Genomic DNA, 238,051 nt, shown 5'->3' on the forward strand with positions numbered 1-238,051 from the left:
AACAGCCAGCACGTCCAGCAACAGTGAACAGGAGTCACACCATCAAACAAGAACGCCTGTGCTCACAGCGTCTACCCAGTTCTGCTCTCACAGTTGACGATAATTCAATCCATGGACAAAGAAGCCAGGTAAAAATTGAAAAGGAAGAGGTATAAGTATTGTCACTTGCAAAAAAGGATGACTGACTACCTGGAAGATCCATGGGAAACTATTCAGACCAGTGAGAATGCTCAATTAGGTGGCTGTTTATGAAATATTCACAAATCAAAGCTTTCTACACACCAGCAATAATTAGAAAATACAGTGACGAAGGGGAGCCGCTATAAAATAAAAAGATATCGCTCACAATAGTAACAAAGATATAAAACACTGAGTAATTAACTTAGTCAAACGAGTAAGGTTCATATGAAAAGGGCTACAATGTCTAGAACTGCTCAAGAAATATTTGTGGGATGAATTAATAACTACCAAATCTTCAAGAGGGATATAAAAGAGGTAAAAATGAAAGAAAAGATGTACCTTGTTCCTTGAACATGATGACCCAATAATGCAAAGATTTCAATTCTCCCCAAATCAATCTCTGAGTTTGCCAAGTTCCAACCAAAATATCAACTTTATGATTATTATTTTTAGAACTCAACAAAATAATTCTAAGCTTCTAGCATGAGGATAAATGGGTGAGGATAGTTAAGAAAATCCTTGAAAAGTGAAGTACTATTATGGAGAGGACTCACCTTATTAGATATTAAAGTGTAATATAACGCTAAGGTGATTTAAATAGTAGTGCACTGACCTAGACATACCTATAAAACCTAGAAACCTAGAAATTCAGAAACAGACCAATTATATATAAGGTGTCATTTCAAGTAAGTGGAGAAATAAATTATTCAACAAATGGTATTGGAACATTGGATTAACCGTTTGGAAAAATATATATCATTAGAGGTTCACTTTATTAAAAAATAAATACTAAATGTACTAAAGAGTTAAATATTAAAAAAATTAAATCATTAGTGTAACCAAAAGAAAATCTAAATGGGCTATTTATAAAACCATGGATTATTTGCAGGATGTTCTAAGCACAACATCAAAAGCAGAAACCATAAAGATATCAGTCTAGCTACATGAGATATTTTTTAAAAACCCATGTTGAAAAATAACATAAAATTAAAAGGCAAGAGAAAAAACTGGAAAAATATTTACTACACACATTGGGGGTGGGGTGGGTAAATAACTGTAATACATAAAAAGCAGTTTCACAAATCAATAGGAAAGAGCTATGCATATTAATAAAAATAGTCGACAGATATGACAAGTCAATTCACTAAAACAGAGCTCATTAAACAGTGAAATACATTCAACCTTTCTGATAAACAAAGAAGTGCAAAATAAAAGCTTATCAACTGCCCAATTGGCAGAGCTTTTGTTTTTGTTTTTTATTTAGTAATATCTCCCAGTTACGTGCTCCAGAACAAGGCCTCGCCCACCCCACCCATTGCTGTCTGAGCATAGACAGCTTAGCAGTAAGTAGTACAGGATTCCACTGTGGGTCCTGCAGGCAGGTAAATGGGCCTGATTCCCTCTATGTCTTAGCTCTGAGGTCTTGGGTAAGCTACTAAAACTCTCTAAGACTCTGATGTTTTATCTCAAAAGAAGAATAATAATAGTGCCTACTTATGTTATAAAAACTAAGCAAGATGATGCATATAAAAGCACTTGACTCTAGTCCATAGTAAGCTTTCCAGAAATGGCAGAGATAGCTAAGTTTTAACATATTTAAATTTTGCATACCCTTTGGCTCAGGCAATGCTAGAGTCTAAGGAACTAATCAGAGAGAAGCACACACACTTTGTTTCAAGGCTGTATGCTGCAGCGTTGTTAAGAATCACACAAAAAATGCACACAACCCACATTTCAGCAAGAGAATATTATCAAAATGTGGCCTAGTGGAATATTGGTAAGCCACTTAAAAATATGGAGTAGAGGTTCTGAAATGGCCCAGAAAGTTCTTCATGATATAGAGTTTTAAAGAAAATAAGAGCAGGTAACAAACAGCAAATAATCTGAATTTTGTTTTTAAAAAGTATGGGAATATATACCAGGATATCAAAAGTGATTATAAAAAAAAAAAAAAAAAAAAAAAAGTGATTATATTAGATAGTGGGGTTATGAGTGATTTTAATTTTATTCTTTTAATTTGCATTTTCTGAATTGTCTTCAATAAACATAAATTACTTTTATAATAAGATAAAGACACTACAAGGTTGTTTTTTTTTTAATCTTAATGCAAACTCTCCAAGTACAAAAGTCAGTCATTAGGATGGCTTTTCAAAAGATGCAAATGATCTTGTAAGTATGCCTTTCTCTTCCCAGCTGGGAAAGGTCCAACAGTGGAGATGGACTCCACTGGCATGATACTGACTAAAGTTCTCAAACAGAAATTGCTCATGCTACTCAATGATATCTATTTATTCCTCGGTACATTTGTCCTCATCCTGGAAAAGGGGCCTGTGATTCCAAGATAATGTCCCTATCCCAAAAGATCAAAACCAAATACCTTTTGCTATACTCTACAATAACATTTTTCAAAAACACAGAGTAAAAACAATATCTGTGGTAGAGATAAACCTCACCCCAGACCAAAGCTTCTGTCCATAGAGATCTGTATTTTGTCCGTGTGATGGCCTCTGCCTGAATTCCCTGCCCTAAGGATGCAATTCTCTGCTTTCCTCAAGGCCAGCTGCTGCCTCACCACCCCCTCCCCAACTGCCTAGCCCAAGGCAGAATGAACTATTCCGCAGAACAGAAGGCCATTCCACTCCAGGCTCCCCTGTTTGGCCTCACCTGTGTGTCCCTCAGCTCCTGACCGCATGACTGCCTACCTCAGAATGCCTGGATTTCCCCCAGGGCCAGTCTGATGGCACCATCCCATAGACCCCTGGCACCACCTACATACATGTTGTAGAAAGACACTGGTTCATAAGCTCCATGAGATCAGGGACCCTGTTTGGTACTGCCCACCACTGCCCACTGCAGTGCCTGGCACCCTGAGGTCTTACTTAATAAGCATCTGCAGAAGGGAGGGAGAGAAGAGAGGAGGGAAGGTAATGTGAGATGAAGCCAAGGTCAAAGCCAAGGTCACCAACAGGAGCTTTTCTCTAGTCTGTAGACATCTTCAATGGTCTTGCTGGCATTGCCTTTCCCAGCACATGCCCTGAAAGAGGCCCCATTCTCAGCAGACTCAGGGACTACCAGTGGCCTGCATTTACGTCAGCACAGGCGCTGAGCAGCAGACCCCCGCTGCTCCCTCCCTCCAGAGAGCAAAATGAGTCATGGTCAACTAGGGCCTCAGTGTCTTTTCACATCTACTCCCTTTAAGCCTCATCAACTTCGTCCTGTCCTTAAGCAGCTGGTTTTCAGAACCCAAGAGCCAGCTGAGGTAGTGAACCCTGAAAAAGAACTCTTGGAATCCTGGAGCAATGGTGTGAATGTAAGAGGAAATTTGTTTTCTGGCTCTGTCATCTGAAATATTTGTTAATCCTCTTAGCTTGAAATCATCAGCAAAATTTGACCAGTATGACTTCTATGACCTTATTCAAGTCACTGATTAAAGAAAGAATATATATCTTCTTTTAAAGACAGATACATAGAAAATAGATAGGTAGATAGATAGATAGATAGATAGATCTTCCTCAAATTACGATGGGGTTAAGTCCTGATAAACCCACCATAAATTGAAAATATTAAGTCAAAAATGCATTTAATACATGTAACCTACTGAACATGATAGCTTAGGCTAACCTACCTTAAACATGTTCAGAACACTTATGTTATCCTACAGATTTGGACAAAGTCATCTAACACAAAGCCTATTTCTTAATAAAGTATTGAATATGTCAAGTAATTTATTGAATACCGTACTGAAAGTGAAAAACAGAATGGTTGGGTACAGGATGGTTTTAAGTATATCGGTTTTCACCCTTGTGATTGTGTGGCTGACCAGGAGATGCCGCTCAGGGCCACTGCCCAGCATCACGAGAGAGTACTATACGGCACTAGCCCACAGAAAGATCAAAATTCAAAATTTGAAGTACGCTTTCTCAGAATGCATATTGCTTTTGCACATTATAAAGTAAAAAAACCATAAGTCGAACCACCATAAGTTGGAGACCAGCTATAATTCAAAGGCCCAGGCAAAGAACAGAGTCCTGCAGACAACCATACCAGACTACTCCCAGATTAACACCTTTTGGGTTTGAGATTCAAACAGTTAACAGATGCCTCTAAATGGACCATCTTCTCTACCTGGTTGAAAAGTTACAAGAGATTTTGTCAAATACCTTCATGGAGTTCACATGTGCTAGGTTCCCAGCTCCCCTAACCTCGTGAGTCTGTAACTTTCTCAACAAAGTAAGTGAGGTCAGTGCAGCCCACCATGCTGTTGGAGAACTCAGAGTGATCCCCTCTTCTTTTCCTAATTGTTCAGACCGCCCTCTGAGCATGCTCTGAGCACCCACCTTGGAATCACAGCTGGTGAAGGTTCCTGCCAACCTACCTGTAACCCTTGTGCAGCCTCTGTGGACAGTGGGGAGGGGCACTCCGGGGAAGGTTCCTGGCAGCCAGAGTGAGCCCAGCAACAAGAGGAGGACCTGCTGGTTCGAGGAGAGTGGAAAGCATGCCAGGGATAAGAAGGAAGAGCTTAATCTGGGCCACATGTTGATGTGGCTCTCACTCTCTCAGAAAGAGGAAAGACACCCAAAAGGCAGAGCAGAAACTTCTGGAGGAGGTCAATCCTATAATGAAGACCTGGGTCCAGCTTGCTTGCAATCTCACTGTGTGGCTTTAGCAAGTCAGGTCCCTTCTCTTGGTGTCTTAGTCCATTCGAGCTGCTAGAACAGATACCATGGACTGGGTGGCTTATAAACAACAGAAACTTATTTCTCACAGTTCTGGAGGCTGAGAAGTCTAAGATCAAGGCACCAGCAGATTCGGTGTCTGGTGAGAAATCACTTCCCGGTTCACAGACGACCATCTTTTGCTATAACCTCACATGATGGAAAAGGCAAGTGAGTTCTCTGAGGTCTCCTTTTTAAAAAGGACACTAATCCTAATCACCTCCCAAAGGCTCCACCTCCAAATACCACCACACTGGCAGTCAGGATTTAACATATTAATTGTGGTGGTGGGGCAGGGGGATGACACAAACATTCAGTCTATAACACCGGGCCTCAGCTTTCTCATCTGTAAAATGGGGATAATGATAAGATTATGTGTGGGAAGGCAGACAACTGGACCACTTGATCTTTTGAGGTCCCTTTGAAAGCCAGAAACAAAGACAGAGGTGCTTAATGTTTATGGATGTGGGCCCTAGAACCACACTGCCTGGGATTAAATTAGTCAATTACTACCCATGTAAATTTAGGCAGATTATTAAACTTCTCTGTGCCTCAGTTTTCTCATCTGAAAAACGGGAGCAATAAGAATGCTTATCTCCTAGGACCTTGATGAAAAGTAGACGATTTACTACTGTAAAGAACAGAGGCTAAGCCCATGGAATGTGTTCACTCTGACGATGCTGGTGGTGCTGATGGTGAGATATGCTATGGTTTCACTTGGGCAATTTCATGCCTGCTCCCAGAGGACCCAGACAATGACCAGAATTCCCACATCGCCAGTTTCTGGAGGATCTTGTACAGCTCCAGAGAAGAGCTGGACTGAAGAAAGCAAACAGTTGCAGCTAGCACAGAGGCCAGTGTCATCCTCTAAAATATTCTGCATTGCAGATGTCTCCTAACCTGGCTTTTCTCCAAAGGAGTCAGAATGGGAGGGATCTGTGGCACAATCATGCTCTTCCTAACACTATTAGTTCAGTTATCATTATTTATACCATTCAAAGATCTGAAAGCTTTTAAACTGGCTTCTTATACAAATCCAAACCACATAAGAAAATCTTTTCAGGATATATTTACTTGTTTGTTCTGGTGGCCCCTTTATCTCCGCTGACATTCTGACTTCTAACTCATACAGGATGAAAGAATCCAACTGCCCATTTTCTGCCCTAAAAAGTCAATTCTGACTTAAAAACAAGAATAGATAGCTCAATCTTTACATCCACTGCCCTATTTCTTCCTAAAACCTAAATGAGACCTACTTTAGTTCCTATTATTTTCACAATACTGCTTTTTCTGTAGCTCTCATGAGCTCCTTCTTTATGTATCTGGACAAATACTGCTGTAAGGCTCTCTCACAGAAATACTTAACAATCCAGATAGTCCCATCTTGACTTTTCTCAAGGGCTCTCCAGTGCCATTATCCAATTTAAGCAAAAAATCACCCTGGGAGGGTAGCTGGAGAGGGTACCCTCCCCACTTTACAGATAAAGAAACTGAGGCTCAGAGAGCCCAGCTCCAATGGCAAGACCCTGAGGTCAAGCCTTCCAAGATCCACACCTATATTCTGAACACATCCTTCCATTCCCTTCAGTTCCCCCCAAGGCATTACAACTCTCTTTCTCTAAACACCCAGAAGGGAGTCATTTTGGTAAAAATCCAGTTGAGTCTTTATACATCAACTTCTTTATCAGCGGTTGTGAGAAAACCACTCTACGGCTCTGTTCACAATCTCTTCCATCCAAATGGGTTTTAGGAATGGCCTGTCACTGCTCAGAGAAGAAGTGATCTGCAGCAGATGGGAAAAGGGCTGGAACCTGGCAGATCTCAAAAGGAAAGCCATTCTATATCCCAGCTGGGCCCTAAGAACTCCATCCTCTCAAGATACTCTGCTCAATCACTAGACTCCAAAACAACAGCCGCCCCCAGGAGCCTTTCTGTCTCCAAACCCAGAGCCTGTCCTGTTGGGGAATGTGTGGGCAGGCGGTGGTGCTAATCCTTGCCTGATATCCGGCCACACTCAAACAGAGACAGGCCCCCCAGGACCAGTGCAGTCTATGGCTCACCCCATGTCAAAAAGGGAAACCTCTGTAGCCAGACCCGCCGCCCATCAGCCTGACAGAAAACCTTGGGGACGTCAGCACCAGCCTTCTGCCCTCAGACCGCAGGACCAGGCCTGCCAACCTGGCTTTTGGCCGCCGAGGTTTCCCAACAGTTATTCCAGCACGGATCCCTGCTGCTTTCTGCTTCCCTTCATCAAGAAAGCCATTAAGAGAAATGTAAAGCTGATTGCACCTATTACGTCCACCTACAGACCCAACTTGGAGTAAGCTTTGAAATCACTCTCGGGCCCTCTTCAGACCCTGAGTCACTTTTCGATTGTTAAAATTAGAATGGTATCATGGCAGGCTCGCTCCTGAATCTAATCGGTGTCAAACACGGCTGGGTCCTACTCCCATTCAACGTTCTCAGAGGATACTTCCTCTCATCCTTGCCTTCCGGCCACCCTGTCAGGCAGGAACCCACATCCAAATTGTATAGAAGGAAAAACGGGCTCAGTGGGATAGGGAGGGGCTTGCCAAAAGACGAGTCTCAGGAAGTAACAAAGCCAAGATTTAACTAAATCTGCCTGATCTACCTTCTCTCCCCCGAGCCCTAATCTTCGTGATGTCCCTGCAGATGACCTTGTCCAGCTCCCAGGTGACATGGGGGTGTATCCTCCAGCTTTAGCCGACAAGAAGCCTCTGCGCTGACAGCAAGTACCAGAAGCCAGGACCTTGCAGGAGGCCCTCAGTGAGCACTGATTGATTTAAAACTATGTTTTCAGACACTGCAGGCCCGAAGATGGTAATTTTTCCAGATCTTTGCTCTCTCTCCACAGTGTCTTTTGCAGTCAGTCACCTATGTGCCTGCCTCACCTGAATGGCTCCGCATTATCCCCTCAAAGTCCCACCTCTCTCTTTGCTAGTGCAGTTCCCTCCTCCCACAGGGTTCTTCCCACATCTCCACCTCTGTCTCTCAAGCCCAGCTGAAAAGTCACCTGCTCTGAGAAGCCCTCCCAGGTTGCACTCAGTACGAATGCATCACCCCTCCCTTCATGCTCCTATAGCCCTTACTTGTGCCTCCCTAAGAGTCTATTCACATCAGCCTCTTACCTTTTATTTTGCTTGACAAGACTTTTATGGCACTTACTATGTATTGCGTACTGGTTGAAGTCTTCAGCAAATTTTAATTGATTTAGTTTTTATAACTATCCTATGAAATAGGTACTATTATTATCACCCCATTGTATAGGTGAGAACACTGGGGCACGGGAGATGAAGTGGTTTGCCAAAAATTAACATAGCTGGTAAGTGATGGCAAGGCAGGCACTCAACCAGGGTCACATGCTCACATATGAGTTACCCACACTGTCATGTCATATCCGAGTCACGTTCAGATGCCCACAGCCTGGCATGAGGGAGGTGCATCATTCTCGTTCCTGAATGGAGCCCAATGTCCACCTCTCCCATTGTGGCCAGCTGACATTGGCCTGCATGTGGATACTGGTCCAACCTTGTAGCCGCTCTGAGCGTCTATCTACCCGCTGCAGATGCCCACCTCTGGCAGTCCTTCCTGAGGTGCTTAGGAGGATAAAGTCAGAAGCACTTTATCATCCATGAAGCCAGCTGCATCTGTATACACACCTCTCTTGAAGGACCTTCGGGAACGGCCATGATGGATGGCTTCCCGGCTTCTGGCTGGATCGCCATGAACCCAGAGCAGAGCACAGAACCACATAACCCATGTGCCTAGGCCAGAGTGTGCCCGGCAGCTGTGGGTAGTGCAAAGGGCACTGGGCTTAGAGTCTGGCAGACTTAGACTTAGTAAGTCTCCGCTTACTATCTCACCCAGGGCTCATCATTCTGAGCCTCAGTTTTCCCATCTATAAATGGGGCTAATGGAAGAATTCCTCTCTTACCAGGTTATTACTGGGTGATGCATTTGGAATAAATAATAAACTCTAGCACTACACACAATCTGTAATTCTTGTTGTTTAGTTGTTGAAGTAATATCTACTAAATAAAGTTATTTTCAGAACTAAATGAGAAACCAACTGCACTTCGCACTGTACCAGACTGGGGTACAAATAAGGTCATATTTATTTGAATGTTCAAAGACGAGAGGGATAGGGCAGCTCAGGCATTCTCCTGGGAGCACCCAGCACAGTGCGCCCCGGCCCTCCAGGTGGTCTATGCTGACAGGTTGGCGAGTCTACCTCACCAGCACCCCTCGAGGTGCCCCTGAGATCAAACTCTGAGCCAGGCCCAGCTGCCGGCCTTGGTTCCCCTCAGCTGCCGTGTTGGCCACAGAGGCTTGGGGTCTGCACTAAAACCAGGGCAGGGCCTTGCCCCCTGAGGGGGTCAACCCTGGGCCAAGGGAGTGTCAGAACCAAGATGGAAACTGAGGGTTACAGTTCTCAACACTGAGCACCCTCAGTTTATATTATACACACAGTCACCATCCCCAGAGCCTCCCCAGGGTGTCACAGAGGAGGAGGGACATTCCAGCATCAGTTCCCATCTTCAAACCAGCCTGCCCTCGACACCCCAGGCCCTGGGCCTCCACTCCAAGCAAAGCTCCCCTCGGAGCTCTTTTTGCCCTTTCCTGGAGCAGACCGTGCTCAAAGCTATGTCACCCCTCAGGCATGTCCTTACAATTTCAAATCCCAGAGGGAGGGATCAGGGTCTCATTCCTCTCCCTCCCAGGGGCCACTGTTCTTTAGACAGTGGGGCCACTGACCCCAGCAACCTTGAAGCTTCCTAACAGTAAGGGAGGGGCTTCTAGAATCATCTGAATACAAAGCCAGACCAGAGCAGGACCTTCCAGTTACACCCACCTCCCTGGCTCCCCAAACTAGAAGCACCTGGCTTTTTATACGTGTGCAGTGAAAGAGCCATCCAGGTGACTCAAACTAAAACCCAGCAGAAGTCCTCATCCTCGGAAGCCAGAACTCACAGCAATTCTCAGAGACCAGTTCTGCAACTTTCTGCCCCCGCCTCACACCAGAACAGAAGTGTGCCATATCCCCAATGGGTACTGTGCTCTGTGGCGTCTGCTAAACACCCACTGGGCACCAGATCCATATGCTTTTATCTTATTTAGTCCTCAAAACAATGTTGGTCATCTGCTATCAAACCTCCATGTTATACATCAGGGAAGGGAGGCCCCAAGCGAAGCGACCTCCCCAAGGTCACCCAGCAGGGCCGAGAGCCGGACCTGGGCCTCTCAGGCTCGGAAGTCCAAGCTCTTTCTACTGCGCCTTGCCTTCTCCAATGTGCGTGTGAGTGCACCCAGCGTAGTGCCTGGCGCATAGTAGGGGCTCAGTAAGGACCTGTCATTTTGTCCACCGTGGAGCCACCAGGCTGGAATTAGGGCCACAGCCTGCCAAGGATCTAGAGCGGCCAAAACAAAGCCAATCAGATGGTCTCAAGACCAGCATCCACAGGAGCCCAGCAGGTGCTCTTCTGAGGATGTCATAGCTGGGGGGACTACTGGGGTCCCCAAATCTCTCAAACCAAACTTGTCATCTCCACACTGCCTGGCCCAGAACTCTGAGGTCTCAACGAAATACTTGTACATCTTTTGGCAAGAACCAAAGCTCTTTCTGGAGAAAATAAATACTATTAGCTCAGCACATGGGCATCCCAGCCTCCCACTCCTGGCCCAGTCTGGGCATTTCATATTTCAATCGGACGTGCCAGTCTTTGCCCCAGCCCCCAAACCTAGCAACCCCCATGATTTGCTGGCTTGGATCCCAAATCGCTGCTTGCAGCAGACGGCCCTAACTCCCACACCACCAAACTCCTGCCCTGGACCTTGTTCAATAGTTTGCTTGCGGATGGTCTTGGATCTGACACCTGCCAAAGACGAATGGCTGGACTCTGAAGACATCTGACAGATAAAGAGGAAGACATGTTAATCACTTCTTGTTCTAGATGCTTCTGTAAGACAGCCTGCTGGGTCAGAAGACCTCAGCTCCCTGGCTAACCGCTTCCACAGTGTTGTTATCCAATACTGTGCCCACCTTCTTTAATAGAAAGTTGAATGAATCACCTGTGTGAACAGCATCTCTGTGTCTTTGATAAAGATGTCATTAGAAATATCCAAAGGCCCTGAGAGGACAACCCAGAATTAATTACTCTTTCTGTTTAGTTTCAGACACATCTGATATCTGCAACTCTTTACGACTTTTTAAAGCTGTTTCACATTAATCTATTTCTCTTTCTCTTTCTCTCTCCCTCCCTCCCTCCTCAACTATCTCCACAATAACTCCATGGACAAGCAGGGCAGGCATTATTATTATTCCCATTTTATAGACAATAAAACTAAGGTGTGGGACTTCCCTGGTGGCGCAGTGGTTAAGACTCTGTGCTCCCGACGCAGGGGGCCCAGGTTCGCTCCCTGGTCAGGGAACTAGATCCCACATGCATGCTGCAACTAAGAGTTCGAATGCCACAACTGAGGACCCTGCCTGCCACAACTGAGGACCCTGCCTGCCGCAACCAAGACCTGGTGCAACCAAATAAATAAGTAAATAAAACAAAACAAAACAAAACTAAGGTGTACAGAAGTTAAACAACTACTTCAAGGTCATCCCCTAATGAGCACCAGAGACAGTTCACCATGGCAAGAGCACAGAGCCCTTTCCACTGAACCACCTGGCCCTTAAGCTAAAAGATTTGTCTCTGGAGCTTAAAGGGAAACATATTCTCCTGACACAGTAACACCAGAACGTTTCTCTCTTGCCTTCAAATCCGGTATGCGAGTGGAGCCATCCGTTCCTCACAGATGTCTGATCGTGTCTTCTCCCTCTGCTCCATTTAGAGGCTCAGTTGTGATTTTATCCAAAACGGTTATGTTGTACATTGTGTTTAGCGACGCTCATGCAAAAAGCATTTGCTAAGCACTTACAATGTGCCAGGGGCCATGCTAGGTGCTCGGACACAGAGGCACTCATCTACTCACAGATATCGCCAAGGGCCTGCAGACTGTGTCCTGGGCTCGGGGACATGGCAGGTGCAAAACAGATGACATGCCTGTCCCCATGGGCTGGCCCAGCTCACAGCCAGGCTTGGCGGTGGACAATAGCCAGCAGTGACAACACACAACTATAAGGACTCCACTGGGGTCAACAGCCCAGCCCCAGGCCCAGAGGAGATTCACCACTGAGCTCTCAGTGCACCTCAGATCCTTCTGGAAATGGACAGGGATTTAGAAACAACCACTTCACTTAGAATTCCATTCAGTGAAGCTCAGACACAGATCTCATACTTCTTGGCTGGCCTCAAACACACAATCCCCCACTGAAATAAGAACCAGTTTTTATGTGACTACACAGCATTTTATGTTTTCATATGCATTACAATAAAATAACAACGATAAAATTTAGTGGGTGCCTACTCAACGTGGCCCCCTGTACTTAATGCTTTACATGCATGTTCTATGTCAGCCTTGAAAATAAGCCTCTGAGAAAGGATCATCCCCATTTCACAGATGAGGACACTGAGGCTCAAGGAGTGAACAGCAACAGCACACACACACAGGTTTCTGATTCCATATGTGATGGTCTTTCCACAGTGCCCAGGTGTCTTCCCCACACTGCCCGGGCATCGGAAAACACATAGAAGCCATTATAAACAATCCTTCAGCACTCATCCATTCATTCTGCAAATATTTATTGAGCACCTACCATGTGCTAGAAACTGGGCAAGGCACTATTGTAAGCCAAAACAGACTAAGTTCACAGTGCCCTGGCAGAACAGGGGAAGACCAACGTTGATCAAATAATCCAGCAATTTAAAACTGCAACTGTGATAAGCACTACAAAGGTTCATGGTTCTTAGAGAAATTCTAATAGGGGATTTTTCCCAATCAGGGAGGATAGAGAAAGCACACTTGGGCTGGTATCTAAAAGATGAAGAAAGATGGCAAAAGCATTCCAGATGGTAGAAACAGCTTATGCAAAGGTCCTGTGCACACTCTCTGAGCACAATCACCAGAGAAAGTTGAAAGGACCACATGTCTAGGCCCAGAGGGAAAGGGGAGAGTGCTCAGCAATGAAGCTGGGAGTGAACAGGGCAGACTACAGGGCCTTCAAGGGCACAGGGAGAAGTCTTGTTCCCATTCCCAGAACAATGATGAGTCAGGGTATCAAACAGGGAGGCCACCTGACCAGCATGCTGGGTCAGTGGTCCTAAAGGTCCTCTGCATCTGGGTGATAGCCCCTGCACCTGCCCCAGGCTGCACCATCACGCTCCTTATGCTGCATAGTAATGATCCCCGGTGACCTCTCTTTGAAACCACTGCTGTTTCAGACTCACCTCCACATGCCCTATAACCAGCCCTGGGGCTGGCACCAAGTAGGTGCTTAGCAAGTATGAGCTACATGTATAAAGGAAGCACTACTGCTGCTCTCGACATGATCTAACAGGAGACACACACACAGAGACAAACACTGACACCCCGAGTAAACACTACAGGAGGTGACAAGTTCCGCCGGAGCAAGGGGAGCAGAGAGCGGATCCGTGAGCTAGGTGTGTAGACAGACACACTTAAAGTGAGTAGAGAGTTCAGCTGGCTGTGTGTCTGAGTGGGCGGACAGGGAAATGGGTGAGGATGAGGCTGAATTAGAGGGAGAGGCAAGCAGCTGGGTGAAAGTCATCAAAAAAAGAGAAGCGGCAGCTACTGACAAAACGTGCCACTTGCTTTCATAGGAGGAAGATAACTCCCATATGAAGATGCTGTTTCACTTTAGTATTTAAGCAGCAGAGATCAAAGTCAGACCATCCGATTGAAATCCTAGCACACCACTTGGTCGGTTGTGATGTTAAATAAGTCACTTAACCTCTCTAAGCCTCATATGTAAAATGCAGACAATAATAGCACCTACCGCATCAAATTGGCGTGAGAATTAAATAAGTACTTGACATAGGACTGACCCGTGCTAAGCGCAGGATAAAGGTGAGTTACTGTTGTTGTAGTCTCTTTTCTTTCACCTACGCACTTGCAAATAATGTTTCCTTTACCTTTTCCTTTTTTAAATGACAAGATTAGAAGCTCTCCAAAGGCTTCCCAACATTTCTAGAATTCAGAGTCCAGCAAGGAGGTCAGAAGGGTCAGTCCGGCCCTGAGAGGACACTCTGTGGAGGGACAGGCTAGCCAATTCTTCGTCTATCAAAGGCAAGGCGCTCTGAGCCGGGCTGGATGGGAGCATTTGCATGGGCTCTGATCATACGCCCTGGAGTGGGCTTCCAGGTCCCTGTCTGCCAGTTAAATCCCTGAAACAATTCTGGGCATTCTCAGAAAAGCTTCAGTGAATGGGTAGTTCCAGAACCAAAGCGATTTGGACAACATAGTGATTATTATAAGGATGGCTGTTGCTTTCAAAATCAGTTCCCTCTGAACAAAGTCAAGTGGATCATGAGCAGCGTGTGAAAATGTCATTTTCTCTCTGCCACCTCCTGACCCGACGCCACGAGAGCAGCAATAATGCAGCACTCCACAGTCCTTCTTTGGCTAGATTTTATCTGAATGGTGACTGAGGATGTCCTTGTCAAATGGCAGGGGGGGGGCGGTTCTGCTTCAGCCAGCAGCTGTGGGACATGGGCACTGATGAAGACAGATGAATCCATTTACTCAGTAGTTTGGACCTACCACTAATTTTCTACATGACAATTACACTTCATCCTTCCAGCAATGTAGACTGTTCAAAAAAGACTGAAAAAGAAAGTTGGCAAAAAAAGAACATCCCAATCAGCCCCAAAAGGTGTCACAATGTTCATGCCCTTTACTCAAGCAAAATTCCCAGACCTTCAAACATCAGCTCATAAACAATTTACTCTTACTTTGCATGTGATTCTAATAAACTTGGTTATCTGATTTGGGCTCCAGACCAAAACCAGGTCAGAGAAATAGTCACTCCAGACTGAGGTTACCCAGTTCCTGAATCAGTCCTGACCACGGAAGGATAAAGAGCAGTAGCTTCCAGCCCAGGAGCAGGGCACCTGGAATATGTCTTGTTGTTCAGGGGATCCCAGGACACCTCTTTATTCACTATACTCAGACCTGCCACTAGATCACCTGGCTCACCAATGCTGATGACTCGGCTTCATTCCTACAGTGTCTACTAGGACGAGAGCCCAGTCCAGTCTCTGTGGCTCTCACAGTCCCTGGAGGTGGGAGTGGGGTATCAGAACCCGATTCCTACGCCCACTAACTGCCAGTTAGAATATTGCTCCAATAAACTAATCTCCTAAAACCATAATGCTTGTCAGATGCTGGAAAGTATTTCTTGCCCAGGTTTTGATGTTGGAGGATCTTGGAGGATGCTGTGTATGTTTGTCAGGGGAGAAGAGACTGACATTAGCTTTGCACAAAATCTTCTGTTGGAACATCCAACAAGTACCCTTTTCCCTCTGCACTCCACAACTACTGGGCCCCCCCAAAGCACCAAAGTACGAATAAAGAGCAAGCAGAAAGCTCACCCCACATGGCTTGGCATACAAAGCACTTCCTCAATTTGTTACAACTACACCCATTAAGCTCTTAGAATCAGAGAGCTGAGCTTCAGGCTTTTAGATCTATTTGTTTGTTCAATAAATATTTATTGAGCTCCTGCTCTGTGCCTGGCCCTGAGATACTGCCTGGAGGGGCAGAGGTGTGCACAAGGGACCCAGACACACCCCATGCCTGCCGTTGCAGTGCTTACAACAGAGCAGAGATCCTCATTCAGTGCTGCAATTCATAGAGGAGCAAAGACTTAGCAACTAACCTAGCACCAGCACCTAGACTGCCGAGGTCTTAGCAACTAACCTAGCACCAGAACCCAGACCGCTGACCCCATCTGAAGCTCACACTTCCATGGTTTCAGCCTGGCACACCTGCTGTTTCCTAGAAAGGTACAGAGAGGAAGACATCTCACCAGCCTCACTGCACATCATTATATAAGCGGAGAGGATAAGAATAAAATAAAGGAGGAGATGAATGCAGATGCTCACTGGGCAACTTATGCCATTTAATTTTCTCACCTTCCTAGAACCAAAATAAATAACCAAAAAAGTCAGCAATAAGAAGCCGCTTACATTTCATTCCCAAACAACATGGGGAATGACCAAACAGGTGCCTCCAGAAGGGGTATGCCTTCCCCAGCATCCTCCCCTGACCCCTACCTACCACGGTTAGGTGACCAGCGGTTAGGCCGTGAGATCCTCAAGGGCAGGGTCCATGTCACATCCATCTCTGTATCCCAGAGCCTAGAAAAGGGCCTGGCAGAAAATTTTCTCCATCAGCGCGTGCAGAATTAGGACACTGAGGCAGAAATAGGTGGAGCTGTGGCAGCCATCTAGGTGGGCCACTCACGTCTCCTTTAAAAAGAGAACCTACAGGACAAGTGCCGACAGGTAAGCCTTCAGCTGTAGCTTCAACATCTGTCATAGTGTTTAATTAAGCCAAGGACACATTCTTCCCAGGGAGCCTGCAGCCAGTGACTAGGTTGCACAGGGATTCTAGAGCCTGGCTCTTTTGGTCTCTAATATGTGACTCCTTTAATGGGCAATCTTTGCTCTGGAGCACCCCCAATGGGCTGGCCAAGACTTTCTGAGACTCTTCCTCCCAACTCTCCTTCCTTCCCCTCTCCTCTCACAGGTGTCAGAACAGCATTGTGGTCTGAGGGTTTCCCTACCTCCTCTTTTATCTTTCACTGGTATTACCCCCAAGAACTCTGGCACTTGTAAATCCATCTTGGCATGTACTTCTTGAAGGACCCCAAAGGACAAGTGTCCAAGACATCCATATGTTCCTTTACACATCCCAGCCTCCTTTCAAGTTAAGTTGGTCAATGACTATTTCTGGTCAATGAAATATGAATAGAAATAATACATGTCACTTCCAAGTAAAGATGGTCAAAATCTAGTGTGCCTTCCCTGTGGATTCCTTCCTACTCCCTATCTTCTTGAAGCCAAAAGATGGAAGAGTGACAACACAAGAGCAGCCTGGAGCCCTGTGTTCTCACTTGGAGGAGAGCCTCCCAGGAGGCTCTGACCCTCACTGGATTTGGATGAACAATATATAAATTTGTGTCAAGCAACAGAGATTTCAGGATTTGTTTGCTAATGCAGCATAGCCTAGTCCACCCTAACAAAAGCTCTATATCCTCTCTATATATTTATTTAGCACCTCTATTTTCACCCCTATCTTACACTTCCAGCTTGTTCATTTCCCTGTTGAAATCTCACGTCTCTTCATGAAGAAGTTGATGATCCCACAAGAGGGGAGGCCAAACACATGAACAAGAGCTCTTTAAAGATAAAGGTAGCGAGCTAACACTCTTGGCCCAATACCTAGTTCTAAACAGGCCCTAGTGTGTTATTCCACCCACCTTCTACTGGGTGCCTGGCTAGGTCTGAGGAATTGGTCGGGGGCAGGCACGGCATGGCCACGGGTATGTCCCTCATAGCAGGGAAGTTCAGGGGTTGTTGCTGGTGGGAACATGTGGAAGGCAGCTCAGCTTGATCCTGATATATGGGGTCCCCTAAGTCCTATGGTGATGCGGAGGTGGAGCAAAGACCCTGGCGAAGTGATCCAGAGAAACCAATCTATGGGAAGTTAATTCAGAAGGCAGATTCTCATTTATTCACTTATAGTTCAGTTCAGCAAACATTCACTGATGCCCACTGCATGTAAAACTACTGGGGAATCGGACCAGCCCTGCCCTCACAGAGCTACAGTCCAGTGGGGGAGAAACAGACAGAGATGGCTCTGACACACAGCAAAATGTAAGATGTGCTGGGAAATACACATGAATAAAGATCTCGTGCTCGCATCCTCTCTCTCCGACACCACTCTCAGCAACGCAGCATTAGAAAGCAAGATTACAGATAACACGGCTTTACATTTACATCATGTTTTGAGGTTCCACATCCATCATGTTTATCCCTATTACAGATCTGTGAGGTCAACATAATCATCCCCACACGGTACAGGAATAACGAGAAGAGTGACAAAACAGCAGTGAATATTTACTGAGTATTCACAGTGTACCAAGCACTGAATTACTTTACCCGGATGGTCTCATTTGTTCCCCACACCTTATCAGGCAGTTAGTATATCAGCCCCATTTTACAGATGAAGAAACAGAGGCAAAGTGGCTTGCCTAAGGTCACCAGGCAGGTACGTGGTCCCCAATGGGGATACAAACCCAGGCCCCCTGACATGCTAAGAAGCTCAGCTAACAGGTGCTTGGAGCTGGGGGGGCTGAAGGGTCTGGTTTTGTGCCCAGCCTCATCCCCGCAGGGACCCTCTCCTCGTTCCCCTGCAGTGCAACTGACTTCAGTTACTATCTTGCCTGCCAGATACCCCCGCTCTCATTGCTCCCCCTCTGCTGCCCCTCCCGCCCAGTCAGGCCTCAGAGTGCCTCCATCCCCTCACACTGCCTCTCCATCTCTGCTCAGGCCCCAGTATCTCCCCCTTCAACTGCTACGATAGCTTCCTGGCTTTTCTATCTCCACCCTCTCCTGTCTACCATTCAGCCTCTACATTCCTACTGGCCTTAATCTTGTCACATCCATGTCTGAAAACCTCCCACAGCTCCTCACCACTCCAGAATAAAGTCCAAACTTCTTGACACGGCATTCAAGGCCTTTCATACCTACCACCAGGCTGCCTTTCCCTCTACAAACCCTGCACTCAGGTGAAAACATAACAAGTCAGTGCTCCCCAGACACACTTCACACTTTGTGGCCTTTATCCTTTGATCCTGGGGATCCTTCCTAGGATCCAACCTCCATCTCCCTGAGCCCACACCTCTCTGTGTCAACATTATATTCACCCTTCCAGACTCATCTTGACTTCTTCTCCAGGAGACCTAGATGTGAGCTTCCCTTTCTCTTAATGCCCCTGGCATCTATTGCTTCTTTCTTGAATTTAGCATTCCCCAAGTGGATATCTGTGATCAGACCCACCTGGCATCCATCCCCCCTTTAACAGCCTCTGATGTACTTCGAGGAATCACCTCTTCCCCACTCTGTATTTATGTGGTTGGGTGGGGCTGGCCTCACCTCCCTCTTCCTCTATGAAAGGCTGGCGGAGATCCCAGGCCCGTCAGTATCATGTTATTGGTTCAGGGATAGACACATGACCCAACTCAAGCCAATGAGAGCTGAGCTTGGAATTTTTGCTGAAAACGTCAGGAAAGAAACACTCTTCTTACTGGAGTTTCTAAACTGGGAGTATGTAAACTTGCAGCTGCTAGGGGCCATCTGTACAGCCAAATGGGGAGAGCCTGACTGAGGGTGAAGCCAAACACAGAGGAATTCAGAGCCAAGAGACAGAGAGGGACTGGATTCAGCCATACCTGAATACAGCCCACTCCAGGATTTTTCAGCCACATGAACCAGTTAAAATTAGGTTTCTGTCACCTGCAACGAGGTTCCTAAGCAATACAACTACTAAGGGTGAGGTACCATGCAAGACAATGGGGTATAACCACAAAGATGTGAGCCTGATTCTAAAAGAGCTCATTTTCTATCTCTTTATTTCTAAGAACGGCTATATTGAGATACAATTCACGTACCATAACATTCATTCTTTTAAAGTCTACAGTCCTATGGTTTTTAGTATAGTCACAGAAATGTGCAACCATCAAGACAGATTACTTTCTACCTTGCATTGAAAATGGCAAGCATGTGCTTGCTCTGTTCTCCCCTGTGCACCAGCTCCTCTCCTGAGCCCAGTGTTGGGTTTACTCCTTTCTGCAGTACCAGCAACTGCAGTAGGTGCCCAATGGCTACTAAGCTGTACTCAGACCTCCTGAAAAGCTCGGCCTCCATCCAACAGTTGTTTAGGTCCTCTCTAAAGCACAATGAATGAGAGAACAGATATTTGGCAAAACCACCCAAGAAAAGGATGTGCTCACCAATCACTAGGTTTTCTCTGGGTTTTCCAAGCTGGATCCCTGCAACAGTGTAGACCTCCTGAGAGGTGCACACCTGGAATGTGCTCCTTTGGCTCCCTGAACTTTTCCCAAGTTTATTACAGAATAATTTAAAATAGTAACAAGGGGGAAACATATAAATCCAACAGTAGGGGAATGATTTAATACTTATGGGGCACCCATAGGATAGAATAGTAAATAGCCACTAAAATTCATCTTTGCAAAGAAGATTTAAGGACATGGGGAAATAACCATGCTATAACATTAACTGAATGAAACAAAATATAAAAGGGTGCATAGAGATTTCAAGTACACAAAATAGTAAACACCAGCAACTGGAAGGGAATAATACTAATTATTAGATGCAATTACCTTTGTGTAGGTGGATTATAGACAATTTTTTTCAATGCTTCTCTACAATTTTCTATTTTTCCAAAATGAATATTACTTTAATCAAATCAGAAAAGCCGACATTATTTTTTAACTCATCCCTTGGTTATTATTTACTTTTATTAATGTGGCTACCAAAGAATGAGAAACAATCACATGAAGAACATTTCTGAACCTGCAAAACTTTTATGAAAAAAAAAGACACTGTCCCTCAGAGTCTTTTAAACAAACACATAAGTAATGTAATCTACCATGTTTACCTTTTAACCTTGACTGCCAGGAGGCTCAGAGCTAAAATTTAATTTACAAAAGTGCAGTAACCATCTTAGCCCAGGTTCTGGGTTCAGTAACTTCCATGCTTCTATGTGGTTTCTGATGCTTCCTTTTATCTGTTTTTTCAGTTGTCTTGCTTGTGTTTTTATATACTCAAATCTTCCTTGGAATACATAAAGAAGTATTTGCTGATGTGATTTGAGGTACACCAGAGAAGAGAGGTCCTGCCTAGCAGATGCTCTGCTGGGATGTTTCATTTTTACAAACACATGGCACTGAGTGGGGCTTTGAAAGCTTTATTGCTATTCTAATTACAGGAGAGGGGCAACTGAATAAGTGTGTGCAGGAGGCTCCTTTATTGAGACAGGCTAGTCCCAATGATCAGATCAACCCACGTCTTGCTAAATCTCCATCTCTTTGAAGACTGTGTGGACAGAGGTCCACCCTGGCTGCCCACTGTCTCTGGTTATTGACTGACAGCAAATGTTAGCAAAGCCAGCCAAAATGTGTTCACCACATCCGTCCTGCGTTCAAGTCTACAGACAACAAGTGACACACCCAGCAAGTGACTAGGGGGTAAACACAATCCATAAAGACATCCTATCTGAATAAAACAGGGTCCAGACACTCTAACACAAGCCCCAAACACTCTTTAGATCACTGTGGATTTTGCTGCAATTACCCAGACTGATGCTTTACTTCGGCTTAGAGAGAAAGGTACCTGTACTCTAAAGATGGACCACTTGAAAAAATTAAGTATTATATCACCTGGTTGTTCTCCCAACCGTGACACTTCATGGCAAGAGATAACATATTTATTTGATTGTAAGCCAAGATTCTTTTTTTTTCTGGTGGTAACTTCACTGAGCCTTCATGAGATTTCAGAAGTGAGCAAAACAAATAAGCAGTCTTAATATTTTAGTTGTGACCATTTTATCACATCTGAAGTTACAATGTCTTACTTGTGAATCCACACCAGAGGAAAATGAAGGCAGGAAGGCAGGAAACATTTATTTAGTGCTTACAGCATGCCAGACAGAGCACTGGCCGCTGCACCTGCCAGCTCAAGGCATTTTCCATTCCAGCCTGTTATCTCCCTTAAGCATCACAATACCATCCTGGGGAGTACATATCATAGTCCCCGTTTTTCAGAAGTGGAAATCTAGGCTTAGAGAGATCAATACCTTGCTCAAGGTCACCCACAGGGAAGATACTAGGTTTCTGACCAGAAGCCAGGTCAAAGCCACCCCAAAGCCCATGCTCTGTGCCCCTTCAAATGGCGAGATATGCTTCCCTGCTTGCGTGAGGCTGAGATTATACCCTCTGCCCTCCTTGCCCTGAGCTGAAGTGCCTTCTGACTGCCTCATCCTCTTGACTTTAGACCCCCTCTCACTCAGAAAGTCATCAAGACACACTTGAAAAATAAAATATAAAAGCATCAACCCACACCCTGAAATTGAGCACCCTTCCCTTTGCTGCCACTAACAAGCTAATACGAAATCTCTTTCAGGGAAGCTTTCTGAAGGGAATAAATTGATGGTGAAAACATTATGCAGCTGACAATATTTGGTGATGATGCAAGCAGGGCTGCCCTGTCCATAAATGGTTTTGTCTGCAAAGAACCGGCTCTCCATGTCCTTTCCATTAAAAAAAAAATAGATATAGATATAGATATAGATAGATAGATATAGATGGAGCAACAGAGAAAGAGTATCCAGAAGACATGGTTCGGTATAATTGCATTGCCCTCTCCGTTTATGTGTGCCGGGCTACTACCCCAGAGAACTTGAAATGTTCTGGAGAAGACAGGAATGTCATTCAGAAATGATTCCACACGGGTTGGCTCTGCACAGCTCCCCAGCTTACATCCTCCCGGGGCAGAGGAAGCTTCTCTGCTTGCAGCAGCCTGCGTGCACCGCCACCAACTGCCACCCGTTTCTTCACCTTTTATTTACAGCGCAGAGCAGCCTGGTTCATCAGTGAAGGGGAGAGGCGGGGAATAAGATGCAATCCAGATTTCTGTTCTTTCTCCGGGGACCAAAAAAAAAAGGAGGGGGGGGGTCACACAGAGAAGGAAGTGTAACCTAGGCTGCACGATCAACGCGGCAGCGCGACCCTCCTCTCAGAAAGGGGTTTGCACCAGGGCTCGAGCAGAAGAGCCCAAGGAGCCCCAGGAAGCCGGGTCAATCAAGCCCAGCGCCTCGGCCGGGCTTTGGCGCGGTGTAAGAGGCGCCAACCGAGCGTACTGCACAGGAAATCACTGCCCCCTTCAGGCCGCGTCTCAGATGCTGCGGCCGGAGCGTAGGGGCTCCCTCAGTTCGGAAAAACTCGCAAACCCGACCTCGCGCGGCCCGCGATCGCTCCTCTGAGCCCCCTCGGCGCACCCCAGCCCTCGGGCGGGCGGTGAAGGTGTGCACTGCTGCTGCAGCCGGAATGCAAGCTGAGGGTGTGAGGAGGGGGCTTGGGATGGAAAGCTCTCGGCTCTTCGGCTCCCCTCAGAGAAGGAGGCAGGGAGGGCAAGCCAGGTGCTGCGCTCCAAGTCCGTGCTTCAAGTCTGCGCCCGGGGAAACTGCGCCTGCAGGCGCCCGGCCACCAGCAGCGGCGCGGCTGCACACCCTCGCGCGCCCGGGGCGAGACCTGATCAGGGCACTCCCTGAGCAACCAGCCCGAGGGGGTCTCCTCAGAAAACCGCTCGGGCCATAGGCAGCGCCGGGTACATGCAGGCAGCAGCGCTGCAGAGCCGGCCGCCCCACGCCGGCCTGAGTGGTACTGGCTCAGAGCTCGTCCAGCCCTGCTGCGCCCTCCAGCCCCTCGGGTCCCCGAGTCCTCCGGACCTCGAAGCACAGCTCGGCTTTCCTGGGGCCGAGAGCAGGCCCGTGGCCTCTCTAGCCCCGGATGGCCCAGTTTAGAGTCAATGCGCCTGTTCTTCCCACCTAGCACTCCACAGCCCCACAAGCGGGACCTGGGCAGGGGCGACCACTGCAGGCTTTTGGGGAGGTTCAGTTACCACCTTCTCCACTCCTTCTCTGGGCAAAGGAGACCCTAGTCTTCTATCCCACACCCCACAAGCATACACACACATACAATCCCAGAGGAGGAAGATGTTCAGCAAATCTTGGTACCGGCTGTGCCAGCCAAGCCCGGCGGGACCCAGAGGGTAAGCACTGAGCCCTAGCCCGCGCGGTGCCCTCGTTAGGCTCAATCAGGGCTCTGCTCATGGGCCGAAGCTTGCTTCTGTCCAACACGCCCTCCCCCATCGCCCCCACAGCCCCGACGGCACGGGCGGCCGACACTCACCTCGGTGTCGTAGAGCCGCAGGTCGAGGAAGTAGGGGCGCAGGAGCGACTCGTTGCGGATCTGCTCGATAGCCAGTTCCACGGCGGGGAGCACGCCGCGCCCGATGCTGCCCTTGGCCACCTCCTTGGTGAGCGGCATGAGGCCCATGATGGAGAGCGGCGGGCTGCTGGGCGGCGGCCGGGGGACACCCCGCGCCCAGCCCCAGGCCCCGGGCGCCAGCGGCAGCAGCAGCGGCAGCAGCAGGAGCAGCAGCAGGCGCGCGGGCGGCGGCGGCGGCGGCGGCGGCGGCGGCCCGGGCTGCCCGGAGCTCGGCGGGGAAGCCATGCCGCGCCGCGGGCTGCGGGCGCCGGCTCACTCGGCCCGCATGGCCTGGCCCGGCCCGCCGCCCCGCGCCAAGCTCTCCCCGCGGCGCCCGCGCAATGGCGCCGGCCCCGGCTCCGGCTCGGGCTCGGGCTCCGGCTCGGCTCAGAACGGCCGCGGCGGCGGCAGCAGCGGCGGCGCCCGTGACGGATCAATCACGCCGGGAAGGGGTGGGAACGAGCGGAGTGCGGGAGGCGGGGAGCGAGCGAGCGAACGCGGAGAGGGGGGCCGGCGTCTCCGCGCGCGCCTCTCTCCAGCGCGGCCGCCCCGAACCGGGCCGCCTCCGCTCGCCCCCGTGCACGCTCTGAGCCGCTCTCCCGCCGGGAGCCGCTCGGCGGCAGCCCCTGGAGCCCGGCCGGGGGAGGGCGGGCGGTAAGAAACGCGGGAGGCGAAAGCGAGGCTGCTCCGCGGCGGCTCGGGCCGCCTCCGGGGACAGGGACGGGCCGTGCGCACCGGGGGAGGGGAGGCACTGGCGCTGCGGCGGCCGCGGGGAGGACCGCCTTCCCAGCACACGCACACACGCGCCCCCGGCCCTCCGCCGCGCGGGCTGCCCGCGACCGCCCGGGACCTGAGGGCCCGGGTACAGCGGCGGAAGGAAAGAAGACGGCGTGCTGGCGCACGCAGTGGCCGCCGCCGCTTCTCCGAGCGCTTCCTGTAGCACCCGCACGGTGATTTTGGACTGCTTCTTGGAGGTTTGGCTGGGAACGTCTGGTTTGGAGCGCGCCACGGAGGCGTCCTAGAGGCACCTGCAGCCCACACTCCCCTGCTCTGCGCGGGTGTCTAGGGGGCCCTGACTGAGCCCGAAGGGGCGGTCAAAGATGCCAACGGCGTTCGAACGCCCCTTGGTGCTGAGGTGTCCAGCCCTTTGGGCTTGGCTGAGAGCCCCCTCCTTCCCCACCAGACTGAGCCGCCCTTTGCCAACCCCATGAGACTATGGTCTTCACCTTGCGTGTGCTACCGCCCCCTCCAGGCGTTTGACCTCCCCACGTCCCCATTCCCGAAGGGGGCTCCGCCCTAGAATTCTCCCACCCACCCATCCCCGCCTCCCCAGGTCGGAGTACAGTCCTCAGGCCAGAGCGGATCCATGCTCCCCTCGACTTGGCCCTCTCTATGACAGGTCGCACCGGCTGCACTGGCGAGCCTTAATTAAGCAAAGCAGTCCTGTAATCTGACCTAAAGCCTCAGGCCCCGTGTACCTCTCCAAGCTTGAAGAATAGGAACCGTGGTCATGAAAATACAAAATCCCCAGAGGTGATTAATAAGGGGGACACAATAGGACATCAAATCAGAAAACCTCCTTGAGCCTGAACCAACCATTGTGGGCAATATGGATGACCTTGTTAACAAGGTTGGGAATTTAACCTTCACTGAACACTTGCTACCTGCCTTATTATGGAACCCACACAATAGCCCTAGGAACCAATACTGTGTTCATCATCCTCACTTTACAGACCAATACACAGAGAGGTTCCATAGCTTACTGAAGAACACAGAACTACTGAGAGAGGACTGAAACCCAGAGCCAGCAAGAGCTCTGTACACAGTGCAGTGGAAGTCAGGATGGGGAACAGGTTCCCCTGTGGGAAGGAAACTAACTGCCCTGACTCTGAATTGTTCTGGACCTTGGTTCCCTTGGGCATGTAGTGAAGGAGTTGGACCACATGTTGTCCACAGACTCGCTCTTCTGGAGTGAGGCAGGGGCAGCCCAGAATCATATGCTAGGTTATTATCAGGAAGCATGAAGATGGAGAGGAGAGGCCGAGCCCAACTCCTGGAGAGTAACTTGGATAGTTCTGGGGAAACCAAGCCAAATTCTCCCTGTCCAACTCCTCTTTCTAGGCTTCTGCAGACACCACCTCCCAGGCTCCACTTAAACTTTCCAAGCTGGAGGGTTTGCAAGGGCAGAGCTCACTTGTGCATCTCCACCAAAAAAAAAAAAGTGGTCCAGAGGACAATGTAATCCCCAGATGCTGCCTCAGCTGATATCTTGACATCACAGATATCCCCTAGTCATAGGCTTCCAGCATCTACCATTCCTCAACTCCTCAGCTCAGGTTTCTAAATGAGCATTTTCACTTTTTTCCTTTTTTTTTTCCCTTAGTCATTTGTGTTTTCCTTGTAAGCCATGCCAATGTGGAGTATCCGCTGACACCTACATCTGGGAATAAGTTGAAAGCTGGAATAACTTTGCTTGACATTTACTAAGTGGTTGAAGGCCCTGCCTGGCAACTACCTTTCAGCCTCTCTGTCTCCACCTATGGGGTGACCTGGCCCCTAGACACCTGGCCTGGGACCACCCCTGACCCAAGGAGCTCCAATCTCACTCTCCAACAGTCTGGCTCCAGGCCAAGCTGTGATCTCATGCCCCATTTCTGAGGTCTGGGCATCCCTCTGGTTCCCAGATCCTAGTCTGGCCTGTGTTCCAGTTTGGGTAACTGGATCCCTGGCATTCTTCCTTGGATCTGAGTTACTGTCTTGGTTACCAGTCTCCACTCCATGTTCTTCTAAAGCTGGAGTTCAGCCTCTTGCTTTATAATAATCATTCATTCCTTCAATCAATGTTTTGCAGTGTCTACTGTGTGCTGGGCAGTGTCCTAGGAGAAGAAGATACAGAAATAAACAAGCCAAACTAAAATCCCTGCCCTCATAAAATTGACATTCTAGTGGAGATAGAGAGACATAAACAGAAAGAAGAAGAAGAAGTTTTAGTATGTCAGTTTATGAAAAGTGCTATGGAGAACAATAAAACAGGAAAGAGGATTGAGACTGACAGGGTGGGGCTGCAATTTGAAACAGGGAGGTCACGGAAGGACATACTGAGATGACTTTTCACCAAAGACCTAAAGGAGGTAAGTAAGCAAAACATGCAAATAGTGTTCCAGGTGGAGGAACAGCAAGGGCAGAGGCTCTGAGACAGAAGTGTGCCTGGCATGTTCAAGGAACTGTCAGGAAGCCAGTGTAGCTGGAGTAGAGTGAGCAAGGGGAAAAGCGGTAGTACCCAAGGTCAAAGGCAGGCGAGATCAGGTAGGACCTGGGCATTGTGAGGACTTTGGCTTGCACATGACGAAGTGGAGAATGACTGGAGGAAACTGAGTGGGTCAGTGATGTGATCTGATCTGCCTGTCAAGTAAAGAGTCGTTGGCAGGAAGTGGAGAGACCAGTGAGGAGGCTATTACAATAAGCCACATATGGTAACAAGAACCAGGCTACAGGCAGATGAGGTGGGGAGAAGTGGCTAGGTTAATAATTGTTCTTATTATTATTAATGGGAATAAAATGCATTGGCAGATGCCAAGTCCCAGGACTGTGGTAAACAACTTACAAGAAACATAGTAGAGACTTTAGAAAGCGATATGCTCAGGGTCGCACCCCTAGAAAGTGATAAAACATGAACGTCAGTCCAGGTCTGTATGGCTTAAATTCTCATCTTCCTCCCCAAATCCTGCCTCCTTAGCAATCCTTTCTCCCACGCCCTTTTCCTATACACAAGAACCAGTAGCTAGTCTCCAAACCCTAGTTTAGAGGTTGGGGCTGCGTGGAAAGATGATGCCTGTTCCCTTTCTGGGGATCTGGGAGGAGTGTGCATGGTCCACTGGCTGCCTGTCAGGAGGACACCGCATCCCTTTAAGCAGGATCCCAACAATGGGAGGCTAACCAGGCCTCCGCCTGCTGTCTGTCCTCCTTCTATATCAGGCTGGACAACCCTTGCCACTCTGGTGCCAGCTGCTCAGACCTGCATCCCTGCAGCTGCCTCCTCCCAGGAACTGGGTCCAGTTTCCAACACCCTGTTCCCAGTCTGACCTGTCATCCATGCCTGCCTCTATTCTAACTCCCAACAACAGGGAGGTCTTCTTTTAAGTTTTTCTTTAAAAAAAATATAAGCCATCTTTGCAAACATCTCCCATGTATTTCTTATTCATGTTTACACTGAAATGTTTCTTTCAACCAAGTAGCTTGGCTGTTTTTTTTAAAGTACATTGTTTGTTTTCATTTCCATTTTTTTAATGGATAAGTTATGAATGATGGATCCAAAAAAGATTAGCTGAATGAATCTAAGTTGCTTTTCTTTTTTCTCAAGGCATGTTTTCTAAACTGTAAAATTGGGTTTCAGGCATCAAATGTGGTCTGGTGACACAGTTCGAGTAATAATAAAGCTACCATTTATTAAACACCTACCTACTCTGTGCCAGACACCTTGGTATGCATCATCTTAATCTTCATGACTGCCTGAAAAATAGGTGTTAGGATACCAGTTTTGCAAATTATGTGACTGAGGTTCAGATGGGTTAAATGACGTGCCTAATGATACTCAGCAGAGGCAGCAAGGGGGCCCAAACCCAATCTGTCCAACCCCCAACTCCTGCATTTGCCTCTCCTTGAAGATGCCCTTATATAACTGAGGAGGAAATAGTCTTAAAAAAGTAAAGAATGCTGCTGAGGGTCAACACAAGAAAGAGGTAAGATGACTTGGCCAGGATCCCCCACCGAAGTAGAGATGAAGCTGGCTCTCCTTTATCAGGGGAGAGCATCTGGCCTGGAGACAGTCTGACTAAACCTTTCAGGAGTCAGTGCCAAGCCTGAGGTGGACCAGCAGAGCCTGGAGCCTCTCCTCCCACCCCTGCTCTTCGTACAGTCTGAGAACAGTGGAAGATGGTGGAGTCACCTTGCTCCATGTTGGCTGGACAGGTCCGAAGCGTACATAGGTGGGAAATTTAGCTCATAACTGAGAGGTCTCCAGAAGGATACCACCTCCCATTTAGAGGTTTCAAAAACATTAAGATCCTCTACAAAGGGGATCATAGATGGATAAGAGGCACAGTTTAGGAACAGAGCCTTAGACAGGGAAGCATCCTACCAAGTGTCTGGTCCAACCACTCACCAAACCTTAGGGGTAATGGTGAGTTTGGAGTCAGGCAGTCATGGGTTCAAACTCTGGCTTACCAATTATTAGTGGTACAATTCTGGGAAGTCACTCACTCTCCTGAACTTCAGTTTCCTCATCTCTAAAGTGGGAATAAACGATTCCTCTTTCACAACAACAAGGTTGTTGTAAGGATTAAACAGTAACAACAGCTAATAGGTATTGAGCACTCACATATGCCGGGGACCCTTCCAAGAACTTCACATATAATTAACTCCCTTATTAAGTAAGATGATGCATAGTACTAGGCACTTATTAGGCAAACAACTAATAACAATATAATAGTAATAATAATAATAATAATACCACCGCAGATGGCAAGAGCAGTGCCTCCTGAGGCTCCCACTCCATTATTTGAATGATGGGGTTTTTGTACATTATTTCTTAGGCTCCATCTATAGCCTTTCTATAGCATTCATTGTGGATCCCAGTTTGCTGCTGGAGTCCGTGATACTCCCCCTCACCCATGGTGGCCCCTGACCAAAGACAGTTCACAGGTACCTCCTCACTCCCATCCAAATCAAGTCTTCCAGGAGAAATATCCCCAGATTCCTCAGTCTTCCCTGGCCACCAATCTAGAGTCTGTCCTTGGCTATCTTCAAAGATGATACCTAGAAGTGACCACAAACCCTCCACGTGAGCCAGGAAGCACACAGAATAGCAGGGCCATCCCTTGGTGCTCAGGACTCTGGACTGTTGTCCCGCTGTCCTCGCAGTCCAGAGTTACCTGCACTTCGCTAAGAGCCATGTCACCCCTTTGGATCATAGGAAGCTTGTGATTCTCCAAGAGCCCTAGGTTTGATTTCTGTGGAGTTGCTGTGCTGTTTCAAATGAACAGCAAGCCAGACTTCTTTGATCCTGTTTATCAGCAGTTTAATTCAGCGACCTATGAACAGGATTGAAACATTACATTCACAATTATGTCCTGATATTCCAGCCTGTTGAGGGCATCCTGCATCTTAGCACTGTTCTCTTTCATGGTCACCATCTCTCAGTTAGTGCCATTATTGTTGGACAATCTGATTCTCTTCCTTAACCTGAACCATTGATCAAAATGTTAAAAAGGAGAATGACGAAGATAGAGCTTTGTGACTATCCACACTGGGGGCCTCTGCCCCGTCTGGCCCTACGACCAAATCCACTGAAAATTCTCCCAACTTCCAAATTCTGCAGCCCATGTCTCTCCATCTTGCACTCCAAAATATGAGAACCTTGCTAAAGTTTTTTCTGAAACCCTGATGCATACTGTCTCCTTATTTCTCTGACCTGCCAGATTAGTAACTCTACAACTACCGGTGATTATGGCTGGGCTGGTTTTTGGTGAACCCACGTCCACTCCTAGGGATCACCGCCTCTTCTCTGTGTGATCACACATCATTTGTATAATCAGTCCTTCTCAAACTCTGCTGAAGATCAACACCCAAATCCCCTTTTGCTGAGGTCACCCTTTTAGTCTCTCAGAATATCAAAACTCTGCTGCATTCCCCCATCGCCTAACCCTTCCTTTCTTTCATCCCCCAAAGATCCTTAGATGCTCTCTCTCATTCCCACCCACAGTTTCATGCCCAGCCCTCACAGGTACTTCATCTGGACCTGGAGACATGGGCTCACTGAAAGCATCTACGTGCCCTCTAAGAGTCTTCTCATCTCTCATTCCCCTCTTAACCATGCTCGGTCTGCTATTTCTGTTTGCTGGTCATTCTCCGCCAAAACGTCTAGTGTGTCTCTGTCACAAGCCTCGAGGTGAGACAGTCCTGCATTCCCTTCATCATTCTCTCTTGCTTGCTCCAAGTGCACCCTACAAAGCCTCTAGGGAGGTCTGTGATGTTCTTCCAAAGCCTCAGCTCATTTTGAGATTGAGTGCCTGCGTGTTCCAGCAGGTTCCTCCATTCTGGACCCCAACTTCCATGTTTTTCTCCATGGCCCTAATTTCTGTGTGTGGCGGGGAGGGGGTTAATTGTATTGAACTACAACATATATACAGAAAAATACAGAATCTTAAGTGCACAGCTCAATTAATTTTCATAAAGTGAACACACCCATATAAACAGCAGCAAGAACCAGAACACTACCAGCACCCAGAAGCCCCTGTTAGGGTCCCCTGCCAGTCACTACCCTCCCTCGGGGTAGCCACCATCCCAAGAGCTAACATGATAGATTGGTCTTTGCCTTTTCTTCGTCTTGATATAAATGGAATCACCGTCTGTCCTCCTTTGTGTCTGGCTTCTTTCACTCAACGTTGTGTTTGTGAGATCCGTCCTCAATGCTGCGTGTGGTTGTAGATCTTTTATTCTCATGGCCGTATGGCTGCCTCAGCCTTTTACAATCTGACTTCCTCTCATGGATCTGTGTGCAGCCCCTCGGTTTTCTCTCCACCCACCCCTAACCTGGCTGGCTGCAATAGTCTAACCTGTATCCCTGCCTCTAATCTTACTCTTCTCCAACCTAACCCTCATCTACCCTGCCAGACTAACCCTTCCAGAGCTTGCTCTAATCAAGTCTCTCCCAGCTCAAAACAATCTATCGTTCTCTGTTCTCTGTGGGTACAAACTCCCAAGACTGGGATTAGGGCTATTCACAATCTGGCTTCAATGTTTCCTCCTTCAGTAACCAGCTCCCCCTCCCCACACCTTCTGTGTTCTAACGCTAGAATAAATTAGATGGCCCGTAAACATGCCCGCCCTTTTCTGCCTCGATACCTTTGCTCATGCTATTCCTTCAACCTAGAATATTCTTCTTACTCTTTCTCCCACTGGCAAAATCCTTCAAGACCCAGAACAAATGTCACCTCCCTGTGATACCTCCTCCAGTCACTCCAGCAGAAATAACTGCTACCTTCTCTCAGCTTCCATAGCAAGGCTTGGCTCATGCTGAGAGATATCACTTATCACTTCTTTAAAAGTTAATTACCACATTTCACCCATTGTAAGACACATTTTTATTCATCTCTGGAATAAAGATGCACCTTGCCACTGATGGCATTTTATAATTGGCAGTATTTTTTTTCTTTCTTGGTGATACACAAAATACTGTTGTCTTGGATTAGATGAAATACAGTATTTCATTTTTTATCTCAGCATATTCTAGAAAGACTCTGTGGTATCACACTACATTGTATAGTTAGTTCTCTACATCTCTGGGTCCCTCTCTGTGTGAGACCATAAGCACACACAAAGCACGCATCTATGTTTGTTGAACGAATAGGTGTGCGTTATTCATCATTACCTGGATGACTTCTGCACATATTCTTATATTGGGGAGAGGAGATGGCATGGGGAAGCCCTCTCAATGTGGCTTTTCATGAGGTTCCTCACAAGGAGGAGAGGATTACCCTTTCCTGCGGGTGTGCTGAGGGCCAGGTGATGCTTGGGGAGGGCTGGAGTCAGTCACAGAGGTGTTGCTTCCCTGTGGCTGGCATAGCTTGGGGTTGGAAAAGTCACAAAGGATTCATTTAGTGCTGAATCCTTGATCAGCAAAGCAAGCTTCAATGATAACATCCTTCCTATTGGGTAAATATGATTTGCTTTTCAAGGATCTGATTTATAGCCTGGTTTTCAGGAGCACACTATGACCAGAAGCAGTACATCCTATCCTGCCATCTTGTTCCAAGCCTCTTCTGTGAATAACAACAGTGAGTCTTTTCATTTGCTTTTTCCTAATGAAATCTGTTATTCCCTCTGCCCCACCAACCCAGCTCTATATTATATTAAATAACAAAGGACAGAGAAAAGATGGCATCTAACTTAAGTGATATTCTAGTTACTCTTTGCCCATTTCTTAATATTCCAGCCACTCAAATTTCATAGGTGATTTTAGTAAAATCCAGCATATTCTATTATTTTTCAAGTGCTTCTAAAGTTTGGAAATACATCATGCATTGTCAAATGCTTTGGGATGATCCACTTAATGTGATTAATGATACTATCTTTTTCTGATATCACACCACCCTGCACAAGTGTGTAAGCCTAAGAGCCCTTGGCTTCAGATGGATCCGTGTCCATGTTTAACGGATTGGTTTGGAAGGAAGTTTGCTCCTATGTTCATCAGGGATCCTGAACCAGGTAACAATTTTACAGGATTTTTTCCAGTTTTAGGTCAGTACGATAAAGAATTCACTATGTACGAGATGCTGCTTTCTGTTGGATGGTATTCCTGGGTATTTCAAGGACGTGGAGACTGCCAGGCCGATGAGCATGATAAAGTTCAACTGCATGGCCATCTGGACTTCCTCTGGGGAGTTTGATTGATATCTTTATTTTGTCAGGATCTTGGAAAGCACTTAATTCTTTTATACAAAGTTCATTCTCTTTTGGCAAATTAGATGCCTCTGGGAATTTTCTAAATTTCATCTTCTCCTTCAAAAGATGGACATATCACTTGTAACGTGAAAACAACAAATAAAAAGTTTCTTACTGTCAGGAGTGGCGACCTTTGGCTAATAGGACCAGGAGTGAGAGGTAATGGAGGGGTGAAAGAGACCTATTTCTCACTTTACATCCTTCTGTACTGTTTGATTTTTTTTTTTTTTTTACCATGAACATGTATTCCTTTTATTAAAAAAAAAAGTTTCTTGTGTCACTTTGCTCTCTGTTTTGTTATTGCTTTTGGTTCTATTTTTCTCCCTGTTATACCTTAATTTTGAGAAATTCAGCCAGAAGATGACTCAGTTCATTTAAAAAATCCAACAACAAAACAAAATGATTTTTAAAAAACTACCTTTGGATTCTATTGTTTACTATTGACTTCCCTTTTCAATTTCCTTTTTATTTATGCTCTGATTTTCTTCCCCAATATTAGATTTTATCTTATAAGAGAAACAAAATAAAACCCTTATGTCTCAAAAATAAACTTATTTGGGGGGAGTTAGGGATCCTCTAGGAAATCTGGGGGAGCTACAGATCCCCTCTGCAGGGAAAGGCACAGACACACAGCTTCAGGGGTGTACCCCCCGAATATCTATTCAATATAACCGAGAGTGTAATGCCCTTTGCATATATTACCTCATTTAATTATCTCATTAACAATTCTGTGAAGCGTTCTTATGTCCATTTTACAGAAGAGAAAATTGGAGTCTTAGCGAGGTTGAATGATTTGCCCAAGGTAGCACAGGGAAAGTGACAAACTGTGGGCTGCCATTCTGGAATTAAGGGACCAATTGGTCTTCCCTGCCATATCACAGCTTCAAGGTTAAGTGGACTGTTGATTTTCCAGCTTCTCATATTGTTTTCTTTGCCATTTCTTTTGGCAAGCTCCCCTGTGGCTTGCATGTTCTTTTCTGGACATCACCTTATGCTGGGTATGAGTGTCCAAGGGGTCATTTGACTTTGTGTCACTTTGGAGGTTCTCAAGGAACAACCCAGAAGGAAGTCACAGAGTTCAATCTTTCTCACTTCAGCACCCCTGACATGTAACAGCAGGTAAGGCAGGGAAGGGAGATGGGAGTCACAAAGGAGAGACGGAGGCATGAGAACTGCATTCTGTTCCCAATATGCTGGCACTTGGAAAGCTCCTTGGCTTCAACTTTCTCTTTTTAAAATGTGGGGAATGATGATCGTGAGCAATTTTAACAAGAAACATATTGGGCATTTACCATATTCCTGACCCTGTGCTCAGCACTCTGTAATCAGAAATGGGCAAAGCTGGGACTCTAATCTTAGTCTGAGAGCCTCTAGGGCCTTCTACCCTAAACACTACCACCCCCCTACTATGATACGCAACAGAACCACAGTTCCTAACCAATGGGCAGAAGATCAAAGGGACGTGAAAAGAGATGTCACACCCTTCCAAATACCTCTTTTCGCTCTTTTTGCAAAAATGATTTCTTGCTAAAGGTCTACCTTTTTAGTGTTCATGAAAATGATAGTATGATCAATGAAAAATTAACATTCTGTGGCTATTCTTAGGCATTTATTTGTCTCCCAATCCATGATGATAATGTGAACTAATTCGGGAGAAACCCCACTCATTTGGGTTTCATTTTTTGCCTAACTCACATAACCAGAGTGCTACTAGGATTTGCTTTAATTTTAAAATATTTCTGCAGACGTGTGTTTGAGGAATTTACCCAAGACAGAACACAGGACTACCATCTTCATCGTGACCATCTGATCTGCTTTCATATTGGCCACTTCCCTCTCCCTAACAGCCCAAACAGCCCAATTTTGTGCCTTTGTGCACACAAAACCCACCACCTGGAAAGTTTTTCCCTCCAATTCTGCACCCAGTTTTCAGGGTCCAAATTAAATGCCGTCTTCTCCGTGAAGCCTTCCCTGGCTTTTCCCTCCAAGGAGATGACCCCTCTGTCTTCTGAAAACTTGCCCTTCACCCTTAACCTCCTGCAGGCACTGAGCACGTCTGACCTTGCACCATCACTGCTGGCGCTCAAGGCTGCCTCTCCACTAGGCTGTGTCTGTCCTTCTCTGTCTCCTCTTCAATCCCTGCCCAGGGCCTGGCACACAGTGGTCCTCAGAAAGACATCTGTTGAAACACACTGGAGATGCCCAAGACTCATCTTCTTCACTTTCTATCATTTCTCCTATTCCCCTGCTCAGCTCTCCAACTCCTCTGGGTCAGATTCATTCTCCTTCTGGCCCTCCATCTACTCTAACCTTCTCAATTTTATTTCACCCTTCACTTGATGGCGCATGTTTTGGTAATCTATTGCTGGCTTGACAAACCACTCTAAGATTCTGTGGCTTAAAATAGCAGCCACGTTGTTTGCTTATGACTGTCATCTGGGCTGGGCTCAGCTAGGCAGTTCTGCTGGTCCTGCCGGTGGTAACTCATGTGGCTGCGTTCAGTTGGCAGGTCGGCTGGAGGTTGGGCTCAGCTAGGGAGGGTGGGCATTTGGGAATCTCTATGTCTCCAGTTAGTCTTGGAGCCACTCCCTTGCCATGTGGCCTCTGCACATGGTGTCTCCATCAGGGTAGCCAGACTTTTTATATGGCAGCTCAGGATTCTCAGAGGGCAAAAGCAAAATCCCAGACCTTCTTTTAAGTTTTAGGCCCAGAACTGGCACAGTGTCACCTCCATCACACTCTACTGGAAAGCAAGTCACAGACCCAGCCCAGATTCAAGGGGAGAGGACATAAAAATGGCATGGATACCGGGAGACATGGTTCATTGGGGCCACCAGTGTCACAGACCACCACACCACACATCAGGGCTATATGACTCTGTGTCTGTCCCCCTCCCATAAGTGGGCAGAGGCTGTGTCCCCAGAAGCAGCACAGTGCCCGACACAGAGTGATGGACTTAGTGGAGAAGAAAGAAGAGGGAACTCCCCAAATAGGAGTCTGGAAACCTGGGCTCTGGACCAGGTTTACCACAGTGTGACTTTGGGCCAGTCCCTGCCCCTCTCTTGACCTCAGTTTCCCTATCTATACCATAAGAGGTTGGACAGGTCTTTAAGATCTTTCGCATGTAGGTGACATTCTGTGATTCCACCGGGCACAGTACTGACTACAGACCCATATCCCAGCCACACCCTACTTCTGGCTGTTCCCCGGATGGGCCGTTTTTAGGCCTCTGCACCTTTTCATATGTTATTCTCTCTGCCTGGACTATCATATTCTTTTCTCACTCATCCTTTCAAGACATAATGTACATTTTTTAAACCTCATTTGCAGAGGGTGAGTTGACCACCTCCTCGGCTTGAGACACTCATCATCGATTCCATGCACTGTTCTTCTCCTGCTTTGTTTTCCCTTCATCCCCAATCCCCATTCCTCCCCCAACCCCAACATGGTCACTCCTCCAATGTGCCCGATACAGATCATATGCTGTCTATCCTTGTAAAACATCTGTTCCCCTGGCAACGGGTGCCCATGCTACCTCCATCTCTCCATTTTCCCAAATACCACCCCATAAATGTCTCTGTACATCCCTCCTTAGGCACCTGCAGAACAGTCGCTCTAAGGTATACACCCGGGGTGGGGACTACTGGATTACGAGGATGTGAATCGCCTAACCAGGAAATACGAACTGCTTGGGTATTTAAAAGAGGGGGACTGGAATGCAGGGAATTGGTTACTGAGAGAATGAAAGAGCTAGAAGCTACATGGGGACAGTGAGGCAATCAGGAATGAGCAACAGCAGGAAACTTCGGCCTTCCTTGGCTGGAGGGCCAGAAAGAGGAGCGGTTACCTGGTAAAGCTGGAATCATCACTGACCTGTTCTGACCCCAGGGAGACCTGAGACTGAGAGAGGAGAAGAGAGATACCCTGGCTTCTCCTTTCCTCCCACCCTCCAGCTTCCTGCCAGTGCCTCTCAGTGGAATTCAGCTGATGAGGAGCCTCAGAACCACAAGCTGCAGGAACCAGACCTCCATGATACAGAGCAGAGCAGGAGAAGGACAGGAAACAGATCTCCGGGCACACAGGCCCTGGGCTGGCACCTTAGCAGCCACATAACCAGCATCCCTAAAACCTGCCAGAATGCTCTCTAGATGGCTGTGACAGTTTAACACAGCCCGCATGCTTGCCAACACTAAGCATTACACAACTTTCTAATTTTTTTAATTGATGGGTATAAAATGGACTCTTGCTATGGTAATTTGCATTTCTCTCAATTCCTGGTGAGGCAGAGCATCTCTTCATGTACTTGTCAACCATCCATGATTCTGCCTCTCTGAAACTGCTTCTTCTTGGTTTACAAATATTTCTTGTATAAGCCAGTTATTAATCCCTTGTCAGATTTAAATATTACAAACATCTTCTCCCTATCTGTGAACGTTGCGACCTTCATTTAAAAAGAAATCTTTCATTTAGTCAAATCTATTATTATTATTATTACTGATTCCCCTTTTTTATTGAGGTATAGTTGATGCACAATATTATATAAGTTTCAGGTGTATAACATAGTAATTCACAATTTTTAAAGGCTATATTTCATTTATAGTTATTATAAAATATTGGCTATACTCCCTGTGTTGTTATATCCTTGTAGCTTATTTATTTTACGCAAAGTAGTTTGTACCTCTGAATTCTCTACCTTATCTTGCCCCACCCCTCTTCTCTCTCCCCAGGTAACCACTGGTTTGTTCTCTATATTTGTGAGTCTGTTTCTTTTTTGTTATATTCACTAGTTTGTTTTATTTTTTTAGTTTCCATATGTATGTGATAGCATATGGTATTTATCTCTCTCTCTTACTTATTTCATTCAGCATAACACCCTCCAGATCCATCCACGTTGTTGCAAATGGCAAAATTTCATTCTTTTTATGGCTGAGTAGTATTCCATTGTGTGTGTGTGTGTGTGTGTGTGCGCGTGTGTGTGTGTATTCCACATCTGCTTTATCCATTCATATGCTGAGGAACATTTACACTGCTTCCATGTCTTGGCTATTCTAAGTAATGCTGCTATGAACACTGGGGTGCATGTATCTTTTCGAATTAGGGCTCTGTGCTTTTTGTATCTTCTTAGTTTGTTCCCACTTACCAGGTCTTTGACCCTGGGCAGGTCATGTCCCCTTGGTTTTCTACACTGCAATTCTATAAGCCTGTAACTGTGAGAGAGAGAGGGAGAGAGAGAGAAGAAGAAACTTGCTCTTTCCTCCAGATTTCCTGAATGGCCCAATTTTGAGCTATTGCCTCAGGGAGAGTCTCTGCTCTGTTCCCCAGGCTGAGTGTTCACCTCTAAAGAAGGTTTTGTTTTCTGGGGTGTTAACTTCCCAGAGAACATAACTAGACATTGTCTTCACAAGCAACACCAAAGTTGGAAATAGCAAGGCAGAATATGAAGGAAAGGTGCATGTAATAAAACTGGTTTCCAAACCAGGTCTCTCTCAGGAAATGGCAAGAAAAGGAAGTAAATAAAAAGTTGAAAGTTGGCATTTCTCAGTTCTCACTTTCCTCAGGTGTCATGTCTCAAGGAAATATACATGTCCCAAGTTCATTTTCACTCCCACAATTTCTTTACAGGGTTTAGAAAGTGATATATTTCATGGTCGTGGTGAGACAAAAAGAGCTTTGGACTTAGATGTTCAACAGACCCCAGTCTAACATGCAGCTGATTTGTGATTTTTCACAAGTCACCACACTTCTTTGAGCAGTGGTTTCGCCTGACCTGGAAAATGAGACTTACTGTGTATCCCTTTCCTAAGAACTGTCAATCAGAGAATGGAAGTGCTTTGCAACTTTTATAGATTTTTTTAAACACCTAGGCACTGGGGTTACTCTTTCTAATTTAATTCTCACAACCACCACAGGAAATTTATTATTTCCATTTTACAGCTGGGAACACTGAAAGATTCAGAGGTTCAGAGAGATTCACCTCCCAAGGGTCAGACAGCTAGGACTGCTCTGCCCCTGCCCTTAGGTGGACTGGAAACGTGGAGCTATTTGGTATGGAGACTAGCATTAGGTATTTCTCCAGTTCTTTCAGACTGAAACACTAATTCATGGGAAATGTGACAGAGCCACAGTCCCCATCCTCCTGCCCTGGGAACCAGGCTGGAAACAAATTCCAACCAGGCTGGAAACAAACCAGGCTGGAAACAAATGGTGCTGTCCAGGTCTTTCCTCCACCAGCTTGGGCACTCTTGCAGCCCTGGTAGCCCCAGGGATCCCCAAACCCAGCTGCTGAGGCTTAGGGGGGTCCCTTGAGATAGCTATGAAGTGGTTCTTATGGCTCCAATTAAGTGGAAAAAAAGATGAGAAGACTCACCTACCTCAAGGGGCAGAAGTGAGTGAGAACCCCAGGAGATGCAGCTTCCAGTGAACACAACAGGACCCAGAAATGGCCAGGGGCATCCCCCAAGAGTGAGGCTTCTCCCACTCTACTCCCAGGAGATGAAGCTGTCCATAACCCCATGGTGGGACATAGGATCAAGAAATTTCAGGACAGAGCCTGGGTGTCTGAGGGTGTGGAGGGGTGAGTTGGGGGTAAACACAACCATGGGCATGTGCTCTGGCATTGCTACCCTTGGTGTCACCTGTCAGGTTAGGCTACAGGTCCTGCAGCCTTGACTGGGGACAGCAGCCTCCTTCCTTTGAGACTGTACAGAGTGTTTCCCTCAAAATCTCATTCACAGAAAATTCCCAGGACCTAACCAGAAAGGAGCTGAAGGGCAAGTGCTGATGCCTTTCAACTCAGGTACCTGGCAGCTGATGAACAAGGCATCAGGGTGACAGAGCTCTAGGAGCACTGGATCTCCTTTCCTTTCTTAGAAAATGGTTATCAAGTCACAGAATGTCAGAGCTGGAAAGTCACATCAAACCTGCTTTACGGTGCACATGGGAAAAACAGGCTCAGAGAGGGCAAGCCAGCTGGCAGCAGCCACCCTGGGCCTGCATTCCCAGTACTGTTCTCTGCTCAAATGTTTCCTAGCAGTCCCCATGAAAAAGCCCTCATCCGCAGGAGACTTTTCCTGGATTTGGGGGCTGCAATGAAACTGGGATATTCCTATAGATTTTGAAAACTCAAAGCTTCAGCCCTCTTGTTTTTAAAATTTTGTCTTGATTCATTTGTGCTCATGTGGTTTACAGAAACCTTGTTTCTCCCAAGAAAATAACACAGAAATGATGGCTTCCTGTGTCGAATCCCTGGGAGGTGTAGGACGCAAGAAACGTTCTGCTCGTCATCTCACAGAGTCCGTGGAGAACCAGAGAAATCCCAAGCCTAATGTTTCCCAGGGAGCGGCACTATGATGCTGGAACAAATATCAAAGGAAGATGCAATTGGTGAAGTGGAAAAACAGTGACTTTGAATTGAGAGATTTAGGTGCAAATTTCAGTTTTGTCATTGATTTGCTGTGTGACTTTGGGCAGGTACCATCCCATTCTGGGCCTGTTTCATCACCAGTAATTTGGAGGAAAAAAGACAAGATGCTCTCTAAACGCCCCTCCAGCATCAGCTGTGACTGGGGTCCCAAGCCTCCCCCTGCTGTCCCTGGACACTACCTCCAGCTTTCCCTCTGTGCTTGCAAAGCTTGGGAGGAGGTGAGAGGGTGTCTCCCAGCTATGTTATATTTCCATTTAAACTCAGATTTACTGTGACTTGTCCACATTTTTCGGGAAGTGACAGCTGATGCATAATGAGTTCCTGAGATGCCTTGTCCAGATCAGACCAGGGAAATCAGGGGAAAGACAATCTCCAGATTGCTCTGGGCTGACGTTGCTGCTATAGGATGATGTTAATTCTGCTGCTTACAGAAATAAGTCCAGTGTGAGTCGAGGCTTTTTGGTGTTTAAAACCAGATGGTATTTCCTGCCTTGATCAGCCTCAGAGCTTTGGTTCCCATGACAACCCTGAAGTTCCACCTACTGCAACTTTCCCATTCTCTGAGCTTCTTCCTCTTCCACCATTGTGCCAGGGGCCCTGGAGAATAAAGCCACTAACTAGCATGTGCATGGCACTTTACAGTTTACAACACACCCCAGCATTTAGTACTTCATTTACTCCTCACCACAGCCTTGCCAGGTAGCATTTGCTATTTCCTCCATTTCAGAGATGGGAAAACCAAAGCCTCAGAGATGAGGCAATCTGCCCTCTTGGCCCTCAGTGGTGTCAGTAGGACTCAAACCCAGGTTTTATGACTTTGGACCTCACGTGGGGCCCACTGTTCCACTGTGCCCTGCCTGGCAGACCACCTACTCACTTAGGATTCCTAAGTGGCCAATTCCATACATATATATGGGTCTAGACCAAGGTGTGACATCCTTAGGAAAGTTGCTTAACTTCTCTGTGCCTCTTTCCTCATCTGTAAAATGGGTAGTAATAGTGGTGCCTCTAGATGGATGGGAGGATTGAATTAGCATGTGTGTAATGCTACAGTAAATGTTTGCTGACAAGCCTGGGTGAGTCTCAGTTCTACTTTAACCATCTTGTGACCTTGGGTGGGTTATTTTGCTTGTTGGTTCCTGTTTCCCCCTCTGTGTGAGAGGTGACAGCATCACGGTGCTCATATGGATGTCACGTGTGATGAGACTAGTGCACAGAAGGTGCCTTGGAGGGACCCTCTCTCACACTGCAGTGTGCATATGCATCCACTGGGGACCTTGTGAAGATGCAGATTTTGGCTCAGGGAGGCATTTCTTACAAGTGCCCAGGGGATGCCAAAGCTCCTGGTCCATGGACCACTCTTTGAGAACCAAGGCTATAGTGAGGAAACCACCATTCAAGTGTTATTAACAATCAATAATGCAGAGTGCCCAGTGAAGCCATCCAGTCCTGGACTTTTGTTTACAGATTCAATTTCACTTCTACTGATTGGTCTGTTCAGATTATCTATTTCTTCTTGATTAAGTTTTGGTGGGCTGTATGTTTTTAGAAACTTGTCCATTTCTTCTAGGTTGTCCAATTTGTTGGCATATACTTGTTCATAGTATTCTCTTATGGTTTTTTGTATTTCTGCAGTATCGGCTGTTATTTCTCCTCTTTCATTTCTTATTTTGTTTATTTGGGTCCTCTCTTTTTTTCTTGGTGAGCCTGCCCAGAGGTTTGTCAATTTTGTTTACCCTTTCAAAAAAACCAGCTCTTGGTTTTATTAATTTTTTTCTATTATTTTTAATCTCTATTTTATTTATTTCCTCTCTGATCTTTATTATTTATTTCCTTCTACTGATTTTAGGTTTTGTTTGTTCTTCTTTTTCCAATTCTTTTAAGTGGTAGGTTAGGTTTATTTGAGATTTTTCTTGTTTTTTGAGGAAGGCCTGTATCACTATGAACTTCCCTCTTAGGACTGCTTTTGCTGCATCCCATAGATTCTGTAAGGTTGTACTTTGTCATTTGTCTCAAGGTATTTTTAAATTTCCTCTTTGATTTCATTGTTGACTCATTGGTTTTTTAATAGCATGCTGCTTAGTCTCCATGTAAACTTTTTTCCCTCGTTTCTCTTTCTGTGGTTCATTTATAGTTTCATGCTGTTGTGGTCAGAAAAGATGCTTGAAATAATTTCTATCCTCCTAAATTTGTTGAGGCTTGTTTTGTGTCCTAGTATGTGGTTTATCTTAGAGAATGTTCCATGTGTACTTGAAAAGAATGTGTATTCTTTTTTGGATGTAATGTCCTAAAAATATCAATTAAGTCTAACTGTTCTACTGTGTCATTTAGAATCTCTGTTGCCTTATTGATTTTCTGTCTGGAAGATCTGTCCATTGATCTCAGTGGGGTGTTAAAGTCTCCCACTATTATTGTATTCCTCCCTTTATGTCTGTTAGTATCTGTTTTATGTATTTAGGTGCTCTTATATTGGGCACATGTATGTTAATAGGTGTTAATCATCTTCTCATATTGATCCCTTTATCATTATATAGTATCCTTATTTATCTTTCTTTATGGCCTTTGTTTGAAAGTCTATTTTGTGTGATGTGAGTATTGCTACTCCCACTTTCTTGTCATTTCCATTTGCATGATGTATCTTTTTCCACCTTCTCACTTTCAACCTATTGGTGTCCTCTGTCCTAAAGTGGGTCTCTTGTAGGCAGCATATTGTAGGCTCTTGTTTTATTATCCAATCTGCCATTCCTATGTCTTTTGATTGGAGCATTTAGCCCATTGATATTTAAGGTAATTATTGATACATATATTTTTTAATTATTTTTTTAAAGTATTTATTTATTTATTTGGCTGCACTGGGTCTTAGTTGCAGCATGTGGGGTCTTCCTTGCTGCATGGGTGATCTTCATTGCTGCATGCGGGATCTTTAGTTGCAGCATGCGGGATCTTTTTTAGTTGCAGCATGTAGGATCTTTAGTTGTGGCACGCAAACTCTTAGCTGCAGTATGTGGGATCTAGTTCCCTGACCAGGGATCGAGCCCAGGCCCCCTGCATTGGGAGTGCAGAGTTTTAGCCACTGGACCACCAGGGAAGTCCCAATAGATATACATTTATTGTCATTTTAAACCTTGTTTTTCATTTGATTTTGTATTTCTTCTCTGTTCCTTTCTTTTTCTTTTTGTTTTTCCTTTTGTGGATTGATGGTTTTCTTTTGTATTATGCTTGAGTTCTCTTCTTTTTGGTTTTTGTGAGTCTATCGTGTTTTTGATTTGTGGTTACTCTGTTTTTCAAGTATGTTAACCCATTACTATATCTACTTGTTTTAGACTGGTAGTCATATAGGCTCAAACACATTCTTAAAAAAAAAAAAATCTGCATTTTCATACTCCCCTCCCCCACATTTTATGAGTTTGATGTCCTCTTTTACATCTTCATGTTCATCCTTTTGCTGTCCATTGTAGTTATCAGAATTTTCACAAATTAAAAGAAGTTTTTTAATCTATATACTGGTTTATTTAAGTGATTTACTTTCCAATTGTGATTTTCTCTTCCCTATAGATTCTTTCTTCTTTTCTATTCAGAGAAGACCTTTCAAGATTTCTTTTAGGATTGGTTTAGTATTGCTGTATTCTTTTAGTTTTTACTTGTCTGAGAAATTCTTTATCTCTCCTTCTATTCTAAGTGATAATCTTGCTGGGTAGAGTATCCTAGGCTGCAGGTTTTTCCCTTTCAGGACTTTGAATATATCTTGCCACTCCCTTCTGGCCTGCAACATTTCTGTAGAGAAATCAGCTGACAGCCTTATAGGGGTTCCCTTGTAATTAACTCTTTGTTTTTCTCTTGCTGCCTTTAGAATTCTCTCTTTATCTTTAACTTTTGTCATTTTAATTATAATATGTCTTGGTGTAGGTCTGTTTGGGTTCACTTGTTTCATCTCTGTGCTTCCTGTACCTGGATATATGTTTTCTTCTTTTACCAAAGAACTTACACTGATCCTTCTCAAACTCTTCCAAAAAACTGAAGAGGAGGGAACACTCCCAAATTCATTCTGTGAAGCCACCATCACCCTGATACCCAAACCAGACAAAAACACTTCCAAAAAAGAAAATTACAGGCCAATATCTTTGGTGAATATAGATGCAAAGTTCTCAACAAAATATTAGTAAACTGAATCCAACAACACATAAAAAAGAACATACACCATGATCAAGTTGGATTCATCCCAGGGTCACAAGGATGGTTCAACATATGCAAATCAATCAATGTGATACACTGCATCAACAAAAGAAAAGACAAAAAGCACAAGATCATCTCAATAGATGCAGAAAAAGCATTTGATAAAATTCAACATCCACTCATGACAAACACTCTTACCAAAGTGGGTATAGAGGGAACATATCTCAACATAAAAAAAGTTATTTATGACAAACCCACAGCCAATATAATATTCAACGGTGGGACTTCCCTGGCAGTCCAGTGGTTAAGACTTTGCCTTCCAGTGCAGGGGGTGTAGGTTCAATCCCTGATCGGGGAGCTAAGACCCCATGTGCCTCGCAGCCAAAAAACCAAAACATAAAACAGAAGCAATATTATAACAAATTCAATAAAGACTTTAAAAATGGTCCACATCAAAAAAAAATCTTTAAAAAGAAATTTTTTTAAATAAAATAAAATAAAATAAAATACTCAATGGTGAAAAGCTGAAAGACTTCCTGCTAAAATCTGGAACAAGACAAGGATTCCCACTCTTACCTCTTCTATTCAACACAGTATTGGAAGTCCTAGCCAGAGCAAATAGACAAGAAAAAGAAATAAAAGGTATTCGAATTGGTAGGGAAGAGGTAAAATTGTCACTATATGCAGATGACATGATATTATATTTAGAAAACCCTAAAGACTTCACACAAAAACTATTAGAACTGATAAACGAATTCAGTAAGGTAGCAGGAAACAAGATTAACATACAGAAACTGGTTGCATTTCTTTACACTAACAATGAAATATCGGAAAGGGAAAGTAAAAAAAAAAAAAAATCCCTTTTAAAATTGCATTAAAAAAATACTTAGGAATAAACCTGACCAAGGAGGTAAAAGACCTTTATGCTGAGAACTATAAAACACTGATAAAGGAAACTGAAGACGATTCAAAGAAATGGAAAGTTATCCCATGCTCTTGGATTGGAAGAATTAATATTGTTAAAATGGCCTTACTATCCAAAGCAATCTACAGATTTAACGTGATCTCTATCAAATTACCCATGACATTTTTTACATAACTAGAACAAAAAATCCTAAAATTTATATGGAACCATAAAAGTCCCAAAATTGCCAAAGCAATCTTGAGGAAAAAGAACAAAGTTGGAGGCATAATGCTCCCAGACTTCAGACAATACTACAAAGCTACAGTAATCAAAACAGTGTGGTATTGGCAAAAAAAAACAGACATACGGATCAATGGAACAGAACAGAGAGCCCAGAAATAAACCCACACACCTACAGTCAATTAAACTCTGACAAAGGAGACAAGAATATACAGTGGAGAAAAGACAGTCTCTTTAGCAACTGGTGGGGGAAAGCTGGACAGCCACATGTAAACCAATGAAGTTAGAATACTCCCTCACACCATACACAAAAATAAACTCAAAATGGCTTAAAGACTTAAATATAAGACATGACCCCATAAAAATCCTAGAAGAGAACACTGGCAAAACACTCTCTGATGTAAATCGTAGCAATGTTTTCTTACATCAGTCTCCCAAGGCAATAGAAATAAAAGCAAAAATAAACAAATGGGATCTAATCAAACTTATAAGCTTTTGCACAGCAAAGGAAACCATAAACAAAACAAAAAGACTAATCTAAAGACTGGGAGAAAATATTTGCAAATGATATGACCGACAAAGGCTTAATTTCCAAAATATACAAACAGCTCATACAACTGAATAACAAAACAACAAAAAAACCCAATCAAAAAATGAGCAGAAGATCTAAATAGACATTTCTCCAAAGAAGACATATAGATGGCAGGCACATGAAAAGATGCTCGACATTGCTAATCATTAGAGAAATGCAAATCAAAACTACAATGAGGTATCACCTCACACGGGTCAGAATGGCCATCATTAAAAAGTCTACAAACGATAAATGCTGGAGAGAATGTGGAGAAAAGGGAACCCTCTTACACTGTAATGTAAATTGGTGCAGCCACTATGGAAAACAGTATGGAGGTTCCTTAAAAAACTAAAAATAGAACTACCATACGACCCAGCAATCCCACTACTGGGTATATACCCTGAGAAAACCATAATTCAAAAAGAGTCCTGTACCACAATGTTCATTGCAGCTCTATTTACAATAGCCAGGACATGGAAGCAACCTAAGTGTCCATCATCGGATGAATGGATAAAGAAGATGTGGCACATATATACAATGGAATATTACTCAGCCATAAAAAGAAACGAAATGGAGGTATTTGTAGTGAGGTGGATGGAGTTAGAGTCTGTCATACAGAGTGAAGTAAGTCAGAAAGAGAAAAATAAATACAGTATGCTAACACATATATATGGAATCTAAGGAAAAAAAAAAGTCATGAAGAACCTAGGGGCAAGACAGGAATAAAGACACAGACCTACTAGACAATGGACTTGAGGATATGGGGAGGGAGAAGGGTAAGCTGTGACAAAGTGAGAGAGTGGCATGGACATATATACACTACCAAACGTAAAATAGATAGCTAGTGGGAAGCAACTGCATAGCACAGGGAGATCAGCTCGGTGCTTTGTGACCACCTAGAGGGGTGGGATAGGGAAGGTGGGAGGGAGGGAGATGCAAGAGGGAAGAGATATGCGAACATATGTATAAGTATAACTGATTCACTTTGTTATAAAGCTGAAACTAACACACCATTGTAAAGCAATTATACTCCAATAAAGATGTTAAATTAAAAAAACCTAAAAATAGAGCTACCACATGATCCATCAATCCTATTCCTGGGCATATATCCAGAAAAGAGGAAAACTCTAATTCGAAAAGATACTTGCATCTCTATGCTCATAGCAGCACTATTTACAATAGCGAAGACATGGAAGCAACCTAAATGTCCATCAACAGATGAATGGATAAAGAAGATGTGATATATATATATATATATACATATATACATACAGTGGAATACTACACAGCCATAAAAAAGAATGAAATAATGCCATTTCCAGCAACATGGATGGGCCTAGAGATTATCACACTAAGTGAAGGAAACCAAAGACAAATACCATATGATACTCATTATATGTGGAATCTAAAATATGATACCAATGAACTTATTTACAAAACAGACTCATAGACATAGAAACTTATGGTTACCAAAGAGGAAAGGAGGAAGGAGGGATAAATTAGGAGTTTGGGGTTAGCAGATACAAACTACTATATATAAAATAGATAAACAACAAGGTCCTACTGTATAGCACAGGGAACTATATTCAATATCTTGTAATAAACTATAACAGAAAAAGAATATGAAAAAGAATAACTGAATCAATTTGCTGTACACAGAAAATAACACAATATTGTAAATCAACTATACTTCAAATAAGCAAACAAACAAACAAACAAAGCAGAGTGCAATACCCATAGGCCTCCGGTTATAAGCTTAGTTGAAAGTTCAAGAAACTTGGAAAGCCCACTGGAAATGTCAGCAGGGAGGTTTTTTCCGGGTGGGAAATTTCTGCCAGGCAAGGGCTCCTTAGGGCCACAGCCCCAGGCTCTGTGCATCCTGGAACCCCCACGGGACTCTGGGGAAAGCTATATCTGATCTTGAAGCTCAATAGATGTAAAAACGTCAGTGTGTTACATTATGTATATCAAATTATACTCACTGATAATGACTTGTACAATTGTTTAAAAATAAAAATAAAACTTATAAGTAAAAAAAAAAACCACAAAAAACAATGTGATCCAAGAATGCTAAGTGGATCAAAGTAGAGACAGCTATTCAACAGGTCTAAAGAACACAGTCTGCATCTTGTGCTTTTTTCTCCAATTCTTTCTTTGATTTAAATTCTTCCTTATACAATTGTGGGTTGTAAACTGAGTTACGTGTGTTAAATTCATTGCTATGCAATAAACAAATATTTTCCGTCATTCTTTCAGTTCATTTGGCCGGTGCATCCCTGGCTCTGTCGCAGGTCCATAACCTAGCTCCTCTGACTGCTACCAGCTCAGGGTTCATTAACGCGGCTGCGTTAATGAGTTGCGGCCCCAGCAGAGCACAACGTCCCCCTGCATTGCAGCTGGTGAGGAAGAGCTCATGTGGCCCTGACCCTCAAGGAACGGGGAGAGGGAATGGGCAATTAGAACAGGCTGATGCCCCAAGACACTTATCCTGTACCCGGCACAGTGCTGAGCACTTGACTCGCATTATCTCAGTTAACCCTTGTCCTGCCCTGGGAGCCAGGATTATCATCACCCCAGTGGATCATAAGCTCCACAAAGTCAGGGGCTTTGATTTGCCCTCTGGGCATCCCCAGTGCCCCATCAGCCGCTGTCTGCTGAATGAGTGCGTCAACCCTCGTTCCGTCCGACGGCGAGAAACAGAAGTTCGCTTACCTGAGGAAGCTGTCACCATGCACACGGCCTCCCCGCGAGCCTGCGGCTCCAGGTGGCCTGACGGACATTCCCTCGGAGGATTCTGTCTGACTCAGGTTCTCGGCCACTGTCCCTCATGAGGAGTTAGTAAAATCAGTTTGCCCTGAGGCCCCCTCACGGATGAAGTCAAGCTACAGAACCTGCGGGAACATTAGTGTGAAGTCTCCAGTCCTAGGTCCTTCTTTATGGCTGAAGTTCCTCTCCACACACGCGCAGCCTGACACTTACAAAGCCCCAGCTCACAGGCCGGGTTCCCCAGGAGAAGACTCTGCGTGGCCACTGCCTGCAGAACGTGGTTTAGGCACTGGTATCGGGAGGGACACCTGTGACACGGCAGAGAAAGCGGGACTGCGCGGAGAAAAGCTGGTGCCGTGTCACCGGAAGCGCAGGGGCTGGTGGCGGAAGTGGGCGGAAGTGGGCGGAAGTGGGCGTCGCTGGGGCTGGGGCCCCTCGGTGGAGCGAGTGTCGAGGCCAACGCCGAAGCGCTTCAGAAAACCGTCGTCTGTGACCCAAAGGGAGTGTTTCTTATTGTGAGGAAAGTGAAGACAATTATTCTGTTGAAAGAGCTGCGAGCAAGTGAAGCGGGGAAGCCCCCAGCCCCGTGGAGATAGGAAATGAGAGCCAGAGGAGTAGCTGGAGGGCCGGGAGCACGTGGTGCCTCAGGGAGCGTTCCCACCTTCCCGAGGGGCTTGCCTCCCGCAGAGCCAGGACAAGGGCGGCCCCACCTTATTCCTGAGCATTTTCTGTGTGGGGCTCTGGTTGAGACCGGCAGCCCATCTAGACCCCTCTGATGAAGGGGACAGAAAGGTGTGTATACGTACACGTGTCGGGGGGAGGGGGGGAGAGGGGAGGGAGAGCAAGACCCTACAATGGTGATGTATCCTTCACCTTGAAGGACAAGGTGGAGAAGGTGAACACTGACAGAAGGGTGGAAGACCAGCCAGGTCATGAGCTCCCCTTTTCTTCCTTCTTTTAAAATTATAGCAAAAAATATATAAAACTTACCATTTTACCCATTTTAAAGTGTGGCCTGGCATTAAGCACATCCACAATGTTGTACCACCATCACCATTATCTAGTTCCAGAACTTTTTCATGACCCCAAAAGGAAATCGCCTACCCATTAAGCAGTGGCTCCCCATTTCCTCAGTCCCCAAATCTCAGCTTTCCATCCCTATGGATTGGCCTATTCTGTACATTTCATATAAATGGAATCACATAATACGTGGTCTTTTGTGTCTGGCTTCTTTCACTTAGCACAATGTTTTCAAGTTTCCTCCATGTTGTAGTGTGGATCACTACTTCCATGGCTGAGCAATATTCCATTGTGTGGACAATCCCAAATTTTGTTTATCCATTCATCTGTTGATGGCCATCTGGATTATTACCACCTTGTGGCTGTTGTGAATTGTGCTGCTATGAATATCTGCATACAAGTTTTTATTTGAATACCTATTTTCAATTCTTTTGGGTATATTACCTAGGAGTAGAGTTGCTGGGTCATATGGTTGTTCGATGTTTAACTTACTGAGGAACCACTCCCCCTTCTTTTTATAGATTTTCACAGACTCAGGAGGCTGGAAGGGACCTCAAAGGTGACCTAGAGCAATGTTTCTCAGACTTTCGGATTTCACACATCCATGAAACTAAAACCACCACTACCACCACCCTCTCCCCTCAAAGTAATAGGGACTTGTGTCAGGATCAAGGCCAAACCCATAAAATGAGTATATTTAGTGTCAGGTAAACTCATTGCCTTCTACTTGTTTTTCTCCTATCACCTCCACCATTGGGTCGTTTGGGAACTACTTGCCTGGTCCAATCTTCATCTAAAGTCTGAGTTCCCCTCTCCAGCTGCCCTGGGCTTGACCAGCCTCTGGGGCTCATCTGGGGGATGCTCTCCCTTCTAGGTAGCCCTGGTCCCTGGAATGTTCTTCCTCATGGAGTGCTGGCCCTACTCCCATGGTCTCCCCAGTATCTTTGCTCCCCACTCTGGGGCCCCACAGACCTTGGCCTCATTCCTCCTGTTTTGGGCCTGGGACCCATGCTACCTTCTGCTTCCTGAATGCTCTATAGGGCTGAGCACAGCCAACATGAGACACTGAGAGCAGAAGAGGTGGAGATGAGGGAGCCCCCGACTTGTAAAGACTCTCAGCAGAAACAAAGAGAATCTCCAAGCCATATAGGTATAGTATTATAGTATTTCATAAACACCGCCCCACCAAAAAAAAAAAAAAAGAAATTGTGAACAAGCCATACAGACTAACAAGGTTTTATTTGTTTTGTGTTGGCTGGGCTTATCCCAATTCAACATTTCTCTCTGTGCTGAAAGGCAGCAAGACAGCATGGAGAGAAGTGACAGATGAGGCCTGCATTCAAATCGACCATCGCCTGTTACAAGGTGACCTTGGTGAGGTTAATATCTGTGTGCCACACTCACCAAATTGGTAGAAAGGGGGTTTTAAGGCTGCCTCACAAGATTATCATGAAGGAGGTGAGGCAATGGAAGCGCCCAGCACACCATAGGCACTTGCTCCATAACAGTTCTCACTGGAAGAAATCTGAGCAGCATTTTATACCTTCGATGAGCAAAATCAAAGTGAGAAGACAAACTCACCATTATTTAATATACATTTGGCAAACAAAAATCCTTCAAAGAATCAAATCCCTGTATGGAAAAACAATAAAATAGTAACAAAAAGAAGTGTTGGATGTTAAGGAACATGGAAACACACAGTAGAGCTGAAACAAAACAGCACCTTGGTCTCTTATCAAAGGATCCAGTGGCCCTGCTGAGGCCAAACCCTACCCCAGCCACCTGGACAGTGGGAACAAGGTCTCCCAGAAGAGGATGGCCATGCCCTGTGTCTATGAGCCCTAGGGAAGCAGCTCCAACAGGAACTAAGACTCATGGGGGCTGGCTCAACCCACTGGGTAGGGAGGGCCCTGAGGAGGGGCCCTGGGGGGTCCCCACCTTAGAAAGGAAGCTGAAGAGGGGACTCACCACCCACCTCCCCCAGGGAGGAGATTCAGTCCCTGGCCAGTCCTTCAGAATCTGGTATCGACTTTGTCAGGGAAAGCATCAGGTCTCCTTACATGCTGAACAGGATCTGTTGGTTAATGAGACATGATTACCTTGCCTGAACAAAGCACAGATGGTGCTTCACAACACCTTCAGTCTGGGCTGCAGAATCTTCCCAGGAAGGGTCCCAAGCCCTCAAGAGGTGCTTTCTTGGAAGGTCAGCGTAGATGTTCACAGCTGTCTAGCCCGGGCCTGGCCTGCACGGCACTGTCCTTAGGCAGCTCTGAGGCAAGAGCAAACTGGAGGGGTTTCCTGCTTCCTCTCTGCCCCCTGGATCAGCCCCTGTGATCAGGCTGGAAGGCCTCCCTTCTTTCTGTCCACCTTGCTGGGAATCCCAGTGACACAAACACCAGAGTCAGCCACAGCTGGAGGGTGGGGATTCACCACCAACCCTCACTTCCTCGGGGCTCCGATACCAGCAGAGCCACCTAAGCTGCTGCCACCTCTGGCTGGAGGCTGCTGCTTCTGGCCTTGCCCACCCAGCCCTGGCTACAGCAGGGCAAGCGGGAGGCGGGGTGGGGCGGGGGAGAAACAGAAACAGAGGATTTCAAACAGGTGACCATCATGGAGATTTCTCACATCTGCAGAGCTCCACATTGTGTGAAAAGGGCTTTCACCTTCATCTGATCCTCAGTGCCTTGGGGAGTACTATCCCCGTGTAACTGAAAGGGAAACTGAGGTTCAAGGAATGGAAGAAATATGTTACCCATTAAGAAGTGGCTGAGCCAAAACCCAGTGCTAGGACTGACTATAGATTCAGTGCTCTTCCAGGTAACAGACTGCTGCTATGCATTTCAAAGAAAAGAACCAAAAATTGGAATAACAGGTATCTAACTTAACCCCCGATAATATTTAACCCAGAACTGTTATATGCCGCCTGCCTTCTCACACACTGTCCCCCCATCTGGGGAGCCCTTTCTCTTCCCCACCTGCCAGCTGTGCTGACTTACCCTTTCAGACGCAGTCTTTCCAATGGGGCCCACCCAGGCCGAACCTGAGCCATCACGCACGACGTCCTCAGAGCTGTGGGCCCAGCACACGCCTTTACTGTAAGACTCCTTACAGGCACTACAACGTCTGACTTACATGCTTGTCTCCTCTAAGATACTGTGGATTCTTTGAGGGCAGAGATGAGTGTTTTTCATCTCTGGATCCAAAGCACAAGCACAGGGTGGGCACAGGGTAAAATGCTCAGTAAATATGTAGTGAATGAAAAAGTAAATGTTTTCCTGCCAAAACTTGCAGCCTCCATGTAATGGTCTGGCACTGAAGCAGGGAGGTGGGAACCTTCTCCTGGCCATTGGGGGGACAGGGCTTAGACACCCAGCACTTGCCAGGCAGGACACTGCAACAACACTGGGAAATGATGTCCCTGACCCTGCAGGACATGCCCTGGATGCAGAGCCCTATGAGCAGGATCCTGGTTCTCTCAGTCAGGGGACTCCCTCACCGTGATGTCCCACTGCCAAGCAGAGAGCTGCTGGAAAGAAAAGAAGCAATTACCAAAGACCCCTGATCCAGCTGAAGGCCTCGAGGGCCCCTTGGGCCCACTCCCAGGTGCTGTGAGGCCTCATGACTGCCACTGCCCAGTCAAAGCAGGGCTTCCCTAATGGTGTCCAATGAACCTCAGTCTTGCAAGAGTGCCATGAAACAGCATTCTGTGATCTAACGTATGGGAAATGCTACAAGCTGCATGGCCCCCTTGAAGAGACACACCCCCATGTGTGGCGTGATAAGGATTCTGAGGTGTCCTGCAGCAAGCATCATGTAACTGGGCTTTAACCCAGTGTCTGCCAAACTTATTGATCACAGAGCCTCACCCCACTGTCATGTATACATTTCCTCCCCCTTTTTCTTCTTTATGAAAAACCTATTAACATCCTGTGGAACTAGGGTTCCAAGGAACACACTTTGGGAAATGCTGATGGTCATCAAGCAAGGAAAACACTGTGGACCAGAATAGCCTCCTAGAGTATCACCAGGAAGGGGGTGATCATGGTCCGGAAAGGGTGCCAGGGATCTCTCACCAACCAGCCCACAAACTGCCTGGGAGAAAAAACCTTAGAACCACTGAATCCAGTGAAAAAGACAAAAAAGGCATCTGTCCTGCGCCTGTTTTCCCATCTGCAAAATGAGAATAATAAGCCCTGCTCTGTCTGGGGTCATTAGATGAGATCGTGGAGGTGTGCATTTGTGGAATGCTGACCCCCAGCACAGCTCCTGTGTATCACAGGTATTCAATCATAGGGATTCAATCAAACTTACCCAAGTGAAAGCTGCACAAATATAGGGGTGATGAAAAGACCAGAAGGACAGCAAAGAGTGGGCACAAAACCTCACAGCACCTCACTCAGGGGCCCATGTGTATTCCAGGGGCAAACAACCCTAGGCCTATCGACAGCCTCTGAAGATATGAGTACATTAAAACAGCGAGAATCCCTGGTGCCTCTAGCCCCAGGAGTCTATAGGAATTGGTGGCAAAAGCATGGGCTCAGAGCCCACTAGATCCGGTTCTCTGCCAGCTCTACTCCTTCCGGGCTGGGGAACTGGCATGCAGCTCCAGTCCTCCGTGTCTGTTTCCCCGGCGTGCAGGATGAGGTTAAACCATGCCAGCCTCCAGAAGCCTCCAGAAGCCTCCAGGCTTCTGGTGAGGACAGATGACACTGGGTTCCAGCTGCTGCACACAGTAGGTGCTCAATGACTGTGTCTCCTTAAAGAAGGTTGGGATGCGAGGAACATTTATAAAGGTGTCTGTCAGTGATGGCTAAAACAAAGCCTCTTCTCTCCAGTCATGTGGGAAGCTGGCTTTTATGGGTGGGAAGATGGGAGGATGAAGGAGGAACAGCACCCATTGGATCAACAGACAGAGGGAGAACACGATGAGGCCTCCAGGCAACATGGTCAGGACTCCCTCTAGAAGCCAGCAGAGGGTGAATGGGCACTCACGGCCGGGGGAGGGAGAGATGAGAGGCCACATCTCCCAAGGAGACCAGCATGCGGCCAGGCAGAGCTCACGGTAAAGATGAGAACTCTGCAAAGGCCGCTATCCATTGCGCATGTCCCACAGACCAAGTGTTTGCCGCACACTGGCTCTAAGCGCCGACTTATCTGTCCCTGGCCACACAGCTGGCTAGCCTCAGGGCTGAACCAGAACCCTGAGCCTGAGTCCAGAGCACACGCTCTCTCCACTCTTCCGTGCTGCCCCTCGAGGCTGGGACCACCATTCCTTTCTTCTCTTGCTGTCCAGGTCCTCAAGGGTGGGGACTGGCTCTGACTCATCTCTGCACCCCCAGCACCCAGAGGTGCTGGTCGAATGAATTACGCACTTGAAGACATTTCAGAAACCTACTGGACTCAAAAGTCAGAGTCCCTTTCATAGAATATGACACGGTAGAAAACTACACAGGCTGATTCCCTTCTGAGGAATGTAGCCTTAGAAGAAATTCTAAATTCTTCACTTCTTTGCCTAGAAAATGTGAGTACCCAAGTCCTTCTACAATGTAATATATTAGGGTCTTCTGCTCCCACTCAAAGTGGAAAAGCCCTACTGTGATATGGGGTGAGCAGCGTGGAATATCAGAGCATTGTCTTGCCTGTCGAAAGACAAGGAAACTGAAGGCCAGGAAGGAAAAGGGATCCCTCAAGATCACACCTTGGGCCTCGCCATTTTTCCTACATAAAAGGCTGTCTTTGCAAGAAAGAAATACGTATTCAACATATACATCCTGAACAGCTGTTGTACGCTGGCTGCAGCAGGTGCAGTGAAGTGCTAGAGCAGAGCTACCACACAGAGCAGTAAGGGCCCCAGAGGCTGGAGGAGTTAGTTTTGTGTAAGGGAGTTGAGAAAGGCTTCATCTGATAGGTGACTTGGACCATTAGGGACAAGCTAGAAGTTCTAAGGGAAGATGTGGAAGAGTGGCTAACCTACTGCCAAAATATGTGCTCCCCCATCTAAGTACAGAGTTGTTGCTGTGAAGCCACTACCTGAACAACGACTACACGTGGGGCCACGTGACTATGAGTGGCCGACAGAATGTGAGCAGGAGGAACCAATGGAATGTGAGCAGTTAAGAGCAAAGCAGTGAAGAGATGGCTGTGCCTTCTTCACCATCCCCTTCCCCTCTGCCGGCCAGAAACAAAGCCTCCGAGGCCCCAGGAATGGCAGAGCCACAGATGAAAGGAGCTGGGTCCCTGAATCACCGTGTGCTTCTGCCGAGCGGATGCAGCCATACTGGATTGTATGGGAGCGTAAGTCTCTACTGTGTTGGAGTTTGTTATAGCAACAAGCATCACCAACTACTACAGCAGGGAAAGGAAGACAGGTGTTCCAGGCAGAAGGACTAAGGCACAGCGGTGTGACAAAAACATAGTGTTTCAGGGAATGGGAAAGGTCTGATGGTGGCTGGAGCACCGGCCATGTGAAGGGGGTACTGCGATTCAGAAAGCTCACGTTGGTGACCACAGGAAGAAAGGTCACGTACAGGGATTGTTTCCAGGGGCCCTGGTGTTGCTGGCGCTGCTCTCGAAGGAAGAGTGGAAGTTGTGAATGGTTTCCTGTAAAATTTGTCTCTCGCGTCCCTGTGGAGGAAATTGAAGACAGATACAGAGAGTCTTGTTAAATCTTTTAACCATTAATTCAGTTGACACAGTGCTGTTTAACGCTTAACTTATACTTGAAAAAACCATGGGCGTCTTGGGGAAAACAAATTACCTAATTGAAAGAGTACTGAGTTTAATAAAAACATCCTGAGTCAGAATCTCCCCCAGCACCCACAAACACAGCATGCCAGGGCTGGAGAGGCCCCCAAGATGCAGGGGTCCAATTTCCCAGATGAGGAAGGGCAGCAGAACCCAGGGAGCAAGAATGACTTGCCCTGGGTCACTCGGCCCGGAAGGGACGTCTCCTACCCTGCCCTGTGCATCTTTCCAGCCCTCATATCTCCAGGGACTTCAGAGGGAGCCGAACTTACTGATACAGAGTGAGAGTTTGAACTGCCTTTACTCCCCTTTGTCCAAAAGATGACAGATTCGTCTTCACAGTGATTTACTTCTCACCCCATCCTTGAAGACACCCCCCTCCTAGTTGCTGCCCTTTACACACATATTTTGAGATGGGAAAAGAGGGGGGATGTGGATTTTTTTTAAGCCCAAAGAACATCTTCACTGAATACGTAGGCGAGAGGCAGTGATATATAGAGGTGAAGAACAGAGACTGGAATCACACAGCCTGGGCTCAAATCCCAACCCTCCCATTTACTAGCTGGGTGACCTTGAGCAAGATACTTCATCTCTCTGGGCCTTAATTTCCTCATCTATAAAACGAGGATGATAATTGTACCTCAGATGGTTGCTGCTGACATTGGGCTGTGGGTGGGCAGCAGGATGCCGGCATATCCTGACCTCAGAGGGCAGCAGTGTAGATTAAACATATATTTTTTAAACCAAGAAATAAATGTGGTCAAAATGTAAAGCAAATTAAAAATGAATAATCTCTGGCAGACTGTTTTCTGCCAAGAGTGGAAAAAAAAAAAAAAGGCTCCACCAAATGAGCCTAGACTTTAAACTTTCTCTTCTTTTATTTCATGGACTGCCCTTTCCAGATCCCCAAGCAGAGAACCTCTAGTGCTGACGAGGCCTCCTGGACACTTGGGAGGGCAGAAGAGTCTCCCTTCACACAATCCTTCCAAGTCATTCTTCCAAGACAGCTGGGAAAGTGCCCTCAGGATTCCATCAACACACACCTAAAGGCAGCAGGGAAGAGGACAGAGCATTGGATGTGGGGAGGTGGGGTCAGAGGACCCCGAATCCCTAATCCACTACTCACTCTGTCCCAGGCATGACCCCATGCTTCTGAGTTTCTGTATCTGTAAAAGGGGGATGGTATCACATGCTGGGGCTGTGATGAATCTCAACCTGAGATAATGAACGGGGTGACACTGTGCAAACTGCAGAGGGCTAAAAAATAAATAGAGGGGATGACAGCCATGTCATTATTAGACACCACCTTAGCCTTAATTGCCTGAGAAATGAGGTCAGGGCGAGACAGGGTTCCAGCACACTATGCTTCCTAACCTCAGGAGGGAGCCATAGATGATGAAAACCATAATCACTCCCTGCATCCACAACTGATTGAAGATGATAATGATAACTGCCCTTTAAAAACCCCCAAGTTTCAAAGGACCTCCCTGATAATTCTCAAAAGGAAAAAAAGCAAATGGCCATTAAAAGTAGAAAAAATGTTCAGTCTATCTAGTAGTTAAAGAAATACAAACCAACACAAGGCATACTTCTCGGCCTATCAAATTAATAAAATTTAAAAAGCAAACTGGTAGTACCCAATGCTGGCAAGGGTGACACTGGAACTTATAAACACAGCTGGTGGGGGTGTTCACTGGCTCCTGCTGGAAGGTATTTCAGGACAAAGTACCATATACGTTGACTTAGACTCTTTGACTTCATAATTTCACTTTTTTTAGACATCTATTCTGAGGAGATAATTAGGAAGCCTTATACACGAAGTTGCTCACTGTAGCACTATTTATAGAACGTTTGGATATCTACATATCCAACAAGTAGGGATTAAAAAAATAATTTTAGTACATCCTTGCAAATTTGTTTTATTATATTAAAAGAGTTCTTAATGACATGGGTAACTGCGTATATTTACTGTTAAACAAAGTAAGTAGAATGTAAAATTATAGATCCAAATTTATCTCAGCCACATAAAGAAAAACATTCAGCACAAAACGCTGCAGAGCAATCTTACCAAATATGAACAGTGCTGGCCTCTGGGTGGTTGGATCGTGACTCCTTTGAAAGTTTTTTTCACCTTTTTGGCACTGTGCAAATTTAGTAAGACAAATATGCACAACTTTGAATAATCACAAAAAAATGGGAATGGAAAGAAGCAATGGCTTAGGACTGATGAAAGGTGAAACTCAGGCCATCATTTCTGATTAACCTTCTCCAATATAGCACTTGTCTGAAACTAACAGACTAATAAGCTGACTTGAGTATATATCACAACTCGGATACTGGGGTAGGCTCACCTGGAAGTCAAATGGTTTGCAGGCTGAGGGTCCACACTGCTTTGCTGATATTTTTATGGCTGAGCCAGGTTTTGGGCGAATATTCATTAAAAAAAAAATTTTTGAGGAGGCAGAGTCAAGATGGCGGTGTGGGAAGACGCGGAGTTAGCGTCTCCCCACAACTAGGGCGCCTGCTGGCCGCTGGTGGGGGACTCTGACGCCCAAGGAGATGGGAGGAACCCGAGAGTGAACAGGTAGGACGTAGGGGGACTGAGGGGGGAAAGAGAAGTGGAGGCCAGACAGGATCAGCGCCCCTGAGGCCAGGGAGATCAGGAGAGGCAGGTGGGAGGGACCCTGCGGGAAGAGCGGGAGAAGAGCGGAGGGCGATCGCCAGGCCCACATGGGCTGGGGAGCCTGCTGAGTTCCCAAGCCGGTTCCCCCCACTCCAAAGCCCCATCCAGCCGGTGTGGGCCCTGGGGGCATAGGAGGGAGGCTGGGGAGATCAGGAGTGGCAGGTGGGAGGGGCCAACCCAGGAGGAGCAGGAGAGGAATGGAGGGCGACTGCCCTGCCCACTCAGGCACAGGAAGCCTGCTGGGCTCCCAGGTGAGGTCCCCTGCCCTCTGAGACCAGAGGTGGGGGGCACACCTGTGTCCCTTCTGTTCTTTGAGCCTAAGCCCCACCCCCCACAGCCCCCAGGGCCTTTTCCAGCCCTGTGGGTCCTGAGCATTGGCCCCATCCACCACCCAAACCTTGCCTCGCCCTTGCTTAGGCCCCGCCCTCCACAGCCAAGGCCTCCCGCCATCCTGCCCCTTTTTTTTTTTGCCACTCCATGTGGCTTGCGGGATCTTGGTTTGTGAGCCTGAGGTCAGGCGGAAGCTCCTGTGGTGGGAGCTCCGAGTCCAAACCACTGGACTAACAGAGAACCTCAGACCCCAGGGAATATTCACCGGAGTGAGGTCTCACAGAAGTCCCCATCTCAGCACCAAGACCCAGCTCTACCCAATAGCCTACAAACTCCAGTGTTGGAAGCCTCAGGCCAAACAACCAGTAAAACAGGAATACAATCCCACTCATAAAGAAAAAAAAAAGGAGACGGCAAAAAAACATGTCACAAATGAAGGAGCAAGGTAAAAACCTACAAGACCAAATAAATGAAGAGGAAACAGGCAATCTACCTGAAAAAGAATTCAGAGTAATGATAGTAAAGATGATCCAGAATCTCGGAAATAGAATGGAAGCACAGATTGAGAAAATACAAGAAATCTTTAACAAAGATCTAAAAGAACTAAAGAAAAACAAACAGAGATGAACAACACAATAACTGAAATGAAAAATACACTAGAAGGAATCAATAACAGAATAACTGAGGCAAAAGAACGAATAAGTGAGCTGGAAGACAAAATGGTGGAAATAACTGCCAAGGAGCAGAATAAAGAAAGAAGAATGAAAAGAATTGAAGACAACCTCAGAGACCTCTGGAACAACACTAAATGCACCAACATTCGAATTATAGGGGTCCCAGAAGAAGAAGAGAAAAAGAAAGGGTCTGAGAAAATATCTGAAGAGATTATAGTTGAAAACTTCCCTAACATGGGAAAGGAAATAGTCACCCAAGTCCAGGAAGCACAGAGAGTCCCATACAGGATAAACCCTAGGAAAAACACACCAAGGCACATATTAATCAAACTAACAAAAATTAAATTCAAAGAAAAAATATTAAAAGCAGCAAGGGAAAAACAAAAAATAACATACAAAGCAATCCCCATAAGGTTATCAGCTGATTTTTCAGTGGAACCTCTGCAGGCCAGAAGGGAGTGGCAGGATATACTTAAAGTGATGAAAGAGAAAAACCTACAACCAAGATTACTCTACCCAGCAAGGATCTCATTCAGATTTGGTGGAGAAGTCAAAAGCTTTTCAGACAAGCAAAAGCTAAGAGAATTCAGCACCACCAAACCAGCTTTACAACAAATGCTAAAGAAACTCCTCTAAGCGGGAAACACAAGAGAAGAAAAAGACCCACGAAAACAAACCCAAAACAATTAGGAAAATGGTAATAGGAACATACATATCAATAATAACCTTGAATGTAAATGGATTAAATGTCCCAACCAAAAGACATAGACTGGCTGAATGAATACAAAAACAAGACCCATATATATGCTGTCTACAAGAGACCCACTTCAGACCTAGGGACACATACAGACTGAAAGTGAAGGGATGGAAAAAGATATTTCATGCAAATGGAAATCAAAAGAAAGCTGGAGTAGCAATACTCGTATCAGATTAAGTAGACTTTAAAATAAAGACTGCTACAAGAGATAAGGAGGGACACTGCAAAATGATCAAAGGATTAATCCAAGAAGAAGATATAACAATTATAAATGTTTATGTACCCAACATAGGAGCACCTCAATACATAAGGCAAATGCTAACAACCATGAAAGGAGAAATCAACAGTACACAGTAATAGTAGGGGACTTTAACACCCCACTTACACCAATGGACAGATCATCCAAGCAGAAAATAAATAAGGAAACACAGCTTTAAATGACACAATGGACCAGATAGATCTAACTGATATTCATAGAACATTCCACCCAAAAGTGGCAGAATACACTTTCTTCTCAAGTACACATGGAACATTCTCCAGGATAGATCACATCTTGGGTCACAAATCAAGCCTCAGAAAATTCAAGAAAATTGAAATCGTATCAAGCACCTTTTCTGACCACAACACTATGAGATTGGAAATTAATTACAGGAAAAAACTGCAAAAAACACAAACACATGGAGGCTAAACCATGCACTACTAAATAACCAAGAGATCACTGAAGAAATCAAAGAAGAAATTAAAAATACGTAGACACAAATGACAATGAAAACATGACAACCCAAAACCTATGGGACGCAGCAAAAGCAGTTCTAAGACAGAAGTTTATAGCAATTCAATCTCACCTCAAGAAACAAGAAAAATCTCAAATAAACAATCTAACCCTACACTTAAAATAACTAGAGAAAGAAGAACAAAGAAAACCCAAAGTCAGTAGAAGGAAAGAAATCATAAAGATCAGAGCAGAAATAAATGAAATAGAAACGAAGAAAACAATAGCAAAGATCAATAAAACTAAAAGCTGGTTCTTTGAAAAGATAAACAAAATTGATAAACTCTTAGCCACACTCATCAAGAAAAAAAGGGAGAGAACACAAATCAATAAAATTAGAAATGAAAAAGCAGAAATCACAACTGACACTGCAGAAATACAAAGGATTATAAGAGACTACTACAAACAACTATATGCCAATAAAATGGACAACCATGAAGAAATGGACAAATTCTTGGAAAGGTACAATTTTCCAAGACTGAACCAGGAAGAATTAGAAAATATAAACAGACCTATCACATGTAATGAAATTGAAGCTGCAACTAAAAATCTTCCAACAAACAAAAGTCCAGGATCAGAAGGCTTCACAGGCAAATTCTATCAAACATTTAGAGAAGAGCTAGCACCTATCCTTCTCAAACTCTTCCAAAAAATTGCAGAGGGAGAAACACTCCCAAATTCATTCTACGAAGCCACCATCACCCTGATACCAAAACCAGAAAAAGATATCACACAAAAAAATTATAGATCAGTATCAGTGATGAACATAGATGCAAAAATCCTGAACAAAATACTACCAAACAGAATCCAACAGCACATTAAAAGGATCATACACCATGATCAAGTGGGATTTACCCCAGGGATGCAAGGATTCTTCAATATACACAAATCAATCAACGTGATACACCACACTAACAAATTAAGGAATAAGAACCACATGATCATCTCAATAGATGCAGAAAAAGCTTTTGACAAAATTCAACACCCATTTATGACAAAAACTCTCCAGAAAATGGGCATAGAGGGAACCTACCTCAACATAATAAAGGCCATATATGACAAACCCACAGCAAGCATCATACTCAATGGTCAAACACTGAAAGCATTTCCACTAGGATCAGGAACAAGACAAGGATGTCCACTCTTGCCACTCTTATTCCACATAGTTTTGGAAGTCTTAGCCACAGCAATCAGAGAAGAAAAAGAAATAAAAGGAATACAAATTGGAAAAGAAGAAATAAAACTGTCACTGTTTGCAGATGACATGATTCTATATATAGAAAATCCTAAATATGCCACTAGAAAACTACTAGAACTAATCAATGAATTTGGTAAGGTTGCAGGATACAAAATTAATGCACAGAAATCTCTGGCATTCCTATACACCAACAACGAAAAATCAGAAAGAGAAATTAAGGAAACACTCCCATTTACCATTGCAACAAAAAGAATAAAATACCTAGGAATAAACCCACCTAAGGAAACAAAAGACCTATATGCAGAAAATTATAAGACACTGATGAAAGAAATTAAAGATGATACAAACAGATGGAGAGATAGACCATGTTCCTAGATTGGAAGAATCAACGCTGTGAAAATGACTATACTACCCAAAGCAATCTACAGATTCAATGCAATCCCTATCAAACTACCAATGTCATTCTTCACAGAATTAGAACAAAAAATCTTACAATTCATATGGAGAAGAAGACCCGAATAGCCAAAGCAATCTTGAGAAGGAAAAATGGAGTTGGACGAATCAGGCGCCCCGACTTCAAACTATACCACAAAGCTACAGTAATCAAGACAGTATGGTACTGGCAGAAAAACAGAAATGTAGATCAATGGTACAGGATAGAATGCCCAGAGATAAACCCACACAATATGGGCACCTAATTTACGACAAAGGAGGCAAGAATATACAATGGAGAAAAGATAGCCTCTTCAATAAATGGTGCTGGGAAAACTGGACAGCTACATGTAAAAGAATGAAATTAGAACACTACCTAACACCATACACAAAAATAAACTCCAAATGGATTAAAGACCTAAATGCAAGACCAGACACTATAAAACTTTTAGAGGAAAACATAGGAAAAACACACTCTTTGACATAAACCACAGCAAGATCTTTTTTGACCCACTCCTAGAGTAACAGAAATAAAAACAAAAATAAACAAATGGGACTTAATTGAACTTAAAAGCTTTTGCACAGCAAAGGAAACCATAAACAAGACAAAAAGACAAAAAGACAAGACAAAAAAAAAAACCCTCAGAATGGGAGACAATATTTGCAAATGAAACAACAAACAAAGGATTAATCTCCAAAATATAGAAACAGCTCATGGAACTTAATATCAAAAAAAACAAACAATCCAGTTAAAAAATGGGCAGAAGACCTAAATAGACATTTCACCAAGGAAGACATGGCCAAGAGGCACATGAAAGGATGCTCAACATCACTAATTATCAGAGAAATGCAAATCAAAACTACAATGAGGTATCACCTCACACCGGTCAGAATGGCCATTATCAAAAAAGCTAGAAACAATAAATGCTGGAAAGGGTGTGGTGAAAAGGGAGCCCTCCTGCACTGTTGGTGGGAATGTAAATTGATACAACCACTGTGGAAAACAGTACGGAGGCGCCGTAAAAAATTAAAAATAGAACTACCATATGACCCAGCAATCCCACTACTGGGCATATACCCTGAGAAAACCATAATTCAAAAAGAGACCACCACAATGCACCACAATGTTCACTGCAGCACTATTTACAATAGCCAGGACATGGAACCAACCTAAATGCCTATCGACAGATGAATGGATAAAGAAGATGTGGCACATATATACAATAGAATATTACTCAGCCATAAAAAGAAACGAAATTGAGTTATTTGTAGTGAGGTGGATGGACCTAGAGTCTGTCATACAGAGTGAAGTAAGTCAGAAAGAGAAAAACAAATACTGTATGCTAATGCATATATATGGAATCTAGAAAAAAAAAAAGATGGTACTGATGAACCTAGTTGCAGGGCAGGAAAAAAGAGGTAGACATAGAGAATGGACTTGATGACATGGGTTGGGAGGGCAAAGCTGGGGCGAAGTGGGAGTAGCATCGACATATATACACTACCGAATGTAAAATAGTTGGCAGGTGGGAAGCAGCAGCATAGCATAGGGAGATTGGCTCGGTGCTTTGCGATGACCTAGAGGAGTGGGATATGGAGGATGGGAGGGAGGCTCAAGAGGGAGGGGATATGGGGACATGTGTATGCATATGGCTGATTCGCTTTGTTGTACAACAGAAACTAACACAGTATTGTGAAGCAATTATACTCTAATAAAGATCTATTAAAAAATTTTTTTTTGGCTAAAATGTTCAAACTTTTTTGATTGTGTATGAAATATATTTTATATCACAACCCTGTTACATGTAAATCCATACAACTGAAACAAGCTTTAGCCTTCTTACCTGTAAAGAATGTTGATATTTTCTACTCTGTTCTATTTTGCTTGTTAAAATGCTACTCATGAACTACTCAATTGATTCTACAACCCTCCAGCATGCTGTGGACCACAGCTAGAAAGACATGCGGGTGAGGGGACAAGGAAAGCTGGGCTTCTCCTCTCCCATGTGTCCTGAGTTTTCAAATGTGTACAGAGCATTTGAGCCACAATGGGTACTCTTTTGGCCAAGGCTGAGTTTCAAAAGAAAAAGGATGAACATTAGGAGAAGCTCCTGCCCTAGAGCAATCAAGAAGGAGACAGGAGTCGGGGTCAGGCGGGTCCAGCCCAGAAGAGCCGAGGCCCCAGGCGTCCAAAGAGCTGTTGGAAGCCACACTCGGCCTGAGAAGTTCTTTGCTCTTTCTAAGAACCAGCACAGACTTGCAATGGTAACCTAGAGTAGGGAAGATACACTTGCTTTTGTGATATTCAACGTCTCCCAATCATACCTTTGCTCTAAGATGCACTTGACACACAGTCCTCATTTCCACAGGACTTTGGCACTACTGACCCTTGAATAATAGGGCCATCCTCCAGCGATTAGTTCAGCTTGGCCCCTTCCCCTTGCACCTATCTCCACGTGGGTTCGCCTGACTTTGCAGGGTGGATGCTACCTGTGGGGAGGACATGGGTGGCGTGGCATGTTGGATGCACCTGGATCTTTCAGTTGGGAGATGATCAGCTGGGGCCCCCAAGGAAGACCACTGTATTGGGTTGAATGTTTGTGTCCTCTGTTGAAACCCTAAGCCATCAATGTGATGGTATTAGGGGGTGGGGCCTTTGAGAGGTGATTAGGATTAGGTGAGCTCATGAGGGTCAGGTTCCCATGACATCATCGGTGCCCCTATAAGAAGAGATAAGAGAGATTTGCTTCTCTCTGTTATGGGTCACATGGGGACACATGAGAAGGTGGCAGTGTGCAACTTGGAAGAGGACCCTCACCAAACTCAACCACGCTGGCACCCTGATCTTAGACTTCCAGCCTCCATACTTTGAGAACTAAATTTCCATTTACAAGCCACCTGGTGTAAGGTATTTTGTTATGCAGCCCGAACTATGACAGCCACCAGCGGCTGTTGCTTCTGCTCCTCTTGATGGGGCCCCGTTTAGTATGGGATACAAGCTGTTACAGAAACAAGGAGAAGGGGGCAATGAATTTGAGAGAAAACTTAAAAAAAAATGTTCTAGTCTGTACAGACTTTAAGACAAATGTCCTCCTTTGGAGTGGGCTTGAGATGTCACATCATCCACTCTGATGATGACAGTTAAGTTTCCTAAGATTTGCAAACCAACCCAGTCTGTCTTCTTTTTATGATTCTGGACCAAGGAGGCCATAACCACAGAGGGCAGAGGGGAGGTTGCAGAAGCATTAGCAGTTACCATCTACCAAGCCCCAGGCCAGGCTCCAGGGACACCCAGCTCCTGTCTCCCCATGCCCTCTGAGGTCCTCACTGGCCCTACATCTAGAACCTTTTCTGTCCTTCCTTCTCGACTGGCCTAGGCTTGGCTTTCCTCACCTCCTTCCTCCCCTTGGCTCACATATCTGGCCCTTGGAAGCCAGGAGGAGGAAGGGTCCTAACTTCTGAGCCAGAGCCTCCTTACCATCACTCACCGAGTCCCCTCCCCAAAGCCCTTGCACACTTGACTGGGTCACCCTCAACCACCCTGGGAGCCTTAATCTGTCCCCTCTGGCCTCCCCTCACACCAGGCATCTTTCTCTCCATGCTCCAGCCACTCCTTTAGTTCTTTAAATGCACCACACATCTCACTGCAGGGCCTTTGCACATGTGCTGCCCTCTGCCTGGTCTGCACTCTTCTTCTACCCCTTTGTCAGGTGGTTCCTGCCTTCCTTCACATCGCAGCCCTCCTGCCCTTCCTCGGGGACGTCTTCCAGGCCCTTGCCTTACCAGTCCCCACTCTAAGTCAGGAGCTCTCACAACACAATTTGCCTGTCCCGTGCCTGTGGATTATACCGAGGCAGGATAGCAGAGAGGCCAGGACACAAACTCTGGGTTCTAATCCTGCCTCTGCCACTTACTGACTGTGTGATCTTAGGCAAGTTCCCTGATCTCTCTGTGCTTCAGTTCCCTCATCTGTAAACTGGAAACAACCTCAGTGGCTTTCGTGAGGGTTACACGAATGACTAGATGTGACGTGCTCAGAGCAATGCTGGGCACTGAGTGATATTCAGTGCTCAACACCCACACGGTGCCTGGGACATGGCAGACAGTTAAAGGGAGATTTCTCATGAATAAATCAATGCTCTGAAGACTTTAGTGCTGGCTTCAGGTGATCCACCTGCGGTAAGCCACTCTGAGGCTTCCGTTCCCTAGGTGAACCCTTCCTAGCAGCCGAGACCTGCCCACCTTCTGCTGCTCAGGTCTAAGGGCAGGGCAGAAACGGTGCTGGTCTCCGAGTCGGGGCTCACTGCCCCTCTTGGAGCCTCTGCTTCCCTATCTGTAAAATGAGGCAGCAAGGGTCGCAGGACAGGTGAGCAGTGTTTAGGAACAGGCCACTTGCAGAGGAGAAAGAACACACAGCAAAGACCTGCAGGAAAATGCTTAGGCTTGCAGACACCTGAAGCAATGCCGACTACATCACTTTGAAGGACGACCTCACAGCCTACACACAGGCAAAACAGTGACGACCACGATGGCAAGAAAACCAGCCCTCAACCCGGCGAGGCTGCAGGGCTGGAGGAGCTGCTTCCGCACAGTGTGATGCTGCAGGAACCAGTGAGGAAGACCCCCTCCCCGCCCCCGACTCTGCTCCTGGACTGCACGAGGAGAGTGTGAGGGTACCGGCCTCCCGGATTAACTGAGGAAAGGTATGCACAGTGATCTGTGAATGATAAAATGTTACGTGGATATTTACTTGAGATTGTCACTACAGGTCTGTTCAATATTTCTGTGCCTACCTGGCAATGTATAGAAAGAACCATAAAACGGTCACGATCTCTAACATAACCTTGTATTGTGGAACACAGCCTGAAGAACAAAACAACAGAAGAAAAAGCAAAAAGGCAGAGATGTCCATTCTGGTACTATTTACGACGGTCAAATCCCAGATTTCACCCGTCACTATTGTCCAACAAGTGGGGAGCTGTTAGGCAAAGTGTGAAAGAGCAACAGGTATGCAAGTATTTATACGTTGTTGCTTGAATAAGAGACCAAAAAAAAAAATCCAGCCCACGTTAGGGAAAAAGGCAGAAGGCAAAGGAATGTGAATAGCCCAAGAGCGACTGTACAACTGTCTGCAGAGTGAGTGGTGCCTCGCTTCTCCTGCGTTCTGTTTGCTTGTTTGTTTTTTGCATATGTGCCTTTGGGTGGGTGGATGGGTGGGTGGGGGCCTTGCTAATCTTTAGCTCTAAAGCTGGTGAAACAGAAGCTGAACATTAGACAAAAATGCAGCATGCCAACAGCAACACTGACTGACAGACCTCTGCGTGCCAGGCGCTCTGCTGGGCATCTCAGTCCCGGCAGCCAGCCCACCACCCCCACCCTACAGACAAGAAAGCGAGGCTCGAGAAGGGTGTGACTTGCCCAGGGTCACTGGAAGTGGAGGAGCTGGGATTCAAACCCAGGTCGGCCTGACTCTGGGGCCTGTCTTAATCAACTTCCACTGTGCTCCGGAGGGCAAAACCCAGCCCGGTGGGGTGAGATGACCGGAGGGAATGTTTTCGCCAAATCTAAGGAGAAACCACCTTATGGGAAGCGAGATCTCGAAAAGGAACAGGCATACTCAAAGGTAGTGACCCCTCGGCCTTGAGAGGTGTATGAGCAGGGCTGGCCTCCACCAGGTGTTGGGGAGAGACGAAATCAGACCATGAAGGTCCCTGGAACACTGGGGCCGAGGATCCTAGTGAAGCTCTCAGCTGTTGGAAACAGGGAAAAAAAAAAAAAAAAAAGATTGAGAACAATACCTTGCCTGCGTTCAGTTCAGAAATCGCTGCCAAAATCTGCTGCCTGGATCCATCTGTCTTAATACCCAGCTCCTTCAAGTCACCATCGGTGAGCGTGAGGAATGCTTCCATATCCACCTGGGAAGAGAAAGGGGGATTTGCTACTATCTGCTCGGTGCCACACCTCTTTTTCCCAACCACAACAGGACTATCATGATAATGAGCTATTAGTGCTTATTAGTAGTGAATTAATTATGATTTACTACTTCCAATTCCTGGCTTTATGCTGAAAGTTTATTTGAAAACATCATTAAAAACGAACCCTCAGGACTTCCCTAGTGGCGCAGTGGTTAAGAGTCCGCCTGCCAATGCAGGGGACACGGGTTCGATCCCTGGTCTGGGAAGATCCCACATGCCACGGAGCAACTAAGCCCGTGTGCCACAACTACTGAGCCCGCATGCCTAGAGCTCGTGCTCTGCAACAAGAAAAGCCACCACAATGAGAAGCCCACGCACTACAACGAAGAGTAGCCCCCGCTCGCTGCAACTAGAGAAAGCCCGTGCGCAGCAACGAAGACCCAACGCAGCCAAAAATAAATAAAATAACAAACAAACAAAAACAAACAAAAAAACAAACAAAAAAAGAACTCTCCTCAGCTCTAGGCCTGGGATTTTTAGGAGAGGTACATTCTGGAAAGACTCTGAAAATGAAACAAGTAAGGGAAGTCTCTGAGACAGTAATCTGGGTGACTAGAGTGGTAAAAAATCCAAGTCTTGCTATTAGAAAGTTAATTCCAATGTTGCTGCACTTTTAACAGTATCGGATACTGCACAGAAAATATGAGTATATGGCAGTACTCACCATGTTTCCCCCCACCCCAAGGACAAGAGAGATGCAGACTGTGGAAAGACAGAGTGAGAAAATAAACAAGCAGAAGCAATAAAGGAAAGAAGGGCCATTGGTTTTTACCAGAAAAAAAAGGGCATCTCAAAGCTGTTCAATCCTTGGTTTTTACCAGAGAAATTCTAACATTTCTGTCACCCCTGCCTAGGCCTCAGCTCCAGGAGAAATTTCTTCCCTGTCTTTATCTCTTTTAATAGTCACTTTACTTTTCTGTATTTAAAAAAAAATCTTGAACCTGGTTTGAGTTAGTGGGGAAGGGTCTGCTCCCTTATCCAACATCAAGCTCTCCCTGAGATGCAGAGAGGGCCCCTCTGATAACAATAAGCTCCCTGAATCCCTCAGGGACTTTACAGATCACAAGGCGCTAACGGGCTGAAGGAAGAGGTGACATGATTTTGACGGAAACCACGTGGCCCCGGCCCTGCTGGATACTCCCCTCCCCCACCATCCCAGACCTGTGGCAGAGACCCCACACCCAGCTCCTCAGAAAGCACGGAACGCATAAAATAAAAGCAGGCAGCCATCAGCAAACAGTAAAGATTTTTTTGACGATGAGAAAAATCGCCACTGAAGTTTAAGACATCAAGGAGGCAGGAAGGACAGACTGGATAGGGCAGAAAAGCAAACCAAGGAAGAAAGCCACAGCACCCCTTACTGTTTCTTGAACAAAAATACAAACTCCTCAGATTTTGGAATTTATGAATTAGATAAGATTCTAATGACCAAATAATTCTCCCTTCTCAAATAATAGAGAAAATATTAAATAAATCAAACTGACTAGGTTGAGTTCATCTGCCCAGTGAGGAACATTTCTCTTGCCATAATTTAGCTTGAATTATTTTTATAGAGACTGGATTTTCTTCACAACCACAATGCCTTTTTTTATATTGGCTTTTGGCTTTTATTCTGAGGCAGACCCTTCTAAATTTAAACATGATCTGTTGTATTTACTTTGAATGCCAATATACTGTGTATTACCCAAAAAAAAAAAAAAAAAAAAATACAAACTCCTCAACTGCGTCTCAAGCTTGTTGGGGACAATGAGTGACTCTCGTGATTGCTACAATAACTATGACAGTTGTCATGTACTAAACTGGGCACCAGAATGTTCTAAGCCAGTGATTACACCCTGGTGGCTAATGGGCCCACTGAGGAATTTTATTTGACCAACAGTAAAAATTTTAACATCTTATTGAGACGTAATTCACCTACCACACAATTCACCCATGTAAAGTGTGCAATTCAAAGATTTTTAGTACACAGTTATGCAACCGTCACCACACTTAATTTTAGAACATTTTCATCACCCCAAAAAGAAAACCCATACTCATTAGCAATCACTCCCATTCTATCCTCCCCACATTCCCTGGCAACCACTAATCTACTGTCTGTCTCTATAGATTTGCCTATTCTGGACACTGTATATAAATGGAGTCATACCATATGTGGCCTTTTGTGACTAACTTCTTTCACTTAGCACAGTGTTTTCAAGGCTCATCCATGTTGTAGTGTGTATCAGCATTTCCTTCTTTTTCATGGCCTAGCTACATTCCATGGTATAGAGATAACACGTCTTATTTATCCATTCATCAACTGATGGGCATTTGGGTCGTTTCCACTTTTTGGCTACTATGAATAGTGCTGCTATGAACACTCTGTGTGAACACATGCTTTCAGTTATCTTGGGTATATACCTGGGAGAGGGATTTCTGGGTCCTAAGGTAACTCTGCTAAACGTTTTGAGAAACTGCCAAACTGCAGAACAGTAATTTTAAAAAATGTGATTGTGAGGGCTTTAAAGCAAATAGGAACTCTCTTAGACTAACACAGACGCTTTACATCCAGATACTGAACACAGATTCATTAGGATTTGCTTTTTTACCTGCTTTAAACCTAAGAACCTGCCAGGCAATCCCCTTCAACTAAAAGGACAGAAACAAACTTTACTAGAGAGAGCAGAGCTCAAAATTATAAAATTCTATTATAATAAAACAAGCCATAAGGTCCCCAGGATTTCACTGTTATGAACTGAACCAAATGTGCTGAACAAGCATTCTATTTCCTCAGCTATCTCAGTGAAAAAGATCAATCTAGGCTTACAGGATGACAACCTCCATATTTAGACAACGGTTTTATGGTAAGATATAAATTGACATTCAAAAACAACATCCTGGGCTTCCCTGGTGGCGCAGTAGTTGAGAATCTGTCTGCTAATGCAGGGGACATGGGTTCGAGCCCTGGTTTGGGAAGATCCCACATGCCGCAGAGCAACTAGGCCCGTGCGCCACAACTACTGAGCCTGCGCGTCTGGAGCCTGTGCTCCACAACAAGAGAGGCCGCGATAATGAGAGGCCCGCGCACCGCGATGAAGAGTGGCCCCCGTTCGCCGCAACTGGAGGAAAAGCCCTCGCACAGAAACGAAGACCCAACACAACCAAAAATAAATAAATAAATAAGCCTACACCTTTAAAAAAACAAACAAACAAAACAACATCCTTACCTCTTGCTCCTCAAAAATGGGCTGATATTTCTCAAGTGATAATTTCTTAAGGATTCCAGTCAGTTCATCTTCAAGAGGGAAAGAATGTAAAATAAGATATTTTAGCATTTGGTAAAATGTATCAAGAGTGATCTTCAAACTTTCATAAAATAGTGGTAATCTTATTTCGAAATTCTACCAGAAACCCCAACACAGAAAGCAGATCTAAGCTGCGTTCCTGGGGATGAAGCTGAAGGTGGGTCCCGAGCCACCTGTTGACCATATTCTTCCTTTAGGGCAGGCTCTCAGCATTTGCCAAAACCCCAGATTGGGCTATGAAGACAGAAGATGGGGGGGTGCAGTTCATGGCCAGGCTCCAATGGCTGACTCTCCAATGGCAGCAGCATCAAGTTCTTGGAGTTCTAGCTGCTGGGACTAAAACCCTCCCGTCTGTCCCAGAAAAATTTTTAATTATGATTTCTTGACTGTTGTTAGCTCCAGCTGCAGTAAACACTAATGCCAGCAGTCCTCAGCTAGACAGAGAAAGAACTGGAGAGAACAGGTAGGTGGGCTTCAGACCAGAGTCAAGGTTTGCCTCAAGCGTTCGGAGGCTGTGAGCTTCCTGAAGGAAGGGCGTGTCTGAATGGAACAGCAGAGCCAGATGGGCACAGACCAGGGGAAAACAGAAGATTTTGAGTATCAAGCTATCAGAGCAGGGAAGATAAAGAAGGAGACAAAAGCAGCATCTGGGGGGGCTTTAAGAAACATTCATTCACACATTCGATAAGGATTTATCAGACTAGGCACTGGGGACTCAATAGGGACCAAAGCAGACCATAAGCAGGCTGTCAGGCTCAAGGCAATGAGGAAGAACAGAGCAGGCTGGGGGAGGTTGACAGGGGATGTGAGAATGTTGTTTTATAGAGGGTGGTCAGGGAAGGCCTCTCAGAAGGAGATATTTGAGCAGTAAATGAAGGAGTGAGCTGTGCAGATATCAAGGCAAAGAGCACCAGGCAGCATCCAGGCAGTGAGAACAGCAAGTGCAAAGGTCCTGGGGCAGCGGGGGCAGCTTACAAAAGAGTGGACTGGAGGTTAGGAGGTCAGAGGGCCTTTTATTCACTCATTCATCATTCAACAGTGATTACTACTGTGCCTACTATGTGCTGGGAATGCAAGGATGGAAATGTCCATGCTGTGAAGGAACTCAGTGTAGCTGGGAAGATATAATGAAGAGGATGACAGCTGATGCACAGTGCTCACTGTCAGGCACCCTGTATGGAGGATGCATCTGCTCTTAACAACCCCATGAGGTAGACCCCCTTACTGTCCCCATTTACAGATGAGGAAGGCACAGAAAGCTGGGTACCATATCTCGGGTGAGGTCACACCACTAGTCCATGGTACAGCGGGGCTTCAAACACAGTGGTTTAGCTACCAGGCTTCTGCTACACACACTGCTCTGCCACTTCTCCCACTGGTGACGAGTATATGGTGAAGGGCATGAATAAGGGGATCTGGGGACAGAGAGGACAGCTGACCAGCCCAAGGGGCCGGACAGGCTTCACAGAATAGGTGCTAATGAGCTAGGATGTATGAGATGAAACGAGTCCCAACCCACACATAATCTATTATAGGTTCATGACGCCTATCATGCTTTGCTCCCGTCATTCCCTCCACGAGTCTCTTTCCACATCTGTGTGCTGGTAAATGTTTAACAACTGGATTTCTGGGAGGGGGAATGTACGCACGTATATAAGTACATGATTTTACTGATTTAAGGATGTGTGTGCACAATTTACATATAATAATAAATTACACAATACTCTGTATTATAAATTCCATATAGCCAATGCCTTCACTGCATTTCTGGCGTCTCACTGAATGTCTTCATTGATTTTTGCCTTACTCTTGAAGACACAGCCAATGAGTGTAGCTCCTACATGAAGGCTCACTAATGCTTCCGTTTACGTGAACATGCGAGATGAAATGAAACAATGAAGACATACGTTGGAACTTCATGTGAGCAACTTTGCTGAATCAGATAATGGTTTTCAAAACCTTGAAGAATATTTTCTCAATTTTTAATGTTATTCTCAATATAACAGGTTAAACAGTTAAAGTTTAACCTGTATAATTAACACTGTCTCTGTCACTGTCTAGATGACATCCAGATGCTCTATAAAACATTGAATCAAGCCCTAGTGGGTATTTGCTGATTTCCATGGTGTAAATGCCCCATTGTGGTCAATTTCAACCTACCAACATCATGTTCCTGGAAGTGGAATTGGGAAAGATGCACAGCAGTAACACATCAATACACAGTATTCCCACCACGTAGATAAAAGAGACATAAAGAATCTTAAGAGAACAGGTATTAGTAAAACACACTAAAAATTAGTAAATAATATATTTTGTTTTAAATGCCACATACCTTTACATGTAACATAATCAGCTTAATTATAAGTTCATGCAGTTTGACTTTTTTTTTGTCTTCTTTTTTTTTAAGCATTTTTATTTTTTAAAACTTTTTGGCCGCACAATGCAGTATGTGGGATCTTAATTCCCCGACCAGGGATCGAACCCACACCTCCTGCATTGGAAGCATGGAGTCTTAACCACTGGACCACTGGGGAAGTCCCTGTCTTCTTTTTTTACACATATTTTTGTTGTTGTAATTTGACTTTAAACAGCTGTGTTTAATTGCCAGCTCAACTGTTTCCTACAAATGTAACAATCGGCTCTGGGCCACCATTCCTGGCCCCCAGCCCCCCACTCTTCTCAGTCCTCCTGGCCCGGCACAAGGGCCACCCTTCAGTGAAGCCCGCCATAGTGCTTCGTGCCTTGCTGATAACACACGTTTGATCCCACCTTGCGTTACAATCATTTAATGTTATTATGTGGAATGTATCTGAATCCCCAGCCTGATGATGAGTTATGCTGACACTGGCACAGGTTACAGCACCCAGGGCCTGCCCCAGTCACCTTCATAGAAGGAATGTGAGGCTGAGAAGGCCACGTCGTCACCGCCCCACCACTTCCTCCAGGAGGAATGAACAGACGGACACAGGTGGCAGGATGAGCAGGGCAAAGGCTTGCATGCAGTCCTTGACTGAGGCTACAGATTTCCCACAAAAATATCATAAAGAATGGCTATTTGGGGATAGGTTGCAGGCTCTGGTCTGTGATAATCTAATGCCTGCAGGACAAGGGTCTGGCTGCCTCGGGACCCAGGAACCCCAGAAGGGAAAACTAGGCTTTCTAAGCCAGAGAAGGTAATCTAAAAAGAATTTGCTGTCAGGTCCTCCTGTTTTTATCCCAACTAGGCTTTGCAAACCTTTTTTTAAATAATGAATGAGAGGGAAGCAAAGTGGGCATAGACAGTACATTCCGATATCCACTGTCTCAACTCTTTTTTGGAAAAAGGTGGGGTACAAATCCCAAACTGAACCTGTAGGAATTTAGATTCCTGAAAGCCTCTGAGGCGGGAGAGTTCATGGGTAGGGAAATTAAGACTCCACACAGAGAACACAGTTAGGGGGAATTCCTTGGTGGTCCAGTGGTTAGGACTTGATGCTCTCACTGCCAAGGGCCTGGGTTCAATCCCTGGTTGGGGAACTAAGATCCCACATGCCACAAAAAAAAAAAAGAAAAGAAAAGAAAAAGAAGAAAACATTATATAAAAAAAAGAAAACACGGTTAGGGAGGAATGGGGTTGCTAGTGAATCTCTGAAGCTTTTATAAATGATTGCACTAGATATCACAAAACAATAAAAGCAGCCCCAAATAAAGCGGATGCCAATGGCAGTGTACATTTATCAACTCAGTACAGACCATAGCCTGTGCAGTTGATTTCAACTTATCACTTGCTGGGCAGAACCTGCTCTGCACTCCCTCCCAGTAGCTGCAGCAAGATGCCTACAAATGCACTTGTGAGGACCACACACACACAATGAGAGTTTCCTCCCCTCTCTGATTTATACTCCTTGATTTGCACCTGCCTGGGCCCCATCTCTCATCAAAGCCCTGCTCCCTCCTCCCGCATCCCTGCTCCCAGGAGCCACCAGAGGGCAGTTTTAAAGGATGAGCTTCTCTCCTTTATCTTTTATATCTTCACATCTTTATCTGGGGCCTCACTGCACAGCCTCCACTCCTGCCCGGCCGTCCGGTCCATCTTCCTTTCCTCATCATCCCCACTCATGCAAGTTCCAACGTTCTCCTGGTTACATCTCCTGCTTTTGCTTGCCCTCCATCCACTTCCATTTTCCTTTGAGGAGCTACTTCTCTCCCGCTCCCAATCCACATAGACCTGACCCCAACCCTGGCTCCAAAGGCAGACTACACTCTACCCTTGGGGACACAGAGATAGTCAAGGCAAACAACCCAAGTTGTTATAAATACAGCCAAGACAGGACAGTGACCTTTACCCCTGGGATTCTGCTGGACCTACTAAGAAGGTAGCACTCTTTCTGCTGGGGTTGCTAAGTTAGTAGGAAGAAGAAGTAAGCATGAAGCTGCTGGGGGTATCCTTGCCACCACTTGAAGAGAGCTTACCTGAGACACGCAGAGAAACACTCCCTAAGCACCTGGATCCAGACACGCCTGAAGCACACCCTAGATATTTCCATTATATGAGCCAACAAATTATCCATTTCTGGTATTGTTTTTGCTTAAATCAGTTTGAGTAGAGATTCCATCCCTTGCAACTGACAGAATTTTGATTTGTACAAGGTTCAGGGAAAGGTACATAACTGGGGTTGGAGAAGCAGTTCTACAGGTGTTTGTTCGTATATATAAACAAAACTCACCTACATTCAAAAACTACTATACACTTTTTAGGTATGTAAGCTCAGTAAAGACAAAAATACAAGGTAGAATCAGGGAAGGGGAAAGACAGGTGTTTTTGTTTGACTGAAAAAACGATAAAACACCTGACCTAGGATGGCTATAGCAAAGAAGGGCACCTGCTAGGTTACCATGGTGAAGAGGAAAGGGTGGGCTTTCAGGGCCCGGGGGACTCACCCTCATCAGTGATGGTGCCGCTGCTGGAGCCCCCGCTGCTCTTGGACTGCCGGTGGGATGAGGAGGAGGACACGGAGGACTCGGCCGCATGCCCTTTGGGAGAAGGTGAAGGCGTGAGGGTGGGGGAGGTGCTTTTGGAGGTAGTGGAAGTTCCAGACGGAGGCCTTTTGCTCGTCTCCAGTTTCTGCTGAAAAGAATAAGACAAATACAATTTTGAGCCCAAATCAATTGAGTCCTTTGTCCATTGGGAGGGAAAACAACTCCTTCATACCAGGACTGGTGAGATTTGGGGTTTCTGCATTTACTCTTGACCTGTGACTGAAATTTTAGAATCCAAGCTATAAGCCCTCTTTATCTGTCTCTGTATGTCTGTGTGTCTGTAGTTTAGAAAGGCCTTTATCCTTCACTGTGTAAATGTGTAATATTTTCTTATTTCCAGAGGGTATTAATAAATTTGATTATAAAGTCAAAAAAAAAAAAAAGAATAAGACAAATACATAAGCCATCACCTGGAGGACAGACATGATTCAAACAGACACCCACAACAGGGAACACGGGGGATATTTGACTCAACAAGATATCTAACCAGGACTATGACATCTACTTAAGAAAACATGCAAAGCAGAAACAGTATTATCAAAACAGTTACAGGAAAATCCTCCCCTGGAGCAGAGAGGCAGGGAATGGGATGGAAAAAGTGGCACATAAGGAGCCAGAAAACCCGGGTCCTAGTCCTGCCCCTACAGTTGCAACATTGTGTCCTTGGCTGAGTCCCCTAACCTCTCAGTTAACCAGCTCTAAAATGGAAGTGTGGCTTATTACAAACGAAGGCCCATTCTGCTCTTCATGTTTCTTCATCTAAACCAGTCACTTCTAACCTTTCACCACAGAACACTTATTATTTTTCCTTTGTGTGTGTGTTTGCACACAAAAAGCCCTTCTTATTTTGAAATACTTTATTTTATTGAAGTACAGTTGATTTACAATGTTGTGCTAGTTTCAGGTGTACAACATAGTGATTTGGGTAGGGTTTTTTGCACTTTATATCCCATTATAGGTTATTACAAGATATTGGGTATAATTCCTGGGACTATATAGTAAATCCTTGTTGCTTATCTATTTTATGTATAGTAGTTTGTATCTGTTAATCCCATACTCCTAATTTGTCCCTCCCTGCCCCTCTTTGGTAATCGTAAGTTTGTTTTCTATGTTTGTGAGTACTCTTAGACTTAAAATTATGGAAACTAAGAAATTAACACTGGGACAGTATCAGCTAAACTACAGACGGTACTCAAATATCACTGGTTGTTACACTGATTCTTATTCTGGTCCAGGATCCATGCTGCATTGACTTGTTAGGTCTCCTTAGTCTCCTCCAATCTGTGAAAACTCCTTGGTCTTGCCTTGTCTTTCATGACCTCGACACTTTTGAAGAGTCCTGGTCAGGTATTTGTAGACTGTCCCTCAATTTGGGTGTGTTTTATTTTTTCATAATTATATTTACGTATGGATTTTGAGGTTGATGACCACTGAGGTGATGTGCCATTCTCAGTGCATCATACCAGGAGATACAAAGTATCAGTACCTTATCACTGATGCTAGCCTTGATGACTTAGTTAAGGTGGTGTCTGTCAGGTTTCTCCATTGTGAAGTTACTATTTTTCCCTTTATAACCAATAAATATTTGGGGAGACATTTTGAGCTAAATATTTTGTTTTTTCTTAAAAGTTTTGCCTGCTAGTTTTAACATTCTTTGGTGCATCTTCTCTGGACCAGTTACTACTGTGATGTTCTAATGGTGTTTTGCTATTTCCCTTATTCCTTCCACATTTATTACTTGGAATTCTTCTGTACAGAAGACTTGTTCCTTCTCCCCCGATTTATTTATTCAGTTATTTATTCATATCAACATGGGCTTGTGGATATTTATTCTCTGGGTTATAATCCAATACTACTGTTATGCCCTGGTCCCTTTTATTGGAGGGTGCTATTTAGAAACCAAAATCTGGATAGTAGGTTGCTCATGGCTACCGGGATATCACTGCTTCTAGGTCCTCTCAGTGAACAGAGCAAGGAAATATATGAAGTCTACTAACCCATGCATACACACATAGCTCTACAATAAGTATATTCCTATGTCTATCAATCTGTGTATATATGTATATTTATGCATACATTCATACTGATTCATACTGATACCTCTGACTCCAATCCAATACCCACAGGATTAGTTCTAGCATTTCCCCTTTGACTCAATCTCTGACAGTTAAAAACTGGGCTCATTATCTATAATATATTTACTTATTTGTTCAACCCTAGTATATATATAAAGGGTATATGTACACAAAAGGTATATATATGTAAAGTAGCTTCACAACTGCTAGACCATAATGACTGCAAGAAAAAAAAAAAACTAGGATGAATTGGGAGATTGGGATTAACATATATACACTACTGTGTATAAAATAGATAACTAACGAGAACCTGCTGTATAGCACAGGGAACTCTACTTCACTTTGCTGTACAGTAGAAACTAACACAACATTGTAAAACAACTATACCCCAATTTAAAAAAAAATCAACTAAAGTACAATGCTTTTGTACAGTTCTTTTTGTCTTTACTTTACTCTTACAATATTCATTTACATGTTTTCTCCCACCTCCTATAGTGCAGTTATGTCATTCACTTGTAATACAACTAGATCTGTTGTCATAGTCTGCGTACATCCTTAGGTCCTGGTTGATTTTTTAAAAATTTGCATACAGTAAAAATAACTGTTGTGTACAATTCTACAGGTATTGACAAATACGTAGAGTTGTGTATCCACCAACAGAGTACCATATGGAACAGTTCCATCATCCCCCATATTCCCTTGTGCTGTCCCTTTCTAGTCAACCCCTCCCCCCATCCCAACCCATGGAAATAACTGATCTGTTTTCCATCCTTATAGTTTTGCCTTTTGTATACTGTCATATAAATGGAATCAAACGATATGTACACTTTTTTGTCTGACGCAGCATGATGCTTCTAAGATTCATTTAAGTCACTGCATGTGTCAGTAGAGTGTTCTTTTCCATTGCTGAGTAGTATTCCATGGCATGGATGTTACCACAGTTAGTTTACACATTCACCTGTTATGAGATGTTTCTAGTTTGGGGTGTTTATGAAAAAACTGCTGTAAACATTCACAAACTGATTTTTGTATAAACAGAAGTTTTAAAAAATTCATTTGGGTAAATATCTAGGAGTGAGAGGGCCAGGTCACATGCTATATGTATGTTTAGTTTTATAAGAAACTGACAAACTTTTTCAAGGCGGCTGTATCATTTTTGCATTCCCACCAGCAACGAATGAGAATTCCAGTAGCTCCACATTCTCACAGCACTTGTAACTTAATTTTTTTTTTTTTAATTTTAGGCAGTCTAATAATAGGTGTAGAGTGCTGTCTCACTGTGGTTTTAAGTAGCATTTCCTAAATAATGATGTTGAACATCTTTTCATATGTTTACGTGCCATCTGCATATTTTCTTTCATGAACTATCTATTCAGATACTTTGTCCATTTTTAAATTTATTGGTTGTTTTCTCACTGTTGAGTTTTGAGAGTTCTTTATTCTGGATACAAGACCTTTATCAGATACATGATTCGCAAATATTTTGTCTAGTCTGTGGTTTGTCTTTTCATTCCCTTAATGCTGTCTCTTATAGACAAAATATATGAATTTTCATAAAGTTGAATTTAACATTTTTTTCTTTTATGGATCATGCTTTTGGTACTATATCTTAAACTTCCTTGCCAAATCCAAAGTCACACAGACTTTCCCCTAGAAATTTTATAGTTTTTCATTTTGTATTTCAGTCTATGATCCATTTTGAGTTAATCTTTGAATTAGCTGTGAGAAATATGTGAAGGTTCATTTTCTTGCATATTCAATTGTTCCAGCACTATTTGTTGAAAAGACTACCCTTTCTTTGTTGAATTGCCTTTGCACTTTTGTAAAAAAAAAAATTCAGTTGACTATTCTTTGGCCTCTCTATTCTGTTCCATTGACCTATGTGTCTGTCCTTCCCTAATACCGTTCTGTAGTTTTATAGTAAGTCTTGAAACTAGGTAGTATGATTCTCTTTTTCAGAATTCTTTTGCCTATTATAGTTTCTTTGCATCTAAATATAAATTTCAGAATCACTTTCTAGATCTCTACAAAAAGAGCTAGCTGGGATTTTAATTGGGATTACATTGAATCTATAGATCAAATTACAAAAAAATTGATATCTATTTATCTAAGCTTATTTGATTTATCAATGTCTTGTGGTTTTCAACCTATAGATTCTGCATATACTTTATTAGATTTATACCTAAGTATTTCATTCTCATAATACATTTTCATATAATTTTATTTTCATATAATACATTTCAAATGTATTGTAAATGATATTTTAAGTTTCATATTTTAAAAGTCTAACCGTTCTAATTGTTCATCGCTAGTGTGTAAAAATACAATTGAGACTTTTGTATATTGACCTCGTATCCTGAGACCCTGCTGAACTCACTTCTTAGTCCTAGGAGCTTTTGTGTAGATTTTTTTGAGTTTTCTAAGCAGACAATCATATCACCTAAAAATAGAGATAGTTTTCTTTCTTCCTTTCCAATCTGTGTACCTTTTATTTGTTTCTTACCTTATTACACTAGCTATAGTTTTCGGTACAAAGTTGAGAGACTTGGATGTGAGAGACAACATCCTTATTCCTGATCTTAGGCGGAAAGCACTCAGTCTTTCACCATTAAGTATGATGCTAAGTACAGGTATCTTATATGAGGTCCAGGAATTTCTTTTCAATTCTTAATTTGCCAAAAGTTGTGATCATGAATGGAGTTTGAATTTTGCCAAGTGCTTTTTTTGCATTTTATTCTTTAGTCTGTTAATATGGTGAATTACTCTGACAAAGTGTTCTTTTTTTGCTATTTATCCTATTTAGTGTTCTCTGAACTTCCTGGACCTATGGTTTGGCATCTGTCATTAATTTGGGGAGAAATTCTTGGTCATTAAAAAATACATATATATTCCTTCTGCACCACCATTCTCTCTCTTTCTTCAGGGGTTCCAATTACTTGTATGTGAGAGTATTTGACATTATCTCACAGCTTTTGGGTGCTCTGCTTTTTTTCTTTTGCTTTAACTTCTTTTTTACTTTGTGTTTCAGTTTGGGTAATTTCTATTGCCCTATCTTCAGGTTCACTGATTCTTTCCTTGGCTGTGTCAGGTCTACTGAGGAGCCCATCACAGGCATTTCTCATCTCTGTTACATGTTTTCTATTTCTAGCATTTCCATTTGATTGTTTCTTATAGTTTCCATTTCTCTGCTGAAATTGTTACTCATAGGATCTTGCATGCTGTTCAAATTTTCCACTGGAGACTTTAACATATTAATTGTAGTTCTTTTAAATTTCCTGTCACATAATTCCAACACCTGTTTCACATCTACATCAGATTCTGATGACTGCCTTATTTCTTGGGAGTGTGGTGTTTCTTTCCTTTTTGTACGTCTTATAATTTATGCTAAAAATTGGACATCTCATATAGAATAGTAGACACCATGACAAATAGTTTTCCTGCCTGGAAATGGGTACACCTTTCCTTCTGCTAGGCCTTTAGTGCTCCTTCGAGCTAACTACAACCCAGAGTGGAAAAAGAAATCCCTTTCTTAGGTTTTAAAAGACTTTGTCAATAAGCTGCCTATATTATTAATGAATTCTTCCTTCTGCTTTTTCTATAAAGACAGACATTCCATAATAAAGCTTCTGGTTAAGCAGGAGATAATTGGTATATCCCTAAGAAACAGATCTATCCCAGCCAAGGGCAAAGAAACACAATACTCTAGGCCTTGTGTGCAGCATTATTGGGGAGGGAGCAGATAAATATAAAATTTGGGATGCTCTGAAATATTTGAACCATTCCTCTCATCCCCAGTGTGGCAGATTGATCATGTAATGGCATCATCTCCACCCCTCCCTGGATCAATACCCTTTGCTACGTAACTCTGTGTGGTCTCCTGCAGTGGGTGTGATGACTTAGTTACTTGACTGGTTTTCAACTTATGCCTTTGACTGGTGCCATTAGAACATACCCAAGCTTGCTGTGGACATACATGGCCCTGTTTTTTTAGTCACCCCAGCCAAAAGCCAAACATCCAAGTGATCCCCTCAGACCAGAAGAACTGCCTAGTTAAGTCAAGACTAAACAGCCCAGCCACAGATGTGCAAGCAAAAGAAATGCTTTCTGTTTTAAACTACTGTGCTTTCGGGTGGGAATAGAAAGCTGATATTCCCAGTGGGCCTTTGGGCTTCCTGAGATCTGTGAAGTGTTGAAGCATACTCTGATCCCACTCCCCCCCAATTCTGTGTCTCCTAAGGCACACTTCATGTGAGAAGCCATGCCTTACAAATATCCCACCATCACAGGGGTGCTTGTTTTAAGCAAAGTACAAAACCCAGATTCAGGAGGCTCATGTTTTGAATACTAATTTCTAATTCTTCCTAAAGGAGTCTTTGAAAAGCACTTCATGTCTCCATTTTGCTGCTGGAGCCTTTGACAGAAAGCCCACTCCTGTGTCCTTTGGTTTAGGGCAGTGGTTTCTAAGAACTTGGGCTGGACTGGCTGCAACACTCTCTGGGGAGAAAAACAGATTCCCCTAACCCTACCCTAAGAGTTTCATTCAGTTATGCTGTGTGGAACCCAGTCACCTGAATTTTTAAACAGCTCCCCAGGATTACAGCATATTCTTATGTTAAGAATATCAGGTGATCATTAAACTGAATCGTTTCCCCAGTCTTCTGTTTCCTGAATGCATCTTTAGACACAATTTCCTTTCATCAGAACATACTTGTATATAGATTAAATATGATAGGTGCATCCAAGTGAGGTAATAGTTAATATAATTTATAACTTAGATGCCTACCTATTTCCAACACCAATTAAAGGAAGCTAACAATATATAACACATCTAATAAGACCATCAAAAGAGAAACAGAAAATTTTAGACAACAGAGAAGAGGAAAACTATATCAAAATTCTAGAGTAGCAGATTTACCTTAATGAGTAGCTGAGTTTCCTAGCAGCAAAGGCAAAAAGTGAAATATGCTAATTATAGAATTCTTACTATCTGATGAAATAAAATGTATCGAAGTATCAGTAGAGACATTTTTTTCCAGAGAGCTGAATTCTAAAAGGAACTTAATTACATAAATCCTATTACACAAGTAATTTTGAACATAATAGAAAATATGCTAATGTATAGAGAGAAATTTTTTCTGGAGTTATATTGTAAAGAAACTAATTACACAGGTCCAACTGCATAAGGGACTTTGAATAACAAAAAGAGTTGTATAACCAACAGTGGTTGGGCAGAAAATAAAGACTATTTCTCATATATCCATTAAGACATCAATCTCTGGAGGCACTTCTGGGCAAAGGTCCAAGGGTGAGGCCTTCAGACGATCTAACTTTTCTCAGGGAGAAAGCTTAAGACATCTAGAAAATAAGATGAAGAGTGGGGTTGTGCCTGGCCTTGGGGTCCTCTCAGAGGAGGAAATGGGCTATACTGCCCCACTGCGGGGCACCTGGAGAGCCATCTGGTAAAGGAGCCAGTTCACACTCATGACTAGGAACCCACACTCTGGGGGCTCACTCCATTAATCAGCCCAGGAGGAGGGACTCAGGAGGTGGAGGGGGCAGATTCTGAAGACACTGGAAGACCTCCCCTCCCAGAGGCATGTGGGGTCTTCCACGCATTGCAAATCCCACAGTTTGCTACCAACGTGGTGAATGCTCTGGGGCTGCACTAATGGAGGAAAGGTGCCAGAGCAGGGAGGTGAGGCCCTGGCTCTGTCCTGCCCACCAACCTTCCTTTAGCTCCTTTCCTACACCACACTCTCATCTCTGGCGCTCTGCACGTGCCGTCCCCTCACCCTGGGACAGTCTCCCCCTTGCCCCACCCTTGCCCCTTTCATCTGGCACTTCATCCTTCAGAGCCCTGTCTAGATGTCACTGACGCCCTCAAGCCTCGGCAGAAACCCAGCCGTGCCCCACAGCGTCCTCCCCTCTCCACGACAGACCCTACCACGCCAGTGTGAGACGGCTGTGTCTGTAGTGACACGCTGAGAACGGTCACCAAACCCCTGGTTCACTGCTGGATCCTCACTGCTGGCAGTGCCAGGCACAGAGCAGATGCTCCAAAGATGTGGACAGTGGATGCATAAGGAAGGAGTACAAATACTACTGCTACAACTGTCAACAGTAAGAGCTGACACTTACACAGGCGTACCAGGTACCAGCCCCATTCTAAATGCTAAAGTGTGAGGCTGCGATTAGAACCCAGGCAGTTGCTCCTGAACCCACACTCTGAACCCTTTTGCTCTAAATCCATGAACAAAAACACGTGCCGTGTGAGGCTGGATGACCAGTACAGGGCTGCAGAACTTAGTGCTCACCCCGCCATCGCACCGCACCTCAGCACCCCTCCCACCTGGAGGGATCCTGGAGATCGGGCGAGAGGTGAACACACGTGTGCAGGAGACCAAGGGCACAGGGTATGATCTCGGCAACCACCCTTCTCAGAAAGCCCAGGTGCGGCCAGATGGGAGGTTTAGTCCTATGCCATGACGGTGGCACTGCCTGTGCTCCCCAGGCGTGGACCATGCTAGAACAGGACCTGTGAGAGTCAGAGGAGCAGACGGAAACAGAACAAGCACCTTGCCACCAGGAACACTGCCGCCTGCAGAGGAGACCAGGAGCTCCGACGGGCTGGAGCCAGGCGGTGGCCCAACAGGACTTGACCGATGGCTGGGCTTCTGCTCAGATAATCCGGCTGCTTTTTTCCTCTGGGCAGCGATCTGGGACAGAACACTGTCTATGCTGCCACCTGAGGAAACAGGAATAGGAATGACTGCCTGGGTCCAGGGCACTGCAGTGCGGGCGGTGGACATCAGGTGCCGACCTGGCTGAGCCGGAACCCCGTTTCCCAGACCCCTGCCCCTGGCTCTGGGTCAGGGCTAACCACAGGAGGACTGTGCATGACAACTGGTAGGTGGACGGCCGTCAAGGCTCCAGTTTGTCCTCACTTTCCCCCGAGCCACTGCCGGTTCGGTCAGCCGCCAGCGGGCGCAGACAACACGCCCTGCCCTGGGCTCCCCCAGCAGCCCCGCTGCAGTGCCTGCCAGCCGCTGCACGTGCTGCCACGCCAGGGCTCCTCTGCCATCGTCCAGCCCCCGCTTCTGGATCTCTACACCCCCAGCTACTCCCACAGTCGTGTCAATAACTTTCTCACTCCATAATACTCAGGGGGTCAGCCTCCCTGACTGAATCCTGATTGCCAAGTTCCCTCTCCCTGTTTCCCCAAACCTACCAGCAACCTTGAATTATTACGAAGGAAAAGGGGAAAGTGATAATATCCAGAGCATGGGAGGGCACTAGAGGGAGAACACTGATAACTAACATTTATAGAGCACTTACTAGGTGGCAGGCACTGCTGTAAAGCCATTCTGGAGGGCAAAGTGTAAAGCTTCAAAAACAGGCAAACCCACTGACCCTGCCACCCTGATTCAAAGGCACTTACATTAAGCAAATCACTAAGCAAGCAGGCAAGCGCAGAGCTATGGAGCCATTGCTTAGAGTGGGATCTACAAGAGCAAAAATCTAGAACAGCCTTGGTGTTCAACAAGAGGGAACTGGTGAATTAAAACTGACACCTCATATGAGTGGAAGGCTGTTTGGTTATTTAAAAGATGCTGTAGCTACACGTGTATTGGCATAAAGAGGTGTTTACAACATGGTAATGGGTACAAAGAGGAAAAAGGTTACAGAGCAGACTATACTGGGAAGTCAGCCTGCCTGCGTGCAGGTCCTGGCTCTGCTACTTCGCAGCTGTGTGACCCTGGCCGAGTTATTTAACTCCCCTGAGCCCCAGTTCCCTCCTCTGTAAAGTGGAGAGGACACCTCACAGGTTGTTGGAGGACTGAAGGAGCTAGTCTATTTAAAGGGCACTGTGCCTGGCACACACTAAGTGCTTAATAAATTATTATTACGCTTTCATAAATATGCATTAAAGTACTTTGCGAAGATATACACCAAAATGTTAACAATGATCCCTAGTGGGTGAGATTATACTTCCTTTTTTTTTTTTTTTCTTTACCTGGTTTTCAAGCTTTTCCATAAGAAGCATGCATTCCTTATGTAATGGCATAAAGCTGGGTGCCTTCCTGCAAAGCTGGCTTTGGTTAATCCTGGATGCCCTCGGGGAGGACTAGAAAATATCCTGTAACCAGCCTCACTACCTATTCCCATATTCTGGTGTTTTGTTTTGTTTTTAATAGTATTTACTATCATCAGATTTTAAAAAAATTATCTGTTTATACCAGAATACAACTTCCTACAGAACTGACTTTGAATTTTTTATTGCTAACTGCTCTATCGCCTAGACATTCCCTCACATCTAATAAGTGGTCAACAATATTTGCTGAAAGAATATGGTAAGCAAATGTAATGATGTGAAAAAAAATTAAAATTTAAGAAAAAGAAAGTATGCCAATAAGCCCAAAATAACTGTGGGGCAACCTGCTTTGAGTCTTAATTGTCTCTGGGCAAATCTGCTGTGTGTCTCTGGGCAAATCTGTCTCCCACTCTGAGCTTCAGTTTCCTCATCTGTTCATTGAAGGGTCAGGATGAGAAGATATCTAAGGTTGAATCTTCAGGGATTTTAAATACCACAAAAACACCATGTATTTCTCTTAGTTTCTTGTAAAATTTTCCAAGAAAATAAAGCATTATAGACTATTTCTTCCCCTCCCCTGCTCTAAGAAAATGCATAGAAGAAACTGAATTGTGAATTCACTGAAAAATCCTTTAGGCACATCAACGAGAAAGACAGGCTGTATGCAGTGGTCTCTAGGACTGTCCCCAGTTCACACCCTCAACCCCAAGGGATCTTCCCACCTCCCCAGAGTGGCCTGCCTGGGTACCCACCTGAGCGGTTGTGCAGCTCCCCACCGTGCCTGTTCATGCCTCCTACCCCACTGGAGCCACCAGAAGAATGAGGTGAGTGGTTGAAGTTTCCAGAATTGGCGGGAGAGGCTGGGCTTCTGGAGAGAGACGGAAATTTAACTGGCCTGACGGGAGTCTGCAAGAACAAGGTGGATATCACAGTTAGGGTTTACTGTTCATTCCTTCCGATGCACAGATCACAGTGGTGAGGGACCTGGAGTTCAGCTGGCCCATCCCAGCCAGTGCTTGCATCCACTGGCACGTCCTTGCCCACCAGTGCTCATCCTGCTAGGAGTCCCCCAAGGGATGGCAGTTCACATCTATCTGCTGACAACTTGACCGACCATTAACTCAGGCTGAGCACCTGTGACATCGTACAGGTCACCCACCTGCTCCCACGTGGTGGACTAACGTAAACCCACTCTGTCCATTTTTGAGTACCTCCAGCCACCAGGCCCTTGGTCTCCAACTAGTGATTTGGTATTATGACAGTCCAGGGAGGCAGCAGCAAGCAATGGGGGTCAGACAGAGACGGGGGTCCTGAGGTTCTCCAATCACTCGACACAAAGCGGCAGGGTCAGGTCCTAAATCCCTGTCCTCAGTTTGCCCATTTACTGTATCTACATTGTCTACAGTCTACACATATGGAGATCAGCTCCCACAACAAGAGGGACTACCTCAGTATATCACAGAGACACACTGAGGGCCACCAAGTCAGAAACCACTGTGGTCAAAAGGATACAAGTCACACTTTCTGGTTGCAAGAAAATACTAGTAGCACACATAGTTGCCTCCCAGTGTTGAGCTTGGTCCTGGACCTGTGCAATGTAGTATGGAACTTGATTAGAGGCCAAGAACCTGATTTCTGGTCGCAGCATCCCCGCCCCAACTTGGCTGGGTGACCTTCAGCAACTGATTTCCCTTCTCTGGGCTGTTTCCTCATCTACTAAAGGGAAGGGTGGATTAGATCAGGTCTTCAACCTGTGTTCCAGGGAGAGGGGCTCCCATTTTCACTCCATTCACTCTAACATTTTAATCTGCTTACATATTAAGTTCTTTGGTAGGGTTTCATTAGACAAAAGAATATCACTCATTTAAAAGAAAATAAAAAGCTTCAGCCCCCCTGGATTAGTGGGTCTCAGGTCCCTTCTGCCTGCAACACATCACAGTGTCAGTGAGTGGTGATGTGTAAAGCATGTCAGCTGGACAACTTACGGTGTCTGTGCTCCCGCCGCCCACAGGTTGCCCCCTGCTGGCTCTCTGGGACCGCACAGTCTTCATAGGGTCTGCCTTCCCGTTGTGACATGTCCGGGACCGATCCGAGCTCCACAGCTCAAAGCTGGAAGGGGGTAAGAAAGGGGGGATGACTGCCTTCAGCTTGTCGCTTGGGAGTCTGGTGAAGGGGGCTCCATTCCGAAGCTGAAAGAGACAGGCTGTGGGTTAGGCAAGCTCCAAGAGGGCTCCCGACTCTGCGAGGAAGACTCCAGGTTTCCCCTGCTTCTCAGAGAACGGCAGCACTACCTTCCCCTCCACCCAAGCCAGAAACCCACATGATGTCCTCAGCTCTCTTCCCAGCAACCAAGCAATTCCCACATCTGCTCTGCTCCAACTCCCAGGTTCTCTTGCGTCTGTCCACAGCAGAAACACACAACAGGGGCGGGGAGTATGGAGAGTCGTGGGGTAGCCAACGGGTGATACGTGTGCTGTGATGGGGCAGCACAGGGGAGGGGCCACCTCTCCCTGCAGGTAGAGAGGGCATCTTGTGGGTGGGGGGGCACTTGAGCTGAGCCCAAAGGACAACAGAGAGGTTGGGGGAAAGGGCACTGCAGACCGAGGGAAGAGAATGTGGAAAGGCCTGGAGGCAAGAGTAGCAAGACCAGTGTGCAGAATTGCAAGGACACTGGTGTGACCAGAGTTGGGGGTTTCAGGAGAAGGGGATGAGGGTACTGGAAGGCCCAGGCTGGCTCTCTGTGAACCCAGCCAACCCTCCCATCCCCCATCCCACCACCTCCTTCCTACTCCAGCCACACCTCCCACTGTTGACATTTTAAACTGCAATTTAAGTTTTGAAAATGTGATTTGGGGTCAGTATAAAATCCACACAATGATGACTGGCAGATTGTCAAGGAAAAGCTTTCACACAGTCCAAGCTAACTTTAATTAAGAAAAGACAGTGAACTTGGTGCCAGATGGTGCTTTGCAGGGAAGGGCATACTACAGCTAAACCTGCCTCGGGGGCCAGGCAGGTGGGCACCTCCGCAAGGATGGCTGCAAACGCCCACTCAGCAGAGCACCGTGGCCATCCTCCATCTGCCACGGGGCAGGCAGGCACATTGGTGCCCTCTAGAGGGCATGAGGAGGTGGGACAGGAGAGCAACAAGATGGGAGGGTGGGCATCCTGGGTTCCCACCCTGGCTCTGTCCTGCTTTTCTGAGAGTCTGTGAATAAGGGCTGTCCCCTCTGGACCTCGACAACCTCATCTGCTTAAGGGTATTCATCAGAGCTGTTAAAACAATGAAAAACTAGGAACCCCAAAGTCCAGCAGGTCAGTCTTAGATAAAGAGATGAGGGCACAGTCCCATGATGGAATGTTCATCCTGCAGCCATTGGATGTGACGGGACCAAAGAGTGTTTCTGACGCAGAAAAGATGGTCATGACAAATTGTTAATACACCAGGTTCAGCACAATATGGGGAAGATAACAGTGCCTGACCTGGCATGGTTGTTGGGGATATTAAGTGAGTGAATATATATAAAGTGCTGCAAATACTTAATAAGCATTTGGCTGGTACATACTTAGTGCTGTGTTAAGTATTTGTTTACTATATATAACACGATATCATATTCACAGATGTGAAAAAATGATTAGGAAAAATACTCAAAAGATATATGCCACAAAATGTCAATCATGATTATATCTGGATTTGTGATCAAGGGCAATTTTATTTTTCTTTATACTTTACTGCATCTTCCAAAATTTCAATAACAGCATTTCTGTCTTCATACTGAAAGTAATTATTGCTATTTAATAACATTATCAAATGTTGGGCGGAACAAGTCCCACAGTCAGTGTGCAGACAACAATTTACACCTATTACACAGCAGGGCAGAGCGGGCAGATCCTGGTCAGGGCTCCGCAGGTCCTGGGGCAGCTTAGCCTTTTAGGGGCTCCTCTGCTCCCTTCTTCTCTCCAATACTGCCCTCTCCTGGCCAGCCTCCAGATTAGGGCCTCAGAGCTAAAGGGACTTGAGCCCAACTCCAACCAGGAGGCTCTCACTTCAGAGAAGAGAAATGAAGCCCAGAGAAGTGAGGTAACATGTCCAAAGTCACACAGTAGATAAATGAGAGCTCATTCTGGGCCAGCCACTATGTTAAGAACTTCCTGGGGATGATCTCATTTAAAAACCACAACCATGAGAGATAGCATCCCCTAAGTAGAGGAGGCTAGCTATCACCTAATGTCCATCCCCGATATCTTCCTCAGCAGACACACCTGATATTTAGATGGGCACACGACCACTCGGAACAAAGACTTCATTTCCCAGCCTCCTGTGCAGTGTGAATAGGCCATGTGACTAAATTCTGGCCCATTTAATGTAAGCAAAAGTGATATGTGAGTTTCCAGGAAACTTCTTTAAAGACACCTGGCATGTGCCTATGGTCACCTCTTCTCCCCTCATCTTTCCTGTCAGCTGGAGTGAGGTAGTAATGGACAGAGCTCTGGCAGCCATCTTGGACCAAAAGGTGACCTTGGTAGTAGTAGCCATGGCTGGGAGACCAACAGGTAAAAGGAACCTAGGTCCCAAACTCTATGGAACAATGAACTAGTCTTGAACTTCACTTACTTGACAGAAATGTGATGCTGTCATATATTTATGCCAGTTATTTGGGGATTTTCTGTTACTCATAGCTGAACCTAATCCTGATACATCTCTAAGTTATAGATGAGGAAACTGAGGCCTCTCTCAGGCTGGAAACACACCCTCCTCTTTGACTCCTCTCTCCTTGGCTTTCCATAACCAAAAGGGTGAGTTCAATGTCACCCATCAATTCCTATCCCTACAAGGCCCCTGTCCTCAGTACTGCCTCCCTGAGAACATGATCAGGGATTACCTCTGGCTGCTAAGCACCAGCACAGCCTTACCTGCAATTCAGGGCTGGCATCTGTCCTGATTTCTCGGTGCCAGAGATATACCCACCGTTACACATTTTGATATCAACCCCATCTGTAACCACCACAGAGAAAGACAAACGCCTACATCCCTACTTAGAAATCAATCCCCTAATGATTGGTAGAGACCTGAAATGCTTTTAGAAAAGCCCCACACTCACCATGGTTGTCAATAACACATCTTCCTTTTCTCCTCTTGTGCTCCCAGGACCTGAGAAACAAATAGAAGTTTCCTGAAATGACCCCCCCGCAAAGAGTTCACGTCATGAAGACAAGTGACCAGGTCAGCCTTCATCCTGGAAAACCAATTCTCCTGAGTGATTAAATATTTAATAATAATTGGTATTCTATATCTGAATAGAAGGAAAGCACTTAAAAGGTATCTTAGAGTGTTTTCAGCTTTTCCATAAACCACTGTCATGCTGGGTCAGACAGTGGTACCTCCAGCTCAATAGTCTGTCTCAAACAGTGGTGCCAAAGGATCTAGTCTGGGTGTGGGAAGTCTGACTGTTAGAAGGGATCTGATCTAACTGACGTCCCAACCAGTGTGGGAATCTCCTTCAGTGCCCTGGCAAAGTCATCCAATCTGTTGAATACCTCCAGTGGTGGGGAGCTCACTAACCCCAGCCCAACCCTGGTAATTCACTCTATTTCAAAACACTGTCGGTGCAAGACCAATCACATTCGGCAGGTGGGAAAATCACCGATCGAAGGCAAGAGAGAGGCAGTGACTGGCCAGTGGTCTCTCAACAGGGCATATGGGACAGGAGCCTGGGACTCGTGCCACCAGCTTCCCCATTCTACCACACTAACAACAGTTATGTCCCTTCTTTGCCAGACCAGCCACTCTGCCCCAGTGTCACATTCCAACAGCATCTCACCTCTGGCATCAGCCCAGGAGGTGGGACAAAGGGAAGAGGATGAGGGCAAAAAGGTTCAGGGTTTGACTATTTTGGAAATTCTACCACACATGCAATTTCTTCTTACCATTGTCTTTGGTCGTGGGGGTCACATCGGGGAGCCCAGAGCGGCTCGTCTTGTCTGGGGGGGGCGCCCTCATTGTGGAGTCCAGTGCTGGCTCTGGCTCATCACAGAAAGGCAATGGCTGGTTGCTGGACAGCCCACGGGGCAGTGTCTGCATCAGTTTGAGCTTCCGGAACCGATTGGACATTCGGTTCCACCAGGACTGCCAAGGAAGTGCAGAGCAGAGGTCATGCCCCAAGAACACCTAGCCCAGGGACGGTGACCACACTCCACACGTGCTTCCCCTACCCCCTCCTGGGCCCACTGCAGGCATTACCAATCAACCATAGCACCCTTTCCCAAAAGCCATGGTTCTCTCTAAATCCTTCCTGACCCAGCCCTTAGGGGGCCTTTCCAATAGGCTGGAATTGGCAGTGAACCCTATTTGCTAACCCTCTTCTAATCAATCTCCTTATTGCACAGATAGAGAAACACAGACCCAGGGATGTCAACTTGCTCAACGTCTTACAGTCAAACAGGGACAGACAGATGGACACAGAGGCAATGCCAAACACCTTAACATCTATTACTGCATAACCTCCTTCCCCCTATTCCAGTAACAGTGTGAGAGGTGTCAGGGTGTCCACACCAAGGCCTGGACCATCTGCTCCTGTAGCTGATGCCTTCCCACCTAAAGAGAGGACAGGTGCCACCCCTAGGGTGTCTACATAACCCCACGATAGCTCAGAGGTTACTGGCACAGCGTCAAAGGGAGGCTGTGAGGGCCTGGCCTACAGAGATGGCAGTGAGGCAGGAATGAAGAGATCTATGCAAACAACACTGTGAGGAAGAATCCAGGGGCCTGAGTGAGTGACGAACATGAGAAGAATGCTAAGTCTGCAGATCTGAGAAGGTGCTGGAACCCCAGCCAGGACAAGGGAAAAAATAATTTTGATTTCCAACAAGCAGAGCAGGGCCGTGAGGGTAAGAAATTCAAAGAGAAACATTCAGCTTGCAGTTTAGAAATAGGCAACTGGAGCTTGGTTTTGAGGCTTCTAGAAGAAGCTGACGGGGGCCTGTGGACCGCAGGGAGATCCTAGAATGGTGCAATCAGCAAATACTTTCCACACTAAAGCACAGGCCACAGACAGATGGCCTGGAAGAAGAGGTGTTCAAGGTTGGCCAGCTCAGTACTACATCATGCAAAAAAAATGTTTAAATTCCCTACATTTACAAATTGTGTCTCTGCATCAAAATCTGGGTTTCTAGTTTCTCCTGAAAAAGATGGGAGCATGTGGCAACATGGACCCACATACTTGCAAAGCAGCGACTAAGGCCACTAAGTGGTTACGATCACCCCAGTTTTCCCTGGTCCCCACCGTTCCCTATTGTTCACCTTCAGCTTACTTCCTGACCCTACTGGGCCCCCCACCCCAGCCTACACCAGCCCTGGGTAACAAGGAAGCGGCAAGCATCTCCCCCCTTCACCCATTCTGGCCTGGCTCTCTGACGCCATTTAAGACAAGAAAAGGCAAACCTTAAGTCCGCCTTTGTCATCAGGCAGCACTGGGACACTCCAGGGCTGTCGGACCTTCGAGTGGGGCGGGGGTGGTGAGTGGCTGGGCCGGCCTTTGTCTTTATTCACCTGCATGCAGACAGATGCCAGCAGTCGAACAAGTTCCGTGTCTATGGACACAAAAGGCAGCATTTTACCTGCAAATATGTCTGTCGGGCCATGGGGTGGGGGCCCAAGATGACCCCCATCAGCCTGAGAACTCAGCACCACAGCTCCAGAGCCTGTGTTACTCCAGGATCAAGGTGTCCCTGCCTCTCCACTGGCTCTTCAAAAGGTGGCAAACAGGTGAGCAGGGTTTAACCCACTTAACCAGAAATAAAAGCCAGAAGTCCTGTCCTACCAGGAAGGCAGAGGGGTGGTGGGTTTAAAAAAGTACAGGCTCGGGACTTCCGTGGTGACGCGGTGGTTAAGAATCCGCCTGCCAATGCAGGGGACACGGGCTCGAGCCCTGGTCCGGGAAGATCCCATATGTCGCAGAGCAACTAAGCCCGTGCACCACAACTACTGAAGCCCGCGTGCCTAGAGCCCGTGCTGCGCAACAAGAGAAGCCACCGCAATGAGAAGCCTGTGCACTGCAACGAAGACCACTTGCTGCAACTAGAGAAAGCCCGTGCACAGCAACGAAGACCCAACGCAGCCAAAAATAAATAAATAAATTTATTAAAAACAAATAATAAGTAAAATAAAACAGCTGTTGTTTAGAAAAAAAAAAAAAAGTACAGGCTCTACAGCCAGATGACCGAGGTTTGAATTCTGCCTCTGTTCCTCCCTGGCCATGTAACTGCAGGTAGATTAAGAGGTGACATTAGTATCACCACATAAAGGTATCTGGAGGATTTGAGGTAGTTCCTAACATACAGTAAGTGCTTAAGAAAGGTTAAGTAGTATTAGTTATTATTAACTCAACTAGGCTATTGAAAAAACAACAAACAGGACTGAGAAGAAAATACTACCAACTATTAATATGCTTTTCTCTTGATGACTGTTTCCTTTTTTTCTCTCCAAGTGTTCAATAATAAGCATGTGTTTCTTTGAAAATTTCAGGCAAAAACTTCATTTTTAAACCCACTAGGAAAAAAAAAATCCATTGGGGTAGATTGTTTTATTGGTAAAGGGAGTGGGGGAGAAGGGGTGGGGCGGGAAGAGACACAGGGAAAGAGACGAGTCTTTCAGAGGAAAGCGTGTGTGCGAGGAGCCCGGGGTCCCCGGGAGACTGATTCCGAATGATGTGAACCCTAGGCGCGTGAGGAGCGAGATCACTGCACTTGGGTGGAGGGCCCTACCTCTCTAGCAGGGCTCAAGTCTTCCCAGACTCCGGGCCCCTCCCCTCTACAAGCAGACGAGAAGCTCTGCTTCCCTCCCTGCTCTTCCAGGATACAACAGGACCAGCACGTATCTTTGATGCGTGGGGCCCGCAGGAGGGGAGGGTGGTGAGGGAGGTGATGCTGGCGGTGAGGAATGGCACTCGGCCTGCCACCTCCACAGCTAAGGGAGGCCGCAGGAGTCCCTCCACCGGACACTGAGGAGGCAAAGTCCTCCCCTCCACCGCCAGCTGGTTAGAATCTGGCTCAGGGCTCAGAGCCTGCGGGCCAGGAGGGCCTCCCAGCTTCTCCCGCTCTGGGCTGAAACTCGGGGGTCACAAGAGAGACAATAGGTAAGACAGACCCTGCCCCCTGAGCTGGCTAATTGGAAGCCCCAGGTCCCAGAGGAAGGCCTGTCAAAGTGGGGGAGGGTCTGAAGTGCCAGCTGGGGGCTTAGTAATGGCGACACCTCCATCACAGGACCCTTGACCTGGAGCCTCCACCTACACAATTAAGCCACGGGGGTCACTGCTTCGTCTGATTCTGCTCGTGAGAGGGGCCTGTTTCCTCCTGAGTCAATCAGGTTCTGGCTGGGAGCACAAATACCAATCTAGGATTTGTGCGGACTGCCAAGGCCTTCCCTCCTGGACACTCCCAGAAGGCTGGAGCCGAGAGAGGCCTCAGGGACTACCTGGTCCCAGCTCCGCCCTCCTTGGGAGGAGCGAAGACTTGCCTGAGGCTGTGTGGGGAGCTCTGGGAGTTTGAGAGTGGCTTCCCCCTTGAATAAGCAAGTGCTTAATCACAGGTGATTATCTCGATTTCCAGCCAGAGAACCCAGCAGGCTTAAAACTCTTTTCCAGAAACAACCCACCAGGATCACTCAGCAGCATCACTAGGTCAAAGGCCGTGTACCCGTTTTTTGCACGAAGAGTGACATCAGCTCCTTGGTTTAGCAGATATTTGACAATCTCCTTGTTCCTGTGGAAGACAGAAAAAGCCAGAGTGAGACCCACTGAAAGGGAAAGCACGGCCTTGCTTCTGGGCAACATGAGTGGTGGCTTTAACTACAGCAGCATCTCTGCACCTGTAAAAGGGCTTGGAAAGCTGTGTCTCCCAGCCCTTGTTCCCTACACTGTGGGCAGCCATGACAGAAATCAAAGCCTGAGTGCTCCTTCCACAATCAAAACAAAAACCAAGGGCTCTGCCCCAAAAGTACTGGCCCCCAGGACCACATGCAGGCCCTGCCCCTCCAGCCCCAAATCAGGACTCCTGCAGCTGAAACGTGAAGCCTCCTGCAGGCCAGGGTGTTTGATGTGGAAGTCTGAGGCCTATCAAATGAGGAAAGAAACCACTTCAAAAGGACGCAGGAGACTGCTCTGATCACCTGAAGCAGGACAAGGGTGGAGCCCCTAATTTGGAATCAGATCACTGAGCAGGTATAAGGCTGTATGCAGATCCCTGCCTCTTGGTCAAGCCCACCCCAAGGAGGAGGCATCCAGGAGGGCAGAGGGATGACTGGATGAGAAGTGATACAGAAGCACCAGTCGACGCTGACGCCTATTCAAAATGAGGGCTAGGACAAGCCTCACCATCAGACGAGAAGCCAGTGGTACAAATGGCCCATATTCATTCCCAACAGGGGCAACAGACGGGCTGCTATATACATCAATGTGAAACTCCAAAAGAACTAATCTGTTCGCTCAACTGAAACCAACCCACAGAAACTTATCTTTCAGTATAAAACCTTCCTTCTGCATGGTTTCTCATGGCCACAGGTGAAATTGTGTGCCAAGACAACAGGAAATCTGGACACAAAGGGTAGGAATGCAGGATAGACTGAGCCTGCGTGGCTTTTAGTCTTTTTTGAGTGCCTCAACATCTTCATAATTGGGGGGCTTATCTGTAGCATCTCGGTACCAGAAACCCATCAGGAACCCTATTTCAGCCTGGGACATCTTAGCCTCCCCACTGAGGGAGTGGAGCTGGCACTGACCCGTGGTAGGTGGCCTGCATGAGGGCCGTCCAGCCATGCACGCTGTCCTGCTTGTCCACGTCAGCATGCCTCTCAACCAGTAGCTGCACCAGAGGCAGCTGCCCCATGACAGCTGCCAGCATCAGTGGGGTCGCCCCATCCCCGTTAACCAGGTTCACGTGGTTGGGGTCTTCATCGGCAATCTCTTTGACCAGCTGGAAGTTTCCTGCAAACAGAAGCAGAAGCAGAAGTCCTGGTGATCCGTGGGCCTGGTACCGCAGGATTATTTACCCAGTGGTTTCACGTAACAGATGTGCTAAGCCAGCCTCTGCACTGGGCTACTGGGCATCGCAGGGGCTACAAAGGTGAGTCAGAGGTAGCCCACACTCTCAAATCCTTCCATCTACGAGGGATGGAGGCAAGCACACAAACAGCTTTACCAAAAGAGAGAAATGTTATTGATATCTTAAAAGAATGGTGATGAAGGGCAATGTGCACGCAGAAGGAGAGCTCAGGTCTCCCTGAGAGGTGAGGATAAGGGCGAGCTTCCTGGAGGTGGGGGTCTATTTCAGGAGAGGCAATATTAGGCTAAATAGCCCTTCATTACAAAGAGAGTGGAGTGGGTAGGTGGGCAGCCAGGCATTTTAGAGGCAAGTAAAAGCCAGGACATAGCCACAGGCTTTAGCCAGAGAGGCAGAGGGGGCCTGAGAGAGCAGTCTGGAATCTGTGTGTAAAACAGCATGACTACCAGACTCCAGGGTCTGAAACTCCCTGGGTGAAACTAGAGTCAGGAAACAACAAAATGCCTGTTTCTTTCTCAAATACTCTGGGTGGCCTTGAAAAGGACTATAAATATTAATTAGGTTGGAAAAAAATAGCACTGTATTCTTAAATATCCAAAAAAGATTTTCTAAAGCGCTTACCCATTTTCAGTGCATGGAAAATATCAGGTCGCCTTTTCTCCTCATCTGGGTAAACAAAGATTTTACAAGTTAACCACGGAAAGGTCTGAAACAACAGAAAAGTCACAAGGGTGTAACGACCAAGCCTAGCTTTAAAAATGATCTGCTTCTCAAAAGCAGTCTAATCAGAGACCTGAGATGACTCCAGCAGACTTTCTGGAAGGGCTATTGTCAAAGTGTCTGAAAATGCTTCAGACACAGACTGTGGGAGGTCATCTGGCCAAGAAAACATGAATGAGCAGACCATTTCCCGAACTCACAACTCATAAAGCAGCCATTTTTAGGCATTCCAAACTTTGGGATGGCCTTTCTCAGATAGAACGGAAAAGTATAGTCTTGGGAAAATCTGGATTCCTATGAAGATTTTAAAAAGAAACAATGATTCTTTTATTCTAAAAACTAAATGTACAACCATGAGGTAATTCCAGAGCAGAGGACCCCTGAGACACTGAGCAGCTAATCCCAGAGGAGGTCATGGTGGTGGCCACCAGAAGAGCCAATGCTAATATTTGCTTTCCTTCCCAAATAAGCAGCCATCTGAATGATTATGAAAGTCACCCCTACCCCAGACTTGCAGATGCAGCTCCCAGCAGGCGACTACCCAGCTGATGTCTCCGTGCTGGGCCTTGCTGCGCCCACCCAGGGCTAGCCCCTCCCTCACCTGCTCTCTGTCATCTTCCTCGAAGCTTGGGCTAGCGGGTACCCTGCTCCTCCCTGTCAGAAAGCATCCATCCTCATGACCAGGCTCTTCGCTGGTGTGCACATGTAGGACTTCCTTTGACTAACTCCGGGGGGATGCAGCAGCTGCAGGAGGAAACCTGTGACTCTGGGCCAAATCCCAGATCAGCCCCCTCCGGCACCTGGGAGGAAGGTGCAGCGTGGCACAAGGAGCACGGAGTCTGGAGTCAGAGTACCCGAATCTGAATGCATGTTTCCAGAGAGATCTGTCTCCTCATCATTAATGTGGGGACAACACACTAACATGGGGACCATGTGGTGGTTGCGGGGGTGGATAATATAGATGGGAATATGCTTCAGAAATTCTTAGGCTCTATTCTAAAAAAAAGGGCAATTTTTATTATCTTTCCTAGTGACCAGCACCCACCCCAGAAAAGGTACTATTTAACTCCAGGGCTCTTATAAGGAAGTATACACAGGACCATGGAACCAAGTGTCTAATTTTGCCTTTGAAATACTATTAAGAAATGATTCTGTATTTTGGTTTAAAAAAATATGTCTCGTTCCTTTAAGTGTTTAAGAGTCTAATTTGCTGTGGGCCAGGGCCTTCTCATGCCAACACCCTTTGACAGAAAAGCGTGTGTCACCTGGCCCTAGTGTTGGTTGCTAAGCAACCTTCTGGTACAAGTGAATCACTGACAGTCTAGTCTTACCCCAGGAAGCTGTGCCTGATGCCCAGTGACCCTGGGCTGGTCCTTTCCTCACTCCAGGCTCCAGTTTTTGCATCAATATCAGAGCAACTCCAGGGACCCTTCCATAGCCCAAGGAACAACCACAGTGGGGGTGGGGAGGGTGTCACAATGACAGTTACAGCCTCAAAGATATCCTGTCCTGCAGCTAATGCAAGGGAGAGAGCTGGGGATCTCCAAGGCCCCGGTGGGGGGTGGATTTCCTGGCATCTCACAAAAAAAGCTGGGGCCTAACGTTATTCATTTAATAATCTGTCATTATTAGTAACACAGCCTTTGCCCTTGCTGCTGTCCTACCCAAAGGCTCTTCCCTGAGAGGCCGCATGGAGCACTTCCTCAGCTCCTGCAAGTAGGCTGAACTCTCACCTCAAGGGGGCCACCCAACGGCCCTATTTCATACGGTGGCCTGTATCGTCCCAACTCCACTGCTCCCACACCCTCCACCTCGCCCCTGTTTTTTTTCTTCCCCACCATGGTACTTCCACTTACTGTACTATGTAACTTATTTTATTTAATATGCTTATTTCCTGTTTCTTGGCTGTCTCGCCTACAGAGGCCAACGTCCTCAAGGGCAGGGATTAGGTCTGATTTGTTTGCTGGTGCCTAGAACAGTGCCTGGTACATAGTAGGCACTCAAATACTTGCAGAGTAACGGAATCAATGAATGGTCAATAAAAATCCATTTTGGTAGCTTCCACTCACTGCTCTTATGTGCCAGGCACTGGGGTATGTATTTTACAGGCATTATCTTACCACAGCTCATAGGACCTCACAAGGTAAGTGCATTTATTATGGCTGTTTTATGAAAGAGGACACTGGAGTCCTGGAGGGACAATGAAAACAAGGCCGCCCAGCCACAAAGTGGGAGAGCTGAGCCTCAAACCCAGGTCTGCTCGATGGGGAAGTCTGCTCGTAACCATGACCCGGTCCCATCAAATAGGATGACTACAGTAACAGGGGTGAGGCAGCTGCCAGCATCTCTCATGCACTCCCTCTGGGCTGGGAGGACCTCACCTGATCCTCACAGCAGTCCTGTGAGGCAGGGGGTACTCCCGTCCCCCACTTATGGATGACGAAACAGAAGCTTAGAGAACGCAGGCAGCTGGTCCAAGGTCCCTTGGCCAGCACGGGCAAGGCTGGGTGGATCCTGGTAGAGGGTGACCTTGGGCACGCCCACCACTGTGTCTGCCCCACCGCACCTTGAGGAGATGAGGGCATCGCCTTCCCAGGGTGCCAGGGCAGTCCCTAAGGAGGCACGTGGGGAGCTAAGACCCCAGAACGCCGGCTGGGGGAAATCTGAGGAAGGAGGAGAATAAGCAGTACAAGAGGCACAGCTCAGTGGCTACAGGCAGGGTGCAAGTTCCAGACTGTCGACTTCTAGGGTGGAGGCCTTGAGCGGGTTGCCTGATCTCCCTCACCTGCAACATGGCTGAAGCCAACCTCCCCGGGGGGGGGCGAGGTAAGAGTCTGCCTATTGGCACAGCAGGGACGTGAGAAGGCAGTTCCCTTCCCGATCTTGGCTACAGAGACAAACGGAACCAAAGCCTTTAAAGGAAGGCAGCAGCCTTGCGTCAAGGAAAATACCCTGTGTGAGGCTGGAGCCCTACCTTCCAACTGTAACTCTTCCCCAGGACCTAACACTGAACTGCTATTACATTCTAGCCCAAGGGCTCACATCCCAGAGGCCAGCTTATTTTCTGCTCATGACCACCTGGTGGTTGTCATTAACCCCATTTTACACAAGAGGCAAAGAAAGGCTCAGAGAGAGTTACAAGCGTGCCCAGCTCCCAGAGGCCCTACAAGTGCTGCAACTGGGCGGAGTCACATCCCCGTGCTCTTCCCATGGATTCCCTCACCTTCTGAGTGTCACTCAGCTTCTAACCGGTATGTGACCTTTGACCAGCCTCTATTCCTCTCTGGACCTCACTTGTCCAATCTGCACAAAGTAAAGAGGTCTCCCGGCTCCAGATAGGTTTTCCTAAACTTTACTTCTTTTTCCTTTCTGTTTGGCGTTCTCTTCATTTTCGCCATCTCTCTGTTGTTACAGGGTTTTTCAACATGTTTATTTCAGAGTTTTTTGACCCGATAGTGTATTTCTAATAAGCATTTCCCAAATGTGCAGCATCTTTTGATTGATGGAACTTTTTTTCTATTGGCCATTTGAATTTTTTTTTTTAATTGAAGTGTAGTTGATTTACAAAGTGATTGACAGGACTACTCCATATTCTTGGGATGGTTCAAACCTTTCAACACTTTCAAGTCTTTTTAGCCTGTCTGTCTGACGACCTTTTCTTCCAATTTTTACCTTTCAGTCCTACGTGCTCACATGCTGCAGCCCAGCCTTACAGCCCAGGCTGTCTCAGGCCTGCCACTGAAATCACAGCATCACAGACAGAGGGTATTGAGGCTGTGTGACTCTGCATTACACGATTCTACTGCACATGATGAACTAGAGGTTTTGAAACATATGTCCTGTAGCAGATTTGCTAAGGATTGTTTAGACATCTCTTTAAGTGCCAGAAAGATGGCAAAAAGAAAAAAGAAACAGGATACAGTAATAGGTGTTGAAAAAACACAACTGAAAAGTAGGCTAAATTTTATGTGAATTAGTCTCTGGGGACTGGTCATTGGCAGCTGAGGTTAGGCACACTGTTCTAGAGCAGGGGTTGCCAAAACTACCCCTATGCCTGTTTTTAGAATGATAGTTTTCCTGGTCACAGCCCCACCCACTCCTTGACATATCACGTAGGCTGCTTTCATTCTAGCAGAACTGAGTGGTTACGACAGAGACTGTGTGGCCCACAAAGCCTAAAATACTATATTTATTATCTGGTCCTTTACAGAAGTTTGCTGACCCATTCTAGAAGGATCCCAGAACCTCCTGCACCAGAATCATCTGGTTAGGAAGGAGGGGCCTTGCTGTGCAGGTTTCCAGGCTCTTCTGAGAGCTACCAAATCACTCTCTGGAGGGAGGGTGGGCCAGGAACCTGCACGTGGCAGGCACCCCTGCCTGATTCTCCCCCATGGCACATCTTAAGTCCCACTGCCCCGCAGGCTGCACTGTGATTTCCACATGCCCTTCTGTCTGGGCACCCCTCGGCGTTTGCCATTTAAACACAATCTGGGGGGCTTCCCTGGTAGCGCAGTGGTTGAGAATCTGCCTGCCGGTGCAGGGGACACGGGTTCGAGCCCTGGTCTGGGAAGATCCCGCATGCCGCGGAGCAACTGGGCCCGTGAGCCACAATTACTGAGCCTGCGCGTCTGGAGCCTGTGCTCTGCAACAAGAGAGGCCGCGATAGTGAGAGACCCGCGCACCGCGATGAAGAGTGGCCCCCGCTCGCTGCAACTGGAGAGGGCCCTTGCACAGAGGCGAAGACCCAACACAGCCAAAAATAAATAAATAAATAAATTTATAAACACAATCTGGGGTCCTCTGTGAGGCCACAGCGGGACGAGGGGCTAGTTTAGCGGTGGCGCAGCCTGACCTGTCTTGGGTCTGACAGTGGTCAGCGGGTCCAGGTAGTCTGCAAGGTCCCTGTACTTGCGGTCAAGTGCAACCTCGAAGGCGGTCTTCTCCAGCACACTGAGGTGGTCCGGGTTGGCCCCCTTCTCCACCAGCTGCTGGGCCGTGCCAAGCCTCCCGAGGAGTGCCGACAGCATCAGCGGGCTCCAGCCCACAGTGTGGGCCGCGTGGTTGGGGTCTGCACCCCACTCCATCAGTAGACGCACCACAGCCTCGTGTCCATGCTGGATGGCGGCCATCAGGGCCGTGACGTCCAGGAGCTCGTCCCTGCCGTCCCCCGCCTGCTCGCCTGAGGGTCTGTGATGGTCCATGAAGGCACCGGCTTCCAGGAGCAGCTTCACCACGCCCAGGTGGCCACCCCGAGAGGCCACAGTGAGCACACTGGCCCCCAGCCGGTTCTGGGCATTGACATCAGCCCCGTGATCCAAAAGGAGGTGTGCCACGCTCACATGTCCAAATCTGCCAGGAAGATGGACAATTAGTGACACTAAACATGGGGCAGTGATGAGGAGACAGCTCATGTAATTATTTAATTATTAATTATTGAATCGTTAACTATTAAAGTTATAATAGCTGCTTATAATCGAAGGCCTTCTTCTGCTGCCAGGCACTGTGCTGGCCCTGCATACACACCACCACAAAGGCAAGCCACTGCCCTGTCTAGTTTCCAATCCAGCTCTGCCATCCACTAGCTGCATTACCTGGAGAAAGAATTTTAGCTTCTTCGTGCCTTCATTTCCTCATCTCTAAAATGGGGATATGATTATATCTACTTCAAGGGCTGTGGAGGATTAAATGAGTTAATATATATAAATATAAAATATACATAAAGCACCTAGAACAGTGCTTGGCCAAAGGAAGCACCACATAAATGTTAGCTATTATAATTGTAATCATTTAAACATTTTAGATCACACAACAGGCCAAGGTCACCCAGCTGGTGAGAGGTGGCCACAGGGTCAGAACCCAGGTCTGTCTGAATCCTGCTGCCCTCCCACTTTCCCCTACACCACGCTGCTTCCCACATTGCAGAGAGTTCGTGTGATTCTGCTTCAGAGCTGGGTAAGCTCCCTCTCTGACTGTGTTCTCATTCCCCACAGGCAGGGCCCATGTCTGACTCACGTCTACCCTTCCCAGCCCCAAACACACATGCACAGAAGGTCCTTCGAGATGAGACAGCGGACCCCATGCCAAGAAGTGTGGCGTAGCTGTGGTCAGCGCAGGCGGGCTGGGGCACCTCTCGCCAGAGGCCTGCTGCCACCTTCTGGCTGGAATGTCCCCTGCTGGCGGCTGAGAATCCGATCTGGGCCAGACCCTCTCCTGGGAAGCTTGAGCGACTGCCTGGCTGGGACGCTGGGGAGACAGACACGCACCCACCAACTCTAATACCAGGAAGAGGAAAACAGATGCCTTTTCCCAGCAAAATCTCTTCCTTCGTCTGCCGCCAGAGGGCAGAAGAGTTCTGTTTTGCAGCGTTTGGGGTTGGCGCAATCTTTCTGGGCTCAGAGCTGGAAGGAGTCTTGGACTAAAAGGAAAGAACAACAAGAAGAGAGGGGCCGGCGGTGCCAGGTTTTACAAGACCGTAATGCCGGCATGAGGTCTGCATCTGCGAGGCAGCTTTTCCAATGAATCTCTTGTGGCGTTCCCCTCCTTTATGGAAGTGGTTTTGTGCTTCATCTAAACCCAGGGCCTCCCTCCTCCCTGTGGAGGCAGAGCCAAGGTTGAACTCTGTTTTGAACTTACAAATACCTTCTGGGACGTGAACCTGAACAGCACCGGGTCACTCAGCCTGCGGAGCTCGGAGGGAGAGCTTGGTGAACTGGCTTCCCCAGCCACAGGGGAACTGGGCCTGTCTGGCCTCTTCTCCAAGAGTGGACAGAATCTGGCAAAAATGTGGAGAGCTGCAACCCCAGCCTGTCTCCCTGCCCATCCTCCATAATGATATTCCCCAAACCTAAATCTCACGGCCACTCTCCCACTTCCCACTGCCCGAAAAGGCCTGCCAACTTTGTCAACCTTACTTCCTCCCAACTCCCACACTGTACTGCCATGCTCACCTGCACTCAGCAGTTATACTCCTCCCATGCCTCTGCCATCCTGCCTTGCTGACCAGAGTACCCTCCTGTCCTTGTCTACGGGTCTAAGCACACCCGTTATCCTGCTGCAGGATTCAGCTCAGATCCCACCTCCTCTGAGCAGCTTCCAGATCATCTCCCCACATCAGTTCAGGTGTCCCTCACTTGAATACCCACAATCCCCTGTCCTCACCCCTACTGATGTACCTGGGCCCTCCTTCTATAATTGTGTCTTCCTGTTAGACTGTGCGCTCTCTAAGGACAAGACCCACAGCGGAGCTAAGTAAATTTTGTCAAATGAATGAGTGAGTGAATGAACAGTTGGCATAACCACACAGAGGCTGGTCCCCAGACAGGCAACAGAAATGGCTGAAGAGCTGGTGTATCCTCCGTTGGAGTAGATAACTTTAAAAGATTACACTATTTAGGGACTTCCCTGGTGGTCCAGTGGTAAAGAATCCGCCTTCCAAGGCAGGGGACGCAAGTTCGATCCCTGGTCAGGGAACTAAGGTCCCACATGCCGCGGGGCAACTAAGCTCGCGCCCCACAACTACTGAGCTCTCGCGCCTCAACGAGAGAGCCCATGTGCCGTAAACTACAGAGCCCATGTGCTCTGGACCCCGCACGTCACAACTAGTGAGAGAAAACTCAGCACGCCACAACTAGAGAGAAGCCCACAGGCCGCAAACAAAGACCCCACGTGCCACAACTAAGACCCAACGCAGCCAAAAAAATTTAAAAAATAAAAAATAAAAAAAAGATTTCTCTATTTCATCATAAAGCATGAGATAAAATCTAGCATAATCCCTGACAGCAGATAACAGATAAAAATCCTGTTTTTATCTATTGGATCTTAGTAAGCCCTGAGATAAACTGATAATGCCTATTTCACAGATGAGGAAACTGAAGATTACAATGGAAAGCAATAATCCAGAATCTCTCAGTTTGGAAGTGATGGAGTCAAAACTTGAGCCTAGACCCTAAAATCCCAAACCCCACTTCTTCTGGTATAACAAACTCACAGAGGAGGAAAAGCGCTGAATTTGAGCAGAAATGCTGACACTTGGAATGCTTTCTGAACTCATGAGTAGCCCAACAGGTCATTCAATTAGGCTGAAAATATAAAAGGATTCAATGAAGGTTGAGATAATTTTGTGGATGCTAAGCTTCTAATAGGTAATTACTGAAGATAGGGAAGCTCAGGGCTTTCTGAGCAGCTGCTACGATTACCAATTAATTTCAGCAATTAACACCTGTATCGAAAGACCTGGCACACACTCCCACTCTCAAAGCCCTGGGCTGAGAGGCCAGCTCTGCCATGCTAGCAGGCGGAGAAGTGAAGGGCAGGAGAAGGAAAGTAAGGAAGCCAAGGGTGAAATTAGAGCCAAAGTAAATACCACATAAGCTGTCCCTTTAGTGTTTAGCAAATTTGGCAAGTGGCTTCCTTGTGGCCAACACCGAGAGGAAAACGGTGAGTTACAGGATTCATGGCTGGGAGCATAGGCTCTGGAGCACCTGCCTAGGTGTGAATCTGACTCTGTCTCTTACTAGCTGTGTGGCCTTGGGCAAGTAACCTAACTTCTCTGAGCCTCAATTCTTTATCTGTAAAATGGGGACGGCAACAGTACCTGCTTCCTCAGATTCTGTGTGGCCTGAATGAGTTAATTCATTTGAAGTACTTAGCACAGTGCTTGACACAAACTAAGTGCTCAACAAAGGTTATCATTTTAAGAATAGGAAAAAAAACATGAATGAAACCATCTCTGATGCTAAAACACTCACAAGAGACCAAACTGCAGTCCAGGCACAGGGCCTCTGATGGTCCTGATCCAATGACGAGCTTTGGAACACAGAGAGCTGGGAAGATAAATAGTATCCCACTTCATTGAAAGTGGTGGCTGCCGGGAGCACCATCTCTGAGGCCCATCTACTTTCAAGGAGAAAGAGCGCAAGACTGGAACGTGTCGGCACACAGCCATGCACTTGGCCGTCCTGACCCAAGGGTCAGACAAACTGTGTATCCTTTAGTAAGTCTCCCTACATATTATTCCTCAACACTGAGCTCTTGATGCAGGTTAGGCAAGCTAATGCTTGAGCACAACCCAGCACAGACAGTCCAGATGGTCAGTATCACAAACTGGAGTACAATAAATTTTAAAGTACCCAGGCCCTGTCTAGGCTCAGCTACAGGTTGAGTCAATTCTCATCATCTCATAGGACTATCACATTCTACCATAGTAAATTAGAGAGTATGTCATAGCTAACGCTTCCAAAATAGCACCTGTAAGATAAATGGAGGAATAAAGAGGAACGTAATTAGTCCAGAGCCTTTCGATTTGCAAGTGACAAAGTCAGGACACTTGGACCACAAATTCCAGCTCTTTTTACAATACCAACTTGTAGAGAAGAAGGAAAATCCTCTAAAAATGTTAAATTATTAGTTAGCAGAGTTCAGCTTAATTCTTCTGAGTCTCCTGTCTCATCAAGGTTAACAAATTTCATTAGATGAAATTAATCAGATGACTTTGACCATCCTGCAGGACTTGGTTAACAGCAAAAAATTGGTGATCAGGGTCTTTGAGACACCCTGCAGCAAACCAGGTGCTGCAGACATAAATCTCACTCATCAAGGCCCCTGGGGCTCACTAAGGGCTCCTCGGTTCCAGGTGGGAGTTCAGAGATTAGGTGCGCGTCAGTGGCTCCCAAACCTACCATGTGGGAGAATCGTCGCTGGGGAGCCTCTTGTCACACAGAGTCCCTGTCCCTCCCCTGGGTCTTCTGAATCACAATCCCAGAAAGGGAACTCAGGAATCTGATTTGGAAAAGCATCCCAATGATTCTGATGTGCGGCCAGGTTTGGGTGTCACTGACAAAGGTGACCAGCTATAACGTGGGAGTGGTGGGCACTACTGCAGAGGCCTGCTCAGGGCTGAGAGACCAGAGAACAGGGGGGATATCATGGCAGGCTTCCCAGAAGAAACTAAGCTGGGAGGAAGCGGGGGGCTTCACTCACTGAGGGGAGAAGGGGAAGAAGAGGTTTCCAGTACATGGTTATGGTGAGGGCTCTGCGGCTGGACTCCCCAAATCTGCTGACTAGCTGAATGCTCATGAGCCGATTTTGTAATGTCAAATTCTCATTCACGAAGTGGAGATGAAATTCTTGGCATACAGTAAATGCTCAACAAACGTTAACTTAAAAAAACAAAAACAAAGAACACGCAGGGAGACACAAGAGAAGGCCTGGATGATATCATCTTGCCCTGAATTTAGGAAGCCAGGGGGAAAGGAGAAGAGAGGATTTGGGAAGAGGTCCGAATGTGAGAGCCTCAAATGCCATGCTAAGGGCTCTGACTAGGGGAGATATCACAGGAGAGGCACAACCAAACATTCATTTCAGAAAGATCTGGAAGCTCTGCAGAGGATGGATTAGAGAAGGCACACCTGGAAGAAGAGAGAGCAGTGGGAGGCCACTTATAAATGTGTGGCCTGGACTAACAGAGAGGAAGGAGAGATGCTAAGGCCCAGACGGGTACTTGGCTGAGGACCTACCTGGAGTTTTAAAGCCTGGAAGAGTGGATGGGGCCACTAAGAGAGACAGGGAACCTCAGAAGTAAGGTCCATAGCCCAGAAGGTTTTATGGGCACCCCAGACTGCTCCGGGCAAGAAATCAAGTGTCTTAAGACAAAGAGCCCCAACACACTGATAGGTGCATAAAACACTGCATTACCCATGTGAATGGGCAGCCCGAGTGTTACAACTGGGCTACCTAGGTGTGTTTACAGACTGAAATAAATACCCAAGGGCTAAGGAATGATTAAGCAAACCACAGTAGTGCCCATGGATGGAATATCACACAGCAGTTGAAAACGATAAATTTAACGACGAAAATAATGCAGAATAAAAATTTTCCAGAAATACAAATTAAACTCGAACAACCATGTAACACTTGGAAATGAACTCAGAAATAAAATATAATCGGGTCACAATGAGAAGATTATGGGTAAGAATGTTGTGATTTCAATGCCTTTTAGAAAAACAAATGCCTCATACATATGGAAAGATGTTTCGTTTCACTCAATTTAACAAATGCAAGTCACAGCCACACTGAGATATTTTTCACTCATCAGACACAAAAATCCAAAAGTTTGATAATATACTCTGTTGGAGAAGCTGCAGGAAAAAAAAGGCACTCACATACACTGCTGCCAGGAGGGTAAACTGGTTAATACTACTGTGGTCAACAGAATAATGGGCTCCCTAAAGATGTCCACATCCTAATCCCCAGAACCTGTAAATATGTTAGGTTTCATGGCAAAGGGGAAATTAAGGTTGCAGATAGAATTAAGGTTGCTAATCAGCTGACCTTGAGATAGGGGAGATGATCCAGGTGGGCTCAGTGGAATCACAAGGGTCTTTTAAATGTGGAAGAGGGAGGCAAAGGAGGCAGAAGATGTGATGACGAAGCAGGGGTTGGAGTGATGTGATTGCTGCTGGCTTTGTAGTAAGTTGTTACAGCAGCCATAGGAAACTAATAAACCTGTATGGAGAGCAATTTGGCAATATCCATCAAAATTACAAATGACCTCTGTTCCCTCCTTGGGGAATTTCTCCAAGAAACTGGGTGGGACCTAAGTAGTTGGCTGACAAGAGTGAGAGACTTCACTGTATACCAGAGTTTCAAGTCCGGTTCATCCTACTTCCTGAATACATCTCAAACTCATTTCTTTGCTCTCGCGCCGCCATTTCTGCTCTGGTCCAGGACACCATCACCTCTTCCTGGAATGCTGCAATCCCCTCCTAACCAGCCTTTCTGATTCTAGCTCACCCCTCCAATCCATCCTCACACTGCAGTGAAAGTGATCTTTCCAAACATAAATCTCATTCTGTCAGTTGCTCTGCCTAGAACCTTCCATTACTTCCCAGTGTCCTTAGAATAGCTCACCTTTCGCAGCCTTACCACCGTGCATCTGCCTCTTTCTCTCCAGAGAGGACTCATCTCCCACTACTCCCAGCCCCTTCCAGCCACAACATCGTTCTAGCAGTCCTACCAATGTCTATTTCACTTTGGCTTCCAAACCTTTGCACGGGCCTCCTATCACCCCATTCCCACCTTGCACTTCTTCCGTCCAGGTCAATTCTTAGGTAACCTTAGGTCTCGACTTGAATACATACATCATCTTTACCAGAAACCTTCCCCCGCTTCCTGAAACTGAGTCTGCTCTCCAAAAGCTCCCCCAATTTTCCCCGTGAAAGCTGTTCCTTTACCTGGCCTACCCAATGGCATATGAGCTGCTCCAGTGGGTACTTTATCTGGGTACCACAGCATCCCGAACGCCAAGCTAGGGTTGGTAGGTAGGTTCTTAGAAAACCCTTGTTGCAAGAAGTAATAAATGGACATCACTAAGGTTTTACGTCTCTAAGATTCTATTTGCTGTCTCCAGATTGTGTTTTGAAAGGCCAATGTTTCTAAGATTCGGATTTTACTTTATTAAAAAGAGCGTCCACTTCTCGTCGTATCCCAAGCTACTCAAAGTTTACCATTCCAATTCTCTCGAACCAGTCCTTCACTCTTTATCTCCCGGGGCATCTGCGGGGGACCGCCGGGCAGGTCCGGCCGCCTGAGCCCGCCCGCGCCCCGAGGGCCGCTGGACACCACCCCGGACCCCCCGGCGCCCCGGACCCCTCACCTGGCCGCCTGCATGAGGGCGCTCCAGCCGTAGTGGTTGCGGCTGTTGACCGAGGCGCCGCGTCGCAGCAGGAAGCGCACCAGCTGCTCATGGCCCCCGGCCGCGGCGAACTGCAGCGCCGTGTTGCCCGCCTCGTCTGAGCAATCTACGGGCACCGGCGCTCCGGCCGCCGCCCCCGCCCCGGGCCCGGACGCCTCGGGCCCCGCCGGCTCCGCGCCCGCCTCGGGCTCCGCGCCGCGCTCCGCCGGTTCCGTAGCCCCCGGCTCCAGCAGCCGCCGCGCCGTCTCCGTGTCGCCTTGATCGCAGGCGCGCAGCAGCAGCTGGAAAGCCGGGGGCAGCCCGCCCTCCCCCATCGCGGCCAGCGGCCCGCGTCCGTCTGCGCCGCTGGCCCAGCCGGCTCCGCCGGCTCCGCCCCCGGATACCGCGCGCCGGCGCCCCCTTCCGCCCGCCCGCGCGCCTACTGTGTGCCGGCCGCGTGCGGAGGGCCGGGCCGCGCGCCTACTGTGTGCCGGGCGCGCGCCCAGGACGAGAGCACGCCTCAATCGCCGGCGTCGGGGGCGGGGGCGGAGGCGGGGGCTGGACAGCGGGTTCCGGGAAGTTTCGAGCTGCGTCCGCCGCCGAGCTTCGAGTTTGCCTTTGCGTTTTCGGCGCCCGCTTGCGGCCCTCCCCGCTGCTCCGGATACTTCCCGCCGCGTGCGGAGGTCGGAGCGGCCGCCCCTACCCTCCTTACACTGCGAGCTCCCAACCACTGGGCCAGGGTCTGAGTCCACGGGCTCACGGGCCTGGCCTGTGGCACGCGCCGCTGACTCCCAGCACCCGGCACTAACCTGGCGCCTCCTAAATGGTCGTTGACTGAATTAAGGAACAGATGCGTCCACTCTGTCCTCGCAGAATGTCCTGCCGGGCCATCAGTACCATACTTGTCTGGGACGGGCGTTAGGCCTACAAGCACCTTCTGTACCTTCATCTCTCTTCGTCAGTGGTTCTTGAAGCAGCACCATCTGGGACATTTTACAAATGCACATTTTCTCATCCCACCCAGACCTACTGAATAGGAAACCGAGTATAGAGCCCAGCCACCGGTATCCTAGCAAGCCCTCCAGGTGATTCTGAGGCACGTTAAAGTTTGAGACGCGCTGTTTGATCCTTAACAGCAGCGCTGTCAGCCGCGGGGAAGGGCCGAGATGATCACCCCCAATTTACAGAGGAGGCACCTGAGGCTTAAAGAGGATGTGTTTTGCTAAAGCCCACAGAGAGCTGTGACTAGGACCCAGGTCTTCTGACATCTAGTCCAATTCTCTTTCTACTCTCGACAAGTATTTACTGAGTGCCTACTGTGTGCCAGGCACTGTTTTAGGCTGTGGAGAAGCTGCAGGGAACAAAATAAAATCCCTGCTGTCCTGGACCTGACAGTGGAAAGAGGCTGTGAATACACAAACAAGTAAGTAACTTGTACGTCAGATGGTGATGAGTGTTATTAAAACAATAAATAGAACATAACAGAATCCAAGTAAATGGGTTAGAGGATGGGATGTTATTTTATAATAGGTTGGGTAGAAAAGATATCACTGAGAATGTGACATTTGCAAAGAGACCTGAAGGAATTGAGCAGTCAAGTCATGCTAACATTTGGAGAGAGTGCAATCCAGGCAGAGGGAAAGAGAAAGATTCTAACGAGAGCAGCCCTGCCAGCCAATTGCTTTACATTACATTCTCATCGCGGTAACAGACTTTTAACATTCTGATCTGGGGTAATTGGTTTCCACAGACTATGAGCTATGGTCCCAAAGCCTAGCAAAAAGCTAGACATATGGTAGGTGCTAGGTCATTTAACTTGACTGTTAAATGACTAAGTCTAGTATATAGAATTATAATACAGAACAAAACTTGATGAGGGCATGAGGAAGGAATAAGTGTCATTGCTTTGGCAGATCAGAGATGGTAATGCCCTTAGGATATGGGCCGGCAGGACTGGAAGATAAGGTCTTCTAGGCGAATCGTAAAATGAGGAAAAGTCTCGAAAATACACAGGGCTCAGACTGCAAAATGCTTCAGTGCCAGTGAGTAAAGGAGAGTCATGGAAAGTGTTTGAGTGGGTGAGATTCAGGGATAGAGCTAATCATTTTGGCCATGTGGGAGGTGGTAGAGGCATATCTCAGAGATATTGCAGGTTCGGTTCCAGACCACTGCAATAAAGTGAGTCATGCAACTTTTTGGTTTCCCAGTGCATGTAAAAGTTATGTTTATACTATACTGTAGTCTAGTAAGTGTGCAATAGTCTTTAAGAAAACAAACAAGGTAAATACCTTAATTTAAAAATACTTTATTGCCAAAAATGCTAACCATCATCTAAGCCCTCAGCAAGTTGTAATCTTTTTGCAATAGTAACATCAAAAATCACTGATCATGGATCACCATAACAGATATAATAATAATGAAAAAGTTTGAAATATTGCAAGAATTACCAAAATGTGACAGTGACACAAAGTGGGTAAATGCTGTTGGAAAAATGGTGCTGGTAGACATGCTCCATGCAGGGTTGCCGCAAACCTTCAGTCTATAAGATGCCACATCTGGGAAGCATGATAAAGGAAAGCACAACAAAACAAGGTGTGGGGAATTCCCTGGTGGTCCAGTGGTTAGGACTCCACGAGCTTCCACTGCAGGGGGCACAGGTTCAACCCCTGGTCAGAGAACTAAGATCCCGCAAGTTGTGCAACCAAAATAATTAATTAATTAATTAATTAAACAAACACTGTCACTCATTTCCACATTTGGCTCTGTTCACCACAACAGAGTTGAGGATGACTTTCTTTTGAATGTCTAATGAAGACTTGGTTCCTTGAAAATCCTGAGCAATTGCTTCCGTGTCTTATTGTATTTATTCAGGTGTCTTTTCTTATATTTTACTACCTAGTTGTTTCACTGTAAAAGTAATATACATGGTAAAAGAAAAAATTCCAACAATACAAACGGGCATAAAGCAAAAGCCCCTTTCCCTCCTCCTCCATTTCCCACTTTCCCAGTCCTACTTCCCATAGGTAACCAATATTCACATTTATTTTATCTTTCCAAAAATATTTCATACATATTCAAACATGCACACCTACTTATAGGCATTAATCAAGGTTCTTGATTGCAAGCAGCAGAAATTAACCCTCTGGATAATTTAAGAAGAAAGGAGATTTAATACGAGGTTTTGTTCATAGCTCACAGATCCCACGGGGCCAGAGAACCAGCCCCGGAGGTCCCACAACCAAGAACAATGTCCCAAATCATGCCAGGCTGCACCCTATACCAGGATGGAGTCTGCACAGGCCCTTTTTGGTGTCACCAGCTTCAGAGTCCAAGGCAGAGATGGGAGCATCTGAATGGCCTGGCCAGGTCATGTGTTTTGCCTGGCAGAAAGGGAGTTGGGAAAGTGCATTTCTAGCATTTTCAGCATGTATAATGGGAAGTAGGCTCCATTGTGGGTGCCCCAGAAGGTAGGAGACTCTCCAGGATAGGAAGGGGGTTCCCATGCTGGGCAGCCAAAAAGGATAAAAAATGTCTACTACAAATATTCCCTCTAGAGTGGATCTCTATTGCTTACACCTGTCCTGCCTCTCCTACTTGGGGAAGAGACACCCTCTTTCTTTTGGGGAGCCTCCTTCCCCCACTCTCAGTCCACGTGGTTCAGTGATTAGCGTATGTCCAAGCTCATTCCAATTCCTTCAGTGCAGGATTTTTTGTTAAAGGTTGTCAGCTGTCAGGACGTCATAAGCCAGTCTGGGGCTCGTTCTGCCCCCACTTGAAGACAACCTGCCTGAGAGTGAAGCCACCACACAGAAGAGCAGAGACAAGTGACAGAAAAAGATGGAATCAGAATTCCCCCCCCCCCATTCTTTTTGGTTAGGTTTGTTTTGAGCAGGGTTGTTGTCACTTGCAATCCAAGCCTTAACAAATGCATGTTTTACTATTTTACTTTTTAAAGAAATGGGTTCCTACTATGCATGCTATTCTGAATATTCCCCTGCCCTGTTTTCGTTAAATAAATGGCTTGGGCATCTTTCCATGTAGGTGAATATAGATCTACTGCATCCTTTTTTTAAAAAATATTTATTTATTTTCTTTTTGGCTGTGTCGGGTCTTAGTTGTGCTTAGAGGGATCTTAGTTGTGGCGTGCAGGCTCCTTGTTGCCAGGCGTGGGCTTCTCTCTAGTTGTAGCACACGGGCTCTAGTTGTGGCCCGAGTGCTCAGTAGTTATGGCACGTGGGCTTAGTTGCCCTGCGGCATGTGGGATCTTAGTTCCCCAACGAGGGATCGAACCGAGTCCCCTGCATTGCAATGCGGATTCTTAACCACTGGACCAACAGGGACATCCCTACTGCATCCTCTTTAATTGTTGCATGTAACACCATTAAGCAGATGTACTGTAATTTATTTAATCATTTTTTAATGATGCACAATTAGGTTGTTTCCAGTTTTCTGCTATTATTTTCTGCTATTATAAAAAAAATTCTGCATTGAACAGCACTTGTAGCAGTCAGGGTCCCAGCAGGAGACAGCTGGCACATTTGGCTGAGGAAATGAGGACCGTTTACTAAAGAACTAATTACAGACATGTGGGCAGTATTTACTAAGAGTCACAAGGGATGATGCAGTACTCAGAGGCTGATAACAGTAGGGAGCCATCACCACCCCAGGCCTGAAGGGGGAAAGGGAGAGAGCAGTTACTGGAATTCTGCAAGAGAGAAAACTGGAGAGATCTACCTGATAGGAGTTTGGCCTTTGGTAGAGGGATGCAACCATCCTACGGCAACCCAGTAGGAAGCAATCCCCCGAGGAATAAAAACCTCTGACCTCATCCTCTTCCTGCCCTCTGATCTCTTGCCAGTGCTCCTCATTGGCCAAACATAACTGTTAGCCTGAGGTTCAGAGCCTACTGATGTGGTCCTCACAGTCAGCCTCCCAGGGAGGAGAGACCGAACGGGGCAAATAAAGATTCCAGCACCTTGCTGCTCAAACTGTGGTCCCTGGACCAGCAGCATCAGTACATCCTGGGAGCTTCTTAGGAATACAGCATCTTGGGTCCACCCCAGACCTATTGAACCAGAATCCATTTCAACACCATTCCCAGGTGATCTGTGTGCACAAAGGTTTGGAAGAATGGATCCAGCACATCTTTATACATAAATCTCTTCTGCAAGTGTATCTACAGTCGTCTTATTTATGAACTCTCTTCCAGTACCTTTTCACTGATCCCTAGGTTGGTTTGGGTCCTCTAAGAATCAAATGCCATAATGTTTTTTCCTGGGAGAAATGCTTGTATAGGATAAAGGTGGAAGGAAGAAGAAAAGGGAAGGAGAGCCTTCAGACCCAGATGCAGGTCTGACAACTGGGAAAAGAGAGTGGAAAGGGAGGAGGCTTGGGTAGGAAGAGCTTCAGACTGCCCTTCAGTTCTGGGAATGACTCGACCAGGCTGATGGGGAGTCCCCAGGCAAAGGGCGTCTGCTAAGTCTTCCTGCATCAAACAGAAATGGCTGGGTTCTGGTGTCCCTCCCATGCTCGATCACTGACTGGGAGAAACCAGAGGAACTGTAGCCTCAGCAAGAATATCACGGAGGACCCGAAGGCATAGCAGCTAGAGGCTCTCAGTCAACTGTTCTCCCTGCAGCAGGTTCTCTTGAAGGGCCGTCTGAGTGGTGTACCTCCATCACCGACACAATCCCTGTTCAACCAGCATTAATTGAGTGCCTCCTGTGTGCCAGACATTATGTGTGTTGGATGATAAGGACACAGCCCCTGGCCCCCAGGGAATCCCACATGATTGTGGAACAGGGTGGTCTGTTAGCTTTTGTTATCAATTCAGAGGAAAGTGTCAGAGTTTGAGGGTGTCACTGACAGCTTCATGGGAGAGCTAGACCACAAGTTGGGCAGAAAAACTGGGTGTGAGTTGGGTAGTTGTAGGAAAAGAGAGGAAACAGGTTGGAAAGGAGGGATGGGGGATCAGAGACTGGTGCAATGGATTAGAAAGGAGGTAAGGAGGGTTTGGAAGTAAAATAATCTCTAAAGAGTATTTATTTACCTTAAAATATCTTCCTAATTAGATGATAATATGTGTTGTAAAGAGTTCCAATGTTGTAGAAATATAGAATGTAAGCTTCTTGAGATCAATGGCTCTGGGTGTTTACCATCATATCCCTTGAATCTAGTACATTGCCTGCCAAGTGGTAGGTAATCAATAAGTATTCGTTGAAAAAAAAAAATGGAACGAAAATGAAAGGGCCAAAGAATCTCACTAATCAGAAATAAATATAATATGGTTAATGGTTTGGTGAATATTTCTTTAGAGTTTTTCCTTTGTATATATTAATCTATTTTACCCATATAGGATCATACTATCCATACAGCTCTACAACTTGATTTTCTTGACTTAACAATGCATCTTAAACACATTTGTATGTTAAACACTTAGAATTAATGTCATTCTTGTTAATGACACTGTGGTATATTAGCGTATGGATGTGCAGTACTTCATTTTATAATCTACTGTTAATGGTTATCTGGGTTGTTTCCAACTTTTTGCTTTTATATACAATACTGCAGCGGGCCCCAACCTTTTTGGCACCAGGGACTGGTTTTGTGGAAGACAGTTTTTCCACAGACTGGGGTGGGGGTGTGTGAGGAGGATGGTTCGGCCAGTAATGCGAGTGATGGGGAGCAATGGGCAGATGAAGCTTCGTTTGCTTTGCTTGCTGCCTGCCGCTCACCTCCTGCTGTGAGGCCTGGTTCCTAACAGGCTGAGGACCGGTACCGGTCCACGGCCAGGGGGTTGGGGACCCCTGCAATACTGCGATAAGCTTCCTATAAGCTTATCTCTTGAGCACTTATGAATCTATTTCTGTTAGATAAATTCCTAGATGTGAAATTGCAGAATCAAAAGGATACGAACATTAACATTTCAAATAAATGTTGCCTAATTGCTTTCCAAAAGGTTGTACCAGTTTGCATTCCTACTGACTGGATAAGAGTGCCTGTTTATTCACATCCTTGACAACACTGGAATTAATAACCTTTTTAATCTTTGCCAATCTGATAGGTGAAAAAAATATTTTGGAGTAAGTTTAGTTTGCATGCTTTTTAAATAGAGAAGTTGAGCATATTACGATACATTTATAGACCATTTTAGATCTCTTTTTTGTGGGAACTGTCTTCAAATCCTTTGGTCATTTTTATTTCTGTTTGTTCTTTTTATTTCCCTGTTGATTCACATACTGGGTAAATGTCATCTGCAAATATGTCTTTCTGATTTGTCTTCTGTCTTTTGAGTTTATATTATTTGGGGCTTTACAGAATTTAAAAATTTTATGTAGTCAAATTTATAAATCTTTTCCATAATGGTCTCTGGGTTTTTTCATCCAGTACTTTCATCATTGGACTTTCTTATTTTTCTTTTTTTTTTTTTTTTATAAATTTATTTATTTATCTATTTTTGGCTGCATTGGGTCTTTGTTGCTGCGCACGGGCTTTCTCTAGTTGCGGCGAGGGGGGGCTACTCTTCGTTGCGGTGTGCAGGCTTCTCATTGTGGTGGCTTCTCTTGTTGCAGGCCCTAGAGTGCACGGGCTTCAGTAGTTGTGGCACATGGACTCAGTAGCTGTGGCTCACGGGGGTCTAGAGCACAGCCTCAGTAGTTGTGGCGCACGGGCTTAGTTGCTCCACGGCATGTGGAATCTTCCCGGGCCAGGACTCGAACCTGTGTCTCCTGCGTTGGCAGACGGATTCTTAACCACTGCGCCACCAGGGAAGTCCTTATTTTTCTTTTTTTACTTTGACATTTCTAGATCATTTGGAATTTACTTTGGTGTAAGGTGTGAGGTTGGCATTTAACTTTATTTTTCCAAATGTTTATCAAGTTGCCCCAATCATTAATTGAATCAGCCATCTTTTACCCACTACCTAGAGTTTGGTCAAGGAGAGAATCTTTGTCACAAGACAGATACTTTTGGCATCATGGTGCTGAGAGTGTAATGGAATGGACAGATAATAAAAAGATAACTTATTAGAGTTGTGATAAGTATTTTGAAGAAGAATTGCAGGGTGCTAAAAGGACTTATACTAGTAGAACCTGGTTTAGTTTAGGGGGTTAGGAAGGTTTCTCTGAAGGAGTTATGTTTACACGGATACCTGGATGTTAAAGTGAGATCAGTGATTTGAAGTACCACTAATGTTTGAAGTACCACTACCGTATAACTTATTAAGCTCTAAAAGGGATGTAATGATCCCCTGTGAAGGGAGCTAATATGACAAATCAAAAGTGCCTTCTACAGAAATCTATTTGTTGGTTGAGCAGCAGATGAGATGGTGTGGTCAAAGAACAAATTATCTCCTCAAACTAACAAGAAACCCAAGGAGAGGACAAGTTAGTCAATTTGGGAAGAGGTATGAAAAGAATTAAGGTCCCAGCTGGATTTGCCCTCTATGGATGCCAACTTATCATCATTAATAACATTTACATAGTACTTACTCTGGGTAAGCAGAGTAACTCGTTACTTTACCTCTGTTAACAAACTGTTGTAGTTCCAATAGCTCCCAGGTGGTACCAATGCTGCTGGTCTAAGAACCACACTTTGAGTAGCAAAGCACTAGGCATCTTCCATTTGCCCTTGCAGAAGCTCTTTCCACCCTGCTTTGTGTCCAGGGAGGCTGTCTGTGTGGACTACATCACTCAATCCGTCCCAAAACCCTACTCAGGTACTGTTATTATCACCACCATTTTATACATGAGCACACTGCGTTGAAAGAGGTTAAGTGACTTGCCTAAGGCTGCACAGCAATCTGTGATGGGGCTGGGGTTTGAGCTCAGGCAAGCGGGCTGCAAGGCTGTGTTCTCACCCACGAGGCTAAGCTGTCTTTGGTCTTTGGTCTCACAGCAGCCTGCCATTGAGGTGTGTGGTGGGAAATCCTGAACTAGGGGTCAGGAGACCTGGGCTCAGATCCTTTTTCTGCCCCTTGTATGTTGCGTGACCCTGTATGTTGTGTGTATGTTGTATGTTGTGTTGTATGTGGTGGATAAACCACCTCGCTTCTCTGAGCCCAAGTTTCCTCAGAGAAGAAACCTTGCAAGATTGTCAGGGGGTAAAGTGAGATGATAGCAGTTTACAGCACATATAGGTGCTCAATAAGTGACAGCTTGTATCCATTACCTGGGACTTGAACCCAGGTCTTGTAAGGCCTAATTCCATCACTCTTTTCTCTGCAACTGAGCCTCTGTTGGGAAGCATTCCAATTTGGTAAGCCGATCCAAGTTGTAATCCTTGTCTGTTTTCTAATCTGACAGATCTTAAATGTGTTGGGTGTTTGGACAGAGGCCAAAAGACACAGCTCCAAGCCTTTCCTATCACACCTGCCTTCCAGCACCAACCAGTGGACTCTCTTTTGTGCATGGAGTCACCTCCCACTAGTCTGATAGCAGCAGCAGTTCTGGGTAGGAGCTGCTTTGCATGGTTTACCCCAAACCCCATCCCCCTCCTGGAGCCCTGGGGGAGCTGCTCATGGAAGGGCCATATCCTCCAGGGAGGCCAGTAACCAGAGGCTGTGAATTGAAGCAGATGGCAAGTTAGATCCTACTCTGCCTGAGCCACCAACTTGTTCGAGACCGCCTCCCCACTCTGTGTCTCAGGCTCCCCATCTGTAAAATGAGAGAGTCAGACCAGACTTATGCTTCTGAACTTTTGGGCTGTGGTCCCTTTGAAAATAGAGAATATTTGATAAAAAGCTTTGGACTAGCTTCCCAGTTTACACATTATCTTTCTACAGGAGATACAAAACTATTCATTTCCCTGAGCTGGGCAGCAGCAGAGGGAGTTCCAGATTAACCTAAAATATGATTTCAAATCACTGATCTCACTTTAACACCCAGGTATCCGTGTAAACATAACTTCTTCAGAGAAACCTTCCTAAACCCCTAAACTAAACCAGGTTCTACTAGTATAAGTCCTTTTAGCACCCTGCAATTCTTCTTCAAAATACTTATCACAACTCTAATAAGTTATCTTTTTATTATCTGTCCATTCCATTACACTCTCAGCACCATGATGCCAAAAGTATCTGTCTTGTGACAAAGATTCTCTCCTTGACCAGACTCTAGACAGGTTCCTCTGAGCTTTCATCTTGACTAGGGCTCAACCTTGGCCTGTAAAAACTACAGACTCTCAACACAAATGATTTCATCCACCCACCTCCCCTCACATTAAAAGACTTAAACACTAACATAGTTTCCAAGACTGTGACGCTAGCACCCCTTAAGTGCCTGCCTGAGAAAGCTGAAGACTACCCAAAGAATTTGCTGTTTGCTCTGTCCAACACCTAACCAGAGGCCCCTGACCACCCTTTTTAAGAACATTTACTAAAAAGGGCTTACAATTGTGAATCCTTTCTCTGTCCGTTTGAGATGTGTATGTATCTCCTACAGTTCAGGAGTATCTTTCTCAAGGACCTGAAAGTCACTCCTCTATTTATTTATTTAAATTTATTTATTTTTGGCTGCGTTGGGTTTTTGTTGCTGTGCGCCGGCTTTCTTTAGTTGTGGCGAGCGGGGGCTACTCTTCGTTGCGGCGCGCGGGCTTCTCATTGAGGTGGCTTCTCTTGTTGTGGCGCATGGGCTCTAGGCGCGCGGGCTTCAGTAGTTGTGGCTCGCGGGCTCTAGAGCGCAGGCTCATTAGTTGTGGCGCACGGGCTTAGCTGCTCTGCGGCACGTGGGATCTTCCCGCACCAGGGCTCGAACCCATGTCCCCCCTGCGTTGGTAGGTGGATTCTTAACCACTGCACCACCAGGGAAGTCCCAGTCATTCCTTTAAAATGCGATCGTCAGGAAGGATAGGGCCTCCGTCTGCCAGTCTCGGTGGGAGGATAGAATCCTGACTTCGATGATTGCAAGCCGACAGACATGTCTGGGCTAATCAGCATTTATGCTGACCAATCCTTTGTAATTTTTCATTTCCTCAACTCTACTTAAAACTCCCAGTTACCCCTGTGCCAATCAAAGTTGAATCAGTTCATACTGGACCTCCTTCCCTATTGAAATGGTGTGTTACTGATTCAAATCTATCTTTCCCATTTAACTAGTGTCCAGCTTTGTTTATCATCGACACTTGCTCATTGTAGTTTGCCTAGTCCGTAGCACAGTACCTGGCACATGTTTAGATGCTCAATAATATTTCCTCTTGAAATATGTTGATTAAAATCATCCATTTGTTCCAGTTATCTACTGCTGTGTTACAAACCATCCCAAAACGTCATGGTGTAAAACAACAATCATCTTATTATGTTCATGGGTTCTGTGGGTCAGGGATTTGAAGACAGCACCTCTCTGTTCTGTGATGTCTGGGGCCATAGCTGAGATGACTTGAATGACTGGGGAGGAGCCACTTCCAAGGTGGCTTCTTCACTCACCTGTCTGATGCCTGGGCTGTCTAGGGTGGCTGAAGGTTGGGCTCAGCTGACCCTGTTGACTGTATGTCTGCCTGTGGCTTCTCTGGCATGACGGCATCAGGATCATCAGATTTCTTTCCTGGCAGCTCAAGGCTTTGAGAACAGTGGTCCCGTGAACAAGGTGGAAGCTTCATGGCCTTTTATACCTAGCCTTAGAAGCCACAGGACTTCACTTCTACCATATTCTGTTGGTTGAAGCAGTTAGAAGTCTACCTTGTTTCAAGGGAAGGGAGTATCAAAGAATTTGCAGCCTGGTTTTAAAATCACCGTACCATCAGAGTCAGATTTGGGGAGAATTCTCTTGCAATTAATCATCTGTATCAGTGAGGATTAGACTTGGCTGCCTAAGACAGAAAACCCATAGAAACAGTGGCTTCAATGAGATAGAAGTTTATTTCTCTCTCACATAAACAAAGCCTGGAAGGAGGCCAGCAGGACTGGTTCAGTGTCCACAATGTTAGGGAACTGGACTCCTTCTGCCATGGTGTTTCACCATTCTCAGTGCATGACCCAAGGTGGTTGCTTGAGCTCCAGTCTTCATAGCCACAATCCAGCCAGCAAGAAGGAAAGGTAAGGAAGTTTCCTTTAAGGACATTACTCAGAAGCCCCATTTGACACCACCACTTATAGCCCATTGGTGGCACACTTAGTCACTTGGCCATGCCTAGTTGCAAGGAGGGCTGGGAAACATAGTCTTTATTTTGGAAGACAGTGGGTCCAGAGAAACTAACACATTTTTTAAAAAATTTATTTATTTATTTATTTATTTATGGCTGTGTTGGGTCTTCGTTTCTGTGCGAGGGCTTTCTCTAGTTGTGGCAAGTGGGGGCCACTCTTCATCGCAGTGCATGGGCCTCTCACCATCGCGGCCTCTCCCGCTGCGGAGTACAGGCTCCAGACGCGCAGGCTCAGTAATTGTGACTCACGGGCCCAGCTGCTCTGCGGCATGCGGGATCCTCCCAGACCAGGGCTCGAACCTGTGTCCCCTGCATTGGCAGGCAGATTCTCAACCACTGCGCCACCAGGGAAGCCCACAAACACATTTTTTTAAAAAAGGATTCTAGAGAAGGAAAAAGAGAAGATTGGATATTGGCAGACATCTAGCAGTTTGTACCATACCTTTTTGTTCTGTTCTATTTCCTGTTCTGCTACTGATCAGCTGTGGACCTGGACAACATACTTCCTTTGGCCTGGTTACCAAGTCCTCTGGTAATCAGACACGAGGCTGCGACAATCTAATAAGGAAGCTCAAAGGATTAAGCAAATAAATGTGTCAGTGCTCTGGTTTCAGGGAGAATAACTGGAGCCCTGTCCAGTCAGCCTCCTTTTTACTTCCCTGGATGGTTTTCCCTTGGGATTTCTAGGAGCGGATTTTGAAAACGTCCAGACTGAGTTGCTGAGGCCCTTCCAGCAAGAAGACCTAAAGAATTCATGTTTGTTACCTTTTGGGAGTAACTTTTCCCTGCACTTAACCAGGCTGTGCCCTCCATCAGGTACTTCCCCACTGAGTTCAAACAGGTGCCTACGTAAGTGAGTGTGAGACACAAAGCCAGCCATGAATTGAGCACTTACTGTGTCTGATACTGAACCAACTTCTGGGATCATAAAGTGACCACAGCCCATACTCTTAGTCCTTTACAGTCTTTTTTTTTTTCACAAGGCCAGGGTATGAATTAAACACAACCTAATGTAGCAAGGGCTGTACCAAAGTAAGATGGTGATATGGATTGAATTGTGTCCCCCCAAAAGATCTGTTGAAGTCCTAATCCTTGATACCTATGAATGTTACCTTATTTGGGAATAGGGTCTTTGTTGATGTAATCAAGTTAAGATGAGATCATTAGAGTGGCCCAAATCCAATGACCAGCGCCCTTAGAAGAAGAGTAGAAGGGACACAGAGACAAACGCACTAGAAGAATGTCATATGACCATGGAGGCAGAGATTGGAGTGATGCATCTGCAAGTCAAGGAATGTCAAGGATTGCTGGCGACACCAGTAACTAAGAGAAAGGTATGGAACAGATTCTCCCCTGGAGCCTCCAGGGAGAATGTGGCTCTGCTAATAACACTTATTGCCTCCAGAACTGTGAGAGAATAAATTTCTGTTGTTTTTAGCCACCTAGTTTGTGGTACTTTGTTATGGCAGTTCTCGGAAACTAATAGACATGGTCAGTTTGATATGTCAGCTTGGCTAGGCTTTAATCCTCAGTTATTCAATCAAACACTAATGTAGATGTTGCCATGAAGGTATTTTGTAGATATGGTTAACATTTACAATCAGCTGACTTTAAGGAAAGAGATCGTTTAGGTGGGCCTGATTTAATCAGTTCAAGTCCTAAAGAGCAGAACTGAGATTGCCCTAGAAAATAAGAAATTCTGCCTGTGGATTGCAGCTTCTGCTTGTGTCAGAGAGTTTCAGCCTGTCCTTCCTGATGACCTGCCCTATAGATTTTGGACTTGCTTAACCAGTCTCTGCAATTGTATAAGCCAATTTCTTGCAGTAAATCTCTTAATATATCTCTTCCTGCTTTTATTTCTCTTGTGGAACCCTGACTAATACACAAAAGGATGATGTGATCTTTAAATACGTTTACCTAAAAAACGATGGAATTGCTGAAGGCTTCATGGAGGAGGTGGCTTTTGGCAGGGCCTTGAAGGATGGGTAGGAGTTTGCTAGGTGGGGAACGGCATTTCCAGCAGAGAGAACAGCCTATGCAAAGGCCTGGAGTGAAACCGTGCCTCCCCTATCCCCCAGTGGCTGGGGATAGGCATTACAGAATTTGGAGTCACATTCTGGGGGTCTCTCCTGTCAAGCTGAGGACTTCAGCACTTGTCCTGGAGGCTAGGGGTTCTCCTTTTTTTATTCTTTGTTCTTTTATTTCTCTATTTTTTGCTTTTTAAAAATTGAGATATAACTTTCATAAGTCAAGTGCATGGGTTTTAAAGAACTTGATGAATTTTTACATATGTATTTATCCATGTAATCCTCACTAAAATCAAGATATAGAATCAGGTCTGGGATTAGGGTGAGGTGAGTGAAGTGAGCTGTGCAAGCACAGGGTCAGATTCTGCCTTTAAAATTTTGGTATTTTGTTGTCATGGATTTTTTGCATTCATTTTGATTTTGAAAAATATTGTTTATTTTGATTACTGAGGCTTATTTGGCCCACACTTCAATTTTCCGCCTTGGAGAGAGCCTCATGCCTCACTCTAGTCTGGACCCTATTAAATATTTCCGGCACCCCTGTGGCTTCCTCATTCTCCCAATCCTCCCAAAGGAAACCTCTAGCCAAGAGCCGGGCTACTTAACATGAGGGGATGGCCTGGGGTGTGTGCAATCATGGGTGTGTTTGCGTGTGTTTTTCTGAGAGGATAGTTCATTTCTTTGATAAGTTTCTTGGAGGCGTCTGTAAAGTGAGGAATAAGAAACAGATTACCGACTAATAGGGAGCCAGAGGAGGGTTTGTTATTCAAGGGATCCGAGCAGTATGTCTTAGGTCGGTGTGCCTGCAGGCCTCCATGAGATAGCCCGGTGTAAATTAGCCTCACTGTGCCCCAGTCTCCTCATCTGTAAAATGTACCTCTCTTATTGGACTGTGTAGGGGTCAGATGAGATAATGGCAGTGAAATTCATAGCGCCCTGCACGGCGCGTTCGGCCAACATTTACGGAGCGCTTACGACTTGACGGGCGCTGAGCTGAGGGTTTTACGGCCGTTACCTTTTTAATAAAGCACACAGCCCACCAAGAAGGTGCACGTCTCAGCGAGCCCTCGTGGGGACCCTGTAACAGTTCGCCCCCTCGGCGGGCAGGCGGGGCGGGAAGGGGGCGGGGCGCAGGTGGGGCGGGCCGGGGGCGGGGCGGCGCGCCGGTTCCGGGATCCGGGTCGCGGGCTGCGCCACCGCCTCGGGGCGCGCCGGGCGCTGGGCGCAGCTGGGGGGCGCATGTTGGGGCGCGCGGCGTGGAGGCGCTGCCCGCGAGGGCTGCGGCGCGGCCGGGAGGCGCTGCTGGCACTGCTGGCGTTGCTGGCGCTGGCTGGGCTGGGCTCGGTGCTGCGGGCGCGGCGCGGGGCCGGAATGGCCGAGCCGGGACTCCCACGCACCCCGCGCTCCGGGCGGCGAGACCCGGTTCTGGCGCGGCCGCCGGTGCGGGAGGACGCTCTGGGCGCGCGAGGCGAGGCAGTGCGGCTGCAGCTGCAGGGCGAAGAGCTGCGGCTGCAGGAGGAGAGCGTGCGGCTGCACCAGATAAACATCTACCTCAGCGACCGCATCTCGCTGCACCGCCGCCTGCCCGAGCGCTGGAACCCTCTGTGAGTCCCCAGGTGGCGGGAGAAGCACCGCCCTCGGAGTCCCCGGGCCTCAGTTTCTGCAGCTGTGAAGTGGCAAGGTGGAACCGGGGTCTCGAAAGACCTGGGGCTCTCGCGTCTTATTGAGTCACTCGGAAGTGGGCAGTGAAAGTGTTCATACTGCGGGGTGGGGGAGAAAGATTTAAAAAATGAAAATAGAAAAATCTCAGAAATTGACAAATCTGCAGACAGGTTTCAGATGAGACCCTTTGGGTGCCCTTCCTGGGTCCAAAGGCACCCCCAGTCCAGTTACGCCTGTAACGTCCTGCTTTGGCGAAGCTAAGGACCTGTGGGGTTCGAGACAGGCTTCATTCACTTACTTGTGTGCACCTGTGTGCACCAGGGCCCATGAATCAACCAGGAGGGGAGGGCCCGCCGGGCAGGTGAGATGAAAGGCTCCTGGAAGGGCAAGTCGGAAGCCGCAAGCCTCCTTGCCCTCTCTCTGGGAGTTGGATTCCTGACCTTGAAGTGGAGGAAGTCAGGAAGGAGCGGCTGCTGGGAAGGGCTCTTTCTGGCTGTGGTCCAGCAGAGCTCACTCCTGTGGGTGACACAGTCCTGGAACCTGTGTGGTCAGAGGCCTAATTCCTGTTGGAGCTGCTGTCTGGAGGGGTTGTACCACTGCTTAGGTAAGAAGGGAACAAGCTGGCAGGTGGAGGATGGCCCTCCTGGCCTTCTATCTCCTTTCCTCTTTCGGTAGGGATCTTCCAGGTCCCTGCTGGAGCCCCCTCCTTAAAGACTTTGAGGGAAAGAGGGCTCAGAGAGGGGGTTCTGGAGCCAAGTGGGCAGCCTCGTGTATGTACCAGGCATCTGCCACTCCGCCCTGCTCCTTGTCCCTCCTGTTTTACAGGTGTGGAAATTGGCCCAGAGAGGTCAGGTGACTCACCCAAGGCCCCACAGCTGGAAAGTGGTGGAACCGGCCTTGGGGGACTGTGACCCTCCTGGCCCCCATGGTACTGTGCTGATTTCAGGATTTTAGGCAACTGCTCTGTGCATCCTTGGTCAGAGAGAGCATGAATGTCTGCAGGAGGAGGCCCCACCTCTGCCCTCACTGGCAGAGTTTGAATGGATTTGCACCTCACTGCCTCTGCTGTTTTTCAGGATCTGCTCATGCCTAGCCTATGCTTTTACCTTAGGCATTTTCACTGTTTATCTTTTCGAGTCGAGCTATGTTTGTTGGGGTTGATGGTAGTTCCTCCTCTTCAGCCAAATGGCTGAATATATGTTTATCTCCTTGAAACGCCAAGGGTGCTCACTGAGGCAAGGTCTAGGGGAAGCTTTCAGGTCAGACTCAGGGTTCAGACCCAGCTCATGTGAAATAAAATCGTGGCTCTTTTGCTCATCAGCTCTGTGATGTTGGGCAATTAATCTAGCCTCTCAGCCTCAATTTCCCTACCGGCAAAATAGGGGATGAGTAGAAATAACACAACCTAGGAGTTAATAAAACACCTAACACCTGGGAACACACTGTGTACTCAGTTCTTATTAGTTTTTCCTGCCTTCCCTGTTGCCAACAATACACTCAGGAGGTTGCTTTTAAGAGTCATCCAGGGATTGGTCCATAAAGTTTTTCTTTTCCGGGTTCCAACTTCCTCTGTTGTCCCAGGTTGTGAAGTCTCTTTGAAACACTGTGGATGACCTGTGGGGCTTATGGTGTCCCATTTCCATGGTGACACAGCTGCCCTGTGTCCTATCAGGATTTGCTTATAGATCCTGCTATTGCAATGACCCTGGGAAGTTAATCCAAACCCAGCGTGATAAGGAGTGTGAATGCCTCCTGCCTTTAATTCCTGCAGCAAGGCCTGTTGGGTCATTCTTGTCTAGAGAGAAAGGTGAGCTCCATCTGTGTCGGTCTCAGCCCAGCCAGGCCTTGAGGTATAACTTAGATGTAGCCAGTAGCGTCCAGGCCTTTCACGAAGACTCACTTTTATTATAGTTCATACAGGCGTGAGGACCTAATAAGGTCTTGAGATTTAGCCTGAGAAACCAGAATGGCAGATTGAGTTCACAGTCGGGGTCCTGGGTGAGGGGGAGGGTTGGAACTAATTAATAAGCAAAGGTGTGGTTAGGATCCTTGAATGTCATAGGAGGGAAGGTCCTGAGGGAGCATCCAGTCTAACCAGAGAGGAAAAGCCATGCCCCCAAGGTAACACACAGATCTGGGGCAGAGCTGATATAGAACCCAGATCTTTTATTCCCTCCTCTCTTTCGAGATGGAGGCAATTATTAATCTATTAATTTTAATTATAAGAGCAATACATGTTCACTCTAGAAAAGTTTGCATATACAGAGAAGCAAAAAAAAGAAAGAAAGAAAGAAAAATCATCCATAAACCTACCATCCTGGGAAGAATCACTATTAACGTTTTGCTGTGTATCCTTCTAGACTTTTCCAGGTATAGAAATAGATTCTGAAAAAGATACACACGGGTAAGTGGGTGAGAACATATTCAGACATGAGTATGTACGAAGGCCCACACATGTTTTTAACCAAATTCTTTGCACTGTAGGGGATAAATGTGTTATCATAGGCAAGGGACTGTTTGGCTTGGTTCTTCTGGCATCTGCAAGCCTTGGTAGCTAATAGAGACACTTCGAAGTATTGGCTCTAATCCCTCAAGACTTGGTATAGACCCTGGCCCTTCTGTGAGGCTAATAATTCACATGCCAGTAGGTTAGTGCATCGCTTTTTTTCTATTAGTTACGGCACTGAATCGAGGAGGGAAAGGAGGAGGAGGAGGAGGATGACAAGGAATTCTTGCATGGTAGTATAGTAAGTATAGGGTTTGCAAAACTCTTTCACAAATACCGTCTCATTTGAGCCTAGCAAGGAGAGGAAACTTTCACTGTGAGATGGCAGCAGGCCAAAGTGGGGAGCCAGATAGCTGGGTCTGTGGCCTTGGGGAACTTTGAAAAATTATGTGAGGGATCTTCCCCAGAATGATTAAATAGAGTTTTGGTGGGTAGGGCCTAGGCTGAGGCTGATGTGCAACTAGTGTTGAAAGCTACTGGCTTAGAGCCTGTGGATTTCTCACTCCGAAGATTAAGGGTGGGTGCTTTTGAAGGTGTGGGAGAATACCAGAATTAGACAAAGTGGGGACTGATAACAGGTCAAATGCAGATGAAACTAGTGGTGACATCACAGTCAGTTACAAGGTGTGTCACAAGTGGATGGTGGCTAATCATGCACCAATACTTACAGGAAGTTTTAGTTTTCATAGATAAGGGAAGCCTTGAGATAATCCTATACTGTTATTCTCATTTGCATTCTGACCTCTTTAGCAGGAGAGAAAGGTGGAGTGACAGCGCCCTTGGGGCTGTGCACTTCCACCACACATGTATGGGGATGCCACGCATGTGACCATCAGCTGTTCTCTGCCACTGCCAAGGAGTTGTGAACCGCTGGTTAGAAAAGTGTGTAAATAATACACACAGGTGTTTGCATTTCCTGAACGCTTGCTCTGGTTTTAGCCGTATCAGTGCTATAGTTGCAGAGTGTGTATCCGAGTTTAAGGACTAGGACTTGGGTGCTAGGATGGCAAAGTGTCTCAAAATAGCTCTAAATAGGTAATTCAGCAAAAGAAAGTGTTTGTGTCTTGCTGGGGTTGGCAGGAGGGAGTTGGTTAAGATTTCTCTTTTTGCAGAGAGGTAGCCTGCTTGTCTGTTCTCTTAACATTACCTTTGGAGAAACATCACACATGATGTGGAGATTAGACTGATGTTTCTTTGCTTCCCCAACAAGGTTGTAAACTGAGGCTATTTTATTAGTTTTTACTAGACCCTTCTTGTGGTTGTCAGAGTGGCGTCCTTTCTTTGAATCAGTACTTTAAGTCTACAGAACATGTTCCTTTTGATTAGAGTTGTCATGATACCTTCTCCCATCCTTTTACTTTCACTTCTTCTGTGACCTCAGCTTTTAGGCATGTCTCTAATTAGCATGTTTCTGGATTTTGTGTTGTCATTAAAAAAAAAAAAAATCCAGACTGACAGTCTTTGACTTTAACTAGATAGTTATGTCCATTTATACTTACTGTGCTTACTGATACTTTAGTGTTTGATTATGCCATCTTACTTATGCTTTCTATTTGTTATGCTTTTTCTATGTTTTTTCCCCTTTTTTCCATACTGCTTTTTGAATTGATAGAACCTTCTGGTTCCATTTTTCTCTCTCTATTAATTTGGCAGTTATCTATTTCTAATCTTTAGTGGTATAATTTGAAAGTATATATTTAACTGAAAAAAGTCTAAAGTTAATCAATAACTATGGATCCTAGAATGCTTTAACATTGATCACCTTCTTTCCCAATTTGTATGTCATTTTACTCCACTATTTTAATTCTGTCTTGCTTTTTAAACCAACACATTAGACATTTTTAAAAATGCAGTATTTGTTTACATTTATCCACACGTTTACCATTTTCTCTTCCCATCATTCTTTCCTGAATGGTCATCTTTGGATCTCAGATATCTTTCTGGGATTCTTTTCTTCTTCCTGAAATATATCATGTATTTCTTGCTGTAGACAAGGTTATTGTTGTAAACACTCAGTTTTATTTATCTGAAAATGTTTTTATTTTGCTCTTGTTCTCAAAAAATAGTTTGGTTGGGTATATAATTCCAGGTTGATAGTTTGGCATTTGAAGATAGTATTCCACTGTCCCCTGGCTTGCTCCATTGCTGTGAGATATCTATACTGAGTTAAATTTGCCTGTCATTCTTGTTTCTTTGTCATTCATTTGAAGTCCTCTTTTATTTATTTAAGCATAGTAAGCATACTTATTTTATGCTCTGTCTGATACCTCTAATATCCAGGTTCATAGATTTCCTTGTTGTTACTGTACTCCGAGGACTTCTTTTACTTTTTTGTAAGCTGATCCATGCATTTAAAAGATTTTTTTTAAGTATTTTATCAAGAATTTTTTGGGTGTCCTTTACCAAGAGGCGTTCCCAGATATTTTAAATCTTTCATACTGCCCTGAGTGGAAGTCCTATATTCACTTTAAAAAAAAACTTATTTTCTCTATTAGTTAGGGTTCTTTGGTTGAAAGTGACTGAAAACTCAATGCAAACTGACTTAAATATAAAAGAAAATATATTGACTTCTATGACAGAAAAGTCTGGGATTAGATCTGGGTTCAGATTATTCTGGGCCCTGAATACAGGGACTCAACTGATTTCATCAGCAAAATGTTGATTGGTCAGGCCTGGGGCATGTGACCTTCCCAGAGGGGTGTGTATATGTGCGTATGTATACACAAGTGTGTGCACACACATTGTATGTGTGTGTGTGTGTGTGTGTATGTGTGTGTATGTGTCCAGCCCTGCACAAACCATACAGCTTGAGAGTCCAGGAGGCATGGTTCCTGAAAGAGCAAAGTGCAGTAAGATGAAGAAAGGAGAAAGCATTCTGGGCCATTAAAACACATCTATGTATATATTATGACCTCCCTGGCCTGTTCTCCAAAGGATATGAATTTTCATTTTTTTAAAGATGTTTATGTGATAACCTAAATATAATATAAAAGAAGATATGGATGTATTTGCCACACCCATTCATTCATATCCATAAAGTACATAGACATATATTGTACTGGTGGAGATTATGGTAGTCCACACCCAGTAGGGTTGTTATGAAGGCTAAACGGAATAATGCATGTAGAATGCTTAGCACACTGCCTATCATGTAGTAGGCACTCAATAAATGTTACTTAATAGTAACATTTACTTACTAGGTACAGTGCAAAGCATGCAGAAAATACAGGGAAAAACACAATTCAGCCCCTGCCCTTACAAAGCACATGGATTATACCAGAAAGTTAAGGAAAGGATGGCTTACTATGATTTAGCAGTGAATTTGGTTCTGAGCTCTCTTTTATCTCCTATGCAGAAGTGGAACCCTGAGTGATGCATAGCTGCCCTTGCCTAATGGAAGGATGCACAGCTTTTTATCACCCAGGAAAAGGGGAAAGTGTTTTTCCTGGATGCAAATTTAGAGATATTCAGGAAGGATATATTGAACTTCATGAAGGAGAATGCTTTTAAAGGATGTTTTATCTTTTTTTTTTTTTCAATTGAAGTATAGTTGATTTACAATGCTGTGTTACTTTCTGGTGTACATCAAAGTGATTTAGTTATATATATATATATGCTTTTCCATTTTGGTTTATTACAGGATATTGAATATAGTTCCCTGTGCTATACAGTAGGACTTTGTTGTTTATGTATTTTATTTATAGTACTTTATATCTGCTAATCCCAAACTCCTAATTTATCCTTCCCTCACCCATTTTCCCCTTTGGTAACCATAAGTTTTTTATCTATGTCTGTGAGTCTGTTTCTGTTTTGTAAATAAGTTCACTTGTGTCATATTTTAGATTCCACATACAAGTGATATTATATGGTATTTGTCTTTCTCTTTCTGACTCACTTCACTTAGTATGGCAATCTCTAGGTCCACCCATGTTGCTGCAAATGGCATTATCTTATGCTTTTTTATGTCTGTGTAGTATTCCATTATATATATATATATATGTGTGTGTGTGTGTATATACCACATCTTCTTTATCCATTCATCTGTTGATGGACATTTAGGTTGCTTCCATGTCTTGGCTATTGTAAAGCGATATTTTAAAGAACAAAGGAGAAACTATACCACGTCAACAACAAAAAAAGGAGAGGGCAGAATGTTAAATCTTACTCAGTGAAGACATTTGCTATGGGAAGCTAAAGAAATATGATTCAGCTTTTTAAAAATCTTTCTTGTGATTATAAAAATGATGCATGTTCATTATAGAACTATTTTATTTTATTATTTTTTAATAAATTTATTTATTTTTATTTTTATTTATTTTTGGCTGAGTTGGGTCTTTGTTGCTGCACGCGGGCTTTCTCTAGTTGTGGCGAGCAGGGCTACTCTTCGTTGTGGTGTGTGGGCTTCTCGTTGTAGTGGCTTTTCTTGTTGCAGGGCATGGCTCTAGGCACATGGGCTTCAGTAGTTGTGGCATGCGAGCTCAGTAGTTGTGGCTCACGGGCTCTAGAGCACAGGCTCAGTAGTTGTGGCGCACGGGCTTAGTTGCTCCGCAGCATGTGGGATCTTCCCGGACCAGGGCTTGAACCCGTGTCCCCTGCATTGGCAGGCGGATTCTTAACCACTGCGCCACCAGGGGAGCCCTATAGAACAATTTTAGAATGCAGAAAAATATAAAGAATTAAATAAGAATCAGTGATAATCCCACTGCTCAGAGATCACCATTGTTAACATTCTTGGCATATTTCTTTCTATTGTTTACTGTTTATGTGTGAGTGCATGCACACACACTTTGTTGTTCGAAGAACTGACATGATGCTGTTTATAGATCTGTACCCTGCTTTTCTGATTAAACGTCAGAGTGTGGTCATCCTTTTTTTATTGCCAAATATTCTCTGAAAACATGGCTTTGGATAGCCATGTAGCGTTTCTTCATGCAACCATGAACATTTATTCTCCTACATTTAAATTGTTTACAGAATTTCACTATTATAAATAATGTTACAAAGAAAAATTTTTACGACAAGCCTCCTTCAGGGTATCTCTGATTATTCACTTGGGTGAGAAATTCTTAGATGTATTGATATGAGATGAATGAGAAGAGGAACACTTTAAAGCTCTGAGTGTAGGGAATTCCCTGACAGGCCAGTGGTTAGGACTCCAAGCTCTCACTGCTAAGGGCCCTGGCTGGGGAACTAAGATCCCATATGCAGCGCAGCGTGGCCAAAAAAAAAAAAATGTTTAATAATAAAAAAAAAGAAAGCTCTGAGTGTATATTGCTAAATTGGTATCTTGTAATCTAAGAGCACACAAATAGCCCACCTGGACATTTGAGAACAGTGCCCTTGAACTTCTGGATTTTGCACAGCAGTGAAAACACATAAACAAAAACACTGAGGAGGGGCTGACATACAGTCCCAACTCTTATTTGGTCAAACAGAGCTCGTCCTGCTCTCCTATTTACTCCCATCATGAGAAGAAATAAGTTTTAATCCAAAACAGTAAGGATGTGATTTCAGACTAAAGGACAGTTCTTTAAATTGAATAAATTTCATGTTTGAAAACCTCATTGTCCTTATTTCTACTCATTTCTCTTTGGACTGGTGCATACGTGAAACTAAATTTTAGCTTTACCTTGTTTTTAAAGATAAAAAAATATTTTTAGTTTCACAAAAACACATTTTTTTTTCATGTAGTATAAGCAGTTCTTTCTGATGCTTCTAGTGGGCTATGGTGGCTTTTCTATGCACCCTGTCTAGTACTCAGAGAATATTAAATCCAGACATAATTATGAATATTCTTATACATATATGTGTGTGTTTTCCATTTGCTCTAACATATATTTGGAGGAAGGCAACTTTTTTGTTTTTGTTTTTGTTTTCATCAACATTTTTTTAATTAAAATTTTTGTCTCTGATTTTTTATTCTTTTTAATTTTATTTTGTTCTATTTTATTTTTAAAATTAAAAAATTTTCAGATTTTTTATACAAATTTTAAAGGTTACTTTACATTTAGATTGATTACAAAATGTTAGCTATATTTACCATATTGTACAATACATCCTTGAGCCTATCTTACGCCCAATAATTTGAACCCCCCCACACCACTGATAACCACTGGTTTGTTCTCTGTATCTGTGAGTCTGCTTCTTTTTTGTTATATTCACTAGTTTGTTGTATTTTTTAGACTCCACATATAAGTGATGTCATATAGTATTTGTCTTTCTGTGTCTGACTTATTTTATTTCACTTAGCATAATGCCCTCCAAGTCCATCCACATTGCTGCAAATAGCAAAATTTTGTTCTTTTTTATGGCTGAGTAGTATTCCATGGTGTATATCTGCCACATCTTCTTATCCATTCATCTGTTGATGGACACTTAGGTTGCTCCCATATCTTGGCAATTGTAAATAATGGTGCTATGAATATTTGGGGTGCATGTATCTTCAAATTAGTGTTTTTGTTTTTTTTCAGACAAATACCCAGGAGTGGAATTCCTGGGTCACATGGTAGTTCTATTTTTAGTTTTTCAAGGAATGTCCATACTGTTTTCCACAGTCTGCACCAACTTACATTCCCACCAACAGTGTACAAGTGTTCCTTTTTCTCCACATCCTCAGAGGGCAGCTGTTTTGGTAGAAGTGGGAATGAATGAGAAAGGAGAGGGCCTTGGACAGGGCCACTAAGATTGAGATACGTGTAGGTCAGAATTGGCTTGGTGTTTGGGTACACCCTTTGCAACATTAAAAATTTTCTTTTCTTCTTTTTGTATTAAACTTTTAATTTTGAAAAATTCAAACCTAGAGAAAATTTGCTAGAATAGCCAAAATCCTCTATATCCTTCACCTAGACCCACTCATTATTTTGCTACATTTACTTAATTTTTCTCTTTCTATATGTATCCTATAATATTATACACACTTGAGAATAAGTTACAGAGATGATAATCTTTTATCCTTTGTTACTTCAGTGTGTATTTTCTAAGAACAAGGACATTCTCTCATGATACCATGAAAGTAGTTATCAAATTTAGGAAATTTATACAATATCAGATGTTTCCAACTGTCCCAACTTTTAGAGCAACTTTTTTCTTCCTTACCCGGTATCTAATTGAGAATCAAGTAGGACATTTAGTTGTCCTGCCTCTTTAGTCTCCTTTAGTCTGAAATGGTTCCTCAGACTCTCATTGTCTTTTAGGACATTCACGTTTTTTAAAAGAGTACAGGCCTGTTGGTTTATAAAATGTCAATTCAGGCCTGTCTGATAGTTTCCTTGCGATTTATTTCAGCATATGTGTGACCATAAAACTTAATGACTTAAAACAGCAATAAACGTTTATTATTTCGCATAATTTCTGTGGGTCAGGGATTTGTAAGTGCGTTATCTGAGTGGTCTGGCTTGGGAGTCTCTCATGAGATTGTAGTCGACATGCTACCTGGGGTTTTTGTCATCTCAAGGTTTGATTGGGGCTGTTGAGGCTGGAGGATCTGCTTTTAGGATGGCCCATCATATGCTGGAAAGTCTGTCTGGGCTGTCCTGGCTGTCAGAAGCCTCAGTTCCTCTCCACATAGATCTCTTCATGGGACACTTGAGTGTCCTCACTACACAGTGGCTGGCTTTCCCCAGAATGGATAGTCCATGGGAGGGAACAAAGAGGAACCTTCGGTGTCTTATGACCTGGTCTTAGAAGCCACATACTGTTTCTCCTGCTGCATTCTGTTCATGTGTGGTGGTTTTAAAATATACCTGCAAATTCTTTGATAGTCCTCCCTTTAAAAGAAGGAGCCTAATTCTCCTCCGCTTGAGTGTGGGCTGGACTCTCCTCTGTGGAGCACAGCGCTAAGTAACCACTTCTGTGATTCAGAAGACCAGCGTGTCCAAGAATTCAGGTCCCGCTGGCCAGGGCTGGTGGGAACGCCTTATCGCTTCAGGACACCAGCGTGGTCATGCCTCCAGCCTACAGATGAAGCAGGCATGAGAATGTAAAGGGGGCTGAGAAGAGCCAGCCCCTCTCAGAGACTCTCAGATAAGCCTATTCATGTGGCAAGGCCACCCCAGTGACAGCAGAGCCTGGGCTGCTGCCTGGGTAGCCTCGGAGCCCTCTATAGAAACTGTCCTGGCACTTAGGAAAAGGGACCTGGAGCTACTTAGAAGACCCTGAGAGGGATGAGAGGAGAAATTGCCTGTTTCTTGGTAGGAGGGAGGGCTGGTTGAGGAGAGGGGATGTAGGGATCTTTATTTAGATTCTAATGGCCCACTTGAGCCTCCTGCAGGGTCAAAGGCATGAGCCAGAACCCTGTGACAAGATCGCACAGGGACACAAGGAGCTCCTTGAACACAAGGAGCTCAGCCAAGTACATACACACTTGCAGGCGCTCTGAGAACTGTCCAGGTTACCCTGCCTCTCAGCCTTGTCTTTAAAATAGGAACAGTAAATACTAACATAGGAAGAGGTTTTGAGAGTGAAATAAAGTACTACATTTCATCGATTCTAAGGCATTTTTTTTTCTTTTTTTTTGGCCACGTGGTGCAGCTTGTGGGATCTTAGTTCCCTGACCAGGGATTGAACCTGGGCCCTTGGCAGTGCAAGTGCAGAGTCCTAACCACTGGACCACCAGGGAATTCCCTCTAAGGCAGGGGTCCCCAAACCCCAGGCCTGTTAGGAACCAAGCTGCACAGCAGGAGGTGAGCGGCAGGGGAGCGAGAGATGCTTCATCTGCCGCTCCCCGTTGCTCGCGTTACTGCCTGAACCATCTCCACCCCCCCCCACCCCCCCATCCGTGGAAGAATTGTCTTCCACGAAACCGGTCCCTGGTGCCAAAAGGTTGGGGACCGCTGCTCTAAGGCACTTTTTAAAAAATATTTAAACTTTTCTGAAATTAGGATGTCTCTTAAAATCAGAGCATCCTGCAGTTATGATTGGTAGCATTTGTCTTTCTTATTGGTTCATAAGAGAATGGTGTGTCTTCCAACCATTGGAAGACACACCATTAATTTTGATGAAAGCTTATAGACTGGAGATATGATAGCACTAAGGAATTGCTAACTTTTAAAGTGTTAACAATGATATTGTGTTCATTATGAAAAGAATCTTTATCTCTTAGATATATATATTGAAATATTTATGGATGCTGCGGTATGCTGGGTTTTGCTTAAAAATAGTCTGGGATGGGGGGAGTGGGTGAAGACAGGTGAGTCAAGACCATGTGTTAAGGACCACTGAAGTTAGGTGAAAGGTTCACAGGACTTTATTATACTGTTTTCTCTACTTCTTGCATGTTTGAAAATTTCCATAATAAAATAAAAGGAAAAAAAAATAAGTTGTGTACACAAAAGGCTTTTCCTCTGCTTTTTGTGGGACTGGGTCCCTCATTATTCAGGTCTCATCCTATATGTCACCTCCTGGAGGGGCCCTCCCTGCTTACCTGTTCTGTGGTTGCCTCCATTCCCCCTTCCTACTCCCATCTGTAGTTGCTCTCTCTTTCATCCCCCTCCTTTTCTTCATAGCACCCTAACTTTCTGAAATTATTGATATGTTTGCTTATTTGATTATTGTTCCCCTGATTGTAAGCTCTGGGAAGCAGGGGCTTTGCCTATCTGGCACATAGTAGGTGATCAGGAAATGATCGGTGACTGACTGATGCAGGGCCCACTGCTACCGTGCCTGGCACGTGGTAGATAGTCAATAGATGTTGGTTTCACCCCTCACCCTGCTTGGTTCTCCATCTTTTTGATCTTGCACTTAGCTTATCTGTAAGACCTTCCCTTTCTGCCCCCGGAGGCTGGCCAGTCTTCAACATTTATCTTCTTCTCGCATTTCCACCCCATCCCTTGGTCTAGCCTTTAGCCAGGTCAGCCTTCAAACCCTGGTCCTTCTGGTGTCCCTTGTGGGTTTCTGTTCCTCCCCTATCTTGCTGTCAGCCATGTCCTGATTTCCAGGCACTGCCTACTCCCTGGGATGACACTGGGAGTTTGTCATCCATTACTCTGAGGAGAGAATTCTGTGTCACCCTGGAACCTTCTGTGCAAAGTAACAGAAAACCTACCAAAGAAAGAGGGAGCTAAATGGTTCTTATCACTGCCAGCCAAGCCCTAACCCCAGAGAGATGGGTGGGCTCAGCCCACCCCTCACCACGAGACTGCCACAGAATGGAACAGGAGGGTGGGTGTTGGCAGTGGTATGGGGGCTGGGGGGTAGTCAGTGTTCTCTACAGAGCCCTTCCTGGAATGTTCACGCATCCTAGCCATGGTTCCAGTTTATGCATTCAGTGCATCACCTTTGAAAGCATAGCCCCTGCTGGGATGCAGACTAGGAAAGATGCTGGGAGAAGGTAGGGGGAGACTCAAGTGGTGGTGAGTTCTGGAGCACAGAGAGTGACACCTGCTGAAACGGAGACGTGGGCAAGGTGCTGGAGGAGCAAGGAGTGGCGAGCACCTGCCCCACACAGGTGTCCCCATGCTTTTCCTGAGAAGGCGGGGTGAGTTGTTCTTGAAAGAGGACAGAGAGTGTGCCAAGCAGGAAAGGGAGGAAAGGGCGCAGTCTGAGCAAAGACCTCAGTGGGATTGGAAAGGCGTGGACAGATGGGAGAGCTTTTGGGCGGGGAAAAGTGACAGTCCCCCTCCCTTCTGATTCTGCTGAGTTTGTACGTTGCACAAATCTGAAAATTGCTTTAAGGCTTAAAAACAGCATCTGCAGTTCAAGCTCATTAAGTATTTAAAACCTTTTTAAAGAATCTGCTGGGGCTCTTAGTGGAACACGGGGTACTCTGGAAGATCCCAGCAGGCTATTTGCCATTCCCCAGGGGGAGGCCCCAGGACCGTGACCTATGTCCCCTTCATCACTCCATCCCCAGCACCAGCCTGGGCCTGGTACATACAGTCAACAGTGGGGTCTTGATTCCTGAAGTTGTGTTGTGTTTGCAGGTGCAAAGAGAAGAAATACAATTATGATCAGTTGCCCACGACATCTGTCATCATAACATTTTATAATGAAGCCTGGTCAACTCTCCTTCGGACAGTTTACAGTGTCCTCGAGACATCCCCAGACACTCTGCTAGAAGAAGTTATCCTTGTAGATGACTACAGCGATCGAGGTGAGCCCCTGACATGGGCTCTTGGAAGAGCCTGCCCTTCTGTGGCTGTGCCAGGGAGGCGAGAGTGTGACATGGGACATATAGAACAGGCCGGGAAGGACAGGCTTCCTGCACCCCTCTGTGCCTGGCCTCTCCCCTCAGGGAGTTCAGAGCCAGGTGCGGGGAGGCAGACGTGATGGCAGAGGGCTTTACCACATGGTGCTATGGGACTCACCCCGCCTGGGTGCTCAGGAGGGGATGGTTGACCTTAATCTTGAAGGTTGGGTTTGCAGACAGCAAAGGTGGAGGGAGGCGTTTCAAGTGGAGGGCACAGAATATGGAAAGGCTTAGAGGTGCAGTGCTGTGTGGACTGTGTAGGATCTGCAAGTAGTTCAGGAAGGACAGAGGGCCGGCTGCTTCAGTGAGTAGCAAGAGAGGAGCGGGGGTGGGGTGGGGGGAGAGGGCTCAGGCCTTCGACCCAAGGCCAAGGGGTTGGGGCTTTGTCCTGAGGGCAGGGAGAGCCAAGGCAGGATTTCAAGCAGGAGACCAGTTTTGCCCTTTGGGGAATCCCTCTAGGCTGGAGTGTGGAGAATGGGGTACTAAGGAGCTCTGCAGGGAGGCCAGGGGCCTGTGGAGGTGGGCCAGGTGGGAGATGGAGGCTTGGAGTCGGGTGGGAGGGGAGGGGAGGGCAGGGCAGGCGGGTGGGAGGAGGGATGCCCGGGAGGTGGCATCCACAGGCCCAGAAACTGGCTGAGGTGTGAGGCGGACCCTCGGGCTTCCGGCTTGGGTCTCCTGGTGAATGGTGATGCGGTCCCAATGCTAGAAAAGCCATTTAGGGCAGGAGGGGCAGGTCTGGCAGGGGGAGGGGGGCATTTGGCCTTGACCATGTTGAGTTTAGGATGAGATCAAAAAGGGGCAGCCTAGACAGAAGAACTGAAGGCAGGGAGAGGCATTCCATTGAAAGGGTGGTGGTTGTCCCTACAGACCTAACCAGTGACCTGGGATCCAGCAATTCACATGCAGTCCAAGGCTGGCCCTTTATTATTCAGTGAACGTTTTTTCAATGTGTGCTAGGCGCTGGGGATTCCGTGGGAAACAAGACAAATCCCTGCTCTCATAAAACTCACATTCTAGAGAGGTGGGTGGAGATGGTCAATAAACATATAAAGAACATAACATAATATATACATCACATAGTACAACACAGTATAACATAGCATACCATAATAGAATGTGATACTGTACCATAGCACGAGTAGGAAGTGCTCTGAAAGAATACTGGGAGCAGGAGAGCGAGTGGGGCTTGGGCACCAGGCCTACTCTAGCTGGTGGAGGTCAGGGAGGCCTCTCTGAGGAGGTAGCCTTTAAGCCAGAAGCTACAGTGTGGAGAAGGAGGCAGCCCAGTGAAGGTCTGGGGAGAGGGGCCCGGCTGGAAGCAGCAGGTGCAGAAGCTGGAACTGCAGCCGTTCTCCAGGTCAGACCACCGGCTGGTGGAGGGTGACCTGGGGGATGAGGTTGCAGGGTGGGCGGGGCCAGATCAGGTGGGGCCTCGGAGGCCAATCTAAGGGGTTTAGCTTAAATAGGAGCTTGTTGGGAGCCGCCTGAGGGCTATCGGGAGAGCTGGAAGGTCGCTAGGTCTTGGGGACTCACTGTGCTGCCCTGTGGGGCAAGGCTGACGTTGGGGGCAGACACGGATGGAAGGGGGAGGGGTGTAGGGGCTGCCGTGGCCTTGCCTGGCTGGGGTTAGCCGTGTCCATGGAGCGGTAGTCAGCCAGCACATCATTGGCCACTAGCTGACGTGAGGGCAGCTAAGCTTAAGTGGGGGGAAATGTCACGGCCCTGCAAGAGGGAGAGCTGTGGGCTGGGTTGCTAGAGCCTGTTTCAAACCAAATCACCACCCCTGGACCACCCATCAGGGTAGAGCCACTGCTTATTGGGCACCTGCTGCTTCAGGCTCTGAGGCTGGTCTGTCTGACTTCAGAGCCTTGTGTATAGGTCCTAATTGGTGGGTGTGCCGGGCTGTTCTCACAGAGACTCAAAATAACAGTGATTTACATGAGATAAAAATTGATTTCTCGCTCACATCACAAATCTGGGGTAATAGTCTAGGGCAGGTGTGGCCCCTCCACGCTTTTAGGGCCCAGCTCCTCCTGCCCTTAGTCTCCTTCCTCTCGAGGATGGTGCACTGCCTCTGTCTGCATAGCCCAGGCTGGGTCTCCACCTCCTGCTCACTCCCGTCAGCAGAAGGGTTTCAAGGGGACTGGGAGCTACACCTGGAAGTTGCCCTCAGTCCCACTGAGTAGAACAGAGTCACCTGGCCACGCCTACCTGTGAGGGAGGCTAGGAACGCCGTCTCTATGGAGGGTGGCCATGTGCTCAGCTGAAAAGCATGGGGAGAGTGAGTCTTAGGGGAAGCTGGCATTCCCCATGGCAGCAGGCAAGCCAGGCTGGGGGTTGAGGCCTAGTGTAGCCTACAAGGTGCTGAATTCTGGGGTCAGGGGTCTTAGGCGAGCTTTACCATAACCCGTCATGGCACCTTGGGCAAGTCACTTGTCTTCTGAGCCTTAGTTTCTAATCTGTAAATGGGTTTATCTACACTAATACCAGAGACCTGTGGTGAGGAATAAATGAGATCATGTGTAGGACAGAACCCCATGTAGCAGCCAGCTTATAGTAGGCATGCATCTCCATTTCCTTTCCTCCCAGGGTTGTTTTCAATATGTCTGTGTAGACGCTGGTTCTGGGTCACACCGCATAGCCTAGAATCCCAGCTCCAACACTTTGCAGCCGTATAGGCTTGAGCAAGGAGCTTAACTAGTTTCAACCTTGTCTTCCAGCCCTGTAAAATGGCATAATAGTAGTTCTTACCTTTCAGGGTCATTGTTGAGGATTAAATGAGATGAAGGCGGTAGCTTGCTACATCAGGGCCTGGCCCATTGCTGGCACTTGTTCAACGATAGCTTCTGCTTTTATGAACTATTTAAAAAACTGCAAAGTGCCAAAAACGTTTCAGAAATGTATTCATTCAGAAGCAAATATCAGATTATTTTCTCTTTATGGGATCAAGCAGCTGCTCAGCAGACAGGAATACAGTATGAAGCCCTTCCAGTACAGCTCAGTGCTCCCATAAATGTAAGGCTCTGTGGGGCCAAGACTTCCCCTCCCCATCGTGGTAATTTGTAAAGCCAGCAGGATGCCCCTCTCAGCGTGTATTAGAGGTAAGAAGTCCTGCCCTGCCGCCTCCTCCCACCCTTCCTGCAGGGTCAGTCTGAGCTGATGAGGGATGTCAGCGCCTTCCAGGATGGGGGAAGACAGTTCAGGCAGACAGAAAATTGATGCAGACCAAACCCATAATGAGTGCCGGGAGGCTGCACCACAGTTTTCCTGTGTGTTCCCTGGGCACTGCCACTAATTAGCTTTGCTTGGGAAGTCACCTCCCTTATTCCTGCCATTAGCTTATATGCAGTTATATTTAGGGTTGAAAAAAAATCAACCAATGAATGTTTTTTGTTTTTTGTTTGAGTATCAAGAGTACTTAGGGAAACATTTCACAGACAACAAAGCAACTTAGAACATTTTACAAAGTTTTCCCTTCACTGATGATGAGGGGGACTTTGAGATGAAGCCCATGTTGATGTGGGGAGATTCTCTCATTTTTATTTTACCTGACTGGTTCTCACCTGCTTCCACCTACCCATCGAGAGGCATGAATTGGGGCCTCTAGTCCCAGAGCCTGTGTGTGGAGTTGGGAGTCCTGGGGCCAGCTCTAGCTGTGGGCACGTCCTTTCAACTCTTAAGGACTCATTTCCTCTCTTACAAAATGGGATAAGCATGTCCTCCTGACAAATTTTGGATTTGTTTAACAAGGATGGGCAGCTCTAGAAGAAAGCTCTGGAGGCAGCATTAAGCCTGTAGACTCGAGCCAGAGTCCCTGAGTTCACATCATGGCTCCTCAGCTCACTTGTCTGGGACCTCGGCACGTCACTTAGCCTCTCTGGCATCAATGTTCTCATTCATAAAATGGGGACAGTAGTAGTACTTACCTCATAGGGTCGTTATAAGACTCAGATGAGTTATATGAATCACTTGGACTGTAATTAGCACAGTAGGCTTTCTCATTTTGGCTGCCATTATTATTATTATTACTGTGTCAACTGAAACGTGCTTCTGAGAAAATTTGTGTTAACGTAATTTTATTATAAATAAAATTTATGTTAGTATAATTCCATATAAATTAAAATTTTATGACGTATTGCATAATTAACATAAATGAACAAAGTTTATATTAACACGATTTTTTGGAAAAATCGTGGTTGGATGGTTCTTGTGCTTTTTATTTAAATGTTCACAAGTCAAGCTAATTTTGGGAGGTAATAGCTTTATTGAGATACATCCACATGACACATTCACTCATTTCAGGAGTACAGTTCAATGTGCGTGTGTTTTGAGCGGGAGCGTTTGGTGGTTCTGGAATCCTCCACCCCAACCTCCCTGGCCTTCAGGGGCTTCCAGCCTTGGTTCCGGGTGCGGTGAGGACGTCCCTGGTGCAGAGCAAAGGAGGCTCGTGTCTACTTAGTCTTCTTTTGGGGACAGGGAGGCCCTGGAAGGACGCGGCTGGGGATGTGTGGTGGTGACCCTCGGTGTCCCGCTTGCCTCCCCAGAGCACCTGAAGGAACGCCTGGTCTCCGAGCTGGCCAGGCTGCCCAAGGTCCGCCTGATCCGCGCCAACAAGAGGGAGGGCCTGGTGCGGGCACGGCTGCTGGGGGCTTCCGCGGCCAAGGGCGACGTGCTGACCTTCCTGGACTGCCACTGCGAGTGCCACGAAGGGTGGCTGGAGCCGCTGCTGCAGAGGTGTGTGGACCGTCCGTGGGGGGGCGGGGGTGAGGGGGGGCCCTGACCAAACTGGCATGAGAGGCAGGGGCGCTGGGCTCAGATGCTCCTTGGGCAAAGCCTCTGTCCCTGGGCGTGGTAACAGTCCCTACCTCCTGGGGCTGTGGAGGCCGTTAAATGACTGAATACACGGACAGTGCTTAGAACATGCCAGCATGTGGGAGGTCCTAGATGAGTGTTTGCTTTTATTACTGCTTATTATTCACGTTTATTGTAGAAAACTTAGTATGATCAACCAAGAAAAAAATATGGTCAATCACACAGAATTGCACTCCTGGAGGGTATACATTTTGATGTATTTCCTTCAAGCTGGGCTGACTTATTCATTACATGCAGTACCTACAATACCTACGGCCCACCCATGAAACTTTAAGGGACCCTCCCCAAAAAATTTATGTTAATTTCTTTTAAAATCGGAATGGAAAATGAATATCATAATAATGAATATATAATAATGAATCTAGCCTGGATTGTTTGTCTTTTTACCAATATAGTCATAAAATATTGTTTTAATATATTTTTTATAGAGTCATGAAAGTATAAATATGGCTGTGTCTTCAAGGATATTTCCCCTGCTGTCCCACAGTCTCTTACACTCACCCTCCCACCTGCCCCTGGGCCTACTTTTGTTCTCTTCTCTTCTCTCTTTCCCTTTCCATCCTACTGATTCTGTATCAGGAGCTGAGCTGGCAAGCCCAGAGCTCCTCTGGGTGGGAGAGGAAAGTCTGGGGGGGTCTCTGTTTGGTCCCCTCCCTGTGGAGTGGGTGAAGGGCTAGAGGATCAGAGTCTGTGCATTTGGCAAACTGCTTTCCCTTGGCATCCAACGCTTGGTTGTCAGGGTCTGTTTGGAAGAGCTAGGGACCCCCTCGCCTCTCTTCCTGCATGAGACCGAGCTCTGCTCTGCCACTTCCTGCTGTCCCTGTCCTTTGCTGCCTCATTCTCCCCCTCAGCTCTGGTGAGCTTCACCCGCAGAAAGGACTCAGGGTTCCTCAGGCCAGCGATGGACTCTGAGATTACTTAGAACATAGTGACAGCTAGGTGCTCACTCTGGAACCTGGACTAGTGAGTTCACCCTTCCCCCCTTCCCCCACTGTGCATACAGAGGGCTGCCTCTAGGCCTGTCTAAAGTCATGGTAGGGGCACTTTTCCCCTTCAGCTGATTCATTAATGCCATCTAGAATTCCACTTCACTCCGTCCCACCCTTTGGAGAGAGCGAGGCAGCATTCCCCCTAATCACGTCCTTGCTCCATACCTGGAGACAAAGGGATTCTCCCCTGGTTACCCTTTAGAAATAACTGGGGAACCTTAAAAACTCCTGGACTATTTGGATCTGAATCTCTGGGGTGGATCCTGGCTTTCTGGATGTTTCAGAAGCTCCCTGAAGACTTGAGGGTGCACCAGAGTTGAGACACTGGAGCATAGACTGTCCCTCAGGTGGTCCCAACCAGGCACAGTAACCCCTTTCCTCCAGGGGCTTTTGGAAGTGGAAGATGTTTTTGGTTGTCACATCAACTGGGTAATGCTCCTGGCATTTTATAAGCTGCTGTTGACATCTGGGGCAGAACCATTCTTTGCTGTGTAGGGCTGGACTGCACACTGCAGGATGTTTGGCATCCCTGGTCCCTGGCTCACAAGATGCCAGGAAACACTACCCAGTAACCACTGCTACTGGGCCTGCACGTTCTCTAACCATGATTTAGAATTCTTTACTCCAGTGCAGGCTCCCCCCGTTTTTCCCTCTGTTGTAAAAAGTAGACTACCCATGGTTCCAACCAGCTGGACTGCAAGTCACAAGTTTATGATTTATAGGTCTCAAATTCCAGAGAACTGCCCCCAAAATGTAACCCAGAGAAATCTCGTGTTCACACATGGTTCAGTCTCAGTTCATGTTTCCTGGTGTGCTGTCAAATGCAAAGAAACACAGTCTGGAAGCCTGCTGAAGGATGGCTGGGCTTGTAAGAATGATTGTGGAGAGAACTGCTGAAGACTATGCACAGGCTGATGCTTGCAAAAGGAAATTATCACATTTTCCACTATGTGTAACGTTTAATAATAAAAAAGGTTAAAAGAAAAATATAGCAGTAGTTCCAGGTTCTCTGCCAGCCTCTTACAAACATTCCCGTAGAGAGTCCACATTAACCTATGAGTAGGTATATTTTTCCAGTGTAACCCATGAGGCAACAGGCTCTAAGCGGTTAGGTGACAATGCTAATGTTACACAGCAAATAAGAGGCAGGATTAAAATTTATTTTCTAACTCCAAAGCAGACCTTTTGGTCTGGGCGCATCTCTGTTCATAGGGAGATAATTATTTCTTGACTTGAAAATGTTTCATTTTAATTAAATGAAGAAATCTCTTGCAGTCTTCAGAAACTGAAAATGTGCTTTCCATTTTAAAATTTAGCTTTAATTTTGACATCATGACTTTCATAGAGGGATTCAAATTTAACCAGACTATCCCTAGATGGAATCAGAATATTAAAGCTATGGGACTTTTCATATCAGGGCCAGAGTCCTAGCTCCCTGCCTCCCCCCACCGCCCAGCAGCCCCCTTTTGCTCACCTGCCTGGGCTGGCTTGGCTGTAGACCCCTGGAATAAGAGAAGCAGGCCTTTCTCAGACAGGTGTTTCTCCTTCTAGTGGAAGGCTAAGGAGAATTAATTCTCAGGTTTCCTAGTTGTCCTCCTGCTGCCTGTACACAATGGAGCAATGGGCTGTTCTGACTGTTTTCAGGATCCATGAAAAGGAGTTGGCAGTGGTGTGCCCTGTGATCGATGTGATCGACTGGAACACCTTCGAGTACCTGGGGAACGCTGGGGAGCCCCAGATTGGCGGTTTCGACTGGAGGCTGGTGTTCACGTGGCACGTGGTTCCCGAGAGGGAGAGGATCCGCATGCGGTCCCCCATCGATGTCATCAGGTCAGGGGTTGACTTCTCTGAGCGTGCCTTCTCTGAGCATGCATCTGGCCAACTTGTCAGTGAAGGCCCTCAGGAGGGATGGTTAGCTGTTGCCTCTCCTTTCTTTTTCCAGAGTATTTGTTTACTTTTATTAAAAATCATTGCTATATATGTGGATTTTATATTGGTGTATATATATATATTTTTTTAATTTATTTTAAAAATTGTGGTGAAATATGTATAACAAAGTTTACCATTTTAACCATTTTTTAAATGCACAATTCACTAGCATCAGGCACATTCACAATATTGTAGAACCATCACCTCCACATATTTCCAGAACTTTTTCATCAACCTAAATAGAAACTCTATACCTGTTAAGCAATAATTCCCTTTCCTCCCCTCCTCCAGCCCCCGGTAACTTCTACTCTACTTTTCATCTCTATGGATTTCCCTATTTTATGTACATCATATAAGTAGAATCACACAATGTTTATCCTTTTGTGTCTGGCTTCTTTTCCTTAACAAAGTATTTTCAAGGTCCTTCTAGAACTTCATTCCTTTTAATGGCTGAATAATATTCCATTGTGTATGCATCCACATTTTATTTATCCATCTGTCTGTTGATGGACACTTGGGTTATTTCCACTTTTTGGTTATTGTAAATAATGCTGCTGTGAATAGCGGTACACTATTATCTGTTTGAGTGCCTGTTTTCAGTTCCCTGGGGTATATACCTAGGACTGGACTTGCTATGGTAATTCCATGGCTAATATTTTGAGGACACACCGTCAGGCTCCTTCTGAGCTGCGGGGATGAGTAGACCTGGGGGTACAGGGGCCAACTTTGGCCAGTGGGTGAGCCTGGGTCTGAGAAGAGAAGGCTCAAGTGGTGCTGGGTTGCCCTCATTCTTGAGGTGTTGAAGTCATAGTCTGGCTTCTTCCTCTCCTTCCAAGTTTAGCACCAAATGGGAGACAGATATGGGAGTCAGGCCGGTGGAGGTCGGACTTCAGCTTTATCACTGGGGTATTGACCCAGAAGTGGTGTCATAGATCTGCACCCATGTTTGGCAGCTGGCCTTCTGAATCCTTCCACCTGAGTCCAGACCTTGAGATGACCCAGTGCTGGCTGGGGAGGAACGACTGTGGAGACGGTGTTGAGAGACAGGGCTGGAGAGGTGAATGGGGCCAAGTCATATCCAGCCTTGAAGGCCAAGGAAAGGGGTTTGGACTTTACTGTGGGTGTTCAGAAGCCACTGAAGGGATTTGAGCTGGAAGTGACCTTATTTAGCCTGTTGCATTCTTTAAAGTCTGTGCTGGATGCCACATGATGGGGGGTGGGGGCCTGGAGGGGGTGGAGCTGCAGGTAGGTGCACCACTGGGAGGCGTTGCAGTCTTCCAGCTCAGAGATGATGGTGCAGGAGAAGATGGAGGGACATGGTGGACTCCAGAGACTTTGTGGTGGGAAAATTGGGAGGAATTGAATGGGAATGAGGGGAGGAGGACTCAAGGATGACATGTAAGCTTCTGTGGGAGCCCTGAGGGGCGGCATCCTGCCCAACCCCTCATTTAGCAGGTTTGGAAACTGAGGCACCAAGTAGGAAGGATCATATCAAGGGTCACATATGCAGCCTGTGATGCTGACACGAACTGCCCCCCCATACACACGCACGCACGCACGCACGCACATGCTCAGGGACTTTGTGGCCAGCTATCCTTTCCCTCCTGTAATATCCTTGGGCCTCAGTTTTCTCACTTGTGAAATAGGTATGAACATATCCACCCTATCCATTTCCTAGCCTTTAGGATGAACACACATGAAAATGCTTTGTAGCCTAGAACCTTCTCTTCCATAGTCTTGCTGTCCTGTTCTCATTGGCCCAGAGCTTGGAGTGCAGGAAAAGCCAATACTTTGTCAAGGCCCAGAAGCACTGCTGGAGGATCTTAAAATTTTGAACTGTTAGGCTCTTCATGTTATATATTTCCCCATTTTTAAATTTATTCCTCTGCACCTCTGTGGTGTGTTGACCCTATAGCTTTCTGTGGGGGTAGGATGGAAGCCTTGGGCCATTTCTGAAACCAGTGCCGTCTCCTAGATGAACCCGGCAGGGAGAAAACAGGGCTGGCTGAGGCAGCAGGCCAGAGCTGGCCGTGTGGGTCCTGGAGGGGAGGCCATTCCAGCAGGAGAGGCTCAAGCCCTTGGGGAGCTTTAAGATGCCAGAGTGGCCTCTACTGGCCCCTAAAGGACGTCTGTGAGGGCTGCACTGTGACTGCATGAGCAAGGCCACCGCACCCTTACTCCTGCCACTCTCTGAGAACCTGGTCTCTCTCTGCTCATCTCTCCTTGTTGTCTGTGCTCCTAGAAGTACAAGGGTTTCTCTCACCCTTAGGTCTTTGCTCATGCTCCTGTCTTCTCGGAGGACCATTCCATTCCTCTTCTTGGCTCACTCCCCTTTGTTCTGCAGACCGTGCCTCCTCTGAGAAACTTAGCCCTACCCGCCCCCCTCCGCATCTCATGGCTGCTTCTGCGTTCCCGCTGGGCCCTAGGTTGGCCTTAGTCATCCCACACCTTGCTCTGTGCTTGCCTGGTGAGGTGTCTGCGAGCTTCCCCAGGGCAGGGGCTATGGGGCACGTCTGTGCCTCCAGCCCAGTTCAGCACCAGGCACAGAGCGTGAACTCAGGGTATGCTTATGTGGATGAATGGACTCCAGGCTTGTGGTGAGAAGGGATTCAACTAACTGTGATGGTTTCCTGCTGCTTACCTTGAATTATGATTCACACGCTTCTAGGTCTCCAGCCATGGCTGGTGGGCTGTTTTCCGTGAGTAAGAAATATTTTGAATACCTGGGGTCTTATGATACAGGAATGGAAGTTTGGGGCGGAGAAAACCTCGAATTCTCCTTTAGAGTAAGTATTCCAGTCTTCTGTTTGGACTCATTCTTAACCTGTTCTCTTTCTCTCTGGGAAGGATGTATTTGCTAGGAGAGCCTGGTGGACTTTTCCTCCATATTGGCAGTTTATCCAACGATCCTCAAAGATGACAGTGGCACACATATCCTGTAATCACGCCTGTCTTCTTGTGTAAACTTTTTAAAAAAATACACTTTTAATAGATTTGGGGCTGGAAAGGGTCTTGCAAGTCTCACCTAGTTCTTTCCTCTCACTCCACAAAGGGGAGGGACAGAGGCCGGAGGCGGGTAGTGACTGGCTGAAGGTCACTCAAAGAGTGCCTGGCAGAGACTGGACTAAAACACAGGTCCCTGCCTCCTGATCCCATGTTTTGGAGCCTTGATTTGCTTGACTGCTTGATAAAGTAGCCTCTTTATTTGGCACAGTGACTTTCAAACTTTGACACATAGAAGAATTGTTAGGGAAACTTGTTAAAAATGCAGATTAACAGGCATGGTCTCTGGAAAGTCAGATTTGATAGATTTACGGTAGGGACTGGGAATCTGCCTTTTGTAATGAGCCCATCTATTGATTCTGCTGCATGTGATCCACAGATGCCCCTTTGGGAAATCCCAAGCATTTGGGTGGATTTTCTAGTTAACTGAATCTTGCATTTTAAGTATCAAAACCTTATGTCGATGTTCGTGCTTTTAAATGGAAAATTTAAAACTTTGCAAATATTTTATATGGTTTCCTGCTTTAAAAGAGTTAATAAACAAGGCTTTGACTCTCCACTGAGGACTCACCCCCCCCCCATTATAAGCACCAGATGCTATCCTTGGTCATACATCCAGGGGACAATGGGGTATTCACAGCCGTTTGCCCCAGCATGAAAAGGCTCCAGATGACTCCACCTGCTGAGTTTTGGGGTGTGCTTTTAATGGTCTTTCTACCTCTTCCCCAGGTGTCAGGCTGCTCTGTCTGCCTCTAGAAGCTCTTCCTGTCCCCCTTCCAAACCTCTCTTCTTACTTGCTGCTTTCCTATCTTCTATGGCTAGGAGACCAGGTAATCAGCCTGTGCTTTACATAATAAGTAAGTAACTAAGTTCCTAGCGAGGTCCACTGTGGGTGCTCCTAGGAGTCAAGTGCATGAGCCTTAGTGCATGGACTTTGGGGTCTGGATTCCAATGGCTTAGTTGTCTTTGGGGCTGCTTTCTTGCTCTTTGACTGCATCCTGTGTCCTGAGTATGCTGGGGGAGTGGCCCCCTGCCCCATGGAGGGTGAGGCCTTGGCAGTGTTCACCATGACCTCCGTGTGTCCAGCCTCCTTGCTCTGGGCGTTATGGACCTGCAGCTGACTTCCCGCTCACTCCCCACCCCACACCTCCTCCCCGCTCTGTGTACAGATCTGGCAGTGCGGGGGGACCCTGGAGACACACCCGTGTTCGCACGTTGGCCACGTTTTCCCCAGGCAAGCTCCCTACTCCCGCAACAAGGCTCTGGCCAACAGTGTCCGTGCAGCTGAAGTGTGGATGGATGAATTTAAAGAGCTCTACTACCATCGCAACCCCCAGGCCCGCTTGGTGAGTTCCCCGGCCTACCCACGCTCCATCTGGCTGCATCCGAACAATAGCAGCTAATTCTGTCCTCCTACCATAGTGGATCTAGTTCCAGAAATAGAGAGGAAATTGGGTGCTCATGACACTTGTATGGGAAAACTTTATTCCTTCACTTACAATAACAACAGACAGTTGATTCTCACTATTCGCAGTAGTTACTGCTCCATACAGTCACTGCAGTCACTGAATTTGGAACCAACTACTGAGCCATTGCTCGTGGGGGAAGTACAGGGTTAGATTCCTGCAAACCTCTCGCAGGTGAACATTTTTGTCGATCGATCAATACATAACTTGGTTTTATGTGTGTTTCTGTTTAAATAATTTATTTAATATACACTGTTGATTGGCTACATTGAACTCACGCCCAAGTGAAGCTCATACAATGCACCTGTTTTCTCCCTCCAGCACATCATAGCCTTCTTGCACTAGGAACACTGGACAGCACTTCAGCGCTACGCTTGGGGGCCATTTAAAACAGTGAAATCACCAACACAGTGCAGAACAATCTGAAAACCGTGCCACTAAATAGACCATGAACAGGACACTTGCTTTCAGGACAAGAGCTGAGACGTGACCTCAGCTGGGAACATGCACATTGGGTGACTGTCATGTTTGAGAATGACTGAAAGCGTGAAGACACCACAAGTGTTGATTTTGGGGTTACAAATACATTTTAGCAAAGAGCCCCACTGCCTCTGACAGGCCACCTCTGCACACCCCAGGACAGGGTTCCCACTTACCTGTGTTCACATAACTAAGGAGCCACGTGGCAAGACAAGAAGGTCTGCCCCAAGACCTCTTTCCTGGCCACTTGATGAAACTCTCTTCTTGTGAATCCTTATAGCCGCCCTTCAGGGTAGCTCTGAAATTTTCATTTTATAGGTGAGAACACTGAAGCTCAGAGAGAGAGTGATTTAAGGAACTTGCCCAAAGCCTCATAGCTGATGCGGGTAGAACTGGGTCCACCCCAGTGGACCTCTTTCTGCTCTGCAGAACCCTCGGGACCCTCACCCTGACCTCCCCTTTGGTCTCTCTCTGCCTCTGGGCTCCAGGGTCATTGTTTCCTCTCTCTTGCCCAGGGCTGCAGGGTAGAAACATCTGCTTTTCCCTGTCACCCAGTCTGAAACCCACAGATCCCTCTTCCTGATGGTTCCCAAAGAATAATATGTTAGAAGGAGGGGCACTGCATGCACCTTTTGTCTGAATGACCAGTGGCCATGTGTTGAGATGGATATTTGGTTGAAGATGAGGGCATAGTGACTCTCGTCAAAGAATGAACTTCTGGGAAATAAGGAGAAATTTGAAATTTTATTCAAATGTTTTTCCTTATCATTACCATTTTGTTAAATGTTTAACTTGTCAAAATTTAATAGTTGAACGTCATAATGCAAGGACAGTCATATCTTTGCACGCAGCATTGCTCTTGTGGTTGCACATTTGCTGTGCTAAATAGATGCTTGCTTTATTTAATTATTCAGAAGTTCTTAATCATTGGTTTTGTCCATAAAACTAAACTTCTACAAGTATTTATTATTGCAGCATTTTGCTCTTACTATCCGAAGAATATATTTAGACTTCAATGGATTGGCTATATAAGGTTTTCATTCATAATTACCTCTAGAATACTTACCTATGTTTGGAAGTGAGTGTTCAGGTATCAGTGGTGAATCAGAACATTATAACATACGTGTGCTACTGACTTGTTCCTGGTCTGTGATCACACGCTCATGGATGACACATGGGGCCAGGGATGCTGGTGCAGCCGCAGAATTCAGCTCCCTGTCGCATCGGCAGGTGCTTTGTGTTATTCCTTCCTGTACCTGGCCACACCTCCCTGCAGTGAGAGCACCTGGGGGTGTCATTGTTTGTGCAGCAGTCTCTCCTCCTAAGGTGCTGCAACTATGTCTGAGGCCGTTCCTTATCCTCTGTGCCCCGTGCAGGCTACGCACACAATAGGTGCTCAGTAAAAGCTTACTGAGTGAGTGAGAGAGGGGCTTTGATAGGAAGCGCCATGGCCTGCAGGGGCTCACCGTTTTGTCATTTTCTCAGGAACCCTTTGGGGATGTGACAGAGAGGAGGCAGCTCCGTGCAAAGCTCCAGTGTAAGGACTTCAAGTGGTTCTTGAATACCGTGTATCCAGAACTGCACGTGCCTGAGGACAGGCCTGGCTTCTTCGGGATGGTGAGCGAGGTGGGCCCATGCTGGGCAGGGTGCTCCTGGCCTCCAGGTCTGATTGACGAACCCTGTGAAAGAAAGACCCCTTCATGGCGACATGGCGACAGCTGGCCTCTCCCCCACCCCTCCTCCCTTTTCATCCACTGTCCTTCCTTCTCCCCTTGAGTCTCTGGGCCTCAGGTCCAGAATGTCAGCACTGGAAGCATCTCAGAGTTGGTGAGTACAGCCTCCTAGTTTACAGATGGAAACTGAGGCTTGGGAACTTGGTGTTCCCAAGTCCTATTTTTTTATACTAACTCCTATCACATGACTTCAAGTCTCAATAACTGGACCAGTTACTAATTCCCAACTCAGGGATCCACAAAAGCAGTAGTAGAGAAGGAGAGTCACTTGTGTTATTTCAAAAAACCTAAAAGAAATGTTGTTGGGATGAGGTCAACTAAAATGTCCAGCACCTTTGGCTTTTGCTTGAAACTCCACCAACTTGGGGAGGCCTCCTCTTCTGTGTTGTGTTCATCAGAAGAGCTGTGTTCCATTCTGGAAGTCTTGATAAATACAAAGCAGGGTATTGGTGTGTTCATTTCAGTTAGCATTATGAAAATGTTCAAACATACAGAAATGCAGAGAGAGTGGTGTAATGAACCCTGTCCCTGAGATTCTACAATTACCAAGATTTTGCCTCTCTTGCTTTCCCTCTTCTCTGCTCCACCCTCCCACTGACTGTGATACTGATGAGGTTTAAGATTTCTTGCAGCTCTATTTATTTATAAAATATATTTCACTAAGGAGGTGTAGTCAAACATACTATGCTCTAAAGTCATTCAAAATCATTCTCTATGTCTATCACCAACTTGATATAGTTAGCTTAATCAATCTGTTTTAATCTTTAGGGGTTTCTCCTTTATTTTCTTCTTTTTTAGTTTTTTTTGTAGTTTCTTTGGTAGACCACATCTTTTGAACATAGAGAGCTGATTTGAGGTTGAGGTTCTTTGGTGGTCAAGAGTGGGGACAACTTGGCTTAATGACATTTGAGTTCTTCTAAATATAAGATGCTCTGATTATTCACATCTCCTGTTCCCAGGTTCCTTCACAAGCAAAGGGACATCAAGAACATGCTGGTCTGTGTTTTATGAGCTAGTGGATTGTGGATTCTTCTTTCTATATGGCTGAGTCTTATCCTCAGGACCAGGCTAGTCAAAGGTGGACAAGGGCCAGGGCAAGAGTGGGGTTCAGAAGGAGGTTCTTTAAACTCTCCAGAAAGGGATTTGCAAGATGTTTGAGTCTTTCTCTGGAGACTCCTGGAAGGGAGGAGGGAGCATGGAACCTCCCATGGTTTTTTGCTCTTAGAATGATTAAAGGGATTTAGATCCAAAAGTACCTTAGAGATGACATTAGATTAGGCAATGTTGAGTGATGGAGAGAGCACTGGACTTGGAGTCTGAGGTCCTGGATTCAAGACTCAGGTATCTCCGCTTACCTGTTGTGTGACTTTGTGTGTGAATCATTGGCTCTGTATTATGCTGTTCCTGTAATCTACAATGATGGACTTCTGATCTGTGGAATGCCGAGTCTCTCAATTGGGGTGTCCTTTGCAGATGCGCAATAGCAGGAGATCCTTGGTACATACGCAAGGTGACAATCCAGCTGTGTTTGGCCTAGTGCAGTAATAAGGCTGCACTAATGAGACATGAGGTGGTATGAGCTCTCAGGCCATAAAGAGTTCATCTCTCTGCTCCTCAGGTGTATCCTCTTAAAATGGAGGTTATGATTCCTGCCTGTGGTATAGAATGGGTAAAACTAGAAATGGCAGGGGCTCTTAGCAATGAGTCCAGTTCTTGAGGCAGCCACTCCTCTTACTCCATTTACCCGCCCTCACAGCCTTAGGTGGAATCTGGACTAAAACGCCTTTATGTTTTGTTTAGCTCCAGAACAAAGGACTAAAAGATTACTGCTTTGACTATAACCCTCCCAATGAACACCAGATTACAGGACATCAGGTCATTCTGTACCACTGTCATGGGATGGGTCAGAACCAGGTAGGTGCTGCTTCTTTAATAGATTGACATTCTCAAGCTCTGGGACAATGGACAATGGGACGCTCAGTGCTCAAGGGATCATTGGTGTGGGCCTTTAAAGAGGGAGATGAGGGGAAACCTGTGTGTTTTTTTTTTTAAATTTACCATCTTAACCTTTTTTTAAAAATTTTAATTAATTAATTAATTTATTTATTTATTTATGGCTGTGTTGGGTCTTTGTTTCTGTGCGAGGGCTTTCTCTAGTTGCGGCAAGCGGGGGCCACTCCTCATCGCGGTGTGCGGGCCTCTCACTATCGCGACCTCTCTTGTTGCGGAGCACAGGCTCCAGATGCGCAGGCTCAGCAATTGTGGCTCACGGGCCCAGTTGCTCCGCGGCATGCGGGATCCCCCCAGACCAGGGCTCGAACCCGTGTCCCCCGCATTAGCAGGCAGACTCTCAACCACTGCGCCACCAGGGAAGCCCAATCTGTGTGTTTTTAAATCATTAAATATGCGACTTTTTTTATTATAAAGGTAATATATACTCATCACAGAACATTTGGGAAATATAAAAAGTAGAAGCAAGTAGTAAATGACAGGACCCAGAGCGACCACCATTATAATTAAGATATATTTACTTCCCATGTCTTTTTTTTTTTTAAATTAATTTATTTATTTTTAGCTGCACTGGGTCTTTGTTGCTGTGCGCAGGCTTTCTCTAGTTGCGGTGAGCGGGAGCTACTCTTCATTGCGGTGCACGGGCTTCTCATTGCGGTGGCTTCTCTTGTTCGGAGCACGGTCTCTAGGCGCACAGGCTCAGTAGTTGTGGCACGCGGGCTTAGTAGTTGTGGCTCACGGGCTCTAGAGCGCAGGCTCAGTAGTTATGGCACACGGGCTTAGTTGCTCCACGGCATGTGGGATCTTCCTGGACCAGGGCTCGAACCCATGTCCCCTGCATTGGCAGGTGGATTCTTAACCTCTGTAACACCAGGGAAGTCCCCCCATGTCTTTTAATGTATGACCTTGGTATTATGTATTTTAAATAGTTGTTATAATGTCTACATGCTTTATAGTCTCTTATTTCCATTACTTAATCATACTTTACTTGTGTTGTTAGACACCCTTTGAGAATATCATTCCTAACGGCCCCTTGATATTCCTTTGTGTGGCTATATTAATTACTGTTGAGGTAACTGATTCCCTCCCTCTCTGTTTTTGTGACTATAAATAACCCTGCCACTGACATCTTTGGTCAGAAAAAAAAAAAAGAGGGAAAAAACACCAACAGATCTGCATTTCAGATGACTTACTCAATTAATTCTTTTTTTCTTTATATCTTTATTGGAGTATAATTGCTTTACAATGGTGTGTTAGTTTCTGCTTTACAACAAAGTGAATCAGCTATACATATACATATATCCCCACATCTCCTCCCTCTTGCGTCTCCCTCCCACCCTCCCTATCCCACCCCTCTAGGTGGTCACAAAGCACCGAGCTGATCTCCCTGTGCTATGTGGCTGCTTCCCACTAGCTATCTATTTTACATTTGGTAGTGTATATATGTCCATGCCACTCTCTCACTTCATCCCAGCTTACCCTCCCCCCTCCCCATGTCCTCAAGTCCATTCTCTACATTTGTGTCTTTATTCCTGTCCTGCCCCTAGGTTCTTCAGAACCATTTTTTTCCCATATATATGTGTTAGCATACAGTATTTGTTTCTTGTATTTTCTCCATTCTGTTTCCACGATTTTGGATCATCTTTACTATCATTACTCTGAATTATTTTTCAGGTAGAAAAACTTTCTTCTTGAAAGTTTTTTCAGGAAAGTAGACTGCCTGTTGTCTCTTCATTTGTTAGGTCTGGTGGGTTTTTACCTTGCTCCTTCATCTGCTGTGTGTTTCTCTGTCTTCTCATTTTGCTTAACTTGCTGTGTTTGGGGTCTCCTTTTCGCAGGCTGCAGGTTCATAGTTCCCATTGTTTTTGGTGTCTGCCCCCAGTGGCTAAGGTTGGTTCAGTGGCTTGTGTAGGCTTCCTGGTGGAGGGGACTGGTGCCTGTGTTCTGGAGGATGAGGCTGGATCTTGTCTTTCTGGTGGGCGGGACCACATCCGGTGGTGTGTTTTGGGGTGTCTGTGACCTTATTATGATTTTAGGCAGCCTCTCTGCTAATGGGTGGGGTTGTGTTCCTGTCTTGCTAGTTGTTTGGCATGGGGTGTCCAGCACTGTAGCTTGCTGGTCGTTGAGTGGAGCTGGGTCTTAGCATTGCGATGGAGATCTCTGGGAGAGCTTTCGCCGTTTGATATTATGTGGAGCTGGGGGGTCTCTGGTGGACCAGTGTCCTGAACTCGGCTCTCCCACCTCAGAGGCACAGGCCTGACACCTGGCCGGAGCCCCAAGACCCTGTCAGCCACACGGCTCAGAAGAAAAGGGAGGAAAAAAGAAAGAAAGAAAGAAAAAAATAAAATAAGATAAAATAAAGTTATTAAAATAAAAAAAATTATTAAAAATAAAAAATTAAAGAGTAATTTAAAAAAAGAAAGAAAGAAGAGAGCAACCAAACCAAAAAACAAATCCACCAATGACAATAAGCACTAAAAACTCTACAAAAAAAAACCAAGAAACAAAAAACGGAGAGACAGAACCTTAGGACAAATGGTAAAAGCAAAGCTATATAGACAATGTCACACAAAGAAGCATACACATATACACTCACAAAAAGAGAAAAAGGAAAAAATATATATATATCTATATATTAAAAAAAAAAAAAAGGAAGAGAGCAACCAAATCAATAAACAAATCTACCAATGATACTAAACTCTAAATACTAAACTAAGATAAACATAAAACCAGTAACAAATTAGATGCAGAAAGCAAATCCCAAGTCTACAGTTGCTCCCAAAGTCCACCCCCCTCAATTTTGGGATGATTCGTGTGTATTCAGGTATTCCAGAGATTGTGTTGATTGTGGAGATTTAATCCGCTGCTCCTGAGGCTGCTGGGAGGAATTTCCCTTTCTCTTCTTTGTTCGCACAGCTCCTGGGGTTCAGCTTTGGATGTGGCCCCGCCTCTGTGTGTAGGTCGCCTGAGGGCATCTGTTCTTCGCTCAGACAGGACAGGGTTAAAGGAGCAGCTGATTAGGGGGTTCTGGCTCACTCAGGCCGGGGGGAGGGAGGAGTACAGATGCGGGGCGAGCCTGCGGCAACAGAGGCCAGAATGACGTTGCAACAGCCTGAGGCGCGCCGTGTGTTCTCCCGGGGAAGTTTTCCCTGGATCTCGGGACCCTGGCAGAGGCGGGCTGCACAGGCTCCCGGGAGGGGAGGTGTGGATAGTGACCTGTGCTCGCACACAGGCTTCTTGGTGGCTGCAGCAGCAGCCTTAGTGTTTCATGCCCGTCTCTGGTGTCCGCGCTGATAGCCACGGCTCGCGCCCGTCTCTGGAGCTTGTTTAGGTGGTGCTCTGAATCCCCTCTCCTCGCACACCCCGAAACAACGGTCTCTTGCCTCTTAGGCAGTTCCAGACATTTTCCCGGACTCCCTCCTGGCTAGCTGTGGCGCACTAGCCCCCTTCAGGCTGTGTTCAGGCAGCCAACCCCAGTCCTCTCCCTGGGATCCGACCTCTGAAGCCCGAGCCTCAGCTCCCAGCCCCCGCCCGTCCCGGCGGGTGAGCAGACAAGCCTCTCGGGCTGGTGAGTGCTGGTCGGCACCGATCCTCTGTGCGGGAATCTCTCCGCTTTGCCCTCCGCACCCCTGTGGCTGCGCTCTCCTCCGTGGCTCCGAAGCTTCTCCCCCACCCCACCCCTGTCTCCGCCAGTAAAGGGTCTTCCTAGTGCATGGAAACTTCTCCTCCTTCACAGCTCCCTCCCAGAAGTGCAGGCCCCGTCCCTATTCTTTTGTTTCTGTTTTTTCTTTTTTCTTTTGCCCTACCCAGGTGCGTGAGGAGTTTCTTGCCTTTTGGGAGGTCTGAGGTCTTCTGCCAGCATTTAGTAGGTGTTCTGTAGGAGTTGTTCCACATGTAGATGTATTTCTGATGTATTTGTGGGGAGGAAGGTGATCGCCACGTCTTACTCCTCCGCCATCTTGAAGGTCTCTCCAGAATTAATTCTTAAATGAAATTATAGGATTTGATGTGTAGTGCCACATTGCAAAGCGGTTTTTAGGGCAGTTTCATCAGTCAGGGCCCAGGTAGATCTGTCTGGGTTAAGTGCTGAACTGCAAGCTGGGCAGGGGAGCAAGACCTGGAAGTTCTGAGGACCATAACAGAACCCTGGCCCGGGAAGCAGGCAAACCCGCCAGAACGGGCCCAGCGGAGGATGCAGGAGAGAGCGAAGCGTTGGTTCTGGACCTTCAAAGCCTTGCTGTCCTAAGTAAGGTGTCAGACACTGGAGACGAGGGGTTCAAGTTTTCCTCCAACCTGGAGTCACCCCAATTCCATTTGAATATTATGCCCCATTATGGTCAACAGTAAGCTTTCATAATTCGGACCCCTACAACCTTAAAATTTTCAGGTTCTTCAACCCCCTTTAGAATAGCACTCCTCAAAGGTGTCCCCACCTGGTACCATCAGCATCACCTGAGAGCTTAGAAATGCAGATTCTCAGACCCATCCCATCCCTCCCCAACCCATCTCTTGTCTTGACCAGCTTTCAGGGAGATTTGTTTGAGAAGCAGTGCTCCATATGCCTTAAGAACAGTCACCTGTGTCAGAATCTCCTGGAAGCAAGGGGATGGATCAGGGTGGATGGGTGGCTGCGTGTCTTGTTAGAAGTGTAAAAGTGCAGCTTCCTAGGCCCCATCTCACACAGAAGGAATCCTCATTCCCTCTTTGGGAGTGGGGCCTGGAATCAGCATTTTCCCTAGGCACACTAGGGTAGGAAAACCATTGCTCTGAAGAACAAGTCCTCCTGTTAGCAGTTCTGTTGCCTGCTTGTGCACAGAACTTTATAGTCTCCAAGGCATGGTTGCCTCCATTATATTTCGGGGGAAGAAGGAGGAAAGGAATGAAGAAAAGGAGAGGAAGTGGCTGATCAAGGTCACAGAGAGCCCCTGAGTGCTGGGACTGGTCCATCTTCTTTCCTGCCGTTCTGCAACAGCCCGGGGATAGGCACAGCGGGTGTGGGGTGACCCAGGAACCAGCCCCGCCCTCACAATCTAGCAAACGAGAAGGGCATGGGAAAGGGCCCCTCCATTCATGCTTGCTAAGCACCCCTCCAGAGGTGCACGTGGTGCTCTGGGGACACAGGCTGGTGTTGGTGGGTGAGGGGAGAAAGCTGGATCCCAGCACCCATGCCCTGGTGACCCCAGGTTCTCATCCCTCTTTCTAAAGACTTCCCTCTTTGCACATCAGAGGGTAACTGGCACATGTTGGCCGCCCTGTTTCTAGTTTTTCGAGTACACGTCCCAGAATGAAATACGCTATAACACCCACCAGCCGGAAGGCTGCGTGGCGGTGGAGGCCGGGATGGATGTGCTCATCATGCATCTTTGCGAGGGAGCCACCCCAGAGGATCAGAAGTTCATCTTGCAGGAGGTAAGGGAGCTGTCTCACACCTTCCTTGCTGTCACTCCTGGTCCCATGGGCTGCAGAGGGGAGTCTGGAAGTAAAGCGAGTCCCTAGCAAGTCTCAGGGATGTGGCCCCTACAGGAGACCAGGAACTTCACAGTGACCCCAAGGGGTCCCATGGCATCCAGCACCGATAGCAGTTTCCTTCTTTCCTCACTGTCCACTCCCTTTCAGTCTTCCTGACCTCCTTACACTTTGAGCTGCGACTGGCTGGAATGGGAAGAGGCGCTGTCCCCGATGCGTTCAGAGATCATGTGGGGTTCAAACGAGAGAAACAAATTGCCAAGTGTAAGGACATGAGGTTAGATCCAAGTAGAAGCCACTCCCGTGTCTCATTTTTCCCAGCTCTGAAGTGGGGACAATAATCACACCCTTGTCTGCCTCTAGTAAGGAGTAGATGTATGACCAGAAAGAGTCTTTGGAAGCTGTAAAGCTCTATAGACATTAATTGTTACTTGTATAATAACCAAGAAAACCTCTCTGATGGAGTTGGTTCTCTATCAGAAGAGCTATTGTTGATTTGGAACTGGGTGTTATTTCACGCCTGAAAGGCACTACCTCTACCATGTTTGCAGTAAGCCCGTAGTGGGACTCATACATCAGTCATCTCCAAAGACTCACTAAAAAAGCACTTGAGGGAATAAATCCAAAGAAAATAATTCAAAAGAAAGAATTAGTTCACTTTTATCTCAATGGAAAGCTTTCATTCCCAGCCTGGCCCCAGGGATAGAAAGATTCATCTATACTACTTATAAATGGATTAATTCTAAGTATAATTAGAAGTTGGAATATGCTTTCCTGTAGAAAGTGTTATGATTAGCAACGAAATTTGAAGGTTTCCTGGAAAAGCCAGGCACCATAGTGCTGTCTATGTGATATAAAAAATAATAGGGAAAAATATTTTTGTAAACTCCAAAAGTTTTGTCCTTCCCTTCTTTCTTCCAACTGGAAGCCATTGTAAGCCCTCAAAGAAGAGTAATGCAAGATAGAAATCATGAAATTGGTTTGAAATGTCGTTAAAATTTTACCTTAAAAATCTTTAATTTCAGTGACCATTTAAGCAAGTTTCTTTAGAAGGGTGGGAGGAGGGAAGTTTTAACTATTTACTTTCACATTATTCTAAAGGCAACTTATGAGCACCTTTAAGGGCTTTCCAGATTAATATTATTGAGATTCTTTTGCATCTAATTTTATTCCCAAGGGTTCTGTTTCCCTGGAACAGGTATGCCACTTGTTCTGCCCTTTTGCTGCTCAACCATGATGAAGTTCCTTGGGGCTGTACAGCTTACACCAGAGAGAGATGGAGGGAAGAAAATAAACTCCAGAACTTGGGGAGAGACTTGCCGAGTTAACTCAGCAACAGTTGGGGAAAGAAGAAATGGGAGAGGCGTTAGAGAGGGTCATTGTCCTTCGGGGTTTGGGAATTGGCATACTTTGCAGAACCCGCTTCCTCTCTGGTGACCTGTCCTCTCACCCAGCTGGTCTGTGGCTGAGCTGGGACTAAAGCCAAGTTTCCTGATTCTCCACTTAAATACATAGGAGAAAGAGACTACCAGAGATGGAATTAGTTGACCTAAGAGAAGTGGAAGAGATTAGTAAAGGATCTTTGGTCCTGGTTACCCTGAAGGAAAAGAACATCAGTAAGGGTGAGATATAGGGTCTGACCGATCCCAGAATGGCCAGCAGGTGGCACCATCGGCCCTGACGGTAGAGTCAAGGACCCCATGAAGAGCTCCGGGGAGAGACAAGCATGACATACGTTTCTACAAGCCTGGCCCTCTCTATGCACAGACAGTCATGGGCTGCCTTCATACCTGCAGACACTCATTACTCAATAAATATTTCTGAAATAATAAAAATCACCCTGAGCACTTAACAACACATTTTAAGGAAAAGATACTTTCTGAGGAATTGCTTATAATTATCTTGAACACCCAATGTCTATTATCTTTTGTAGGATGGTTCTTTATTTCATGTACAGTCCAAGAAATGTGTTCAGGCTGAGAGGAAGGAATTGAGCGACAGTTTTGTACCACTCTTACGAGACTGTACCAACTCAGATCGTCAGAAATGGTTCTTCAAGGAACACATGGTATGAAATGTCACTGTACTACGGAGTCCATCTAGAGGAGATGGGGGGAGCCCCTGGACTCCGTGTTTAACAGACTTACCTAAGCACAGAGACAGACACACCAAAAACTTGGCTGCTCCTCTTTTCATAAGGAAATCATTTTGTGATTTGTGAAAGTGATGTTGGCTTTAATAAAAATGTGAATAAGCTTTGTACTGATTTTGAAAACTTTAAAATTGTTCCCAAATACCCTGTTTTCAAAGGGTAGTCATAAAATGTTAACTCTAGGTATTCACAGAATTAAAAGCTTTAACTATTTTTCTATCAAGATGTATATTCTACTGTCATGTCTTTTTATTCCCCTTAACAAAAAGGTAAATATTTTATTTTGGTATTTGAAAGGATTCCCAGGTATGAAGATGTTTGCATGGAAGTTAGACTCATGCAATGTACTTTGCATAAATTGATAATACCTCAAACATTGGGTTAGATTTTTCTCATTGTAGATAGGTGGACACTGGAACATTATATTGATTCCTTCAGGTCATTGAGTTAATCTAGATTTATTTAATAAAGAATGCTACTTGGTTATGTGTTGCTGTCATAGTCAAAACTTTATGTTAGTCAAAGAGCACTCACCAAAGCTGAAACTTCAAGGGAACAATTTATGTCCTGGGCTAATATAAACTTCAACTGCACAGAGTGGACTTCTGACAATGCCTAGCTATGAGATGGCTGGCTACTTTTAGTAATTACCACAATGACTTTAAAACATTTTGATATCATTTTTAATTTTTATCACACATTAGTGTCAGGAAGAAATGTAATGCTGTATGTGAAATTCAGTTTTCAGATTTGTTCATTAATAATATTTGGTCATTTCAATCCATGTTAGATTTTGTGCCGCAGCAGCTGTTGCAGTTTCTCTTCATAATTCTGATTTGTGAACGATCCCAGATCTACTTCTGAGATCTTGTCAACTTGATGAAGTCAATATGAGTGATTTTTTTAAAAAAAGCAAGAACATTGCCAATCTTTGTTTTTGCAGTCAGTCAGATGTGAGAGATGACACATGTCTTCAATTGATTAAAAAGCATCAAATTTTGTCTCAGGCTCTTTTTTACACATTCCCCTCTGAGGGATGCAGTTTAACAATTAGCCAGGAACAAATCCAGTTGACCTGGCTTGGATCAATCTGATGCATCTTAACCACTCTGAACTTCAGCTTCTTCACCTGTGCAATGAGAATAATGAAACCAAGCTTGTGGGGCACTTGTGAGGATTAAATGACATAGAGCAGGTGAGGGCTTAGCTTAGTCCCTGGCATACAGTATGGGTTCATTAAATTTCTGTTTTCAAAAATGCACTTTATAAAATGTGAAGCACAGTAAACATCAGTAGGTGTTTATTCAAAAATAAATATTAAATAATTTAGTTATTTTATCTTTACAGGATTAAATAGCTCCTCAGCAGGCAGGAATACGATATGAACTCCTTCCAGCACAGCTCAGTTCTCCTGTAAATGTAATATGCTGTGAGGCCAGAGCTTCCCTCCTCCATTGTGGTAACTTATAAAGCAGGTGAGATGCCCCCTTGGCCTGTAATGGAGGTAAGAAGTCCTGCCCTGCCCCCTCCTCCCGCCCTTCCTGTAGTGTCAGTCTGAGCTCCATTGAAGGGGTGTCAGCCCCTCCCAGGGTATAGGAAGACAGTTCAGGCAGACAGAAAATTAATGCTGATCAAATTCATAATGAGTGCTGGGAGTCTACACAAGCATTTTTGGGTGTGTTCACCGAGCACTGCCGGTAATTAGCTTTGCTTGAGAAGTCATCCCTCTTACACTCTCCGGCAGTTTCTATGTGGTAATTTTTAGGATGGAAGAACTAATAAAAATATTCAGGGTGTCCAGGAAGATATTTTCAGACTGTAAGGCAATTTACAATATTTTGAGGAATCTTCCCTTCACTAATGGATGAGGAGTCTCAGCCTGGGCAGGTCTCCACCTGCCCCACTGGAAGGTGTGGATTGGCCTCCAGTCCTGTTGTGTGGAGGCAGGATCCTGGGGGCCAGCCCCAGCTGTGGTAGGTTGCTTCACCTGCTAGCACTCATTTCCTCATCTGCATGATATGGATAAGAATGTCCTCTGTTAAGTTCTCAGATATATTTTTTAGTTACTTTTTTAGCAGTTGCCCTAAGGGATTATATTATGCTTCCTGGATTTATTACAATCTTCTTCATTCTTAGTATTGAGTTAATTCCAGTAAAATTTAGCAAATTTGTATCAGTATAGCTCCTATGTCCTCCCCTGTGCTATTATGGACATATATGTTATATCTATATGTTATAAACTCAGTAACAGAGTGGTTTACGTCTTGCTTTAAATAGTAAGAGAAAAAGAAAAAATATGCACATACAATATACATACAGTCTCTTATATTTACCCATCTATGTACCATTTTCCATGCTCTTCATTACTTCCTGTGAATCTGAGTAACCCTCTGGTGTAATTTTCTTTCAGCATAAGGCCTTTCTTTGGTATTTCATCTAGGATAGATATGTTAGCAATAAATTCTCTCAGTTTTTGTTTATTTGGGAATGATTTTATTATGCTTTCAGTTTTTGGAAAGATAGTTTAGCTGGATATAGAATGCTAGTTGACAAGGTGTTTTTTCTTTCAGCACTGTGAATTTGGGATTACACTACCATAGTGTCACCATTGTTTTGACTGAGAGGTCATCCATTAATCATTTTGTTACCTGTATGGGATGAGTCATTTTTCTGTTGCTGCCTTTAAGATGTTCTCTTTGTCTTTCAGCAGTTTAAGATATGTGTAAATGTGGTTTGTATTTATTGTACTTGGAGTTCGTTGAGCTTGAAATGTAATTTAATGTTTTAAAAATCAATTTGGGAAGGTTTTAGCCATTATTTCTTCAAATATTTTTTCTGCCCCTTTCTCTGTTCTTCAAATTGGATAATTTCTGATGATCTATCTTTAAATTCACTGATTTCTTCTGTCAAATGAAACCTACTATTGAGCTATGTAGTCATTTTATTCCAGTAGTCATTTTTCATAGTCATTTTTTTTCAACTCTGAATATCCATTTGGTTCTTTTTGGTAGTATCTGTTTCTCTGTTGAGATTTCCTATATATTGACTCATTGTTAGCATATTTTCCTTTAGTTCTTTGATTATAGTTTTCTTTAATTATTTGAATATATTTTAAACAGCTGCTTTGAAGCCTTTGTAACTTAGCAGCTTAAAACGTTAAATATATTATCTTACAATTCCTGTAGGTCAAAAGTTTGCACATGGCTTTTTTTTTTTTTTTTGGCTGTGTTGGGTCTTCGTTGCTGCACGCGGGCTTTCTCTAGTCGCGGCGAGCAGGGGCTACTCTTCATTGCGGTGCACAGGCTTCTCATTGCGGTGGCTTGTCTTGTTGCAGAGCATGGGCTCTAGGTGCTCGGGCTTCAGTAGTTGTGGCTCGCGGGCTCTAGAGCGCAGGCTCAGTGGTTGTGGCGCACGGGCTTAGTTGCTCCACAGCATCTTCCCAAACTAGGGCTCGAACCCATGTCCCCTGCATTGGCAGGCAGATTCTTAACCACTGTGCCACCAGGGAAGTACCTTGCACATGGCTTGACTGGATTCTCTGCTCAGGGTCTCCCAAGGCTTCAGTCAAGGTGTCCACCACGGCTGTGATCTCATCTGTGATCTCACTGATTGTTGGCTGAATTCAGTTTCTTGAGGCTGTAGAACTGAGGACCTCAGCTCTAAAAGGTCATTTTCCATTCCCTGTCATATGGTCTTCTACACAACATGACAGTTTTCTTCTTCAAGGCCAGTAGGAGAGTGTCTGTTGCTGATTCTTATCTCTTTTAAGTTCTCACTTGATCTGGTCAGGTTGACCCAGGATAATCTTCCTTCTGTTAACTCAGAAGTCAACTGATTAGGGACCTTAATTACATCCAGGTAATTCCTTCTCTGGAGTGATATGCCATTATATTCACAGATCCTGCACACACTCAAGGGGAGGGGATTATATTTGGCATGTATACCAGGAGGCAGGAATCTTGGGGGGTCATCTTAGAATTCTGCCTATCACTGTCCACCTTTGATCCCCAATAATTCACATCCCTTACACCCAAAATACATTCACTCCCTCCCAAGGTTCCCAAGAGTCTCATCTCATTACAGCATGAGTTTAAAGTCTAAATTTTCATCATCTAAATCTAGATCTCATCAGATCATCTAAATCTAGATCTCATCAGCTAAAAGTCCAAAATCTAAATCAGGTCCAGGTACAGGTGCAGCTCCTGGGTATCATTTCAGTATATGCAGCTGCTAGTACACTGTTGCTCTCCATCTGTTACACTGAAGAGGCCATTTATCCACCCCAATACTCCCAACATACAGTTGTAGGAAGGCATAGGATAATGTTTATAGATATTTTGGCTCAAACAGGGGAAAGTGAAAGTCAAAATGAGTCATGGGTCCATAATTGTTTTGAAATCAGGTAAGTGTTTGACTTTTCTTGATTCAATTTCAAGACCTGGGAATAATCATCAGGGGCTTTTGGCTCTGGACACGTGGTTCCACCTTCTTGTCATCCTTACTATTTTATGTTTGCAGCTGAGTAGTTTTGTGAGCCTGCTTCCCACCAGTAGAATTTTGGGTGTCCAACCTCCTCTTTTCATTTTGTTCTTTCTCTCTCTGTCCCATTTAGTCCAAGCTGGCAGGATTTCTTTTCTTTCTTTTTTTTTTTTTTTTAGTATTTATTTATTTATATATTTATTTGGCTGTGCTGGGTCTTAGTTGTGGCATGCGGGATCTAGTTCCCTGATCAGGGATCAAACCTGGGCCCCCTGCATTGGGATCATGGAGTCTTAGCCACTGGACCACCAGGAGAGTCCCCAAGCTGGTAGGATTTCTGCTGAGATAATTCTCAAGAACTTTGTGGTCTTGCATGGATTCACTGCTTTTCACTCCATTAAACAGAAGCCACATCCACTAGATCTTTTCAAACAAATCCCTTTTCTCTCTTGGCCTCCTGTTGAGAAGCCTGAGTGATAATGACCTTAAGCTTCCTGGATGCCCCTGGTGTAGTCAAGAAGATCCATGACATGCACACACTCTTTATCTCTTAAAAGGGCCCTTTGTGTGACTGAACGTTCTGAGCTGTTGATCTTTCTGAGGTTTTAACAAAAGATTGTACAGTCACACACTCAGTCTTTTCTCTATGCCACATTTTCAGTAGCCATTCTGATTTTTAGCCTCTTTTGCCATCTGGAGAGGCTGAAAATTTTCTAAATAATTCAGTCCTACTTAATTTTTATATGACAGTTTTCCCTCTGAATAATCTCTCTCCTCTTTCACTTTACCATAAGCAGCAAGAAGAAACCAGGCATCTTCAGCACGGCTTGGAAATCTCCTTAGCTATATAACTAGGTTCATCCCTTAAAAATTCTACATAACTGCTGGAGACGATTTTGCTAAGCTTTCTGCCACTATATAATAAGGATCTCCTTTTTCCACTTTCTAATAACATGTTCCTCACTTTCTTCTTAACCTTCACCAGCAGCATCCTCAACATTTATATTTCTGCTAACAGTCTGTTTAATTAAGGAAATTTAAGCTTTCTCTATTATGTGCTGCAGAATTCCTCCAGCTTCCTCCTACTGCCCAATTCTAAAGCTGCTCCTGCATTTGAGGTATTTGTTACAGTGTCATCTCACTCCCAGCTACCAAAATCTTTATTAGTTTTCTATTGCTGCCTAATAGATTGCCTCAAATATAGTGGCAAATATAGTGGTTCCTGTAGGTCATAAGTCTGGACATGGCTTAGCTGGGTTCTCTGCTCTGGATCTCGCTGGCTGAAATCAAAGTGTTGGCCAGGGCAGCTACCTCATCTGGGACTTGGTCTCTTCTTCCAAGCCCACTGTTTGTTGGCAGAATTCAGTTCCTTGAGGTCGTGGGACTGCAAACCTCAGCCTCTAGAGGTCGCTTGCTGAGAGATTCTCCTGCTGGCTTTGAAGAAGTCAGCTGCCATGTAGTGATGGGCCATGTGGCTGGGACCTGAGGTGGCCTCTGGGAGCTCAGAGTGGTCAAGTTCATGTTGAATTTGTGGAAACAAAGACATCAGTATGATTATTACATTAATAACAATGTAGACAATGCAGGTGCATTTTGAAACTAGTTCAGGGATGCCCATCTCATCAGATGCCTACTTACCATTCCAGAAGATTCCTTTTTGAAAACTTGTAAAAATTCCCAAGAACCTGAACCTTCATTGCATGACAGTCTCCTTACATGTGAGTTGGGAAGGATTTGTTTTATTTATATGGGTCAATTCTGGATATGTGTTAAAGGGAAATTTCCTGCGCTAACTAGCTTCCCTTTTCCCCTCCTATGAAAGCAGTACTTTTCACAATTTAATGTGCGTGGGAATCACTTGACATCTTGTTAAAAGGTAGATTCAGGTTCAGTAGGTCTGGGATTGGCCTGGAGATTCTGCATTTCTCACAAGCACGCGGATGGTACCGGTGCTGCTGCTCTGTGGATCAAATTTTGAGTAGCAGATTGTTCAAGCGAGAATAAGAATGCAGGTCCTGGTTGCCTGGTCACTGGTGTCTAGTCTCACACACACACTAGATGGTGATGTCAGCTCAGGAAATATCACAATGCTTTAGTTGCGGGCGTGTCTGTTGATCTAAAAAAACCCTCCAAATCTCAGGTCCATGGGATGCAGACCTGGAAGGCACCCAGAGATCATCCTTTGCCCAGTGTAGCTGATGGGTGGAGGTGGGAATGAGGCCCATGAGGGAAGGGGGTTGCCTGAGATCACACAACAAGTTAGGGACAGCGTCTTCTTTGTCAATACCTGTCAGTCTATGTAGTAATCAGTGTTCTAAATTTGGCCTGGGTGTGTTTTCCTTAAAGCGTTAAATTGGTACTCCTTTTATAAAAAATTGTATCTTCAAATATTGGCTTTGCTGTATTACATTAAATTATAAAGGAAAATTAGTTTCCTATCTTGATAAGAAGTTCTAAAGACTTTGCCACATGGTTTGTTGTATCATAGCCGCAATGTTTATTTAGCAAGTGGGGTTGGAAATGCTGGCCTCTTACAGTCTCCTAATGTTTGTGAGATTTAATGCACTGTACACCAAATTTCTCACACTTATACACAACTTTAGAGTTTTGTTTTCAAGAGTTTTATTTTGTTTGCTCCTATAAAGTCAACTGAGTGAGGATTGCTGTCTCCTTTTTATTATCAGCATCTGCTGATAATAATAAGAATAATACCACAAGTTGGGCACTGCTCTAAGCACTTCATGTAAATGAGCTAATTTAATGCTGAAAACACCCAGTGAGGTAGGTGTTGGTCCTCCCCTCCCCTCCTCCCAGCTTCCCCCATCCCCAATTTAAAGGTGAGGATACTGAGGCTCAGAGAGTGTAGGGAACTTGTCTCAGGTCACACAGCTAATCAGTGGCAGTGCTAGAATTGAACCCAGATGGTCTTACTCCAGAGCTCAGTTGTAACTGCTGGGACCTGGTACCTCCTGGAGGGGAGGGGAGGCGACTTGCCCAAGCCAGGCAGCTCGTACACCCTGGCCACAGCCCTCCCCTCACTCTTAGTCCAGTTACAGCACACTGCTGGTCATGGCATGAGAATTAATGAGAGTCTGTCCTGCTTGGAGAGTGCAGGGGTCACAGCAGAGTCACATCTCTGGGCAAGTGCCAAGTCAGGGAGCAGAGCCAGGCATAGAGCTCCAGGCTCAGAGCCGCTGGGGGCGCAGACCTGCTCCTCCAGGTGCCATTGTCCTGGTGGACTCTGTTTTGCCCACACCCACACTCTGCCCTCTTTCTCTTTAAAACCAGGCAAGAGTAGGAAGGCAGCATTCAAGAAGAGGGTGGGGGGGATGTTTCTTCAGTTTCCCCTCTGAGATTCTTGCTGCAAAGCCAAGGAGGCCCACAGTCCGTGGCCAGATCCCCTGCGGTTGCCCCATCCAGCACTTTGCTGTCTTTGGAGGGTTTAAAGCCCGTGGGACTGAGAGTTCTGCCCCATCTGCCATGTCATGATTGCTCTGTGAATCATCTCGAACCTTCTTTTACAAGGCAAGGGTCAGTGGAACTGATTGCTCATCGGACTGTTAAGATGGTTATTTCAGTGTCCTAAAAAGAAATTGCCCAATGGGTGTGTCTGTTGGGCAGCTCTGGTTATTAACTCAAGAGTGCACAGCGCCACTGGATTCTGACTGCCAACTGTTATAAAAGGAAGCAAGTTACTGGGTTATAGAATTTGCAGGGACTTTACAAGTCATGTGTTCAACTCCCTCCTAAGCAGGAGTCCCTCCTTGTCCCCAGCAGTGGCCAGCCAGCCCTAGCTTGCCCACTGCTGGTGGGGGGATGCTCCCCCCTTCACAGGTCATCCGTTGTGTTCTTGGACAACTTCTTACGAGGCTGAAATCTGTCTCTCTGTAGCCTCCTTATTGCTCTGGACCCCCCGCTTGGAGGCCACCCAGCATGTGTGCTCTCTCTGCCCCTCAGAGATTCAAGGAGAGAGGATATGTGTCTCAGTCTTCTCTCCTCCAGGCTGTCAGCCCTCCCTTCTTCAAAACATCATGGAATGTGGTTTTCACTGGAGTTCTGTGAGGGAGTAAAGATAGAAGCTTGCATTAAATTTTCTGCATTTAACCGAAGGTCAAGACTCCATTCCCCGTCCCTGCAGAGAAGTCTCGTCTAGCTCAGGATCCCCCAAATGTTCTGAGGGCAGTGAAACGACATTCGTGGGCTATAGGGTGGGACAGCAAGAGCGAGAGAAATGGTATAAGAGAAACTTCATTTTCCATAATAGGAAGTCAGTAATAATGGTCTAAAACTGAAAAATCGTGAGAGAGCAGGGCTAATGTGTTATTTGAAGTTCTGAGGCAAATACTGGAAGAAATTGCTGAAAATGTTGAGAGGAGGGGCTCTCTTGAGAGCCAGATCTGGGTAGGGTTGGGGAGGGGTGGGACAGGGGACTGCTGATTTTATTATAAACCTTGAGTACTATTAGGCTTTTTAAGCTAGGTACATGTACTTAAGCTAAGTATATTTGTTGAAAATTATCTTTAAAAATTCTCCCAAATGGAGTCTGGGCTCAAAGTCTTGTTAGTAGGGAAACAATTAGGGGCCTAGGTTTGGCTTTATTTGGCAGGGTAGATTTAAAAGACGTTGGGATATGTGGTAGGACAGACCTGGATATAAATTTGGTCTGGTGAACTTGCCAGCTTTGTGACTTTGGGCAAGTTACTTAACCTCTCTGAGCCACAGTTCCTCATCTGTAAAATAGAAGCAGTGCTAGGAGCTAACTCTAAGGGGTTGTGAGGATTAAATGAGATGAGGCAGGCTCAGGGCACCCAGCAGAATAGGGGCTCAGGGACCATTTCCTGACCACAGATTCTCTGTTGCTTGATCCCAGAGATATCCCGAGGACCAGAGCAGCTGTCAGAAAAAACACGTATCTCAACTCCCGCCCGCAGAATGTTTGCTCTTCATAGCAGTCCTGGATTCAGTGCCTTATGGCAGAACAAACAAGCAGGAGTCCTTAGTGGTTCCTAGTCCTCCTTCCCTCTCCATCCTCAAGGAAATTAGCTTTTTAACCCTTCTCCTCTCATAACTAGTTCATCTCTGGGAAAACTTTGAACCCAAGAGCAGCAGGGGGTTGGGGGTCACTTCAGTCCAATCTTTTTGCCATGAAGTGGGGGCACTGCTCCTCGAGAGGGACCAAGAAGGGGGCCACCAGGCCAGTTCATCCTCTGTGCCTGCGGGTGGGGGACAGGAGCAATAGCCTCAGCCTCTCTGCAAAACCCTAGCAGGCCACGGGATTTGGAAGACTCGGGGAGCTTGTCCCGAGGTAGACTAGGCCCAGCTCACTCCTTTTGGAACCATAAACTGAGGCAAAATAAAACTGCCTTTTCTGGGTAGGATTCTGGACAGTTCTGGGAACTTGACTGCAAAACAAATTGATTTATGGGGATCCAGCTGTGAGGAACTGTACAAAACAGGGATCAGAGGAGATGTACTCCAGATGTGGCTTCATTAAGGGCAGGGGTAGAACAGTGGGGTTGAAAGACTTCCGAGGTCCATTGGGCCATGGAGACTTTGAGAAAGTATGGCCAAGGGCCTGTGGCTTCCAGCTGCTGATTCCGAGCTGTAAAACAGCTTAGAACTCATTCTGTCCAACCTCTTGAAACTACAGATGGGGACCCCAAGGCCCAGAGAGGGAAGGGGCTTACCCAGTATCACACATGGAGGGCAGACAAGGCTGGACCCAGAAGCCACATCTGCTGCTGCCGGTACCAACATCTGTCTCATCACCCACCCCTGCCTCTCACTCCTGCCTTTTAGAATCCAGCCCAAGGTTGTTTACTTAATCAAAAGTTGAGGGAAGACTTAACTCTGCCACACTCTGATGGTAAGTTGCCCAGTGAGGAGACCAGGCTCACCCTGATGCTGGGGGGAAAGCTCCCTCCCCACTTCACGGGCTGCTGAGACCCTGGGTGACACCTTCTGTTGGAGCAGTCGGTCCCTGTGCTTCTGGAGCTGGAAGTGGTACTTTGTCAGGTGCCTGTTCCCTGTCCTCTGAGGGTGAGGGCAGGATGCCCTCCTACTGCATTGCCTGTATTGGGAATGAATTTCAGTTTTTTTTTAATGCAGTTTTTAAAAAATATTACAGCTATTATTTATTTATTTTATTTGGCCATGCCTCAGGGCACGTGGGATCTTAGTTCCCCGACCAGGGATCGAACCTGTGCCCCCTGCATTGGAAGTGTGGAGTCATAACCACTGGACCGCCAGGGAAGTCCCAGATTTCAGTTTTCTGAAGCTTGGAAATGAGATTCACGTTTGGCAGAATCTCGAATCAAGTCTAGTCTCCCACTTCTACTACAGCATTCCTGACATGTCTCTCTTTTTTTAAATTTTTAAATATTTATTTATTTGGTTGTGCTGGGTCTTGGTTGTGGCAGGCAGGCTCCTTAGTTGTGGCTCGAGGGCTCCTTAGTTGCGGCTCACTGGCTCCTTAGTTGTGGCATGCAAACTCTTAGTTGCGGCATGTGCATGGGATCTAGTTCCCCAGCCAGGGATCAAACCCAGGACCCCTGCATTGGGAGCATGGAGTCTCAACCACTGTGCCACCAGGGAAGTCCCATCTTCTTTTTTTTTTTTAAACACTTTATTTTTTCCAGATTATTAAAAAATATATATGCTCAGCTGAAAATTTGGAAACTGCAAGAATATAAAGAAATCACTTAAGTTCTCACAACCCAATGACAGCACCATTTGGAAGCATTTCCTTCCAGTCTTTTTTCATTGTTACAATTCCTTTTATTTGGCTGGAATTGGCTCAATATTAGCTTTTGCCAAATGAACATGGTTCTGTCCTTTGGGGAAATGCAGAATTAGTCTCCTTCCTCTGCCTATAACAGGGGTGTAGATGTGTGACAACAATATGCACCCCCAGATTCTTCCCTCCTCTAGGAGAAAACCACAACTCCATTTTAAATGCCAAGGTTTTTAACAGTTATGGTCATTGCCATTTATTAAGAGCGTGCTACTTAAAAGGCACTGAACTAATATTTTCATACATTGTTTAATCTTCACGACAGTCTTACAAAGGAGGTATTTTGTAGCTTCAATTTATAGAGGAAGAAACTGAGGCTCAGAGAGAATGGGTCCAATTTGAACTGATGGGAATTGAGTTCAGTGAGATTATCACCTCCCTTAATCTGGCCTTTTTATCTTTATTAATGCAGCCTTACTAAAACTGCCTCTTGAATGCCAGACTTGCAAATCACACCTTTACATTTGTTCCTGACAAATTTATCTCCTTGATTCTGGCCCACAAAGATCTTTTTTTTTTTTTTTCTCTTGTGATAATTTCTCTGATGCAACATGACTCATGTAGAATTCCTAGCAATGATTTTAAAAAAAGGAAAAGAAAGCCCTCCTAGCACAGTGCCTGGCACATAGTACTCACCCAGTACCTGGTTGCTATTATTATTATATGAGGTTGGGTGACACTGTTTGTTTGGTTACCTGGGTTTCCCTCTGTTCCCCACAAAACACAGAACAATGTGCTAAAAGTAGCATTGTGCTAAGGAGGGGTCCATCCACCGTGGTTGGTCTCTGAGATGGCTTCTAGAACATCCTTCCTTTCCAGCTGTTGGCAGAAACAAGAAGCCAAGAAGATGCTCCCTTGAATTTGGACCCCTCTGCCCCATGCCTGGCCCTGCCCTTCCCCTGGGGTCTCATCATCCCAGCCGGTGGTTGATATGGTAGGTCTGTCTTTGGTGCGAAGGGCCCCCTTCCCCCCACCAGCCTCCCAGCCCATGACGTGGCAGCCTGCCTTGCCGTTGCTCCTGCTGCTGCCCTCAGAAGAGACATTCCTTTTAGCAGCGTGGAGCTGTCAAAGTGGATTTTAAAATATGGGTTGTATTTTATTGTAATTTTTGGTTGTTTTCTAAATTTGGTCACAATCATGTCATCTTGTTCTAAAAAGAGAGGGAGGAAGCAGCTGCCCTCTGGGAAGGCTTCAGAGAGGAGAAGGAAGGGAAGAAAGCCCTCAGGCTTCCCTGCTAATTGTTCTGCTTCCTTCCTGAGCTCTCGAAAGCCCTCTCTGTGGGAGTAGAAGGGACAGATGTGGACTTGAAGATGCCCGCATGGTCTCCCTGACCTGGGAACTTCATGGAGGGCAGACTGTCACCGGCCCCTGATGACATTCACCAAGGCTACTGGCCCCGTACAAGTGCCAGACAACACAGACCCTGTTCCCACCTGGACCCAGGAGATTATGATTCAAGGTGGAAACAGAGAGATGGGAAGAACCTGAAGAAAGGGCTGATCTCATCTTCCTCAGAGAGGGGTGACATCTGTGCCATCTTGAAAGGCTGAGCAGCCTGTGGATAGGTAGGGGGAAGGCGGTCCAAGGGGAGGGCAGCCTGGCCAGGAATGGCGGGCAGTGGTGTTACTGGAATGTGAGGAAGAGAGGTTGGGAGGTGAGGCCAGGTCCTGGCAGGGTCCACATCTTGTGGGGGGCTTGGATGCCAAGTGGAGGAGTTTAGAGGTCATCCTGGAGGCAACGAGGAAAAATGGTCTTTGCAGTCAGGACAAGACTGCAGCTGGCCGAGGGGCAGCTTCCTCCCATTGCATCACCCTCCCTTGAGCGTCCATCCCCCAGAGCTGCAGATTTCTATCACATTCTGTGGTTTGGCTTCTGTCCACAACGCTGCACTGAACCACCCCTGCCAAGGTCCAGGACCTCTTGTTTGCTAAATCCATTGATAAGTTTTCTTCCTCATGTTTCTGCATCTCACCGTTGCATTTGGCCTGGTCCACCCCTGTCTCCTGGCATTTTCTCCTCCTCTCCATGTAGGCTCCTGGCTACCACATCTCTTAGTTCTCCACTCAACCCAGACTTCTGTGGGCTTCCTTTCCAACATCCTTGAGCCACATTCCCCAGGATCCTAGGGGACCCTTTATGTTCTCCCCCAGAGATCTCAAACACAGATGTGGCTTCAATGCCAACGGTTACCTGTGTCCATCAGTTAGGAACTGTATTCAGCTGCAAGTATCAGAAACCTGAAAACCAGTGGCTTAATCAAATTTAAGGCTTTATTTTTGTTACATAAGAGGACGTCCAGAGTTAGGCATTTCAGGGCTGATTTGATGGCTTTGTGGTGCTATTAGGGATGGTGCTCATTCTGTCTTCCCATTCAGCCATTCTTAGCATGTGCCTGTCACCCTGTAGTTGTAATATGCTCCCCCACCCCCCACCAAGCATTTAGTTGGTCGTCATTCAAGGAGAATGAGAAGGGTAAAGAGCAAAAGACCTGCTAACTGAGTCTGTCCCCCATTAAAGAGCTTTCCCAGAAGACCCTTCCTGTTTCTGTATTAGTCAGTTATTGCCACAGTAACGCTCTATAACAACCACCCCCAAACTCAGCTGGCCAGGCTCAGCTGGGCAGCACTCCAGACTTGGGCCAGCCGGTCTTGGTCTAGGTCGGTTCCAAGTGCACTAGTTCTGGAACCCAGGCTGAACAAGCAGAGATGAGCCAGGGAGGATTCTTCTCATGGCGAGTCATCAGAGCAAGCAAGCCAAACTGTGCAAGCAAATTTAAGGTTTCTGCTTATTCCTTCTGCGAACGCTCCAAAGGAAGTCATGGAGCTAAGTCCAACATCAGTGGGTGAGTACTCACCCTCCATCCCCAGTGACAGAGGAGAGCACATGTTTGTGGAGTAATATCCACATTCACACAGTCTCCGTCCAGTCCTGTGTCCTGTCACCCCTTCATTGAACAGGAGACCGACAAGTGTGGGCTTTTTGGCTGGCACTTTGCCATCCTAAACAAACTCAAGGTTTTGATGGTGAGGAAGGAGGGAAGAACAGAAATCTGGTAGGCACACTTTGGCAGGACTTTTTTCAATAGTTGTGTCCCAGGAACTACCAGGTAAAAAATAATGAAGTTAGAGAACACACTGGCTGGCAGTGACACTAGTGACATTTATTATCCTTGGGAAGCCACCAGGACACAGAGACAGGCCATACCACAAAACTTATGTGGCCACCGAGTCCCCTCCTCCTGTTGCAACATTTCACAAACCTCCGTTATTTGGTGCTGTCATAAGTCCCACTGCACGAGGGCATGGGAGAACATTACCAGGAGAGGTGGGAGAAGTCATCGACGTCATCCCCATTTGGAGTTGCTTGTCCTTCTGTCTCTAGTGAAGTGCTGGCCTGTGTCATTCCCAGCACATGCTCATCAGCCCTGAAGGGTCCTGGCTCTGTCACATCGTGGCCTGGCACCAAGACCTGGCTTCGATCTCTTGCCTTTGCTGTATCCATAGCTCAGATCACTGTCAAATATATTCAGGTCCTAATATCAACTAAGGGAGAGGAAGGTGCAAAGCATCTAAGACAAGAAGAAAGAGCTAGAGCTGTAAGATGGAAGCTGGGGCATTGCCTGCCTCAGGGCTGCAGGGGCTGTCCCACCACCAAATCCTGAGGAGCAAAGGAAGGAAGAGATGTTCACTAGACCGGATGTGCTGTTCCTGAGACAGGGAGCCCAGAATGGTTTCCAAAGCCCACGGCATTACTCGCCCTCTTAAGCCTCTCTCTTGCCATGTACACACTGGCAACTCGCAGATCTCCCCCCAGCCTGGGTCTCTCCCAACCTGCTGCCCACTGAGCACTTCCCTCTGGTTGTCCCATCCACCCTGAAAAAACAACACATTCTAACCTGGGCTCATCATCTTTTCTTTCCCCAACCTGCTATTCTTTCTCCCCTGCTGTCCACAAAGCTGGAAAGATGTGGTTTGTCTCCCTGACCTCTACTTCCCTTTACTCTGGCAAGAGCCTCAGTATTTCTTCAGGATCCACCCCTTCCCCTCTTAGTCTCTGTGGTCTGTATGACTCCAGCAAAACTCATGGATCTAAGTCAGTTAACACAACTGTAGCGGTTGGTTCAGTGGTGAGCATGTGACCTAAGCTGGTGAATCTCAGAACTTTCATGCAAATGCTAGGACACAAGCTCTCGTCTGTTTCTGTTGGATTTAAACCTGGAAGGATATAGCTCCAAGAGGTGCTGGCTGGCAGCCACCTTGTGACCATGAGACTGGTGACCATCTTGTGACAATGCAGGAGGAGCTGTCAAGACCAGAGTCAGGGGCTTCCCTGGTGGCGCAGTGGTTGGGAATCTGCCTGCCAATGCAGGGGACGCGGGTTCGGGCCCTGGTCTGGGAGGATCCCACATGCTGCGGAGCAACTGGGCCCGTGAGCCACAATTACTGAGCCTGCGCGTCTGGAGCCTGTGCTCCACAGCAAGAGAGGCCCGCGCACCGCGATGAAGAGTGGCCCCCGCTTGCCGCAACTAGAGAAAGCCCTCGCACAGAAACGAAGACCCAACACAGCCAAAAAAAAAAAATAATAAAATAAATATAAATAAATAAATTTTAAGACCAGAGTCAGCACAGAGTACCTGAGTTACAAGAGATGGAGAGAGAATATACTGATGATGTGGTTTGAGTCCCTGGATCCAGGTGGGCCTGAAATGATTGAGATCTACCCTCATGTTGTTTAGTCATATGAACCAGTACACTTTCCTTTTCCTCTTTTTAAAGGTCAGTTTGATTAGGTTTTCAGCCAATTGTAACCAGAAGTGTTCTGCTACACCTGTTTCACTGAATGGCAGCAGCACTTAACCGAATAAGCCAGAAGCCTCTGAGAAACATCCTCTGTTTCTCAGTGTTCCCATTAAGGGCTGGTCCCCAGAACACAGCATTCCAGGTGCAGCCTGACCAGCCTGGGGAAAGCTGACCACTCACCCATTTGTTCTGAACGCTAGCTCTGGGGACAGACATACAACAGCAGATACACTGAGCTGGGGTTCAACTCAGACCCCCAGATCTCCCGTAAACACCTGCGTGATCTCAGCTTCCTTTTGTTGTAGGAAAAAATGGGGCACAAGCGGAGGATCACGTCCCAGGTCTTGAGTGAGTCCCTGGGGTGGGCCACCAAGTGAGGGTCCTTGGCTTCGAGTAGGAAAGAATTCAAGAGCAAGCCATAGTAAAGTGAAAGCAGGTTTATTCAGGGAGATACACACTCCCAGAATGCTCAGAGTGTGGGTCATCTCAGAAGGCAAGAGCGGCCCTGAGAGATAAACATTCCATATACAGACTGTGGTATGTCTCAAAAGGTGAGACTGGCACTGAGGTGTGGGTGTGGTTAGTTTTTATGGGCTGGGTAATTTCATAGGCTAATGAGTGGGAGGAATATTTTAACTATCTTGGAGAAGGGGCAGGGATTTCCAGGAGTTGGGGCACTGCCCACTTTTTGACCTTTTATGGTCAGCCTCGGAACTGTCATGGTGCCTGTGGGCATGTCATTTACATATGCTAATGTATTACAATGAGCACATAGTGAGGCTCAAGGTCTGCTGGGAGTCGAATCTTCCACCAACTTGGAGCTAAGTAGGTTCTAACCAGTTTTTGTGGTATCCTGTTCTTAATGGTTGTGTCATTCGTTTAATGGTTGTGCCCTGCCCCTTTCCTTCCTGTCTCACTTTCTCTCTTTCTAGCATTTGGGAGAGTCTAAACTGAAATCCCAGGTTAGACCACACATTCAGGTTTCTGTCCTGTTCCTTAACTGCCCTCAGTGCTCTTGCCCAAAGGCATTTCCACCCCCCAACACACCCCCACCAGCCTCAGTTTCCTCACAGGTTTGTTGGGATGGTCAAATATATAATGAAAATACTGGGGCTTTGAAATATGTTTTTTTTTAATAAATTTATATTTTATTTATTTATTTTTGGCTGCATTGGGTCTTCGTTGCTGCGCGCGGGCTTTCTCTAGTTGCGGCGAGTAGGGGCTACTCTTTGTTGCGGTGCACGGGCTTCTCATTGCGGTGGCTTCTCTTGTTCAGAACATGGGCTCTAGGCACGCGGGCTTCAGTAGCTGTGGCACGTGGGCTCAGTAGTTGTGGCTCGCGGGCTCTAGAGCGCAGGCTCAGTAGCGGTGCACGGGCTTAGTTGCTCCGCGGCACATGGGATCTTCCCGGACCAGCGCTCAAAGCCATGTCCCCTGCATTGGCAGGCAGATTCTTAACCACTGCGCCACCAGGGAAATCCCTGAAATATGTTTTTTAAAGTTTCTGTTACTTGTTATTTTGGAAAAGATTTCTGATTGTTTCCAAAATCCATTTCCCCTTTCTTTCATAGGAATAGAACCTTAGCACACAGATGCTCAGCTTAAGACCATAAATCCCGGCCTGCCCTGTGTTAAGTGTGGCCCTGGGAGGTGAGGGGAGCGATGCACTCAAAATGCAGTCACACTCTTCAACAGAGAGTGTGCCTTTCCTTGCCCTCTGCCCCTCCCCTGGCTGTGGACCTCGTGGTGTGCCATTTTGGAGCACAAATATGAGTACAACACCCCTGGAATGGCAGAGCAACAAGACGGAAGGTGTCTGGGCCTGTGATGACTTCAAAGAGCAGCCTCCTCAGACTTGGGATGACTTTTATGTGAGTGAGAAATGAACTCCTATCTTCTTTAAGCCACTATTATTTGTGGTGCTCAGCTCAGCCTTATTCCAGCCTGATGAATGAATTTTCTTGAGGCGTGTTAATTCTAAGAGGCAGGTGTTGGCTTCAGATCAATAGGAAAGAGTTAGGGACTTGCAAATACCCTGAAGAAACCTATATTTCCCCCTTTTTTTCTACTTTTTCCCTTCCTTTCTTCCATTTCTCTCCCCCCCATCCAGTTCTCCAACATTTAGTGGGTTATTCTTCTGTACCAGGCCCTCTACTTGGCACTGTGGATATGAGATGATTAAGGCACAGTATCTGCCGAAGCCTAGCAGGGGAGACAGATATAATGACTAATTGTCCTCCAAGTCCAAGTCGCAAGATCACTGTGAAGGTGTGTACAGGGTGATGGGTGAACCCAGCCACCACTTTGGCTTGACAGGTGGGAAGCAGGGGGCCTGAGTTGGTCCATGAGGGTTGAGTTGAGGTTCTCTAGAAAAAGAAGGACTTGCTTTGCTGTTACTGCCTTGAGAGAGGTCAACTTCCTTCTGACAAGCCCTGAGCAAGGAAGAGACAACTGCTTTGCAAACAAACACCTCATGTATTATTTCCTCTGTTCTCCTCACATATTTCGTCTCCTCCCCTGAATGATATGCCTCCCTGTGTCACTTAACTTCCACAGGAAACTGGAAAAAGCAACATCTGTCTAAATTTCCCCTAACTTGCTCCAGATTTCCAGGGTCAGAATGTGGACCCTGGGAGACATGGTCTCCGTGGGGTCAGAGGTGACAGCCCCAGAACTGGTGGACTCCCGCCGAGCCCCTGTGGCAGCTGGGCCGCCCCGGCGCCAGTTCCCCGCGCAATACAGATGTTCTGCTTGGCAAGAATTTCACTGGGAGCATAATCAGTGGCTGAGGGGGCCCCTGGAGAGGGGAGTGCAGGCCTCGTTCCCACGGGCTCCTGCCCAACGTGGTTCCTGAGTTTTCTGTTCCTGGGAGAGCGGGTGGCCAGCAAATGCTCCAGCTCCCACACCAGTTGCTCCAAGGAAGCAACTTCCTCACATGGCCCCAGGCTGCCCCCAGCCATGGGGACATTGTTTTGTTCACAGCCCCGTCGTAATGGCATTTATTTAGGGGACACTTTCTCTTCTGCTACCCACAAGGAAGCAGCTCTGAGCAGGGGAAGGAGCAGAGATGGGCCTCTAGGGATCAGGTTACAGCCCTTGGAAAGCCACCTTCTCTCTCTGAGTCTCAGTCTCCTTACCTGTAAAAGAAAATGGGTTGGTCCAGGGGGCATCCAAAGGTGATGCATGGCCAAGGTGTGAATTTTGGAGACCAGCAGAATCCCACCTGTGCCACTTGCTGCGCTCGTGGTCCTGCCTGGGTGGCCCTGCACCTCGCCAGCCTTGGTTTCCTCATCTGTGCGCTGGGGAGGTGGGACCAGGTCATCTCCAAGGGTCCTGAGGGCTTCATAATGATGGGAGCGTCTGCCTTTCATAAGGAAGCTGAGGAAAAGTGTTCTATTCTCTCCTCATGGCAGAATATTTCTAATTCTGTGCCTGGTGAAGATAAGCAGGGTCATCTCGAAAGAACTGGCCTCCATGAGTTACCCTTCTGCCCTCTGCCCCCCACCCATGAGTCTCTGCAGATCAAAACACTATTTTTCTAAAGCAAGAATCAGATGACTCTTTGGGGCATCCTTCCAGGTCTATTAGGATCCAGCCCTTCAGACACCGCCCACACTGCTCTGCCCTCTCACTTTCTCTGGCCCCTTTCTGGCCCTTACATGGTCCAGCTGCAACCTCCTTTGGTCCTGGCCCCAACAGTGATGCCAAGGGGTGGCTGGGGGTCGGGGTGGGGGTAGCTCCTCCAGAGTCTTCCTCTGCTCCTCCAAGGCCACTCCAAAATCCTTGATCTAGGTAAAAGCCGGATGCTGTTGGTAAAGGACAATGCCCCATTCCCCAGGATGCCCTTTCAAGATGCCGCCCCCCCAGCAGGCCCTCACTACAGCGTTTTCTCTGCCTGGAGCACTCCTCCCCCTCGCTCTCCTCTCTCACAGCACCTGGTCCTTTTCTTCAGAGAACTCATCACATTTGTAATTACACAGGTATCTTGTACTTACCTGCTTAATGCCTGACTCTTCCACTGAACTATAAATTCCAGGAGGGCAGGGGTCATGCAGGTCTTGCTATACAGTTGACCCTTGAACATGAGGTAGGGGGCGGTTAAGAGAGCCCATTCCCTCTGGGGTCGAACATCAGAGTAAAACTTTACAGTCAGCTCTGGAGTTCCACATCCTCAGATTCAACCCACCATGGATTGTGTAGTTTTGTAGTATTTATAGAAAAAAAATCTGCATATAAGTGGACCTGCGAAGTTCAAACCCATGCTGTGCAACGGTCAACTGTATTCCCATTGCCTAATACAGTGCCAGTAAGTAGTTTACTCTCGATAAATAATTGATGAATGAGTGAATGAATGAATCGCCCAGAGAATCTAGAATTTGGTGGTAAAATGATGACAATGGGAAGGCAAATGGTTGCAAGTGATGCTGTGGTACCTGCAGGATTGAGGCACTAGGCTTTGGCACCAACACTGTGGGCACAGTCCTGGCCTTGACACTTGCGTCTCTGGGAGGGCAAAGTCATTTTTCCTCTCAGCCCCAGGGAGAAGAGTGTCTTGAGAAAGATAGGAAGGTCCCCTGTGCTGAAATGTTTCTGAGAGGTGCAGGGAGGAAGCAAAAGTCTGAGACATGTCTATTGATTCCACCACAGGAGGTTATGGTGACCTTGACAAGAACAGTTTCAAAGGATTGAGGAGCCAGAAACTAGTCTGCCGGGGACTTAGCAGGAGGTGAGGAAGTAGAGACTGTGACTTAATGACTATTTCTAGACATTAGAACAGGAATGGGAAGAGAGGTGACATTAGCTATCTCTTATCACACAGGATCACATCAAAATCAATTTGGAAAAGTTTCTGAATAATAAAAATGATTCATTTCCTGGATGGCTAGCAAAATACGATGCCTCAACTCCTTGTCTTACTTCTCTCAGAAAAGTAGGATGTCAGAGTTGAAGGGATCTCAAAGGCCAGATGTTCCAACACAATCCTTTCATTTGATAGATGAGGCACCTGAGACCCAGAGAGGGGCAGGGACTTGCCCAAGGTCACACAGCAGTCGAGGGTCAGAGCCAGATTTTAAACCCAGGCTTCTGTAGGCCCAGCCTGAGGTTCTTTTTCATATTTCTTGTCTTTCTTTCCTCTGTCCTTTCCAAACAGTCCTTATTGGCTCCAGGAAATGGGGAGGATAGTTATTTTTAGTTTATTCAAAATGAATAAAATGGGTAATTTTTTTTCCCATATATCAGATCCAAAGTATGTCTTATGTAAGAGCTAAATGGGATGAGAAACGGTTCCACAGCAAGAACAAAGATTCCTTTGAATATTAAAAGCTCCAGAGTGAACTCCAAATGGGCCCAAATGACTGGGACCAGCTCCTAGCCTAGCTGACTGCAGAAGGCTGTGCAGGGCCCTGTGTGCGTGTGTGTGTGTGTGTGTGTGTGTGTGTGTGTGTGTGTGTGTATGGTAGCAGGCTCCATCTGTGGGGTGTGATTGCCTGAGCACCAGGACGAGCACCACAAACCTCCTCAATACCTCTTTATTATTATGGTTATTTTAAAAATATTTTTAGAGCAGTTTTAGATTCACAGCATAATTGAGCAGAAGGTACAGAGATATTCCCATATACCCTCTGCCCCTACACATGCACAGCCTCCCTCACTGTCAGCACCCAGCACCAGAGTTATGCAGTTGGCCCTTGAACAACATGGGTTTGAACTACATGGGTCTACTTATGCATGGATTTTTTCAATAGTACATACTGTAGTACTATAGGATCACCAGATATGGAACTACAGATAACAGAGGAACCTTGGATATGGAGGGCTGACTATAAGTTATACTCGGATTTTCAAATATGCACAGGGTCAGCGCCCCTAACCCCTCCGTTGTTCAAGGGTCAACTGTATATTTGTTGCAATGGAAGAACGTACAGTGACACATCATTATCACCCAGAGTCCATAGTTTACATTAGGGTTCACTCTTGGTGTTGTATGTTCTAGGGGTTTTGACAAATGTATAATGATGTGACCCTGCACCTTCTCAATACCTCTTTATTATTATTATGGTAAAATACACACAAAAATTTACCATCCTAACCATTTTTAAGGGTACAGTTCAATGGCATTATTCAGATTGTTGTGCAGACATCACCACTATTCATCTCCAAAACTCTTCTCACCTTGCAAAACTGAAACTCTATACCCATCAAATGCTAGCTCTCCATTATCCGCAGCCCCTGGCAACCCCCATTCTGCTTTCTGTCTCTGAGACTTCGACACTTGAGCTCTGTCACAGAAGTGGAATCCTACAGTATTTGTCCTTTTGTGACTGGCTTGCTTCACTTTCAGTCCCTCTCTGCATGTGCTCCCTGCACCCCAATTCCACCATTAGAAAGCCTCACCTCTGGCAGAGGATTTGATTCTCTGCTGAGGAGGGGCACACGCCCTGGGAAGAAAACACTTCAGGCGTTACTGGCACTTTTTCTTTAATGCCAATCAGTGGATGATTTCTTGAGAGCAGGTTTCGATGGGGGTAGGGTGACCCTGGTTGAAAGCACTAGGTGAATAAGAGGGAGAGACATTAATGACAGAGAAAAAAGTTTTCCTGCCTGAAAAATAATGTTGTTAGAATGATTATAAATGAACCTGTATAATTGTTTTTATAACATAGCCACCACCCAAACTTATGTCTCTGGGTCTGTTGACCTCATGTCTTGCTCTGACTTAATTCCTTGGGGTGTCATGGCTGAGGTGCCCTCTAATGACTGCTAGTGATAATCACCATAATACCTTTGTGTTTGGTTGCAGTCTATAAATTAGCACACATTTTTTAAAATTTATTTTTTTGATTGAAGTATAGTTGATTTACAATGTTGTGTTAGTTTCAGGTATACAGCAAAGTGATTCAGTTACATATGTATATATGTATTACATATACATGTTCTTTTTCAGATTCTTTACCATTGTTTCTTATTACAAGATATTGAATATAGTTCCCTGTGCTATACAGTAGGTCCTTGCTGTTTATCTGTTTTTTTATTTCTATCCATTTATTTGATCAATATGGCAGTGGTGTGAAATAGTTAGAATAGGACTTATTATCTCTATTTTTCAGGTGGGGAAACTGAGGCTCAGTGGGGTAGAGGGACCTTCTCTATTTGTTGGTAGAACTGGATCAAGAACTCAAGTCTTTAGTCCAGGGCTCTTCTCATGGCTCCACATTTTGCTGACATTTATTAACCTAAAAATGTCTAAGGATAACTGTTATTTGCAAACGCATGGTCGTCTCCCCACCCCCACCCCCAGCCTTCCACTTGACCCAATCCTTCTCCAAGAATGATGCATCACCATCCAGATGCTCAAATTAGAAATCCAGGAGTTGTCCTTGATATTTCCCTCTCTCTTGCTCCATATCCAATCTTCAGTTAAATACTGTGGTTTTTAATTCCTAAATATGTTTTCAGTATACCCACTTCTCTGCAGTTCTGGACCCCCATAGTCTAGGCCTCTATCTCTCACCTGGAGTTGGCCCTTTATATTGTTATGCTGTCCTTTCTGCTCACCTGTTCCTCTGCGATTTCTTGGGAAATGTGGATTTGAACAATGTTAATCAGGTGTCTATGTTGTAGGATTTCTCTTTGGTATGATAATCATGGTCACAGTGACTCTTCAAGGTGAGGGATCAAGCATTTTGCAAGCCCCAAACTTTCTTGGTCATTCCTGGACTCCTGCAGTCCATTCTCCCAACGGAAGCCAAAGAGTTGTCTGCTAACTGCAATCTTGATCATGCTGCCTGCCCTTCCCACACCTCTTCTGCGACCCTGGCCTTTCTGCTTCTCTGACGTGTGTAGGACACACCGTCAGTGCCCCACGCAGACCCCTGCTCCAGTCTCCTGCATCTCCAGCTGCAGCAGCAGCGCTGACTGCTGACACCACAGCTGCCTCTCCTGGGGAGCCACCTGCCAGGGAGGTCACATTCCCCCACCCTCCACAAGCATCTCCTAACCATGATCTGACGTGGTGGGTGGGTTCACAAAAGGCCGCCCACCCTCACCTCGAGGAGAGAAACTTTGCTGTGCAATTTATGCTCCCGAGACAGCTGTGGATCAGGAACCAGCTAGACTTTACCGGAGAGCACCTCCTTGCTCTTGTTCTGCTTCCCTCACTCCCTGTAGGTTTTTCCTGTCCAGCACTCCCTGGATACTTCCCTCTGTCAGCCTCCACCCTTCAGGAGCCCTCCCTAAGACACCAGCCGCCCCTCAGCCACCAGATGGGTCCTCGCACACCGTCCCTCACTCCCGTGCCTCATCCTCTCATAAAGCAGGTCTGTCTCCCCCATGGCGCTGCCAGTTCCACCAGGGACCATGTATGTTTCTGTCCACAGCTCCATCCCCCATGCCTGGGAGGTGCTCAAGATTTGCCAAATGAAGTTAGAAAGCATCATAGATATCCAGAAGGCCAATGAGAAATATTCATAAAATACAGCAGGCAGCAAGTTAACATCTAGAATATATTAAAACGTTTACCAATAAGAAGAGGCAAATGTCTTAATACAAAAAAAGAGCATGATCGGACAATTCATGCACACAAATGGAGATGATTGCTACATCCATGGGAAAGTATGTTAATCAGAAAATAGAAAATTAAAACAATAGTTGAAAGAACACTTTTTGGCTACTGTGTTACCCAAGGTTGATTCTTAAAAGAGCATCGTGCTGATGAGGGGAGGAGGAGCCAGCCAGGCATTCTCATACCTGGCTAGCGGGAAGATAAGTTGGTACCATGTTAGAATAGAGCTCCCTAGGGCAGAAAGTTTGTCTCATTCTCTGTGGTCTCTCCAGTGCCCAGAACCATGCTTGGCACTGGGCCCCAAATTAATATTTGTTGAACAAATAGAAGGCAATTTGGCAATATCTATCAAGAACCTTAAGTTTTTCATACCCCTTGGTTTAGTAATTTTACTTCAAAAAGAGACCCTTAGAGAGTAGGACAAAGATATTTGTATCAAGACATTTTACACATTAATTTATAAAATCAGAAGACTGGAAACAGCCTGAGTGTCCACAGCCTGATGACTAGTTAAATTAATTATGGCACATCCACGCTGATCAATCTGATATAAATGATTAAAATAATGTATTTGAAGAATACTATGTATATAGGATTAAGCTACTGATAAATGCTAAATGAAAAAATAATATAAAATTTCATATACAGTGTGACCTCAATTTTTGTTACCAAAAAAAAAAAAAAAAAACCTGAGTTTTTAATGGTGGGTTATACTGATTTTTATTTCTTTGTTTTTCTCCTTATTTTCCAAAATTTCACCAATGAATATGTATTACTTTTATAGTCAGAAAAAAAAATTTGAAAAAGAGATCATGGTTAATAACAAAATTGTGGGCATCCAGGAAAAGTAGAAATGACTGGTAATCTTATTTTTCCTATTAATACTTCATAACAGATCATTTTATGGTGGGTTAGGGAACATAGCCCCGATTGAATTAGTCTGATTTTACTTAGACAACAATGAGAAGTAAATTTCGTGCTGTTGGAGACACTTGGTATTGTTTTCATGTTCTTAGTATATATTTTTCCATGACCTGGAGAATCTTAAAAATATTGGCTCCACTTTTTAAAAGAATTTCGCAACTCGTTTGACTGGAATTGATTTCTCCTGTGGCTCCTGGGATCTGTAAAAGGCATCAGGATGCGACACGTTCGTTGACCTTTATTCTTTGCCTTGGCTAGAGAATTTCCCTATGGCTGGCTCAAGGTTTTCAAAAGGAAAGCAATTAAATGACCTAGCACAATTGCCTGGATTCTCAACCCTGACCTTATCTTGATTAGGAGGAAGTGGATAGCTAGTTGTTCCAAATTTAGAGAATAGAAGAGAGCCAGATGTTTGAGACTATCACGTGGAGGAAGCCTTAACCCTTTAGGGCTTTTGTCCCACTCACCACTTCTCAGATATCTGCTTGTGCCCATTTTGACACAGAGCAAAGGAGTTTTGATTTCCATTTTCCCCTTCCCAAAAAATTTTTCCTGGCTTCTAAGTCCATGGCAAACCTCATGCTAAGTATTGAAAGGACTCAGACCACATCTGCTAGCTTATTATTATTATTATTATTATTTTTGGCTGCATGGCACAGATTGTGGGATCTTAGTTTCCCGACCAGGGATTGAACCCAGGCCCTCGCAATGAAATTTCCGAGTCCTACCCACTGGACTGCTAGGGAATTCGCCTGTTGGCTTATGTTAAACCTTCATCATCTCTAAGATCAAGTCCAGGATTCAGAGCCTGGTAGTCGAGGCTCTTTACCACCTGGCCGCTCCCTCCTCCTACCATTCATTCTGACTACAGTGAGAGAACAGCATTTAAGAGAGCAAACTACAGGCAGTTGACACAGATTTGGCCCCTAGGATAGTGGGGAGACAGACATGAAGAAGGAGAGTACATTCATCTGATAGAGATCTGGGTCTGAAGACCAGATACGCCTCTTACTAGCTGGGTGATCTTGGGCAAGTTATTTCACGCCTCTGTGTTTAGTCATTTCCTATTAAAGGGGGATAATAATAATAATAATAATATTAACAATAATGATAATACCAAATCCATAAGGTTTATATGAGCCTTATCGTCATCATCATTGCATATAAGTAAAGCACTCAGTACAATGCCTCCCACATAGTTAGTACCTAATACACATTAATTCTTCTTTTCTCTTACTCATTCACTTGGAAAAAGTTTGTCGAGTTCTGAGTAGGTGCTGGAAATTCAGAAGGGGATAATGCACAGCTTGACCCCAAGAAATCCATATTTTAGTGATGGAGACTCAGTGGGAACAGGCCAACATAACCCAGCTCCAGATATCACATTCCAGAAACCCTGGTCTCCTTCCCTTTCCCAAAAACACCATGCACCCTTATACTTTGTGCCCTTGCTCACCTGTTCCTTGTGTCAGAAAAGCTTCCCCTCCCTCCTCTGCCATTTGAAGACTTTCAAGATGCAGCTTAAATGGCATCAACATTGTGAAGCCTTCCTGACACCCAAATTATGACCTCGCCTTTGTCTCCACGGTGCTCTGCACAAACTTTCTGACTCTAACCTTCCCCTTCTGTCAGGGCTGGTCAAATAGGAACGTTTCCCAATAGACTGGGAGCCTCTTGAAGGTGAGTATATGCTTGACCCATTTCCATGTCTCAACGTCAGCACAGGGCCAGGCACGCTGTAGATGTTTAAGAAGTGTTTGTTGGTTGAATGAGTGAATGAATGAATTAAAGGGCACCTGACATCATAGGGGAAACTGCTGCATTGACAGGGGAGACAAGGAGGAAGGATGCTTCATTTCTGCTACAGTATTTTATCTGCTCTGCAGATAGTTGGGTCCCTCCTACTAATTCCATCTATGGACAAGGATAAGTTTACTTAGTCATAGGAAACTTGGAGAAGGTCCACGTCCTCAGCAGTGTCTGCCTGAGGAAGCTGTCCTGAGTGTGGCTTTCAAATTTCTGACATTGTCAGGAGCATCCTGAAAGGGTTAAGAGCTTGTCCTGTTGCTGGTCTTGTGCCGTTCCATTCTCTTTTCACTGTGTGGGAGACTATTTAATTGGAAGTGGAGTTGCTAAGGCCAATATTGCAACAGAAATAATTGGGTGTACAACCACATGTGCTTTCAGGACTGGGACACAGAAATTTAATTTAATTCTAGTTTCCTCTATTTGTTGGGTAATCTAGGGATGACTCCTTCTCCTTTCTGGACCTCATCTATTAAATAGTGATTGTAGGAGGCGAGAGTTAGGGTGGTGAGACATTACTCTCTAAGGTTCCTTCCGGCTCTGATAAACCATGTCTGTAACTTACATGTTATCAGGTTGACCAAAAGCCCACTGACACTGAGTTGCTGGAAAGTGATGTGGATGGAGTTCTGGGAGAGTGTCCCAGTCCTTGTGAGTTCATGGCCATGGTTTAGGAACCAAAAGCTCAGAAATGCTCTGAAACCACAGAAGGCCAAATCCACCCACTGGAAGTTCAGTACACACTTGCTCAAATTTGTAAACTAAAAGCAGAATTTTTTGAGTTGTTGGGAGCATGCATGGCTAGATATAACCTGGTAGTGTGTGTGTGGGTTGGCTCATCCTAATGCGGGAGGCCTTCTCTGGGGCCAGTGCCGTAAAGTGAGGAGGCATCTCCCTGGCTAGCCCACCCTGGCCATCAGGATGGAAACATCCCTATAGTGAGTCTTATTCAAGCACCAGGTATTAATGATACCCTAAGGGAATTCTTTTAACTCACTATGTTATAGAGGCAACAACAGGGTCAGTTGAGAACTGAACCCACTCTCGGGTGTGAATTGCAGTATACACTTTTTTAAAAACTTGAGATATAATTCACATACCATAAAATTTACCTCTTTAAAGTGTACAATTCAGTGGTTTTTAGTATATTCACAAAGTTATGCAACCATCACCACTAATTCCAGAATATTTCATCACCCCAACAGAAACCCCATATACATTAGCAGTCACACCCCATTCCCCTCTCCCCTTAGTCCTCAGCAACCGCTAATCTGCTTTCTGTCTCTATGGATTTGCTTATTCTGGACTTTTCATAAAAAAGGAAATTTTTTTTTTTTAAATTATTTATTTATTTATTTGTTTATTTATGGCTGTGTTGGGTCTTCGTTTCTGTGCGAGGGCTTTCTCTAGTTGTGGCAAGCGGGGGCCACTCTTCATCGCGGTGCGCGGGCCTCTTACTATCGCGGCCTCTCTTGTTGCGGAGCACAGGCTCCAGATGCGCAGGCTCAGTAATTGTGGCTCACGGGCCTAGTTGCTCCGCGGCATGTGGGATCTTCCCAGACCAGGGCCCGAACCCGTGTTCCCTGCACTGGCAAGCAGATTCTCAACCACTGCGCCACCAGGGAAGCCCATAAAAAAGGAATTTTATGACATGTGACCTATCAGGTCTGACTGCTTTCATTTTAGCATAATGTTGTTGAGGTTCATCCATGTTGACTGTATACTTTTTGAACAAGTAATATTTATATATGCATATCATCTTTCAGCTAGCATAGAGGCAAAACTATAGTTAGAGTTTGGTGACATCTACCAGCCCGTCTTCATGGATAAAGAACCAGGCTAGCTAGGTCCTCCTTACTTTATTATTCCAGTTCCATTTTGGCCTTTTTAAAGAATTATATATATAGATCTTTAAAATTGAGTCAAATTGGTTGATATTTTCAATTTTTGTTTCATATTTGCTGGCAGGTTTAAGTATTTTCCCAACCCAAGATTATTTAAACATGTATATGTATTTTCTTGTCATAGTTTCATGGTTTCATTTTTTCATTTATAACTTTAATGCATCTGGCATTTGTGAATGGTGTGAGGTAGGCACCTAATTTTAAGTTTTCCCATATGGTTAGCAAGTTGTACCACCAGACATCATTTTCTAATGATTTGGAAACAATAGCATTAGCATCTACTACTTTTTATATATAGTTGGGACTGTTTAGGAGCTTTCTTTTCTGCACTAATCTGTCTTTTCTTCAGCTGCTAGCATACTGTTAAATTTCTTGCCCTTTTATGATACAATTTATTATTTGTTAGGATGAGTTTATATTATCACTCATTTTAAAGCATGCCTAGTTATTATCATACATTTATTATTCTAGTTTAGCCTTATTTGTTAAAATGACATATTTATTTTGTGTAATGTGTATTGCTATGTTATTAAAAATTTTAAATTCTGCCTTAGAGAACAATAGAAACAGGCAGCTGTGTAACATATTATAGATAAAGTTAGTAAAGCATGTATGGGCTGAACATAGATGGGAAGGACGGAAGGACCAAGGAAGCACTAAATATTCATGAGGTCTGAGACATCAAATATGTGTGACAGCTATAGCAGAGCTACGATATGAGAGCCACCTTGGTGATGACTGAGCAGAGAACAAGAAGGTCAGGGTCTCTGGAGTCCTAGAATTGCTGCTACACCAGCCTGGTCTGCTCCCTCCAACTTAGGCGAGAGTGGAAGACACTTCTATTTTGTTTAAGCCATGATTACATGAAACTGAACATACCCTCACTAATATCACCCCTAATTTCATTTTCGTATTTGGTTGTCTGGCTTAGGATTTGCAGAACAGTGTTAATAACACTGATGGGAGTGGATATCCTTCTGGTTACTTATGTGAATGGAATGGCTCATTAAGCATCCCACTGGCTTTGATTTTACATAGAGTACATTTGTCACTTTAAGAAAATATTCTTCTCTCTCTCGATGATGATGATGATGGAATGTTGAATTTTCTCAAGTGATTTTTGTCACCTATCAAAAAAATTATGTGGTATTTCTGCTTTGCTATATTGATATGATGAATTAGACTAATACATTTTTCTAAAGTCAAAACATATATGCCACTTCAATTTTTTTCTCTATCTCCTCTGTTCTCTTTTTCTATATGTAGAAGCTCCATTGCAGCTCTTGGCTCTCCAACTTTTCTTTCACCATTTTTATCTCTTTAACCATTTCCTTTGAGTTCTGGGAGAATTGTTCATGTTTGCCTTCTGATTTCTTGCTCCTTAAAGTGTGGTCCAGGGACCAGTAGTTTCAGCATCACCTGAGAATTTCTTAGAAATGCAAATTCTTGGGCCCCATCCCAGACCTACTGAATCAGAATCTGCATTTTAACAAGACTCCTAGGTGATTTGTGTGCACGCTAAAATTTGAGATGTGCTGTAAAATTGCTCTTTCCAAGTTTTAGACTTTCCCCATTTATTATGGTAGTTTGATGATTTTAGTGTAAATTTGAAAGGAGAAATTCAGTGTGAGGCTTTGGGTCACCATTTGGGACCGGAATCCACAGGCTCTTTGTGGCAAGATGTGGGGAAGGGCGGTCAGCTACTGTGTGTGATGACATGAAATGAAAATGACATCCCAAAGGTCATCAAAATCACCACCAGGCATCATTAACCCAACAAGAAAGGATCCTTGTGTTGCATTTCTGAAGGGCAGTGTGTATCCCCTAGAGGGCTTTGCCCACACAGTTCTTTGACAAATTTATAAATGCCAAGTGGTATCCACATGAAAGCCTCTTGTCCTGAGCTTATAGAAGGGGAAAGGAGGGGTTCCAAGAGACTGGTTTGGTGTCAGGCATGAATTTCCCTCTTTTCTTGGTGAGTAGAAGAAATTTCTACGGTCACTGATGTTCTTCAGGACCCCAGCATTGTGCCTGAGAGCTGCCTTGGAGGAGGTGGAGTATTCACAGACCTGAATTATATGAGTATTAGCGTGTGGAAAGATTTCCCTTAATTTTTTTTAAGGAAAAAATTAATTGAATAATACCCAGTTCTCATCAGTCATGGCAGGATTGGCAGGAAAAGTCTTGGTAAGGCACAAAAAGCTATTGAAATGATTCTAAAGAGAACAAGAATCTTTAGGAAAAATTGGCTCATTCTTTATTGCTGTCAAACCCTTTATTCCCTGGAGATGGTTGAAACAATACCAGCACATAACTCTCATTGTGGAATTAACAAACATCCTAGTTTTCTTAATGGTTTCATGAAGTTATTGTCTCAACAGGAAATTCTGGGCATTGTCACACATTCTTCTTGTTTATTAGTAGTAATAATAACTCTTTGCATCATAAATGGGCTCTAACCTTACAAGGCTTTTCCCCACAAAGTAGGTCATTTGGTCTTTCCTGAGAATCCGGTTAGACAGCAGGGTGAGCAGGCGTTAATGTGTCCATTTCGTAAAAGAGGGAACTAAGGGTCCAAGGAATTAAAAAACTTTCTTAAGGGCATGATATACAGTAAATGGCAAACTCAGGCCTCAGACTCCTGTTTTCTGGCTGCAGGGGAGATCTCTAAAGCACATATGGCCAAGTGTCTTTCATCCTTAAGCTTCCCCGTCTACTCAGTGATTTCTGCTTCTCTGCAGTGCCTGTACATATACGAAACATTGAGAACAATCTCCGTCCATGTGTAAAGTTCACTCTCTGCAGTTTTATGTTGAAATGCAATGTGTAACTTTAGTGAGGTTACAATCTTCAGATTAGATTCACATGGTCAGACATCTCTGGTTCTCTGTACACTGTTTAGATTTCCCCCACTTATGGCAGACCTTTGCTAAACTTCTGCTAAAGATCCACTCCAGTCCCAAAGAAGGTGAGATTCATTACAAAGCAACAGGAACTGTTTATAAGTTATTTTTTTATTTCTTAAATTTGATTCGTCTCAACTGATGGGAAGAGTAAAGTCATCTTATTTCTGCTGTTCTATAAACTATGCTTCTATTCCTCATCTTTCCATTAAAGAACTTACCAAATTTCCCTTATGTTCCATTTATTCTCCCTTCATATGTTCTCTTTGCCTAGAATACCCTTCCCTTCTTCACTTCACCACATTCACCATTCTTATCCTTAATGGGACCCAGCTCAAAAGCTCTTCCTTTGTGAAGCCTTTTCAAACCCAAAGTTAGACATACCTGTGCTCCTAAAAGTAATTTGAATGTATCTCTGCCATACCACGGACCTATCACAGTCTGAAATGTATTTAATTTAGCTCCATATATACTGGAATTTCCACTAGATTTGAAGCCACTTTGGGGCAGGGTGACATCTTATTCCTCTTATATCCTCTGAATTTGGAACCTGACAACTGACAGGGATGCACTAAGGGTTGATCCATTTTCCTCCACCTGCTGGCTTTAGTGCACTGGGAATTCTTTTTGACCAGCTATCACTTTAGTTTTCAAAGTCTAGGTGACAGGAAAGTCTTAAAGGAGGACTACTCAAACTGAGCAAGAATGAGCTATAATAGCTGATCCTTTTAAAGGACAGGAGGTACACTAAACTTGATTAATCTTGGATTCTGTTCCTTTATGTCTCCCAGGTTAGAGCCATTTTAGTGTAGAGTTCTTTTTATCAACATCCTTCATGACTTTGTCCAGGACCAGTCCACCTTGAGGGGTTCGGCACTTTCTTTGGTACTAGGGCATTTTTTCCAACTCCTTCACAATTAGGGAATTAATACTCAATAGTTCTCAACCTTGGCTGTACATTAGAATCACTTAGAGAGCTCTAAAAATTACTGATGTGAAATTTTCATGGAATTCCCTTAAGTCTTTTGCTGAGTACTAAGCTCATGCACAGTACTAAGTACATGCACAGAGTGAGACTCTGAGAGACTTGGCAGGAAACAGCTACTGGAGGGCTACGAGGTCAACAGAGATTTTGGTAGTCTCACAGCACTGACAGATACTGGATTTCTGACTAGCCATATTAGAGAGACATCACCAAATACTCTGGACATTCAGTTGAGACCCCAGAAAGTCTGTGCCTTTCTGTCTTTAAAATAAAGGCAACTGCCTGCCAGAAAAAAAAAAAAAAAAATGAGACTCTTTAAAAGGAGATAATCTAGACTCTCAGCATCATATCCACAATGTCCAGAAAACAAACAAAAATTACTGGAAACATGAAGAAGCTGGGAAATGTGCACCAAACTAGAAGAAAGAACAGTTAGCAAAAACAGGTCCAGAGGTGATAAGATGAAATTAACAGATAAGAACTTTAAAATAGCTATTATCAATATGTTCAGTAAAGGAAGAGATGGACATAATGAATGAACAGATGGGGGAATCTCTAACAGAGAAATGGAAACAAACAAGCAAAAAAACGGAATAGAAATTTTAGAACTAAAAAATATAAGATCTGGGGACTTCCCTGGTTGTGCAGTGGTTAAGAATCCACCTGCCAATGCAGGGGACATGGGTTCGAGCCCTGGTCCGGGAAGATCCCACATGCCGCGGAGCAACTAAGCCCGTGTGCCACAGCTACTGAGCCCGCGCTCTAGAGCCTGTGAGCCACAACTTCTGAGCCCGTGTGCCACAACTACTGAAGCCTGTGTGCCTAGAGCCCATGCTCCGCAACAAGAGAAGCCACCACAATAAGAAGCCTGCACACTGCAATGAAGAGTAGCCCCCGCTCACTGCAACTAGAGAAAGCCCGTGCGCAGCAACGAAGACCCAACACAGCCATAAATTAATTAATTAATTAATTTTAAAAATATATATATATAAGATCTGAAATTTAAAAATTCACTAGATTGGATAATAGCAAATTGGACACTGCAGAAGGAATAAAGAGCAATGGAAAAGGTAAATATATGGACACACTGAAAGACTTTTTTCTCAGTACTTCAGCCAGGTGATTGAGGTCATCATCAACTGTGAGAAGTCACATTAATAGTATGTACCCTTGATATGATGTGATGAGAATGATACTTTATCTCTGTGGTCTTCTTCCTTAGAATTTATAACCCAAGTCTAATTGTGAGAAAAAACAGCAGGCAAATCCCAACTGACGACATCCTATAAAATACCTAATACTCCATCAAAAACAGGGAAAGTCTGAGAAACAGTCACAGCCAAGAGGAGATTAAGAAGACATGATGACTAGATGTAATGTGGTATTGTGTGTGGAATCCTGGAACAGAAAAAGGACATTGGATAAAAACCAAAGAAATCTGAATAAAGAGTAGACTTTAGTTAAGAATAAGGTACAAATAATGGTTTATTAAGTGTAGCAAATGTACCATACTAATGTAAGTGTTAATAATGAGGGAAACTGGGTGCAGGATATGTAAGAGCTCTCTTTACTACCTTTACAATGTTTTCTGTAAATCTAAAACTGTTCTAAAGTAAAAAGTTTATTGAAAAAACTAAACTGATAATCACAAGTGCTGACAAAGATATGGAACAATTGGAACTCTCATCCATTGCTGGTAGGGATGTAAAAATTGCATAGTTTGGAAAACAGTTTGGAAGTTTCTCATAAAGTTAAACCTCTACTTATGGTACAACTCAGCAATATCACTCCTGGGTATTTAACCAAGAGAAATAAAAACATATGTCCTCACAAAGACTTGCATGTGACTGTTTATAGAGGCTTTATTCAGAATTACCACAAACTAGAAGTGACCAAAATGTCTATCAACTGCTGAATGGAGAAATAAATTGTACACATCCATACAATGGAATACAACTAAGTGATGAAAAAGGAAAGGGCTACTGATACATACAAAACATGAATGAAAATCAAAAGCATTACGCAAGTGAAAGAAGTCAGTTCATAAAAGAGCACTATATCATTCTATGTATTCAATATATGCAATTCCAGAACAAGAAAAACTAATCTAAGGTAGAAAAAAATCAGAACAATGTTTGCGTCTTGAGCTCTGGGGAATGATTAGGAAGGGGCAGCTGGGAACTTTCTGAGGTGATAGAAATGTTCCATATCTTGATAGGGGTTTAGGTCACATGGGTATACACATTTGTCAAAACACATTAAGATAAGTAGTTAAGATCTATAAATTTCAGAGGTATGTAAAGTATATCTCATTAAAAAAAAAATAAAAATGCTGATATCTATGTCCCACCCCCAGAGATCCTTATTTTAGTGGTTTCAAATGGAAGTTTTTGGGGTTTTAAAGTCTCCCTCAACCAAGGTTAAAAACCTTGATTATAGGTACTTGTCTAATGATAGGATCCTTCGTCATTCCTGTTTGCCATCTAGATTTCTCTCTCTGACTTTGATGTGTAGATCATGGACACTAAGTGTATGGATTTACATGCTTACCTGATGGCCGGGTCCACCTGGGGATGGCTAATTGGCAAGCATCAGGATGCCAAAAGGCCCAAGAAGAAGATAGGATCAGGATAGAGTTCCCTGAAAGCCCCCCCCCAGCTCTTCTCTTTCTGCCTCTTCTGAGAATGGTCCTGCTTATTCACAGAGTGGATTGTTATGCTGATGGGAGAGGTAAAGTGGAAGGGGACCAGTGGAGGTATCATTATGGGGCAGGGGGAATTCTTATTACGTAACAATTTTGGAAATTTTTCTGTCTTCAGTTAGCTGGTTTCACATACACAACAAGGTCCCACTGGATTCTGTAATCCTGACCTTCATCCTGATTTTGTCCTCTTGGTAACTTCAGGCAGACTATAAAAAGAGAGAGAGCAGGACAGGCCCATGTGTTGAGCACATGCCCTGTACTCTGCTGGAACTTTGCTTCTTCTTTCCACTTTGGGGTTAACACTGTAACTATATAATTTTTCTTTTCTTTTTTTTTTTTTTTAATTTATTTATTTATTTATTTATTTTTGGCTGTGTTGGGTCTTTGTTTCTGTGCGAGGGCTTTCTCTAGTTGCGGCAAGCGGGGGCCACTCTTCATCGCGGTGCGCGGGCCTCTCACTATCGCGGCCTCTCTTGTTGCGGAGCACAGGCTCCAGACGCGCAGGCTCAGTAGTTGTGGCTCACGGGCCTAGTTGCTCCGCGGCATGTGGGATCTTCCCAGACCAGGGCTCGAACCCGTGTCCCCTGCATTGGCAGGCAGATTCTCAACCACTGCGCCACCAGGGAAGCCCTATATAATTTTTCTATTAGCTATTTTTCTTCTTTTGAAGGTGATGGGCAACCCATTAACATTTTTAGGGCAAAAAAGCTTCTCTTAAAACTTTATCCAACATTAATAAAACTGTATAATAAAAACTGAAATGATAAATTGTAACAGTTATTCCATGGATGCTCTTTGTCTGATATGTATTTCAGAACACATGGCCAAAGTTTCTGAGAGGTCTCACTAATAACTAGAACTTTGACTAACAATTTCCTCTAGGGTGCACCAACAAATAAACGCATAGACTTAGACACTCCCAATTGAAAGGAATTTTTCAGGTCACTAGCCCAGCCCTCTCATATAGTGCCTGAATAGCTGCTAAGTGGTACCCAGTCTCTGCTTGCACATGTCCCCAAACAGGGAGACTTATAAGACAATCAACATACCTGTGAGCAGTTCCAACAGCAAGTTTTTCCTGGTGTGAAGCCACACCTGCTTCTCTGTAACTTTTAGCCACGGAGAACATTGGATCGCTTTTTCTGTTTGCTCTCCATGAGCCTTTTCTGCAACAAGTTAAATATCTCCAATTGCTTAAAACATCCCTCCTATGCTTTGAATTTGTCTGCACTCACCAGCTCGCTTTCTCTTTCCCTCATGAGTCCTGGTCTATTTCCATTCATATCCAACACAATTCATCTGAAACAATGTCACTTGAGTGCCTTCTCAGTGCCAGGCGCTAGGCTTTGTGCTGTGGGGAAGACAGGAGCAAGTCAACCTCGGCCTTGTAAGACAGAGAAGGCTTGTCTACAAAGGCCCTAGAAAACAGGCTGTGATAAGGGGCAGGAGAGAGGGACAAGTATCCTATTTTCCCCCCAAATCCTCAGGCTCTCATCTTTTTATAAATTTATTTGTTTATTTATTTATTTTTGGCTGCGTTGGGTCTTCATTGCCGCATGCTGGCTTTCTCTCTAGTTGCAGCAAGCGGGGGCTACTCTTCATTGCGGTGCGCGGGCGTCTTATTGCGGTGGCTTCTCTTGCTGTGGAGCACGGGCTCTAGGCGCGCGGGCTTCAGTAGTTGTGGCACACGGGCTCAGTACATGTGGCTCGCAGGCTATAGAGCACAGCCTTAGTAGTTGTGGCGCACGGGCTTAGTTGCTCCATGGCATGTGGGATCTTCCTGGACAAGGGATTGAACCCGTGCCCCCTGTATTGGCAGGCGGATTCTCAACCACTGGGCCATCAGGGAAGTCCTCAGGCTCTCATCTTGCAGTGCAGCATGTTGGCTAAAATATATGACTGTGCAAGCTCAAGGCATGATTAGAGTGGGCTGCTCATCAAATGTTTGATGAATGCAAGTCACTTGACTAAGTCTCTGTGTTCCAAATTCCTGGGAGAGAGTGTGATTGGCCCAGCTTGGGTCAGAGGTCCTCCTGGCTCCATCACTTGTCTGCAGAAGGGGCTGTATCCACTGGTATGAAAAGCTACACTTTCTGGGCTAGGAACAAGGAAAGTTCCATGAAATATGAGTGAGATTGGGGAGGAAGTGGTAGGCATCTTAGAGGTATGTTATGGATATAATCTTCATAATATGTAACACCCATAGGAATACATAAGCAATATAAAATATCCATAAGCATTAATCCTGAAAGACGGGCATTTTCTCCATTTTATAGCTGGAGAAACAGATTCAGAGAGGTGAAGCGACTTTGCCAAAGTTACTACTTGTTAATAGCAAACTTGTGGTTTGGATTCTGGGCTGCCAATTGACTCCCTGCATTTACTCAGCAATTCTTCCTGGAACTTGTTTAGTCATTCGCTTATCTATTCATGTATTCATTCAACTAGAACTTCTCTGGCACTAACCACGGGCATGATGTGAGGGCGGCATGGGATACAGCAATTAGCCACATAGATGTGCCAGAGGGACACCCGTCAAGAGCATAAGAGAGAGTTCCTGCCCTGCTCAAACACATGGTTTTACTGGAGAAAGGAAACATGTGGACACCACAAGTTCAGGCATTGTTGCATGAAATGACTCCAGGAGTGACTGATATTTCAAGGCCTAGAAGATGTCAGAGTAAAAGAGATCTCTGAGGACCAGGGTGGTTGAAGAAGCCGCGTATAGAGGCAGAACTCTGAGTAGGTGCCTGCGGATAAAGAGAGAAAGAAGGAAGAATCCCAGTAGGCAGAGAGTTGTGCTGATTCTGCCTCTGAGTATTGCTCATTTGTATCCGCTTCTCTCCATTCCCATTGTGCCCTCCCCTGGTCCGAGTCACCAGCTTCCCTTACCTGGACACAGCAAAAGCCTCCCTAGCCTGGACACAGGAAAAGCCTACCCAGCCTCGACACAACAAAAGCCTCCCAGCCTCGACACAGCAAGAGCCTCCCTAGCCTGGACACAGCAAAAGCCTCCCCAGCCTGGACACAGGAAAAGCCTACCCAGCCTCGACACAACAAAAGCCTCCCCAGCCTCGACACAGCAAAAGCCTCCCCAGCAGATCTGCCTCCCCCTTGCCTTGTTGTCCATGAATCCATTTTACAATTCAATTGCCAAAAACTTCAAACATATCAAAAGTATAGCAAACAATGCAAAAGTCACAAGATACCCACCCTTTTGACTTAGTAGGTATTAACATTTCACTCTGTTTGCTTCAATTCTGTCTTGTATAGAAATATAAGATTCTAATTTCAGCTAAATTCCTACCCTACCCCTTCACCCTCTGTCCACAGAGTAAATATTATCCTAATTTGGTGTGATGAATTCCCACATGTATTTTTATATCTTTTCTACTGATGATCCACAAACCACAAAGTATTAGGTTCATATCCTTTTGCAAGTTGCCTTTTTTCCCCCACTGCTCATTATATTTTCAGTTTTGTCCTTGATACATGGAGATCCAGTTCATTCATTTAACCATTGAGTAGTATTCCAACGTATAAGCAAATTGCACTTTACCGAGTTGTTCGTCTACAGATGCATGGATAGGTCATTTCAACTTTTTTACTATTACAAATGGTACTTCAGTGAATATCCTTACATAGACATGCCTCACACATGTCTCTTTGGGTAGGAACTAAGAAATGGAGTTGCTGGGTTAAGAATACCCACATCTGAGAGGATCAGATTTAAAAAAAAAGAATATCCAGATCTTCAACTCTACTAGGTGTTGCTTAATGGTTCTTTAAAACAGTGGTTCAGGTTACAGGTATACATCCCATTATATGTGAGTATGGGAGTTGCAGTGGCTCCACATCCTCATAGATGCTTGGTATTGGCAATCATTTCTTTAAAAATCTGATGCCCTCTTGCCATGGCAGGCAGAGGCATCTTCAAAATCATGCCTGACTATGTCCCTTCCCTGCTTATAATCCCTCCCATCCTCCCCCACTGCTCTCTATGCGTACCCCCCCAGAGTCTTGCTCTGCATAAGCAAGTCCATGGCCACTTCTCCAGGCTCACCTCTCCATTCTCCCCTACTCCAGCACGCATGAGTGCACACACGCACACACACACGCACACACAAACATGCATGCACGTGCTGTGGTGCAATCAAACCAAACCATGTTTGTTCATGTCCCCTAACCTTCTATTGTCTTTGGGCCTTGGTTCAAGCTATTCCCTCTGCCTAGAATATTCTCTTCCTCTTCTTCAGAGGGCTGATTCCTACCAGATCTCAGCTTGATATTTCATCCTTTGGGAGGCCTTTGCAGGCATCCCAGGGCTGAATGGATGCCTTTCCTCACATTTCCCCAGCACCATTGGCTTCTGGCATCGCAGTTCGCACTGCACTGTCTGATAGTTGCCTGTCTATTACTTCCCTGACCCTCTAGACTGTGGACTCTGTGATAGCAGGGCCTGGGTGGAGCTTCTTATGGGAGTGTGCTCTGTGCCAGCCCACCTATTGAATGGATTTGTTAAATAATCCATGGGCAGGAGACAGGTCTGGGTGGAGCAGAGGTGGCAAGATGGGGGGCAGTTGGAAATCAGACTGGAGAGGAATTGCGGCCCTATCACCCTCATAACCCCAATTTCCAGGAAAGGAAACCGAGGCTCAGCCAGGTGACTGACCTGTCTAGAGTCATGCATTTAGTAAGTGACAGAGCAGCTTTGATTCCCAGTCTTCTGACTCCGTGTCCAGGCTCTTTCTGCTGCGCCTCAGCAGCAACCAGTGGGAAGGAGCCAGTAGAGAGGGAGGGACAGGGCTGCCAGGGAGGGAAGGCTGAGCAGGAGAGGGAGGCCTCAGGATCTAGGACGCAGGTGGAGGACTTGGCCCAGCAGATATGGCCCTGGATCCTCTGAGCCAGCAAGGAAGGAAGAACATTGGGCCAAATTTCCAGATCAGATACTTGTTCAGACTGTCCTGGGAGACTTGGGTGGGCCAGCCCTTCTCTGGGGAGGAGCAGACTTGCGGAAAGTAACTCAGCATCTCCCTCAGCACTCACCCGACCTGAGTGGCCTCTTCCTGCTGCATCAGGAGAATGATTTCTCAAGGTCCCCTCTGGTAAGAGGGAGACCAGAGCCAAGGACAGCTGGGAGGAAATAGGAGCCTAATGCAAACAGGCAGGAGCTGGCCCAGCGCCTCGGGCCCAAGTGGAGAGCACACGGGCCAGGTTCAGAGACTCCATCCAGTTACTGCGTGTCTAGAGGAGCTCACGTTTGCAAGGGCAAGTGGACATCAGTAAAGCAGGGACAATAATACCCATGCCTCATGTGAGTATGGTGGGGATTAAGTACGATGAAATATGTAAAAGGATTAGGGTAATGCTCAGCACATAATATCACTCAATCAACTGTAGGTATTATCTTCTTACAGGGTTGTTGGGAGGAATGAACAGGATTATATGGTGGACAAACCTATAAAACTGTGTGAGTGTTGGTGAGCAGTCTTTTTTCGTCAGCAACTCGATAAATGAGTGTGGACGACGTGGGACATCCACTGGACAGAGAGAAGGGGTGTGGACTTGAGTGACCAATCACCCTCCTCCGTTCCTTTGGTTTCTTCACCTGACGTCTGCATCAGAGACTACACGAGTCAGTTCTGGAAACTGCTTAGAGATGGCACAGTCCAATCCTCCAGCTTCACACCAGGGAAACCAAGGCCTGCAGGGTGGAAGTGACTTGTCCAGGGCCGCAGACAAGGCATCCCCAACTCAGATCCAACACTGCTCCCTCTGTCCCCTCAGTTCAGCCCAAGCTCAGGACATGGCTCTTTCAGCAAGGTCAGTGGTTGGCTGTTCTTCCACAGTTGTCCACACCCACCCCTAAAGTCAGCGGGGCTCCTGCCAGGTCTGAGCACCTCAGTCTCCAAGAGCCCCCTGCCTTGAACACCCTCTTTCTATCTTCCCACAGAGGGCAGTTGAAAGTAATTGAAAGCTACTTCCAGCTCTGTTTTCCCCTGCAGAGCTCTCCTTCCCTGGGCCTCTCTTGGAGAGCTCGGGAGCAGGTCAGCGGCATGTATACACCTGCTACCTTACCCAAGGTTCCTTCAGCATTGGGCAAGTGCAAGCATTTCCCTTCCCCTCAGACAGAGCCCCCTCCCTCTTTGCTTTTTAAAATGACACCCCCAACCACACACATCTTGCCATTGAACTTGCCCATCTGACACACACAGAAGCTCATTCTGAAGGACCTTGAGTATGTGTTCCTGTTGCACAGGTGGGATTTCTCTACAGAAAAACAGTTGCAGGAGAAAGCAGATAACAAAATGCCAGGCCTGTTAAGAGCTCATTTGACCCCAAGGACAGGCTGATGTCCGAAAGGCAGATTGAGTAACTGAGCTCGCATCTTACCAAACCGTTTGGATTTTACTTTCTGGGTAAAAAGTTATCAGTCTGTGGCCACCACAGTTACTTTGAAGACATGGACCATTCTTATTGCCTCTGGAAGGAAAGCCCCCAATCCCTGCATCCCATTCCCCAAAGCAAGGAACACCAGGCCTCACCCATCCTTCAAGCCAGGAGAGCTGAGAGGCCAGCGTAGCACATGCTTGAAGAAATGGAAGGAGGAAACTAATAATATTTATTAAGACTTGCTATGTACAGATGTGGTCTTAGGCCTTTTACATATACAAGCACACCTGGGAGTTATCTCGGGTTCAGTTCCAGACTACCACAATAAACAGAATATTGAAATAAAGCATGTTACACGAATTTTTTGGTTTCCCAGTGCATATAAAAGTTATATTTACACTACACTGTAGTCTAGTAAGTGTGCAATTGCATTATGTCTAAAAAAAATGTACATACTTTAATTAAAAATACATTATTGCTAAAAAATGCTGACCATCGTCTGAACTTACAGCAAGTTATAGTAGTAACATCAAAGATCACTGATCACAGCTTGGTGCTTTGTGACCACCTAGAGGGGTGGGATAGGGAGGGTGGGAGGGAGACGCAAGAGGGAGGGGATATGGGGATATATGTATATGTATAGCTGATTCATTTTGTTATACAGCAGAAACTAACACAACATTGTAAAGCAATTATACTCCAATAAAGATGTTAAAAAAAAAAGATCACTGATCACTATAATAAATATAATAATAATGAAAAGGTTTGAAATATTGTGAGAATTACTAAAAATGTGACATAGGGACTTCTCCAGTGGCACAGTGGTTAAGAATCCGCCTGCCAGTGCAGGGGACATGGGTTCGATCCCTGGTCCGGGAAGATCCCACATACTGCGGAGCAACTAAGCCCGTGTGCCACAACTACTGAGTCTGCACTCTAGGGCCTGCAAACCACAACTACTGAGCCCACGTACCACAACTACTGAAGCCGCATGCCTAGAGCCCATGCTCCACAACAAGAGAAGCCACCACAGTGAGAAGCCCGTGCACCCCAACGAAGAGTAGCCCCTGCTCACCGCAACTAGAGAAAGCCTGCACACAAGGAAGACCCAACGCAGCCAAAAATTAAAAAAATAAAAAATGTAACATAGAGACACGAAGTGAGTAAATGCTTGAAAATGGTGCCAACGGACTGGCTCAACGTTGAAGGGTCACCACAAACCTTCAATCTGTAAAAAAAAACACCGTATCTGAGAAGTGCAATAAAGTGAAGTGCAATAAAATGAGGTCTGCCTATAATATTATATGTGTATGCATTTGCATACAACAGCCCAGGGACAGAAAGCTTTACTATCCCTGATCCCCAGAGGAAGAAAAGGAGGCTCAGTTGCCTGATGGCAAGAGTAACGGAGATCAGATCTGAACGTTGAACTCAGTCCTCTCTGAGATCTCTCCATCCTGCCTTTCTGCACAGTGATGACACCCAGAAAAGGTTGATGCTGCCTTTTCAGAGCTGACAACACTAAAGGCCCTTCGAGTTGGTCTGGCCACCAGGGGCTTTCTGATCTCCCAGATGCCCCTCCTTCCCTCCAGTCTGTCAGGTTGATGTCAGCTGGAACAGTTGAAGGGCTGGCCTAGGCATCCAGAGGTGAATGCCCTGTCCTGGGCCAGGGGCTACTTGTTGGTAAGAGGACAATGCTGCTGGCTCCCTGGGAGGGGAACCAACTGTGAACCTGGCTGACAGGACGTGCTGGCTGCACAGGTTTGCCTGGTATCGGAGCCAGCGCGGTTGGTCGAGCCAGCGCGGTTGGTCGCAGGGAACTTGATGAAAATAATCAGCTGCAAACTGCTCAAAAACAAACAGACTACGATCCAGAGGTTTGAATAACAGCCCCCTCAGCCAGATGGCTGCAGGAGCCTTGCCAGGGAGAAAAAATGATCTCCCACCCTGAATTTCCTCTTTGTTCTGGACCCTGCTCTCTTTGGACGTCATTGGCTTCCCGCCCCGTTCATGCGCCAGCCACCCAGACAGAGTCTTGTGTTCAGGGAGCTTAAGGAAGCTTTCTCCAGATTAGGACTTGGGGACAGGGAATCCAGGCAAAGAAGTGGCTTTCTTGTCCCAGCATGAGTCACCCTAGTTCACAGCTGTCTGCATGTGGACCTGGAATGCTGCTTCCTCCTCCGAGGACACTCCCAAGACGCCCGGGACCCTTGTGGGTACAGAGCAGGAAGTCATAAGCAGGGCCGCTCTGTGTGGGGCAAGCCCTCTGGACACCCTAGTCCTCGCCAAGAGACTGTCATGTCTGAGCTATTGAAAAACTGAATGCTAGCCTGTTTCCACATTAAATTGCAACCACCCCTGGAGCGAATGGTGGCCGGTGTGTCCTGCCAAACTCAGCCTCCCTATGGCTCCAGTAAGAGCATCGATGTAAGAGTAAGGCCAGTGTGGGTTTGAATCCTTTCTCTGCTACTAGACATCTTCTTTGACCTCTCTGAGCCTCAGTTTCTACATCATTGAGTTTTAGTGAGAATAATAAAGAAATTATATTTTCAATGCATGCAGCACAGTATCTGGCACATGGCAGGCACTCTGTAAACATTGGTTTCCTCCCTCCTAGCCCTCTGGTCCAGAACCTTTTGGTACTAATTTCTTCTATTACCCACTCCTAAATGCTTTCACTGATCCATAATCTAATATTTCATTCTTGGCTTTTAGCAAAGTTCCAGGTATAATCCTGGCAGTGTATAATTACATGAAGTCACCTCAGTCTTATTTAACTTACAAGTTTAATTAGAACTTTCCTCCCCCTATAAGAGGTAATGACATTTTAAAAAAAATCTTAACAAACAAATCTATGAATTTGTATTAAGATTATCAAACATATTAGTCAGGGTCAGCTGGATTTTGCTGCAGTAACACACACCTCCCAAATATGAACGGCTTAAAACAGCAAAAGTTCATTTCTCCCTCAAGCTATAAATCCATTGTAGGTTGGTGGAGTCTCTGCCCAACACTGACCTCTCTTAGATACTCAGCGTTCATCATCTGGAATGTTGTTGGCCCCTGCAGCTGGGGGAGACAATGAAGAGTTGCTTAGCACTTAGCAGAACTGGAACGCCTCAGCCGTAGCACACATCACTCCACATTCATTGGCCCGAGCAAATCACATGATCTCACTTAACCTCAAGGGAACAGGCACATCCAATCCTATTGTGTTCAAGGTGGGAGATAATTGATGAACAACACTACTGTCAACCACTTGGAAGCTCAATGTTTTAAGAAGATTGGAGGAAACCCTGCAGGCAGGCAGAAACACTGAAATTCCACCCCTGCCATCCACCACTAGGGATTTGCTAGTCATTTGAAAAGTAGAATGTGCCCAGACATTTGCACAAAGAAGTTCCTTTTGTTCCTCCCTTCATTCTGTTTCCTTGGTCCTCAATTTCCAGTGTGCATAAGAATGATTATTTGACATTGCATAACATTGTATATACAATCCTAAAAGTGTTTTCGAAGTGTTTTAAACATAGGCAGTTTTCCCTGTCTGTGCTGAATTTAGAACCTGACCTATTGAGGATGTGACTCTGTAGTATTTAATTAATACTAGTGCCTGAGTTTATTGTTTTTTAAAACTAGTTTATTGAAGTGTGTTTGACATACAAAGAGCTGTACAACGTAATGTATACACTCTGATGAGTTTGGAGATAAGTATACATCCATGGAACCATCACCACATTCTATGCCATAAACATGCCAATCACTTCCGAAAGTTTCCTCCCACCCTGTTTAACTACCTGAGTCTAATTGTTCCAGTGTTTCATTGCTTTCTCCTCTTCTGTGCTTTACTTATGCTCTGAGGGGTCATTCCATCTCTGAATCCAATTGCAATTAATTTTTTTTTTTATTTTGTGTATGTACTTGACAATAAGAGTTTATAAGAACTGATTTGTACCCAAAATGCTAAAAAAGTCTTCTACATATATGATGTCATTTAGTGATTCTCACCATAACCCTAAAGAGTTTGCTTATTAATGGAACATCTCCATTCTACTGATGAGCTAATGGAAGCTCAGAGAGGCTGAGTGACTTGCGCAAAGACACACAGTGCAGATGTGTTGAGGTCAGGTTTTTGAGCTTAATTCTGTCTGCCTTCAAATTCCGCAGGGCCACTCTGGGCACACAACGTTCCGGAACTTGGACGTCCAGGAATTCCTGTCAATTAGGCATTTATTCACAGAATAAACATTTCCCTGAAGAGCTCTCCATAGCTGGCCAATCGCATGGCCCTGCCACATTTCAATCTAGGTGGTGAGATGCCTATTCGTCTTTGAGGTGTGACGTGTGAAGTATACATTTACACATGGATTGAACTGTCAGTGTGTGTGTGTAAGCTGGGTTCTGTGGTGGGGGGGGGGTTTGTGTAAGCCTTCTTTGATGTGCAGGCGTCACCAGGTAAAACACGGACATCCAGTTAAATTTGAATTTCAGATGAACAACAAATTAGTTTTTAGCATAGTAAGTCTGTCCCATGCAATATTTGGGACATTTATACTAAAAAATAATTTGTTGTTGACCTGAAATTCAGATTTAACTGGCACCTTGTGTTTTTATTTGCTAAATCTGGCAACTCCATCTACAGACGTGTGTGTCTGGGCTTTCTCGTTTATGTCTCATGTGCACCTGAGCACGTGTGTGTCTGTGCCTGTGTGTGTCTGTGTGCCTGTGTGGGTCTGTGTGCATGTGTACCCCCGCTGCAGAGGAATCAGCAGGTGGTTGGGAACAAACAGCTCTACCACCCAAAAGCTCATCTCCCACCAGGCCAACCCCACTGGAGCAAGCAAGGTCAGGATGGGCCAGGGAACTTGGACCTTCTCCTGAGGGCAATGAGGAGCCATGGAGGGCTCTAGGCTGAGGAGGGGCAGCTTTAGATGTGTGCGGGAGACGTCCCTCTGGCTGTGTGGCGGAGAGGGCCAAAGGGGAGGGAGGTCTTGGTGAGAGAGGATGAGGATCTGGCCTCAGGCCTTGGTGGTGGAGATGGAGGGAAAGGGGCAAATCGCGGGACTTGTTTAATGTTTCCACTGGGGCTGAAGGAGGGAGGAGTTGGCGGGGACACTCAGCTTTCTAGCTTGGACATCTGATGGACTGTAGGCTCCTTGAGGGTTTATCTTGCTCCCTTCCTCATCCTCAGTGTCAGGCATGGTGCCTGGCATGTAATGGAAGCTCTCCGGGTGTTAATGGCATGAATACATGCGTGCAGGAATGAGAGAAATGGGAACCCAGGAGGAGGCAAGGAGGAGGCGGGGGAGGAAGGGAAGGTCTGGGAGGTAAGCTGACCTCAGTTACTTGGGAAGACCTTGGGTCTGAGGTGGCAGTGGGACTTCCCAGGGAGACGTCCAGCAGGCAGTTGGCCATATGGCCAGCTTAGGAAAGAGGTCCAGGCTGGAGAAGCAAATTCAGGGGGTATGAGTGGGTGCAAAAGGTATGAAACCACCAGCTGGGATCAGCTCACTACAGGACACAGTGAGGAAGGAGAGGGCAATGGTGAAAGGAGGAAGCTTGGGGTACAGCAGCATTTAAGGAGCTGGAAGCAGGAGTCTGAGAGGGTCAATGTTTCCCCCTCACTGGGCTGCTGGGGATTAAGTGAGATACCCATGGCCTGGCAGCTCCAGGAGGGCCAGGCAAGGGTGATAAGTGGGACATTTAACAGGCACCAGCCAACAGGTGCCAGGTCTTTGGGCTCCCAGCTATGCTGGAGTCAACTCTGGAGGAGCTGGATCTTAGGGGAGTGAGGGGAAGGATGGGAGGAGGGCCTGGGCAGCTGGGGCAGAGAGGGGGCACTCGGAGGCTCAGGGCAGCTGCTCTGTAAGACAGAAACATGGAACTATTTTAACACGTAGGACAGTTATATAGGGATATCCTGGCTGCATGTCAGCCCTGGCGACTGACAGTATGTATGTATTTCATTCCTGGCTGTGGCCTCATGTTAGAATAGCGCCCAGCAGTGAGTAAATGATAGTTCACATCAGGTCCTCGCACAGTGCCTGGTATATAACAGGCTCTCAATAAATGTGCTTTCCAATCTTCTTTTCAGGGAGTAAAGACGCCTCCATAGTAACAAGGAATTTCCTCCTCTGAGCACGATTTTTCTATTTTAGGGAATCAAATTTCCTTCCACTTGGGAAGACCTGTCTTTTCTGTCATTGAATTCCTGGGAATTTCAAAGGCACCAGGCTGCAAGCTTGTGGCTCACGGGACAGTCAGAGCCCAAGTGAACAATGGCCCGATCTTGAGGGACAGCTCCAGTCGGGGTCACCCCTCTGGTAGCTTCCCTTTCCTTCCGACACAGCCTTGTCATCTGTCAGGAACCAGGGGCTTCTCCTGGGACTGGCACATAATCCGTGCTGTGTAAGTGTTTGCTGTGATTATTTTTGTTATTACTGTCCCTGGGCCTGGTGTTTCCTGAAATTGAATCTTTTCTGTGACTCTAAAGCTTAGTTTATTTTATTTTATCCAAGCCTCAGACTAATACCTCAATGGCTGTGGATCCCCATACAGGGTCATTTTGCAACAACTAATTCTAACACAATCTCTTTCTGGTGATTTTTAAACACTCACACCACAGAGGAGGCTAGGCTTCCTTCAAGAGCTCACTTAATTTAGATAAATATTTGGTCTTGTGGATATACAAACAGTCCTAAAATGTACCTTTTCCTAGGCGTAGGGGCTCAAAAGGGTTTTCAGGATTCAACGCATATTCATTCAGTTATCAATTTGTCCACTTAGCTGTTCCCACTGGAATGGCAACGAGGGTAGGGCTTTTTGTCTGTTTTGTTCACAGTTGTAAACCCAGAGTCAGAACAGTGCCTGCCACATCGTAGGTGCTCATGGCATATTTGTTGAATGAATGAATGAGTGAACTGAGCATCTTCTCTGTGTCAGGATACCCGGCATTGGAAAGCCAGACTAGGACACAATCGCCCTGCTGTCCACGAGCTTGTGGTCTTGTAGAAGAACTCTCCACTTCCCCCCAACATCTGAAATTCAAAGCAGTTCAACGCAACTCCCCGTGAGATATGTAAACACCCTGTACTGGTCACAGAAGCCTAACAGGAAGGATGACACTGTTGTTGGGAATGCCAGTGAAGGTGTCCTAGAAGAGGTGACATTTGAGTTGGGTTTGATTTCCGCAGGAGGAGTTGGCAGAAGGGAAACAGGATGAGCTCAAGGTCCAGAGGGGGAAACGCTGACTTAGTAGAGGAAGTTGCAGGAAGGCAACCTGGGTTGTGTAGGTCACTGTAATATAAGCTCCAGGAGGGCAGGGGCTGTGTCTCTCTTGTCCCTTGTTACATGACACTGCAACTGGCACATAGTAAATTGTAAATTGTAGCTTAAGAATGAATGAGTGACATGAGAACGGAAAGAAAAGATGGGACCTAGAAATCTTTTTTGGAGGTTTGTTTAGCACCTACAATGGGTTTCATCGTCCCCTTCCATCCTGTGTAGATGCTCGTGTCTAGAAGGAACCTTAAGTTCAACCCCAGTCACCTCTGTAACGCCCCACCAAGGGGTCATGTACTTTTGGTTGGTATGTCCCTTAGTGATGGGGTGCTCACTCCCTCCCACACAGCTGGCCCCTCTTTTGTGTACATCTGATTGTTAGAATAGCCAGCCTTACATTGACCACACAGAAGCAGAGGGGTGGCAGGGAAAGACCACTGAACTTGGCTTGGCTCCTGGCCCTGCCACGGACTCGTGTGGTCCCTTGGGCAGGGCTGGTGTAGTCAGTGATTACAAGCGTGGGCTCTGGTGTCTGACAGTTACTTGATGTGCAAGTAAGCTTAAATAAACTAAGCTTCTCCTCTGTGCCTTAACTTTCTTATCTGTAAAATGGGGATAGTAATAATAGTGCTTTCCTCATAGGATCTTTGTGGGGATCCTTCTCAGTACCTTATTAGCAAATTAGTAAGTACTCAACATAATTAACCATGATTTGTAGTGTTATCACCTCCTTTCTGCCTCTCAGTTTCTTCCTCTGTATAATGGAACTTAGAACCCCTGCCTTGGATGTCTCAGGCGGTTGGTGTGAGGAGCCAGAGAGAATGGGTGAGAGGCGTCCACAGAGGGGAGGGTTGTGTGCTCTTCCCATCAGCTGTGGTGTTTGCCATGGGAGACTTCACCACATGGCTGACCCCCCAAATCACTCCCACCCCACCCAGAACCCGAGTTTTCTCTCTACCTTTGGTAGCTAGGTTTCTGCTTCTTGCCATCCCATATCTTGACTTCTAAGATGTATATTTAGAACAGGCTTGCAAGGAGCAGAAGGAGGAAATGAAGGAAAGGAAACAGGCAAAGTTCTCTCTCTCAACAAGTCCTTGGGGGAATCAGGACTCAGGCCCCTTTGCAAAGCAGGCTCGCCCAGCCTTTGAAATAACCACTTCCTTCTCTCTTGACCTTTTCAGATCAGAGAGGTGGGAGGGAGTGTGGAGGTTCAATTCCCAGACGTGCTAAACAGGAGGCTGCAAGCTTTCCTCTGATGTGCCCCACTTGTCCAGGGGCCCTGCCCCTGGGAGACAGGACTCTGGGCTGTGGCCACTCCTCCTGGGGTCTGCATTGGACTCACCAGTGGCCCAGCTGCCACTGACTACGCGGGTTTCTTTTAAGAGGTTTGGCTGACCTTCAGCAGAGCTGAGGTATTGTCAGAGCTGGAAGAAGTGTTAAGACTCCAGGGCAGTAGTTTCCAGGCTGGGGGTCCCTGGGTGTTGGGTTCCTCAGACTATTTCCAGTTCTTTCAAAATCCTAAAAGAAAGAGTGTATAGCTCCTGTGTGAGGGCTCATAGGCTCCTAATAGTGTCAAGTGTCTCCGTGTTTCTGAAGTCAATTCAGGGTGGTCCCTGTGCACCCTTGTGTTTGGAGAAAATAATAACAGCTTTTTATTGAGCTTCTCCTCTGCCAGGAGCTGGACGAAGCCCTTCACACATCATCTCAGTGATCTTCAACCTGGTAAGGTGGGTATGCTTATGATTCCTATTTTGCAGATGGAGAAACCGAGGGTCAAAGGGGCTAAGCAAGCTGCCAGAGGCCACACAGCCCTCCAGGATTCCAATCCAGACAAGCTGGTTCCCAGCTTCACCCTCAACCACTAGCAATAGTCTCCTGGAAGCTCTGTTACGTGTCTCTGAATATTGCAGAAGGGGCAAACACATTCGTCATTACTCAGGAAAAGTACTGGCAGGGAAGATTTTTGGATGCAAGCACTTGATGTAGGAGGAATAATAACAGAGGTAGTGAGATAGTGCGAACCAGACACCTTGTGTTGGCTTGTGTTGTAGAACTAAGGCCCAGTGAAGTGAGGGTCTCGCCTAAGGTCTTCTTGTGAACTGGCAACTGGGACAAGAACTTGTTTTATTTCAAGTGGACTCCTTGGGCCTAACTCTAGAGCGACCTTGGCTAGCCAGGAAGCAGACCAGCAGTGGGTTTTTTCTGAGCTAGTGGCTCATACCTTGGATGGCATTAGCCTGTGGCTCTGCCGGGCAGAGTCTCTGAGCTCCCCAGTCCGGGCAGGCTGCTCCCTGACATGGGACCAAACACAAATCCTGAGTAATTGTCCACCAGTCCCCACCTGCCTCCCACCAGCTGTACAGAGCTTTGGTCTTGCCAGACCACAGGGCTGCTGAGTGCTGGCGGGGGCCGGTGGTATTCGTCTTCAGCAAACTCTTCCCTCACCACCTCTGACTTCCAGTTCCCTACTTGTGCACGTACTTTACAGTTCACTAAGTGCTTCCACATCTATTAGTTCATTTGAGACTCAAAGCTGCTCTGGGAGCTGGGCAGGGCAGGGATAATGCCCCATAGTATAGAAGAGGAAAAGGAAGTTCTAAGAGGCAAGTGCCTTGTTCAAGGTCACATGCTCAGCTAAGAAATTTTGGAGCCAGAAGTTGGAGCTGAGGCCACCCAAACAGCCTCGCCCCTTTAAAAAACGAGGACTCTCAGGGAGCAGTGGTGAGTAAGGTGCTAAGCTGGGTCCTGCAAAGCACTTTATATATAATTAACAGCATCACCATGAACCATATCTTTCTTTCCGTAGTACACACATACAAGTACCTCAGTTAAAACAGTTAAACCTGTATCAACTAAGATTCCAGTCCTGCACTCTGAGAACTCATTATGTGATGCAAATACACAGGTGTTCAAGTCAGAAGTGGTTTCTGTCTCACTGTCACCCTGGAAAGACGGTTCATCGTCTGGGTCTTGGTTTCTACAAGTGGACAGTGAAGTGATGGTAACACCTTGCTTCTTATAAAAACGAGTAGGACCATTACATACAAATTTCTTTACGAAGTTTTTATACGACTGTTACACATGACAATGAATTTTCATAAGCAGGGAAGGCAAGGGAAATTTACATTTATAAGCTAATGATTATTACGTGCTTCCTGAGTAATTTACATGGATCATGCCATTAATTTGAACAAGAGCCTTTAGGAAGCTGGTACCTTTATTATCTCCACTGTATACATGAGGAGACTGAGACGCAGAGATTTTAAGTAACAGGTAGCAAATGGCAGGAGTAGGATATTAAATCTTGGTAATTTAGTGCCAGCAGGTAAGCATTTTAACTGCCAAGGTGCCTCAGAATCACCTGAAGGCCCGGATAAAAGACAGATTGCTAAGCCTCACCCCAGAGGTTCAGATTCAATAGGTGTGAGAATTTGATCTCTAACAAGTTCCAGGTGATGCCGATGCTGCTGGATCGGGGGCCACGCTGTGAGAATCCTGTGCCACACAGAGCTCTCCTGGTACTTCCTGCCCTATAAGTGGCCAGATCAGGACCTCTGAGGCCTGTTTGTAAGGTTAGCTGGACATCCATGCACTAGATACTTGATTTATGTCACGAAGACACATGTTATGCTCATGGACAGAGTAGACGTGGAGGCTGAGGAGGCCCTGACTCCTTCAGAAACCAAGTTAGAGAAGTTGCCCAGTGCCTGATGGCCCTGCAGGTGCCAGAATCCTTGTAGCTCTGCCTACTCAGGTCCTTCCCCAGAGCTGACCAGGGGGAAGGAAGGCCATTGACTGAGGAAGGCACGGAGAACAGATTCACCGGCTGCTTCCTTGGCTCCCATTACTTTTGCTCTTTAAGCTGGTCACACCCCCAGATTTCAGAAATCATCTATGAATGGAGAGATAAGGCATAGCCTGCGAAAAGAGAAAGCACAGACCAAGAAGATTTATATTTAATTAAGATTAATTAAATTTATGTTTTTGAAAAGGAATAAGAAAAAGAACTTTAGAAGAATACAAGCATTTCAGAAAACAGGGGTTGAGCCAAAAGCAGAGGTGATGGGCAGAAGAGAGTAAAAAAATCAAGACATGTGGATATCCAGTTGTTCCAGAATTCTATATGTTGAGAAGGCCATGCTTTCTCCACTAAACAACCTTTACAGCTTTGTCAAAAATCAGTTGTCCAACCCTCAGAATGGGAGAAAATATTTGCAAATGAAGCAACTGATGGAGGATTAATCTCCAAATATACAAGCAGCTCATGCAGCTCAGTATCAGAAAAAACAAACAACCCAATCCAAAAATGGGCAGAAGACCTAAATAGACATTTCTCCAAAGAAGATATACAGATGGCCAACAAACACATGAAAAGATGCTCAACATCACCAATCATTAGAGAAATGCAAATCAAAACTACAATGAGGTATCACCTCACACCAGTCACAATGGCCATCATCAAAAAATCTAGAAACAATAAATGCTGGAGAGGGTGTGGAGAAAAGGGAACCCTCTTGCACTGTTGGTGGGAATGTAAATTGATACAGCCACTATGGAGAACAGCATGGAGGTTCCTTAAAAAACTAAAAATAGAACTACCATATGACCCAGCAATCCCACTACTGGGCATATACCCTGAGAAAACCATAATTCAACAAGAGTCATGTACCACATTGTTCATTGCAGCACTATTTACAATAGCCAGGACATGGAAACAACCAAGTGTCCATCGACAGATGAATGGATAAAGAAGATGTGGCACATATATACAATGGAATATTACTTAGCCATAAAAAGAAACGAAATTGAGTTATTTGTAGCGAGGTGGATGGATCTAGAGTCTGTCATACAGAGTGAAGTAAGTCAGAAAGAGAAAAACAAATACCGTATGCTAACACATATATATGGAATCTAAAAATAAAATAGCTCTGATGAACCTAGGGGCAGGACAGGAATAAAGACACAGACATAGAGAATGGACTTGAGGACACAAGGAGGGGGAAGGATAAGCTGGGACAAAGTAAGAGAGTAGCACGGACATATATACACTACCAAATGTAAATAGATAGCTAGTAGGAAGCAGCTGCGTGGCACAGGGAGATCAGCTCGGTACTTTGCCGACCACCTAGAGGGGTGGGATAAGGAGGGTGGGAGGGAGATGCAAGAGGGAGGGGATATGGGGATAAACGTATGCATATAACTGATTCACTTTGTTATACAGCAGAAACTAACACAACACTGTAAAGCAATTATACTACAATAAAGATGTTAAAAAAAAATCAATTGTCCAAATTGAATAGCCAAAACAATCTTGAAAAAGAAGAATAAAGTTGCAGTACTCAAACTTCATGATTTCAAAATTTACTACAAATCTATAGCAATCAAGACTGTGTGGTATTCACATAAAGATAGACATATATATAAGGGAACAGAATTTGAGAATCTAGAAAGAAACCCTCATATTTATGATTAATTGATTTTCTGCAATGGTGCCAAGACCGTTTAATGGGGGAAAAATAGGGTCTTCACCAAATGGTATTGGGACAACCAGATATCCACATGCAAAAGAATAAAGTTGGACTCCTGCCTCACACTATATACAAAAATGAACTCAAAATGAATCAAAACTATAAGACTCTGAGAAGAAACACAGGGGTCAATCTTTGCGCCTTTGGATTAGGTAATGGGTTATCTCTCCATTTATTTAGATCTTATTTAATTTCACTCAGCAATGTTTTATAGTTTTCAGCACAGGTCTTTCACATCTTTTGCAGATTTATACCTAAGTATTTCATATTTTATGCTATTATAAATGACATTTTTACGTTTTAAATTCCAATTTTTATTGCTAGTATATAGAAATAAAGTTGACTTTTGTACATTGATTTGGTATCCTGCAGCCTCACTAAACTCACTCCTTAGTTCTAGTAGCTTTACTGTAGATTCCATCAGATTTTCCCCATAGACAGTCAGGTCATCTGCGCATAAAGGCAGTTTTACTTCTTCTTTTCCATTGTGGATGCCTTTTGTTTCTTTTTCTTGCCTTAATGAACTAACTAGAGCCTCTGGTGCAGCGTAGAATAGCAGTGAAAGTGGACATCCTTATCTTGTTCCTGATCCTAGATGGAGAGGGACATCTTATAGTAAGTAAGATGTTAGCAGTGGGGTTTGTGGGGGCCCTTTGACAGAAGGAGGAAGTCCTCTTCTATTCCCCTTCAATTCTTAATTTGCTGAAATTTTCATCAAGAGTGGATGTTGGATTTCGTCAAATGCTTTTTCGGTATCTACTGATACAGAAAATACAGTGATCACAGATGGGAGAGGGTCCAAACTCAAGAGTGGCCTCTGTTTCTCTCAGAATGAAGGAAACAGGGAAGAAAGAGCCCTGCCCAGTGAAAGGAGCCTGTCTAGGGGAGCTGGGCTTGCCCCACCTCTGCTCTGCACCCCTCTCCTTGCCTGGCATTCCTAGAGGTCAGATCCTGGCCTGCGAACTCCAGAACCAGTGCTCTTTCCTCTACACCAAACTGTCTAAAGACTTTGACTCCGGAACTTTGCATGGTCAAGGCCCCGAAGATGGATGACCCCTCAGTAATATAAAATAGTAGCAGCCATTTACAGAGCACTTTTGGAATATCAAGAACCAGGGCTGGGACGAGGGTGAGGTAAGTGAGCCATCTCTGGATGCAGAATTTAAGGAGGTATCCACAGGACTGTAGGCACCTCATTCGCTTCACCCTAATCCCAGCCCTGCAAAGAACAGTGCTAAATACTCTACTTGCATCCCTTCCCTTAATCCTCAAACGAGCCTACAGTGGTAGGCTATTATTCTTATTTTTCGCAGAGGAAACAGAGGATCAGAGAGGTGAAGTGACTTACCTGAGTGATAAGTGGCAGAGCTGACTTTGAAGCAAGGTCTGTTCATGATCCGTCTGTGCTCGTAATCAGTAGTTCTCGACTCCAGTGGATCAGAATCTCCTGAAAGGCTGGTGAAAACACTGATGGCTGGGCCCCGTCCCAGAATTTCTGTTTCGGTAGGTCTGCTGTGTGGGCAGGGGAATTTGCATTTCTAACAAGTTCCCAGGTGATGCTGCGGCTGGTCCAGGGACCACATTTTGAGAACCACTCATTAAATCTCCGGGAGCATGAAGATTCCAAGAGTAAAAGAGAGAAGTCTGAGAAAACACTGCCAGATCCCTCTGGCTTTGAGAAAGGAAAGAAAGCATCCATTTCCCAGGACTGGACCAAGAGTTTCCATGTCATTTCTGTGCATGTGTTGGAGTTCCAACCCCATTCCAGAACGCCTTCCACAGAATCAATGAGCACTTACAAGTCAAACTGAGGGATGAACTGACCAGTCGTGATGGGACCTCTGCAGGGCCTTATTCATCCAAAAAGAATGCCTGACATTTATTCTGAACAGCGTCTTTCTATAAACCCTCAATTCTTGTGGTACCAAATGGCATTTTTTTCCTAAATATATTTCAAATATTTTCTAATTTATTCTTAGACATGTGTATCAGAGAGACATGGTTCATCAAATTTTTCAAGCCTTTGAATAAGGGCCATTGCAAAATAACAGGGAGGGGGGAAAAACCAACACAGAACTATTCATCATGTTATAAGAAAAGAAAACTTAAATGAGGCTTGGCCAAATCTCCAAGCTTTAAACACGTGACAACATTCCAGAGTTGACCCTAGTTTCTGAGGGGTTAAATTTTTCTTTAATTTCCCAAATCTTTGGACCCCAAGACCCCCATTCAGCTGCACTTGGCCCTAAAGTGCAATAAGAAAAAAAGCTGATTTTATTCATTCACTTGATCTTTATCAGGAGTATCACAAGGAATTCTCAGCCCTGCGGCCCACTGGAGTCACTTGGGGAGCTTCTAAAAATCTCTTTGCTCCTAGCCACATCCCAGACAAAGCACATCAGATCTCTAATGAGGCTTCTGAATCTTAAATATCTCCCTTGAAGTGAGACCCTTGCTTAGAATATGGAGACAGCTACTGCCCAGGGCTCTGATTGGAGGCGTGATGAACGGGGAGAGAACTGCTATTTGTTAAAGGTCTTCTGATGCCACTTAACGACCCTCTGAGACAGGTATTATTACTGTCTCTACTTTGTAGAGGACACACTGCCGGTCAAGGAGGTGGAGTGACTTGCCCAAGGTGGCACAGCTGGAATTTAGAGCCAGGCTTCGATCCTTCCTCCTCGGGAAAGAGGAAGGAGACGAGAGTGCCCATATCAGCCACTGCTTGCTCCCGCCTGCTCAAGGCAGCTCCTCTTTGTCCCTCCTACCTGGACCCCTGTGTCCGCTTGGAAACAGTTCATGATCTTCTCCAGTTCTGAGGCCTCTGTAGCTAAAGGTCAAGGACAGGACTGTTCTCCCATCCCTGCCCCTGCAGGACTTGCTGTTAGGTGGTGGATGACAGGGGCCCTGCTGGCTCCTCTCTGGGACTCTGGCTTCTGGCATCCCCTCCTTTCCGGTAATCTGACGAGTAATCAGCAGCTGAGGTCACCATGTGTCCTCTCACAGACCAGGACAGGCCAGGGCCCTGGGTGACCTGGCCAAGCATGGCTGGAGCTTGTGCCTTATGCTGCTCCTAATGTATGCACAGCACCCAACAGCTTTTCTGCCCAAAATGGGCTATGATATTTGTAATATGAAATATATATTTGATCTACATCCCCATTTCTGGCACAGAGTTCCTAAAACCCTTGGAGTTTCCTGTGCTGAGAGGGATAAAGGTGTCTTTTGTTGTGTTAATGAAGTGACTTTTAGACCAGCACCTAAGAATGGGGGCTGGTTGCCAGTTGGAACTTTCAGTCCCACCTCCAGACCCCTGGGGAGGGGAGAGGGGATGGAGGTTGAGTTCTATTGCCAGTGGCCTATGATTGAAGCCTCTATAAAAACCCAGAAGGATGGGGTTCAGAGAGCTTCAGGGTTGGTGGACACGTGGCGCTCTGGGGAGAATGGTGCACTCCCAGAGGGCTTGGATGCTCCGAGCTCCACACCCTTTCCCCTGACCGTGCGCTATGCCTCTCTTCCATCTGGCTCTTCCTGAGTTATATCCTTTTATAATAAACCACTGATCTAGTAAGTAAAATGTTTCATGAGTTACATGAACTGCTCTAGCAAATTAACCGAACCCAAGAAGGAGGTCGTTGGAACCTTCAATCTATAGCCAGTTGGTCGGAAGCACGGGTGATGACATCGACTTGCAATGGTGTTTGAAGTGGGGGGAGGGGAGCCATCCTGTAGGACTAAACCCTTCACTGTGTGATCTGCTGCTAGCTGTGTCAGAATTGAGTTGAATTTTAGGACACCCAGGTGCAGAGAATTGCTTGATGGTGTGGGGGAACCCACCCCTCCCAACACACATCCACCTTTGGAAACTGGTACCAGAATCTTTAAGGCATCAAACAGCTTCACTGGTGCATCTCAAGGTAAGATCTTTATCCTTGGTTAATGGCTGAGGAAACTGAGACTTTGATTGGGCCCAAGGCTTGAAGCAGCCACCTGGGACCAGGGCCAGGTCTCCTGCCTGTGAGAACCTGTTTGGGTTTCTAAGTCCCCCACTGTTCAGGTTCAGGCCTTCCTCACCCCCAGGCTCCTGTGGCATCCTTTCCACACCAGTGTCCGATGCATCCCTCCAAGGCACAGCCTGGCTTGTCCCTTCATTCAGCAACCTTAAATGACATTGAAAATGAATGCCTTTTTTTACTACGGAAACTTTCAAAGAAATGCAGAAGAGAACAGTATAATACCACCCTTCCCCCCAACTACCAACTCCTTATCTCCTTTCATCTTCACCCCATCCACTTCTCCCACCACTCCATATTTTTGGGAGCAAATCCCAGATATCGTATCATTTAACCTGTAAACATTTCTGTAGTTATCTCTAAAAGATAAGGACTTTAAAAAGTATCCACAATACCATTATCATCTTTAACAAGATAAACAATAATTCCTTAAGATAAACAAAAGCCCAGAGTTCAAATTTTCCCTAAGTCTCTTAAATATTGTCACTGCAATTCATTTGTTTGGATCAGGATCGAAATAATGCCCAATTATTCCAATGGGTTGACAAGTTTCTTTAAACCTCTAGATTCCCCTTCCTTTTGTTTTTTTCCTTGTAATTTATTTGTTGAAAAAAACTGATCATTTATCCTGTAGAGTTAGTGTCCCACACTAACTGGATTTTGCTGTTTGCATCCCCCGTGGTGGTGTTTAACATGATTCTCTGTTCCTTGTATTTTAAAGAAAAAAATCTAATAGGAAAAATAATGATCTAATGTCATTACCCTAATAAAACTATTTTTATTCCTGTCTGTTCTCCTTTGATCCCTGTTTACATGCATATAACCTTTGGTGTTTTTTTCTGTTTAACACCACACTGTAAATATTTTCCATGTTTCTATGTAAAACTTTCATAATTAACATTCTTAATAGCTACTTACTATTCCAGAGTGGTGTTAAGCCTTAATCATTTTCCTACTGCTGAACTTTTAGGTTTTGTTTATTTTTGTCACTCTGATAGATAATAGTAAATCTTTCATGTGACTAGTATAATTATTTCTTTAGGGTAGATGGATGCCCAGGACTGAGACAGGGGTCCAAAACGGATGAATGGCTTTAGGTATTCTGTACATATCGACAGAGTGCCTTCTCAAAACGTTGTACCAATTTCCATCATCACCAGCGATGTACACACGAACTCCACCTCCATCCCTTTGCACTGCCTCCTCCCCACCTTGAACCTGGGCTAGCCTTACTGATTGTTTGACCAATAGTATATGACAGAAGTGACGTTCCGGAATTTCCAGCCAGTTTGCAAGAAGTCTAGGCCTCTAAATGCTTGCTCTGGGCCATGGCAGCTACCATGTAAGAGCTCCAATATACCGAGGAGACTGCTGTGCTAGAGAGGCCTGGTGTAGGAGCTGTGGTCAACAGATCCAGCCCAGCCCAGGCTGCCAGCCTCCCCAGGCATCGGACACATGAGGGAATCTTTGAATCCTCTAGACTCATTTGCCAGCTGAGTACCACTGAGTGCCCTCAGATGCCATGAAAAGCAAAAGCATTTCTCTGCTGAGCCCTGCCTGAATTCCTGACCCATAAAATCGTGAAATACAGTAAAGTGGTTCTTGTTTTAAGTTGCTAAATTTTAGGGTAGTTTGTTATGCAGTAATAGGTACCAACAGGTGTCTTTATGCCTTCCCCCTTATTTTTCTTGTGTCAAGAACTATGTTCCTTTGATTTACATTTCCAGTTTGCATTTTCCCAGGGATTTGGATTTGGATTTGTGTGGTTTTTTTTTCACCTTTGTAAATTGACCTTGTTTTGCCCCCGAGCAGAATTTTGACTCTGGAGTCACACTTACATAGTGAGTCAGGGACCCTGCATGTCCCCCCTCCCCCCAACCTCACTGGGACATGTGATCCTGCTAAGGAGATTTCTACCTGAATGACCTGGAGTTTCCTTCCATTTCTTCCATGATTCTAAGTGTCCTGGATGGTGGAGGGAGAAAATGAGATTTGTTTTCTAAACCCAACACCCATATCCACCTGATCATGGCATATCAAGTGCTGCAGATGAAATAAAAACTGTAAAGAGACACTAAGCATCAATGCTCCTTGACAAGAAGCCCCTTGTAAGTAGATGCATAGTAACCTGAAAACGTAGAAATAAGAGAAGCTTTAAACGCTGAATGGTTTCTGCAGTAATATAATTTGGACTTTTCTGTGCCTTAAACAAAACTATATTTTTATATATTCTTTTTGCATATATTTTATATTTATTTCATAAAACATGAAACCATTCTAAAGACACAATATTTGGGCAATAAGATGGGCAGTTTCTCATCTTAACTTACCCCCCAACCTCTACTCATGGTGTTTCTTCCTACTTAAAGCATTAATAGCATCTATTGCCTTCCTATTTTTTTTTTTTTTAGGGATTGGACTTTTTTTTAAAAAAGAAGAGATATAATACTGTTAGAGAAATTTGAAAACAAGGTAAAAATCCGTAATCCTACCACATTGACACAGTGACAAGTACATTTTTATGTTCCCTGCTTGTTTTTATAAATCATGTGTGTGCAAATATTTTTCCAGACTTTTTTTTACTTAATACTTTACCATAAGTATTTTCTCCAATCCTTCATAAACTTCATACCATCATTTTAAATGGTTATAAAATATTTCTTCAAGGCTTATACCCTAATTTATTTTATCATCCTCCCTCCCCTTTTTGAATATTTGGGGTGCTTCCAGTTTTTCACTAAGCAAGTCTTTGATGAGTATTTTTCTGCATATGGTTTTTCCATATTTCAGGGTATTTTCTTAGGCTAGCTTCCCAGAAGGGGATTATGGAGTCATAGTGTATGAACATTTTTATGGCTTCAAAGTATCTTTTGAAGAAGGTAGGTGTTCCATTTCATGAGGTTCACAAACATAAAAGAGGAAATTTGGCTTCAAAAAAATTCCGTGTAACACATCTATGTAAAAATTTGGGCAAAGAGAGGTTCTAATAGTTTTCTAAGTTATTAAAGCTTGCCCTTCTTAATTTAAAAAAGTTACTTTTGATTCTATTTTTTTTTATAGATTTATTTATTAATTAATTTATTTTTGGGTGTGTTGGGTCTTCGTTTCTGTGCGAGGGCTTTCTCTAGTTGCGGCGAGTGGGGGCCACTCTTCATCGCGATGCGCGGGCCTCTCACTGTCGCGGCCTCTCTTGTTGCGGAGCACAGGCTCCAGATGCGCAGGCTCAGTAGTTGTGGCTCACGGGCCTGGTTGCTCCGCGGCATGTGGGATCTTCCCAGACCAGGGCTCGAACCCGTGTCCCCTGCATTGGCAGGCAGGTTGTCAACCACTGCGCCACCAGGGAAGCCCTCTATTTGTTTTTGATGAGAGTCTTTGCTGAGATGTTTTACACTTCTGAGCTTTTCTGAAAAGAACCCACAGAGCATAATTTAACCTTTTCTTGATGACTCATGTGATCAGTATAACCATCAGCCGTTTCCCTGGGCTGAATACCCGAGGACTTTTAGGAATTTCTCAGGTGGAGAGGCTACTTGCTCCTTCACAAAACAGCCACAGACAAGGAGCTCTTCTAGAGATCTACCCCAGTCTCTAGTTTCACGGCTCTGCACTGAGTCGCTGGCTACGTGTAGTGAGCTGTTGCCTTCTCAGACACAGACTTGTCTGGCCAAAGACACCAATGCCAGCTCTGATCTTTCCTCTTTATTCACAGGCCACAGGCAGCTATTTGAATTGGGGGCCTGAAGGACCAGCTCCCACCAAACAGCAAGGCACCCACATCAGCAATCATCCTTCTTGGCAAATATTATTTGTGAAGCACAGATGTTGAGGTGGTGAAAATTGCATGTTGGGATTTCCTTGGACTTGCTGTTGGAAACTTGCATCTCCCACTGAAGTCCTGTGAGACTCCTGCAACTTCCCACGTGAAGGTGAAAAACTCTCAGTTGTCTTTTCGTGTATCCCCTGGATAACGAGGTAAGTGAATGGAGTTCTGAATAAAGCCTGGGTGCCTAACCCAGGAGGTGGTGGAGACAGTGAAGTGTGAGTGGAATATGCATGGGCGGCCAGAAGACCCAAGTTCAAGTTCCAGCTCTGCCCTTCATTACCTACTGGCCTTGAGAAAGTCAGCTACTTAACCCTTCTAAGTTTCAGTTTTCTCATCTCTGAAAGGGATAATAAGATGTGCCCTGCCGCCTCCAGGGTTGTTGTGATAATGACATGAGATAAGTGGTAAGGAAGCTATGAAAGCCCCTACCTACGCGGGTCATCATAATCTTGTTTAGACTGTAAGAATACAGACCTGCTCAGGCCAGAGCAAGCCAACATTTTATTTTGTCAGCTTTCAGGTGGTAAAATGTACGATGTTTCATGTGTCATTAAGAATGAGAGGCCTGGCAGGGCTGGGATTCCCGGAGCATGGAGCAGGTGTGGGGAGTGTTCGAGGGGTTGTCTGAATCCTCGGTGGCACTGGGGTGCTGGAGAGAGAATGAGATGCTTTTCTCAAGAGCTCTACATGTGAGAAGAACAAGTCGCAAAATCCAGGATATATATATGCTTTTCCTGTCCATATAGGAAGGGACTATATAGGGAGGGACTGTCCATGGAGAGGCAGGGGGAGGGCCACATTTTTCTGAAAGTGGTAGCATTTAGACCATTTAAAGTAATATGTTGATATGATGGCTGTTAAGAGTGTGGTAAAAATATTAGAGGAAGCAGCTGGAAGAAGGGATCAGTTTGCGACTGACTTTAGTGGTCAGGAGGTGTCAAACGGTGGCTGGGTATCCCACCAGCCAGTGTCACAGCCCCACCCATGGAGCCTGGCCCTGCCCTCGGCTTCCAGGGTGGCATCTACTCTTGCACTTCTTCCTCCATATTAGAACCTGGTCTGCTTGCACACAGTGGCAGGGAAGTTTGGGGTTGATTTGGAGAACCAGGCTGCCCTCTGCCATAGGTGTCACGCTGTAGTTCAGAGAAGGTGAGAAGTATTCTCTTAAAGCCTTTCAGCCGAGTTCAGGGTCTTCAGCCCTACCCTGCAAAAGCCTTTGAATGGTCTGATCCATCTGTTCCCACTGTGGGGAAATGCAAAACACATGGGCCGCCTGGCTCAGAGCAGGGTCCTGTGAAAACCACACGCTTCAACGATGGACAATTGTTTGTCTCTCTTTGGGCATCTCTTCGGGAGACAGAGCAAGACAAGTTTAGCTCATCAGAAGTCGCTGGGGCTTTCACTTTATCCTGAAATTTACTAAGTCAAGTAGTGTGGGTGAGAGCAGACAAATGATTCTTACAGTAAGGGTCCCTCTATATTCCCACCGCTGGTGCTGATTAAGAGTTTGAAATGATTACATCCTAATATGGGTTTTGGCCCATTTGTAGGTCATGAAATCTATTTAGTAGGTTTTGACCAGCCTCTTTTTTTTTTTTTAATTCAGTGGAATAGCACAGAATAGAGTAGAAAATACCTGAGCTCATTACATGTAATAAGGGCAAATACTGTTGCATGATACTTTTGTTTCAGAAGTGTGTTTATGGGATTGTGAAACCAAGCGTCTTGGTCAAAAAAAGTTTGAAAGTCACAATCTGCTAGTATTTCTCAGTGTGGGCACAGTTGGTACTTTTGCTGGGCTATTTCTTTGTTGCGTAGACTGCCTCTTGCATTGTGGAATTCAGCATCCCTGGCCCCTGCCTGCCAAATGCCAGTAGCATCCCCATTCATTGTCACAAAAGAAACTTCCTTACTTGGTCACCCTCTAGGGGTGCCATTGACCAAACACTTGAACCTATAGGGTTGAGTAAAGAGGAAGATGCAATCTATTGCTGATCCAAGACCTCTCCTGCAGATTTGCAGTCAAGGACAGCAGAGCCAGAACAGGAGGCAGTGAGGCACATAAGGGGGGAGGGAGAGGGGCTGTATTTTTTGGAAGCTGTACCACTTACTGACCACTCTCAAAAACAAGGTGTGGCCCTCGCCTCTGGGGACATCGGTGCTTAGTCAGTGATAAAGCTCCTATCACTTTGGACAGATTTCACGTCCTGCCCTCTCTGGCTTATCACAAAGACACATTTATCAACCCTCATCCTCCTTGAGACAAAAATAGCAGTTAACTTGAATACTTCCATATTCACCACACCCTTCTTTACAGATATTGGGGAAAGGACAGTTATTATCAGGTGTATTGATGAGGGGTTTGGGGTAGGATGGAAGGCAGACAGCCCCCAGGGGAGAGGTTTGCCCACATCCTCTTCAACAGGCCCCCTTCTCTAGCCAAAGGGCAGGCAGGGGATCCCCTGGTTATCTTATTTCTTTGAATTTGCACAGCAGAGATGGATTAGATTGGATTTGGGATCATGTGCAAGGTCCCTTCCATTTCTGGGCTGCTTTGTTTCCAAAATCTTGGATTCTAAAGGCCTTAACTGAACAGAATGCATGATCTCTTGCTCTTTCAAGGGTGTGGCAAATAGGAAAATCCATCCAAGAGAGGTCTTGGCAGCCTGTCTGAGCTAGAAACTGCAAATGCATCACTGTGGGGGATTATATTTGAACAGGAAAGTGTCCTAAGGCAAGAAATGCCAAGATAGAGGTCAAGAACCAGGTGCTGTGAGAAATATAGGTGTGAAACTCTAGGCCAGTGGCAATGAAACTTCAGTGCACATAAGATGGACCAGAGGAGCTTCTTAAAATTCCAATTCCCTGATTCTGCCTGCAGACGTCCTGATTTGGTAGTGTTGAGTAGAGACTTGGAAGCTATGCTTTTAACATTTTCCCCATGAAATTATTCTGATGCACGTGGGCCACAGGTTAGGAAACACTGGTCTGGACTGTGGCTGACTAATGCTGATTGGCAGAGTGACAGAGACTTTTATCCTTTAAGGGTCTGCTCTCTTAGCTGCCTTGACTATTTCATTTGCTCATTTACCATCATTATGGAATATGGGGCCACCAAGAAATCCCCAAGAAATTACCTGAGTTCCTCTCTGACCCCATAAGGTAGTCACTGTTAAAACTTCTCATGGTAATCAGAGTTCTTATCCCCACTAATACAGCCACTGTTTTCTTTGTCTGCTGGCTCTCTGGCATGAAGAACTCAAAGTAACCAGGTGGTACTCTCAGCTTCAAGTTTAGTGGCCTTACTATATCCCTTGGAAGAATTCTCCCCCTGCAAATCAGCACCTCTACCCAAAAAGAGCCTAGGGTTTCAGTGGATCACTGGAAGAGAGAGAGAAAGGGCTCAATCCTAGTACTATCCCTTGATTCCCAGACCCAAGTATTCTAGCTACTGGGGACACAGGACCATACAGTGACCATGGGTTCCATGTTCCGGAGGACAGTGCCACAACCCTGCACTGTATTGCTCCTAAGCTGATGCCTTAGCTGAGCCTTTAACAGGCTATTCCGCCATTGTATTAAGCTAGCGGCTTCTGGGTGATGTGGTAATGCTAAAACCAGTGGTTTCCTTGGTCATTCACCAATTTTCACACCTCTTTTGCCATAAAATGAGTCCCTTCATTTGAGATAATGTTGTATGGGACACCACACTGATATATCAAGCATTCTGCTACTCACTGAATGATGGTGCCGGCAAAGGTACTTGGTCAGGGAAGGCAAACTCATATTCAGATAGGTATCGATCCTGGTAAGGAAGAATTGCTCAGGAAGGAGTCTGAAGAAATCAACTTGCCATCAAGTGGCTGGGTGGTCTCTTTGAGGAATGGTACTATTTTGAGGGCTCTGTGTCAGTCTCTGCAGCTGGCAGGTTGGCCATTCCACAATGTCAGGAGGTAGATCTGCTTCAGAAGGATGGGGCCCATGTTCTTGAGCCTTTGCCTAACATTTACCCTGGCCATCACTGTCACTCTTCTTAAGGCTCCACCATGTCAGCCCTGGGGTAGCCAGGGCGAGAGGCTAGCTAACATCCACAGGATGAGTCACTCTGTCCATCTGGTTGTTGCATGTCTCCTCTGTGATGGATGCTCTCTGGTGAGCATTGTGAGATACAAAGACCAACACATTTTGTGCCCATTCCTCTATGTAATCACATGATACTTAGCTTCTGGCAGAACCTTTGTATTAGCTACCTGACTTATGAAAAGGTCTAGTGGAAGTCCTTGAAACTACCTTCCTTTTTCTACCTCCTAGAGTAAATCAGAAGCAATACCACATCCCAGCAAGTATTGCAGAGTTTAGAGCTACTATTAACAGTTAAATGGTGTAGGGGTAGTGAGTCCCATTGTATTTCCACGAATTCTCCTATATGGCCTTTGAAAAAACCAAATGGACTGTGGTGGATAATAGTGGATTGCTATAAACTTGGCCAGATGGTAGCCTCAATTGAAGCTGCCATGTCAGATGTGGTAGCTACTGGAATATATCAATACAACCTTTGACACTTGGGATGCACCATGATCTGGCAAATGCAGTCACAGTCTGTATGCAGGGGGAAATCAAAAGCAATTTGCTTTCATATGGCAAGGAGAGTAGTCCAGGTTCACTTTTTGGCTCCAGAGTTATGTTAACTCTCCTGTTCTCTGTTATACTATAGTCCATAGGGACCTTGTCATCCTAATATGACACAGATCATAATGCTGGTCCCCTATTTGGTAACATCATGCTAATGGGACCTGGTGAGATGGAAGTGACAACCACTCTAGAAACCCTGTTAAGATCATGAGTGTGAGAGATAAACTCCACCACCTAGCTTATCCTGGGTCACTCAGGTGTTAGTCTTAGGAGTAAAATCCTAGGGAGCAGAAGTGAAGAAAAGGGAAATGAGGCAGGGAAGGAGGAAGAGCCAATGAGAGGCATTAGATGATTGATCACTCAGTCTTGTGAGAGCATCTCTCAGATGGCTTATAAATGACTTTCTCAGGACGGTGCATCTGGTTGAAGAAGGGAGAGAAATATATTTGCTGGCTTCCATTGGCTAAATATTTGCTTTGTGTGGTGTTATTTCTCCTGCACTTCCAGGTTGCTCGGGCTGAGTGGATTAGGCAGTGTGTCAGAGGTCAGCATCCACAGGGAGGCCCTGGGCAGGAAGGGAGAGGTGCTCAGTGTGGGTAAGGGGCAAGGGGCTGTGATGGGGACGGGGACTCTGGGTGTCTAGAAGTTCCCACCAAATGGGAAAGGGAGCCCAGGTTTTTATCCTGTCAGCCACTGGTTGAGAGCAGCTGGGGGGTCAGCACTGATTCCCTAGCACTTCCAGTCTGCTATGCTGTGGGCAGAGCAGGCTCCAGCAGCCAGAGAAAGTGCTCAGGTGAAGGGAAGCAGTTGCTGGCAGCTGGATGACCTCGCCTATGGTGCACATAAATGATGGAGGCAGAGGGTAGGGTCGGGCACTGGCAGTGGCACCTAAGAGGTGTTTGACACACCCTCCCTCCTTTTTTTTTCTTGTCCTCTTCCCACTAGGATTGTCAGATTTTCGAATTCATCTCTCATGCAGAACAAATCAGCTCTTAGCAGCCCATGGTCTCCCTTGGCATAGCCAGACGCATCAAGGTGCTCATCAGAACAAAAGCATCCTCCGTGCAAGGCACTTGTGGGATTACACTGTCATTGTTTTCTCTTGTTTACCCAAAGGGCAGCCCTTTTCTCTGGATATTCCAGTGAACTCTCTTCTAGTCAGCTAGTTAGGTCTATTCTGCTTTTTCTGCTCCTGAAGCCAGAGGAAGATGCAAGCTCTGAGTATCTCCTGTGAACTTTCTCACCACAGCTCCTCAAGGGAGGTGTTATCCCCACGTCTCGAGGAAACAGGTTCAGAAAGACATGCGCTATGTTCTTCGTAACTTCTTCCTAAACCACAACCTGGGATGCTTCTCACTGATTTTTGTGCCCCTTCTAGCTGCTTGAGACAGTCTGGAGAATGCTTTTGGAGACTGAGTTTACTGGGACACTTGGGTGGTTTATAGGAAAATGGAACAGCCCGTTAATTTAGTTGAGTCCTTCAAGAGCTGGGGCATAGATCCCCCCATCTCCACACGTCCCGATCTCGCAGATTGTACTGAAGCCGTGGTAAACAATTTAGACCAGCTCCAATATGACACAAAGCTTCCTCTTGGCTATTTCTACAACTTCATATTGAATAGAAGGAAATCGCTTAAACCCTCAAAACACAGTCTGGCAGGAGGCGAGATGTCTTGCTTGGCACCCTGCCCCCATCCCTCCCACACCGGCAGCTGGGACCATTTGGTCCCCCTTCAGCTCCCAGGCCGGATGCCCTCCCTGTCCTCCATCAGTCTGAGTTCACAGTTCCCACCTCCAGGCCCAACTTTAAAGTGAGAGCCCTGATTGCCTAGGAACATGGTCTGGCTTCCTGGGTGAAATAGGTACAAAATTAACAATATTAACATGCATCCATTTCCAGTCATTTGTAGGAAAGAAATGTGCTTTGGGGACTTATATCTTTAGATTCTAGTGAATTAGATATTCTCAGATACTTACACAGAACCAACAAAATATGAAATGTGCACATACGACTTCCCTGCCAGAATAATAAAGGAAACTGCTGCTTTATGCATATGTATCTTGGACTGATAAATTGGACCACAATCAAGCCCACCAATCAAAATACAGCTATCCTTTCATCCATCAGTAACATGCATAACTGAGGGGGACCAGAAGCCAGAATTCTGAATTTTAATGTAAAATCAACTAATTATCAAATATATTGCTAACTAATTTAATTTGGAGGTTGACACCAGGCAGGCTGAACAAAACATATCCGTGGGACAAATTGAGCCCATGGCCACCAGTTCACAACCTGTGGTTTTAAGCGTCAAATAGAACAATAGAACTATTATATAATCATAGTTGATGTGGCTCTTCCGAAGCAATATAGAATTATAGTTCTTTTTTTTTTTTAACATCTTTATTGGAGTATAAATGCTTTATAATTGTGTGTTAGTTTCTGCTGTATAACAAAGTGAATCAGCTATACATATACATATCTCCTATAGTTCTAAGAAAATCAATTACATTCCCAGTTGATGTGGTACTTTATAAGCAATAAAAGATATAGAACTAATAAGGCAAATTCCTTATGGTTAGTAATTCATAATAAAATAAGGTATGTCCAGCACAGCGTGGCTGCAAGTGGGAGAAGAATTCATATTCACAGAGAATATGAACAGAATAAGAAAGAAGCCTGACCGTTTTGTTAGAATGCACTTTGCCTTTTGTGTTAGCTTCGTGTGGGGCCATCCTAGCTCTAGAGCTGCTTTGGCTGCTTTTCCCCTCCCTCCTATTTGCATCCCCCCCTGCCCCCTGCAAACCCTCCATAGACCCCAGAGTCTGGGTTAACTTCACTACCAGGCTGAAGCCTCTTCTACCTTCTCCAGACCATGCTGATTTTTCTTTCTTTTTTGAAGACTGTGTGCATTAATCCCAGAGCTGACCCCTCACATCTGTACAGCACTTTACAGTGGACAGAGCACTGTGGCATCCAAGTGATTTCATTGACACTCCAGCCACCCCCCCACAGCAGGATCATTACGTCCATTTTATAGATGAAGAAATAAAAAGTCACACAGGGATTTGCCCAACTTCACTCTGCAACTAGGGCCAGAACTGGACTGGAATCCAGGCTCCTGACCCCAGGCCAGAGCTCCCTTTGGAGCCCTCACTGCCCATGCTGGCATTAACCCCTTCATGCATGAGTGCTCCATATCTCCAGTGCAATTTTGCTTTCAAGGGTGGGGAAATGGGTGTAATCCTCTTGTTCACAGACAGGTAGTGTGATGGAGTGGTGAAGAGCATGGGTGTTGGTACCTGTCATGCACTAGCTTGGGCACATCTTAAACCTCAGCTTCCTCATCTATGAAATAAGGATCATTGAGGTATCACCTATCCAGGGCTGTTGCGGGGATTGATTGTTATGAGTAAAGCATTTAGCACAGGGCCAGGACACAATCAGCACTCAATAAATGTTAGCTACGATGTCCATCCCCATCCCATCTCTGCAGGGCTAACTCAGATTACCTTTTCACTTGGCAGGTGGTGACTTGCCATCTAGAAAGGAAAACCAGGAACTGACCACAGAGCGACAGCCCACTGTGGCTACTTGGTGCACCAGGAAGAGAGGCCCCTGGGCCTGCCTGGCTTCAGAACTCTCCAGGTCTCAGCTGATCTCAGTGGTGCCTCGTCTCCCCCAGATATCTTACACTACTGGGCCTGGTGGTAATCATAATAATAAAAAGCCACCATTTGAGGGTTTAGCCAGTGCCAGGCCCTGTGCTAAGATCTGTAGAGGTGGAATAGTCTGCCCTCTCTGCTCCCTCCCCCCTCAACCATGCACACTACCCATGTGTGCTTCTGGAGGCTGAGACTGGTTCATCTGTCCCCGGTCATCACAGTGCCTGGAGCGGTATCTCACCTAAGAATTGTGTTCCTTCATTCGTCCCC

General features: G+C 45.7%; 3 protein-coding genes and 1 long non-coding RNA gene across 15 annotated transcripts in view; 1 reads left to right on the top strand and 3 right to left on the bottom strand.

Annotated features, from left to right (window-relative positions):
• Positions 1-24,747, bottom strand: part of GABBR2 (gamma-aminobutyric acid type B receptor subunit 2) — a 363,159-nt gene extending 338,412 nt beyond the window's left edge. The window contains exon 1 of one of the 3 annotated variants that reach the window (XM_082403891.1): positions 23,821-24,747. In XM_082403891.1, the coding sequence (XP_082260017.1) occupies positions 23,821-24,144 (324 nt within the window). In that variant the 5' untranslated portion in view covers positions 24,145-24,747. Of the gene's footprint in view, positions 1-16,103; positions 22,629-23,820 lie in introns of those variants that run through there. The other 2 variants (XM_082403890.1, XM_082403892.1) reach the window with 2 other exon arrangements.
• A 26,969-nt stretch (positions 24,748-51,716) lies between these two features.
• Positions 51,717-120,886, bottom strand: ANKS6 (ankyrin repeat and sterile alpha motif domain containing 6). Of its 8 annotated transcripts, none has more exons than XM_082402497.1 (16): positions 112,959-120,885; positions 105,159-105,655; positions 100,208-100,252; positions 99,306-99,510; positions 98,184-98,290; positions 95,973-96,121; positions 94,460-94,658; positions 93,634-93,683; positions 90,517-90,720; positions 89,284-89,437; positions 87,015-87,184; positions 78,266-78,449; positions 73,268-73,335; positions 69,885-70,001; positions 57,024-57,120; positions 51,717-53,204 (listed from the first exon to the last, which is right to left on the bottom strand). In XM_082402497.1, exons 1-16 carry the CDS (start codon positions 113,309-113,311, stop codon positions 53,191-53,193), a joined length of 2,613 nt encoding a protein of 870 aa, XP_082258623.1. In that variant the 5' UTR covers positions 113,312-120,885; the 3' UTR covers positions 51,717-53,190. The 8 variants fall into 8 exon arrangements, with proteins under 8 accessions (XP_082258623.1, XP_082258622.1, XP_082258621.1 ...); XM_082402496.1 differs by having other exon boundaries at positions 78,266-78,452; positions 112,959-120,884; XM_082402498.1 differs by lacking the exons at positions 51,717-53,204; positions 57,024-57,120 and adding exons at positions 57,130-59,027; positions 59,309-59,381 and having other exon boundaries at positions 78,266-78,452.
• A 7,394-nt stretch (positions 120,887-128,280) lies between these two features.
• On the top strand, positions 128,281-209,398 carry GALNT12 (polypeptide N-acetylgalactosaminyltransferase 12). Of its 3 annotated transcripts, XR_014247883.1 has the most exons (11): positions 128,281-128,739; positions 142,223-142,392; positions 147,033-147,222; positions 149,994-150,179; positions 152,947-153,064; positions 154,451-154,627; positions 156,713-156,844; positions 158,761-158,874; positions 162,361-162,538; positions 164,233-164,379; positions 166,370-166,504. XR_014247883.1 is itself a non-coding variant. In XM_082403992.1 (10 exons), the coding sequence occupies exons 1-10, from the start codon at positions 128,375-128,377 to the stop codon at positions 166,508-166,510; spliced, it is 1,740 nt and encodes a 579-aa protein (XP_082260118.1). In that variant the 5' UTR covers positions 128,293-128,374; the 3' UTR covers positions 166,511-167,074. The 3 variants fall into 3 exon arrangements, 2 of the variants coding, with proteins under 2 accessions (XP_082260119.1, XP_082260118.1); XM_082403992.1 differs by lacking the exon at positions 162,361-162,538 and having other exon boundaries at positions 128,293-128,739; positions 166,370-167,074; XM_082403993.1 differs by lacking the exons at positions 162,361-162,538; positions 164,233-164,379; positions 166,370-166,504 and adding an exon at positions 207,866-209,398 and having other exon boundaries at positions 128,285-128,739.
• LOC309634326 lies at positions 177,185-195,275 on the bottom strand. Its single transcript, XR_014247984.1, has 2 exons — positions 182,487-195,275; positions 177,185-182,184 (listed from the first exon to the last, which is right to left on the bottom strand). It is a non-coding gene; the product is annotated as an uncharacterized lncRNA (long non-coding RNA).
• Positions 209,399-238,051: the final 28,653 nt, after the last annotated feature.

The sequence above is a fragment of the Balaenoptera borealis genome (assembly GCF_965194805.1).
Source record: "Balaenoptera borealis genome assembly, chromosome: 8".
NCBI lineage: Eukaryota > Metazoa > Chordata > Mammalia > Artiodactyla > Balaenopteridae > Balaenoptera > Balaenoptera borealis.

What these genes read in the sequence shown, in the direction of transcription:
- GALNT12 (XM_082403992.1), top strand. Translation starts at nt 128,375, where the DNA reads ATGTTGGGGCGCGCGGCGTGGAGGCGCTGCCCGCGAGGGCTGCGGCGC. An exon ending in CTGGAGCCGCTGCTGCAGAG is followed by an intron (nt 147,223 to 149,993) that starts GTGTGTGGACCG and finishes GACTGTTTTCAG; the next exon opens with GATCCATGAAAAGGAGTTGG. An exon ending in GGCCTGGCTTCTTCGGGATG is followed by an intron (nt 156,845 to 158,760) that starts GTGAGCGAGGTG and finishes TGTTTTGTTTAG; the next exon opens with CTCCAGAACAAAGGACTAAA.
- ANKS6 (XM_082402494.1), bottom strand. Translation starts at nt 113,311, where the DNA reads ATGGGGGAGGGCGGGCTGCCCCCGGCTTTCCAGCTGCTGCTGCGCGCC. An exon ending in ATGCAGGCCACCTACCACGG is followed by an intron (nt 98,291 to 99,305) that starts GTCAGTGCCAGC and finishes TGTCTTCCACAG; the next exon opens with GAACAAGGAGATTGTCAAAT. An exon ending in GCGGCGGGAGCACAGACACC is followed by an intron (nt 89,438 to 90,516) that starts GTAAGTTGTCCA and finishes TTGTTCTTGCAG; the next exon opens with ACTCCCGTCAGGCCAGTTAA.